The following is a 243,793-nucleotide window of genomic DNA, read 5'->3' as shown; positions in this document are numbered from 1 at the left end:
TCAGACCTCATGGAGTTGTTCTGAGGATGAACTGAGGAATAAAGCACTTGGGAAACTTATGAGGGCATAGTGAACTGTGCGAAAGAGATACTGTAAAACTTTTCTGTCAATCAGTTACAACAGGAAATGATACAAACTGTTTTATTTCACGTGTAGAGCTATAATGCACAGATTGAGTTTCATGCTTCAAGTATCCAACGAAGGACAATGGGCCACTCTACGAAATATCTAGAGAAGGAAGTGTATTCGTGTGGATTTCTTCTGACTCCATTCCTAGTCAAGTATTTTAATTACTTAGAAGCTTTAGTATCCCATCGAATGAGGACAGCATAAAAACTTTTAAAAATGATCAGGCTGGGCATATCAATATTTATTGAAATACTGAAAAAAAATTCCATTTTGTTGAGAAATTCCTGGCAAGAACTGACATGACAATATGTATTTCACTGACACAGGAAGGAAACGTCAACAAGTAACCGACTTCACACTTTAAACATTGCATGGACTCAGATCCCAGGTAGCTGCAGAAGATATGTAATACAAATATTCAGACATTACAGTTTGTCTGTTTACACAGACCAACGATAATAAACAAAGCTAAGCCAAAAACCTTTCCAGTTGAGTCTGCTTTTACTAATAAATCCTGTAATTGATAAGGTAGTTGCTAAGTAAATGTCTACTTACAAACTAGTTAATAATGAGCACGAGAAATTTCACTGGCCAACTTTGGACGGGTCACAGATGCTGGCTGTGGAGCATTCTTGTTCATCAGCTTCTGTCCTTGATGTCACCAGCAGGGTGGGTTAACTCTCTGTGTTGCCCATCTTCCTAACTGTTCTCATGATGTCATTTACTAGCTTAACAACATACCAATATCTAATGATTTTTAGGTTTAATATTTAGTGGGGAGTACTGTATACTTAAAATAAAAAAACATGGACTTTCAGAATCAATGTATTTTGGGTTTTTTTTTGCAATGTTAAAGACCCTCCTAATAACTATCCCCCAATTTTCATAGTTGCCTCCATCCGTGTTCCACATACATGATGGAACCATTTCTTTAACTGTTGACACCATTTCTCTCCATGTGTCTTCTATCCAACTTGGTCTCTAACTGAGGAGAGCCATGAGGCTGCCATTCGATTTCATGCTTTGCGTATGGACTTGGCTGACCAGCTGTTTTTCATTGTCCTCTGAGCCATGACGATTACACAGGCGGCTGAGGCTCTGCATGAGGAGCTGTGGACGCTCAGCTTAGCTAATGGGTACCCTTCATGTGGACAAGTATTAGAGGTGACTAAGGAAAATTATAAAATAATCCTCTTTGTATACACAGAAGTAATAACTAATATCTTTGGTATACAACTTACAACGCTAGGAAAGGAAAACCAGGTAAGACTCCGCCCTTGGTAAATTCACTTGAAAACAGAGGAAGCTACAAGTCACATAATTTACAATAGATATTAAATAAACTACAGTCAGAATTATGAAGATTTACAGACATTTAATCAAGTGAATGATTTTAATTCATTAAGACCCTTCTCTGCCCCTGAACTATGTTCCGCTAACTTGAAGACATGCTACAATAAACACATATATTTGGTTTCTTCCATCTTGGCGATATCTTATACAAAGGGGAAACCAAGGAACAATAAATTAGCATCATAATTGTCTACAGTTGAAACTATGATATACAATATAAATAAACTATTCAAAAGCCAGAAACTTTTGTGAAAAAAATTAAGGGACCAGGAGATATTCTATTTTTACAGTTTCTATAAAGTGATTGTGCCGCCAATAATCTCAAAGAAAATTAAAGTCTAAAATGAGATTCCCATTTTTGATTTTAGTGTCTCACGACATACAATAATTAAGGACTGTTAAAAATAATTACCGATCAGAAAAATAACATTAAGGAAATTACTGCTTTTTTAAATTTTGTAATATCATAGTCTCCCCTCCCCCACAGGACCTAAAGAATGTAAACACTATGTTTTATTGGACTTTATTAATACTTTATTTGAAATAAATGTTGATCCACATCTGCACAGCTACCTTTTAGAATTGTGAAATAAGGCAAGATCTCCATATCTGTGGCACTGCATGTTAATAATACTGATAGTGTCTCCTGGAGAACTTGTTTGCAATTCTTTGTCCTCCAATATTTGTTCTGTAGCAGACTTTGGTCTATGACTTAGAAAGGTCAGTATCACTCTCTTCCTTTCCCTTCTGGGGAAGATTTGAATTACTTTAATGTCTTTCCAGGCCACATGTAAAAATCACTGTTTCCATTTACGTATAGGGGATGTTCAATTGTAACAAGAACGAACCTCGAGTCACTCAATTTATCAGCTCATCCTTTCCCGTCTTTTTGCATAGCTTAGCATGCTTTGGTTTGGTTTTTAACTACTTAGAACTGTGACTATCTGACAGCCTAGCAAAATATGGTTCATGTTTTATTTTTTATGAAATCCAGCAATGCCAAAGCCGCATTTCAGTAACAGTAGCAGAAACAAGGTCTGGCTTGCTTGAGCTATGGAGCATCTGCTTTGAAAGTTTGTAGTCATTTCCCTAATATTAATTAACGCTTCTAGAAGGTCAGAAGAGGGATACTGCCTGCTTTTTTAACATTGTGAACACATGACAAAACAAACCAGAACATATTTAAAATGGCAAGCTAACAGATTAATAGACTGCTCTTATTAGCTGTTTGCAAGTCTAAGACACAGACATTCAAAATTAGGCTTTTCGTAATTTGGTGGAGCTACGAGTGGGTGTGGCACAGCACAAGTCCTTAGCACAGATTCCGCGATCACAGGACAGAAGGTGCTGGGTCCTCGAAAGGAAGAGGGACAGGCTATTATAGGTCCAGCTGATGGATCTGGAGAATTGTTTCCGTTCCGCTTTACCGTGGAGGAATTCTGTAAGCTCAAATCCCCCGCTGTCAGAGCCTAATTAATAACACAGATCAGTTGCTAAATTTCTTCACAGCGGAGATCAGTTTAAATATACAAGAATCGTTTCGTCCATTCCCGTTCGGACGCGGCACTGGTATTCCCCGGCGAGTTCAGTCCACTCCATTACAGTGTCCTTTGCATGGACTCCTCTGGGGATGTGAAGACTTCGATTCACAGTTGCAATACAAATACCCTGATACATCACTTATTTGCTACTAAGTATTGGATTATTATGCCTTTTTAAATTCAATATCTTTAAACCAAGTTTTTAATTAGTGTTGCTTGGAGCAGTTCAGAGTATTTTTGTTTTCTTTCTTTCCTCCTGTTCTTCTCCCCTCCCACCCCCACCAATCTCTTTTTGTTTTGAAAGCAGGGCTCCTGCGGGTTGTGACTTAAGCTCTCTTTGCATGCAACATTTCAATGAGGAGGTTATTGTAGGGCACGTCCCCGTTCAGGTGCTTGTAGTAGAGGTACTCCTCAGCCTGCATGCTGATGGCCCGGATTTCAGGTAGTCGAAGAAGGAGCTGCCCAAATTTCTCTGTTTGCTGTGGGTAGTTGCACATGGTGTAGTCCAGCAGGGCGGCATTGACTTGTTCCTGGACACCTTCTACCAGCTGGAAGTTCTCAAGGTTTTTGACATCTGGATTCAGAAAAAAAAGAAAAAAGAAATAAGCACACTATTTCAATGGCATTTTAGTTCCTGTTTACTACAGCCGTGTGTTCAATTAATGGATGTATTTTCCCCCTGACATAAAGCATACTTCATATGCTGCTGAATATTCAGTAAGCCCCACTCACCAAGCTTCCTGGGAAAATGATCACAAAAGAGCTTTTGAAGAATGTCTTGTTGAAATTCTGCATATACCTCAAATCAATTAGACACCAATGGATTTTGCGCAAGGTCAACTCTTTTCATATCTTACAAAAGGAAAGGTTTGAGGATTCCTAAAGTAGAGGGATCATAATATATTGCCAGCAAATGAGTCCCCAGAGAAAGACCTATCTTAACCCAGTATATTACACAATTCATATCATTCTGTATTAATTTTTCTGACCCAAGGTGAAATCTGTGTCCAGGGCATGATGTAGTTAATTCTAATAAAAAGTGACAGGGTTCTTGTTTCTGTTTGACATTTTCTAAATGATTCTGAAAGCCTTTGACTAGTCTAGCCTATGCTAATGAACCATCTGGTACACTCCAGTGACTGCCAACGCAAGATTCGCTACTGGGAACTCTCTAAAATATATATCTCGGTGGCTAATGATCTTTATCAAATGAAAGCCTTGTCCTTTAGGCAGAACACAAGCCAGGATTGGCTGGTGCCCTTTAACCCTGAATGTGGTGTCTCTTGTCTGATACTTTGCTTTTTTCTTCCGGTCCTGGGTCACTCAGATAGAGGAGATGGACATAGACAATTCCCTCAGCCTACCTCCTGTTGACCATCCAGTCGTGTTTTATTTATTTATTTATTTATTTAAAGATTTTATTTTTTTTTCTTTTTCTCTCCAAAGCCCCCCGGTACACAGTTGTGTATTTTTAGTTCTGGGTCCTTCTAGTTGTGGCATGTGGGATGCCATCTCAGCATGGCTTGAGGAGCGGTACCATGTCTGTGCCCAGGATCCGAACCCCGGGCTGCCAAAGCAGAGCGCTCGAACTTCACCACTCAGCCACGGGGCTGGCCCCCATCCAGTCGTTTTAAGGCATCTGCCCCAGAGGTCCTTATAAATATTGAATAAGAGGGAAACAGAGTCAAAAAATGACAGACAGACACACACACACACAGATAATGAGCAAGGCAAATGGTTATGTGGGAATTTCTCTTCTGGAGTTTATTTATGTTAACAGTATAACTTTTATCCACTATGCAGATAGAAGCCTCTGGAAAAAATATATAGATGCACGTGTGTGTTTACACACACCCGTGCTCAGAAGGTAAACAGATGCAGCCACTTTCCACCCCAAGTTTATTTCCTAATTGGACAAAAATAAATAAGAACAATTTTGAAGAAAACCACGTAAGACTAGGATGAAAAGGTTAAATGTACTAAACTCAGTTAACAGTCATCATAGTAACTCATATCAATATTTTTGGCACTCTATGCTCTTGAACTTAGCCTGTACGTGTGTGCAAGTCCATTTCGGTATCTTTAAATGCTTTGACAATAAGGTTGCCTTACATTTGCTGTTGAAATGTGTCCAGGATGATTTCAGCGTTTACATTTTGAGCCATAAAACATGCTCCCCCCCTTCCATCCTTAAGTCTCTGCCCCAAATTAAAAACAGTGAGGAGTCAGTGCTGAAGTGGATATATAGTACGAGTGTGGGCTCTCACATCTATTGCAAAGTGGGATGGGAGCATTAAAAGCATCTGATTACTTGTTGATGAGATGTACCAACAGACAAACGCTACCCTACTGGGAGCCCTGCATCTTCTTGTGGCATTTAAACTGGCAGCCAGGGGCCAGCCCGGGGCGCAGTGGTTAAGTTCGCGCACGTTCTGCTTCTCGGCGGCCCGGGGTTCACCGGTTTGGATCCCGGGTGCAGACTTGGGCACCACTTGGCAAAAAGCCATGCTGTGGTAGCCATCCCACATATAAAGTAGAGGAAGATGGGCATGGATGTTAGCTCAGGGCCAGTCTTCCTCAGCAAAAAGAGGAGGACTGGGGAGCTGGCCCCGTGGCCAAGTGGTTAAGTTCTCGCGCTCCGGGGCAGGCGGCCCAGTGTTTCGTTGGTTCGAATCCTGGGCGTGGACATGGCACTGCTCATCAGACCACGCTGAGGCAGCGTCCCATGTGCCACAACTAGAAGAACCCACAACGAAGAATACACAACTATGTACCGGGGGGCTTTGGGGAGAAAAAGGAAATAATAAAATCTTAAAAAAAAAAAAAAAAAAAAAAAGAGGAGGACTGGCAGATGTTAGCTCAGGGCTAATCTTCCTCAAAAAAAAAAAAAAAAAAGACCAAACCTGGCAGCCAAGTTGTTGTCCACCTGACATTTTACACATGGACTTTACAGTTAATACAGCATTTTCCACCTATCTTATTTAAAACATTTAAAAAATTCTTTTAAACTATTTAAAAATTATTGGTTACATTTGGTTCAAAATTACCAAATGTAAACAATTGGAAAGACCTTCAATATGTGGTACATGCCAGAAAAATCTGCATTCCTATTAGGTTTGTCCACTGCCACCCAGAGTTATACTTTCAAAGGCTCACACTCTTACGGAGATGGGTCCTTCATCCAGTATCACAGCAGAGAGCCAACATCATTTAAAATAGTTCATCTGAATTCTGACAAATTTCTCCATGCTGCTTCTCTTTACTCTCTACCCAAGTTATAGGAGACGGAATTTAGCTTTCTCTTTTACATACAACTGGGAAGTTGAAAAAAGAAAACAAAAAACTTCCAGTGTTATAGTTACTTAAACACAATTATAGAAAAAAAAAAAAACACTTGAAATGGAGGATTAGGTTATGCTACAATGAAAGATATTCTCACAAGCGAGAAAAACTAACAATAGTCACAGAGATTAATAGGGAGGGTGTAGGAATTCGCACAGTATAAAATGCAAGATAAATGAAGAATAGTCTTTTTAGAAAGTTGTTTTTGAAACTTTCTTTTTTTGATAAATGTATTTTTTGAGAACTAGTTTCAACCTTCTGTGATAAATTATGCTGCTCTGCTAAGAAAAAAACTACTAACATAAAATATTAAGACTAGATCATAAGTTCTGGTTTATTCACTTATTATTATTACAGAATGATCACTTTGAAGTCTTCAGATCAGCATTTGCTGGATGATTTCTAAGAACACTAGTCCAAACTGGCACCTTTCGCCCAAGTTTAAAAATAGATGCAATTTTCCTTCTGAAGGAAAATGTCCAGGTTTCTCATACTCTGGCCATATATGCAATTTTTCTCTGAAGTTCATCAGAGTTGAATTCACATGACTGAATGAATTATCCCATTAAGGTATTTCTATGAATTTATCATTAAATATAAGAAAAGTTATCCTGCTAACTGCCCCAAAGATACTTATTTACTGAATGTCCATTTTGTTTCTCTGTCTATACAGGCAATATGTAATTTGGTGGCAGTGATCCTGCTGTTTAAGCTCTAAGGTTAAAAAAAGAGGAGAAAAGAAAGAAAAAGACTTTGAATTATTCTCACTGACTGACCAAGTGGTTCCTGGATCATTGCCCTGTGGGCTGGCTCCATTTTCAGCTCTGTGTTCCTCTCACTGCAGTTTGCTTTTCTTTCCTAAGTGTCCATTTCCCTCTGTGGATGGCAAGCATCCTGGGGTGAGGACTATAAATTAGTCAAGGCATCCCCAGAGAATACTCCAAATAAAATATTACTGGTATATTTGTCCAAGACTGATATAATTGTGAAATGACCTATTACATTAACTCTTAACTATCTTATAAGCCAATTTTATTCTTCTAATTTGAAACTGTTTATAGTTCACTTCTATTTACCTTTTAGGAAGAGTCTGGAAATTTAAGTGTACTCCCACAGTAGTCATGGAATTTGTTTTTACGCTAATTCATGCCCTTTCATGAAAATTTAAACACGAAATACATTTAAAATCGTAACCATTTTCTCTAGGATGTCCCTACTACAAATCCAGCCTGAGTTCACATTAAGTAATGAATGGGGGCTTGCACACCTGGGAGTCTTAACTCAGCTACGGTCTGTGACACCAGAAATCCATGAGTGAATTGATATTAAATTATATGAGAAAATGAAATCTGGACAAATTAGTACATGTGCTGGAGTCCTCAGAAATATACGTTTTTGAGCCGTGCCGTCCAGTTCCCATAGGAAATGGCATTGCCTCACATTTGGATTTTAGTGAAAGACCCAGCTGGGGGAGCCCAGGTTGAGAGCAGACCCAAATCCCCAGCAGTTCTTCTGTGGCGTTTTATGCTCCTGCATTTGGCACTCGATGTGCTCCTTTGAAATTTATGTAAGCTTCATTTTAATACAATTTAAAAACACAAGCTAATGAACCCTATCATTACAAATTCTGAGCTGGAAATGGTATGTAAACAGACAGAGGCGTCCCCAACCCTTTCTGTACAGCCTTTAAATTTTGATGACTGGCAAAGCATTTTGTGCTTCTCCTCTAAGTATCAATCTCTTATCATCTATTCTACTTTATTCACTCAGGGACTAATTACCAACTTTTTATATGAAGCAGCATTACGATAAGCTCACAGCGGGATGCTCAGACTTTTTTCCATCCTTATTGGAAAGTAAACCCTTAGGTCTTCTTGAATATATTACAGTGCTGGCTTTTCAGTCCTGCCCAGCATCCAGGCTCTCTCTGATGATGAAGATACTGATTTCTGCCTCCTGGCACAGCCTGTACCTGCCACGTGGCACAGCCTGTAAATGTGCCCGTTCGGGATGGGTCCTTTGCTGAGCAAGGGGGTTGGGGGGCCAGGAAGTACAAATGAAGTGAGCTTTCTGCTGAGGAGCTAGCTCTCTGTTAATTTCCCACATGTGGGGAAAAACCCTCTCATCTTGCCCTTTAAGAGATATAAAAGTGGGGAAAAGAGGCATCGTTTTGTGCCTAGAGAACACTTCTTTTCCTTGAAGCTTTTGGAAAGATGACAATTGGTCCTCAGAAGACCCTTTCCTTTGATAAGCCTGAAAAGGAGAAAGAAACTGAATTTTGCAAGAAATTAATTTTTTAAATAAGTCGTATAAATAATTTTGTAAGAACATTTGGAGAGCAACATGCCAGTTCTTTGCCTATGAACAAAGTTCACTCAATGCAGAGGGATGGCTGTTCAGGGCATGGAGGTGGGAGGACAGGATATTTTCAGTGCTGATGTCAAAGATTGGATTTTATCCTGTTTCCAACAAAACTTGAAACTCAAGATTTTAAATTCATCACTGATAAGTCCTTGACAAAAGTGTATGTGTGTATGCTTATTAACCCAAGAGCTATTTTTGGCAACTAGATATAATTTGGTGCCTTCATATACAAATTGCTAACAAGAAAACGCAAGTCTCTGGCAGGAAATTAGTGTAAAAATGTGGACATAGAGCATATGTCTTATTTATGCAGACGGAAATAGCGAGCCCTTACAACTGATTGGTGCTTTGTAATTCACACAGCACTCTAACAAGCATTATGTCTCTTTCATACCTTCATGTCTATACAGTATATGAATTCATTCATTCACTGAGTCTGACAGCCCTGGGCCACGTGTGAAGATACAGGAAGAAGAGACACAGTCTGTGTGTCAAGTCGTTTATTTAACGTGACAGAGATAAGCAGTGGGTGCCTTGGGCACACACAGGATGGGCACCTATCCCAGGGCCTGGGGGACAGGAAGGATTCCCAGGGGAGGTGACATCTGAGGGATTTTTGAAAAATGAGGCACAGTGAGCCGAGAAACACATGGGAGAAAAGGCAGCCCTGCAAACCGCGTTCCGAAAACCAAGCCTCAGAGACAGAGAGAATGGGGGGTCCCTTCATACACGATGAAACAGCTTAACTCCATGGAGAAGGAGAACAGGGGAGCCAGATCAGGACAGGCCATAAGGTTTCAGGCTGTGAAGGGCACTGCATGCCAGACGCAGTCTGAATTTTGCTCTGAAAACAGTACAGAAGCACTTGAAAGATTTTAAGAAAGAAGGAAATGGTGAGCTTTCCAATTCAGAGAGAGGACTTCACCACAGTGTGGGGAAGGGACTGGTGTGTGGGGAGGGTGAGAGGGGAGCAGACTCACGAAGGGAGACCAAGAGGAGACTGTCACAGGAATACAGGTGAGAAATACGGTGGGCCACGGGGATGGACGTGAAAGGCATCAAGATGGCTGACTCGACAGGACTCGCTGACCCTGGAGTGATGGAGAGTAGGAGAGAAGGTCCTGGATGAATTCTGGGTGTTTGGCAAGAAGCAGAAGAGCAGACTGGAGGTGCAATGTGTAGTGGGTCTATGTATAGCCATGTTGAGTTTAAGGAGCATGTGGGACATTCGGGAGACATGGAGAGGACATGGCTGGAAATAAAGGCCTAGATTTCAGCAGCGAGGCCTGGGCTGTTGGTGTAGATTTGGGACTCAGCAGTGGACAGATGATGGATGATGGATGAGAATGTGTAGAGAGAGAAGAGAAGGGGCCCAATGTGGGGTTCTGGAGAGACTAACTTGTAAAGGATTCTATCTTGAGAAGGTATTATAGGTATTATGAAATTAAGACTCAGAGAGATTAAATAGCTTTTCTGAGAGCTCAAAGTAAGACAGACCTAGGGAACAAGGGAAGACCTAACATTTACCATGCACACTAGTCAATGTGCAAAGGATTTTTTACATATGGTTTCTCATTTAATACTGTTAAGGATCTTACAGGGAAGGTACTGTTATTCTCATTTTCCAGATAAAGAAACTGACAATTATAGGGGCTGAGTAACCCCACTTACTCAACTAGTAAGAGGCAGATCCTGAATTGGAATAAGCTACCCCACCCTGAAGGCCTTGAGTCCACCACCAGATCCCCCTCTGGCAGAACTGGGACCCGAACCCTGTAGAGTCATGACCTTCAAGTCCTAGAGCTTTCTCCCCTGTGTCATAGCCCGCAAGTTTCTGCCGCCTGCTGGGGTCAGAGAACGGGAGGTGCTGGATAATCAGAGAGTTCGTTTTCTAAAAGGTCTCATAATACTTGAATGAACAGCTTTCAGAGAATTTGAATGAAATAATATACCATTGACATTTATACTGGCAACTAACACACCTTAATCTTTGATGATTTCAAAGACACTTTAACATCTTAAATGCCACAGATCATTACTATAAATAGTTGTCACGGCCGAGACCGAGTACAGTGTAGTGTCACAGGGTGACTTCACGGGGGCCTTTCTGGGCAATTCCTACCCGGGCCCCTTCCGTTTGGACTGTACAGGTGCCACGGCTAAGAAACAAGTGTCTCCACTTTTGCCTGCTTTATTTACAGAGTTTAGAAAAAAGGGTTCTGCTGATTTAAAAAGTTTGAAAACCACTTGATCTAGTGGGACCATAACAATGTTCAAAGGGAATGGCGGTCCGATCCAGTTTCATCGACCAGCCCTGTCGAGCAAGACATTCGATCCTTCTCAGCCTGTTTTTCCATCTGCAAAATGGGGGAAATAACTATCTTATTGCTTAGGATCACTTAAAAGTAAAATGGTACCTTCATTATGAGTAAACTTTAAAAAATATACAAGTATTGTATACTCACGAGGCATTATTTTTCTTCTAATTTTACTGATAAAATGCGGAGATTTTATCTGCTTCCAATACGCATCAGGAAGGTGATCTTCCTAAACAGAAACCTGATCCTTTTCTCTGCCATGAAGTTTCTGGACAAAACAGAATCTCTGATGTTGCAGTTTTCCAAAATGAATGGCAGGGAGAATGCATACTTTCAGGGTTATCCCATTCTCAATCACAAAGAACAATCCAGAGGGGCTGGCCCCATGGCCGAGTGGTTAAGTTCGCGCACTCCGGGGCAGGCGGCCCAGTGTTTCGTTGGTTCGAATCCTGGGCGCGGACATGGCACTGCTCATCAGACCACGCTGAGGCAGCGTCCCACATGCCACAACTAGAAGGACCCACAACGAAGAATACACAACTATGTACCGGGGGGCTTTGGGGAGAAAAAGGAAAAATAAAATCTTAAAAAAAAAAAAAACAAAAAAACAAAGAACAATCCAGAAAAACACGATCAACTCTTACGTTTCGGTTAAAGACTTTCCACTCTGTTTTATTAATTTTGAAGCCCGATTTTCCCAAACATCTATGACGCTCGGACAAAATGCTACTAATCCAGTGTCTAGCGTAGTTGACAGAAAAGTTCGGGCTCAGGAAATATCGTTGCATAAAGAATGTCACCTGCAGAGGTGTCTGCCGTCTTGTCAATTTTGTGTTCATAGTATGCAATCCCTATAGAGGCAGCAGAATTTTTTCCCAGTGGGAAAGGACATTCCTCACTCATTAAATGTCCTGATTTCTCATCCTAATTCTGCTTCTAGCTGTGCCATTATGAGCAGATCAGTATTTAGGGCCTCGGCTTTCCTCACCTGTGAACTGCAAGGATTGGATTTGAAGATCTCTCTCGTCACCTGCAGCCCTAATGGTCCACAACTGTGTCATTATGAATCAAAGTTTTGAAAGGAAGGGACTGGGTTCCTGTTATCAGCAAACAGGCACAAGCATTGCTCTGCCTTCACCCCATTTGCTCCTCATCTGCTTTTTTACTCAACTGTCTGGATATTACTTCAGTTCTCCAAGATGGTTTTTGGCCTGAATTACAAATTATTTCAAACTTTGCTTAGTAAATAGCTATGATTTGATACAATGTACCATAGGAAAATGGCAACTGAGTTCATTTAGATGAAGCAGCCCCCTCCTGTACAGGGAACAATGTAGCTTCTACATGTATAGATCCGCAGCTTGCAGACGTTTCAAAGTGAGCTCCTGTGTGCTAACATGTCAGATTTCTTTCCTGTGCGTACACAGAATATAGAACTCAATACAAATGGTATCACTTAAATACTTTGAACAAAACAATATTCCATGAGTTTACATACATTTCCTTCTCAGAATAAAACTGAAATCTCTTGCCTATGATGGTCATGTGTCTTCATCACATGATCCATCATAGAATTCTCAATATGATATATACGCTCGGACCCTCTAACGCTGAGACCTCATCCCTCTGCCTCACTCCTCCCTGGACACACGGTCTTCTTGCTCTTCTTCAATACACTACACTTGTTTCTGCTTTAAGACCTTCGCTCTTGCTATCCCTGCATTCTGGATGGTTCCTCCGCTCTTGCAGCTTCACTCCAGTCTCTGCTCAAATATCACTTACTCAAAGAAGACTTTGTTGATCACCCTTTCTCAAAACACTCTGCCTAACTCCTAAGTCACCCTCTGTCCCCTTACTCTGCCTTTTTTGTCTTTAAAAATATATGTAATGTATTGAAGAGATATTTGTATACCCATGTTCATAGCAGCATTGTTCACAATAGGCAAAAGATGGAAGCACCCTAAGTGTCCATTGATGGATGAGCTGATAAACAAAATGTGGTATACATACAGTGGAATATCGTGTGACCTTAAGAAGGAGGGAAATTCTGACACGTGCTACTATGTGGATGAACCTTGAGGACATTGTGCTAAATGAAACATGCCAGTCACAAGAAGACATATCCTGTATGACTCCACTTGTAAGAAGTATCTAGAGTAGTCCAATTCACAGAGGCAGAAAGGAGAATGGCGGTTGCCGGGGCTGAGGGAGGAGGGAAATGGGAGTTTTTGTTTAATAGGTTCAGAGTCTCAGTTTTGCCAGATGAAAAGAGTTCTCGAGATGGGTTGGACAGCAAGGTGAATGTGCTTAACACTCCTGACCTGAACACTAAACAATGGTTAAGATGATAAATTTTGTTATGTGTCTTTTATCACAATGAAAAATTTAAAAATGGAATGTATATGTAAGTTTTAAAACATCATCTAATGAACACCTGTGAATCCGCCGCTCTGAAGATACAGAACACTATCAACACCCTTCACGTTAACCGGATTCCTTCCATGAATGATTCTTGGTGTCCCAGAGTGACACGATCCATTTTGTGTCTCCTTGTGCCTTATATCCCTAAACTGTATATTCTCATTGTTGCTTGTTGGACTGAGTTTACATTATACACTTGTTTGTCTAATTTTTAAAACTGCCTGCCACCCTCACAAGAACGAAAGCTGTGAAGGCAGGGAGCCGGTCTCACTTGCAGCCACATCCTGGCCCCTAGGCCAGTACTCAGTCCAAAGAAGATCCTCAATAAATACATGAGGAACGAAGGAATAAATTTCCTGATTAAATGCTGCTTTGCCCTAAACCAAAATCTTTTCTTCCTTTTTCTTTCGCCTTTGACACGCTGCTATTCTTCCATATCAAATTCATGGCAGATTTTATTTTTGTTACGCATAGAATTGTTTTATAACAGTAAGCAAAAAGCACAAACTCCATTATGTATTGTGCTTTCTTGGGAAACAGATTCAAAAAAGGAATTTTGGCCGGGAGCTTTGACTGCAGTGCCAAGCCTGTCTGTTTTTCTAGAACCCTTTGGACTTTGCTATATGTAGAGCATTTTACCTTGCCATGCTCTGCCCCCTGCACCAGCTCACTCCCTGACTCACGCTGAAGGCCGCAGGTTTTGCCTTTATCAGGTTCTGGAGCTACAACTGCTTACTGGGCATCGCTACCTGAAAGGCTAGTGTGCGTCTCAAACTCACAGTGTCTAAAACTGAGCTCAAGCTCCATTTTCAGAGCCTGCTCCTTCTCCAGTTTTTCCCATACCAACTATTGAGTCAATATCCCCCAGGCCTCAGCACAGACATCCCTGCCTCCAGGAAGCCTTCCCTGACCTCATCTCTGTTGATTGTGTAGCACATTCCATTTGCCCATGGCACAGGGCATGGGGTGTCATGTGGTTACCTGACTGTCAGCTGTGAGGACAAGGATGTCTCTACCTTATGAATGGACACCCTACCTTCCCCAGGCCCACAACGGTGCCTGGACGGAGTGGTAACCCGTTTCATACCTGCTGAATGAAAGACTATATTAATAGATTTCCATGTTAATTCATTCATCCGTCTGCCCCTTGCTCTGTCTGGAAGATCTTCCAAATACTTCCAATTGTGTCTTCCTTGTCAAGTGTTCTTGATCTTCCAGCCTCTGCTCTGCTTCCCCCACTGGACCACACTCTCTCTGTTTGTTATTTCCCACACAGCCCAAGTATAGCACCACACCCAGAAAAGACACCTAATTCATGCCCTATTAAACTGGCTCATTTGAATTAAGCTCCCAGGAATATATAAAGCATATGCAAATTAATTTCCTAAGAATATGGTGAGTCTGTTCTATCTGCCAATAGTTCCAGCTGCGAGACTCTGAGCAGTTTTAAAGTTCCCACCTTGTTAAAGTCATATCCAATTTCATACACAACAGTGGAACACATTTCCTATAATTTATCTCTAGAAAAAGTATAATCTGATTCAAAATTGAAGAAACTGAGTTCAATGAATAGGAGAAGGGAAAACATTTGATTGGTCTGATGTTATGAAGTGGTAGTCTCAATATGTTGAGAAAGACCCATTGGGGGGCTGTGTGTCATATTAGGGACCACATCAGCTGACAAAGAACATCCACGTTTTCCTTCTATGTATGAATTTGCAATTGGTTTTCCTGAGTTCTTAAGGATAAAAATGAGGAAGGAAGGCTATCCAAAATGGGTTTTGAGATTATCTGTTATATCTTTGACATCAGCATTAAAAGGATCTTTTTGGACACCATGTCTTCTCAGACAAGGGAAACAATAGAAAGAATAAACAAATGGGACTTCATCAGACTAAAGAGCTTCTTCAAGGCAAAGGAAAACAGGAGTGAAACAAAAAAACAACCCACTAACTGGGAAAAAATATTTGCAAGTCATAGATCCGACAAAGGGTTAATATCCATAATATATAAAGAACTCACACAACTCAACAACAAAAAAATCAAACAATCCGATCAAAAAATGGGCAGGAGACAGGAAGAGACATTTCTCCAAAGAAGATATACAGATGGCCAATAGGCACATGAAGAGATGTTCATCATCGCTGTGCATCAGGGAAATACAAACCAAAACTACACTAAGATATCACCTTACACCCATTAGAATGACAAAAATAACTAAAACAAATAGTAATAAATGTTGGAGAGGTTGTGGAGAAAAAGGAACCCTCATACACTGCTGGTGGGAATGCAAACTGATGCAGCCACTATGGAAAACAGTATGGAGATTCCTCAAAAATTAAAAATAGAACTACCATACCATCCTGCTATCCCACTACTGGGTATTTATCCAAAGAGCTTGAAGCCAGCAATTCCAAAAGTCCCATGCACCCCAATGTTCACTGCAGCACTATTTACAATAGCCAAGACATGGAAGCAACCTAAGTGCCCATCAACAGATGACTGTATAAAGATGTGGTATATATATACAATGGAATACTACTCAGCTGTAAAAAAGAACAAAATCATACCATTTGCAATAACAGAGATGGACCGTGAGAGAATTACGTTGAGTAAAATAAGCCAGATAGAGAAGGGCAATCTCTGTATGACTCCACTCATATGAGGAATTTAAAAATGCAGACAAAGAGAACAGATTAGTGGCTACCAGGGGAAAGGAGGGGTGGGGGGTGGGCACAAAGGGTGGAGGGGTGCACCTACAACACGACTGACAGACAATAATACGCAAGTGAAATTTCACAAGATTGTAACCTATCATTAACTCAAAAAAAATTAAATAAAAAAAAAAGATTGTCTGTTATATCAACCTCCGTGTGTCAGAGGATGGTGAAACCACATACAGATGCACGGACACTGAAAGGCAAAATCTCATCTCTGGCTGGGACTCAATTGAATATTTTAAGCTGTGAAACAGAATTTAAAGGGGGCACAGAACGAGGCAATTTCCTGCTTTACCCCTAAATTTCAAATAAAGTTGTGTGTCAAATCGACTTAACACTAAGGGCAAATGAATACAAAGTTTGACAAAAGAGGCAGCATTTTAAGTGCATATGAGACTCAGGATGGCAGCTGCCCAGGCCGGCTGGCCGGGCTCCGGGGTCCACTCCTTATCTTGTCTAAAGACCATATGTCCCCTCAGAATAGGAAACCTCCACGTCCATAAAAAGCAGCCCTTCCTCAGAGAGCAGTTCTCCATTCCATTCTTGTAGTCACGTCCTCAGACAGTTTTTGAACCCTAAGTTTGCATTTGGTTTCCATTCAGGAAATTTCATGGTTTTTGCAAAGTTTTCTTATTCTCTTCGAATAAGATTTGAGGTTTGGTTTGTTCAGGTGGCAAGTCAAGACTCTGAATAAACCAGCGTTATCATATGAAAGAGAATTAAACAGGCAGATCCAAGTGGGGATATATTAAGCCAAATTTAAGCTCCAGTTGTTGAATTTAGCCTGTCCTAGATGTCTGGTTTGCCTCGGGATAAATTCAGCTTTCCAGCTAATCGAACGAGGAAAACCGCCTCAGGTATGATAAAATTTACAAGAGAGCGCTGTCCAACAGCTCTTGTTAAAAATATTAGCTTAAAGGCATTCTTAGCGTCTTTGCGATGAAGACTGAATTTGCATTTAATTATTTGATTTCAAACTTTTATGAACTTGGATCAAATATTAGCTTAGCCAATTAAAATATTATTTCGTGCGAGTGGGGCTAAGAGCCCAGATCAGCTCACCTTACTCAGTTTTGCTAGTGCTCTCCAATACTGACCTGCTGAGAGATTATTTCTAAGAGGAAAAAAAAAGTAGCATTTTGAGAATATAAATGTACATTTAGTACACAAGGTGCTATAGTCGAAATAAATAGTTGACTTGAAACATTTCTCCATGATATAGTTAGTCTAGAAGACAAAAGATAAAGTCTTCTGGATAGTCTTGCCCATACAATCAATACTCCTTCATAATTCAGCATTTGAAAGAAATCCTTTTCTTTTAAACCACTCATGTTGGTCCACGGGCCACAGTGCAGTTGCATTGCCAGGAGCAGCTTCCTGTTGGGCTTTGTTCCCAGAGAAGGCTGGTTAGAGCCTCTTGTTTTCTATCCTCTGGGTCTTGGAGAACAGCAAGGTATATCAGCTCATGCAGAAAAGGGACAGGGACCAGAAGAGAGTGGGGTACCATGGGGAAAAGACATTTACATCAAACTAAAGAGCAGCAGAACGCTCTTTAAAAATCTCTTCAAAATGGAATTGTTGAAAAAAGGCATTTGACAATCTCTACAAAATAATCAGTTTATTTTATACAACTTGTATGATTCATACCTCAATGCCCACAGTTGATCAGGGAGGAAACCTCATAAAATCTTTTGTTGAACTCTCTGGCACCAAGGCCATGAAATGGGAGGACTTTCTGGTGCCAGAAAGACATAGATGTGGTCTCCACTCTCCTGCTGTGTTCCCAGCCCGAATTCCCCAGGGTGACGTGGCCCTGGGAGGAGATCTTGACAAGGCGTTGGCTTCCATACAGCCTAAGGAGGGCTATGACTGGATGTGAATGAACTTGAACAACCGGAGAACGGTGGCCACCCTGGGTCTCAGTTTTCATCACACTCATTTCATTAGAAGTTTGAAACCAAGATGTGAACGTAATGTACTTGTCACTTGAAAAAATAAGTATTGATCATTTTAAAAGAATGAAACTCATTATGGTCAAGTCAATACAAAGATGCATAACAGGGTGGGAAATTTTACCTCCCAAGCAGCAAGAAATATGGCATATGGAAAACGCTACGCCAATGTTCTACAGTGTTCACTATTGGTTCATTAATTAAGACTCAGCGACTTGAACTCCATGCTAATTCAGACACTGTATTTGGGTTTTGTTTCTGATAGGAGGTTGAAAGAATGCCTTTCTGTTTCATACTCTGGGTATCTAACTCATAAGAAGTAAATTCTATCTAAAACCAGCTGCAGAAGCAGAAATTCAGGGAATTAAGAGTATTATTAATGTGTCATCTATATTAAATTCCAATTTGTAAACATTAAAGACCTTTTATAAGGTATTTTATGAAATGTAGGCTTATTGTTTGTTACAATTTCTGAGAATATAATATTTGCTTAATTCTTTAAACTTTTATCAAAGCCCTTTCATCTACTGTATCTAACTTCTCCCAATCCTTCTGGCGGCTCTGGTATCATCTTTTCTGAGCAAGATACACAATAAACTAATGACAGAATTGGGAGGAAAACTAGGTATTTTAATGTTGCAATGATGCTCCCAAATCCCTTTAATTGTTTCCCACTGTGCTAACTACATTCCTTTAGAGAAAGCGTTGGATTGAGGTCACTAAAACTGCATATTTCTTCAAGTACATGTAAATTCAGCTTTTTGGTGCCAAGTTTAATTGTTCTGAATTAGTGAGGTTTATTGTACTTTGTGATGATACTTTTTAGTACAAGTGAAAGCAGAACATATACTCATAAAATTCCTGCAACTTTATGCCCATATGAGAACCGTTACTTATATAGTCTGTGCTAAATATCCAAGGTTTTTTTAGTTTACTGAGTTAAAACAAAACTACTCTTTAAGAGCTAGACATCCTTATTACTTAACATTCCAGCATTTCCCTTAGCTTACTAAAATTCTGCTCAGTAAGATCAGAGGTTGAAACGAAGGAAAAAAATCATTCCGCTGACCAATGCTTCCTCTGAATCACCTGGACTGTAAAAGAAAAGAGAGGTCTTTGGGGTGAAGAAGCAAGAGGGGAGGGAAACTGGTTACCCAACAAGATCATTAAAGCCAAATACTTATCAACTTTTTGGACATAAATTAATAATTCATTCAATTGCTCAGGGATATGTGTGTGTATGTGAAAGACAGGAAATCCATATCACCCATTTGTTTTGTATTTGTTTAACCATGTGGCAGAGAAAATAACAGGAAAGATTAGTCTAAGAACTTGTAAGAGTTTGAAACATTTTGCAAAGGAAGCTTTCCTTTGTGTGTGTGTGTAATTGCGGATTTTACTGGACAGGGATGGTAGTGATACTAATGGATCTTATACCTGCATCATGTTTGTTTTATTAAATGCTGCGCTCAATTCTAAGCTGTGTACAGGAAGGGAACTAAGACCGTGGGGTCACCATACCTGTCACACCCAGATATCATTAATGTAAGAGTTGGAAAATGTTCTTGTCTTGTGGTTGTATTATAGCTGACTCTTGATTATTAGGGGAATTACTGATCTTTGCATTTCCAGAGCTGGGGAGAATGAGAAGAGAAGATTTTCAATCTGTGAACACTACACTGGCCAACTGACCTTGTAGTGAGGAAACTACTCTGTGTCTCCGTTTCCTCCTCTCAACTGTATTTTAACAGTCACAACCATGAGGTAGGGCAGTGGCTGGCTTGTAAAGTACCATTAGTTATTTCATCTTCCTGCAGTGATGACTTGGTTGAAGATGAAACATCTCCATCCTTGAGGCCACCCAGTGCCATTCTAAAGGAGAGCTCAGATATGGCCCTTCCTGAGCCTGAAGGGTCAGCCAGCTTCTACGGAGGGCAGCTCTTGTAAGACAAAGGGAATAGAGTTAATAACACTCTGAGCTGCCGCGGCCCCTTCACTGTGCCTTTCCTGAGGGAGCGCTCAGGGCCACGGACATTCCCACAGCCCAGGGTGCCGCAGAGCCATTACCGTCTCCCGGGGATTTTCAAACGTAATTATCAGGGACATTAGACAAAACACCAAATACGCTTCACAGGAGCCTCAGGGTGTCCCGGCGAATATTCCCACATCCAATTCAAGGGCAGCCGGGACCGCTCATAGTTCTCCAAGCTACAGGTGTATTTAATAACGGCTCTCACTCATCTTGTGTAGTAGAAGATTTAAGTAACTGTTTAAAATTTGACTTTTGGGTTATCTGTGGACAGAGAAATGAGAGGTGACTTTTTAAGTTCCAACATAGTGAAACTAGACCACAAACAGCAAATTGGCAGCTGACCCGCAGCGACCCGTCTGCTGTGACCTAGAAGCGATCACTTCTGTGTGAGCTTCCTCCAGGAGCAGACCATGGTGTGGTCACTCTCCAGCTGGGATGACACAAAGGGACTTCCACCATTTCCCAAGTTTTAAAATCAACCCTTCTTCAAAGCATGAAACACGTCTTAAAAAATAATTCTCGAGATGCTTGACTGTCTTTCTCCCAAGCTATTGCATCCAGGAATTAATAATGAGTGAAAACTCTGCCTCCTGAGCTTTATTTGAAGCTCTATGACTATGTCATTTGTATATAGAAATGCTCAAAAAATGCATAAATCTTAGATTAGATGAGGTGAACAGAGCAACTGTTCATCTTTTCTAACACTATTTCAAAACCAACAAATCTCTCATCATCTAACTGATACCTAATTACGAACAGCTCCTGTTTCTCGGATTAAAACAGAAGCCATGGTGGAAAGAAGTCAGCCTGATGTACAGAAATAATATCTTGGAATAAGTGTCTTAGCATTTTCAGTTTGTAAACTGTAGAGATTTTATATGTATCATTTATGGCCTGCTGACTAATAATAATAGCAGTAATGAACATTCTTTTTAAGTGTCTATTGTCTTAGGGCTAACTCATTCACTGCTTAAGACAGCCCAGCTGGGCTGATGATATTATTCCCACATCTGTGCTGGCTGGTGGCAGAACTGGGAACTGGATTACAATCCAGGTCTACTGGATTCTACAGTTTTGCCCTTGGTGCCTTTAACTATGTCCTGCGTTTTGTTATTGGGAGGCGAGGTTTTTGGCGGGAGTGGAGGTGAGGGAGGTAATTCGCAAGTTACATTTCCTTCCACCCCCGTGGAGCTCTGTGAACCCTGGTTCCCGAGTTGTGAACACAGGTATTTTTAAAGCCCAATCTACTAAGGACGTCCCCCTGAAAGGCTGGGGTGTCCAGAAGCACTGATGGGTCAGTAAAATGAAACATCTTTTTAAACGTCTGGAAGAGCTGCCAATCACTCAGGCAGATGCCAAAAGCGCGGAGGTGCCAATGGGATCGGCGTCAACATAAAGCCGGCGTCAGAGTGCAAACAGAGCGGCTTCTTGACCACGGGTCCCTCAGCGTCTCTGATAAGACCCTTCCTAAAGGTTTTGTTGGAATTCCTCTAATGCCTTTAGTGATCAGCTTGCCAGCTTCCAAGTGGTGCCAGAGCTGGGGCCGTCAGAGGAGAGGGACCCTGCTGGCTCTTGACTGTCACCATTGTTCTGTGGTGACTCAGGAGGTCAGTGATTATTGCTATTAGTTGAACCAATGCAAGGCCAGCAGGTTCCCGCTCACACTGCAAGGCTTGCTTGCTGCCCAACTAGAGGCAGTTAAGAGAGGGGGAGTGACCTCTGCCTGAGGACAGACCTGTCTCTTTCCCGAAGACGTCCAGTGAGAGCAGCCACCAGCAAGTGGGGAATCTAGCCCAGGAAATCACACCACTTGTGAGGCTAGTCATAAAATGCTCCCACATGAGTACTCCTTGTCATGCTTACACACGCACACACACACACACACACACACGGCTTCAGGACTGCTGAGAGGAGTGTGAAGGGGCCATACAGGGAGGAACAGGAGGGAACCTTTGTGGATGGAAAGCTATGTCTGGAAATAATGCGGTTGAGGTTAAAAGTATACTTGTGAAACATATCAAAATAGCCAAAATTTTTCTTAAATAATTTACATAAACAATGCACCAATTTAAGAATTCAACTGGATACAGAATGATATTTGTGCCAGTCCCATTCCAGAATAGGTTTTTTGACATATGAACTTCTTTACTTTTTCTTAATTAGGAAGAAAATTCCTATCTTCTATGTTAGGGAGTGACATAACTATAACCACGGTTGCCTCTGCTTTGGTGTGTATTTGATTTTCTATTCCTAACCCGCTTTCCTTTCTTTCTCTTTCTTTTCTGTTTATTTGTCACACATTATTACCTCTTTCTTAGTGCATTCTCAATTCCTGCTTAATATGTACTCTTTCACTGTTCATAATTTAAGAAACACGAAACACTGTGTGGATGTCTGACCAGCAACTTGTCTGGCAGGGAGCCATACGAGGTGACGGCAAGTTTGCTGGCATTCTGGATTTCCCCATTAATTTGACCCTACAGGGCTTGGAATGGCTGGGTTGGAAAGCCCCCTACGGTGCATAATATCCTGCCCCGGGTTTTCCTGGCGGACTCCGCACCCTCTGTCTGCGAGGTACCGGGGCATCATGGGGACGCTGCCACATTCCCAGAGCGAACGAACATTCTCGCAGGCAGCTCAGGGGAAGAACCAGTGGGTTTGGAATTAAGGTTCAGCATGTCATGGAAGCATTTCTTTTCTGCTATGCAAGACAAAGTAGGTGGAAAGAACGCACTTTTGCTGCCAGATGACAGAATTATTAAACAGTGCCCGTGTGTGACAGAGGGAAGTGCTGGCTCAGTTCACAGAGATTCTGTAATTACGCCTGGCTGAAAACCATCCAAATGATACTCCATTATACTTAGACCTCCAATTATAACTGGACAACCACATCTAAAGTAGGTTAAAAAAAAAAAAAAGAAATACTGCATGTAAATAACATGCACAATATCAACCCGGAAAAGAGCAAAAGAAATAAATGAAAGTGAGAATATAATTAGGGATTGGCATTGCATGAATTACTTTTACAGTTTTAATTGTTAGGGATACTGGCAAATGAAGAGGGTGACCCTGTGGCTGTCCCTGTTACTGATCAGTGAGGGCCAGGAAGATCCTCAGTGGTGCAGGCAGTGGGAGGTCGCTGCTGGTTCCTCAGTGCCCTCCGATGGAACCAGCATGGGCTAACTAATCTCTTCACGATCCTTGAGGAGCAAACCTTTTGGAACATCAAATACTTAATGGAGTACCATAGCTGGATGACAGTTCATTCTGTTGTCAGAATATCAAAGGGAAATTTAAAATTCTCACTTAATTTCTGGTGGCATAGAAACATAGAAGGAAAAAAAGACCCCAGAAGTTGGGAAAAATATGACAGAAAATGGAATATTTGAAAAGTTCATCATGGAAATATTCCTCTCTCCCCCTAAAACGAACACTTCCCTCCCGCCCCCAATCAAACCCCTTGTTCAGATTCAGCAGTATTTTTAAATGATGGATGGTTTGGGGACGTTCATCTGCTGTTCCAGGGTTTTATTTGTTTGTTTAATATTGCTGTGATATTTCCACAACTGTTTTTGTAGTTCTTTAAGACTTTTATATGAATGCAAAAATCATCAAGGCACAAGTTTCTACCTTCTCCCTAAATATATTATCTCTAAAGATAATTTTTGTAACTGGGGTTTGGAGTTGGATCATAATAGTGAAATATGAAAAACCTTTACAGAGATGATTATTATCAGAAAGTAATGAATATTTCTATCCAGATACCTGAATCCATTTCACTGGACACTGGACATATGAGACTGGGAATTCAGCAGGATTTGTGATTTCACATGGCTCACATTCAGTACGTGTTAGGATCTGCTCTGGGAACCTCCCCTTTACGTCAGCCAAATTGCTGCTGAAATGCTAGGAAGTTCTGAGGCGTAGACCATGCCCAGACCCACGGCTCCGACGTCCTGCTTTTCAGCATTCTTATCTACACGCACTAATTGGAAGCTAACGTGCTCCCAAAGGCAAATAAAGGTATTTGTGGCTTTAAAATCCTGTCTTTTCTTTTTTTCAACAAGTGCTTTGAAAGAGAATTAAACTTTGCACATCTGTACGTGTAGGACTCCTGAGTCTGATGAAGAGTTGGGCAATGTTACTTTACATTCCCATGGTTTTCAGAGTCCTCATTGTCTAGCTGGCTATTGAGCACATGACGATTTTGCCTCTCACTTCTGCAGGGGTAACTTTCCGCTTATAGAGTCAGTCTAGCAACTGTTAACCTGGTACTTACTCCCACTGTCCAGATGGCCTTAAGAAGACAATTGCAAAACAACACCTGCGGATTGCATCTTTATGTCCATTTTGGCAATGCAGCTCTCGTTTTTGAAAAATTATGCCCCCTGTCTATACTATTTGAGTGGCTTTCCCAGGCTCTCTATCCTTTAATTTGAAGACAGCAGTATTTTTTAAATTCCCTGTAGTCGATTTGTTGAATTCCACAGTTTTTCGTGTAGTCTGAAAAAACCAGTTATGTGTTGTGCACCTCCCCCTGGCGAGTGTCTACCACGGTGGGCTCTGGCCGCGAGGGGCTCCTTCCTCGATGCACACAGTAATGAAGACTCACTATTGATTTTTCTGTAGCTGCTTGTAACTATTATAGTTGATACATCAATAGAAAAGGAAAGCACAATGTTTCACGGGAGGCAGAAAATCAGAGACTACATGATGCTCTGACAGTAAATCATGGCATAATCTTAAGAACTGATAGATGATTCCTGCTAACCTGAAACCCATGGCTTTCCTTAAAAAGACTGCCCTATAATTGCCCGATATGTCCTAACAGACTGACTGCCTGGAATGGTGCTAAAGGACACGAGACAATGTTTCATCTTCGAAAGAAGGCTCTTCTTTCTCCAGAGGGGTGAGGGAGGGACAGTTCAGCTAGGTGGTCTCCCGTTAAGAGGACCACCTTCCTTTTTCCCCCTCCTCCTTCCAGAGCTGAAATGGCATAGACTCTAAGAAAGCTCAGAGTGTCGGTAATTTCTGAGAACAGCAGACAAGAGGGGAAAAAAACGAGCTATCATTAATTCTTAGCTCCCAAAGGCCTGGAATGAAACTCAGAGAGCTCCTCTGGAGCGTGGGCATTGGTAGGAAGAGAATTTTAGTTTTGGGGTCAGAAAAGGTGACGAGACTGAAAGGATTTCCACTTTTGCAGTTGCTGCCTTCAAAAAAGTTACCCAGAGCCATGTGACTCATGGGTGATGCTCTTATGGGATTAGAGACGTGTTTGAAAAATGTTTGAGGCATCGGGAATGCCTGCGTTCTGCCTTGACAGAGCCTTTTAAAAAGGCTTAAATCAATAACTAAGACCTCTAAATTGGTATCATATCTTGTGATCTCTCTCCCTCTTTCTCCCACCCTCCACCATCTTCCTTGAACATCTTCCCACATCTATATAAACACTCTACAACAATTACACCCATGCTGTACCTCTAGTGTTTAAGCCATTTTACAGGCATCTTGTAACTAGCCCATTAATTATTGGAGCTTTGAGCATTGTTTGAAGCCTGCCCCCATCAAACGTATTAATTATTTAACAAGGAGCCATATTTTTAAGTGGTGGTGCTGCTAATCACCCAGAGTTTTACTGCTATGAACATAGAGGCATTAAATATAAATGATACTTTACTAGTGTCCAGGATCGTTTCTGTCCTTACACCAGAGTAATGCTATCAGAACAAGCGAGTGATGGTAAACTGGTTTACCTATTAACTCCTTGTATGAATAGCAGTTGCATATTTCCTCCACTAATTATCTACCAAGGATGGCAACATATGGGTTCAGCTCTTAGTTTTCCATTTGATTTTAGTTTCCTTTCATACATCATTCTGAGGACTAAATGAATTAGGATAGCAAAAAAGAAAGTGAGACAGTACTTCTTTAAATCATTTGATGTGGCTTCTAATCAATGAATGTTTCATTCATCCATTCATCCACCCATCCACCCATCCATTCATCCACCCACCCACCCATCCACCCACCCACCCACTCATCCATCCATCCACCCATCCATCCATCCATCCACCCACCAATCCATCCACCCACCCACACACCCATCCATCTATCCACCCACCCACCCACCCATCCATCCATCCATCCACCCACCCACATCCATCCATCCACCACCCACCCACCCATCCATCCATCCATCCACCCATCCATCTATCTCGTGCTGCTTGAACACCTACCATGTGCCAAGCTTTGAGGTTATGGATGTCAGACGGGTGGTGCAAATGTGGGTACAAACAGATTAATTACAACGTGTCAATTACAACATGGAGGTAAGTACGAAAATGCCATGGAGGAGTCAAGCAGGCATCTTCAAAGGGGCAACATTTAGATAGGCCTTAAATGATCAGTAGGAGGCCAAAGGCAGAAACAGGTTATGTCGCATAGGCAGGGATAGCTATTGTATGGTTAGTATTGCGCTAAGCACAGTTAGGACATAAAAGCAATGCAGAATGGGCTCCTGCAGATGAGGAGCTCGTGATCTGTGCACTTCTAACATAGCGATGCACGCACACTGCTGGCACATGTGGTTTTTTGAGTCTGCAACACTACCTGGCTACAAACAGCCTCAGGTGCTGCCCCTGACAGCTGCCAGGGTCCCCTGCGCATGGGCTTCTCCCGAGTGGAAAGCTCCCTCTGCCCTAATTTTATCCCCGCTATTGCACTCTGCGGGGTGTTGACAGGGGAGATGCCTGGATGTGAAAACACAGCCGTGTTTTCGGGGAAATACGTAACACAGTGGCTGACAGACTGACCTCACGGGTCACAGTCAGAAATAAGGAGGCTCCTGGGCTCAGCACTGGCCATGTGATTCCAGAACAGGAGGGGTGAGTAATCACACTGTAGCCAGAACTGAAGATACGCAGTGAAATCAGAGTCCTTGCGGCCAGCCAGGGTGTAAAGCACCTTCAGCCGCATACTAGTTATTGCCACCCCCTCTCATGGGCCCTAGTGGCTCTTTTCAACACGGTAGTGGGGACAGACAGCACCAAGAAGGGCTAACTAAACAGACTCTGTCTACAGCTGCTGTGAATCAACGACTGGGCCAGGAACTGGAGACAGGATGAAAAAGGAACTATCCCCATCCTTACGAGGACAGAAAATGCATATGGGGTCCCTTCACTTTCCCTTGTGCCTGGAGACCAATTTTTATTTCATTTTTGTAGGTTATTTATTGAACTAACGAAATGTGTAAAAGGAAAGAGAAAATCACTCACGGAGAAATGGTGATTTTAATAAAATTTCAGTTTATCAGGGAGGTTTTTATTTTTAATTATTATTACTTTTTCTTTGGTGAGGAAGATTGGCCCTCAGCTAACATCTGTTGCCAATCTTCCCGTTTTTGCTTGAGGAAGACTGTCGCTGAGCTAACATCTGTACCAATCTTCCTCTATTTTGTATGTGGGACGCCACCACAGCATGGCTTGATGAACAGTGTGTAGGTCTGTGCCCAGGATTTGAACCAGTGAACCCTGGGCTGCTAAAGCAGAGCACATGAACTTAACCACTACACCACCAATGGTCTTGAGGTTTTCATTTTTAAAAATCAATTTTTTGCTCACATTGGCAGCCTGTGTATCTTCTTTATTTCTGATTCAGACCTTTTCCCATATGTATCTGTGCCTCCTCATTTTTTAACTCTATTGTACTGTTCTATCGCCCCGTTTTTGGACTTTTTTTACTAACATGTGATTATTAACTGATAATTAACCAAGTTTCCATTTTTTATAACTAATCAAAAGCCTAGATAACTGCCAATCAGACACCAACTCAGCCTGAGATAACTACTGGTCTATTGTGAGTAAAAACGAAAGAAATTTTGTGTTATTTAGCATTTACCACCTTATTATAGACCAATGTGAAATTTTTAAATGAATTTTTGAAAGTATTGAAAATATTCTGGGTTGTTTGGTCACTAGTTTTGAGTTCCAGCCCCAGTGTGGGAACCATGATTCCCAGAGATCCACAGGACGAGCCTGCCTTGCATCTGTCCTTTCAAGTTGTACAGGGAAGCAATTTAATAAATATCCCTGATTTCACTTTATTTAATATTTAAAAGCCATAAAGATATTTTTTACTAGCAGAAAATTGGATCTTAAATCTGTCATAAGCTGCCTTGGAAAAGCTCCAGTACTCGCTAGGACAGAGATAAAGGATGGCGGGTGGTTTCAATGGTACCTTCGTTGTTGGTGCTGTGGAGTGGATTTCAACTCGTAGCGACCCTGTGTCTGGCAAAGCGGAACCCTGCCTGTTCTGTTTGCACCATCCTCTCCCTTTCTACGGCTCTATCAGACACTGCTCTGCTGCTATTCGTAGGGATATCATGGCCAATATTTTTGGAAGTGGGTGGCCAGGTCCTTCTTCCTAGTCTGTCTAGACTGGAAGCTCCACTGAGACCTGTCCACCACGGGTGACTCTGCTGGTATTTGAAATCCCGGTGGCAGAGCTTTCAGCATCACAGCAACATGCAGCCACCATAGGATGGCAACCGACAGATGGGGGTATGGTTCCCTGACTGGGGAAGGAAACCCAGGCTGTGGCAATGACAGTGCCAGTCTTAACCATTAGACCACCAGGGCTGCTGCAATGCAGCCTACTGATTGCTACTAAACAGACTGTCAGAATCATGCTTGTATCGTGTTAAAACAAACAAACCTCTCCCACATGTCCTCCACAGAAAACTTCTGCGGGAGTCTCACTAAGCCATAGGATCCACCGGGGAGGGATACAGAAAGCCAAACTATTCTTTATTTACATCTGGAGTGCTGTAGACAGCTCACACTGACTTCGAAGAATTCTCTCTCTATACCAGGTCAACCCTCACAGGTGTATTTCAGCAAGTCAATTAGGAACTCCAAAAACTTATTGTCAATATTTAGCAATCTCATTAATTAAATATTTAGTAATCTTCAATCCTGGATTTAGTAGTCTTTCATGTTTAGTAATCTTATAATTTTATTTCATTTATATTTTTATATTGCTTTTATTTATTAAAGTGAGAAGTTAAATATGTGTGGGGTAATATATATCCAATGAATCTTTTTTTGTTTTGAGGAAGATTAGCCCTGAGCTAACATCTGCTGCCAATCCTCCTCTTTTTGCTGAGGAAGACGGGCCCTGAGCTAACATCCGTGCCCATCTTCCTCTACTTTGTATGTGGGATGCCTGCCACAGCACAGTTTGACAAGAGGTGCCATGTCTGCACCCGGGATCTGAACTGGCGAACCCTGGGCCACCGAAGTGGAACATGTGAACTTAACCGCTGCGCTGCCGGGCTGGGCCCTGGTTTTCTTAATTTTAAAAGTTGGATCACCTTCCTAAAAAAAAGAGGTCCAAATCTGTGTGTGTGTGAGGAAGACTGGCTTTGAGCTAACATCTGTGCCAATCTTCCTCTATTTTATGTGGGACGCCACCACAGCATGGCGCGATGAGCAGTGCTAGGTCCATGCCCAGGATCTGAACCTGTGAAACCCGTGCCACAGAAGCAGAGCGCACGAACTTAACCACTACGCCACCGGGCCGGCCTCAAAAAGGTCCAAATTTTATTAATGGGGTAACAGCTTAAGACGTTTACCTAGGTTAGTGTTTTCCAGACTAGGCTGGTGGATCACCTGCTTCAGACTCACCCGAGAAGTTGTTAAAACGTTGACATTACATTGGGAATTCTGATTTGGTAGTTCTGGACATTATAAACCCACCGCCCGGATGAGTCTAAGGAGCAAACCAGGTGTAGCAATTACTGTTATGGCCTAAAGTGCTTGAGAATCACCTAAGATGTGGTTAAAATGCAGATTCCCGGGCCCTGTCCTTGGATTATCCTATTTGGGAGGGCTGAGAGAGGTCCCAGGAATATGCTGTTTTCATAAGGACCTCAGGTGATGCTGACACAGGTGGTCCACGGACAGTGGCCTAAGAGGCTCACGTTCTAGCAGCAGAAACAGCAATCACACAAGTCCTGGGCATGGGAAAAAAAGTGAGACAAAGTGGGACGGTGGCTGGAGAGGGGCTGTGGAGTGAGCCAGCATGGACAGTCCCTCCCTCCACCACGTGCTAGCTGACTCTGTGGAGCTTACTGAAGCTCAGTGTCCTCATCTGGAAAAAGAGCAGATCTTTCCTCATAAACACGCCTCATAATTGGCGAAAGAATTAAATGAGATAGTGTACCTAAAGTGTCTTGGGCAGCATTTGGCACATAGTAGTTTCTTCATAAAAATTACTTTTATGAACATGTTCAATATAAGACTACTCCAAGTCTTTGAGGCTGGGTCAGACATTTTGTGATAGTATTACAGATTATGGCAAATGCTGTCATAGAGATTGAAAAACACAGTGGGTTAATAGGTGGGAGAAATTATTTCCCAAATAAGGACGGTTGGGGAAGTCCCTCAGTGAGGGAGGGAAGGGTTTGTCAGGAATTGAAAGATTAGGGGAAGTTTTGAGTGTCATTTCAATAACAGGGGCAGAGGAAGACGGGAAGATATGGCACAGGTTCCAGGAGCAACAAGTCGTCCAGTTTGCTGGGGAACACAGCACGCTGAGGAGGGGTTACAGGACCGTGTGATGTCCCCTGGGAAGGGGAGACTGGAGTCCCACTTCGGAGGGCTGTAATACGAGATCTTGGCCTCATAGGTTTTTCTGGACGGGTGCGTGTGTGTGTCCGTGTGTGTGCACATGCATGCGTGCGTGTGGTGGCAGCAGTGGCAGGGGAAGGCTGAAGCATGTCAGGGTTTTTGGAAAGAGAAGAGATCTGCGGGGCCTCAGTCACGATGTCTCAGCGAGTTCCTATCTTGACGCACCCTTTCTGTTTCAAACAGATCATTGACAGAAAAATATAAAGCGAGAGAAAACGACACAGCCAGGCTCAAATCCAAGATCAACATCTCTGTCAGAAACAGAACAGAAACGCAGAGCAGGGCCAGGGCTGAAATGGTGCACAGTGGCTGGCGTCCGGCTCCTGGAAGGTGAAGGGGACTGACGAGCTGTGCGTCAGGCAGCCAGTCAGGCCTTGTGTGAAGTCAGGGCTTGGGGCAGGACTAGGGCAGAGATTCCACTCCACTGCTCCTTCCAGAAAAGGAGGCTACAAAAAAAACCCACAATGGCAGCAGGGCAAAAACTATCCCTGGACTGGACCCGAGGCAGGTCACCCACCGTCTCCGTGACTGGACCGGGACCACATCCAATATCACCACAGTGCAGACGCCTAAATGCCGTTTAAGACCTGGCTCTGACCTTGGGATCTTGGAGCGCTCAATGGAAGCAAATACCAAAACGCTGAATAAAGAGCAGGGCACACCAAGTGGGCAAGAGAGCAAAAGCAAGAAAAGAGAATGAGACAGAAACGATAACCACCCCCAGAAGTCTCTCTCAAGCCACACTATAAATCACAAGGTGAAAAACCATGAAGATACACATTGCTACGGGAGTCAACAAAAGCAATTAAAGTATCAACTCGCTCAGGAAGAAACTGTTCCTGTGGAAAGTCAGATGAAAACTTTAAAGTTAGTTTAGAGTATTCAAGACACGAGTAAAGGGATACTATTCATTAAAAAAAATTATTAAACAAAATAGGCAAAAATTTAAAAATAGCTTATTAGACATCTTTAAAGCAAGAAATAATTACTCAAACAAAAATTTAGTTGATGGGATACATGGTAGACTAGAGATGGTTGAAGAAAGAATTAGAAGATTATTAACACAAAAAGCAGCATGGCAAGAAGAGGGGGGAGAAGGGGTGAAAGAGAAAGCCGTAGAAGATGGACTGAGATACTCTAAGATGTCTACCAGGAGTCAGCAGAGGGTGTCCACAGAAGTAACACAGGAAAAGACAATGACCGAGAATTTTCCAGTACCATCTAATTGGATGTGCACTTCTGGTACAAATCGATTCTTAGACACTTTGTAGTGAAAGTGTAAGGCCTCAGCAATAAAGAGAGAACCTTAAAAGTTACCAGGGAGAAAAGGCCCTAGACTTCCAAGAGACTTCGCAAGTGTTGAGAGAAGATATTGTCAACCTGAAGCTTGATATGCAACTAAACCATCATCCAAGATGAGGCAAGATTTAAAACATGTGCATACACAAAGACCAGGATGGTTTACCAGTAAACAGAGCAAACTCACCTCTTGAAAGATAGATTACAAATGCACTGGTCATACTGCCCAGGAAATGCATTCTTGGGCATTTATCCCAGAGAAGTGAAAATGTTTGTTTATACAAAAACCTGTACCTGATCTTCATAGCAGCTTTATTTGGCATAGCCCCAAACTGGAAACAACCCAAATATCCTTTGACAGATGAATAGTTAAACAAACTAATACATCTATACCATGGAATACTACACAGCCATAAACAGTAGCAAACTATGACACATGCATGGATGAATCTCAAGAGAATATTGCTGAGTGAAAAAAGGCACTTCCCAAAGGTTAAAAACTGTATAACTATATTTATATAACATTCTTAAGTATCAAAATCATGGAGATGGAGAACAGATTAGGGATTGCCAGGGGTCAAGAATAGAGAGAAGGGGTGGGTGTGCTGTTAAAGGGGTGGCAGCAAAGAGTGATGGAGAAGTTCTGAATCATGATTGTGTTGGTGGGTAGACAAATCTACATGTGGGATAAAATTGCAATGACCACACACAAATACAGACACAAGTGAGAGCATATAAAACTGATGAAGAGCAAATTGAACAATGGAATAAGCTCCATGGACTCCAGCAATGTCATTTTTCTGGTGACTATGGTGACTATTTTACAGAGTATGTTATGCAAGATATTGCCATTGAGGAAACTGGATGAAGGTATGTGGGACCTCCCTGTACAATCTTTTTTTTTTGCAACTTCCTGTAAATCTAGAATGATCTCAAAATGAAAAGATAAAGAGACATTATAGACGGGATGAAAAAAACCACAAAGTTTTCTAATACTACTTACAGGAAACCCACCTAAATCATAGAAACACAAGAAACCTCACTGAATCAACTGAACAGTCGACAATAAAGAAATGGGGAAATCATGCCAATATCAATTTTAAACAGCTGATAAAACTCTTAACGCCAGACAAAGTAGAATTTAAGACGGAATCATTGAATGGAAAAGAGAGACACTATAGTAATATAAGAAATAGTCCATCAAGAAGACATAACAAAATTATCAAGAATGATATAAATAAATAAAATGTCACCTAACAGAGATTGTACTTAAAAGTCCACACGCCCCATTTATAAAAGTTAACCATATATCATATCACAGAGGAAGTCCCATTTCAAAGAATCAATAATATTAATGTCTCATAATGCAATCAACTTATAATCCAAAAATGAAACAAGAGTCAAAACGCTCATTTCTTTGGAAATTTGAAAGCCTGCCATTAAATAAATCATGGATTAAAAGAGCAGATCACAATAGAGATGATGAAGTATTTAGAACTGAATATAGGGCCACCAGATAGGGTTGTTTAGGTTGTGCACCACACAACTTTAAGGGAGGCACTGACATAGACTATGATGCAAGTGGTGCCCTGAAGAGTTATGCAGAGCGATCTGCACAACCCTGCAGCAGGCCTGCACGTCTCAGGAAGTCTCCCACACCCAAACTTCTGCAGCTATGACTATGGCTGTGCCAAGTGGCAACTTTCTAACACCTTTTGTGAAAAATAACAAAGTGAAATGTGTGGCTGAAATAGTTTCAACAGAGTGTTCACCTCAAGAAGCTAGAATGAGAACAAGAAAACAATAAAGAACAGGATTTAATGACATAGAAGGTAAAGAAAAAAATAAAGGATCACCAAGACCAACAACTTTTTATTTAAAAAGAAGGCTAATAAAATAGACAAAACCTTTTATGGGAAGTTGTGAGACTTTAGAAGCATTGCCATTAGAGATTGGAATAAGGCAAGAGGGCTTATTCTCACAGATTCAAGTCAACACTGTCGAGTTGATAAAAATAAGACAAGAGGAAATCAGAAAGACAAAAGATAAGTTTGTATTTATTTGCAGATTGTGATTATCTATATATAAGGCCTAAGGTGAACTATAGAAAAGCCCTTTCAAATGAGCAAATTAGGCAATTTTGTTAAACACAAGTTCAATATTTAAAAAAAATTAAGTACATGTATATTAACCAAAGAAAATCTACTAGAAAAAAGTTTGCATTCAATATAACATCAAACTCTATAAATTAGCTAGAATAAATCAATATCAAATGATACCTCTGGGGAGAAAAGGACAAGGTATTACTGAAGGACCTGCACCAAAGTACACCCAACTAAAAGAAGGATAAACTATGTTAATGGATGGGAAGGGCTCAATTCTATAAAGATAATAATTCTCCCCAAATTAATCTATGAATACAAGGCAATTCTATTCAAAATCCCATCCAGGTTCTTTCTGGGAATATGGCAAATGAATCCTAAAATTTATATGGGAAAGCAAAGCACAAGAATAATTAAGACTATTTTGAAATAAAAAGGTGAGGGGGGAGTGACATCAGCAACATGGTGGAGTGAGATGTTCCCATTATCTCTCTCCCACTGGAACAACAACTAAATGGACATTCATTGATCAATGGAGAGTACTCACACAGCACATCAGGACTCCTGAAAGACCCAGGCAGCTACACATTTGAAGGTGGATGGACTGCCCCCAGAGAGGTGGTGGAGATAGCTGAGCACTCTCCAGCCCTCCGGCAGCCCTGTATACATGTGTGACTGCTCTCCCAGCTGGAGCGCCCACAGTATTGCTGCAGCCCCGAGGGTGGGAGTGCACCTCAGTGTGACTGCAGGAATAGGTGAAGGCAGCCCTGAGCCCCTGTGTGATCATTTTTCATCTGGTGGGAGAGCCCCAGAGTGCCATCATGGTCCCAGGGAGTGGTCCAGGCTCAGACAGGCACAGCTGACAGGGATTGCAATGGGGTCAGAATACACAGCTCCTGCCCACCCTCAACAACCCTAGCAGTGGCAGGTGGAATCTGCAACCAGATACTACCACTATGTGAGGGCACAAATCCACTCCATCAAATACTATGAAGAGGTATATTAATACTCCAGATCAGAAGGAAAAATACAAACATCCAGAAATCAATCCTGAAGGCACAGAAATTTACAGTCTAAATGACAGAGAATTCAAAATAGCTATCATTAAAAACTCAATGAGTTATAAGAGAACTCAAATAGACAGTTCAATGAAATAAGGAAAGAAATTAATGAACAGAGGGAATTCTTCACAAAAGAGATTGAAACTATAAAGAAAAGCAAATCACAAATGTTGGAGATGAAAAACACATGGAAAGAGATAAAAATCTGGAGTCCTTAAATAACAGAGCTGATATTACAAAGGACAAAATTAGCAATTTAGAAGTTGGAATATAGAAATGCTTCAGATAGAGGAGGAGAGAGAATTAGGACTAAAAATAAATGAAGAAATTCTCTGAGAAATATCCAACTCAATTAGGAAATGCAACAAAAGGATTACTGGTATTCCAGAGGTAGAAAGGAGCAGAGAGCTTGTTCAAAGAAATAATAGCTGAGAATTTCCCAAATGTGGGGAAGGAACTAGAATTACAAGTAAAAGAAGCTAATAGAACTCTTAATTACATCAATGTAAAAAGATCTTCTCCAAGGCATGCATATTAGTAAAACTGACAAAAGACAATGACAAAGAAAAAGTGTTAAGGGGAAGGCACAAGAAAATAACCTACAAAGGAACCCCTATCAGGCTTTCAGCAGATTTCTCAGCAGAAACTTTACAGGCTAGGAGAGAGTGGAATGATATATTCAAAATTCTGAAAGACAAAAATCTTCAGCCAAGAATACTCTATCCAGCCAAAAATATCCTTCAGATACAATGGAGAAATTAGAACTTTCCCAGATAAACAGAAGCTAAGGGAATTCATCACCACTAGACTCCTCCTACAAGAAATTATCAAGAAGGCCTTTATACCTGAAAAAAAAAGGGGGGGGGGGGTTACAAAGCCTTGATCAAGAAGATAAATAGGCAGACAAAAATCAGAAAATTGCAACTCTGCACCAGAACAGATTAGCAAACAATTATAACATTAAAGATAAAGGGAAGGAAAACATCAAAAATAAGCATAATCACTTCATTTTAACCACAAACTCACAACATAAAATGGAATAAGTTGTGACAACAGTGTAGATGGGGAAGAGGAAAGGGAGGGAACCTGCTTAGATTAAGGAAATATGAGGCTATCAGAAAATGGACTCTCTCATCTATGAGATCTTTTATGCAAACCTCACAGTAACCACTAAACAAAAAGATCAGAACAGAGACACAAAGGATAAATAAAGTGAAAACTGAGAAAACCATCTAGTAAGCCACTAAACTGAATTTGCAGTCTGAAATACACAGGACGAGAAACAAGGGAAAGACAGACCAACCAGAAAACAAGTGATAAAATGGCAGCATTAAGCCCTCATATATCAATAATCAGTCTAAAGTAAATGGATTGAATTCTCCAATCAAACGACACAGGGTGGCAGGATGGATTAAAAAGCAAGACCCAACAATATGCTGCCTCCAGGAAACACATCTCAGTGCTAAAGACAAACACAGGCTCAAACTGAAGGGATGAAAGACAATATTCCAAGCTAATGGGAAACAAAAGAAAGCAGGTGTTGCCATACTTACATCAGACAAAGTAGACTTCATGATAAAAAAGGCAATGAGAGACAAAGAGGGGCAGTATATAATGATAAAAGGGACATTCCACCAAGAGGACATAACACTTATAAATATAAATGGACCTAATACAGGAGCACCAAAGTACATAAAGCAACTATTAATTGACCAAAAAGGAGATTAACAGCAACACAATAAGAGCAGAAGACTTCAACACCAGTTTTCCTAAGCAAACAGCGGAGGATTGGCAGCAAATGTTAGCTCAGGGCTGATCTTCCTCAAAAAAAAAGAAAGAAAGGAAGAAAAAAGCTGGGAAAGTGACAAACATGTGGAGACCAAACAATGCGCTACTGAACAACCAATGGAACAATGAATAAGTTAAAGGAGAAATGAAAAAGTATCTGGAGACAAATGAGAATGAAAATACACCATATGAACTCATATGGGATGCAGCAAATGTGGCCCTAAGAGGGAAATTCATAGCAATACAGACCCACCTTAACGAACACGAAAAATCTAAAATAAGAAATCTTAAACTACATCTAACAGAACTAGAAAAAGAAGAATAATCAAAGCCCAATGTCAGCAGAAGGAGGGAAATAAGAAAAATTAGAGCAGAAATAAGTAAAATTGAAAAAAAACAAGCAGTAGAAAGGATCAATGAAACTAAGAGCTGATTCTTTGAGAAGATAAGCAAAATTGACAAACCCTTAGCCAGGCTCACTAAGAAAACAAGAGAGAAGGCTCAAATAAATAAAATTAGAAATGAAGAGGAGAAATTACAATGGATACCACAGAAATACAAAGGATTATAAGAGAACACTATGAAAAACTATATGTCCACAAATTGGACAATCTAGAAGAAATGGATAAATTCTTAGCCTCATACAACCTCACAAAATTCAACCAAGAAGAAATAGAGAATCTGAATAGACCAAACACAAGTAAAGAGATTGAAACAGTAATCAAAAACATCCCCAAAATAAAAGTCCAGGACCAGATGGTTTTTCTGGAGAATTCTACAAACATTTAAAGAAGACTTAGTGCCTATCCTTCTCAAACTATTCCAAAAAACTGAAGGAGACAGAACACTTCCTAACACATTCTATGAGACCAATATCTGCTTGATCCCAAAGCCAGACAAGAACACAAAGAAGGAAAATTACAGACCAATATCGCTAATGAACATAGATGCAAAAATCCTCAACAAAATATTGGCAAACTGAATACAGTAATATATTTAAAAGATCATATACCATGACCAGGTGGGATTTATACCAGGGACACAGGGATGGTTCAACATCTGCAAATCAATCAATGTGGTACAGCACATTAACAAAATGAAGAATAAAAAGCACATGATCATCTCAATAGCTGCAGAGAAACCATTTGACAAGATCCAACAGCCATTTATGATAAAACATTCAATAAAATGGGGATAGAAGGAAATTTCCTCAACATAATAAAGGCCATATATGACCAACCCACAGCCAATATCATACTCAACGGGGAAAAACTGAAAGCCATCCCTTTCAGAACAAGAACAAGACATGGGTGCCCACTCTTTTTTTTGTCTGTTTGTTTTTGTTTTTGTGTTTTAAAGATTTTATTTTTCCTTTTTCTCCCCAAAGCCCCCCAGTACACAGTTATATATTTTTAGTTGTGGGTCCTTCTTGTTGTGACATGTGGGATGCCCTTCAGCACGGCTTGATGAGCGGTGCCATGTCCGCACCCAGGATCCAAACCAGCAAAACCCTGGGCCACCAAAGCAGAGCATGCGTGAGCTTAACCACTCAGCCATGGGGCCAGATCCTCTCACGACTCTTATTCAAGACAGTACTCTAGGTTTTGGACAGAGCAATTAGGCAAGAAGAAATAAAAAGAATCCAAATTAGCGAGGAAGAAGTGAAACTCTTGCTGTTTGCAAATGACAGGATTTTACATATAGAAAATTCTAAAGAATCCATTGGAATACTCTTAGAAATAATCAGCAACTACAGCAAAGTTGCAGGGTACAAAATCAACTTACAAAAATCACTTGCATTTCTATACTCTAATAACGAACTAACGGAGAGAGAACTCAAGAATACAATCCCACTTACAATTGCAACAAAAAGAATAAAATATCTAGGAATAAATTTAACTAAAGAGGTGAAAGACCTATACAATGAAAACTATAAGACATTATTAAAAGAAATTGATAATGACATAAAGAGATGGAAAGACATTCCATGCACACAGACTGTAAGAGTAAACATAGCTAAAATGTCCATGCTACTGAAAGCAACATACCGATTCAATGCAATCCCAATCAAAATCCCAATGACATTCTTCATGGAAATAGAACAAAGAATCCTAAAATTCGTATGGGGCAACAAAAGACCTTGAAAATCTAAAGCAATCTTGAGAAAAAAGAACAAAGCTGGAGGTATCACAATCCGTGACTTCAAAATATACTACAAAGCATAGTAATCAAAACAGCATGGTACTGGCATAAAAACAGACACACAGATCAATGGAATAGAATTGAAAGCCCAGAAATAAATCTATGGACAGCTAATCTTTGACAAAGGAGCCAAGAACAAACAATGGAGAAAGGAAAGTCTCTTCAATAAATGGTATTGGGAAAACTGGACAGTCACATGCAGAAGAATGAAAGTAGACCATTATCTTTCACCATACACAAAAATTATCTCAAAACTGATTAAAGACTTGAGGGTAAGATGGGAAACTATAAAACTCCTAAAACAAAATAGAGGCGGTACACTCTTTGACATGGGCCTTAGCAGCATCTTTTTGAATACCATGTCTACGTGGGCAAGGGAAACAAAAGAAAAAATAAACAAATGGGACTTCATAAGACTAAAGAGCCTGTGCAAGGCAAAGGAAACCATGAACAAAATGAAAAGATAACCCACCTATATTTGCAATATCATATATCTGCAAATATATGTATTTGCAAATCATATATCTGACAAGGGGTTAATCTCTAAAATATATAAAGAACTCATACAACTCAACAACATAAAACCAAACGACCAGATCAAAAGATGGGCAGAGCACACAAACAGACATTTTTCCAAAGAAGATATACAGATGGCCAACAGGCACATGAAAAGATGTTCAACATCATTAATCATCAAGGAAATGCAAATCAAAAGTACAATGAGATATCACTTTACACCTGTTAGAATGGCTATAATTACCAAGACAAGAAACAACAAATGTTGGAGACGATGTGGAGAAATGGGAACCCTCGTACACTGCTGGTGGGAGTGCAAACTAGTGCAGCCACTATGGAAAACAGTATGGAGATGCCTCAAAAAATTAAAAATAGAAATATCATACAACTGAGCTATCCCACTACTGGGTATTTATCCAAAGAACTTGAAATAAACAATTCAAAGAGACTTACACACCCTTATGTTCATTGCACCATTATTCACAATAGCCAAGACATGGAAGCAACCCAAGTGCCCTTCAACTGATGAATGGATAAAGAAGATGTAGGGTACTTATCCATCTAATATCCAATGGAATACTACTCAGCCATAAAAAAAGACAAAATAGTCCCAATTGCAACAACATGGATGGACCTTGAGGGCATTATGCTAATAAGCAAAATAAGCCAAACAGAGAAAGACAAATACCACGTGATTTCATTCATATGTGGAACATAAACAAATACATGGACAAAGAGAACAGATTAGCGGTTACCAGAGGGGAAGGGAGTTGGGAGGTGTGCATAAGGGGTAACAGGGCACATATATATGGTGACTGACAAATACTAATGTACAACTGAGATTTCACAACTTTATAAACTATTATGACCTCAATTTAAAAAAATGTAGAAGGACTGCTCAACCAGATATGAGGATTTATAATAAGAATAGTTAAAATATGTGGAATTAACACTGCAATAACCAAACAGACCAATGGAACAAAATAGAAAGTCTAGAAAGAGGCCCTACATGTATATGGATTTTAAGTAGGTAAGAAAGGTGGCATTAAAAACAGTAAGAAAGAGGGGCTGGCCCCGTGGCCGAGCGGTTAAGTTCGCGCGCTCCGCTGCAGGCGGCCCAGTGTTTCGTTGGTTCGAATCCTGGGCGCGGACATGACACTGCTCATCAAACCACGCTGAGGCAGCATCCCACATGCCACAACTAGAAGGACCCACATCAAAGAATATACAACTATGTACCGGGGGGCTTTGGGGAGAAAAAGGAAAAAATAAAATCTTTAAAAAAAAAAAAAAAAAAAAAAACAGTAAGAAAGACAAGTTATTCAGTAAACAGAGTTGGGACAAGTGACTACCTGTGAGGAAAATAAAATAAAAACATACGTCTACTTCATATTGTACACAAAAACAAATTCTGGGCACATTAAAGATCTAAATATGAAAAGCAGTGTTTTAATATATTTGGAAAGATGCTAACGGAGAATGCATTTTATGACCTCAACGGTAAGGGAGGGTTTCTTAAAGAAGCTACAAATATAAGACAAATAAGGGGCCAGCCCCCTGGTCAAGTGGTTAAGTTCACGCGCTCCGCTGCAGCGGCCCAGGGTTTCGCTGGTTCAGATCCTGGGCGCGGACATGGCACCGCTTGTCAGGCCACGTTGAGGCGGCGTTCCACATGCCACAACTAGAAGGACCTGCAACTAAAATATACAACTGTGTACGGGGGGGATTTGGGGAGATAATGCAGCGAAAAAAAAAAGATTGGCAACAGTTGTTAGCTCAGGTGCCAATCTTGGGGGAAAAAAAATATATATATATATAAGATAAATAAGTCCTGGGGATGTAATGTACAGATGGTGACTATAGTTAATAATGCTGGATTTGAAAGTTGCTAAGAGAGTACATATGAAAAGCTCTCACGATAATAAAAAAATTTGTAACTACGTGTGGTGATGGATGTTAACTAGACATCATCATGATCACTTCACAATATATACATATATCGAATCAATGTTATACACCTGAAACCAATACAATATTATATGTCACTTATATCTCAATTTAAAAAAAGCTACAAAAAGCAAAAACCACATAGGAAAATACTGATGAATGTGGCTACTTCTGTGAAAGAAAAGATACATAAATAGAGTGAAATGAAAAGCCAAACTAGCCTTACTATCTATCTATCTATCTATCTATCTATCTATCTATCTGTCTGTCTATCTATCATCTATCTATGGAATAGGGGCCTTCAAGTCAATATGGAAAGGCATACATTCCAATGGGTAAAGGACATGAATAGGTACTTTACAGAAACAAATGAAAAATTCTTAAACTCATTGGTAATCAGAATGAAAATTAAAACAGAATAATGACAGAAATTTAACTATAATGATGATGATATTGGGAGCGCTCAGTTACTGCAGCTAGAAATGTGATTTGGTACAGCCACTTTGGAGAAGAATTTGGCAATTTCTAGAATTGCAAAGGATTACCCAGCAACATATGTACAGGAAGAAATGTAGAAAAATGTTCCCTTAGCGTAGTTTGTAATAAATATCCATCACCTGGAGACTGACTCAGTAAGTGGTAGAGGACATTGTATAATGAAACGCTATGGATCGGTGAAAATGATGATCCTGGCTCTGGATTTCTTAAGGATTCCAGAACTACAGGAATAAAAATAGCAATCTGGGAAACATAACATGGAGCAAAAAGGGTAAATTGTTTGTTAATCCTAAGAGCCTTTTTCTTTTGTAAGATAAGAATAAATTTCTGTAGCCACCTCTTCGAGAGAGGAAGTTCCTTGAAGTTATAATTAGAAATGATACTGTTACAGTATTCATGGACCCTGATCTCTTTTGATACGGGCGGTCCTGGACAGATGCCAGCACATGTGGTTATCCAATTTGCCCTATAATTTCTTGTGGCAAGCAATCACAATAAATTTTTTAATTTTAAAAGAAATTGCTAATTACTAAAACTCTACCCTGACTATGAGTATCTGGGACATACTAAAGAGTCCATGATGAAACTTTTATTTTGGGATTCTTAAGATACTTAAAAACATGCTCAAATTCGTCTTTGCCTCTCCTTTTCCTATTCTCCCACTGTAGGAAGTCCAGTCCTTAGAGTTTGAAGCTAGCAATTTTAAGAAAGGGAGGGCCTGTTAATAATCTAGGCTAAGAATCTCTGATAAATTATCAGACTCTGCTCCCAATAAAGATTGGTAAGAAGATAGGAATTCAGACACCAGATGCTTCTTCACATCGAAAAGAAAATCTGCACCATCAGCAGGTCAGCATGAAAGAGAAGGACCCTGTAATTTCAATGGTGCTTCTGACTTGGCAGGGGTAAAACTTGCAGACCCATCGCTGAAACTGGTAAGGGGAAGGCGGCCCTGGATGAAGCCACACTTGGCAATCTTGAGCGGGATGTTGGTGAGGGGCATTGCCAATCATTGAGAAGGTAACTTTCAAGAAAGATCTAGAAGGATCCGCTTTCCTCCAGGTTCCTGACTGGTCTACTTAGAAGGGGTTATCATCACCATAAATGACAAGCATTTGTATAGCGGCTTATGGTTTACATACTTAATCACTTCATCCAAAAGCAGAGGGAGCAGTGGAGAAAATCTGGACTTTGGAGTCTGACGTGTGCAACTCTCTGTTCTGCCTTCTGACTGGGTGATTTGGGGTAGTTCATTGACTTCTCTGATATCAAGAAGAGAAGAAAGACAGGAATGGCTAACCCTACTTGTCTCTTAAGGTTTAAGGTTTGCAGCGAGGACTAGAAACAACACATATAAGATGCTGTGCTCATGGAAGACAAGGACAGGTAGCTGTTATAACTGAACACGCTCATTAAGCACATATAGTTTTGAATATGAACTATATTCCAGGCTTGGTGCTAAGTGCTGGGAAAACAGAATGAAAACAGAGTGGCATTCTTGTAGGACCTACAAAACAATTATCAAATAATATGATAAGGGGATATTTGTGTATGAAGCCAAAGGAATCCAGAGGAAGCAGTGTGGGTCTGTCTGTGAAGTTGGAGGAGATCGCTCAGAGAAGGTGATCTTGAACTGAGACACGAAGGGTGAACCTCAGGAACACCCAGCAAGGCAGATACGGTGTCCACGTCTCACAGCCCAGGAAGCTGAAGCTCACAATAGACGTACACATTCTTATTAAATTGGGATCCTGCTGACATCAGCCATGCCTTCTCCAAACCCTTGTCATTGCTCTTCCAGGGGGTGGAACCCAGGACTTTGGACTCCAACGTCATACATCTCTGAACTACGAAAATACCTTAAAACACACCCGAGTTCATGATTTAATCTCCACTCCTTATTGTCCCACTCCACTCAGACCCCCGAGTTTGAAGCTAACAATATGAGAGAGGGGAGAATCTGCTAATATTTGTATTATATAATTACTATTAATAACTATGATGAACAAGGCATCATATTATTTTGTTTAAAATTTGTTAAATAAAGAACGAAGCTAATTTCTCTGAAAGATTTCAGTTCTCTAATTCCAACAACTTCCCTGGAAGGAATAAGTTAGCCAGGATTTTAGTTCCAAAAGAAATAGGCTTCTCTGAGTAAAATCTTCCATTTTGTATGTTTGAAGTCATAATTTCTATTTAGCCATTAGATTTAGGGACTAAGTATTAGTAAGTCTGAAAGAACGATTTATGACCTTTTAAGATAAAGTTGACTATATAGCATTTATAATTCTAGAACATTTGAGGAAAAAGTTGAAGAATTTCCTGGTATACACATTCTGCAGAGAGCAGGTGTCAACCCAGCCACTCCTGTTGGTCAGAATGTCATTATCTGGGGTCACACCAACCTAGGAAGAGGACTAATTGTTTATTATTTGACTTTGGCTTGATTTTGGGATTTGTGGTGGATGAAATAAAGGGAAGTGACTTGAATTTGCTTCCTCTGACATATTTCAAAATGTCAGAGGAAATAATGGTGGCGTTGGTTAGCAGATCAAAGATTTTAAACTAGGACTTGGTCCTGAATTAATACAGCAGGTATTGCTGACACGAGGAAGAACCTTTTCCATATAATCCGTACACTTACATTGGAGAGGAATTTCCTGATAAGGAGCTTTCACTTATGTGACTTTTGCTGATGTAAACACAGATGTTGTCAATAATAACAGATTGGTACCATGTGCCAGACATTGTGCTAAGTTCTTCATAATAATTATTGCATTTAACCCTCACACAACAATGCTTTAGGTTGACCATTATCATTTCAATTTTACCAATGCGGAAACAGAGGAGATTTAATTTGCCTAAAGACGCAAGTGAAACAAGAATCTGAACTCAAGCCTGCAGTCTTTGCCACTGGGGCCCAGCACCCCAGCAGTAAGGAATGAGTTATGAAGGCCTCCCCTCTCCCTCCCTTCCTACATCATGCATTATTCTTCCAGACCCAAATCATAAGACTTCCTTTCATATGTAGTACAGAGTGATGACAACAGGTCTGAAATCAGAAAACCTGGCTTGGTTCTTGGCTCCCTCAGACCCGGAGCTATGTGGCCTTGAGCACATTAGCTATAATCTCTGAATCTACTCATGATCCGTAAAATTACTGTAACTTGTAATGTTATGTTATATTTAAAGAATACTTTCTAAGGAAAAAAGTTCTACACATAAAGTAGAATGGTGGTTGCAAGGGCTGGTGGGTGGAGAGTGAGGAGTTATTGTTTAATAAGTACAGAGTTTCAATTTTGGAAGACGAAAGAAATTCTGGAGACGGATAGTGGTGATGGTTGCAAAACAATGGGAATGTGCTTAATGCCGCTGAACTGCACGCTTAAAAATGGTTAAAATGGTAAATGTCATGTTATGCATGTTTTACCACAATTAAAAAAATTTAAAAATGAAAAAGATCTGTGCCTTAAATAAAAAAGTCCTACAAAGATGATAGAAATCCTAATATAATAATTATTTTCTCTTAGGACCAATTGCAGAGAGAAAGGATTACGTCAGGTGTGCTATCAATGCTTACATATTATCAAGACAGGACAAAACGATACACAACTAGAATCTGGTCATTTCCCACAAGGGATTAAGCAGAATTGTCTAAATTGAGGCCAGCATTGTCACTCAGGTCACCCTGACCTTTGTGGATGGCACAGAGCTCTATGTACCCCCAGGGAAGATGGGAGAATACAAGTGAGAGGGATGGTGGGGGAGGCCCCTGACCCCAAAGTCCGGGGATGCCCAGGACACAGCTCACGCAGACGAGCCGTACGTAACGTTAATGAAAGGTAATGTGATTTTTCACTTTTCTGGGAAATTACTTTTACACATCACAATGGTGACAGTTTTAGATTTAGTTAAAAAGGGTGGCCAAGAAATATCTAGATCTAATTTTGAAAATAATGCAAAAGTAGTATTTCAGTAGTTATTGAAATCCAAGTCTGTGCTCTTTTCCTGTTGTGTGGAGTCCAAAAACTTCAGTTCAAATCCTGACTCTGCCTGACTATGGACAAGTCACTTAACCTCTGTCAGTCTCAACTTCCTCATCCAGAAATGAGAGGTGGCTGGACTTGGCCAGTCACAGGTTCTTTTCTATGGGAAAACTCTAGGTCGGCGTCTTTTCAGGGCTGAAGCCAAAGTTTCTATCAAAAATCGGCGTAGTTCTGGGTATGGGGGTTAAGGACAGTGTCCCCTGCTGAGGCTCCTGGAGGTGACCCCATGAACAGTTTTCCAATCTTTGCATGCCTCTGATCACTGTCAGATTTGTGTAATGTGAGCATTGAGAATGGCCTTTCCATTGACAAAATAGGATTTTTGTGAGACTAGCGCATGTGTGGACCACTCATTGGTTCAGCAGAGGTAAGGAACAGAAAGGATGAGAAGAGTAGCAATGACGACTGTGTTCGCAGTGCTGTGATGGCATGATGTGCTGGGAACTCTGCTTGGTGCACGGTGCTCTGACCCAACAGTGTCCCCAGGGTCCACGGTGAAGTTCTGCATCACACAGAGTAGCTTCCTTCTCTTGGGAAAGACTGTATGCTGCCAGTTCACACACTGCCTAGTACAACGGTTTTGCACATAGTAGGCACTCAATCTATTTTGCACAATTTAATGTTTCAAAATGATGAAAGGCCTTAACTTTCATATTTGTTCTTAGTTCCAGGCTAGAACTGGTCTGTTTGGAGTTTAACCCTCTTAACCAAACACAGCCAGAACTCAAGATTGAACTCAGTGGATTTTATCAGTAAACTAGAAAGAAGGATTAACGATGACTCAGCTGTGAGTCATGGATTGGCTTCCTTCTAGAACAGACCCAGAGGCTCCGGGTGTCTAGAGTTAACTGGTGTGCAGGATCTGAGCTGGCCAGGTTAACCAACCAACCTCTTCGGAGCCAAGACTAGGCCAGCACTTAATCCTGAGACTGTAACAGAGCGGTTGGCACTGGCGAAGCTGAGTTTAACGTCGACCAGGGCGCTTAGCTTTCTCACTTCACTTCCTCGCAGGTTATCCCCAGTTTCCAGGCCAATACAGCTCTGAAAAATCATCTGGCTAAATAGCAGTAGTTAGCAAAATGACAATATTGGTATTCACAACTAAAAAATGATAAATATTTTTAGGCATAAGCTATTCAGAAACATGCCTAAATAAATGCTATTTAGGCAATTATATTCTTGTGCCAGCAGATAACAAATGATAATCGCTTCTTCCATGGCTGTAAATACGTATTGATTAAGTTCAAACTTAGAACTCCAAAATGAATTATATCTGGTCTTGGCTAAACTGCTTTGCTCACTCAAAGGAGAAAAAAAAAAAATCCACACAACACCTATTATACTGCATTTAATTAAGACAAGCATCAACTTTATGTGCCATTATTTGCCTCTGCCAAATCTCTATGGTGTAAATATTGAACGGGGGCATTCTTGAATACTAATCAATCCTTTCTGAATTTCAAATGATTACATAAATTTTACAAAAAGCTTATTCGCCAGCGTGGCCCTCAGCTGCATATCCATCAGTGAGGCATGAGTATGAAGATACGTGTGGGTATCTGACAAGTGTCTAGCGAGTGTTTGTCTAAATTAGAATATTATATACGAAAAGGTGAACACCAACACTGCATGCCAAGTCTCAGAAGAGCCCTGGGATGGCACTTTGCTTCTCTGACTGCAAGAGGAACAATTTACCCAATGCACTTTCCAGATGTGAGGTGCATGTACCCCTCTAGGCCTGGTAGGCCAGTCCGTGAGAGTGTGTGCGTGTGTGATTGTGTAAATGTGAGTGTTTGCAGTGTGTGGTGTGTGTGAGCGTGTGTGCGGTCTCCTATTTACAGGAAGTCTCTAAGAAAGCAATTATTGTGGTCAGCCCCAGGAAGGACAACGACCAGAGAACAGGAAGATAGGCTTTTGCTGTTCGAAGACCATCTCTTCCGCAGACTCTCTGTAAGTAGAATTTTATGCCATGCAGACTGCTGTGTTCAGAACTGAATTGACGTTCAGACGCACACGGGGATGCACAGATATCATTTTTTCCTCGTTTGCCCCGCTTCTGAAGCTTTTAAGTCACTTCCAGAGGAAGGCAGTCAACGAAGCCATGGGAACAGACACCCTTTTCCCCTCCAGTTTAGCTGGAGATTCACTTTACGGCAAATGACAGGCTCGGTGCGGGTCCCCTTCCGCTTTAAAAAGTGGAGTCCATTTTGCTTTGGGCACTGCAAACACAGCGTTTAATCACTGGGATCAAATTTGTCTGTTGGATTTAGAACCTTTTATTAACCGAATTTAATGTTGGAAAAAAAGCAGAAAGGGAATTCATTTTCCCCTTTGTTCCTGTTGATTTGCGCAGAACCGTGCTTTCTTAGTCATCCGACACAACAGGGACACTTAGCCTCACGGCCAAAAACTCAAACCCAACAAGCTGTCGGGCGTCTGTGGGAGAATTGGGCAAAACATTTATCCTCTTCTATTTTGTAACCCCTTGCATTCCCTTCTCCAAAGGTGTGTCCTACAACATTTCCAGGCTACTCTAGAAGTGCTGGGGTGGAGGGGAAGGACGCAGGGATCTGAGGAAGGGCAGGGTGCAGAGTCCTCAGCACACCCCAGGCCGCGCCACGTTCCAACCAGACAGCCCATAACTGGCCACTCAGCAGGTGATCTGCAAATGGTTTCCTCCGCACAGGAGGTGGGTTTTGAAAACTCTCTTCATGATTGACGCTGCAGTGCCATGCCAATATCTGGACTCAGATTCGCAGATGTAGGACATCCTTCTCGGGGGCAGTGAACAACTGAGGAGATGGGATGAGGGGGCTGTGCATGGCAAAGTCTTTTCTTACTACAGGAAGGCACACACCAACCTCGGTGGTGGCTCCATCATAGGAGCTGACCGGGCTTGGGTCACAGGAAGCCCGTCTCCCTTTTGGCATTTTGCTCCACCAACGGCCCTGCAGGGAGCTTCGACAGTGCATCTTGGCCAGGTGCTGATATTAAGAGCCGGGAGGAGAAATGGTGTCCATAGGAATGGGAAGACAAGGGGCAGACGTCTACTTAAATGCCAAAGCAGAAGCACCGGACAAAATTCAAATCCGGAAAAAATACCAACCATATCAAAAACTAAGCCTATTGGAAAACTAAGCACTGAAAATAAACTTTCTTACCTAAAAGACTGAACTCATCCACATCTTCCAGCTAGTAAACACGGTGCCACTTTATTTACTTTAACATCACATTACACGAGCAGAGTTACGGTAGAATCCTTTAGCAAACTGGAAGGTTCTACCTGAAGACAGAGTTGACTAACTCACTCCCTCCCCATCCAGGAGCGTCACCCCCTGAGCCTTCTAGACAGCTTGGCTCTTCTTCTTCTACTTTAGGGTTTTTAATGCCAATGGCCACCAAAGGGAAAGAGTATGACCATCAAGTGACTTTTGTTAATTTTCTCCCTGTAACATCACGAAGAGCTCAAATTGATGATGCCAACCTCTCTAATATTTATCCATAGGGTCAATTTTCTAGGCTCCCTTTCTTCAAATTTTATGCTTATATTTTTTGACTAATTTTTCCAGTTTCCATTACTTTTTTTTTAACCTAAAAAATTATAAAGAAAAGCATTCTTTCATTCATGGATGCAATAAATATTTATTACAGACCTACTCTATGTCAGGTAGTATTCTAGGAGCAAACCAGATATACTTCCTGTGTTCCTGGGTCTTGTAGTTTATTAATATGGTGAAAGGCCTTGGCTTCACTGAGACACCAGAACAACCACAGAGGCCCTCTTTGCTTAGGGAAAGTCTTGGATAGTTTAAAGTAGTCACCACAGACAAGGAGAAAAATGCTCTGCTCTGTCTTAGAGTTACTTCCTTTTCTCCTTGCAAATTATGATTTTTTTATTGTGAAGAAGATTGGCCCTGAGCTAACATTCATTGCCAATCTTCCTCTTTTGCTTGAGGAAGATTGTCCCTGAGCTAATACCTGTGCCAATCTTCCTCTATTTTGTATATGGGACGCCATCACAGCATGGCTTCATGAGCCGTGTGTACATCTGCACCCTGGATCCGAAGTGGTGAACCCCAGGCTGCCAAAGCAGAGCATGTGAACTCAACCACTACGCCCCTGGGCCAGCCCACAAATTATGATTTTAAAGGTCTTTTAAGACCTGAAGGTGTTATCCATCCATTTTCAAAACCCTTTCCAATTGTGGATTAAGTCACGCAAATACTGTTTTATTCTGGGACATTTCAGCCATTGTTTGGATGGTCATTTATATTTAAGATACTGTGCTTCACACTCTTTAAGATGAAGAGGGGTGGTCTGACCCTACAGAATGCATGAACTGAACCTGGGGATGAAGTAAAGCCTCCTCAGCCAGCTTTGTTCTTGAACTATGCCCTTTGCGCACTCAGTGCTTCTCCACAGAGGGGGCTCAGGTGGCAGTTTGATGGGGGCATCTAACAGGCAGTAGCTTCCTTAGTTGGGTCATTCTCCAAGGCAACCACAACCCACCTTCTCTGGGGCGTTTGCCTCTGTGTGGATGAATCTTCCTTGGAATTTCCTATGGTGCAATCAAACACCACATTTAAAATTTGGAAATTTGGGGCGAAGCAAAGAGCTGCCATGATGAATAAAGATATGATTTTCTCCATCCATGTTTCTGTATGCAGGATTCCGTCAATGCCAATGGGGAGCCACACAACACCCTCAACAGTTAGTTCACAGGGATTGAAAGCCTCCGGTCTTGCATTTGCTTGGAACAGACACCCATTTATCACCTGGTTTTAGCCATTAATATTCTTTCTAATCTTTCTGCAAGTCAGCGTTCCCAATGAGCTTATAAACGAACATCTCCTCTCATCAACTGGGAGAATGCAAACTGATAAAAGAAACAATTTAATTTTGAGGAGATATTTGTTCGAAATTCCTTTGGAGAAACTAGTCTCAGGAAATGAACCAGCACTTGCGAGGTGACTTTCGGCTAAACTATCTCCTATGACATATCACAAACTACTTCGATAAAGGCTTCGTTTTGAGTTTGAAACTAAGTCAGTTTGTTTATGCATCTAGTTCATGAGTAACAATTTGTAACTCCCTCCTGTGTATGAGCAATGTGCTAGAGACGTGAGACGCAGAGGAAAATAAAGGACAGTTTCTAACCCTAATTGAGACTCAGACCGGAACACTGAATTCCACTGCACAGCAGCACTCACAGAACAGGACAGCATCTTCCACCTGTTTCAGTGGACTTACAGAGCCTAAACATAAAGAGACTCGAGGCAAATATGAGCTACTTTTTAAGTTGGAGAAATCCACTCAAAGAGAATAACAAATTTCTTTAACTCAGCTGAATATAAAGAAGCACTTTCGGAAATATTGGCTGGCCAGAGAAGAGAATAATGTACAACAAGTCAAGGGCATTCATTAGGGGAAATAGGAGGCAATATGCCTTTAGTACTTTCTCTTGCCGCCTGGGATATACAAGAGGCCAGCAGCATCCAGCCATTGAGTCTCCAGGCTAAGAAAATCCAAAGGCCAGAGTAACCTGCTCGTTGGCACACTCTGCTTACTTGTTGCTCTGAGCACTTAAGCCACATTAAAGTTCCTGATGAGCTTGGATGTGTAATGACATTATTCAGGATGCTGCAGTTGAAAACCAGGAGACTGCCTCCCAGTTCTGCGTTCGTTTTCAGGAGATAGTTTATGGGACATCTGCTCGTCTTTGGAACGCACGCCGTGAGGACAGTATTGGAGCGTGGTGATCCTACGCACTTCTCCCTCTGTGAGATTTCTGTTTGCATTGGTTGGGGACAGACAGCAAATTCCCTTTCATGAGTCACTCTGATTTCTTTTTAGAAGAAGGTGAGAGTGCAAACCAATAAATAAACATTAAAAATTTTACTTTGGCCTCTCTTGGGTCATCAATTTTAACTGGCCAACTTAGAATATCTCCTTTTCTGCCAAGTTATCAATGGGCTCAAATTATGTTATCTCATAGTTGGGCAAAAAAAATTTAAAAAAAAAAAGGTAATTTAACAGGATTCGAAGAAAGCATTACAACTGGCAGAATCCACGCCTCCAGAGTCTATTATATCACGCAGACAAATGCCCTGAGAAAGGGGGCGCCTTTTACTTTTATTTCTGTTTTCGACCAGATTAACTAATTAATGTCTGCTCATCGATGCGATTGGAGGAGGAGAAGATTCAGGCAGCAGATGGGAAGAATCTTCGCCGATGCTACTTTTTATTTCAGCCGTGTCATTAGCTTTTCATAGAATACGGAGTCAGCTTTGGTGAAGAACGACTTTTAGGAGGAGAATGGTTGCTGCTGGAACTTGCCTTGACTCAACTGATCAGCCACCGCTCCTGTGGATTTTTCTATTCTGACTAAAGCACCAGAAACCTGAGACTCATCCTAGACTCGTCCCTCTCCACCTCCTTCACACCTGTGATGTGCATCCTGTAACTTGTTCATCTCCCTCATCTAGTTTATCCCCATGGGGCATGAAAATCACCCCTGAACACAGTTTCCAGCCCTGCTGCTCTCTAGGCAACTTTCCACATCGCTAGCGGAAAGGCAGATCAACTTACGTTACCCACCTCACCACCCTTCAAAGGAACCTGCTGTCCTTCCTAAGTGCCTGCAGAATGAAGACCGTGGCACCTACGCTTCTTTACTGCCACATCCCCAGAGCGCACCTCAGTGCCTGACACACAGGAGGCGCTCAGCAGGTCTCTGTTGGATGAGTCTGAGGCCTTCCATGACCAGGCTGTTGCCTACCTCTCCAACTATCTCTGCTGCTCCCTCAAGCCATACTCCTCTACTAACAATTCCCTGAACTCGTCTTGCTCTTTCTTGCCTTCATGCTTGGGTGCCAGCCATTCTTTTGGCTTAGCATGCTGCACCTGCTTACATTCACGCCCTACTTCCTCTCACCAAACCTGTCTAGAAAACACTGCTTCATCTCCCACCAAAAGAATGCTGCTGCAGCCCTCCCTCCACCCAGCCTCTAATCCGTACAGCAAGTCCTCTTTTCTCTCCAGAATCAGAGAGGCCCAAGGTTGGGCTGGGCTCAGAATGTAACGCGTTTCAGACTCGGGTGGCTCAAGGCTTATGAGGGTTTGGGACAGCAAGTACTGGCTCTAGACTTTCTTTTTTCTAGACTTTCTAGACTTTTGGGCTCCGCTTTCAAGGGTGGCCCTGGTATGATGTCATTCTCATCATGGGTAAAAGAGGTGTTTGAGGGCTGGCCTGAGTACATAAAGGTTAACTATCCATATACTTCGAAAAGTTGTCCCCAAATGATTGATTATTTATTGTTTCTACGGGGCGGGGTGGGGGGGGAAGGATTCCATTCATAAGTTGGAAACGATCTGAACTTTACTGTCAGCTACATTTTTCCTGGCTTCTTTAAAAATAAACTCTTGGCCCAAACTCTATTTACCTCTGATGTGAAACAACAAACAGGCATAGTGTTAAGAGACATTCGGCTCGTCATTCACTGGTGCCCAGGCTCCTGAAACAGTCACCACACTCACTAAACAAGAGAGTATGTGGGTGAGGTTCCGGTAAATACTAAGCCCAATCGTTCAGGAAGATAATTTGTGAGGTTCATAGGTTGAAAGCACTTCAGGATCCCGCCTCCCCCCGCCCCCCGCCCTTATCTACTCTTCCATAGTATTGGCAGAAAACATAATAATTTTGAAAAATGATGAAGGAAAGATAAAAGTGATGAAAATTAAACATGGCTCACGGTTAATTTCTGCATCTTCAAATGTAATACAGTTATTCAACTAATTTAAAATACCATTGAAGTGAGATGACGCTTCGTAAATATTTTATTGCTAAGATGCTCTCAGATTTCTTACACATATATTACCGCATTTTCCATTTAATTACTCATCAAATGTTCTAGTTGAAAAGACTAAGATCTTGCCACGAACCAGAATAATTGGTGAGATTACAGCAAGCAGGCTCATTCTATCTTCCTCTGGATTTCCTGAAAACTATTCTTGGGTAAAAGCTGGAGACTTATTTGAATAGAACTTTCTTATTTATTGTGGTTAATGCAGAAACCACACAGGATCCAGTCCTGGTATTGGGAACCTTTGAACACCACATCTATGAAATTCTGTTGTCTTTTCAAATTTTGAGTAACATTTCTTTTTGCTATATTTATCACATTTTCCAAAATATGAAAATGTTCTTTTTCTTTTAAATGTTGACTACATGTGAAAAATTAACCCTGGTTCTATTGCTTCAAACTGTCCCTTTATTAGCAACAGTTGTGTGGTGCTGTCAAGAAGAATTTTAGAACGAAAGTACCAAATTTGGAGAGTAGACACATATGCTTTGCTTTGGAGTTTGTTTTATTGTTTTATTTCTTAGGCTATGAATTCACAACTATCTTATAACTGAAGGCTAAAGAAAAAACATATGTTGGTAAATCTGATTTCTGCACTTTTTTTCATCCAAGGGAAGTTGCCTCCCTCAGCTGTCTGCCAATAAGTAATAAATGCACTTGGCAAAAAGTTTATTTAAGTTGGCTTTATTAAGCCAACAAAATACAGAAATCAAGTATGGGACAGGCAGAAAAATCTGTTCCTTTGAAGTCAATAAAAATCCATCTCCTTAATCCCTTTTTTATTCCAAGCAGTGGTGATTTTTCTCAACTGACTCACTGAGAACCTTGATTCGGCTAATCTGTCTTGCTTAGTTATCTTTCTTCTCCAAAGCTTTCCTAAAGAAGCATCCTCGCCCCTTGACAACCGTCATCTTTTATACTTGCATGGGGTGCATGTGGTTATAAACATTCTCTAGTTAATCCTGATAGATTTAAGAAACAGGTTTTTAATTACTATCCATATTTTACAAGAATAAAAACAGCAGTAGCAACAAGCTGAAATAAAAGGCACATCGACACGATCAACAGCAGAGAGATGGCTAAAATTTGATACTATCCGTCTTTGCTAAGCTGTCTCCATTAAATCTTCTGTCACAGCTCTCTATCAGTGCTGCCTACTCATTAGGGCCATTAGGGGAGAAAATTCAGGACTCCAGTCTCATAACTCCTTTTCCACATCCCAACTTATCCACTAAAGGGCTATGAATCATGCAGAAATGTAGACACACAAATATATTCACGGTGGAAGATTTCACGATTTGAAAAGACAGGTGTTATCTTGGTAGAATGAAACACATTTGAGGTCCCCACACTGAGAGCTGGGCATCATTTAGCAACCTCTGGTCGTACGTAGTATGAGAAAAGGATTCCTTACCTAAACTAAAGAGCACCAAGAATTTCAGACACACAAACTCTCGTTGATCAAACTGCAGAGAACGAAGCTTTGCCACTAACTCCTGTGCATGACTCATGAGATTGTTGAGGGTGGCCCCAGCCTGGGAGGCAATGATGGAATAGTCCACCTGCAACACAGAATCACAGTTTTAATGACTCCCAGAATCAGAAATACACATTTCCCTTGAGACTCTTAGGAACTGTGAGTAAAAACAGATTGCAGTAGGGGTTGATAACAGAGCGACCTTTTCCCAAGAAAATAGTTTGAGACACAGTCTGTTACTATAAAACGTATAATGATTCTGAGAAATCTAATCATCTTGATAAGTTTTGTAGGCAATAGGTTTTGACCACCTAAATTTTACCGGTATATATATATATATATATTTTTCTATTGTGAAATTATATTAGCACGTAAGATTAAAATTTTTTAACTCTCATGAATAAATTGAAAGAAAAATAAACTGTCCACAAAAAGTGAATCCAGGACAGCATCTGTGTGTACAGTGATATTAACTAGTAGGAGAGAAAAATAAAGGCAGTGATGTGTTTCTATTTTTAAAAGGCTACATTTTAAAGTAATCATCGTTCAAGATTGCACGCTTGTGGAGGGCGAAAAAATCACATATAGATTATTCTTCAGTTTGCTGCTGCCTAAAAAAACTATGACAGACGACTACTAACTGTTTTCATATGATAATACATTTCTCTCTAAAGACAGCAATGATCTTATTTCTAAGAAGAATAATTTGATTTGGAAAACAAAAGAGGCTTATTTCCTTCTTCATTAAACAAAAGGTGCTGTGATGACCAATCTTAGATTATTCATGGGGGCATAAAAAGTCACATTTATAATAATAAGTTAAGACGTCGGGATGGCCGTCATAGCACTGGCTCGGCTTTGCTGCTGCGATTACAGCATAATGGGAAAGCCCAGTTGGTACCCGATGCTCCATCCCTTTTCTGCTGGAGAGCTCTCAGGCAACCAGCTACTCTTTTAGGTGCATTTAATATTTGCTGCAGCAGCAAATTTGTCTGGGAGGCAAGTCCTCATCTGCCACTCACCCGGAGCGGACTGTATTAAATTTTTATATTTATTGACATTTCATTACCATAATTGACTGCACTTGCTTCTCTAGGAGAAGGCACCGGGCTGCCTCCTAAACAGGAGAACTGGTCCCTGGAGTGGAATTTGCAATTAAAAACAAGGCAGAATGGATTTTTTTTTTTTATTGTGTAAATATGATGAGTTGAATTTTCAGCTTTAACTAGAGAATACTGGGTGTACAGAAACCTTTTTCCAGAGTGAGAAAAATTATGAGTCAGTGGAAAGATGACCTGCAAAGGTGTCAATCAGTTTGTACAGAGTCAACTATGCATGAAAAAGCCACAGTTAACGTGGGTTCTAGGACAGCTTTCCCCGCAAGCCCACCACTGTCCTACCTGCTTTGTCCAGGTGCTGCCATTTGTCCACTAAATTTAAACATAAAGTATCCTAAGAGCTCCTTTGGTTTCTGTTTCAGAAGGGGTGAAAGAATGAGCCAGGACACAGGCAGCTGAAGCCGAGAGGACAAGCAGAGGGACAACCGCAGAGCACGATGTGACGTTGCCTGGCACACACAGCGATGTCAAACTATCATTTCACCGGTTCTCTTACAAGAGAATTTCCCATCCAAGGAAGCTCTCCGACCTAGAAGTGGTGCCCATGCTCTAAATTCCTTAAAAACCTGTACATGGTCTGACTGTTCCAGATAATAACAATGTAAATCCTTCAGAGACAAATGGGACAGGTGAGTGGATGACCAGGGCCACAGAGGTGGAAGAAACCTGGGAGAAGACAGGAGATGGGGGCCAAGATCACCACTTACGAAGCAGTACCTTGGCAAGTCATACGAGGCCTCCACCCCTTGGTGTCCTGATCTTTAAATAAGGCAGTTAAGCTATATCATAATAAGGTGCCTCCCACTTCTGTGATTATCAGGAAATGAGAGTAGTTGGGACAATACTACCAAGTTAAGCTTGGCATCAACTGCTGGATGCCCTGCACCGGTAGGTTGGTATGTCCACAGCACATTGTAATAAAAACCAGGAAGGCGTACTAAAATCAACCACAAATATGAAGGTATTAATCCATTTTTTAAATTATTAAGACAGAGTCAGCTCAATTTTGGTATCTGTGCAGTTCTAACAGGTATGCAGTAAGTTCAAATACTAGAACGTCATATTTGAAAACATAGCACATTGTAACTGAAAAGAATCTGAATTATATTATGTTTTCGTGTGCGAGGAAGATTAGCCCTGAGTTAACATCTGTTGCCAATCTTCCTGTTTTTGCTTGAGGAAGATTGTTGCTGAGCTAACATCTGTGCCAATCTTCCTCTGTTTTATGTGGTATGCCACCACAGCACGGCCTGACGAGTGGTGCCAAGTCTGCGCCCAGGATCCGAACCTGTGAACCCTGGGTCGCGAAAGTGGAGTGTATGAACTTCACAACTATGCCACTGGCCTGGCCGCCTAAATAACTTTTTTAAAGATGGGTTCATTAAAATCTGATGCATGTACTTCTAACAGGTGTGTAATAATAAGTTCAACTATTAGAACGGCACACTTGCAAACGTAGTTCACCATAACTGAGAGGAGCTGAAAAGTGTTTCATAGGATTCTGTATTCAGTGAGATGGATTCCAGGAAATCAATTGGCATACCAACAACTTTATGGCTGCACATTTATTTACATGCTAATTTGAAAGCTCAAACATGTTTATTAAATGGGGGCTCCGACAACATTTCCTTCAAGGATAATTTATCAAATCGCACGGCTCTGAAGGAGGATGTGTGATTTATTCCTGCAACACCGCACAGACCTGCAACTTCCTGACGTTTTATTACAAACATAATTATATTTTCATTGTTGAATGCAGAGTTTGCGCTCATTTCAGGAGCAGCTGGCCTTGTCTTTTATGTACTTAGTAAAATTAATTTATTGCTCTCTTACATGTAATCTTTGTGCCATTAAATTCAAGGCAGATACTGAAGAAATCCTATAAGCTGATGTCCCCTTTGGATAAATTTCACTCATCATGAAGGTAGAAACACTCTTAGCTAAATTGCTTTTAGTTCTAATAGCTGAAATTTTTGATGACTTGTATATTGTAAGGTGCCTGTCATTTTAATACGATACCCAATAATAGAAGATAATGAATAAGTTGCCAGTGGATCTTTTCCCTCAGGATGACGTTACAGGGGCAGTTAATTAGCTACAATATGCAAATACTATAAGAGATTTCACTTCAAAGTACTCTATTGTTATTTTTTATATATATATACACACACACACACACACACACACACACACACACAAATACATATGTTTCATGTGTGCGTATTTTTAAAATACTGGATAGAACTGAATTCTTGCCGTAATTTTAAGATGCTAAATATACAGAACTGTTTTGACAATGCTTAATATTACTGATAATCATTATTTCCTTTTTGTTTAATTACATACTTATACAGATGCCTGATTAAAGGACGTAATTAAAACACAATGGCTAACTTCAGCGTTAAGTAAGAAATTGGGTGTAAACAAAGAATCATCATTTGAATAGTAGGCGTTGGCGCCCCAGGCTGCTCTTTGCAGCGGGGACTGTCTCAATTATTCTAGATCCCAATGAACTATGAGGGGACTCGATTCTGCTCACGTTTCTTGAGCCAACCCAATGTGCAAGGCCCCGAGCTAGCCAGTGGGTTTAAGGGGAAAGTTGTACTATTTTATCTAACTTTATTTCTCTCTTCTCACTCCAAGGAGCAGTTGCCTGGGAATCCGCCCATTTTTAAAAATTCAGTGTAGTCTTTTTCTTCCTCCTCTGCTGTAATAAATTCACATTATTTACCATGAGCTGCATTCAGTAGGAAAAAGCCAGAACACTGGGCCAAGGAGCCCCCAGGGCCTTGCATTTCATGGCTTGCCCAGTAGAGCTGCCATAAAGCATCACGTGGGCACCACACGCATGCTTCGAGGTGACACAAAATTGCTGTGTGGGATCCCCTTTGTGTCAGGACTGCGACCCTGATATTACAGACTGAGGTGTATTTAATATTATGATATACTAATTTTAAAATACTTAAAATAAACATTTTCATTTCCTCTAGAAAGAATCATCATGGGGCAATTGAGAAAATTCCATAAGCAAATCTGGAAATTTATAATGAATGATTCGGGAGTACTGTATTTCTTCCGGTTGAGGTTGGAAAAGGTAGTGGGGTTCAGGTAAGGTTTTATCCAGCCGTTCCCTCACTATTACTCCTCTAACCCTGGGAGGACTGAAGCACTGGTGTTGGCCTCAACCAGCGAAGGAGCGTTCGGTGGAACACGCTCTCTTTGGGGACAAGGCACTTCCATCTAGAAGCTGAATCATCACCTGAGCAGCTTCGAATGCCCATCTGATTCCCTCGAACTTCCTCCTCCAAACCTTCTTCACACCTTACCTGAACCTGTGTCCCAGGGCCTACCTGTGCAAGTGCGCTGTGCCAAGCACCACGCAAAGGACAGTCATTATGGTCATCCATTAGGTGGGAGAATGACGTCTCTGATCGCTAGTGGGGGCAGGACTGTGTCTAATTTTTTCCCCTCATGTCTTTGATTTCCCTACACTTATCAGATCTTCAGAAATATTTTCAAACTAAATAAATAAAGTTATTCCTCTCCTGTAGGTGAATGTTATGCCCCCTGTAGGGGAATTTTGCATGGCTTTTTGAAATAATGCCGTTTAATTTTTTCCCTGTGATATCACCATGATGCTTGATACAATGCATCACGGAAATAGACTCTCATCACAGTTTCAAGTTCACAGTCCGCACAAATCCATGGTAGTAGGTCAACATGTCTCTGTGGCAGATGAATTAATTCTTTTATTTAGAAAAGTAAGAAAAATTCTCCTTTAAGATACATTTTTCCCAAAGACGGGAAGAGAACACAACAAAAAGTTGAGTTGATTTAAGGTGGTGGCATTCTAAGTGATTTTTTCTGTTTTCTAGCTTTTCCTTACCACTGAAATAATTTTATAACAGTACGTAATCATCACATTAAAGTCGCTTCTGTATAATTTAAATTTACTTTTACAATGTGTTTACAATGCCATACCAAAAAATGAAACAACAACTTCTTTTGTAAAGGTATGCTTTTTTTGGGGTGAGGAAGATTGACCCTGAGCTAACGTCTGTTGCCAAACTTCCTCTTTTTTTTTTCTCCCCAAAGCCCCAGTATATAGTTGTATATCCTACTTGTAAGTCACTCTAGTTCTCATCAGCATGGCTTGATGAGTGGTGTGCAGGTCCACATCTGGGATCTGAACTCATGAACCCCAGGCTGCCAAAGTGGAGCTCGTGATTGTGTGATTTAACCACTGGGCCATGGAGCTAGCCCCCAAAAACGTTTACATATAAAAGCTCAATGAGAGAGAAATGAATTTATTTTGTTTGGAAGTTCCATAGAGGCTGTCATGCACTGAAATTACCCACGAAGGTCAAATTAAGAGTCTTCAATGAAAGAAGCTTGTAGAAGCCGTGAGTTCCACAGAAGAGCAGAACAGCTAACCAAGAACACAGACTTTGGCGCCAGGCTGCCTAGATCCAACTGTCCTGGCACTTACTAGTTGTGTTTTGACCTTGAATCAACTACTTCACCTGTCTGCCTCAGTGCCCACGTGCAAAACGAGGACCATAATAACAATAGTACCTTCTTCATAGGGTTGTTGACTCCTAAATGGCAGCTTCATGTCAGCTCAGTTTTGATGACTTCTAATTTTCTTGTCGGCACTTTATAGAACTATTTCCTGTAGTTTTTATTTCTTTTTCTTTCTCTTTTAGTCCTTGTCCATACCCATAAATACTTTACCATGAACATCATATCCATGCATAGACGTTTTGGTCCCTGGCTTTTAAAATTATGCTAAGCATTTGCAGGTTTCACTAATATCACTTTTAATGACCAAAGGGACAAACAAATTATAACAGTGAATCAACTGAGTGAAAAATTAAATCTGTTTTTCCAATCACTATATTCATCGCCACAACTCCCCAGCAGTGTTCTTGTTTACTCGTGGGCAGGGCTGTCTCCCTGGCTGTCCAGGATGCACTGGGTTCTATCTCCTGTAATTCTTACTGCAATACTCTGGGGTTGATTGCATTATACTCCCCACAGGACAGGCGAGGACACTGCAGCTTGAACGGTAAAGGGACATGCTTAAGGTGACACAGCTAGTGAGTTTTGGAATGAGGACTCAAACCACAGGTTGGTCTGACCCCAAACTACACTGCATGTGTACCACACACACACACACACACCATTTTCACACTAGAGAGGGAGCAGGCTGCAAGAGTGATGAAAATATTACTCTTCCCACAGTCCAATTGTTATTAGATCATAAACATAACAGAGAAGTTGCCTATTTTCTTTTTTTTTTTGCTTTCTTCTACTACTTCCATGTCTTTTCCTTTTTTAAATCATTTTTTCTTCCAGAATATTGCTCTACTCTTACACTTAGTGTAATCGTTTCTTTCTTTTCATCATTGTTTTCACTATCTTCTTAAAATTGGTGTGCACCAAATAATTTTTCCTTGTTGTTTTAATAAAAGTCTAGGTTTCCCAGCCCTAGCAATCAGGGAAATCCTTACCATTCTATGAACATTATATTTAATATTTTCACATGTATCGTGGGCCACGAGGTAGGAAGTAGCCCATGTCTACTGCAGTAAAAAGACATTTATTATTATAGAACCACTGTTGGCAGCTCAGCCCGTGAGAGAGAGCTGGAAGTTGTAACGGGGGGGGGTGAATGAGATGTGGGAACACGATGAGGATGAATACTTGGGGTCTTGAGTCCAAGTTAACTGGTTTAATTAAGCACTTAGGTTAAAGAGATCATGGTTCTAATTTAGTACAACCAGCTCACATGTATCATGTGCCTGACATATATCGCATTGAATAGGTGTTGGGGAGATAGAAAAGTATATCTTGCTCATTCTGTTAGAAAGGTCGTGTGCTTTGGAAAGGTCTTCCTCTGCAGCACGTTTTTGCTTTAATCCCAAGAAACTGCAGGAATCCCAGAGGCTCATTCAAATGTTTTGTCTAGCCTATTCCATAAAAGCAAATAAAAGATTTGTTGCATAATTTCTATAAGTGAGAATGTCTGGTTATAATGAATCACTTTTAGGCTATCTACTGGGATTGGATGGAAATGGGTAGGGAGAGGTTGACAGAAATGTGTCTCAGTTTGAAAGAGGGTAGAGGGGAGGTGGCTAGAAAAATCCGGTTGCAGGACAAGTGTAAGGACAAGACCAGTTCTCCATAGGAGTCCCTCTGTCAGTTGCAATAGCAAAATACAAAGTAGCAAGAATTGATACTAAAGACTATAAATACCATCTCTTCCTTGACTGTTCTGGTTTTCAAAAACAGAGAGACAAGAAATGCACTTTCTTTACTTTTTAAATGGTCATTACCTTTACCCAGGGACAGCACTTAGGGCAAAATGAAATGTGCAATAAGGAGTATTTCTAAAGAGCAGGAATGGAAGTGCTTGGAGAAAGAACGGCACAAACCCATTTCATTTCTGAAACTCAGAAGCAAATGAAATCAAATTAAATAGTGGGCTGAGTCTCATTCTTCTAATGCAGCTCTTGGCTGGGCAAGGGTGGGAGGTGTACCCAGGGAGTAGACTATGAAAATGGGTACATTTCCTCCCAAGACTGTGTCACAGGATGAAAATGCTAAACAAAAATTTGAAAGCACAGGAAGTCAAACCCATCAAGACTATTTTCTCATCCAGAAAGCCTTTCTCACAAGAGGTGCAGAAAGCAGGGACCAGATAGAAATGGAGACGGTCGAACTGATCCCATTTTCAAAATCTCTGAAATAGTGCTTGCCTTTAATTTGATTGGGAAAATGTGATTTATTAATAATACAGCAAATGGCATGGAGACAGCCTTTCATTTTCAAATATGCACTGCTGTGGTTTCACAGCACATAAACATTTATGGCTGGACGTAAAAGATCTCGGTGCCTGAGAACTGAAATAGTGAAGCATTCACTGATGCCTGAATGGGAATGACCCAATGGGCCAACGGAATCTCTGTGTTCCATGCATTTATTTTAATAACACATCAGTTATAGAACAGAGAGTAAGAAATAGGAGGGACAAGCCCGAATCCTGTAAGTTGGAATGAGGTCTGTTAAACAGACTCTCTCTTCCCCCAGATATCCACAAGGCCAACTGGCCATCCTCCTCCAAGTCTTTGTTCAAATGTCATCTTCTCAATAAGGTCAAACCAACCATTCCTATCTACCACCCATCGATGTGTGTTGATTCCCCTTTACACAGCTTTTCCTTTTTTTTTCCTTTTATTTAATAGCACTTGGACCCCTAACATATTATAGGTTTGTTTATTAAGATTATCAATTGTCAGCTTCTTCCTGTTACAACATTAAGTTCCATGAGGGCAGGAATCTTTTCCTGTTTTTATCCCTAATACTCCCAAAGCCCCAGAGTAGTGACTGGCCCACTGTAGGATATTCAGTAAATATTTGTTGACTGAACAAACATCTATTCAAACAGGAGTAGGACCTGACAGTAACTTTTTCTTTTATCTTTTGAATGATGACTGGCTCTTGAAAACCCAAACTCCTGTCCATTCTCCCTCGCTTGCTTTTATGCCAAATATTTCAATTATATGTGATATCTAAATCAGTGTCTTTCACCTTTATGATTCCAAGAGTAAGGATTCCACAATGAAAACGGTTTTTGAATAGCTGACAAACAAGTATGGTACATGAACGCAGAAACTGGAGGAAAAAAGCCGGGCACTAATCATTCATTTTGATTTAGCAATTGTTGACCCTTCAGAGCACAACTTTTTTAGTCCCAGCCAACTGGGAGCACAGAAGAATGGCTGTGATCTGGTTTGCTTTTACCAGTTTAACTGCAATCATCAGAGAAGAGCAGAGTGCACCAAGTCAGCTTTTCTGCACTATTTGCAGCCACACTCTCCCTTTCAAAGCACAAGAAGAGAGCTTCTGCCCCAGTTAAATTCCTGCCTTTCTGAACATGCCTAATAAAAAGACACTTTTTAGTGTTGGTCTCTACACTCACTTGTTGCCCGGTAACCAGGAAGATGGACCCTTCCTTTCCATGTACCACTTGTCGGTAAATGTGGTCGAGAATTAAGAGCTCACTCCAGCAGTTCTGCAGCAGCTTCATTTGGTCATCCACCTGCAAAAGAAATAGAAAAAAAACGACCCTGTTATTCACTACGTTTTTGCTTTTGCGTAATTTTTGTTCTCCATGAGACGGCTTACTCTCAGCAAGGAAATCTCCGCCGATGGTCACCAAAGCACGGCTGCTCAGAATTTGCATCACGGCTCCTGAAAATCACTATTTTCATTCGGACAAATACTTTTTCTAGGCCACATATAAATACTTCAGCCTAAGTATTTATAATCAATGAGCTGCTAGGAAAAGGTCCTCCATTAGCCTCGTCTGTCTAACATTAATAGAGCGATTGGAGTCTGCTTGTGGGAGGTGCGGGCGCCTCAGCCTGTCCTCAGGAGACCCATTAGAATGACCCCACAGAGCCCGTGCTTATGTATCTAGAGGCTAGCACATTGAACCAAAGATGAAATAGTATACAGATATTAGCAAGTTGCCAAACCAAGAGGATTTATATAAAAGAAAATCAGTCTGAACGCCCAAATGACTTGGAGATAAAGGCACACTGCCATTATCTGTCATCAGCGTTCACTGAAAGGCCAAACTGTGCTAGACTTTGAACAGAACGATCGCCAACCATGGTCTGATGCTAACCTACACTTGCTTTATGATTTGGTCAGTTTTCTCACAAACTCTAAACTTCAGTTTCCTTATCTGAAAAAGGGTCAATGAGAATAATTCCTTCCCAGGTCTGCTGTGAGGATTCACATGAAAAGTGCTGTGTCATAGTGGGCATTTTATCCATATTGCATCTTGCTCTCCAGAGGACTACATTCTTCAAAGACAAAACCATACCTAGTTCAGGTACAGTCCACGTATCCATGGTCTAAACGTGGAGAGCATCCTGGTCCATTTCTACAGCCATTTGTAAGAGTTTATTCTTCATTTTGTAATGTATACCAATCAAAGACCTTGGTGTGCCTAAGTGCGGCGGGCACGTTTAGACATACACTACGTATTTATAAAAATAACACCTGAGGTTGATACGTCGTGTAACAGTTTTTAAAGTTTCTGTGTATTGTTTTAGGTTTGATTTGCAGAACATGCCTTTGAAGTTAGCAGAACTGGTATCATTATCTTCCATATTCACAGATGAGAAAATAGGGTCTCAGAGAGGTTAAGTGGTATGCCAAAGATTCTTTCTCTCGCTCAAGCTCTAGGCTTTCTCCAAATTACATCAAGACGTGCTAGAATTCTCTAAACTGAATTAATTTAACTCCCTTTTATCAAATTTATTTCTAAGTGGCCATTCAACGGGACTCTGGCTAGTTAGATGAAGTTTCCACTCACGCATTAGTAGCGATAAGACCTTGTGGCTGACTTTATTTCTGTGAGTCCAGAACAGAGCAAACGTCTCAAGAAAGCACAGAACTCAGAGTGAAAACAAGGATTCAAGGCACAGTTCTCTACTTCCTGGGTATGAGAGCTTGGCCCCGCCACTTAATTCTCTGAGCCTCATTTTCTCACCTAAAAATACGTGATCATTCTTGTCATGAGGATGAAATGAGATAGTGGATGGGAAATCCCCTTTGCAGAGTGCAAAACAAAACACAAATGAAGGAACAACAACAGACAGAAGGCTCCCAAGTGGAAGACCGTATTAATTCTGTTTAGAAGGAAAAAAAGCAATTGTAGAGATCAAAGCTACAATCAGGCTCTGTGACCGAGAAAAGGCATCCCCAATCATCTCCATCCGGAACATTTGGAACCAGTATGTCTGTTCTGACCAAAAGAATTTTATTCATTAAGTAAACAGATATTTTTAAGAGCCAGTTCTTTGTTGAGTGTCAAGTGCCAGGTCTGGAAATAATGGTGAATCAGGTCAACGCAGTCTTCACCTTGTGAAAATTACTCTTGTTGGGGACAATGCTCACCAAACACCAGTCACTGGTCTAGTGAGTGTAGGAGCTCACACACTTTCTTGGGCAGAAGTCTCCAGAGTGTTGTGGATGTTACAAGTCAGGCTGTGGGCAGCAGCTGACAGAGATCCACCTAAACATTCTCCACAAACAGTTGACACAAGGAGCTGTGGCCAAACGTCTTAGCAACATACACGTCATTGCATGCAGAGAAGATTCCAGAAGTGTCTCTCTCAGATGCTTGTGGTGATTTCAGAATGAAGCACACTTTGCTCTCCCGGGTTTTAGCATGTTCTCGTTCCAGCGGATACACTCACCGTTTTTTATTTCAAAGTTTTCAGTTCATGATGAGAATTTGGTTCCATTGCACATGTTTTTCTGTCATGTGAAGCTTTAGTTATTTATCTAACGTTCTTTTCAGGGAAGCCTAAAATACCATACTTTGAGATTGTCTCCCCAGAAACAATTACCATGCACGTTAACACTGCAAATAATTTCAAGACAGAAGTGGGAGGACAGACTCCTCAAGGTGCATTCATGGACATCTGGAGGGGATTCCAGCTTAAGAATCTACCTATACACCAAGAAAATTTATTATTCCCATTTTGCAGGTGGAGAAATGAAAGAGCTAAGAGATCATCTGCTGGCCACATAGAAAAGGAGACAAAGTGAGTGAAAACTGAAAGAAGCTTATTTTCTAGACACATCTCACTAAGGGTTCTACCTCTTCATTCGCATTTGACGGTCGCCTGTCCTTCATATGTAACACCGCAGAAATGCTATGGGAACTGAGTTTGCCAGCATCAGGGCATGCTCAAATTGTCAGTTAAGAATCTTTTTCCTGCCTTCTTTTCTTTTTAAAAGAAAAAGAATCCTTTTTTATGTTGAGGATACATTTCCAAATAAGGTTATTGTTTTGTCTCATGTCCCGAAAAAGAATGGGGTATGTCATTTTCAGAACTTATTCCTGACTTTGTGCGTGTGTTTGTGTGTGTGTGAGAGAGAGAGACAGAGAGGGCAGAGAGAGAGAGAGAGGAGACAGAGAGGCAGAGAGAGAGAGAGGGAGGGAGACAGCAGACGATAAACTTTACTCAGCAATGAACACGCCAGTAACTTGCATCTGACGGTTCCCACATGTGCTCGCAGGTCTAGCCCCACAGCTGGCCCTCAATAAAGACTTCTTGACTGATTGTAATTTTAACACCCCTCCTGAGCAATTGATTCCTTGTTTTAACACTCTCCAAGGAGGCTTTCCATGCCAACATTCCCTTTCATTATTTTCCATAATTGATTATGTAATATTTTATGTTATCTTGAGGTTGGCAAGTATGCAGCTTCACAGTGCTTTGGGTGAGAATTTTTATGTAGCTCTATGAATAAAAGGACAGGGTAAATTTGACGATCGACTTGTTCCTTATCTCTAGATAAGAAATGTTGGCAATTTTGAAGATATTTTTCTTTAGAAAACAGTTATAGGGGAGACGGGGTGGAGGGGAAGAGGAGAAAAATAAATCTACTACGTTTGAGCAAACTTTCCAGGTATTAATGCTGTCAATAAACAATTTAAGGTGACATTTAGGGAGCCCAGAAGGGGGACCAATGGAATATAATTTCCATTATCTATCAAAACCTCTCACTAGTAGTTAGCAATACCGTCTCAGATAATCCTGCGTTGTCAGTTGTAATAAAAGGAAGGACTTATCTCAGAAACCTAGTTACTCATCAGGGGAACTATTTACACTGATATTCTAGATGAGCACGTAAGGGAATACAAGCCTCATATTGTTATGAAGCAGAACTTCCCACAACCCAGAAGGTTAATCATTAGAAACTTGTGCTTTCTCACAAGAACAGTGAATTTGGCAAACAATTAGAAGAAGAAAAATGTGTAGATATTTCTCAGGCCCACATTTAACTTGTCAACACCAGTTTTCTTGGCTTCTCCTCTTTCCCTTCTAACAGCCCAGCAATTGACCTGAAATTTCACTTTCCCTCTTGCCGGAGCATTTTAAAATTGACATCGTGAAGCCTTGTGGTTAAGCTTTCAGCAAGGTATTTTTAGGAAAACATTCCACTGACATGGACAGGAACCCAGTTCTTATTCCTGGTCATTAAGTCTGGGGTGCCAGGCCTTGTGATAGAAACTTGCGGGAAAACGGAGATGACTAAGAGGCGATCCCTGCCTTCCAGAAACGCCCACTCAAAAGAGAGGAGACAGAGGTGTAAATCCATTATCATGATCCCATGTGCACAAGGAGCCGGGAGCAACTTATCCTGCTTCATTTCTTGGGGAGACCCTTGGGGGTCACAGAAGCTTCTGAAAAGGATGTGCTTAGGCAGAACTGAGTGCTGTAGACCAGTTAATAAACTCTTTTTTTTCTCTCAGTAGCTCCTGTTAGAACAACTTTTGGAACAGAGTATTTAAAAAATGTTACGAAGAGTCTTCAGAATCATTACAAATAAAGTCCAGCTACTATTATTGTTTTTTTCATTCTGGCCATAAGAAAAAAAAAAGCCTGGAGGTGGCCCTCCATTTTTTTATACTTCCTTTTGCGACAATGATGACATTACAAAGCTATATTCAGAAGCAAGGAGGGAAAAATCAAAATCCAAACAGCTCAAAATCAACTTACCAACTCTTACTAAGCATCTGCTCTGGGCAAGGCAGACTCAGAACTGCTTTAATCGTTGACTGTTTTTGTAAAGAACACTGATGATTATCTGCAACCTCTATAATAAACTGCTACAAAGTCCAAGAAAAAATGATTTCACATTAACAATGATTAAACAAGCATTCAAAACAATACTGTACAAGAGAAATAACAGCCAGTAAAACTCCCCTGTCAATTGTGGCAATACCCAGGAGATTTATGACCACCAGTTCTTCCCTGCTCTGAGATAACTGACGGGATTCCAGGGTCCTTTCTAGCTGGGTTGCTGTTTCATAATACAAAGACCTGTCTGTCAACACTCAGCCAGGAAACTGAGCTATGCTGGCCCCTTTCTATGTTTCTCCAATGGAGCAACAAAGGATTTTTTTCCTCCCCCTGGGATCTAAACTCTCTTTTAGGTGAGGGAAGTAGGGGGCAGAGGGGTTTAAATGCATCATATCTGCTCCTTATTTCCATTCCCACTGACCCATCTGATCTACACTCATTTCACCTCCCCTCTAGGTCATGACCAACAGTCCACAGACTCTAGGACCAAGCTAAGTCTGTGTGCTTCTCATTCTGATTCATCATGTACACAGTCACTAGAATTATCTATTTCGGTCATGCTATTCCTTTGGACACAAACCTCTTCCAAATTCTCTAGATTTCTACCAGATCTGACCTTCCTAAGCAGTGTAGGCTGGGAACAGGCATTGATCTGTGTGCCTCCTGATCCTGCAGCCTGGGGTGGCCTGGGGCCAACAGAAACTGAGGAAGTAAGGGGAGGTGGTACGTGGCTGTAATGCAGCTGATATCCTTAGTCTCCGGGGAAGTGGGGCTACCTCAATCCTGCCCCACCTCTGCATGATTAGGTATAAGTGAAAGAGTAGAACAGGGGCTGGGAAATGAACCAGAGAGCTGTCAGCAGAGGGAGGAGAGAGAAGATAAAACAGACCAGCCCTCTGCTGCTGGACACCTCAATGCAGAGTCGGCAGAGGTGGTGGGAGGCCCCAGACCTCAGACGTCCTGAGAGAACCACTCTGTACCCAAGGGTCCAGCAGCGGGCACTCACAGCCGTGACGGGTCAGCAGGAACAGGGGCAACGAATCCTGTTCAAGAAGTCAGGGAAGAGTGTGATTGTGTTAGAGGCCTTCCATCAAAAATTATTAAATTTCTGGGCCAGCCCAGTGGTGCAGAGGTTAAGCACGCACATTCCGCTTGGGCGGCCCAGGGTTCGTGGGTTCGGATCCCGGGTGCGGACATGGCACCATTTGGCAGGCCATGCTGTGGTAGGCATCCCACATATAAAGTAGAGGAAGACGGGCATGATGTTAGCTCAGGGCCAGTCTTCCTCAGCAAAAAGAGGAGGATTGGCAGCAGTTAGCTCAGGGCTAATCTTCCTCAAAAAAAATAAAATTATTAAATTTCTTTCACAGTCTAATGCTTCCAAAGGTAACTTTCATTTATCCAGAACATTCATATGCCTTATTTCCCAGGGATGCTGAATTCAATATTACTTTATAAAAGGTGTGCTAAGGCCAGATATTCAATGTTAATGTGAGATAATTACATAAGTGAGAGACATCTTTGAGGTTTGGAGATAAGACTGTGTAGTGTATGTAAGTGTTCAACATCACTGTTGAGATACGTATTATCTCCAGACAACATAATGTAATCTAGCCGATTTCTTTCCAATAGAATTGTAGCTACATTCTTAGAATTTGTCAAACCAAAGGACAAATTTTTCCCAGCTTTTACTATTCTTAGCCACATTTCAAAAAGCTTCCTGTTGAAATATCGATTAATTATACGCTAACAATACATTCACGGTATTTGGGGGGTCAAATAGGAATGTCCACGCAGCTGACCTGGTTGTCTCTTCTGTTTGGGTTTCTATGTACAGCTCACAGAATTCATGCAGTCTGATCCAGGTGGGCACTAAACGGCGGTGAGACTATTTTTCCTTGTGGCTCATGGAAACAGTCACATTCCATGGCCTCCAAGCCAAAGCATCTACATATGTACAGAGATGGGAAGAGCAGAGGGTTTCTGCCACTCGTGGAAGGTTAGCCATGTCCGTCCTTCAACTCACAGTTGCTTTGACATGACAATTAGCATAATAGCCATGATGCTTCCATAGGATGCAAGCTTTTGCAAAGTAAAGAAGATAATAATTAGTTTATTGATGAAATTTGTGGCCAACCCAGCCCCAGATTTTGTGAGACTAGTATTTAAAAGGACGGTTTGCAGGAGGCCACGGTTAACCTAGGAGTCATTTATCTCATCAGATTATGGACATATCCCAATCAACAACAAATCAAACAATATATATCGGTGCTGGGTGCCGTTGAGATGTGAATGAATGTAAGACCTAGTTCTTAGCCTCAAGGAACTCACAAATGAATTGAACTAACAAGACATATCCACGCAAAACAATTAGGGTACAAGGTAGCGTAGAAAGTGTAATCTCTGTGGATCCAACAATGAGAAAAGGAATATGTATATATATATGTATGTGTGTGTGAGTATATATATATACATAAAGACGAATAAACGTCGAATAATGAAATAAATGAGAAAATGCGGATAAAGTGAAAATAAAGGTGGGAAAATAAGTTGAAGCCAAGAACAGGCTCGTCCCCAAAATAAGCTCCATTAGGGTCAGTTCAGTTGTTGGAAATGGACCTCAATTTGGCACCTTGTAGCCAGAGCACCATTATTAAGTGAGTTTTAGTAGACAGGAGATAAATTTCAGCAGTTACTTGCAAAACAGCTTCTCCCGGTACTGGACTCCTAAGGAATTTCCCTGTGAGTTTTCAAAGGGGATTCTAGAAGCCGCATTCAACTAGGCCCTAACAACATCCTCACAGTAGACACAATATTCAGCTTCACACAGTGTTCTTTTTAAAGCTGATAGCGATGTTAAGAGGGGCCGAGATAATTTGGTGCTAGAACACAACTTTCTGATGGTCTGCTTTCCAAGGATAAACTGAGACAATCTAGAAGTGAAGAGGACGCATATATTTTAGGTCCTCTCATTAACGGCATATTGCAGGCCCGTTAAACACCATAAGGTTCATATATGGGCTTTGCGGCTCAGAAACCTGGGTTCCTATCTTGGCACTCTTCGCCATGTAACTTTGGGCAAAGAATTCAAACTCCTTCAACCTCAGCTGCTCTCACAGCCACTGTTTTTGTTAAACGAGATCAATGTCAACGTGCCCAGCTCGGTGACTGGCACATAGCAGACACCCTATTAATGGTAGTTAAACCTACATCTAAATAAATAAAAGAAGGCAAAATATAAGAGGTGCTAAACGAAGTACAAAGGAAAAAATTTCAGGTGATGGAAAAGGTTGATGAACGAGAAAAGAAGTATTTTAAGATAGATCAATGTGCAATATTTTCCAGTGCTTTCTCTTGCTGGGTGGTTTCATTTATGCCCACTACCTGTTTCCTCTTTGCTAGTTGAGAAATCTCCTATGTACAATTAAAGCAGTATTTCTCACGTGTCTGACCCAGCAGATATGATTCAAACAATACGGACAAAACCCTTTAAACATGATGTATTTCCTTTGGGCTTGGTTGGAATGTCCAGAAAACATTTATGAATATGATTGTCATTTTTGGAATAGGGTAATGGGGTTACGTTTGTAATCTTCATTTTCCAGATACTGCCTTAAAGGCAACAACGCCACCACCCACAGAATTCCAGGGATGCAGCGGGCCCATCATCTGGACATCAGCGACGAAAGAATGAATTAAGGAAGGTTTTTCTGGCTGCCTTATGCCTTGTGAAATGGACACACATGCAGTCCTTGGGATACCAGGCTGGAGAAGAAGGGGAGAAGCCAGGAATATTCTACTGAGCGAGCTCAGTGACTCTCTTAAGGTCTTAATGCAACTTCTTCCTTTGTAGACTGCATTTTGAAGCCAGAAAAAAAAGCTTTTAGAGGCTAAAATATCCTTGGGTCCTTTTTGGCTGGCTGCTTCATCAGGCAGTTGGCCAAAGAAAGGAGGAAAGAACCCAAGAAGCCTGAATATCACTCACCAAAAATACAACTGAAATTAGGGCAGAGGCAAAGGAGAGGTCCCTAAGGACCGCTCAGTGATGGGAATTCGCTGGGTACAAAGGCTCCCGGGAGAATGCCAGTTCCCCAGGGGCACATGGAGGACCTATTTCCTTCACACAATTCATTCTCCCTGAAGGGCACAGTGCTAAGTGTGTGGTCAGTCTCTGCCTTCAGAGATCCCAGAAATGGATTCATAGAAAGTGGTGGCCATTGAGGATAGAGCTCCAGGAGGCAAACGTTCAGCCCCCAGTGCAGGATGGTTATTTCTAGGTAGACCAAACAATTTTTGCTTTGTGAAAAATCTCTCCGTAGTGTATACTGGGAAATATTCATTTGAGTGCTCTAAAGATAGCGTGTTCACCACGCTAATAGCTCCTATGTAATTTCCTGTCTCGGGCACTGTGACGGGCACCCCGTCCCACTGCCTGACTTGAGGCCACCCCCAAACTGTTATATTCTGAGTCACACCCTGATCCTGGGCTGACAGTAGGTGCCTGACTAATATTTGCTTGATGGGTGCTGAAAGGACCTAGTAATCACCTTTAGTTCAACAACTTCATTTTACAGAGAAAACTCAAGGCAGGTGAGCTGGGATTTATAGAATAAGGTGAGTCAGGTACCAGAAAGGGATGTGAATCCAGGTGTTCCAAATCCTAGCCAGGCACTCTGTTACTATTCCTTTTTCCTATAGGAAGAAAGAACCATCTTTCTATTCTTTCCCTAGAAGTTTATTTTTTTAATACCATGTTGCCTCAATTTCTTTCCTGCAAGGAAATACATTAATGGTAATTTAATTCATCTATCTGAAATGTAAAGAAGTTTGTGATTTGAGAAATAAAGTCCCTTAGAAATACAAAAGCATAGATACCAAATGATAGAACCTTGGAATTATCTGGACATAAAATCTAGATAGATGCTCGTTCCTATTTTGGGGGAAAGACTCTGAAGGTGACTTGGACGATGGATGAACTAAGACCCAGCATTTACTTAATCCCAAGGCGATCCATTTTGGGCCCCAAATGAGGTAGGAATGAGATTCTTCTGGGAAAACTAGAATCATGATGGAGAAGGAACCTACAGAAAAGATGACGCTGTCTTCCTATTTTTGAAAACCCAAAAACTATTGTATAGGATATGATTGACTAGATTTTTCTCTCAAGACATTTAGGCAAATAATTTGATCTTGGGGCCTTTTTCCTACATGTAACTTTATCAGGATGTGTCCCTTTGGTTACAACAGAATGGGGGGTGCTTGGCCAGTAGCCCATGGGAAGCCCCTTTCCTCCAATGTGCCCACTGAAGCAAAATCTAGGATTACTTCCCCTCAAACCTTTCGGCCCTGCACCTCTGCACAGAGATGCACTTGGCTTCTTGGTGCCTGTGTGTCATCACTGAAGGACAGGGGAGCCCCTTCCTGGCCTGGCCCCAGTCCCAGAAGACCCAAAGATGAACTGAGTTGTCACCTAAGTCCTGGTTGTGCATGCCTCTTCCTACAACTGCTTGCAGCTGGGAAGGGTATAGGACTGCCCAGCACACCAAAGGGCCCCAAACCAAAAGCTAGGGACATGATTATCATGGAAACACTATTCACCAATATGGGCACTAGCTTTGACCAATTTTTTAGTTCCCCAATTTCGCCAGTTAAAAGGGGAAAACATCCTACACAAACTGCAAGGTCACGATTTTGGGATCAAAACCACCCGAGCTAGATTGGTAGCAATTCCGTGCCCAGCTCTACTGCACTTGTGTATGAGGAGGGTGCACCATACAGTGTATTTCCCATGCCTTCTACTTTCCCATTCTTTCTATTCCAGAGTCAGGTTTGAAAGCGTGCGGGCTATGATGCTGCACTGCCCATCCCCCTGCCACCACCCAACACATGCTCCCTACACTCGCTTTCTAAGACAAGGCACTGCCCTATTGAGTCTGGCTCCATGAGGCCATGACTCTATCAGGCAGCCGCAAGCTAATCCCTTTATGTCTTCCACTTTTCTAGAGAATGCTTCCTTTATTTACTCAAGGTCTGTGAGGATTTATGCAGAACACAGCTATCCTGTACACAGAATAGAAGTCCCTGCAAAGATGCTGAGACGTGAAATGCAAGATATTGAGTTTCATTTTCCCAATTATTCCCATTGTAAGATGGGAGAGATACCCTTTGGATGGAAGGTGTGCTTCTCTAACGGAGGCTGGTGAGGGTCGGGGGGAAACGCATCCTCAAGAAAGAGAGAATTGTATTCATCTCCATTGCCTCTGGGTTTCACACAACAGAAGTAATACTCAATTTAAGTAATTTTGTTTGCATTTTATTCTAAGTATAGATCACACAGAAAATGGGTATAATAGTTATACGAAAATATTATTTACACTTTCCATATGTATACGCTGTTCTGTGAGGGAAAGCATCCTTCACAGAAAGAGGAAGAGCTGTGTTGTGTGGTTCCGTGTGTTTAGGGGCATCCTCATGGCTTTCTAGCACATATTGGCTCACATATACTACGTTCCTGACTGTTCGTTGACTTGCTGTGTCTACAGAGTGAGCTGGTGGGTTGTTTTGTTGAGTGGGCTGGTCAATTCATGTCAAACAAGAAAGTAATTCAGCCAACTCATTAAGTTAATTAATTTTTTAATTGAACTGACCAATGGTTTCCAGATTATGCAGACACAGGCCTGGAGATGGGCTGTTACAACACGTCAAATCTACAGCAGCTCTGTCTTGAGGCAGCTGCTCATACAATTAATACCCTATTGTATTTGAGTGTTAAGAAAGTAGCATTATGGTGTGGGTGGGGTCCTGATAATTGGAATAGCAAAGATGCAACAAGAGGAGCATACGGTTTTTAAATTAGTCTGTCACATGTCCTCATCTTAATGATGTTGGCCATTACACACAAGTTAGAAAGCAAAGGATTTCCAGGTCCAACATGGAGCACTTTTCCTATTATTTCTTTATGACCAATTACAACCTTTCCCTGCCAAAAAATATTTTTAAAATCTTTCTTGACTATGATTCAGAAGCTAGAAGATACCAAATAGTAATCATAACTCACTCATAGGATAGAAGTCCTAAAGTATCCCAGCAATGCAGAACCAGCCAGTGCTCAAGGCTGGATGAGTTTGCACAGCACTGTCCTATCTTAGTTCCTTGGGGCCCATTCAGCTGTGTCTGAACAGCCTGCTCATTTGGCACTAGAGCCCCGAACATGGCAGATCAGACCAAGACACCTGGGCATCTTATTGTTATCTCAGTTGCTCAAAGAGTGCTCCAACAGAGCCTGAGCAAGCGATAGACTGCATCCCCTTCCTGAATGTGACCTCCTGCCTTCACAAAGGTGGGGGGCATGAGAGGTACAGCCCAAGGTGTGGAATCTTGCAAAGATCTAAAGAGGCTATTTTTCATGTGAAAATAGTTAGATTTCAACAATGTAAGTGGTATTTCACAGAGTGCATAATTATACATCCTAGCTGTACGTCCTTCTAGTTCTTCAATGTGAGTCACCACCACAGCACGGCAACTGACAGACAGGTGGAATCTACACATTTTTTTTTTTTTTTAAATGGGAAATGTTTGCTTGTTGTCTTGTTCCTACCTTATTTCTAGAATTCATACGGCCCATTACTTCAAGGTCATGTAAATGTCTTATGAGCCAGATTCACCAAGCACCACTTCCTCAGTGTTTCTGCGGTTAAACAATCATGCATAGCCAGGGATGGCAGTGAGTCTAGATAATAAGGTACACAGGGTGACTCCTGGGCCCTAAAGATCACATTGGGAGGGTATCTTTTAATTTAGAAATGAACTTGGGTAACATCAATGTTACAAAAACCATCTGCCTAGATTCCAATAAATTGAATCCCTACGTTGAGCACACTAGATTTATAAACACTACGGAAGAAAAACAAGACTGCCCATTGTAGAAAAGCAACTTATTTGTTTTAAAAGCTTTTCTTCTGAGCAACAGATAAACGAGTAGAAGACTGTAACACTGGGAACGGAAAGGACCTCCAAAGTGAGGATGTGAGGACGTCCACCTTGCCGTGGGTGGCGCCCCTGCTGGAATCCTGGGGCTCAGAAAGCCATCCATCTCCATTCGCACGCGAGCTCATCAGCTCAAGGAGGAAAGCGCCAATGAGCTCTCAGATCAATATGGTGAAGGATGGAGATTGATCTCATCCCAGAGTGAGTGCATTAACGAGCTCTTCTGTATGACCTTTGCCCTATGGTACAAATTAGACTCCACCACAAACCACATCCTTGAATGAGGATCTTTGGTCTTTGCTCGCTTTTAATAAAGCACACTGCAGGCAGACCTCAAAGATGACTATCAAAAAATACAGCGCATCTTTTGTATAACCCAGGAGGTCTTACAGAATTAGTATAGTGTCTGAAATTATGGATAAGATAGCATAAATGCATGCTTTTAAAACCAAGGATATTCTTTTAAAAGCATGTTTCTTTGGTCACTAAAGGTGCTGGATATGTTTCTCAGCAGGAAGCCCTGTGAATGGCTCTACTTCATTCTCTCCTAAGAGTTCAGGGAGAGACAGTTGCACCCAAGATCCGTGCTTCTCAAACTTGACCGCAATTCACCTGGGAATCTTGTTAAAATGCAGCTTCTGATTCAGCCGGTCTGGGATGGGGATTCTGCACAGCTACCAAGCTGACCAGTGAGGCCAATGATGATTGCATATAGCACCCATTGAATAAAAGCTCTAGAAAATTCCAGCAAATAGATATTGCTCTCCACCCTGACCCCGCCACCCGTGCATTTGTGTGCACACACAGTCTCACCTCCCGCCCCCAACACTTTAGGTACAGGAATAAGGTACAAAAACAATACAATATGATGGCAAAGAGTAAGGGCTGTGGGATGAGACAGGACTGATGCAAACCCAGGCTCCACCAGTGGCCAACAGATGAGTGTGACCTTGGGCAAATAACCTAACTCCTTGAGCCTTATTTTATTCCAGCTTCAGTCAAATTCCAATTAATATTGACACCCCTGCCCCTTGTGGCAAGGGTTAATTGAGCTAATGTGTGCACAGAACTCAGGATAAGGCTTGGGCTCAACCAATAATAGCTATTGTTAGAGTTCATCACTGTTCCATAAAAGTCAGAGCTCGCCCTTCACCCTTCACTCACTTGACCCTTACAAAGCAGAGTTCAATACAAACTGGAAAATTCAAGAATAACACCAGGCTTTTGTTTAGACATGGTCTCCCCGCTAATTTTCCCACCTATTTTTGGGGCCAACCAGACAGAAACTAGCTGTTGGGAAGGCCCGGAGGGATCTTGACCTCAGAAAGGTGAGCACAGTGGTACCCAGCTGCCCCTAACAGCAACCCAAAGTGGTCAAGGTCCAGGGTTGCACCAGTCTAAGAGTGAGTTTGTGTGGGGAGGGGGCCAAGGCCGACACACGGGGAACGCCTGCGCCTGTTTGTCGGTGACCTACACACACGTCTGTGCTGCCCACGGCTGCCCTGGCCTCGCTGATTCTGCCAGCCCTGCCCAGGAGAGTCAGAGAAGCATTTCTGTTCCCCTCGGTGTCTCTCTTGACACTCCCACTTCCTTGTTGATTTGAAAATTCCAATTTAGGAATTGCATTCACTTGGCAAGAAGCTTTAATTCCGTACGAGAGAGTAAATACCCACAAAATTCACAGTATTTAAATCAGCGGTTTTCCAAGTGTGGTCAGAGGGTCCAGGAGGTTAAAACCGTTTTCTCCATTATTCTAAGATGTCACTTGCCCTTTTGACCCTCTACCTCTCACAACTGTACAAAGCTACAGGACGTAATGACGTCATACTCTGGTGGCAAAGAGAATGTGTACTTGTGTGTTTTAACCATGTCTCAGTTTCAACTCCTAATACATTCACATTGACAGTTAAAATGCACATTAATATCATTGACATATTAATGTAAATGGATTTCTGACAAGTTAAGAATTTTGTGGAGTAACAACTGAGTTCAAAACTTGGAGCTAGAGCTTATAAGAGGAAACAGTGACAAGTAAGGGGCAGGGAAGAGCTAGGGAGATGGACACATAAGTGGCACTGGGGGCTAAATGATCACCATTGTCCCAGACTTTGTCAGCTGGTCCCAATTTGAAATATCTCCACGACTACATTCAGACTCGTCAAAGCAATGGTTTTGAGTTTGGCGGTGGTGGAAAAAAACCCTAGAGATATATATATATATATATATATATATATTAGCTAAAATAGAACAGCAAAATACTATAGTAATTTAGCAAAGAGGGTAATTAATTCCAGCCCGAGCAACCGAGGAAGGTTCTTGGAATTGGTATTTAAGCTCAGCCGTGTATAATAAATGCTGTGAAGGGGTATTTAAGCAAAGAGAACGAGGTGAGCCAAAGCACAGAGGTGTGAAGACTGCAAAAGAAGTAGAGGCAAGGATGGGTAGTGTAGTGTGTCTAGCCGGGGAGTGGGCTGTGGGGTGGGAGATGAAGAGATAATGATAACATACCGAGGAGTTTTAACTTTTTCTGTTCACAATGGAAAGTTGAGAGGCGATCAGATCAGAAAACCTAGGACAATCTCTGAAGGAGTGTGTTCTGAGAGTACAGGGAGGAAGGAAATTGAGGACTAAAGGAGGCCTTTTGGAGGTGATGCCGCTGGCGAACATTCACACGTTCTGCAAGCAATTCAGAATGCCGCTGTGAAGTCTGGACGGGAAGGCACATTGTCACTGGGCTCGTGGGTGACATCACTAAGAATGTGCAGTGTAACAAGGTAAGGGCACCAACAGCAGAACTTGGAGAAAAATACTGTGGAGGTGTTGGATTTTGGAAGGAGGGGAGCCAGTGAAGGAACTTGAAAGGAGCGATCAGAGGAACACTGAGGGGTGACCGAGAAGTCTGTGCCACAGGGAGTCTCAGGGATGCCAAATGGAGAAGCTGAGCTCTGAGAGGCTGTGACCAAGGTCGGCAATACTGGTTAAGATTGGTGAATGTCATCCCTCATTAAGAAGTTGGTAGCACAGCCTCCTTGCTGGCCCGGCGTTAGAACGGCACGCACACAGTGTTGGCCATGGAGACACCAGGAAGCGGAGGTGGAGCAGAGGGCATAGGTACCGTGCTCAGAAAAAGCAGGATGGAGACAGGCAGGGAGACTGGTGAGGGAGGTGGGTGGTGTTTGTTTTTTAGGGCGGGCGCTTTGCACATACCCCTGGACTGACGGGACCTAGTGGAGTGGGAAGATTAAAACACGAGCGCTGGATCAAAGAACAGACAGAAGTGAGAGGAAACGGGATGGAGGTACAAGTGGGAAAATTAGGAGGGAGGGGACCCACCTCCCAAACTCCATAAGAGGCTGAGTGGGCAGTGAACTGAAAGTACAGATTTGCATCTTTCTTGAGAACACGGTTTGAGAGGAAGTGTGTACATGCGTGTGTGTGTGTGTGTATGTGTGTGTGTGTATGTGCGGGCGTAGGAGGGCGTGTGTGTTGGTGTAGGAGGGTGTGAGTGGTTGTGTGTATTGACAGAGGAAGGGTATGTATGTGGCTAAAACAGGGCAGACAAAAGTCAGAGCGAAAAGGCAGAATTCACGTGAATAAAGCCCCTTCAGCAACTACAATTGGCCTCCCCTTTGTTTATTTGTCCCCAGTTTTAACCCAGGTCAGGGTTACAGAGAGAAAAGGGGGTCCCCATTCGTGCGATTTTCCTCTCCTCGGAGGACCTCTATCCTTGCATTCGCCACATTGTAATGTAGTTATCTGAGTTTTTTAAATTTGTAAAAAAGTTTCCAGAACTCATTGTCTCCCCACCCTCATACCTTTCCATTAATAATAGACATAATTATTGGGCAGAAATAAGCCTTGTTTCACATGCTAATAAACGGAAGACAGACAGTCACTCACAGCAGTGAAGGAATCTTATTTGGCTCTCGGGTTCTTTTCCCTCTGCACCCTGACCCCCACCAGCACCTCCAGATCCTTACCATGGAGTTAGGTAGGCTGACAATCTCGCAACTCCTATCTCCTTCCCCCATCCTTCACAGTGACCTCGGACGAGGCAGCCTTACATCAGGCCCAAGAGAAATGGGAGAGAGTTACCCAGACAAAGGAAATTATCTTATAAGATCCAATTTAACTATGGAGCAGATATCAAAGGCCTATGAATAAACGTACTTGGTTTCAACAATAAATTGTGTTGGTCTTTAGCAGGTGTGTCTTTGTATTAGAATTTCCAAAATGTAATTCTTGCTTTGGTAATGTTGAAATATAACTTCAGGAAGAGCATTCCAGCACCTTCTCTCCTCACCCCCCCCCCCCAATAGCATTTGTATTTCTATTTTTACACATGGGCCTCCTCTTCTTTGCAGTTAGAGACCATTTCTAATTCATCTCTGTGTATCAAGGTTCTAGCACAATGCACTCTGCAAATATTATTTTATTTAATTTTAAAATACCAGGTAAGGTGTACACTGTCCCTATTTTATAGACAAGGACACGAAAGTTGAGTTAAATTACTTTCCTAAGGACACACGGCCAGCAAGTGCAGACTTGGGATTTGAGGCCAAGACTTTTGGACTCCAAAACCCGTCTAATTTCCACATCAGGAGGCCTCTGTTGTGATGAAAGGGAAGCAACTAGTTATCCGGCACCTTGCACTAAGCCAAAGTATTTGTTGAATGAATCAGATGCAGCACCAGAGATTTTGAAGCATCAATTACATGTCTGTCCCTGATCCTCCCCCGATTCCCGAGAGGAGGAGCCTTACTCCAGATCAGCAGTAACTCACACTGGAGCCTCCTCGGGGCAAAGCCTGGACACCTCTGCATGCCCATCCTCTTCAAGTCATTTGACCTGGCACAAAGCTGCTCACATTGTGGGCCTGTGACAGAATTCTTAATGTATTAGATTTCAGCAATGTTCAACCGCAGCATTATTTGTGGCTGGAAAACCTGCTCCTCCTTTGTAAGTATGTTTGTTTTCCCATTACATTTTATATTTATGGGTATAGGACGCTTTGATACTGCATTTTGTTATGCCAAAAATGTTTATTGTTCTTGGATTATCAAATCAATGAATTAGAGAAGTTACTACAAAAGGATTAATGTGTCTTTACTGAAACTGCATGATGTAACTCATGATTCCCCAAGAATAATGGCAGATCTCTGAAGTTTACACAAATAAGAGGTTTGTGAGTTTATCTGAAAGTCTATACATGGGTATCATTTAGCTGTAACATGGAAAAATATTCCTAGAGATTCCATCAAGCTTTAAAATCACTGTTTATTCATATGATTTCCACCCTCCTCTGGGATTAATTCACCTACCTAAAGTTACTAACTATAAATTTATGGAAATATTATTCTCCTTATTAATCGTTATTGTTCTTTTTTCCCTTGATTCTGGGCTTCAGAAAGGAATATTATTCTTTTTTCTTTTTTTGCTGAGGAAGATGGTCCCTGAGTTAACATCTGTGCCCATCTTCCTCTATTTTGTATGTGGGATGCTGCCACAGCATGGCTCAATGAGTAGTGTGTAGGTCCATGCCTGGGATCCAAACTCGTGAACACTGGGCTGCTAAAGCAGAGTGCGTGAACTTAACCACTACGCCACTGAACCAGCCCTGGATACTATTAAAATAATCCTTGAACATATCCAGGGAACATACTTATACTCACAATATATAGTGGGTGGGATAACTGTGAGGTCTCTTAGAGGCTTAACCAGAGCGGAAGCAGAAACATTCCATTACTTGTACAGTTTAATCCTTGATTAGGCTAGTTTGCTAAATTATAAATGCTTTGTATAAGTTAGTCACAAAAATTATTTTTTATTATTTTAAACTACTAAAATTATTAATTATTTAAATTATTCTAAAAAGATTCATAATCACTAAAATATGTATAAAATAAAATATATTCCTCGAGAAAGGGGATTTTGTTTGTATTCTTTGTGTTGAATCTCCAAGTCCTAAAATGTTAACTGACACTTGATAGGTATTGACTGAATAAAAGAAGGAATCTTAAAAGTGTCTGACCAGCCCTATGGTAATCACACGGCACATTGATTACGTCAATTGCGTAAGTGGAAGGAAATCTGGAGTTCATATTTCTTTGTAGGAACTCGTGGTTGCACACATGACCTAGTCTTTCATTACCCAGGGACAATTAAGAGGCTGTACAGGAATCCACAGAATGCATAAAAATTCTTATCACCTCACCATCTGAATTGGTTTGAAAACCATACAGGCTCACATATTTAAATTTTAAATTACTGAAACGTGATATGAAAACAGCGGAAACATCACAGGAGAAGTGCATTGAGACTCACCTAGATAACAAATGAGAATATTTGTTACTTAAGAAGAGGCAGCTGGAATGAATGCTTCAGGATGAAATGGATGGGTCTCAAGCTGAACTACTGTATACATTCTTTTAAAATTCCTTCTTACTCTGCCCTACGGTATTTGTAGGTAAACCAATAAAAATCAAATTGTTTAAGTAATGACAAATTCGCAATCCTGTTTTACGTTGTTGATAGTCTATCTGTAACCTATTGTCTCTTTGAAAGTTACCATTAGAAATCGGAGTTCTGAAAAACACCTTAACTGGCAGAAAAATTGTGACTTCTTACCTTTAAGTAAAAAAATGTGTTGTTACTTTAAAAAATCAGAATTTCACAGTCCAAAACTTTCTAACATGAAAAACTCAGAGACCTATAGCCTGAGTTTAGTTTCTTAGGGCTTACATTAGAAGGGCCATCCTAATTCCAGAAAAAAAATGTAAATGCTTTTCAGGTAGCTTGCATACGTTTTTAGATTAAAAACTGATTAATAAATGTCAAAGCTTTGTAGATTCACAGCCAGTGTTTTGAGGGCTTATGTTGAGAAGCTGACAACTAATTAGAAAAGCCCGACTGGAGTGATCAATTACTCAGATCGACATCAGGTGCCTATCACATACACGGACATGGGAATCCTATCTCCCTTAAGTAACGTACTAAAGTCGTGAGTCTAAAACCTTCTAACGTGAAATATGAAAGTACAGCAGTCTGAATATGTTAAAACTCCTTCCAAATAATGAATTGACTCTGATGTGTATTCGACACATAAAGGACATTTCTTTTGTTTCAGTTTGATTCCTATTTTTATAATTTGTTTTATATTTTTACAATGACGAATGTGAACCAGATAATTAACTAATACAAAAGTACCCTGGTGCAAAAAATGGTGATGTTCTCATAACAACAAGAAGAAATCATTTTTTGTTCTTTAAGGAACTTTTGGAACTGTCTACATAGATATGGTCATAATTTCTAGAATGTAAACATACTGATCTTTTGAGAAGCGCATCTGTTGTACCCAAGCCGGTTCAGCATCTTTCCCCTAATCCAGAGATTTTCCTCAACTAATGATAACAAAAATTTCCTTTTAAAAACAAGTTTTCGGGGAGCATTTGCCTGTCAGATATCTGCTGTTCCCTCCCCTCAATGAGAACTAACTCTCTCCGGCATTTAGGAAAAAAGGAAGCCCTTAAATAGATTCGAACCATAGGAAAACCAGAAATAGATGCAGCAGACACCTGCTGACGAACAGTGACAAATCCCACTGACACTACAGTGACCCCCAGTTAGTCAAGATTTAATTAAGGGTATAATTAAGTCAGCGGAACAGAACACTAATGAGTGGGTTTTTTTTAATACGGGTAATTACACGTAAAAATACAAAGTGTGGTGGAGACCTAAATATATCATTAAAATGAACAGTATAGAATAACAGACAGAGTGCTAACTATGCCTCGTCTATGGCTGTTAAAAAAAAAAGTTGAATGTGTCTCAGGTTGAATAATACTCAGGCAAGTTTATGTTGGCTCCACGCTGGGAACATTTGTTATTCTAATTTTGCAACAATAAGCGGCTATGTGTATTGAGATCCTGTTTTCAATGCAGATTCCATTGGCTTTGAAGTCTGTCTGCGTTTAGCATTTTGTCCAACTGCAAATGAGCAATTAAGAGACTGTTTGCAAGTATGTGGCTTCCTATGGATCAGCTCATGGAGGTGTCCATCTGAGCTTGGAGACCTGGACAGATGCAGCCGACTGGCGTTATTGACCAATTCAGAATGAGCTTCCATTATGTGAGATCCTCTGATTTGATCTTTGCTTTAGGCATCGACAAAACCCACAGGATTGTGGTCTACTGACTGGGAAATATCCGCGAGGAAGGGTCAGTATGACTGAAATAAAATTGGTAACTTTTCGAACATGAAAATGAGGCATTTAGGTCACAAGCGAAAAAAGACTAAAACAACCACATTCTTTGATTGAAAAGCATGCCTGTGGGTTTTAGGACCTGTCCTTCTGCTGGATTGTTTTATCTATGGTACCCCCAACTGGGGGCTTGAAGTCCTTGGCCTCCTTTTATCCATTTATCAAGCAACAAGTGGAAAAGCAGATTCTCTTGCCCGCTGACACTCCTCATTGCACTCTCTCTACAACTCGTGATTCTGAAGCTTTCCTTTAAAAAACTTATTACATTTTCTTCCTGCGGGTACTAAACATCTCTCTCCAGCCTTCTCATTTGTAGTCTAACCTGCACTTTGCAATATTTCAGAGGAAACAAAAAGAACATCTTTATAATCCCATTATTAGCAGGGCCAATGGCCAGATACTGCATCTTTCTACCGAACGCTGGGCTTGATTTTGTCTGAAAAGAGATTGTGATAAGGGGGTCTTGGAAAGTATACATGAAAGTATTTGCAATTTGTTGCACAGCAGTGTCTCTCATGCAAAGACTAAATTCCTATTAGTCCTCATATATGATCCGATTGGTTGCCCAAGATTAACTTCTTATAAATACCAGCATATCTAGGATGTAATGGAAAGTTTCTCCATGTGAAGAATGTGCTTTTGACAAAACTATTGAGGATAAAAAGGCCCACTAATAGAATTTTGACATTTCCTGCAGTGGTGTGAGTACTCACTGAACACCAGGGCAGTGGAACACAAAAGAACTGGAAAGAAAATCCACCTTTTGTTTAGGTAATGAGTTTATAGGGCTCATTCTTTCTTAATGTTTACCATAAAAACGAGCATGATCTCTCTGACAAGGCTGGTATAACAGTGATCAGGCATTATAAAGTCAAAGATTTCATTTATACACACCCCAACCAGAGTTAATAATTAATTAGAGAATACTTGTAAATTAAAGCATATTAGAATTCCTAATATTTCAATGAATATTAAATCTAGGAACATTAGGAGGCAGGGGCTGAGTGCCTTTTGCAGTCTTAGACCCTGTGGCCCAACTTGTTAGAGGACACACAAGGTTAATTCAAGAGACTGGTTCTATTCATCTAGGGAGGAGTTCAATTCATTTGTAACATCTGGACCATTAGACATAATTTTGGGTAGCGTTGTCCGGTGGTTCTTGTTAGGCAAATTACTCATTGGTCTCTGTGTAAAGCATCTTTTTCACGCCCTTCCCCTAAATCACCTCAAACTTTCCCAATACAATAATAAAACAGAGTAAGCCATTTATTGCATCTTCAGCCATTTGCGAGGGAGTGCAAAACAGTTATAAAGTCGAAGCTATTTGGTGATATGTGTCTTACAGAAGCAACGTTCGAACCCAGATGACTGAATATTGCCCTGAGCTCGTCTTACCAGACTGACACACGTTTCATTCCCAACATCCCTTTCACCCCCTTTTTTTTTTTTGGGCAAGGCCGCCCTTATCAAGTTCTGTATGAATGAACAGAAGTGTCTTTCATCCCCCACTTGCCTCCTGGTTCAAAAGGAACTACTGAAATATCAGCCACAGAAATCCAACAGCCTGCCAACGGGCTTGCACACGTCCCGTTCTTAAAGGCACGTGAAAGGTTAGAGAGCTCAGCAAAATTTTTATGTACGGGAGCAGGCCCAAGGAAAACTCACCCGCCATAACCAATTGTGGACAGAGGATCATCTATCAGCAGACAAATGCAGGAACTCCAGAATGTCTCTCCTCAAATGAAATAATATATCTTTGAAAGCCAATGCCCGTTTTAGGCCCGAGGCCCATATATCAAGCCTGAGAGGCTGGTGGAATCGCTCCAGGGCCATTAACCTTCCACCTGTTTCCCCTTGTCCTTCAGGATGAGACCCTGCCCTTGATTTTACGCCCTTCCCCTGTTCATCTTCCGACAGAGTGGAAATGTAAAGCAGCAGGCCTGTGAAATAATTCAAAGGCAATGGACCAGGGGCACGGTTACAAATCTCTGCCACTGGCACTGTGACTTATGCCGGCAGTTTGTCACACATGAGCCAGGTGACCTCTGTGACATAACAGAGAAAAATATCGCCGGAGATCAAAGATGGGATTCAGAGCGCTCTAAGTAACTCTGCTCCACAGGGTGAGCGGGTTATCTGGTGTCCAAGGATTTCCCCTCATACCGATAACATTTGTTCCAGAGAAATGGAAAAGGTAGGCCAGGACTCCCTAATTGAAATCATTTCTGTCAAGAAGTGGGGCCTTTCCTGTAACACCGGGATTAGAATCTCTTTTTTCTTGATAATGCCTTATAGTTGCTATGAATGCCAGAACTAGGCAACATAAATCTACCTAATTTGACCTTAATACAGAGATATTAACAGTGTTTGGAAAAAGGAAAAGTGAGCCCATTTAGAATTTGTCAGGTTGAGAACTTAAAAGCTATCGTTATGAAGATAAAAGAAAGTTTTCCTGAAGTTTATAAATTTTCTAAGTGAAATAAGTAGTTTAGTAAATTTTCTGAGACTTACGCTATTCATTAAAATGAATCCTACATGTTTGGTTATATATTATATGTAAAAACACCCCAATAGTAACTAAAGGATCAATGAGATTGTATGCATGAAGTTACCTTAAAAGTCCAAAGCTTTCTCCCAATGATAACAGAATTTAGGAAAATATAGAATTGCCCATGAACGGCTTAAAAAAAACCAGAGAGGTACACTGGAAGGAAATTAGCAGTTTAAATAGTCTTAAATATGAATTGGAATTTCTAGTTTGTATATATTACTTAAATTATGACTTTCTCCAGTCATTTCCTGCATTCCAGTATTGCCCAGGCCTATGATCTCTTTGGTAGGAGCGTTCAATTTTGAATTTTTCATAAACTAAAAACAACCGCCAGTCTCGGTTCACTGACGGAGATGCGAGCACACCTTAGCTCATTCATTTCCTCCTCTAGGGCAAGGGCCCCACCTGGGCCATAGAGGCATCCTTTGTTCCTCTGTATCCTAGTCTTGCACACACAGCATCTCTTTCCGCTCTGCGGGACTTGAGTCGGCCAATTTATGTGTGTTTTCATTCTTTAAGCATGCTGACACTAATGTCAGATTTCCTAGCACGTGGAGATGTTAGAAAATAGAGAATGATCAACTTAAAACAATAATGAGAAAGTTCTGATGTTAAAGTTTGCAGCAATTTTAAAATGCCTGCTTAAATCTTCACAGAAATGTGAGGATACCAACCGCCTTTAGAGAGCCACAGAGTTCCTGACCTGGGACCACGCCTGGGTTTCCAGGGGTGTGAGAAGCCCTCGGACTGCGTGAGAAATCTTCTGTACACGCGTTTTTCTGGGAAGATAAGAGCTCTGATTGGATACTCAAAGGTTGTTTGTAATTCAAAGAAGCCGCTAACAGTGACTGCTAGAGAGCAGAATTTGAGGTCCTAAAATTTTTTATTATCAAACTAGAATCAAAACCTGTGAGAGCCCAAAAGGATCCGAGAGGTCATCCAGCCGGATCCGCCATCTTGCGGATGAGACAACGAAGGCCGAGCAAGAGGAAGTCACGCGACCAGAATTGATTAAAATGATACTTAGAGGAACTAGAACTCCAGACTCTTGCTTCTTAATCTAGGACTCCCTCCACTGTGTGTGATAACGGTATATCCTCTGGCTGTCGTTTAAAAGCCAGATTTTGTTTCAAGTCCCTTAAAATAATTTTTCTGTGATGTAGAAACCTAATTATAAGAGATACCTATGTATTTAAAAGAACATAAAGCATTTTATAATTACGGCCTTAAGCATTTGTTGTTACGGGTAAACATTAAAGTACTTTCATTTGTGGATTAAAATTTGCTTTTATAAAAACAGCACTAGAATGATGGATATTATGCCTTGAATTCTTGGTAGGTTTTCTTCCTGAAAAAAAGATGTGTCATATGACAGGGTAGGCCTAATTTTTAAGTAGTTCTGTTGTCCCTGTTTCATTATAAGCACATTTTCAAGCTTCTCTATAAATTAATATTTAATTTGCACACATAAATCCACTGTCTCTCTTACAGTTAAGTATGAGTTAACAGACGCTCCTCTGTAATATTCACAAAAATCTCAAATTGTACAATGCCATCTAATACCAATGAATATGTTTCTACTTGATGTTTGATCATTGCGAATTCTCTATACTTCCAAATCATTAACAAAAATACTAAGCAAAGCATGTCATTTGTCTGTCTGAATTCTTAAGACAAAAGTGAGGCATTTGACATTTCCAGTAAACCACTTCAAACAGTCACTCCTTTTGGAAGGAAATGCTGAACAGCAAAAAAACAAAAACAAAAAAACACGAAAATATGCTCTAATAGTAAATTATCCTAAAATTTTTAATGCGTTAATGTCCTATGATTTAAAACAAATAAAATATGGTTAGCCAGCAGCCAAAAAAAAAAAAAAAATTCCTGGGCATGAATCACTGCTTACATTCTTTTCCATCCACAAACAACCTCGTTTGGGAAAGTTGCCACATAGTATCGACAGTGACAACAAATGGCATTGTCCCGTGAACATCTGTTTCCGACTCCCACACTGATACTGCGGGCCGAGTACTTAGGACTTAGTTGGTCTTCACAAGTTGCTGAGCCACAAAGGAACTGGAAATCACTGGTACGTTGAGGTTTTATTATTGGAACACAGGAAAACTTTATCATCATGCTGGGAAGTTCTGTATCTTTTGAAATATTGGAACGGGGGTTATGTTAGCACATTAAACCATGCGGAAGACTACTTCTAAAGAAAAGGGAGGAAAAAAATTGTTTCTTGTCTATTATGTCCTTGGAGCGAGGTTCCCACTCAATCTTCATATAACTTCCTCACCCACCCTCAACTGAAAACTGTTTTGCTTTTTAAAGATGTTATTGAGTTTAGTTTCTTGTTGGAATTGAGAAAAACGAATACCAAAGAATGCTAAGCCAAACATGATAAATAAACACTATTGTTTAACAAAAAAAAAAAATCAAATGAAATCAGAAGAGCTTTTATAGACCCTTTTATTTTTTCTAAACTCAAACAACTATGCTTGCATTTTCCAAAAACCTGGCTACAGAGGGCTCATAGACTCCTGACTCTAACGTCCTCACCTCCGCCCAGAATGTTAAAAGGAGGAAGGCAAAGAGCTGCCGGGAGAAAAGCCAGTAGGAGTGGGATAAATGGAGAGGTGGACACATGACACAGACATGGGACTTCTGCCTGTGCAGGTGAACCTGGCTGTAAGGGTCATGGTCTCTGCCAGCCTATCAATAACCAGTCAAGTGCACACGACCAATTTCTGCCATTTTATACCTTTTTTCGATGTGGCATTGACTTCTAACAAAAGCAATCATGGGAGTGAAAGGTATTCACAGCGGTAATTCCAAATTAACGTCTGTTCAAATTATTTGCATACTCCAAATTAATTTGCATATCGCTGAAACAAAGAGGCTTCCCTCTTCTTTTTGTGGTTAAAAATGGGATCACGTATATTAATGAAAGTGCCAGGGGGGATATGCAGTCAACACCTGACCAGTGTGTATTTTTTACACATTTCATTCTAAAAAGACATTGGAACATATTCTGTAAGATACTGTTTACCTTTAACGCTGCACACACTAAACACTCAAAAAATATCTGTTGAACAGATAGCTAAATGAAATAATCACAGAGCTGCCTGGCTGAAAATAGGAAAATAATAAATTTCTACTGGATAGAGATAATCTGAACACTTATTTTGCCTAGAAAATGACCTTTTTACCAGGGCACACATATTGTTTGGGAATAAGTAATTTATGTTTTAAAAAAGAATCTACTTATTACTAAATACCACATCTTAATTTCATATCCTGAAAACCACCAAAAACATGACTATTTAAAAAATCATGACTATCATTACTACTTATGGGAAAATATACCCGAATTTGGGGAAGTTATTTTTTCTTCATTTGATTCTGGTCTATACTGATTAAAAACAAAACAAAAGTACTTGAGATTTGTGTCTCTCTCACTTTTAACTTTATAACCAGTTCTCAAATAATTGCGCTTATAATTAGTTATCAAAAAAGAAAAAAATTTTAATAAACACAATTGGAAATTAGAAGCAGATCTGTAATATTTATGCACAGGAATCCTTTGGTTATAAAAAATAAGACAACATAGAAATGTGTTATATAGGACAACAGTAGCTATGTTTATATTGTCTCTGATGCTTTTCAACTCCCTTTTATCATGACACCAGCTCTTCTCAGGCTCTTGTAAGATGAGTAAGTACGGGCATTTTCCTCCCTTTTTATAGATGAGGCATCCTTCAAGATTGAGTTGATCCAAATGGCACCATTTCTGGAAAGTTTTCCCCGGTGCCCTCTCCATACACGCAGCTCTGCCTGTGTTCCTGCACACGTATCATCTCTATGATACATTCTTTGTAAAGTCTAACTACATGTTCACAAGTCTGTCCCCCAGCCATGCGTGGCTTGGGAGCAGGGACCAGGTACATTTATTTACCTTGTATTCCTACTGTTTAGCTTTGTGCCTGGAATATTGAGGGCTCAACATACATTTGCTGCATGATTCAGTCAGGAAACTGTGGCTCAGGGAGCTATGTAAATGCTTTGACCCAAGGCATAGAGCTCAGGTGAAACCGAGACCTGACTCCCAGTCCAGGGCTTTCCACTAGGCACCGCTCCCCTTTCCAACTTCAGCTGCATTAACCGATACTCTGTAGATGTCATCTGATAATAACCAAATAAGTCAACAAAAAGGCAAGCAGTCAGTGCTGATTTTAGTAAGGAAGTAAAGATAAAATTCTTCATCACACCTTGTGTCACCCAGAGGAAACATCAGCCTACCAATTCTACAAACATGCCAGTAAAAGAATTTCCTTGGCCAACAGACAGCATGGAAATGTCCTTTTTGAAAATCCATTAACCCCCTAAATTCATGAGCTTGCTAGAAACATTTCCTATGCCATGGGATACAAGGCTCACTGAGTACTCTTCCCCTTTCTATTTCTGGAATCTTCTTTTGTTCATACTTGCTAATAATAGTGGCAGAGCTGGGGGGTTATTTATAGTCCAGAAAGCAGCAAGACTTGGTGAACACTTTATTCACTTATATTTCCTGTGTTTATTGGTACCTTACCTTTTTGGTAATTAAAAGTGTTCCTCCAAGATTTTATTTAGTAACAAATCACCTGTAAATAGCTTTTCTTTTAATATACGAAAGTCTATATATAGACTTAAAATATTTTCCTCCCATTTCCGATTAACTAAAAACAGATTTCAATGGGGGGGGAATCAACTATGTTTTCTTTCCAAATTTTATATGAAATATTATTATTTGACCTTTAGGTGTTTTGATTAAAAGAATCTCCATGTGATAGATCACGCATTCACAAATCACTCAAATTTTGTCTTTTGACATTGGAGCAAAATTGTTATTATACTTGACCCAAAAGGAATTTATTAAGCAACAGACAAAAACTTAAAAATATATTTGGTTAGAAAGCATAGTATTAAAAAAAAGATGTTTCCTCTTCCCCCGGCCACCTCCTCCCCTCGCAATTGCTTGCTGGAAAACAGTGTCTCTATAAATGGTCCCACCCATTTGAAGCCAATGGTTTTTTCTAGTCTAAGAAGCATCCAAAATCAGAAAGATGAATTTTGCCAGATTTACTTCTGCTATTCAAGGTCAAGACCTTGATTTTTTGATAAGTGAGTTAGACCCTACCCCTTTGTAAGTATTTGCTTGTGAAGACAGTCATATCAAAGATGAACCAATTTCTTCCCCACCTCGAAGACAACAAAAAAGCATACACTCTCAACCTGAACTGGCATTCCATATCATGGGGCCCTTTGTTGCACAGCATCGACTCTTTTAACCACAAAGGCAAACTCAAGATACTCTGTGTGCCTCTTTTTTTTTAATTAACCAACTTTTAAGACCTTCGGAAGAAACTATCCGCTAAACATCACCATTGTCTGTGTCTCGGAGCAGTGGGGTGCTGTAACACAGGTGATCCTGGCTCCTTTGGTCTCACTGAATCAGCTCTGCTTTTCACCACAACTTAACATCCCCTAGAATGGAGACAATTAGGGTTTTTTCTGTACAATAGTCTATTTAGAGAAACAATCAGCAGTTAATTAGAGCATTCAATCTCAAAAGCTCTCTTTTAATAAAAATATATATTTTTTTACTCCTCTGCTCTAAAGCTGATGGAACTAAGAGTCAGGAGAAATGGGAGCAATTAGGCAAACATTTATTTGCCAATTCTCAATATGGGATAATTTAACAACTGGCTTTGCCCTACACTCAAATGTAAGGGACAACCGATTTGGGGCACCGTTGTTGTTTCAAGTGCCATTTCAATGCGTTTTTATGTAATGTTTTGTTTTGTTAACTTAAAGCTAAACAAATACTCCTTACCCCAGAAACCTTGGTAAAATGTTACATCTGTGCAGCAAAGTGCTTTCTGATCTAAGTTAATTATTGACTCAGTAGGGTTTTTTCCCTCCCTCCTGAAGTGAAGTGGGAAAGGACTAAATGCTGTGGAAAAAATCTACCGCAAAAGCACATGAAATAATATTTTGTGGCTATGAAGCTCCTATCTCTGAAAGCGTTCTGTGTGGTAGATTTGAGTTGGAAATTAAAGAACAGTAATCACAATTGTTCTACAAATGAGGTGACATCTCTAAATTCTCATCAGGTAGCCATCTGGGTAAATAATTCCTAACCCAAGAAGAAAATGGCTGAAAAAGACCATCTCATAAAAGGATATGTATCTGGAGAAGTAGGTGGTTTTATTCTCACTTCAAAAAATAAATTCATTTTCACTCTCTCTTACACAGGATGCCAACATGTTTCTACTGTTCCCTACAAATTCTTCCAGAATTCTCCCATGTACTTGAGAGCCTGTACACATAGACGGATACTCTGTGGAACATCCTCGCGGCTCATGTTCATATAACCATCAGGTATCGTGCATTCTCACGGAGCAAAGGCCAGCAACTTAAACCAGTTCCAATTCAACCATATTTATACATTCAACTTTTAGAACAGATTTTCTATTAAATGGTATTAGGCAGAAACAATCCATGAAATCTCCTGACTGATCATTATACTTAAAGGATATGCTTGACTTGTAAACTATTTAGAGATAAAAGCCATAAAACTGTCCAAAATGTGACTTGGATCATAGAATTTGCTAGGCTGGCTTCTCTCTCTGCCTAATTACTCCTCAAACCCCAAATCCACAGAGGGACTCTGCCATCCATTCATTCAACTAAGATATACTCCTTTGATCCCCTGTACCACTTATTTATTCTTATGGATGTTTTTCAGCTTATTGAGGTACAATTGACATAAAATTATAAGATATAGGAAGTAGCCAGTGTGGTGAGTGTACACACATTGTGAGAGGATTCTCTCCTATCTAGTTAATTAAGACATCCATCACCTCACAGATTTATCTTTTTTTTTTTTTTTTGGTGAGAACATTTTAAGTTCTTCTCCTGCACAACTTATATCAGTCATACTACCTCACAAATAAAAAGCACTTGAGAAATTCACTTCATTTTTCTAGCAATATCGGAAGTAAGCAAAAGTCATTTTTTTAAAACTCTCTCAAAGTCTTTTAAATTTATTTTGAATTTTGAGCTCTTGAGAATAAGTTCTTCATCAAAATGTACTCGAGCATCCCATTTTAAAGCCAACTCGAATCCAGCTTAGAGGTACCCGCTCACAGGGATGTGTATAGTATCGAGACATAATTAGAGATTGTATTTGCCCATGTTCCTCTTTTTTTTGAAGATTGGCACCTGGGCTAACAACTGTTGCCAATCTTTTTTTTTTTTTTTTCCTGCTTTATTTCCCCAACCCCCCCCGTACACAGTTGTATATCTTAGTTGCAGGTCCTTCTAGTTGTGGGATGTGGGACGCCGCCTCAACGTGGCCTGTTGAGCAGTGCCATGTCTGCGCCCAGGATCCGAACCCTGGGCCGCCGCAGCGGAGCGCACGAACTTAACCACTCGGCCACAGAGCCGGCCCCCCATGTTCCTCTTAGTTAGTGACTTAAGAATGTTAATCTTCTTACTTAGATGTGGAAGACAAGACTGGATACATAAAGTCAAGCAGGAAGCGTGAGATTATTTCATAGTTTACTGTATGATTCCTGTTAAGAACAGAAAAAGTGAGTTTCTGCAGTGTGAGGACCCCCAAACTTTTAGAACATGCTTCATAATCTTACCAAAGGAAACCCCTCATCTTTCTTTCCTTTTTTGGATTTTTTTTTTATTTTTCCTTTTTCTCCCCGCAAAGCTCCCCGGTACGTAGTTGCATATTTTTAGTTGTGGGTCTTTCTAGTTGTGACATGTGGGATGCTGCCTCAGCGTGGCTTGATGAGCGGTGCCATGTCCGCACCCAGGATCCAAACTGGCGAAAGAAACCCTGGGCCGCCAAAGCGGAGCATGCAAACTTAACGGCTCAGCCACGGAGCCGGCCCCTGCCTCATCTTTCTAATGATGATCACTGTGAAACCTGCATCTACAGAAAGTACTGCTATTATTGTAGAACATGAATTCTGTCTGAATCCTTCATCAGAACAGAAAGAGAACTTACAGCACTTTCTATTTAAATTTTGATACACATATTAGAAATTTCTTAGGGTAACGAGTGGAGAAGAACTGATGGATGGGATGGTGTTTGGCAGTCGAGGTGAGGTAAGGAGAGGCGGAATGGGTAAGGCAGAATTGCCAGAGAGTGTCCAACATGCTGTAAATGTTAAGCTTAGCTCACGGAAAAATTATGTCTTTAGTCTACAGGCATGACTGTCTTGTCTGTCCCACGGCCAATGAGACATTTTTGTGTGTGTGTGTGAGGAAGACTGGTCCTGAGCTAACATCTGTTGCCAATCTTCCTCTTTTTGCTTGAGGAAGATGGACCCTGAGCCAGCATCCATGCCAGTCTTCCTCTATTTTGTATATGGGATGCTGCCACAGCACGGCTTGATGAGTGGTGGTGCATAGGTCTGTGCCTGGGATCCGAACCTGTGAACCCCAGGCTGCCAAAGCAGAGTGTGCCAACTTAACCACTGTGCCACCAGGGCGGCCTCGAGAAATTGTTTTTATAAAGAAAAGAACCAGGTAAAGATATCTGGGCTTAATATCTATTTTATTCAATGTCGGGAGTCTAAACCTAAATCTGACTAGATCCAGTTTAAAAACAGTGTCATCTATGTAGATTTTTAGCTTTATCCCCACCCCGCTCCTAGCCCAAATGATCCTCTATACGAGAAATATTTTAGCAGAACTACAAATCAGAAGCACTTTTACCTGAAACTAATGAGCTTCAGCTTCAGGAAACTTCCCACATATGGGCACTTTCTACGCTTTTGGGGGATCCAAGCAATTGTATGCACAAGGCCTAATGTTTTTGCAAAATGAGCAAGAGAGAAGATATTTTGCATTCTTTGTCACCGAGAGCTTCCTAAATTGTGTAAGGTCCAGGGTCCACAAAGCCGGAACCAACCTCTGCTGCAGGTGACAATGACGTGGGCTAATAAGTCAACTGGCAACAAGTTTTTTCCAACTGCAAAAATATTACACAAAATAATATCAGGGTTTTTTTTTTCCCAATGCCTAGAAGTAAATTAAGTAAGGTAGTAAGCAGCGGGAAACCAAGTCCTTTTGGAATATTGGGAGATTTAAGAATTATAATAGATAATTGATTCTGGGATGTATGACATATTCATGTTCATCTTTAATTTTGTAGACAAATCTCTGGATTTGTTTTATAATCCAAACGCCGCCCACTGCTCTGCCCTGTGGACAAAGGAGCGTTGGAAAGACTACAGCTCGGTTATCCTGCGTTACCATAGAAAAGAAAGTTGCAAAAAAAGTTCTTAAAAGAGCAACGAAGATAACTAAAGGATTAGAGATAAAGCTTAGAAAGAATATTTAAAACAACTAGCAATTTACAGTCATAAAAATGACCACAGACTAATTGGCTCAATGTCAAGGCATGACTCCAGTTTTGGGTCAAATTCTTCTATAGAATCCATACTCAAGCAAGAACAATACTTTTAAAGTTAACATTCTATGCTTTTATTTTATTTATTCATTTTTTGAGGAAGATTAACCCTGAGCTAACTGCTGCCAATCCTCCTCTTTTTTTGCTGAGGAAGACTGGCCCTGAGCTAACATCCGTGCCTATCTTCCTCTACTTTATATGTAGGATGCCTGCCACAGCACAGCCTGCCTAGCGGTGCCATGTCCGCACCCAGGATCCGAACCGGCGAACCCCGGACTGCTGAAGCGGAACGTGTGCACCTAACCGCTGCGCCACTGGGCCGGCCCCTGTGCTTTTAAAACAAGGGGTTCAAAGATCCCCTTTTCCTTCAGCTCAGAGCCAGTCTTAGAACGGGACAGCCATGGGGGGCAAGCACTAACTGTGCTCAGCCATCAGTTTCCCGGCGCAGCACGCGGATTGAATTTACAACCTGCTCAGTGTGCGTCAGCATAGGGGTCCGGTCACAACAAGACTCCATCTGAACTCCCGAAATAAGTTTGGACCCTGAATGACAGAATAATTTTAGGTTTTCATGTAGCCGCAACAGAACAAGCAATCCTATAAAAGGTTAGGATCGAGCGAAGGGTAACCTCAGGTTTCAGCTATACTGACCGACTCAGAGTGAAAGACTTTACTGTACATGGGGGATTGAAGTTGCGTGGAAAAGAACGTCCTGGCTGCTGTTAAATCTGAAAGAGATTGCAGGGGACTTGAAGAGTCCTGGCTTTTGGGAAGAGCTTGAGTTCTTTTTTTTTAATTTATTTATTATTATTTTTTTTTCCCTTTTTCTCCCCAAAGCCCCCTGGTACCTAGTTGTATGTTCTTAGTTGTGGGTCCTTCTAGTTGTGGCATGTGGGATGCCGCCTCAGCGTGGCTCGACGAGCAGTGCCATGTCTGTGCCCAGGATTCGAACCAACGAAACACTGGGCCGCCTGCAGCACAGCGCACAAACTTAACCACTCGGCCACGGGGCTGGCCCCAGAGCTTGAGTTCTTATCTGCATAGGGTGGTTTAGCTGTGTCCATGTGAATAAAAACAGGGATCAGAATAAAGCAGTGGTTCCAAAGGGGGCATTGAAGGACCAGCTCTGGCATTTGGTTCCATCTGTTCAGGGAGCTTTGTAGAAAATTCACAGGCCTCGCCCCTGGAGATTCTGGGTGCCCTTCTCAACAAATGCTTCTCAATGGCTCAAGCGAAAAACCTGAGTCTTGCTGTCTCCTCTTTTTCTCTCAAAGCCCTTTTTAGTAAATTCTGTTGGCTTTACCTCAACATATCCTAAGGCCATCCACTTCTGTCTCCACTGTTGTGCCCTGGTCTAAGCTTCCACACGTCTCTCTTGGGTGCTGGATCTCCTACTTCCTTTCAACCCATTTCCCACCTGCAGCCAGAGCAACATATTTTAGAATGAGAATTTGGTGAGGTCATTCCATTGCTTGAAATCCCCCTATGGTTTCCTGTTCCAAACAGAATAAAATCCAAGCCCTACATGAGCTGGACCTTGTCAAACTCTTTGACCTTATCAAGAGCCACTTTCCCCCTCAAGCACTGATTTCCATGCACATCGGTTTTCCTTACGTGTCTTGAAAATGCCAAGCTGGTTTCCACCTCAGGGCCTTTGCACTTCCCCTTCCTGTGCCTGGATGGCTGTGTCTCCAGAGTTAGCAAGCCTGGTTCTTTCCTGCTATTTAGATTTTAGCTCAAGTATCAAACTCCTCCTATCGGTCTTGTTTAAACCCCTCTAATGGCTCCCTCCCTCCCCATACCCTACTCAATCGTTATTCTATCAGTTCACACTACCTTTATTGCTTTGTTTACCATCTGCTTTCCTCTCAGTAGAATGTCAATAAAAGTGACCCTTGTTGATCTTTTCACTATAGTATCCCCTGGTCTAGAACAGGACTTGGCACATAGTGGGTGTTCAGTTAACATATGTTGAGTGAGTGAATGAACAACTCATCAGGTTGGAGGTGGGACTTGGGTGCAAATAATGTTAAGAGCTGGTATGTGATCACTTCAGGTACACTGGCTTGACAGCCCCCTCAGTGTGTGTGTGTAAACCAGACAGCTGATTTGAGGCCATTAAATCAACGACTATGAAATAAACAGCAATAGATCTGCTTGAAGTTAAAAAACAAACAAACAAACAAATTTTCTGGTCAAAAAGTACGTTATACTGAAGAAATTTTAAAACATCGTGTTGGTTTAAATTGAACACGAAACAAGGACTAAGACCTCAAGGAAATCCATGTCACCAATACCTGGAATTTACCTAGAAGGAAAAGGCGTGTTGGAAGGAATAACAAAGTATATAAAAGATACCGATGATATCCTTCTTTGCAAGATGGACCACGAAGTTTAAGCCATATATAAGAAGGAAAGACTGGAATGCACTTTCGGCTAAATGCCGGGAAACCAGGGGACACCCATACCAAAACCCACGTCATAAAATCCTACAGTCGGCTGGTGTCCTGCGTTGCTATGGTGCATCGCCAGTCCCTCTGGGTCTCCTGTTCTGAACTTCCTTTGGTGGCCTCCCTTTGCCATGAATAAAATCCGCGTCTCTAAGAACCGTACATAAGTGACCCTGCTCACCTGTCCACCTCACCTCTTGCCGCTTCCCCACACAGTCCACCTTCTAGCCACAGGAATTATTCACAGCTCCCCGAAAGCACAAAGCCAGCGCCTCTCTATTTTTGCACCAGCTATTCTTTGCTAGTAATGCCTCGCGACCCCCTCACTCTCACCTGTCCATCTGGTTCACCGCCCCTAGGACCCCTCCACGACTCCCCGTAGGTGTTCCTCCCCCCTAACCTGACCACACTGTCCCCTGCCCCAGGGTAGGCAGCTTGCTCTGCATCCTGGGCAAACCTCTCTCTCTCTGTTTCAGTCATTATTGGACTAATGCCCTGTTTCTCAGGGGTGGGGCTTGTCTGAGAATTAAATTTTATTTTTTTAAATTTTATTTTATTATTTATATATATAAATAAATATAAATTTTATTTTATTATTTATATATATAAATAAATATAAATTATTATTTTATTAAATTTTATTTTTCAGTTCAAGCATAATCTTAACCGTTAGTGTAAGCACAGTCAGGACATTTGGGTGCCTGTCACAAGTGCTTGCACCAGATTTCAGAGTCAAGGTTTGCCGTGGTGTTATTGCTGCATCGGTGCTACGGAGCTCTACGTTAATTGAGAAGGGCAGCCTGGAGGACTTCTCTGCTTCTGTCTCTATCTCCAGCCATTGAGCCTAGTGAGGGACACGCAGTAGGAACTCAATACCTGTTTGAGGAATGAGCTAGTGAACAAGTGAATTCACACATGAAATAAAGAACGGAATCTGCCCTAGTCCTAGCTCACAACACAGCGTTTACGCCAGCAGTGTGTTAGGGGCAGCTTGAGGGCGGGATTCAACTCAAAGGAAAAGGCTACATCCTGGTGAAAGGCAGGCATACTGTGCCCTGGTCCTTTTCAAAAGCTTAAACCTCAGTTGGATCCACCAAAACATATGACTTCATACGAGTGAAGTTATGTTTTTGAGATTTCAACATTTCATTGATAAAACCATAAAAGCAATCCTCAATGGTCAAATAAAACTCCTCTGAAAAGATTCATAACCACAAATCCCAATATAGGAGTGCAAAATATGAATGCTTTGAAAGCTGGTTATTCCCTAGAAAAGTCAGGGCTGTGTGTTTTCACTGCGAATATCTGACGTGATTTGAATCTAACTTAAACAGCAATATTATTGCCCAAGCATCTTCTCTCCTTAATTTACTTGCCAAACAGATCCAGAAGTTTTTTTTTTTTCCTCCAAAGCTGGAGCAAGAATCAATTAAAATATATCATAACGTGTTAACTAGCTAATACAGCGGTTGACATTCGGGGCATTTCAAGCCTCTGAGTTTTTAGCAGCAGCACTGCTCTTTCATTCCCTCTGTAAGATCTATAATTGAAAGAATACCGTGAGAGACGCCTTTCATCAGCTCCACGAGGTACGTTTCCTCCTTTGGTAACCGCACAAGGAGAACCTGAAGCACTGCAAGCTCCCCAATTACAGTTGATTAGCGAGTACAAATAACGTGACAGCTTTTCATCACCCAAAGGAAAACTTTTGAAGAATCCTGTTGCCAACACTTCTGCACAAACGCTAATCTATATCATTATTTTACAAGGGGAAATGTAACATTTAGTAAGTTTTTTTTTTTAATTAGGCAATAAGCAAAGCCTCATAGTCATCGCAACTGCAGATCAAAAAGCACGGGGGTGAGGAGAGGATGCGTGTGGTCAAGAAGCGTGGGCAGTGGCTTCAAGGTGGGTAGGATACAGTGGTCAAAAAAAAACAACGGGCCTTAGAATGAGCCAAGGTTTCAGAGAACAGTCTGAAAACAGGATATGGACTCAAAACTCTGTGACATATACTCCCAAGATCTGCCAGGGAGAATTATTTGGGACCCAAAACCTAGGCGTGGTACAGTTATTGTGAGCGTGTCTGTATAAAATCAGGGACACTACTTAAGAAGTCATTTAAGAATATATAGTTAATGTGGCTTAAAAGAGGAGTGTGTCTCCCTCAAGTTGTGAGAGCATTAACTCAACACGTATCCATTGTCTAATGGCTTTCATTCCCATAAAAATGTTTTTAATTTAAGTGAAATAATTATACTGCTCTCCCAGGTAAAGTATTCTGTAAACAGGGCATTTAGAAACGCGATAGGCAATTCACAGGAGGTGGTCCTGCTGTAGACTTTGAAAACCAACACTATGAACCACTGATGAAAGGCCAGTTACATCCATGCTCCCCAAATGGAAGACGGAGACCAGTGCCTCCAAAGGCACGGGGGCCAGGTGACATTCTCCCTTCGCAATGCTCTTATTGCACAATCAAGGGCAGACTTTAGACCTATTGGCCAATTATTCTATCTGTCATGTAAAGAAAAAGCATTCTTACAGACTTAGACACAGGATCATTTTGCTTGTAAAGTTGATCCTGAACGTTGTGTAATCCCAGTGACATTTTTACATATTGAAGATACCATGGTTCTCTTCTAGTTTTCTGAGAGAAACGAACAGCAGCAGTGCCCAGTAGTCCTGTGAACTTCAGATTTCTAATCTTTCTTCTCCAAGTTTTTGGCTGCTGCTTCAGAGGACACTCTATGTGAACAATTCATAGCCTTGGTCCTTGGATGTCAAAAACGGCAATGGAAGATGATGGCCAAGGAGGTTAGAAGCGAAGGAAACATGGGTAACCATTTGTGGGACTGAGCAGAGATGCAGCTAAATGACTGACTTAGAGTTGCCCTGCCGTGCACGGAAATCCTCACAACTATTTGAAGACAAGGATTTTAGAGGTGTCTCTGTACGAGAGTTACGGGGGATCCCACACATTCTCCTTGCCCAGCCAGCAGCCCTTGCTCAGTGAGGCTGAGCTGCTACCCCAATAGAAAACACTGCTGTGTGGAAGTCACCTTGCACAGTGGAAGCACCAGACAGAAGTTCTATCGACTGTCACTGAATGTAGCCCATTTCTAGGGCCCATCTACCCAACTCTTTCTCTTGCCTTCTCTGCCCATCCTCAGACCTGCAGAATTTGGGTTGCCCTCTTTACTCCATTGCATTTTTCCTGAAGCGCAAATGCAGATACAGCTGAGGACAGGGAGTAACAACTATGTGGTCCCCAGACCCCCTACCCCATTCTAGCCCCCGCCCCCCACGCTATACAAAGAAATGCCTGCAGGCACCTCTGAGAAGCCTGGGGCATAAGAAGGGAAGGATGAAAAGCCAGCTGAGTAAGAAAGAGAAAGGGAGTCTGGACAGATAGAAAAGGAGAGCTGGAGGTGAAGTAGAGTGGAGAAAATAAAGACAGTGATGCAGAAGCTCACAGTGTCTCCAGAGAGGCAGGCTGGGGCCCCAGGCTGCTGGCCGGCTGAGCTGAGCCTGGCGTGTGGAGAACCCAGAAGTGCAGAGGGAATTAGGTTTTAAGTATCAGACATTTAAGAAAGCCCCGGCTGCTGGAACAGGTGATGCAGGATGGGTCGTCATTCCCGAGTGTGGGTGGTGTTCCTGGGTTAGAGATTAATGTCTTTAGCGTGAAGAAGAGCTTAAATGCCCAATTTCTATGCAGCCATTCTGCAAATGGATGTTGAGCCCTCCAAGATTTGTACGATTGACTTCCCAAGCTGTGGAAGAATAAGTCAGAGCAAAACCATTCTTCACTTACCCTGGAAAAGGAAAAGACGTATTTTACCTCCTAGGTTCAGAGGGCAAAGGCCTTCAAAAGTGTGTTAAGGGGTGTCACACGTGAGTCATGTTTTCGAGGTCATTTAACGCATGACCTGACTCTGTAAGACAGGGGATACCGTGCACAGACAGGTACACAGGGGGCGTGGGGACTCCGGGCGCTCTACCCCCGCTACAGCGAGGAAATGACATCTGCAGACTTTCCACGAGATCTGAGAGCGATCTGTGGGCCCCGCTGGGCAAGCACAAGTATTGGAGTCAGCAGAGACCCTAATTGCTCTGAGCTAACAGGTGTGTCACAGCCTCTACGCAGACAAACTGAGGAATCTGCTTCCACGGATTATGCAGCAGGGGCTGGTGCCGGGCATCGGAGGGGAGGAGGGTGGGCTGCGTGTGGGGAAAGCCCACCCAGGTATTCCCAAGTGGGGAGGACCACACGGAGCCACACCCCCAAGTGCCAGATTCTAGCCCCCTCCAGGTACAGCCTGGCTCTACAAATTAAGGCTTAGATGCTCCAGAGTATAGGCCTCTGCAACCGGTCACAAACCCCACATCCCTTTCTGATGCAAACTTACTGAACAGTTCTGTACATTCCTACAATGTCCTCCTCTAATTAAAGAAAGAAAGAATTTGCATATCCCTGGGCCAACTGAAGATGATACATTTTTTGTTTTAATAACAGCATGACCACACAGCACATTAAATGAGACTAACACTCACATAAATGTAAAGATCTTAACAATTGTCTGACTCATGGTAAAAACTCAATCAGTGGCAGCTATTATTATCATCTATTGTCCAAACTCTGCAGGCCAGGAAAAATGAAGTATTTTCTGTTGACCTTGAATCATCCCTAAACCCTCAGCTATTATGTCACTCCACGCCCTGGGGGTAGATTAGTTCCTGAGGTTTTTTTCCACGTCTGTTTTTTTGTTTTTTGAGGAAGATCATCCCTGAGCTAGCTGCTGCCCATCCTCCTCTTTTTGCTGAGGAAGACTGGCCCTGAGCTAACATCCGTGCCCATCTTCCTCTACTTTATATGTGGGATGCCTACGACAGCATGGTTTGCTAAGAGGTGCCATGTCCGCACCCGGGACCTGAACTGGCAAACCCCAGGCCACCAAAGCAGAACCAGCGAACTTAACCACTGCGCCACCAGGCCAGCCCCTCCATGTCGTTTTTTTTCCTCCCATCTTTCTCATTCATGCTCCCCAACCACAAACTGACTCAAGTGCCTTGGTTAATTTTGCTGAGACCAACAGATTATTTGACTAAGTGGTTTGGTTTGTTAAAAAACTAGTTAGTGGGGCTGGCCTGGTGGTATAGTGGTTAAGTTTGCACACTCTGCTTCCGTGGCCCAGGGTTTGCAGGTTCGGATCCCAGGCATGGACCCACACTCTTCATCAGCCATGCTGTGGCGGTGACCCACATACAAAACAGAGGAAGACTGGCACAGATGTTAGCTCAGGGACAATCTTACTCACACACACACACACAAAAACCCCAAAAAACTAGTCAGCAAACTTTTACTATTCCATTAACTCAGTGTCTCTATGGGCCACTGCAAACAACCCTAAGCACGGGAAGGGATGGCTGGACATGTCACCTGGAAAGAACACGTTATGGACAGCAACGGTTCAAGCCTTTTACTCTCACCCTGTAACCAAAAGGAGCCCCTACAGTGTGCTCACTTCACAGGGATGCCCTAAGGATCAAACTAGAAAATGGCCTGAAAGCACCCAGTCCTAACAGCAGGCAAATGGTGAGCACCCAGGGAAGGTTCCTTCTCCTCCCCTTCACCATCTGCCTGGAGCAGAGCAAGGAAAAGGCAAGTGTCTTCCTCCTCTCATTGTTCCTATTCAGACACCTGACAATGGCCAAGCCAGTTAAACATGGGTTTCTTGGGTGTGGTTGGCTATTCCCATGCGCTCCCCATGGTTCTGGCAGATAACAAATAGATTAATAGGAATAGGAAGCTTATCGGGTGTGTGAACAAGCAAACCCAGTGTGAAGCTATGATCATCACTACTAACACTCCTACCAAATATCCTGGCTTCCCGGGGAGGATGTGTTTGCACGGACTACGAGTGCCTGGCTACGCCGGAGCCAAGCTTCAGGAAGTCAGCGTCTAAACTGAGCCTGCAGTTTGCAAGTGCACACTCACTGAATGAAGCAATTTTCATACTTAATAAAAGAATAATGAGTGCATAGCAGTTTCAGGGGGTCTGGTATACTTTCATTGATGTTCCTGTAAAGAACAGATGCTGAAGAATACACATCTCTGAAGTCAGGGGGCATTTTCACTGCCCACCAAAGAACTTGCCATAGCACAGACAGGTACCAACTGAGAAGAGCCGGTTCACCCAGTGGATGGTGAATAAGATAATGGACACATGTATAAGCAAGAAGATTAGAATAATATACATTGTCAACATGACAGACCAGACCAGAGGCTTCTCTTTCAGGTCTGCCTGGAAGAAATCATAGAAACAGATATTTGACACCCAAAGAGACTTGAGAGACCATCAAGTCAAACCTGCCGATTGCGGAATTCCCTGCAAATTCACAAAAATGGGAGAAGACTTCCCCGTCCACCTCGGCCGGAAGAAAAGCCAGCGTTCTCATTTCCTTGTAAACCTTTGTAAGGTAGATTTCTTTTATTCAGATATCTTTTTGATGAGTAGGCGACATGGTACTAGATGTTTTAGTTTGCCTTCGGATAGAAACTTTTCTCCCCTCTTGATGAGAAATCACTTTAAAGTTTGTTTCTGCTTATCTCCTTCCAGGAGGAGACACTTTGCATCCAGAGAAATGAAATGCCAGTGAGTAAAGCACTTATGGTACCCGTAGGATGCACACGAGCAGGCAGGGATGCTGGGACTCGACTCCTGTTCTTGAGCCCCAATTCTCAGGATGGAGGCGAAGGTGGGAAGACACCATGCAGGGCTTTCGCCTCCTCCACACCGACAGAAAGAAGGGCTGGGTAAGTTTACCAAAGACTGTCGCTTAGAACGGGGGCAGAGCCAATTAAGTCTCAGAATGTCGACCTGTACTGGTGGGAGAGGTGAACTAAGGCTTGGGAAAAGGGATCTGGAACGTTAAAGATAGATAAAACTCTGCTCAGAAAGCTTCTGTAATGGACCAGAGGAAAAGGACCAGAGGAAAAGGAAGGCTCACCCCACCCCCAGCCCCCTCACTTGAGAGGATCCCACGCTTAGAAACTGGCTTCAGCATGGCTGAATTCCTTTGGCACAAACTCCCTCAGCCTCTGAGACCTATTTTCCTCAGAAACGCTAGTGATGTGTTTCAGTCAGGATTAATTTAGATTTTTTTAAATTCCTACATGTATCTGAATCATTCATCGAGGGGAAGTTCTTATACATCCATTCCCAGAATCCTCTTAAGACATCTGGTCTCATTAGGAGATCAAATAGATCCTCCAGATTCATTAGCTGTTCAACAAAGTGGGAATTACCTCCTCTCTGTGCTCGTGTCGGTGAAATATTCAAGACACAGATGAGAGAAAAATAACGGAAAGAAAAGTATAATCTTCCTGACTCCCAGGGCAGCTCTTTCAGCAGCCGTGGGGGTGGGGGGTGGGGGTCTTGAATTCGATCCTCATTTCCAAAAACACAAGGAAAAAGCCAAAAGGATAGGTCATTGTGAGAGAGACTTGGAATAAACATGGCATGGTACACCGAATGTAAGCTATGACCTCGGGAAACATTTTTAATACTTTTATAATTAGTGGGCTCATCGATCACCTGGCTACAATCCTGCCTTCTCTTCCTGCCTATTTTCACAAACATAAATAAAAAATAATCCACGCCAAACACGCCCAGTGTCAAGGTGAACACGGGATGTAACTGTGTTTAGCTATTCTAACTGCTGAGCACAACCCGTGTTGTTGACTCTGAACCGGCTTCTCCCCGTGTGCAGAGGGCGAGGCCCGGGGGCACGCTCGGGACCCCCTCTCGAGGCTCAGAAGTGCTGGCTGGTAGATGCACCGTACTGAGTGATACCCCAGTGGCCTCGAAGAATTACTGTAGCTTTCTAAAGTGACTCATTGTGTGAGCTCAGAGAAAACCTGTCTCATTGATTATTAGTGATTTAGTAATTGGAAGGTAGGGCTGGACTGCTGATATCCTGGAGATCTGCTTTAGCTTTGCTGGCAAAGGCCTGTATTTCTGGAGTCAAAGGTCACACTGTCTGTCGGTGTGTGTGTGCTGGGGGGTGGGGAGGGGGCTGCACAGAAATACCTCTTCTCTGAACCTCCATGTACCCTGTCCGGTTCTGCCGTTCAGTAGCTGTGTAATCTTGGGCAGGTCACATTCCCCCTCCTGCCTCAGTTTCTTCATATGAAAAAGGAAGAGCTGGGGTCATATGACCTCCACCCTCTCTTCCAGCTCTGGAAAGTCTGTGGTTTCTAGGCAAGGAGGATTTTTTTGATGTTCCTGTGCTGTTTCTAAAGCTAGTAGCTTCAGAGTATTAATTTCCTCTTTCTCATTCTAATATTTTGAATGAGAACCAGAATATCTTTTTTGCCCCTTGTAAATATGTGGAAAAACAAAACAACCCCCCAAATTTCCTCTGGCCTTCTGTTCCCTTAAATAGTAAACAAATGAAATCCGTATTCTTTTCTACATGGTAGAGAATGTAACGTGTCCTGGGAGAGTGAGCAAGGGGTCATTTGTAAAATTGCCTTATTATCCTATTACCCTCCAGGAGCAAATCTGGGCTTTTTCATCTTGGGGTGGGGGCGGTATGAGCAATCTGCCCTGTAAGCATATCACTTGATGGGTGATTGGCCGTGAAGTTAACAAGAAAAAGGCAAATGTTTAAAGGGGAGCATTCATCTTCCCCAATGATATTTAACAATCACAACTTTTGCAGGAAGACCAAGCCAAGACTGGGCTGTAGGTTCCAGGAATGTCTTGGGGGCCATCGCAGGAGAAGGAGGCCTTTTTCGGGAGTTGTTCTTAGAGGTGGCAGGTCGTCAACGCCCCGTGGATGGTCCACAAACCCTTCCCCAGAGATGTTTCTTGGACTGCTGGTCATGCCTCATTAGCGGGTCATGAAACCAATTTAGTGGGTCATGACCAGAAATTTCAAGAAACATGAAATAAATTAGACTAAAGCAGAATAGAAGAGAAAACATCAGAGTACGTGGCACGGAGAAGGTCATGTACTGTCTAGTGAGACTTTGGTTCAGGGGTGTGTGTGTGTGTGTGTGTGATGTGTTTGGAACACTAAGTTTCAGTGTAAAATATATTTCTTACCGAAGGTCCTAGTTAAAAATACGAAAGCTCCTGCCCTGTAGAAATACTCTGCGGTGCATGTGTCTTGAAGGTGCCTTCGAACAACGGCTCTGCTATCTTGACAAAGTAAATTTATGGACAAAAGGAAAAGGAATTCTACCAGAGCTGAACAGTCACCTCACAACTCTATATTGGTTCCATCCCTAAAGTTATTCTGAATCCTACTGTTCATTCTCTGAAAAATACTTAAACTGCATCGCTCCTTCCATGCCAGCCCCAGGTAAACCATGCAGCGGGTCAAGTCTGTCTTTCTGGGGGCACCTCCCTCCCCTTGAAGGTGACCCTGGGGTTTGCATCTTCTTTTCTTGTTCAAAGCAATTCCCATGAAAGACGAATAAATGCATTAAACAAGAGTATAGATGGCGGATAATGCTTTAATATGCCTCGTTCCCAAAAGTATTTATATTTCAGCCAAAGATTAAACCTCATGCCCTATAAAAGAATCTTGTAGAATGTAGCTACAAGGGGAGGAAAGGAGAAAACTGGAGCTTAAGAGTGTTCCCTGAGCGCCATCATGACAGTCCCACCTGTGGTTGTATACGCTCTTCATCAGTGTTTCCTTTTTTACATGTAAATAAGATATTTCATTTCTCTCCTAGGGAATCTGTGAACTACAACTTCAGCTGTCTTTATTTTTTTTAATAGATATTTATGAAACCACCTTACTGTAAAATCTTTGTGAGGAAATATTTCGTCTTACCGCACTTTGTATTCATCTTACACCCAACTCACTGCCTGGTGAATTGTAGGTCCTCAGTCAGTGGCGGTTAATGACCGTTTATCACACAATTATACTGCTCTGTAACATACGTGGAAATACGGTTTCCCTGTGTCTAACTAATGAGAGTACAAGGACATACTTTTTCCTGAATATAAGATAGAATTATGTAAAGCTGCCACACACTTGTTATAAAACAATGACAATTTTAAAGTAGCACCAACCTATTGAGTATGTAATCTATGCCAGGCTCCCAGTACTAGATACATTCCCCACATGGAATCCTTTATTCCTTGCAAAACTTCCTCAATAGAAGTCTTGTTACTCCCTCCATAACCCTCCCATGAACAACATATGTACCATTTTACAGATGAGAAAACAGGCTCAGAGATTCACAACCTGCCCACAGAGACACAGGGGCGAAGACATCACGCAAATTGCATCCGTCTGATGGCAAAGGCCGACCCATCCTCACATGTACATTCTTAACTTTTTAGTTGCATCTAAAATTATCGTTTCCATTTCCATTTTCGAAGACCTTACCTGTTCTCGGAAGGACAAAGCTGTGAATGTAAGAACACCAGGAAAGCCTTGTTTGTTCATTTCCGGTTTTGATTTTTAGGAAAAATGCTCTGATGATCACAGAGGAGTGACACACTCAGAAAATGCCTGGCCTGACTCTGCCAACTCAACACACTCTGCTTGCCCTCCACAGCCTACTATCTCCACCTTCAGTCGTCTTTGCATGGAGCTATAAAGAACCGGAGAGTCAGAGCCAGACGTGCCAGCAGTCTTAGCCGCATGCTGGTGGTATTCTCTGAACTTACTTGATCCAGTCAGATAACTTTTTTATTTCCATGTACAGATCACAGTGTTTAGTGAAGACTGTTATGAAAAGCACTGTTTTCCATTTGCAAATGGCTTCCACATTCCCTGGTCCATCTACACAGACAATTTTTAACAGAAACCCTTTAAATTAAAAGTCTACTTTGTACTGCCTATTTCTCAGAGACTTTAAAATCTCCTCCACTGTCCTAGGTGATCAGAAGCCAGACATTCAGCAGCCACATACAACCCCCCCCACATGCAAGCAAAAGGAGGAGATTGGTTTTGTAACAGCTGTGCTTAGAAATCAAATCCAGGATTCACTTTTGTTTTTAAAACAGAGAATGAAAGCACTGCTGGCCGAACGTGCTTGGGTAGCCACACTTCCATTCCAAACTTCTCTCTAACTTTCCCATATTAATTCAACCTCAAATTTCCGGAAATAAAATAATTATGTAGTTAAACAGAGATCCTTATACAAACAAAAACTGTGTTTACAGTGTCCCAAGCCCTTAAAACCAATGACAGATGCGGCGCATGACAGTAAAACCCAAGCCGGTCCACAGCACTCATATCTGCCCACTCCCCAGGCAACGGCAGTCTATATCCTACTGGGACCTGCTCCGAAAACAAAGGCTTTACCAACCTAATGTCAAGGTAAACAGGCAGTAAATACCTACCTGTTACTAGTAACCAGGGGTATCATTTGCATTCTTTAGGGTCTCAACACAACTAAATGTTGGCATTTTTTCCTTTGAAATGATACCATTATAATACAGCTCTCGGCAATTTTTAAAAAGTTTACCAGGTGCTGTTTCCCACTAACTTAAATTTTCTAGCCATAAACCACCTGAATTAAAGGGACTAAATAATGACATTCTACCATGCCGAAAAAAACTAAGTTTCCTATATTTTACGTTGAATGTGGTCCCCCCAAATTAAGAGCTACATAGAATAACAGCCCCATAAAGTTATGCTGAGGTAGTCTGAAGTCAAGGTCATAAAATTCTTCTACTCTGTAAATCGTACAAAGAAGAAAGTGAGGAAAATGAATTTTCAGCCTCAAGAATACATGATTTAGGGACAGAGTTAGGGCTCTCTGGAAGGGGCATCGGAAGTTCCAATAGCTGATGACATACCTTGAGCTCTCGGAAGAAGATGCTACTCCTGGCCCACTCGACAATGGAGAAGAGGGTCTGATCGGCCATTTTGCACATTAGCCCAAACGTGCTCAGCTTTTCATGCTTGCTGCGGTTGGCTTGCTCTTGCTGCAAATAGGCCATGATTTTGGCCTGGACTTGAGGCTCATCTGGCTCACACTTCAAAAGTTCCAGTATCAGATGAGGGATGCTCGCCGGGGAGCTGGTCTGGTAACCATCCATGTAGGAATAGCCCATTATTGACTCTGGTGAGCTGGTGTAGGGGTCTGGGTACTCGGATTTGATGGCTCGGCTGGGAAAGTGGCTGTAGGTTTGGTAACCTTGCAGGCTGCCATGAGGTGGCATCGTCATGCTAATGGGGGACGTTACAAAGGGACTTCTGTCATAGTCCGTGGGAGGCAAGGCAGCGTGGTTCAGAGGTAGGCCTTTGGAGGCAGAATGGATGTTCTGGATGGCAGAGGAGATGCTCAGCTCAGAGGGCATTGCCTGGATCACCTGAGACATGGCTTCCAGCTTAAGTCCATTCGCTCGAATGAGGGCTTTCTTCTGTTGCTTCAGGGCCCTGTCCCTCTTGTACATTGGCCCAAACTTATTCCTCCCTCCACGCATTCGGTCGGCTCTTACCGCTGTTGAAGGGGAAAAAAAGGAAGTAAGGGTATAAATAAGATGCAAATTGTTAGCATTCTCCAGATCTCCTGATATTTAGCAATGTTGAAAGTTGACCAGAAATCGTATGTGTGTGGCTGTTTTCATTACAATAGCCCTCAAAGATTCCAAAAAAAACCCCCCATGTCCTCTTTATTTATGAACTCTTTCCTCCTAGTGTGTTTGTCATCAAAAAAATATTCTGGATATGTAGGGACATATTAACCCTTTGGTGGACTGAAAAGATTTCATAATTTTTACTACACCCAGGGGATATTTTGTGTTGCTAAGAAAGGATCAGTTTCTGTTATGCCAGTTATGTTGTGATTCTCTTCAGGGAAACTCGAACTGCTGAGACGAAAAAACCAAAAATCAAATAACCCATTTCTGGATTAAATTGTAAATAATCTCCCTTAGAATATCTTCTTCCCTCAAAGCCATTTTGGTCAATTTGCTGCCCATCTATTTAAAAAGATTAAAATCAAATGTTTCCTAGGGCATCCTGATTTGAAAATGTGAAGAATTTTTTTTAATACTTTCGCAAGTTATTTTTATTTGTTCTCAGCTGAATCACTTCAGTCTTGTTTTCATCTAAGCTGGCCTTTCTAGTCTCAAATGTCTGCTCTGCTTAGAAAATTATTTTCAGTTGGAATCGATGAGTATCCATCCGATGACCACCAGTTATTGGTTTTAACTTGAGCAGAACTGGACATAATTAAAGCAAATTCATTTCTGAAGCTGTCAAGACAGTCCACTGTCACAATGCTGTGTGGAGTCTGGGGCCACGTCTAATAAGTTAGTTAGCAGTTTTCTCCAAGCCCTTAGTGGCCAGTGGCAATTAGACAGAAACCAGAGACCACTGACAGCTTGTGACACGTTGAAATTGCTGGAGGTTAAGTTTTTGAGCTTTTTATCTTAGGATTAGTACAGCATTAAAAATTTATTGTGGATGCTAGGTGTCCAGAATACTGCACAAGAAAGCGGTTTTCATCTGGGTGATAACATATTGAATATTCAGTTGTTTCAAATCATGGTTAAGGAAGTATGAATATACACCACAAGTGACTTACAGTGAAGAAAGCATACTTTATAAGGTAAAGAAATTCAACTTTTCCCCTTTGTCAAAAAAACAAATCAAATGACATCAAATGAAATCACAACATTTAATTTTTAACATTTTATCTTTTGAGTCTCATACTGGAGTAAGCATCTCCCACAGTATTTTGCTGTTTGGAAAATAATGTAGTAGAAAAAGAAATTAAGAAGCATCAATTACTTCCTTTCCCGATCTCTTCTTAAAAGCAATACTGACTGAGTCCTCATGATAACCAAAGTGGCTACTTCTATCGGGAAGGAATCTATTAGTAATTCAGGAGATTTATTTGGAACTTTTTGAGTATTTCTATCAAATCTGAGTGTCACATAACAGAAAAGCTCCAAGCAAAAGTAGCCTGTGCCTCATGGATCAAATAAAATGCACTCTTGTATGTGGCACTTATCTGTGATATGTATCCCTTATTATTACTTTATTTGCAGTATATTTAATCTACGGGAAGTCAGTAGGTCACAGGCTGAAAAACAGCAACACACCATAATAGTCCATGGACTCCAAATTATTTACAGCAGTCACATATTAACTTTACTGCCTGCCAATGTGTGCATTGTAAGTACAGGTTCAGGTCTTTCAATATGCAGTTCAATGTGGCTTTTGAGGAGCCACTCTCTTGTTCTTGTCAAAGCATTGCTACTGATTTAATAGTTCATGATTTTCACGTGTCCCCCTTCTCAACTTTTTTCATTTTGCAGACTCAGTCATTATCTTAAAAATAAAAAGAAATGTGCTTTCCCACACTATCAAAAATGATGAGTCTACACGAGAAACTCCTTTTTACAATTAAAGGCTTTAACTCTTGCTCAGGAATCATGAAATTAATAGTAACAGTTACGACAAGCACATCTATTTAAAAAGATTAAAATCAAACTTTTACCAGGGCATCCTGATTTGAAAACACAAAGGATTTTGAAAAATATTTTTGCAAATTATTTCTGTTTGTTCCCAATTGAATGACTTTACTCTCATTGTCGTCTAATCTGGCCTTTTTTAATGTCAAAGGCATCTGCTCCCCAAACTAAAAAAAATGAAGTGGTGGGGAAACTCTGATATTTAATTTTTTTCCCCTAGTCGATTTCACCGGTGTTTAAATGAGTCTCAGACTATTGTGCTGACAAGCCATGAAAAGATCTTACATTATTGTCAACAGTGTTAAAAGACTAGGAAAATAATGTTACCATCTCATAAGCACAATGTTGTTTTAAATCCCATGTCCTTGGAGAGTTTTAACAGGCAATAGTCTTCAGAAGAATCTTACCTTCTAGCTTCATTCCAACACTTAGACATTTTTGAAATCGACAGTAGGGACAACGCTTTCTCTGTGTTTTGTCAATTTGGCAGTTCTGGTTTTCTATACATGTGTACCTTTTATTATTTTGGACTGTTCGCTTAAAAAACCCCTATAAGACAGAGAAAATAGTGAGACATATTATAAATCTAACACCCGTCTCTTCCATTGTTTCATTTTAAGAAAATCACCACTTAAGTCTTTTCATTGCACCACTTGAGCCCTTATGTGGTTCTGTGGTTTGTTTTACATTTTAACAAGATCAACCCTCCCAAACAGTGCCAAGCCATAGTGGAGATTTTTCTGGCATCAGAGTTATATTCCTCAAGAATTACATCAAATCTTGGGGAGATCTGGCTACATATCATTTCATCTCAGCAGTTAGAGAAAAATATATTCCATATTTGACCAGGAATTTTTTTTAAAAGAAATCTGTTTTCCTATTAACCTTCGTGTCCCAGATAAGCGCTGCTGGGGATCTGCATTGCACTGAAGTAGTCTGATACAATTGCAGTGGCAAACTATTGTCAAATACCAGTGGAAAAACTGAATGGCAAAACGCCTCAGATCTTTCACAAATGTCAACACTGCCTAGTTAAAGGCAAAAGGATTTAAAGAGTAAAATGGGAAAATGTTCATGATTCCACTGGAATACATTCAAGTTGGGGAACTCTGCTTAAAAAAAAAAAAAAAAGGTAAAACTAATGGAAAAGACAAGCATGTACAGTAGAGAGCTGAATTTTAGCCCAGAGTGTACGCTTTCCTTATATTTCACCCAAAGGAATTAATCAAAAAGAAAACTTGCAGCTTTATAACGTGACAGCTTTACCAGTGGTATATTCTTCATATTTATCCTGCCGGCCTTACAGTGAAACAATCTTACTTTGTTACAGAGAATGAAGGGATTTTCCTGGCAGTAGTTTAAGTAATTGTGCTGCATTTTCTACTTTAAGAAATATTGAAAAATAGTGAGTATCAAATTTACTGCGACACATAAAAAAGGTCTGAGATAAATCCTTAATGTTATAGTTGATATTATTAGTAAAACTATAGTACATTTTACATATTAAAATTTCTTGCATTTAAATAGGTCATATATTACCTTTATGACAACTACTCTATTGCAAACTAAGATCTGTTTTCTCATTCTTTATGATATAAATTTCAAAAAACCTTAAAAATTATTTTTGGAATAAGTCAGGATGCAATCATGCAGTTGAGAGTTTCGACTTTTATGTCCACGGATAAAAAATGTTTAGACTTGTAGCACAGAATACTCTGAAGTTAAAATGTATTTGGGAAATACTTTGTCATGTTCCCTCTCAAGAACAACGATGCTTTAAATACATATAAGTCAAGCAAAATCAATATTGAGGACTGCTAGCCACAGAAGACTTTCTATAGCTACATGACTTTACTACAAAAAAGTATTTTAAAGCCATGGGACTGGCAGTTTTCTAAACAGCATAAATTTCTTTACCTCCTGAATTAAATCAGACACATATTTCTAAGAGTCATTTCCCTAAGACGAACTCTTCCTCTCATTTTTAATTGACTCTAAAAAAGACAGACTAAATTTAACTTTAAAAAGGAATCCAACGATTCATTTTGGTTCTGAACATCTTATTTCTCAGGCAGCAATGCATGAGCAAACCTTGCAGCTTTCACAGGTGAGGAGACCGTAGTGGTACCCAGACACTTTATCTCCACACACCGGACAGAGCTCCTCCAGGTCCTCATCATAGGAGTAATTCACCATTTTAAACTGAGACACTGAAACAAGAAGAGAAACGCATGCACATCTCCAATTAATTTACCACGTAGGTTTTAGTCCTGCAATGAAAAGCATTTTGGAGACTGGTGGGCAAACATCACCAGGAAAAATATAAAATAAAAATAATTTTTACTCAGGTCTACCAAAGATAGCTATTTTTATACAGTGAAAGTGAAATATCTTTTGGCATCAATGAGCATGCACTTCATATTTTTTTAACTTAAAAAGAATTCCAACTTCTTTTGTTAAAAATTTTTCAAGTGACCGCTGTTGAACCCAATCTCATGATTCTGCAAAGTGCCAATCCCGATAGAAACGCGAAATGCATCAAGTTAACAACTTGAGAGTTTCTTTTAAACCTCCCTAAAGTTAAGTTCCAAGGTGTCACCTTTGCCTCAGGGAGAGAAACAAGCACACACATTATTCTCCCACTCCTGAAGCTAAGTCTGCCGCAAGTATATCTCGCTTAGAAGAATGGCAACACCAATTTGCAAGCACTTGACCCAGAGTCTGCAGCCTCACAGGCCTGCTTCTCAGTCTCAGCCCCACTCGAACAACAGCCTGCGGCTCCCGGCGTTCAGATGTGTTAGATTAATCGAAACATTCAGTTCCGTATTGACAGACTCCTGTTCTGGATACTTTCATCTCCTCAGATTTGAGGATCTCCTGTAAACATAAAAAAGGAAAAAGGGAGGGCGCCGGGACGAAAAGAAAAGAAAAGATGCACACGAGGGTTTGGTTTCGTCGCAAGTCCTGTAATGAACTTCACATGTTTCCCATCATCCTTGCAAAATATAAACACCTCGAGATCGCCCTGTTCGAGTTAAACAGAAATCAGGCCACGCAGCCGCGGCTCACGCCGGCGATCGGGTAACCGCCTTCCTCCGGACGCAGCCCCGTGAAGGCGTCTTCGCTGCTAAAAGATGGGTAAACTACGCGCAGGAGGGGCAGTGGCCAGGAGACCCCGGAGACTACCTGATCGCGTCCCTCGCTGAGGTCTCGGAGCGCGGGCGCCGCGGGTCCCGACGGCCAGGGGCAGGTCGGAGCAGCCCGGCCACCGCCCGCACCCCTCGGGGCGCCTCCCTGTGAAACCCCGGGGCGCACTCGCCTCTGGCCCCTTGCTCAACCTTCGGCTACACACAGGCGCACAAACACCGAGTCCAGTTTGTTTTAAGTTAATCAGTGGCATTTGCAGGGGGCGGGGCGGGGCGGGGGGGGGGGGTGGCAGGGGGATGGGCAACCGATGGCCGGGCAGAAGTTTCCTCTGATTTGTTTACCAAAAAGGAAAGAGAGAAATAGCCCCCACCCCATCCCCAAAAATACTCGGCCACTCTATCACCAGAGTGGCCTCCTTGCCAATGACTTGTTCTTTAAAAAAAAAAAATAATAATCAAGTTCTTTTTTCTCGAAGGATTCTGCCGGCCTCTAGAAAGGGCCTTGGGGGGGGTGGGTCACTTGCAGCACTTGGCAGCTGAGGACCGAGCACCAACCGGCTGAGTTGAGACGTCTCCTTCCGAGGCACGGAGCCCTGGGCTGAGGCTTGAAGTGGACTGAGTTAGCCAGAGTTTGGGGGGATCCCAGAAAAAGATGTTCCCGCCGAGGCAGGCGCCTGGGCTCCCGAGATAGAAATAACGAGTTGCTGAGCGTAGCCCTGCCAGCGGAGCCCGCTTGAGTCCGGCCCTAAGAGGTCCGCGCTCAGGTTTTGGGGGCTTAGTGGAGGCCGAGGGTTGGAGAAGTTCGTTTATAGTCCCATCTCTCCTAAAACTCCTGACCATGGTCTTGAGGGATGTTTCAGGGAAGGGAAAAAAGTGTACTTTATCTCCTCCTTCCCCAGCAAAGTAAACTCTACCTGCGCACCCAAGGAGCACAGAGAGGCCACCGATTCCAGGGCGCCTCGGTGCCCACCTCGGGGATCCAACCCCGAAGGGACAGGGGGTGGGGACCCTCTTGGAAAGTTCAAAGACAGAGGCCATTAAGCAAGACCAGGGCATCTTTCAGAGTCTCCAAGTGCTGTATCCCAAGCAGGCGGTTGGAAAACCGAATCCGTCGGGGCCAAGAAGTCCCTGTCTTGAGGAAGCAGAGGGAACGGCGGGGCCTTGGGAAGCGAAGGCCGCAGACAGGCACGCGGACAAGTTCCTCTGAGTTGCACGCGCTGCGCTGTCCCGGGACCCAGCAGCGGGTCCCCTTTCTGGGCTCCCCCACGGGCCAGACCACGGCGAGTCCCCCGCTGAGACCAGAGCAAGCATGGGCATGGGGTGCCTGTCCCCAGGGGCTGCTCTCGAGGGGGAGGCCGCGTGGCCTAGAGGGAGCCGCGCCCCGGCGCTTCCCGCGCGGCGGCTTTCGAACAGCCAAGCGAGCGGCGGGCGGCCTCTCCTGAGCCCTGGGCCGGAGGGAAAAGCTAACTTTCCGCTTTGGGACAGTAGGTCGTGCCAAGAACCCCCTCTCGAACTTTACAAAGAAAATATTACAGTGGCATTTCTCTCCCATCTACTGCCCCAAACCCCTTACTCTTGCCTCCCCTACTTCTTGCTGCAGCGTCTCCCTGAGCCTCTTTTCCCCCCTAGTCCCCCAGAAACGCGCGCGCCCGAACGAGAAGCAGTTGGACCTAACAATCGTGCCGGCCTCACGGCCCCCAAAGGACAGTCCCCCTCCGCAGCTGGCGGCCGAGGGTCCCCAGATCCGGCTTCCCCCGCCTTTTCCCCCCCGCCTCCACGTCGCGGGGATCCAGGTGCCCGCGGGAATGCCTCTTTGGGCCAACCCAGTTCCCCCAGCAGCCCAACCTACAAGTTAGTCCCAGGGGCCTCAGCCTCAGGGGACTTCCACAGCCCTTCTTGGAGGCTTGGAGAGACCCCAGAGTCACCGAGGGCTAACCGACTCCACAGGCAGGACGCACGCCTCCCGGCCACCCCTCTTCCCAACGCGGCCGGGCGACGTCGGGCCCCCGGCCTGAGCGCAGCGGGCGCGCCGCCCATCCCGCACCGCCTCGTGCACCAGCCCTGAACTCTGCTCTCAACGGCTCCCGGCCCTTTCAAGTTCGCTCAAGGGGATGGCAGGAAGCGTTCCGGGATCACAGGCCCGCCTGCCCGCACATCCTGCGCTCTGGAAGGGGCTGGAAAGGGCGAGGATGGAAGAGCACCGGTGACTTTTCCTAGCATTGTTCCCTCCCCGGCCCGGAGCAACTGCGATAAACTTCAGAAGGGCTTAATACAGCCAGATCTAAAGGCACTATATTGGAATGCAGCGAAAATACAGCCAGCGGGTTTTGCTTTTTTGTTGTTGTTGTTAGCAATCAAGAGCTGGGAAAACAAATAGGATTTCTATATTCCCAGCTCTTGGAATGATGAAGAGGAATGAAGCTAGACCGCTGCCCCCCGCCCTCCACGCACTCAACAGTCCCCGCGCAGAGGATGGGGTTGGGGTAACTTTAGTTCTTTTCAGTTCCGCCTGCAGTTGTGAAATCGTCCAAATTCGAGCCGGCTCCCGGGGTCCGCCCGCGCTTTGGGGGTGCCCCCATGCATTCTAGCACCGCTAAGACAAGCTTTTCCGGAGTCCCCTTCTCTTTCTGTAGTTGACTTTCCTAGGCAGGGTGTTCTTCCTCGTGCAAGAGCTTGGGTGAAACTTCCCACCGGTTCCAGTGACTGAGAACCTGCGCGGGTTTCCAGTAAGACGCTCCGTTTCTTAGAATGATCTTATTATTCTAAAGTATCTTTAGCCTGAGGCTGCCCTGCTCGGGTTGCCATAGAGCTGGAAGCCTTTCTTTGCTTAATTAGAAGCGGCCAATTAGGCATTGCTTGGAAAACCTCCGCCCCGCATTGTTCAGGAGCCATAAAGTTTTACGCGTGCACCCGGGGCGGGGGCCCGGCGCCCGCGAGCGCCCAGCCCCGCCGCCCCAGCTCCAGCGCCCGCCGGGCGGGGGGCCGGAGCCCGCAGGGCGAGCCGGGGGTGGGGTGGCCCGGAGCCCGAGCGCCGCGCAGCGCCCGCTCACCTTGCATGTTTTCCGGCAGATGCCCCTGTTCCCCATGCGATCGAGCCAGTCCAAGGGCTTCCGTCTCCACTTTGGGCAGCATGACAAGGCGGCCGCGGGCGGGGAGAGGGGGTCCGCGAGCGCCCGGAAGCCCCGCACCTGGACACCGGCAGCGCAGATTCAACTCCGGCGGAAAGGAGGCAGGGGCGACCCGGCTGCCGGCTCACCCGCGGGCTCGCAGGAGCGTGCCTCCGCCTCCTCCGGGGCTGCGCGTCCGGACCCCCGAGCCCCGTCCAGTCTCGCAGCTCCGGAGCCGCCCCCAGCGGCGGGGAGGGGACGGGGGCTACGAGACGCGGCGGAGAGGAGCGGAGACGGCGTCCGGGCGCCCCGGGTCGGCTCGGCCCGGGCGGCGGCGGCAAGGGCGCAGCTGCCCGGCGCGGAGGGTGTACGACCCAGCTCCGGGCGGGCAGCGGAGGCGGCGTGGAGCTGCCGCCGCTCCCGGACGGCCGGGCGACTCCTACCCCTCCGCCCACCCGCCCTCTGGCTCGGGTTCGGCAGGGGTCTCTCTCTCTCCCTCTGTCGCCTCACTTCTCCTCTCCGCCCCTTCGCCTGTCTCCGCTTCCCGCTCGCTCACTGTCACAAGAGTGCGGTGGTGAAGTTCCAGCCTCCTTTACTCCTCTCGCGGGGCCCAGAGCAGCCCTTTCCAGCCCCTAGGGCGGCCGCGCCGGGAGGAAGGGGGGAAGACGACGAGAAGGGAGGTAAGTAGGGCCGGGGGCAGGGGCAAGGCTGGGATGAGGGGTGATGACAGTGAATGGGGACGCGGGTTCCGGACTCGGGTCGGACACCAGCCGTCAGCCAATGAGCAGGAGGCGCATGCTCCAGTCCCCTCGCCTGCCCCAGCCCCTCCACCCCGCCTTCACCCCCTCCCACCCCACCCTGGCCCGGGGCGGGGGATGTGAATGCTGCCGGGTCTTACAGCTGGTGAGAAGCGACCTCTGTCTGAGCGCCGCGGCGAAGGATGAAAGGCTAGGGCGGCGATTTCCCTGAGCTGAGGGGAAGCCAGGCGAAGGGATGAGGGTGTGAGTGGGGGTGAGTGTGTGCTCCCGCGTGCGTGTCGGGTGAGGAGCCGGAGGGGGAGTGTTTAACTACCTAAAGGAGAAAAGAGATGTTGAATTCAGTTGACTGCTTTGGAGAAAAGCAGAGCTGGTCGGGCCTCCAGGGTCTGCGCCTTCATTTTCCCTGAGCGCTCAGTCTGCGCAGAGGCCCCACCGTGGGCCCCGGGCACCCTGAAGCGGCCGAACGTCCCGGCTTACCGAGGGGACAGCCATGCCGCAGAGAGTTCACTCACTTGCCGAATATTTGAGGAAGAGTAACCCCTGTTTTTGCACTCTTCTCCAGTTCCTTAACTTATTTATAAACCCCTCCTTCCCTCCGACTGGAGGCTAAGATTCTCTTGGCGGCAGACTTCCTAAATTTTAGTGAACGTGCTTCCATGCAGAATGCAAAGATCCGTCCGCTTTCTTTTTTTCCTTCTGGTGTCTCTTTGGTGAGACGATCCACATGAGGCCCAGAGGCCCAGCACTTTAAAAAAGTTTTAAAGAACCATCTGTTATGCAAGCGCTTCTGCCACCAGCGCAGCCACATCGTCAAAGTTTTCAGATCTTATCCCAAGATGAAAAACATTTTTTTTCCAGCCTCCTGACGGCATGAGAAATGCCTCATATTCAGCGTCTGCTGTGAGACCGGGGTAATTATGAGAGTCCACCCACAAGGGGGTGAATTTGAATCTCAAAAGATCTGAATTTATTCTATTTGAATGGCACAGAGATCACACATTCAAACTGCCCAGTCCAGTATTTGACCAATTGAAAAATACTCCCGTCATGGCCATGCAAAAATCTACACTTTTATATGAAATGAGAGGTTCACACCCACCCACGCCTGGCCATTCAGATACTGTTGGCTCTCTCCACTGATTAGTCATTTTGCTCTTCAATAGATGCTCAGAATCTAAATTATTTACATTTCAGTTTTAGTAGCATCTTCAGGTTTCATGAAAACATTTAAACTTGGGAGGGGGACTGTCCATCCATTAGTTTGTAAGGGAGAGTGGGCTTCAGTTGCCAAAATTAGTGACACTTAAAGATGCTCAGGTTTTCCCGATAGTATCAAGTCACACTGCCAATCCATTTTCAGTATTACTAGTTGTTTTAAAGATGGTTGTGATTGAAGAGTCTATATAACTACACAGTTCAGAAAGGGAGGCACGTTTGACAGCTCAGGACAGCACTCACAGGAGAGCTGAAAGAAGAAAGAGTTTCCAGCACGAACAAGTAATTGTAGTGTGGCAGAAATCCCTGCCTGGACTCGAGGCTGAGCCTGACCTAGCCAGGCAAACTTTGTGATCCCGTTCAAAACCCAGCTTCAGCCCCAGAAGGGACTTGCTGAGGTCACACGAGCGTCTCTTCAGTCCAGACCAGTCTGCCCTCCCACTCCACCCTCTAAAGAGCGGCAGTGATGGTGACCAAGGGCCAGCTGGCATTCATTCATCTCCTCACAAACCGGGAGGGGCGGTGTATGTAGAGGAATAGGGCTGGGGACAAGGTTTTAAAATCCGCCCTTCAAACAAGCCACAGTTGGACCACAAAGGAAAGGAAGGAGGCTTTTCGCCCTGCTTTGAAGCTCTGGTCCAGGCTGACCGCTCGGCTTAGTTAGCAGCGAAACCAAGGCGCACCGAAAGAGCGCGGAGAGAAGACATCCTTTTCCGAGAACCGGGGCAGTTCCAAGCCCCTGGCGCTGTAGGCCTCCAGCTCCAGGAAGGGAAGAGCTCCTTAGGGCCAGCCCTATCCAGATCCTCCCGGGGGACGAGGCGAGAAAGCTTCCCCTGGAGTCGGTTCTTGTCGGAGACCCGAGGGTACACTCACCTTTACCCCGATCGCTCCGCAAGGGGCTTAGGGGAGCGGCGCAATTCCCAACTCCGGGGCAGACGCAGAGGGAGGGCGGCGGTCCCCAGCCTCCGACGCCGCGCCCATTACCTTCCTCCGAACGCTCTTTCCACCCCTGTGAACTCCCTCCTCTTTCCGAACACTCACTCTAGTCCCTTAACCCTGCAATTCCGGCGGGCTGGGGCTCCCACTGAAGCCGGGGACCTGCGCGCTCTGTGACCTGGGATCGGCCTGGGCGTCTCCCAGAACGTGGTCTGGGAAGGAGGAGCCCGAGCCCGCCCGCGGCGCCTGGGGTCGGTTACCTGGGGATGGTTCTAGTTTGCAGAGGCCGCGGTGTGAGGCGGGAGAGCCCAGTGGACGCAGAAGGGGATGCAGTTGAGATGCAAGCTGGGGAATAGGGCCTATGTGGTCTAACGTTGGTGGTGCGGACTAGGGGACAGATACACCGCCGGCTGGGGCTGGCAGAGCCCCCGTGGGCGGGCAGACGCGTCCCATCCTCCGGCCGGAGCATCTCACGTAGAACCACTCTGCCTCTTAGTGGAAGGACGCTTGGGACTCCGCCCCAGCTGCGTAAATTTGACTAGCGTTGGAGACCAGAGACCGGAACCCGGGAGGCCCGGGGAGGCGGCTCCGGCTCAGCTACCGTGCGCCTTCTCAGTTTCTTCCTGCACTCCCTCTGCCAACTTCTGGCAAACTTCTTTCCCCTTTCCCCCTCTTCCCCCACGCCTCCTCCTTTCCGACGAGACCGGTCTCCCGGGCTCGCCCTTCCCGATTCTGACTTTGTCTTAAAGCGTTGATTGACGGTTGCAATTACAAAGGATGATGGCTCGGGGAGGCTCCCGCAGCCTTGATGAGCCGGAGAAGGCGCAGTCCTGGCATATTTTATCCAAGCTCAGCGTTACGGGGCCGTGAGCCCCATTCACCTGGCGGGCTGCAGCGGAGGAGGTCTCGCACTCTCACCCTTGAGGTGGTAACTGCTTTGCTCTCGCCCCCGCCTCCACCTTCCCACGGTTCTGCGCCGCATTTCAGAGCGCGCGCCGGGAACAGCCTGCCCTTGACCCGACCCGAGAAGCACCGGTCGACCCCAAGCACTGAACGCGTGCAGGCTGCAGAAGGATAAAACGTCAAGACTTTCAATTTCCTGGTTCAAGTTTTCTGGGCTTGGCAAACACAGGTCCCCGGAAGAACCGAGTAGAAGACCCCCCTTTCGCGCGTGCCTGGGTGGGAGACGCCTTGCAGAACCCATTCAACCTGGCATTATTAAACTTGCAAACCTGCCTCCTTGGAAACAATTTCTAACGCCTCTTCCACTCCTACTTTTTGGTGTTTTTTAAAACCAGAATAATTACTTTTCTCGTAGCACGTGTCTACATTTCAGCCCCAAAAGAAACCTAGAGTTTTTTCAGAGTCTCCGCAAGGAGGCCGGGATGGCCAACCGGAAAGAGCGGGAAATTTATCACCACACTGAAGCTTGGGCTCTGCCTGATTTTTGCGCCCCTCCCACTCGAAAAGCCCATCAGAAGCCACTTTCGCCTTCCCCTGAAAATTCAGTTTAGCAGGAACTCAGGCGTTGGGCTCCTGCGCTCAGCGGGGGCTGGGCTATCCGCCCCCGCCTCCGAGCTCCCCACGCCCGCGCCCGGAGCACTTTGTTTCAAAGAGAGAGGGGTTAAATTTCAGCACAGATGTCTAAATTACCAGGAAGCATAGTACTGGCCGAAGCTTTGAAAAAATAAACTTCAATAGGTGAGAAGAAATCTTGCCTCGTTAAAAAAAAAAATCCCTGTTCTGCTGTGTGTGTAAATAACTACTTAAGATATCATTAACAACAGCCACTAGAGCAGGAGGAACGCCTTCTGCGCTTTAGACCGTCTATTCCTGGAAAGACTGCCTGTTAGGGGTGGCCTGCAAACGATGACGGATTGACAACCACTATGGAAGTATCTTAATACACGTGGCCCGGCCTTTACTGGGGATGAAAATGCAAATTGGCGCAATTATCTGGGTAATCTAGACTGCTCCACCCCTCCCCCCAGACAACCTCCCCATCCTTGCCCTGAGGGAAAGGAGAGGTTTTTGGAGAATTTTGGCCTGAATTATCAAAATCTGCAACTCTCTGTCAAAAAGGTTTCACTATACAACTTTCTGACTTAAATTTCTTGGGGACGTGTTGCCCCAACCCACGGGTCCAGGCGCGCCCACCTTGGTACAGTCGGTGCCCTTGGAAGTGAACGGGGAGACCAGATCTTGAGAAAGGAGTCGGCTGGGGAAATAATCTCGGGTAGGTGGTCCAATCTAATCTATCTCTTCCTCTCTGTAATTGAAAGGGAGAGTGAGTCAGCCACAACTCAAAACTCGGAGACGCCAATCTCGGAACCACCCCTGTCCATCCTCGGGACAAACGAGAACATGGAGTGACGTTCTCGAGGTCGATGGTGGCGCCAGCAGGCCACCAAGCGCTTGGTGAAACCAGCTGAACAAAACTTGCATTGCAATTCCATTTCCCCCTGCCTCTCCTCAACCTGGACTAGCAACTAAGTCCTCAACATCAGACTATTCTGGGCTGCCGTTCAACACAAGCCAGCCAGACTGGAAGTTTCACAAGGGAAGGAATAACGCGCCGCACGGCTTCGGAATTCCCGCGCTCTTGCCGCGCTGGATGGACCCTCTCGCCTTAGGAAAGGCCCCCGCACCAGGTTCCCGGCTCTTAAGATCACCGAGCGCCGCGGCGCGCAGAGCTGTGGGCGTCGAGCTTTTTGGGTCCTTCTAGGAGAGCGAAGAAAGTGGGGCTTTGGAAAGGTGGAAATTGCGGGGTTTCATCACCCTCGGCCTTGCGGCGCGGAAGGTCGGGGGGGGGGTGGTTACACAAATGCGGGGTGCGGGGCGGGGGTGTCGTCTCCTCCTCCAACCTGCCTCCAACTCGAAGACCATTTTTGTGGTTAAAAGGATGGTGGCTGGCGTGCGCCAAGGCTTCGGGCAAATTTTTTCGCTTTCCCCCAGGGCCTCTTGTCTGGAAACTTGTTGCTTGGGGCACCCGGCGGCGGGTTCCGACCGATTTTCGTTCCAATCCTATAGAAACCGCTGGAGGAGGTGGAACTTGGCATTGGAGGTGGGGTGGGGGAGGAGTGGGGGGTGGGGTGGGGGAGGAGTGGGGGTGGGGTGGGGGAGGAGTGGGGGTGGGCGGGGCCGAGGCTGCAGACGTCCAGCTCCTAAGCGAGAACTCAGCGATTGCTGTGACCGTTCTCACCGGGTGTGGGACCAGAACTCACTGCAGTAGACACGCCCAGGTTTGTCAAAAGTGCTTTCAAAAGGGGGAGGGGGTGCGTAAACAATCTCTTTCCCTATCTCCTCCCCCAAGGAGACCACATGTTTGTTTCTTAGCGGGGGGGGGGGGGGGGGGAGTCCTCTTCTCCCTAAACTCAGTCACTCATTTTGAGTGATTTTCCTGCCCTCCTCATACCCACTGACTCTGTAACAAGGAGATGCTCTGAATTTCCCCAGTTCCCCGGCCACCCTCTCAGCAGCCCTGTGAGTGGCCACCACGCACCAGATAGCTGCAAGCTAATCCTCATCCGCACTCCAGAGGTCCTTTCCAGGAAGCTCCTAAATAGAAGACCAGAAGTACCTTCCTACCCAGCCCTGCCCTCCGGGCTCCCACGTGCTGTCTCCACCCCGCCCCCCTCGACCTCTCCCCATCCCACCCTTCAGAACTCTACTGGGATCTAAATCTGATTTCCACTGTGGAATGAAAAGGAAGATGAAGAGCCCTTTACAAATGTCTTTCTTAATCCCGAAATGCCTCTGGAAGAAAGTCTGAGCAGACCAACATTGTTTTTAATAATTCCTTTATATCCACAAGGGCAGAAAGCTACTCTCTTGAGGAAAGCTTTCAGAATCCCATCCATGGGTTCTATTTACAGTTCACTCTCCTGACAAGCTGAGTCATCTTGGGTAAATCACCAGACCTTTCTGATTCCATTTTTCATCAGTAAAATAGGGTTAATGAAGTAAACTTTGTGGTTGCGTGAGACTGTGCCAGTAATTCAGCTTATCATGCTGCTAATAAATATCACTTCTCCTTTGTATTTCTCTCTTTCCCGCTCACTTCACTCAAACTCATCTTTCTCTAAGGAAAATAACTAAGAAGGGCATCACTAACCATTCTAGGACTATTAAAAATAGATCCTCCCAGTGGGAGGTACTTGCTACTTTGACCATCCCGTGTGTTTGACACGGTCTTCAGGGACAATTACATTAGCCCAGATCAAACTGCTTATGCTCATCTGCATTTGGGTTGTTTGGAGTTTATAAGTTATGTCATTTCTTATCAATCACAAAAATACACATAACAGAGCTCCCCCAAAAGACTAAGAAAGAGGCAGCCTTATTCATTTGTCTGGTCAGTTTCAGCCTCTTGGTTCTCCCATGCTTAACCTCTCAACATCACACTGGGTCATATTTCACCTCTTCCCCAGGGCCTTCCAGACCACAATGCCCCCCAGACTCCTGAAGCTCTTTGAAGCCTACTGGATTTCTCAGAGAAGTTTTTGTTCCAATAAGGTGAAGAGTGAGGACGTGCAACTCGAAGAAGTAGCTGTATCCTGAGGTGGGTTCTGGACTTGGGGAGCAAGATGTCTGAATCTTGCCCTGCATAGAGCATCCCTGGAGGTGTTTGGGGGAGGCTGGGCTTCCAGGTGGGAGTCTGTTCCAGAGCCCTGCTCTAGCTCAGCTCAAGTTCAAGGCTGAATCCCAGATAACCCTGGACATTGTGTTTGGGTGGAGGGGTCAAGCAAAGGAAAGGAGCATTAGCAAGCCTCTGTTCTCCCTTCCTCCATAAATCTTGGTTTATTACAGGAGGCATTACAGAAATCCTTTAACTCTGCTCACAATTCGTGGATCCAGGCCAGTAAAGAGAATCTGGGAAGCACTATTTTGGAGATGGGCTGGAGCAGGGGCCCCAGAGCGTAGCTTCCTGCAGGGGCCTGGCTGCTAGAGCCAAGCAGCAAGATCCCAACATGGGCTTGGGCCACTGGCGTTCTAAACTGCACTGCAGAGAGCTGGCTAGAGGTGGGGGTGACATACTGGGCTATCTCACTTTCCAGTGCATTGTATTTCCTTTCAGAGATCCTCATGGGCACAGAGCTTACTAGAGCTTATCACTGGAGTAAGATCAGACTCCAAGAGTACTGAGGGGATCAGAGAGTGAACTTTCAATCGCAGCCTCCATACGGTGTTTGCTCTGTGTATCATGTACCCTGAACTACACAGACATCACTTCCTGTGAATAATATACGGCATTATATCGAATGTGGGTAATATATTCTGTAAATGAACTTAATTTGAAGAATTGCGTAAATTTAATACAAATCAAAGCCTAACGCTGGGCACGTTGTGGGAGGGTCAATAAATACTTGTTATATGACATGCTTTCCTATCACACAGATTTGGCTCTTTTGTTGATATAAACAACTACTTTATTCTCTCTTTCTGTTAAATTAGTACTGCATATCATACAGTAAAATCACTCCATTTGGGGGAAAGAAAAAAATCCAAGCCCAAAACCAAGAATCTGGACCAGGGCCAGTTAACTTTCAGGGAGCACTCTGGTTATAACCAGAGTCGGCCTGCTCTTACACCACACTGAATGATTACCTTGCAGATAGGCAGAAGGAACAACCTTATCTTATTTCCACTTTTCTAAATGAGCACAGACATCTATACACAATTTTCATGTAACCACCAACGTGTCTTGAAAAAAACCATTGTGTCCAGCTAGGTCCCACAGAGACAGCTTTTTAAATAAACAGAAGCACATTTCCTAGTATAACACAAATGAATTAGTGCAGAGTTGGAAACCTTGACTGCGCTCTACACACGGTGGGCTCAGTCTTGTGGACCACTCCCCATCTCTGTCTCAAATTGGAATTCGCCATCTCAAAGCCACCCAGGGACCTCGGTGGGTTCTTCTCAGTGGGACTGCCCAGGGAAGTCAGACCCCAAGAGGAAATTCGCCTTCAGGGATGGGGTCAGCCCCTTCCATCCAACGGTTCAGTCTGATGGCCCCACACTATCCTTCCTCTCCTTCAGGCCTCTGGGTGACTGTCCAGGCAGGAACTCGGGGATGACCCTCAGCACCCCTTGGAGGCCACACCATAGACAGAAGGACTCAGTGCCCGCAGCAGCCTCCGGGTGACTAAGATGTTGCAAGTAGGAACACCTCACATCCACCCAGGGGCAGCAATACCAGAGAACGGGGAAGGGAGCGTCCACGGGCCGGGAAGGGGTGGGTGCTTTGAACGAGATCCGGAAAGAGGTCTCTTTTACTGGAAAATTGACTGGAATTTTGTTATCCTGGGATCGGGCGCCCGAAAGTGCCTGGATAGGTTTAGGGGGTTGGGGCAGGGTCGCGGAGGTTGTCTGAGCCCCTCCGTCGGTCCTTTTTTTTGAGGCCCCGTCCTGGCAGTTCCTCCGGGGCTGGACAGACATTTCGGCCCATCCCAGACTTGCGGGAGTTCTTGTTCTACGCTCAGGACAGCCCCGCCTCTGTCCCACAGCGCAGCCCGTGCGGTGCGGGGACCGGTGCGGGCGGCCAAAGTAACCAAGAGAAATGCGACAGCGTCTCCTCCTCCTCTCTCCCCCTCTTTAATTCACCCCTGGGGCCGAGGGACGCCGCCGGGTGGCGGGGGAGGTAGGGGGAATTGGCATGTATGTTCTCGGGACCCCTTTCTCTCTTAATTCGCAGCCACCAGTCCTGGATGCGCGCGGCCGCAGCTGCGGCGTGAACCCTGCCTGGCCCCGTGCGCGCGCACCCCCGGCGGAGCGCGCCTCGCCCCGTGCGCGCCCATCCCCGGCGGAGCGCGCCTCCCCCCGTGCGCGCCCATCCCCGGCGGAGCGCGCCTCCCCCCGTGCGCGCCCATCCCCGGCGGAGCGCGCCTCCCCGTGCGCGCCCATCCCGGGCGGAGCGCGCCTCGCCCCGTGCGCGCCCATCCCCGGCGGAGCGCGCCTCGCCCCGTGCGCGCCCATCCCCGGCGGAGCGCGCCTCGCCCCGTGCGCGCCCATCCCCGGCGGAGCGCGCCTCGCCGCGAACCCCTGCGGCCCGGCGGAAGGAACCGCCCCCACGGCTGCTTCCTAGAAGCCCCCCCGCCTCCCCCGCCCCCCCCCCCCCACGCTAACGCAGGGCGGCGGTTTTGCCAAGAGAACAAGATTGAAAGTCGTTCTGTGCTCCCCTTTCAGCTCCTTTCTTGTGGCCAGGTTTTCTTTTTATCTGGAGAGCCGTTGAGTCTCTGTTGCCCTCTGCTTGCCTGCCCCGTGTTCTCTCGTTCGTAAGTACAGAACATTTTTTGGTAACCATTTCCTCAATTGATGGGCTTTAGGGTGTAGTTGGCCCATAAAAAAGCAATCACTGCGTTCAGTGGAGTCAGTTGGTTATCAAGGGACAGAGAGGAAAGCCGGAGCCCTGATTTGCGGTCGTGTTACCCGCCGAGTTGGCACTCGGAGTTCAGGACCGGCCTCTGCAGGTCGCGGGGAAATTCCAGTCCGAAAGCCTGAGAAAGAGCTCCAGGAGAAAGGGCAGGTCCCGCCAAACTCGGGGACAGGAGGAAGGGCAGGATTTCCAGCAGGCCACTGGAATCACCCCCCTTCAGTCCTTTTAGGATTAGTTGTATATGTTCTTGCTGTAACATCCACAATGTGTGACTGTCCATCGTTCTTTTTTAGAATGAAAATTAGCCTTATTTACTTATTTCTATTTATGAAAAAAAGCTCATTATTTTGAAAAACAGACAAGAACCCTTAACTTCTAATCCTTAACTAGTGATGGTAGGATTTCTTTTTTTTTTTCCTTTTTTTGCATGACTTTCATTTGCCCGAACAAAAGATTTTCTATAGTATCTGCAATGCATGAGACACCATACTGTGGTGAAGTTTGAAACTTGAGGAATATTTGAAAGCTATTTGTTAAAGTTTGTTCGTTGATGACTCCATATGGTTAACTTATTTCAAGTTGTTCGGATTTTAGCTTATTATTTCTGATCAAAAATTGTCAGAAAACATTAGGGATGAAATTGATAAATTATGCATTCTGTTTTCTGGCTGTTAAAGGCTAACAGAATGACATCCAACAACAGAGGATATGGTGAATAATATTTGAAATATCCATTTGCTCTTTTGAACTTCAAGAAAGATAAATGTGTGATATACAATAGGCTTGTGTGCTTTTAATAAACACAATGAGAAAAGCAATGATAAATACTAAATACATCAACGAGATGAAATTACATGTATTAATGTGGTAGCAGAATGATAAATAGACGATAAAAAGAGCAACTCCTACTTACCAATAGGTGTGAGTCCATGCTTTCCAGAGTCTCGTAAATCCCCAGTATCCAAGTTAGAAGACATTCTTCGTGAAGCTGTAGGCGGTCCTCTGGCTTACAGCAGAAATCATTGAGCACAAGAAAAAGTACAGCTTGTCAAATTTTCTAGCCTTGGGGAGAACACATCAGACTATAGCAACCCTTAGTGAAAGTTAAGAAAAAGTAAAAAAAAAAAAAAAAAAAAAAATCCAAGAACTCACAAAGTTACAAGCCAGTCTTTCCCTGGACTCTGTACTTTTTCCCGCATTAGTGACCTGCTGTAAACCATGGATCCAGTTTCATGATGGTTTCTAATCAGAAGAACGGAAACTTCTGATAGGCTTGGTCTGATCACGTGACTCTCTGCAGATTGATAAGAGGACCTTGTTATAAAGTGACAGCAAAAGAGATAAGAACTCTTGGCAGATAATGGCAAAGAAATGATTAACTCAGAAGTGGAGAGGTGCTATGCAGCCCAGAGAGTGGAAAGTTGTAAAACTGAGGGGTCAGAAGATCATACTTAGTGGATAAAACTCCAAACCAGCTTAAATCCACTAACTAAACTTAGGCTTGTGACATACCCCCCTTGATGTCATCACCTCTTTGCATAGAGGAGGACAGACGTAGCTCTTCTGACCTCTGTAAATATATTTTAGATGATAACATTGGCAGACATTAATTCTTTAAGTGATGACCGGAGATATGATTGACACTTTGAAATACTGCAGGTAGCATTTCCAAGCTTATGGTCATTTATTTATTCATGTTTTGCCAACCGACTTTTTTTATCATGCCTGTTCATTAGCTGAGGACTCAACTTTAGCTCTTTTGTACATTAGTTGGTTGATTAAAAGGGCAGCTATCTCTTTAGGCCCAATAAAGTAAAACTTAGACTTTAAGATCAATGCTGGCAAAATGATTAATGTGTAATACATTTTCCATAGTTTTAAAGTTATTAGTCTTTGCTTGAATCCATGGAAAAAATCTGGGTCACTTTTTGCTGTGAAATAACTGTTACTCAGATGACCAAGGGTAGTGTTAGGCTCTTTTCGAATATCCCTATTGTTCTTCAAAGCAATAAAATCTGGATTCTTACACCAATGCATGTCTTTTCCCATGTTGTGGAGCAGTTAGTTGTTTTCTTGTTTGTTTTGATTTTGCTAATGTAGCAAACTTTTTTTTTTTGCCTGAGATTCTATTTGAGGAACCCAAAATGTTTATGTACAGCATTTTCCCCATCAAAATTGTATTGTTTTTGGATTAGATTTGGCTGCATAAAATAGGAAAACCAGAATAACAGTGGTTTAAATAAGACCTTTATTTCTCTCTTATAAAAGAAGTTCAGAGGTAAGCGATCCAGGGATGGTACGATGGTTCTACAAGGTCTACAGGACCCGGTTCTTTCCATTTCACTATCCTCTATCTCTTGTCCTCATGTTCCAAAATGGCTACTAGAGTGCCAGCCATCACATCCAGGACTCAGTATGGAGGAAGGGGTGAGAACGCATACTCCTTTTTTAAGGACATTTCCTGAAAGTGCCACATAAACATTTTGCTTACATCTCACTAGGCAGAAATTAGATGCATATTTACACTTAGCTGCAAAGGAGGCTGAGAAGTGAACTAGTTTACCTGGGCAGGTAAATATGTATCTCAAACTGAAAAGGATTGGTCCATTAAAATCATCCATGTCAGATGGTTCTTCTTATTTCTTTAAATAATCAACTAATACTTGGTACAATACTAGAAATGTACCTATGTGTATGTTAAGGGACATAAGACTGCAAAGCCACTGTTCTTTGAAAAATTATTAGGACCCCAAAAAGGTTTTGCTTATGTGAATTGTATCTTTTAGTATTTTTTGTAGTAGAAATTAAAATTGAGAAAGTAAAAAATCATTAATTTAAAGTATGTTGATTTATTGTTGTTAGCATATTAATATAAATAACACATTTTCAACTAAAAATAACCATTTTCCAAAACACAATAATTTGTACAATGTGGTATTTTCAGAAGTCTTTTTGATGTCTAGCTTAACAGAAAGCTGAGTTCTCATAATTGCTTCTACATTCAGTCTGTAGTGATCTATTGTTTTGGTTGAAGTATATAAGAAAATGTGGTCTTTAAGAAATGAAGTTAGAAAAAGGAGTATTATAATAGCTTTTTCAGATAATGATGGATATTTTTCTTTCATATCACAGCAAAACCCCACACAGGGTGTCTTCTTAAAGATTAGTTGAAATGTGGAATTTGAAGCCATTATCTCCGAACTTTTTGCACTCTATTACACTAAAATTCATTGTTCTGTTTTACGCTTCAAATGTGCCTTTTACCTATGCGTGATTTTGTTACATCTCATGGTGGTAATTTGGAAAATAGAGGTTCATCAAATTTGGCACATTTTCCAAATGGTGACGCATTTCATTATACAATATCAAAAATTCTATTCACCATGGGGCCGGCCCGGTGGCCAAGTGGTTGTTTGAGCGCTCTGCTTTGGTGGCCCAGGGTTTCGCCGGTTCGAATCCTGGGCGCGGACATGGCACCACTCATCAAGCCATGCTGAGGTGGCATCCCACATGCCACAGCTAGAAGGACCCACAACTAGAAATACACAACTATGTAATGGGGGACTTTGGGAGAAAAAGAAAAAGAATAAAATCTTAAAAAAAAAAATTCTATTCACTAATATCACGACTGATCTCCTCAGAAGTCTTTAAACCCTAGGAAGCTGTCAGATTCACACTGGAATAGACAAATTTTCTAAAATCAAAATTTTCACTTGAAACTGAATTTTATCAGTGGGAAAAAAGTACCATCCATTTTTAGTAACAGAGTTGCTTCCTAGTTGAGAAATGTCTCCAAAATACTCATGCCTAGATAAACATAGTTCATCGGTCATTCTTTTTTTTTTTTTTTTTTTTTGAGGAAGATTAGCCCTGAGCTAACTACTGCCAGTCCTCCTCTTTTTGCTGAGGAAGCCTGGCCCTGAGCTAACATCCGTGCTCATCTTCCTCTAGTTTATATGTGGGACGCCTACCACAGCATGGCTGCCAAGCAGTGCCATGTCTGCACCCGGGATCTGAACCAGCAAACCCCGGGCTGCCGAGAAGCGGAACGTGCGAACTTAACCGCTACGCCACCGGGCCAGCCCCTCATTGGTCATTCTTAAAATGTAAAAATATTGTCCCCTGGAAGAGTGGCTGGATGAGCTCGTGGCTCAGACAGTTGTGTCGGTGCCTCTCTAGGAGTCAGCCGTCATGCTTTGACTTAGCAGGAAATGAACTTGAAGAATTTTGAAGAACTGTGGGCAGAACAACTAAAGGGGGAAATTTCAGCCTTCTGTCTCGGCTTGATTAGAGATACGTTTTGCATTATAAAGGAGCTGTGTTCTTGAAGAGCAACGTTAATTAGTTTTTACAACCCACATCATGTGTTGAATATGCTAGTTCTAGTCAGAGAATACAAGGTTTAGAATTTTTTGTAAACCAAAACAGTCTGTTCGTTTGGCCTGTTTTAAAAATATGCTTTCATCTTTATATTTTTGTGAAATGAGGGGTATAGAAGAAATCTCAATTGAACTAAAACAGATTATATCTTCTTTCGTTAAATATTATGAGCCATTTTTCTCTTAGGGTGTTGGAAAGGAGGCATGTTGAGATTCCTTCTGTGAACAGAAACTTATCCCGGTGTCGTCAGCCTCTGTGTCCTAACCAGGGGCTGCTTCTTCCGAACGGGTTAAAAGGGATTTCCAGAAGCTGGATGCTTACCAGAGGACCCTGTGATTTTGGCTGTTCTTAAGGCTTTTCATCACTTTGAAACAACTGTCAAGATTATTTAAAAATGTGCCCCCCTATACCTTGGCGATACATTGTTAGTTTGTTAGAAGACTGATTTCTGGGTAAATGCTTTTATCCATTTTCCTTAGGGTGGCAACGTTGAAAACTCCAAGATGTTTCCTGGAGCCTTGGAGACTCTTTAGATAGAAGGACTTGGTGTCTGTGAGGGGCGGTCCCAGAACAAATGTACCTCTGGCCCAGGACCTACGAAGACAAGAGAGATGAGTAGAAAGCTGGCTATATATGTACATATCTCCCCTTGATCAGCACATTATAATCTAGTTAGTTCAGTTGTTTACGTCAGAATGTTAATGAGGCTAAATACCAAGGTTTAATTTCTCTGGAAGAAAAAGTTTTATAAAAGGGAAAACTATTTGCCAGAATCAGATGGCCACCTGCTGTGTCTAGCTGACATTCACAGTGGGGCCTTGACGGGGACGGGGTCAGTCCGATATGCTTATTGCGCAGTTAATAAAGAAGGCTGTGTCTTCCCTCCCCCCCCCCCCACTTTATTTCAGTTGAAATGTCGGAACACAGCGTCAGAATGATCAAGTACTGTATGCAGAGAGACCAGAGAGAAGGGAGAAGAGAATGAAGAAGGCCTTTCTCGCTCTCTCCCATCGCTGCCTTTCAGTTGTGCTGCTGGCTCTGGACCCCCGCCCCATGCGGACCCACCTCTGTGTCCTGTCCTGGTGGCTTGGGGTCTGGTGACCCCTGGAAGTCAGGGTGAGAAGTGGCCGTGGCCATGACGGTGGTCCCCATGGGTATTGGAAATGTCCCCAGTGAGATATCCACGTGGAGTCCTTGAGCTGAATTTTTGCTGAGGAGACCGGCTGATGGAAGGTGCGTGGTTTAAAACTGGCGCTGGTTCACGTGGCGTGAGAGGCCTGGCGATCCTGGCCGTCAGGGGAGAGGGCATTTGTTAGCGAGCCGTTTTACCTCTGAGCTTGAAGTTCTTGTGTACACGGAACCCAGCCAGCCTGCTCTGCATTAACATCATATAGGTATTATTTACTTAGATTAAATTTTTTCCTTTAAACATATAGTGGATTTCAAAATATTATTTTTATCGAAACCAATTATTTCTTCTCTAATTCTAGATGGAGACTCAGAAGGGACATATATATATATATGTGTGTGTGTGTGTGTGTGTGTGTTTTTGAGGAAGATCAGCCCTGAGCTAACTGCTGCCAATCCTTCTCTTTTTTTGCTGAGGAAGGCTGGCCCTGAGCTAACATCCGTGCCCATCTTCCTCTACTTTATACGTGGGACCCTACCACAGCATGGCTTTTTGCCAAGCAGTGCCATGTCCACACCCGGGATCCGAACTGGCGAACCCCGGGCCGCCGACGTGGAACGTGCGCACTTAACCACTGTGCCACCGGGCTGGCCCCGGGACCTATATGTTTGTAGACACATTTTACACCTGTAACTACTTGGGAATGCGTAAGTCTTCTTGTATTCATGCCAAAGTGTTGGATACACCTCGGTTAAGGCTTTACATATTATTCAACCCGGGAAACAGCATTGTCATCAAATCCTCTCCACACAATTGTTTTCTCTGAGAAACCATGCAGTTTTGGTCGATGAATAAACTGTTTGAGCGTGAGAACACATCATGAGCTTGTGGTAGGAGGAAAGGTAGTGATTGAGAGCCTGGGATGTCAAATCAGAGAGTTCACAACGCCTGTCCTCTCAGGGGCAAAGTAATTCTTGACTTCTTTGAGCGCTGAATTCTTTGTAAGTAAAAATGACAAAAGTTATGGAACCCAATAGTGTTTGTTATGAGACGTTAATGAGATAACGAATAGAAAGCGCTCAGTGTCATGACTGGGAAAAAGTGCTCAATCCATATTTCAGTGTTAAAAACCAGTATAGACTATGTGACTTGGCGTCTTAGGTGACAGACACATCTTTTTTAGTGGAATTTTGGAAGATATGTAGGTTTCTTTTTTTGTGTGGGTTTTTTTGTTTTTTTTTTTTTTTTGCTGAGGGAGATTAGCCCTGAGCTAACATCTGTGCCAATCTTTCTCTACTTTTTTTTTCTGTATGTGGGACACCTCCACAGCGTGGTTGGTGAATGGAGTAGGTCCACACCTGGGATCTGAACCCGAGAACGTGGGCTGCCAAAGGCGAGCACATGGGACTTTGACCACTCGGCCATGGGGCCAGGCCCTGTGTTTTGTTTTTGATACCAGTTTTATTTTAGTCACAGATGCTATTTGACACCCTGTAGAAGACCTCATATGATTCTTATAATTTAATACTATTGTATAGTGAGTTGCTTTGATTCTCTTTCTTTTTGTCTATGGCTAATAAAACTTGTAACAACAAAAAAGATTGAATTTCATGCTTCGCGATATGCCTCTGATCAGACAGAATTAGTTTACAAAATATACAACAACAGTTATGGGATGGTAGCATTATCGGGTCCTAATAACTCTACCAGAACCTTTTAAAAATCGTATTTGCTATTTGTCCCTCTCTGACTCACTTTTCTGTAGAACTTACTGGCATGCTGAGGAAACATTACATTAATGAGTTACTTTGGTCTTTTGAAGCTTATCTACTAGGCTAATTTAGTAGAAATAGATACTCCGTACTTTGTGAGAAATGAACATATTTTTGTGAAAGAAGGAATGGAGTAACATTCACATGGGATACAAATAACAGGTGCTTGGAACTCAGCCCCAACAACAGATAATAAGCAATTTACGTTCCCACCACGCTGGGGAAAAAACACAAAACACAAACCCAATCACAACCTCAATTTTTCGTAATTATTTTTCTCAATCAAGGCACAGTCCAACCATTTCCTTTTGGCAAATGTGGGCCTTTTCCATGATGGCATTCTGTTTTAAACGCCTTCACTATCCCACTGAACTCATCAGATACCATCACATGGCATACGTATCATGACTCACATTTGTAAGGATATGTGTTTATCATGATAAAACATTATTTGCTAACTGATTTCAGAAAGGATTTGTAAATGATTGACAGATAACTAATGACACCGTCATCTTTGCCAAAATCCAAAAGGCATTCAATAATGTCATCTGAACCCATATTGCATGATGATGTTGAAGTCCGGTTAATGAATTACAGTCACTGTAAACTTCCTGAATACACTCGTCCAAGACATTATGACATATCTGGTAAGAACCAGTATTCTTGTAAAATGGCATTTCTGGTAAGCACCGTGCACGAGCATATATGAAAAAGATCCTTTAAATACATTTATATACTGGGTTTATTAAGAACAAGCACCCTAAATTACTCACCATTCAAATGGACTGATTGCACCAGATATTGGGGAGTTTACAGAAGACCTACAAAAACGGAACCAGTTAGTTCCGGCCAAACCATTGCTTACTGTGCATTTTTGCTTGTACCCTTCACTAACAAAGCCATTTGTCACTGATTTTATGTAGGACCTGGGCTAGGGTTGGTACGTTCTTTATCAGCTTCCTTAACAACCCCCTAAACCCCAATTTATATGAGATGGTGGGATGGCAGATTTGGAAGAGAAGTGACTAAGTAAAGATTTCTTCTCATTCCTTTTAGTAACTGTGAGAAATGTGGCACCTGGCAGGAAAGATAAGTGACTTTTACACAGTTCTGTTATGGCCAGGTAAATATTACTCACTTTTTATAGCACTAATAATTAAACAGAGCCTTAGTCAGTCTTTTGGCAATTGAAATGTTTAAGACTTTCCTCGTGTGTAGGCTTGTGTCGAGTTCCCCACGTCTATCAATCTATGATCTGTGTCTGATGACTTATGCTTCATATCTTTGTTTAGAGTAAAGGAGATAAACTCATTACCCTTTTGTTTCCATTTAGGGCCTTTTAAAACATTTAGGCAAATAACTAAATCATCTAAACTGTTTTTAAAAGAGGGGTCCATGGAACATCCTGAGTGATTGCCCTAGGAATGCCATGGTAATTATTTTTAAAGTATGGAGCCATAAAGTGGATCCCAGACATTCTCAATTCATGAACCTGAAGGTTATGTTTTAGCTAACAGTATCTGGTAGGTCACATGAATAAAATAATCTTTCAAATAACAGGTGTTCTTCTAGAATGAAATATTTTATATGGCTCAGTCTTAGAGGGGGCTATATGATACAATCTTGATTGTGTTTCAATTATTCTCATAGACATTGTTTTTTGTCCTCTCAATCCTTTGTGAAAAAGAAAATGTTTAATCAAAAATAATAAATAAAGGAGAATTTAAAAATATCCATTCCTTAAATAGTTTCTCAACACACAGCAATCTGTGAGTAGTCAAAACGTCAATCTACTGACTGTAATAAAATAAGGTGCATAACAAGTGTTATATTTTCCATTATATTTTGAGAAAGAAAGGATAAAACCAGAAAAGAAAAGGTTAGTTGAAAAAAACTGCAGATGCTTAGAAAGGTCATCTTATACTATATGAAAGTGAAAAAACGAAAAAGAGTTTCAAAAAGGTAGGCTTACTTTCTACCTGTCATTTTTATTTCCATGAATCTCACAAGTTATATCCTCAAGCATTATTTATTTAGACACTAATATATTTTAGATTTTCCAAGTCCTTTTGTGTTTCCCAGAAAGCCACTAACTATCCAATTTTTCTGTTTACCTAATAAAGGTAAGAGGTAAAATGCTGAGGAAACATTTTAATGACTGGCACATGGCAGTCATTCAATAAATATCAATTATCAATAGTAAATTTGATGGCTGGGAAGCTTTGCACTGAGGAAATGCAAAGAACTGTAAACATAGAGTTGGTAATGCATTATGTCCTTAAATGAGGCAAACGTATGTAAAGCAGCGACAAATTGTAAATGCAGCTCCAATTCATCAGGTCCCCCAAAAAACTCATTATCTCTCGTTTTAAATGCCACTTTTTTTGATGAATGACATCACCTAATTGCTACATCAGAAATTTGGGTATTGTTCTAAAAATGTCCCTCTGAGTTACTTGCTTCGTCTATCCCCTTGACAAGCTGAGTCCTTCTGTTTCCTCAGTGTCTCATGGAAATCCCCTCCTCTAGTCTTGCGATTGGCCTGGCTTTGCAAATCTACATTGGAGAACCGACTGGCATTGAGCCAGAGGGACTTGAGGTCCGGTCATGTCACATCGTTGATTAATAGTGCGACCCTTGTGAGTTCTTTCTTCCCTTTAGCATTGTGTGCTCAGCACGGTTGCAGCATGAACCATGACTCATGGGATGGCGGAAAGATTCAGTGAGAACACATGTGGCATGTCTAGCCCAACGATTGCTGAGTAGATGACCCTCATTTCTCACTTTGATCACTTACGTTTGCTCCTAATGATCCCTTGCCTTTGCTCTGACTTCCTCTAGATCATCCTGCCTAAAGAATTAAAATAATAATAATAATAATAATGATATTCTGCTTAAAACTCTTCAATGCTTTGCCATACTCTTTAGGATAAAGCTCATATTCTTTAAGTTTGGTACACAAGACCCTGTAGGATCTGGCCTTTTTGTAAACCTCTTTAATCTATCTTGTCCCATACCTTCACTTTCATTCTATGCTCTAGCTACAGAGAATTACTTGTAGTTCCTCAAAACGGCATAATGTTTCATACCTCTGTTCCTCCATCTCTTCATTGGTGCATCCGTCCATCCATCCATTTGTTCCATCAACTAAAATGTGCTGGAGCCTATAGTTGGTGCTGGGGATATGGAGTCAACTTCATGGGGTTCAAGTTGGTGACAGAGACAAATGATGACAGTTGTTTACCAGAGGATGCTGGGCAGTGCCCAGGGGTTGCTAATCCATCTTGGGAAGGATGCGAGGAAGATCCTGGAGGAAATGGTTTTTGAGCATTCGTAAGGGCAAGTATGGAGGGTATTCCTGAGAGGAGCAGCACATACAAAGCCAAAGAAGCATGAGGGGCTGAGGCGTGCTCAGTGACCTAAATACTTTCCTGGAGCTGAGCCTGACCCGTGTTTAAGGATATATGCTTGGATCATTTCTTCAGTAGTGGCAGACAAAGAGAAACAAATACAAACAGAGGGAATGGCCAACAGTTGGGGAATGGCTGAATCAATTATAGTATCTCCATTTCATTGGCTACAATACAGCATTAAAAAAAGCCAAGGAGGGCCTTGCTGGATGGCTGGGAAGGATTCGTGTGAAGTGCTCATTGTTGCATGAGCAGAGCAAGGTGCTTATGTGAGTGGGAGGACCAAGCAAAAAAGAAAACAAAATATAGGCATATGATCGCATTTATGCATTTACATAAAAGTCTATGTACATGTGGCTATGGATACAAATAAAGAGATTACAATAACTTCAAAAATGCAAATGAGTATGAAGGAAAGATACACAAATTTCCTATAATCCTGACATCTTGAGATATTAGCATTTTGAAGTATTTTAGTCTTTTCCTATGTACTTAAGTACTTCACTGTAGACAAAATTGGTATCATATTGTGTGGGTTGTTTCATATTCTGCCCTTTTAAACATTTATCATTATATGATCTACATTTTTCCATCCCATTATATTTTTTCAAAAACATAGTTTTTAATTTCTGGCTACAATTCTTTCAGATGGCTTCTTTTAACTTATCATCTCCTGCTGTTGGACGTTTGGTATTAATTAATTAATTTTGCTAATTTAAATAATTCTGGCCTTGTCACTTACCAACTGTGTGACCATGGACCACTTACTTAATATTTTTTTGCCTCAGTAAAGTGAAGACAGTAGTAGTTTGGGTAGTTGTGAAGAGTAAAATGACTTAAAATATATTTGTTTATCGCTGAGCCCGGGGCACAGTAGGTACTCAATACATGCTCGCTCGTAGGAAGCTCTCTCAGCAGCATATGAACATGTCTTCTCCTCTAAATGATGACAAGGTCCACCTCATATCAGTGTGGTGGATATTGAATAATATGTTCCAAGTAGCTAACGAGCTATCTGACTCATAACCACCCTCAGTCCAGTTTTCCTGGGTCTTGGCGGGTCTCCAGTCTTGGTCAGTGTTCTTCCTCTGTGCTCAGACAGCACCCAGCATGTAACTCTATCATATATTACATACTCTATTATTACCTATAATGTTTATTGTATACAGGACTTATCTCTTTGTACTGTGATGGCTTACTTTCTCTTTTACTTGTTGGCTGAGATTTGAGTCCTTTATTTGTCTGTCTCCAGCACCCAACACAATGGCTTACACATCATGGCCACTCGGCAAATGTCTGGTGAAGGCATAGGAGCAAGAAGGAAGATCTAAGAGGAAGGTTATTTGAGAGAACAGGGAAGGAAAAGATCATGAGAAATGGGATTAAACTGTTAGGGAAAATGGGAAGATAATGGGAGGGGTGAAATTGGTGAGGATCCCTATGGTGTGACCCAGTGGGCTGATTACTGGGGGAGGAGAGGCACAAGTGAGGTTCCCTGGCTAGTAGGGGGCAGGATTGAACTACTCTGCTTGGCAGTCAACAGCTAAATTTTGAGTCCCTGCCATGTGGCTGGCACTGGGCTAAGTTCTGATGTAGATTGTCTCATTTAATCATTTCAAGCACCCTATATTTGGTAAATGATATTAATTCCTCCATGGGGGAAATATCCCCCAGGACTATTTTAAGGATGAGAAAACCAGGGATTTGTGAAGTTAAATTATTTGCTCCTGGTCAATCAGCTGGTAAGGAATAGAGTCATGATTCATGAGTCTTTCTGGTTCTAGGGTCTGGGCACTCATCACTCTGTTTTCCTCAATCCTTTTTGGAGCTTGGACCAGACCTGCCTTCATTGTTTGTCAAATAAGGTCAAGTGTGTCCTATTAGTCACCGTGATCAATTGCACAGGCATCCTGGCTCTCAGAATTCTTCTCCTTTAATAGTTTGGCATATGGTTCTTGACATTCTTGTGGCTATCTGGTGATTTGTAAAGAGACAAAGCCCTGTAGTAGGAAACCAAGTCAAGAAGGTCAGAATGTCCCCTGAGAGATGGCAGAAAGAGCCTGGTTCCAGAGGACTAAGCTAATGGTACTCAGTGGTCATGTCCTTTTTCATCCATAGTTGTGAACCTGGGACTGTCTGCAGAGTCACATCTGTCATCTCATTGTTTATGAGTCATCAGTGGAAAGAAAAGGAAATTGAGGATAAGTAGACCCAGGACGAGAGGTGGCATTTTCCTATACTCAATGGTGGAAGGGGAGCACAATGCTGGTGAAATAGGCAGGGAGATGCTAACAAGGTAAATTGCAAATCCAAAACCTATTCTGTTTTTTAAACAGACACGTGAATCTGTAAAGCTTCAACGGTTGAAGAGATAAAGGTTAAAACACGTGAGGATATATTTTCTAAAACCCCAAACATGTGAGCTTCAAGAAAACCGCGGTCCAGGGGTCCAGGAAGGAAAGCACTTCTGTGACATAAAGATTTGAGCATTTAGACTGAGGGCACCAAGCTTTCTAATCACAGTTGTAGAGATGGTCCAGGGGCAATCCATTTGGATAGCGTCATTGCAGCAGGACCACAAATAACGACAGGTTCCTGCTGGCCCCCATTCTGCATCTCTGAGTTCTCAATTTCGAGTTGGGCATACAATTTTTAGGGGCTTATCATAACTTTGCTCTCATTTCTGATAGGATGGCACTTCAGATTCTTGCAAAGAGGCTACCCAACTGGAGAAAGATTTGGGGAATGTTTGCCCCTTCATTTAGTTCATCAAAAGTAAAGCCACTCCTGCATTCTCTCCCAAATTCAGTCTCAGTGGGGAGTTCCCGGGTTGGTTAGGTTTGTCTGCAGCTAATCACAGTGTCAGAGATCTGGAGTGTCAGTTAATGGGAGCTACAGATTTGAACAATTAACATTGATTTTCTTTTCATAATAATGCCTAAGGTAAGCATTGTGGGATGGATGCCAGACTTGGCTGTCAATTTGGCTGTCTGGTAAACTTGAGGCATTTGACAACAAATTTAAAGTGATTTTGGTCTTCACCATGGATAAAGGCCACAGTTCTGTCATCTGTACGGCACTGAATATTTTCCGTACAAGGTTTATTGTGGAAATGTTTAAAATCAAAGTATAGGCCATTCTTACAATGAAAACAATGGATTAAAATATATCCTGAATCCATCATTAAGCAACTCATGTCCTTCCTCTCTCTTTCTCTGTCTCTCTCCAGGAACATCTTTAGTTTATTTTCCTTTTGAAGACATTGCTTTCCTCTTGGCTTGGTTAGACTGCGAGTAATAGAAAGCCTGGACTGAAATGGCTTCAAAAATAAGGAAAATAAAATCTCTCTCACATCGTAAGAGGGTCAGTGGTGGGGCAGCTCATGGCTTGGTGACATCATCAGGACCAATTCTTTCTATCCCTGTCATTGCCAGTGTGTTGACTTGTCCACTGGTGGCCTTCATTGTTTCCACGTGGCCGCAGCAGTTCCAGGAAACAATCTGACACCAAAATAATGCCCAGTGCAAGAAATGAGGGTGCCCTGTTTTCTATCTTTTCATCAGAAGAGAAATTCTCCCAACAACACTCCACGGATTCCTTTTTTATGTCACTGATGAGATTGTGGTCACATGGCCATCCCTAAGCCAGCCATTGGGGAGAGGATTGGAATGGCCATGATTAGAGTATTCAGGATTTAACCTTGAGCTGAGCTCACAATTGGGTCACTTTTCCAGTGGAGAAAAGGTAGGATTCTGTTGGCACGGAAGAAAGAGAAAATGGATTGGGGTAAGCAATCAACGCTGACTGCCACATCCCTTAAATTTTGTTCTCTTCCTGCCCTCTTGATAGTTATGTCATTTCGGCAGCCTTTAATTTCAGGTAAGTTGGCAAGACAGAGTTCGCAAAGTTAGAATGGAACAGTATGTGTGGGGCGATTTACCAGCCTGGGGCAGAAAGGAGACTCACATCCAAGGAGGCGGGAGAAGTGTACGCGGATCAGAGAAGTGGGTTTGCTGGAGGTCACACCTTTCAACAAGCCACCGTTTCCTACCCAACTGTATTAAGAGAAGATGTGCAAGAGGCAGGGGACCTGAGAACCAAAAAGAAGCCTGAAGCCATGCAGAAACTTGGAGACTCCCTGTTTCCCCTGGGATTGTACATCAGCAATGCAGACCTGGGAGGATGGCCACCAGGTCATTGACCCGGGCAGTCTTTCTCACGAGGTACAGAGAGATTGTGCGGAAGAAAATAAGAGTGGGCTCATCAGAACATCCATGGGGAACCTGGCAGACAGTAGAACCAAAATATGTGTGGTGCTTTTCTATAAATGATCTCATTTGAGCATTCCTGTCCTGTCTTCTATCTCACTAGTCTTAGCAAACATTTAAGTATCAATTACTATGTCTAGACACATTGGATGCACTTTGTATGAATTAACTTATTTGTTCAACAGCCCTATGAAGGAAGTATTATGGTCACTCCCATTTTAAAGATCAGGAACTGAGGCCCACTGAGGTGGTATAACTTGCAAAAGGTTGAAGAGGTGGAAAAAGGAAGAAACTGATTCCATCGTATTAGTCAACTGCCGTGACACCTCCTGCCTCTTTGAGGAGGCTGGACCTTCCCAGAGATGCCAGTTGGGTAAGTTTTTGCCTTATCAGGTGGGTTCAGTTAACCTTGGTGCAGGAGGATGTTAAAAAATTCTTTGACCATTAGTTTTCTCACTAGTGTTTTTTTGGTGATTGTTTCGCATCTCACAACATCCCATAAGTTTAAATTGGAAATCCAACAGAGCCTTTGGTTAATGCCTGTGACAACTATAGAGCTAGAAATCATACACTGTATGTTTGTGTGTGTGTGTGTGTGTGTGTGTGTGTGTATGCTCTCTGATAATAAATAACCCTAGAGGCAATGAAGATTGTATTTGAGTGGTTAGGTCACTGTTTTCCTAGAATACCCTTAAACACACAAGTGGGCCTTTTATTCTTGTATCCTAAAGATGTTTAATTAGAAAAGGTCAATCTTAGTATCTGAATGACCTACCGTCAAACCAGGCTCCAGCATGGGACCTGTGGCAGCTATTCCAAAAACTTTGGAAACAATGCTGATCAAACTTTTGTAAACGGAATCGAGTATTGACATACTTTGCTTTATTTGATAGATTTTTAAAAATCCAGATGTAAATCAAATTTAGCAAAATAAAAACACCGTATTTGCGGTTCAGTGCAAACTTGTATTCCTTTTGTAGAATGGAAAGTCTGTCTGCAATGTTGATATCCACTCGCCAGCTGATCTGACTTGAAGCTGGCAGTTTTGGATATCAGGTCTGTGATGTGTTCTCCTCTTTCTCTCTCCCACTTTCCATCACTCTCCAACTCTTTTCTATGCTCACTCACTCACACACACAAAGTAGCTATCCAAATCAGTTGCTTAAGATTGCTAGCCATGAATCTGAAGCCACTGGGCCTTATTTTGAAAAATTTTCAACTACAAGGAAGGCAACCGTGAGTCACGTCCTGCCTCCTTGCCCCCAGGTTATCCTGTCGTGCTGTGGCTAATATCTGGATGACCTGGCTGGTCCCAGCAGCTACAGAACATTTCAGAAGTTGAGTTGACTTTTTTTAAGTTCCATCCTTCAGTGTTATTAAAATCAAATTAATGGGCAGATACCAAGAACTTATGACGTCCTCCCACAACCATCCTAGGGTTTGTGAGGGAAACAGAGAGTCAGAATAATAGAGCTGTGGACCTTGGACCTGAACTACATCATAGTTTAGCTTCTTGCTTGTGTTCGGTGGATATTAGATGACGTTATCCCTGATGTCCACCAAGAAGGTGCTTTCCTAGTACCAAGTGTGAAAGAGGATGCTAATGTGGAACGTAAGAACTGTGTGTGTGTGTGTGTGTGTGTGTGTGTGTGTGTCTAGAATGCTTGAGCGTTTAACCCCTCTGGGCCTTAGTTTCTTCTTCTGTAAGAAGGAAAGTACTTGTACCTATGTCCTAAGGGGTTGTAAGGATTAAATGAGTGAGTTACACTGAAAGCCTACCACAGAGTAACAACAATGTTAGTTACCATTTTTCCCCATCATTTGCAGACCACTCAGGTCCATGGTGAAAGGTTTTGACTAGAGCTAGAAAATTATTAAATATTGATTGGAATTGATTCTAACATCATTTATTCATCTTAAACCTACGTATACATTGATAGAAAAAATCCCTAATGTCTGCTTGGAAAGGATACTGAGAATTGCTATTCTGGCAAAAGCTGCATTGCATCCTTCTTTTGATAGCAAAGGTGATATGGAATAAAATGAATTATTGGAGAGTGGTCTGGTGAAGTGGGGCAATGGATATTAAGATTTTTTTGTAGGGCGGGGGTCACCCATGTTGCCGACCTCACCTCAATTTATGAGAACGAGATGAGATTGGCAGAGCACAGAAGGCAGCCTCATGCACCTGGACTATATACATCGATTTCCCATCTGCAGCGCTGATGTTATATTTCCTATAGAAAGTATCGGTCCGTTAATTATTTGATCAATGAAGACAAGTGAAATTTGCCCAAGTTGAAAAGTGGAAAACAAAAGGCAAAAAATTGAGAAATGCTTGCACACGTGAAGTGACTTAGGGGATTAAAAATATTTTCTTGAAGAATAGGTTTCAGTGCAACTTGATAACAAATTGGTATTCCTGCTTTTATCTTATTTGATATCAGTAAAAAGTTGGCCCAATTTAGGGATGCACAATACTTTGTACGTCCTCTTAAGCCTCAGTTGGACGACCGTCATTGTTCTGGAAGGTGTTTGGACAATTTCGAATTACTGCAAGGATCTGCCTTAGTCCTAAAGTCGCTAAGAGATACAAAAGACCTATTGTGTCGACAACTTTTGAAGTTTTACGGGAATGGCTATTATGTTAACACTTTCTAAATGTTTTATTAGATAATTTCAAATGTGCTTCACATGCAGCTTCTTAAAGAAACACAGTTTTAAAAACTTTTCGGAACCATGTGCTAAACATCTAAAGACCATTAATTGAATTTGCAATAAACCTGTGAATTTGCAAACAAATTCTTTGGTTATACCCAAACACTAGGAAATAGGATTTCTAGAGCTTGAATTTGAAATTTTTTTTTGATGATGTTTTTTCTTTTGTTCAACTTCAGTTACCTCATCTGTAAAAACCAGTTGTAATTATAAATCTGCCTTATCAGATGGCTGAAATTGATGATAGAGGAAAATGCTTCGAGAGCCCTTCATGGAATTTGTAATTACTCTTCTACATTCCATATAGAAGTTTATACTTTATAACTGTAGGGAATTTTTCTTTACAGCTTTTGTAATCTACATTAAATAATTGATTCTTCTTGGTTTAGCTTAAAATCTAACTCTATAGCTGGAGACACGTGTGTGCATGTGTACACATATGTATGTATTAAAAACAAAGTACTATCTTGGAATTTTAAAATTCTGTCACTTTGAAAACTAGCCAGTGTTTAATTTTTATCATTGCTTTTCTTTTTTCTTTTTAATTTTGAAATGAAAACGTCACCTAATGTCACTCAGAGTGACTTGTTGATTGCCCTATGTGTGTTTATGTACTTTCTTCTGAGATGTCCTGGGGAAGCTGAAGAACACCTTTCTTCAGATTGCCGAGATTCCCCTCCCATCCCCTTACACCCCTATTATACCACGAGGAAAGGACAGATATTATTACCTCCACTTCATGAGATGGGAAAACTCAGGTATGAATGGTTGTGTTGTGAAAGTCAGAGTAGCAGATCGATGGCTGGGCTGAGATTGTGTAAGTGTTGACCCCAGGGGGATGGCGACGCTCAGCCACCTCTCTGATCCTGGGTAAGCCCACCCACAGGTTGCTGGCCTCCCAGCGAAGCCATCCTCGCCACCTGGAAAGCCCACAGCCTGAAATTGATCTGGCTGCATTTTTACACTGGCTTAATGTTAAGAACTTGGTTATTCTCTTTCCTCATTTCACATCTGAAACCCAGCGAATGTAGGTCCTCTCCTAACATCTTTCAAAAAGTAAACAACTCCCCTCAAATCTGTTATGCCAGAACTGCCACATTAGAATAAAATCCCGCTGTACCAACAATACATTTAAACTGCCCAACTTTTTTCTTCATAGCAGCATCATCTTTGTACCTCTGACTTGAATCTTGTTTGAGACTCTGCTGAGTATCAGCAAAGACCTCTCTGATTTGTGGAAGACAGCTTCATAGTCCCAAAGTCCCCAAATCATTTTATCAGGAGATTAGCAGAGTGTCCCATTTGGTTACGCTAGGTTTAAGATTCCTCCTTTTCCTTTTTCTATTATGAAAAGAAACCATAAACAAGAGAAGACCAGGAGCCAAGGGAGTCTCTTGGCCCCTGGGACTGGTAACAGTGAGGCCCATCTTCTCTCTGAGGTAGGGCCAAGCTGCAGGTGGCCAGTTGCCATTTTTTTTTGCCCATCCAAGAAAAGAGAGCCCAGCCCAAGAGCATCTCCAGCAGCCTGTGCGTCAGTCTTTTCAAAATCTTGATTTTTGACCTGATTAGTCAAAAGACAGAAAGAGATAAAGTATGGGGAATTTTTAAGCTATTGGAGAATAAGCACTTTGAGCAATATAAAAAGAAAAAAGCCTATCATTTTAGATAAACGGGCATAGTAGTATATATGTTTAGAATCTTAAGCTCAAAGACTTTTTGATACTTTAGAAACAGACAAGTGTATCAGGCATATTTAAATTTGCTCATAAAATGCTCATTTTGGATTTATTTTAAAATGAAAGGCTTGAAAGAATAATGCAGACAAAAAACCCTCTATTTCTTCTCTCTCTCTACCACTGTTTCATAGTTTTGACAAAATACAAGAAGCTCCCTGCATCTTCCTCTTCCAGATGTTTCTGAATTCTTTTCTCCTGGAGTTTCACACCACTCATCAGATTCTAGCTCACTTTTCTCTAGTGATGGAGGGGGGGTTTTTTTTTTTTTTTTAAATGACAGAATTTGGTAGCCTTGGGATATTTTAGTGGCAAAAGTAGGCAAAAGAGAGGAATTGAAATCCTTAAAAGAAAAGTTTTCAATTTAGAAGAACTAATGATCCAGCTGCTAATATTTAGATATTTACTCTTTGGTGTGAAGTCCTATTTCCGGGTACCTGCTGTGTGCCTGGCATTGTGCATGGGGCTGCAAACACAACTGAATCCAAGATGCACAAATGTCATGGCAGCATCTGCACCAGCATCCCCCTGACCAGCAATTCTCATAGTTTATCACCTCAAAGAGTGTCACGATGAAAATCTCCATATTTTAAAGGAGATTAAATTCTCTTCTATTTACTCATTTTATTCATATTTAGGGAAACTCCAAACATTTAGATAATGATATGTGGTTATAGAAGGGGATAAGACTCATATTTTCAAATATAGTGGACTGATCACACAGCTTATATTATCAAAGTGTTCTTAAGCATCTATAACATATTGGCAGGTTCTATGGGAAATGCAGTAGAAGCCTATGACAGCATCCTTGCCCTCAAGGAACTCATAGCACTCGAAGAGAGTTGTTTTTAGGGGATGAGGGGCTGGTTTGGTATTTCCTAAGCAAGTTAGTTCCTTTTCCATTTGGTCAGGACTCAGTCAGCATGAAAAATAAAATTTAAGTATGTTCCGATATACCAATTACTTACTCTTAGATCTCTGCTTTATAATTCCTTTGGCTCTGAAAGTATAGTAAGGTAATTCTTCACATAAATAAGCATGAATGCAGACCTCTTTCATACCGTCTAGACATATGAAAATATTTATAAAAGCTTACACAACTTCTACATCCAATTTTTATTGTTCAGTAGTGTGGGCTTTATGAATCTTCAATGCGATTGTCGGAATTGCCTCACATAGTCTTTTAATTAACCTTCCATGGTTTCCAATTGCATTCCCTTTATCTGTTAGAATCTAAAATATTGATAAGTGCTTTGTCTCGTTAAACTGAAATCTCTGACTAGCTGTGTGTACGCCAGTGTCTCCTGCAAGTGTTCATGGCACACGCGTTTACCAGCACCTTGAAGGGCCCGCTGGACGCGGTGCTGGGGATGAGAGCAGGTCATCATCGTCACATGGGAGACGACAATACAATGTGATAAGAGCCACCCTCATATTCCCTATGGGCTTCGAAGAGTTCAAATAATTGGTATTGAGAGATGTTAGATGTGATATTAGTTTGAGAAATAAAAATTACTGCTCAGAAATTATATTCCTCCCGCTAAACTATTCTCAGAGGGTCATCCATATTGTTCATTTGTGGTGTTAGTATCTGGCCTTTCCCATAAGAAGATGAGAGAATGGCTGAAACAGGAGTGTTTAAAGTGAAAGGAAGCTTTTATGTTGTGTGTTGTTGGGGGCAGGGTGAGTGGGTCTTGTTTTTTCTCCATAGGTCTGTCCATCCTTTGGACGACTGTTTATGCATTGACACTTCTGGGTCACCAGCAGTGAACCTGTGGGAGGAAAGATGAGAATCTTGAATGTAACTGAGAGTTTTGCCCTAAAGGGAGCTGATCCTGGGGAGTTGAGTTAGGAAAGCTTTTGCTTCAACTTCCAGTTGTAATTTGGGCAAGGTTTGGGGCTAATGGCACGGTGAGAGCTGTCTGCCAGACCTTTTTGTTTTTTTTTTTTAAATCAATCAGACACATTGTTTGTTCCTCTGGGTTTGATAGACATGTTGTAATAAGGTCCTGAACTGCTCACTACCTCTTTATGTACCTTCTGTCTAAAGGCTTGTTACTATTGTGACCTGTATTCATGGAACCACAAACAATGGGTTTAACCATTAACTTTCAAACCTTTAAATGAATTCTTTTTATAAGATGAGAATTATATAGGCTTCCGCTGGTTGCTTAGAGGAAAAAAAGAAAAGGATTCAGGTTGAATTAGGTTATTAAGAACTGGGAGTTGATGGTTAGGATGCCCCTAGAATGAGCAGATAATTTGCCTTGACCTGACCACGTCAGATAACTCTGTTTAGCTGATATTCCAGTGTCCCTGGGGAATTTAAGGTTTTCTAAAGTTGGTTTGGCTGTTAGTAAAGTTAAATTGTGGCAATATTTTGTATTCATTGAGTAAAGCCCCAATCGTTGCCAATACTTAGTGTCCATTAAGGCACAATTTGATGTTAAGTATCTATTTTCAGGGCTCTTCCCGGTGAGCCTTGGGAAAGTTACAAGCTACAAAAGATATATTGTTTTATTGAGAGATATAAAAGACCGAAGAGAGTGACCAAAATCCTACCCCCTTAGATTCATAATTATCTCTATGAATTTTCTCTTCTATTTTTAATTGAGCAACGATCCCAAAAAGAGGTAGCTTTTCAGAAAACTGTACAATCCCCAATGCCTAAGCGCTTAATTCATTTTAATAATGTTTCATGCACAATAAAAGGACCAGCCCATCAGAGTGGTGAAACTTACTTAAATTGCTCATGAAATATCATTAGTAACGCGGGAGCCCATTTGGGGTCTTCCGTACTCTCTACTTTTTGCTATTTTAATGAGGCTTAATTTCCACATCCTGCTTGGAATCACTTGAACTCATGCCATGGTGTAAATTTCTTTCCTCTGTACCATTAGGAGAGCCTTTTCCTGTCCTTCTGGTAGATTAATTATTTTTCAGAATCTGTCTCTAGGCTGGTTTAACCTGCTGGCCTCAATTTTCGGATCAAGAAATAGAACCAGAACGAGACTAAGTGATAGTTCAGCATGATCCAGCCCCAGCAGTCAGCAAAAGCCACAGTGACTTGGTCCCGATCCTGACCTCACTAGAGTCAGTTCTCGGATTCACAAATACACGGGCTGCTTTTGATTAAATTATTTAATCAGCTTCATCAATATTTGACAAATTTATTGTCGGTGCCTCTCATTTAGCAATTAATTACATAATGTGCCATTCTTTTTGGCTGGTGTTTTGTATTGTTGTTTATTCTTTTTCCCCAACTTTATTGAGTTGTTATGCATTCTTGTATATTTAAAATTGAATTCCTTGAGAAAGCCTGTGCTGTCTGTGACTCTCTCAAGGAAAAGGACTGCGACCCGTAATTCTTTGCCCCCTCTCTCCTGCCCAGGGCCTCACATTCAATAGGACTGGAATTTGAATTGATCTCCTTTGTAATTTGAGAAAATATAAGTTTCAGGTTTTGAATTATTTCCCTGATGGTATTAATTGATAAGTTGCTGAAGCAGAGTTCTTTAGTTACCTGGTTAGTGTCAAAATCACCGAAAAATGACTTTTTTTTTGTCAAGGGACACAGAAAAAGCTGTTTGTTTCTGGATCTTTCTTCACCGATCTGCCATAGTGCCTGAGTTTCCTTGCCTCTTTTAGGAGTTAACAAATAATTGGACCTACTTAAAAGTCAGTGGGACAACACACCAACCCATTATGATTTTAGTCTGTAGGCAATGCTGGGAAGGCAGATTTTCAATGGTACAAAGCACCAGGATGGCAGATCAGGTTAAAGTACTCTTTATATCATCATCATCATCATCATCATTATTATTATTATCATTATTAATTATTATTGATCATTGTGAGAGTGGACATTTCTGGATCATTACTATATGCCAGACATAGTTCAAAAGTGTTAGCTCAGTTAACCCTTACAGCATCACAACATCCCCGTGAAGTAAGCACTGTTATTACCCTATTTTACATGTGAGGAAACTAAAGCCCAGAGATGCTAAGCAACTTGCCTAAGGTCACACAGCTAGGAAATGACAAAGCTAGTCATCAGGTGGTCTGGTTCCAGGACCCGAGCTTCACTTGGTAGGAAGAACACTCTCCGGGAGAAGGTGGGGGATGGAGGAGGCTGAAGGTGGATATAAGACTTGTCCTACCCTTGGTTTCCTTATAACTTTGTCCAGGGTGGGATCTTTATCTGTGGCGTATCCACTAAGTGTCAGCCTTAAGACACATGAAGCCATGTGGTAAGAGGAGATCAGGTCTTTTCAGGGTCTATTTTGTGTTAGCAGTGAAGTTCTTGCTGCTTGGAAGTTGCAGGAAATGACCCACAGGAAAGCTTTCTGGTTCCATTTCTGATCCCGTAGACCCCCCGCAGAGGCAGCAGGGAAGACCAGAGGAGCTCAATGATGGAGTAGCGAGCATAAAAGCACTTCAAGTGGGCACGGTTGTTCCAGGGAGGGGAAACAAAACACAGAACAATCGACTGAGCCACAATGAGGGCACACCCAGTTAGGACCCGAGCTGGGACTCAAACCAAATGCCCACCTCACATTTCAGGGCCTCGCGCTCGCTCAGAGGTAGGAAAGTTCAGTCTGTTTGCTCCTCCTCTCTTGTGACAGAATGTTCCATTTCAAGTCTTCATTCACCATGATTTAACTTCCTGCCCAATACGGTATAGCGGCTGTTTACCGACGTTTCCACGCACAGAGGAAGACAGCATTTCCCTGCCTCTTTGAAGCTGGGCGCGGCCACGTGTGTGAATGTCTTTGGCCGAGAACATGTGAGCAGAAGTGACCATTGTGTGATACTTCTGGATGTAGCATTTTGTTGTCAGAGTGAGGCTCTCCAGAGCTCTTTTCCCTTTCCACGTGAACCAGAGAGGCTGTGTCTTCCAGACGGTACCAGATGACAAAGCTTTTTCAGCATAGATGGCTGAGCTGCTACAGAGAAGACTGTTGTCCCTACAGAGTCACCCAGACCCTGAGACTTTGAGTGAGCGAGAAATACATCACCCCTGTGTTAACTCACCAAGGTTACTACCTTGTTTGTCACTGCAGCATAACCTAGCCTATCCTGATGATTACCAATGGGCTTTGGGGGTCTTTGTGAGCTGTATTAGTGAGCACCATCAGCTGGTAGGCAATATGCTAAGTATTTAAGATGATTTTCTCATTTAATGATTTAATCCTTACAATAACCCAAATGAGGCATGTGTCTACATCATGTGCAAATGAAGATATTGAGTCCAAGAGAAAGTAAATAAATTCCCCAAGTTACTCAACTAGTAAGAACCAGAGTTTCACTCCCAGGCATCTATTTGTTTTTTTTTCCCTGAGGAAGATTCACCCTGAGCCAGCATCTGTGCCAGTCTTCCTCTTTTCATTGAGAAAGATTCACCCCGAGCTAACATCTGTGCCCATCTTCCTCTATTTTGTATGTGGGTCTCCGCCACAGCATGGCTGCTGACAAGTGGTGTAGGTCTGTGCCCAGGAATTGAACCCAGGCCACTGAAACGGAGCACGCCAAACTTAACCACTAGGCCACGGGGCCAGCCCCCCAGGCGTCTGGTTTATTTCACTACACTGCTCTGCCTGCCTTAAGATGGTGTTAACTCTCACTGAGTGGTTGAGATTTTTATTTTTTCTTCTTCTCCCCAAAGCCCCCAGTACATAGTTGTATATTTTAGTTGTGGGTCCTTCTAGTTGTGGCATGTGGAATGCCACCTCAGCATGGCCTGATGAGTGGTGCTGGGTCCACTCCCAGGACCTGAACTGGTGAAACCCTGGGCCGCCAAAGCAGAGCGTGTGAACTTAACCACTCGGCCATGGGGCTGGCCCTTCACTGAGTGTTTAAAAGCGTCAATTGATCCCATAAGCATTCTGTAGAGTGCCTATTGTGTGTTTATCACTGATCCAAGTGCTATGGGTAGTGCAATGTGAGAGATGAGTCCCAACCTTAAGGAATTCAGAGTCTGGTTGAGGGGAGTAAAGGACCTGAAACAATAATGAGCAATAGGAGATGCGAGTCAGTGCTGAACAGCCTTTGAACCTCCAGCTGGGACTTGAAGGTTAGCTAGGATGTGAGTAGGTGGAAACCGTGGGGGGGAGCTGTCTATGCCGTCCAGCACGGTGGGGAAGAGTGTGGGCTTGGATTGCCTGGCTTTCAATGGCAGCCCAACCACTTAAGCTTCTCTCAGCCTTTTTCCTTCATTTGCGAAATGGTGTCTGTAATAGTGCTCACATCATGGGGTTGTGGTGAGAATTATGGGGGACAATGGATGTGAAGGACTTAGCAGAGTGATGGCATACAGTGGTGCTCGATAAATGTTACCTGTCTCCAGGTGCTGGAAACAATAGGAGGAAGAGGCTGGTATGAAAACCAGCATGTGAAGTCATGATACACATGATAATACCCATGAGCTTGAGGGGTTCCATTTATGTCGCATTCTTTCTTTGAGACACGAAGAAGACAAGGCAGCCCCTTGTGAATGCACTGAGTGTGACGGGTGCAAAGATGGACTAGACATGATCACTCGTGGATTGAAGAGTGTGGATGTATTCAGGGGGAATGGCTCGGGGGAATCACCATGTGCGTGATGGGAGAGAGAGGAGAGGATACAGTGCAGAGCACAGGATGCCTGTGGTGCTCCCCAGGCCCAGGTTATGAAACAACCCAGGCTTTATGCAACAGATGCCACTGATAAGCATGGTTGACATTATTCTTACCATTTTCCAAATCTGCTCTGGCAGCTGTGTGGACGCTGGTTGCTACTCATGTATATGCTGTTTTTACTTGATGAAGTCAAGTTGGGGAAAGAGCGTGGGTTTTGGAGTCACACTGATCGAGATTTCAGTCCTAACTCCGGCACTTACTGTCTGATCTTGGGTAAATTTCTAAAGCCCCTGAAACTTCAGTTTCCTCATCTATAAAATGGGGTGATAATCCCCACCTTTCAGGATTTAAAATGGATTAAGAAGGATCTATTTAAAGCACCCAGGACAGTTATTCTTGTCAGAACTATTGTCAGGGGCAGCTCTTGCTGTTATGAATGATGGGTCTTCAAGACTCCAGCAGGCAGCTCTTGGCAAGACTGGGATTTGTGGATTTTTACGTCACAGAGAGCCACTGGGGAAGGACCAAGAATGTTACGTGGAAATACTCCTCTAATTCCTTCACTAAATCATTCTCTCTCCCTTGGTCTTGTGATTTTTTTTTTTTTTTTGAGGAAGATTAGCCCTGAGCTAACATCTGCCACCAATCCTCCTCTTTTTGCAGAGGAAGACTGGCCCTGAGCTAACATCCCTGCCCGTCTTCCTCTACTTTATACATGGGACGCCTGCCACAGCATGGTGTGCCAAGCGGTGCCATGTCTGCACCCGGGATCTCAACTGGCGAGCCCGGGGCCGCTGAAGCGGCACATGCGCACTTAACCGCTGCACCACTGGCTGGCCCAAGGTCTTGTGATTTTTAAGAAAAGAAATAAGATTTATAAGTTTATAATAAGTACGGAATATCAACCCGTGTGGAAAATGAACATCGTAACTTTACTCGTCTTAGTTTTAATTAAAGATCATACAGAATTGGTTCCTTAAGATGGCTCTTTCCCAGCGGCTCACGCTCTCCTTCGACAGCCGTAAAAATGAGCCAGTTTATGGCGCCGGCCGCGTGGCCGAGTGGTTGAGTTCACGCGCTCCGCTTTGGTGGCCCATGGTTTCGCTGGTTCGGATCCTGGGCACAGACATGGCTCTGCTCATCAAGCCACGGTGAGGCAGCATCCTACATGCCACAACTAGAACGACCCACAACTAAAAATACACAACTATGGACCGGGGGGCTTTGGGAGAGAAAGGAAAAATAAAATCTTAAAAAAAAAAAATGAACCAGTTTAGTTGCTATTTTTACCTCTCTCTTCTTTCTGCTTTAGTCTAAATTCAGCAGACAAATATACGTCAAATGGAATCGAGCGGTGAAATCGCCATCTTGCCTTCAGCCTGCCGCCTGGCACCTGTGGGGGGAACACCGAGACTCCTCTGCTGTCTTGGAGATGCTTGCATTTTGACCGTAAGGCTCGTCGTGGGAACATTTATATCTGCAGGCAGAGCAAGCTTGAGCTGAGTTGAACTTTTGGGTTCTGTCTCACAGAGAGACACGCAGAGGGATATTTTCTTGCTGTTTAACTCTTTCTAAAATATCCTCTCATAAACAGTCCTCATGGGATTGCTTCTTCTCTTCTTGTCCAACTGGAGTTGGTGTTCATTATGGAATTTTCACATGTAAAGTGGTTTTAATAGGCCTGTTTGGTCTTCGTTCTCTGGAGTACCCAGGACTATACACCAAAAAGGGAGGGCAAAGATTCGTGACAAAAGGTTTTTGTTGCCTTGCAGTTCCTTCATTGTTTATTTAACCAATATTTATCAAGTGCTTATGCTAAGTCCGTATACTGGTCTTGGAGATACTATGGTCGATAAAACATAAACCCTGATTCTCTAGGAATTTTTCCTGTTCAGTATGAGATTTGGGCAAGTTAGCAGGAAGTTAATCAGAAATGAGAGGTGTCTGGTGATGGGAAGCCCACAGGAGACCCTGAACTCCTCAAGCTAGAAGTCAGCCCTCCACCTCCTTCATAGAGCTTGTCATCTGCTTCCCTGGAGTAGTTCTGGGTGGACATGTCCTTCGTCCTGTACCATAGACTGGCTCTTTGAGGGCAAGGACTTTTCGTCTTATTTTTGCCGGTGTCCGCCATTGCACCCAATTCAGTTCCCAGTGAGTAATAGCCACTCAATAAACGCTTATGGGATGAAAATGTCATCTCTCTCTCGCAATGTTTGCTTTATCTAGAAAAACATTACACAAGTGAATCCCAGCTTCCAATTGTAATCTTGTAAGAAGAATGTTTTAATATCACAAAAGCAAAAAGGTTATAACACAATCCCACCACCCTAAGTCGTTCATTCATGAGTTAAAATTCATGAGTCAATGAGTAATATTTCAGAAAGCGTTTATGAGTTCCTACCATGAGCAGACACTGTTTGAAGCATGGGGATGCTTCAGTAAAGAATCCAGTCGTAGTCCCTTCTGTGATGGAGCCAGTGTAGGAGATGGTAAACAGATGTGTATTGAAATTCCAGTTATGCTCAGTCTCCTCTTTTCTTCCACTGGCCTCAAGCTCCAGGAGCCATTGGTTCCTCTGGTCAGGAGGGAGGGACGGAAGTAGATAGGAGGGAAGCTCAGTGGAGTCTGTGGGGATGTACCAACTTGAGAGGCAGGCTTCCAGCCAGTGGGCCACCTGTTTCCCCCACTTTGGGGTTTGCCTGGGTTGGTCTCAGTTCCTCAAGAATATTTGCACATCAAAGGCTGCTTCCAGGGCAAAGTCCTCATGTTGCATTCAACGAGACTTGGAATTCCCAGAATTGCCATCCTGTAAGCCAGAAAATAGCTTTGCTTTGCATTGCATCTCTTCGATTCCCATTGTGCTGCCTTCCAGAGGGACTTCAGGAAGTCAGAAGCAGCTTTTCCAATTTTATTAATGCAGAGTTTGTTACTATGGCTCTCCTAGAACAGGCATTACTATAGTTTCTTCTGGTGATGATAAAGATGCCTCCTACCTTGACGATAATCCTAAAGAAGCTCCTGAGAACTGCAACAGCTTTTTTGAGTCCAGTGGAATGACGGTACTAGTTAGGATTTGGCTCCACTATGCCAAACGAGACAGCAGTTTATTTCTCTCTCACATAAACATAGGTAATCCAGATCCGGTATGGCAGGTCCATGAACATCAAAGACCCAGGGTTCTTCTTTCTTTCCAGAAGTGCCTTTCATACTGTCTAAGACACCTGCTTTAGCTCTGACCATCATGGCCACATTCCACCCAGCAGAAAGAAAGTTCAGGGTGAATCAGAGCCTGCTCTTATCCAGGAGTTTGCACACACTGTTTTTGCTTATATCCCACCGGTCAGATCTTAGATACTCAGCCACGTGGTGGTAAAGGTGGCTGGGAAATATATTTTGTTTTGTAATGATCACATATCTAGTTAAAAGTGAAGATTTTATTTATAGTGAAAGGGCAGAAGGGATAGCTGGAGACAACAAGCCTTTCTGACATACTGGGCCAATGTGAAGACTCTTGCTACCATTGGCCAGGATGCAATCGTGCTGGCAAGACTAAATTATAGTTGTTACAGAGCACTGGGTTTCTCCAGAGAACATTCAGATCTGCGCCAATCTTATGCAAACCACTGTCTCGATTTAAGTGCGGTGCGTGGCCCGTAGTGAAGTGCAGATGGTGGTTTTGGTGGTGAGGTGGAGAGGGGGAAGTTGGCAGTACTAATTCCACACTAAAGTTAGCTCTATATATTGCCATTGATCATCCCAAAGCATTCTGTCTAAGTTTTCAATTTGATGCTACCTTCTAAATTACTAGGCTTCCCTTGGAATGAACGAATCAACTGACGTGATGAAACTGAAGTCAGTGTATTTGTGGGATATCATTAATTTGCTCCGGGGACCTTGGTTCAAGCAATTGGTGCTTGTCTCTGAAATGGGAACTGAGGTCGTTTTAACATGTGTTTGTCTGATATTAAAGATGACTTTTCTGGTTCCAGAGATGAGAAGCTCAAGTATAAAAAGATAACAAGTAATCAATCTAGCCATTGATAAGGATTCTCTAAATGTGTACTGTCCAATACAGTAGCCATTAGCTACTTAAATTTTTAAATTAGTTGAAGTTAGATTTATTTCCTCGGTTGCACTAGCCACGTTTCAAGTGCTTTACAGCCCTGCCTGGCTAGTGGCTACTGTAACGGACGATGCTAGTACAGGACATTTCCGTCACTGCGGAAAGTTCCGTTGGAACGTGCTGCTTTTACTCTGGAGGGAGAACGTAGCTAAAGTAGTCAGATAATGTATTACATTCCATTTCACACTTAATATTATTTTAAAGGAATGGATAAATTCTGATGCTGAAGATGAATCAAGATGTTAGAATAAGGGATTCCAGGATCAAGATACCAGAATGTGAACAAGGGAGCATAGTGTGGATCGATACATTGGATAGACACATAAATATTATGCTCACGTTAAGGATCCAAAACTGGACTCAGACCAGATGAGAATTGTTACTAGGCGTTTTGCTTAAATTTAACACATTTTGTGCGACCTTTCTAAATACATTGGCTCAAATCAAACAAGAAGGATGACTAGAACGTAAGATCATACTTATCTGTGTTTCTATGGAAAGGATTAGAATTTTTTTATGTGGACTTTTTTCCCCCCACAAAATTCGGATCAAGATTCTAAGTTCAGCTTGGACACATTTAGTTTGAGATGCTTGTGAAACATCCAAGTATAGATGTTTCCATTTTTCCTGTATTCCCTTTCAATCTTCATTTGCATTTTAGATCATTATAATTATAGTGAATATTGTACAAAGAATACTTATCTATCTTTAAGTATTACCTTGTATTTTAGCATTTACTTAATAATTTCCATCTTCCTGAAAATGGTGGTTTCCAACTGTTTACTATTTTGAGTTAATATGCAGTAGACATCTTTGTGAAATTAACTTTTTTTCTTCTTTTGGATTATTTTTTTAGGATGAATTGCTAAGAAACGAGATAATCAGTACAGATGTGTGAGCATCGTTCCGGCTTAATACATGTGGCTATTTCTTTCCTAGGAGTCATATCGGTTTGTCCTGGTCAACCTGTCAGCTGGCTGGCCCCACCATCATCTGTCCACGTTACAGATAATCAGTTGTAAATAGGTATCCTGAGTATATGAAGATCTGTAATCACACTGCTTGGGTTCACATTACTATTTAACCAAATGCTAGTTATGTGACTTTGGATAAGTTGCTAACATTGCTAAGCCTCAGTTTCATTGTCTGTAAAATGGGAAGAAGCAGGTATCCACTTAGGTTTGTTGTGAAGATGAAATAAGAGAACCCCTGCAAAATGTTGAGCCCAGTTCCTAGCCCATAACTGTTAATCGTTATTACTGCTGTTATTAGTATTTATTAGTATTATTTCCTTAACCACTAACAAGTTGAATCCTTCTTTCACGTGCTGTTTTATACTTTTCATTTTCTTTTGTGTGGCTCTTTCCATCTTCCATCCTTTTGTTTTTTGGCATTTTGTTATCTTTAACCTTAAGAAGAGCTATTGATAACACTGTTTGTTTGACATTTATACTGATTTTCCTCCAATCTTGAATTTTTTTATTGTATAGAAATTTAAATATTTTATCTTATTTGATCCAGGTATGTTTTCTTTCACATTTTCTTCTATTGTGTCAAATCTGAAGAACATATTATTATCACTCTTCCAAAGACCTATTTGCTAGTTTTTAATGATTTAAGAACTAGTTGATGTGGTGTTTGCCTTTATGCATGAATATAAGTCATTGTTTTGCCTCCTTTTTCCTGCCCACAGAGTTGTCTAGTTAGCCCAACACCATTTAAAAGTAATCTTTCCTTTTCCATTGTCTCGTGATAACTTATTTTCCACACGTTACCTTCTGTTATGTGACTGTTCTAATCAGTAATGAGCTGTGATTTGACCATTTCTTTGAGGTCACTGGGGCAGGTGGCGTCCAGGAATTTTCACTGTCTTGGGAGAGTCCAGCATTTACAAAGAAACTTGGTCACCATCTTCTGTGTCCCGAGGTAATTGTGGGTAGTGCACAAGAGTTTAGTCTTACTTGAAAGCTGTAAATCTTATCTTAGCAAATAAAATAAAACTGGCTAATGATCACCAACCATATTTTCTTTTCTTCTAAGGGATGGGCTTGAAAAAGTAAAGGGGAGGGGAGGTTTCTTACAACAGCACTAAAAGAGCTTTTAAGCAGAAAATTGCCTTAAGTCAACCAAGAGAGGTTATCCTCATTATACAAACACACCCTTCTCAATTGAGCCCTTTTATGTTATAATTGTTTTCACATCTATAGAACTCCGTGAGAGATTATGCTGAAAATCTATTTGTTTGTCCAAAAATATTTTAAAAGTACTTTATCTTCCAGAAGGACCGGGCGTATCAGGGCAGGTTGGTTTCAGAGGAAATGTAGCCTAGTGCTAATAATTTGTCATATACAATTCCAGTGACCTGTGGAGGAATATGGTGAACCAGCTGGATGTGGAGTTTGGGGAAAGGCTGGCCCGGTTAGCTGTGGGCCATTTGAGCATCTAGTTCAGGTGGAATCAGTGTGCTCAAGAATAGTTGGGATGCTTTGCTGGGAGAGAAATGTGGATTCGCCATAGTGAATGAAACTGGTCCAGGTTTATGGTTCTGTTCTAGTTCAATTGAGGCATAAAGAGATGGTCTTTATGGTCTTCTGACTATACCTACTTTTCCTGTGGTGGACACACCACGGACTTGGGTTGATGCTTTTAGTCAAAAATGCAAAGAATTTAGTGAGCTGCATCTCTGTGCATGGAACTATGCTTTCTCTTAAGGGGAGAACAGAGCCCTTGTGTTTTAACTGTTTACAATTCAGTTGGGGAGGCAAGACCCTCACATACGAGAATTTAACAAGCAGTAAAAACCAGCATATAAATCGAAGCCACATAAATGACAGAACAGTGACTGAGTGAGCATTCAGAGCAGGGAAAGTTACTGTCGGGTGGGGGATCCATAGCAGCTTCCTGGGTGAGATGGGGCACAAGTGAGTCTTGAAGGATGGATGGGTGATGAGGTGAAGAATGGAGAGCGTTCAGGTGAGAAGTGGCCTAAAGAAGGATGAAGGGACATGAAGGAGCAAAATGTGCTGGAGGAGCAGTGAGTGAACAAGACAGGCTGGTGTAGACGAGGTTAGGGGGGGAAACTGAGTCCGATTATGAACAGCCTTGAATGCCAGACTCTTTCCCTAAATGATTAAAGAAAAACTAAGTTTATTCACTTAGTAATCTTATTTAATAGCTGTTTGAATTTGAATACCAGACATCATTGTAGATGCATTGGGAATTTTGCCCTTATTTGTTTGTTGAGTAGGACGACAATGAAGGGTTCATTTGGACTTTTAAGAACACAAAAGAGTCCAAAAAAAAAAAAAAAGAACACAAGAGAGGCAAAGCACAGAGGACTTTTAGGGTCGTGAAACTACTCTGTATAATGCTATCATGGTGGATTCACGTGGATATATATTTGTCTAAACCCATCAGATGTGTAACATCACAAGTGAACCCTAATGTAAACGATGGACTCTGGGTGATAATGATGTGTCAATGTAGGTTCATCAGTTGTAACAAATGTACAATCTAGTGGGGAATGTTGATAATGGGGGAGTCAGTGCATGTATGAAGTAGGGGTTATATGGGAAATCTCTGTACCTTCCACTCAATTTTGCTGTGAACCTAAAACTGCTCAAAAAAATGAAGTCCGTTTGAGAAAAAGAAAGGTTAAAAAAAAAGAACAAGCAAGTAAGAGACCTATATAGGTTTCCTTCTTTTTTTCTTGGTGAGAAAGATTGGCACTAAGCTAACATCTGTGCCAATCTTCCTCTATTTTATATGTGGGATGCCACGACAATATGGCTTGATGAGAGATGTGTAGGTCTGTGTCCATGATCTGAACCCACAAACCCTGGGCTGCCGAGGTAGAATGCATGAACTTAACCACTATGCCACCAGGCTGGCCCTGGTTTCTTTCTTTTAAAAATTTAAATTGAGAGGGCCAGCCCTGGTGTCCTAATGGTTAAGTTCAGTGTGCTCCACTTCCAGCGGCCTGGGTTTGGTTCCTGGGCATGGACCTACACTGCTCTGTTAGTGGCCATGCTGTGCTGGTGGCCCACGTACTAAAAAGTAGCAGAAGATTGGCATGGATGTTAGCTCAGGGCAAATCTTCCTCAGCAAAGAAAAGAAAAAAATTAAATTGAGAGAACCAAGGTCAAAATTTTTAAATGCACACCGTAGGGAGAAAGATGTGAAGTATTTGACTTTTCATCTCTGATTTAAACTCTCATCTCTGCTTCTTTAAAACCACACTCTTGGAAATAATTTGGATAGTTGAATCCTAAAAATTGCATTTCTGTTATTTGTCAACTGAGCTGTCACCTTTCAAACGTGCTTTAAAATACATCCCCTCAGTCATGATGGATCCCCCATCACCAAGTCCTGTTTGTTAGCCAGTCACATATGTGATGTTGGACGCTACAAAGCAGGTTACAGGCTTGTAGTTCCTGCCACCTGGGCAGGGACAGTCATACACTCGGCAAGATGATGCAAAGTCAGTCTGTGGGCACCCAACACCCGGATGTGCAGGACAAAGGAAGGCACCAGGCTTTCCATCATCCACAACAAGGTTTCCCTCACCTTTCTGTATATGCTTTTGGTTCGTCTTGACTCTGCGCCTGGTTGAGGAAATTCAGGCACATAGTGCAGGCAGTTAGGGGACTTGTAACGAGACCTAAGAGGTGGCAAAGGACTAAATTCGTTTATTTTGTCTCTCTGTTCTGTATCACACAATTCTCTCATCTCATATTTCCTATAAACATTTTGACATTCTGTTGAATTTTCTCAAATTTCTTCCATCTGGAAAAGCAGAGTATTCATCAGGGAACCGCAGCCATCTTGCCTACCTTTAAACTCTGACCGTTCAATTGCTGGCCATAGAAAAAAGTAGATTGTCTAACTTGCTGAACTGGGGCATGCAGATTTTCTATTTTGAAAGAACATTAAGGGAAAAAAAAGGGTGGGAGTTGATACTAATGAAATATAATGAGGAATGATTATTTCTATCGTTGGCTGTCAAAATTATTTTTGTTAAAAAAAAAAAGGCTGATTATTAGGGGCTGGCCCCATGGCCGAGTGGTTAAGTTCGCCACTCCGATTTGGCGGCCCAGGGTTTCACAGGTTCGGATCCTGGGCGCGGACATGGTGCCACTCATCAGGTCACATTGAAGCGGCATCCCACATGCTACAACTAGATGGACCCACAACTAAAATATCCAATTATGTACTGGGGGATTTGGGGAGAAAAAGCAGAAAAAAAGAAGATTGGCTAACAATTAGCTCAACAATTGTTAGCCAATCTTTAAAAAAAAAAAGATGATTATTAAATTAGAAATAATGTACCACGGGTTGTCCTAGTCACTTGAGCTTAAAAAAACAGAAAAACAAAAACGAGCAAGATTCCTCCCTTCGTGGAGCTTGCTTTTAGTGTGTTGGACAGATAATAAAGAACTGAAAAATAGTTATAAATTTTTAATAAGTTTTCTGTAATTTTACAAATTAAAAACAATTACAAACATTAAAAAATATATATTTTTGTTGTTTATAACGTCTCCGTCCTCCAGACACAGCGTTCTGTGATCGGGCAGCATGCTCATGGGGAAAAGCCAGCCGGGCTCACACGGGTGCTGCCAGCCCGCGCTCTCTGTGGACCTCAGAGCTGGGAAGGGTGGAGGCTCATCCATCGTCTGTGGCCCAAATGACAGCTCTTCTCCTGCGTGAGCTTTGCATGTGGTTTTCAGATGGAAGCCCCCTGAGTCATTTGAACTTGGAGCCTGAAAGGCTTTCTGTTCGGTCAAATGCCAGTACTTGTAAAATTCTGGGTCTTGATAAAGAGAAGAGTCTTTTCGGGAGCTGTGAGCGGTGAGTGGTGCATCTCATGATGTTGTCATGTCCATGGTGCACCTCTCTTGAGAGTTTTCAGGAAAGTCAACTCAACGGATTCAGATAGGATTAATTAATTTTTACCTTTGTGATTCCCTTTTTTGCTCTTTATTTTCTGTCTTCAACGCTTAGATTACATTGACCCCTCGTTGTAGCATCGCTACGTGAACATTGCAGAAAAATGTGGAAAATATTTTTAAGAGTGTAAAAAATTTAAAAAAAAATATCACTCCACCGTCAAAGAAAAATCTGTGTATAATATGAGAATTCTTTTTCTTTCGGCCTTTTTGAGGACATAAATATATTTTTGGAAAACATAAAATCTTGTAGCTTCCTTTTGTTTCTTCTTGATGTTTTACCAGGAATGTTTTCTCATGTTATGGAACATTCTTTCTAAATATGTTTTTTTTTGATGGTTGTTTAATATTCCATCGTGTTGATCTGGCACTATTTTAAAAACAAGTTTCTGTTGTTAGAAATGTATTTTTGGTGATTTTTTTGGCTGTTATAAGTAAGGCTAAGATGAGTAATCTTGTACAAAAACTTTTTGAGTTGTTGCATAAAAAGAATTGAATGTTTTTAAATTAAAAAAATTTTCTTAAAAGTATTTTTAATATGAAAAAATTTGATAAAACAAAAGTTGAGTCTAATGCAATGAGCTCCCATACCTGTCAGCCAGTTTCAATAATTATCAAGATTTTCATAATTATCAGTATTTTTCTATATCTATAAATGATTACTTTTACCTTTTCAGGTGGTCACTGAAAAAAAATTCCAAGCAAGATCGTGCCAGTTTATTATATTCCCATGAGCTGCCTTAGTAAAAATATTAGTGTAAAAAAAATGTTTTTTGTTTTTTTTTTTGCTGAGGAAGATCAGTCCTGAGTTAACACCTGTGCCGGTCTTCCTCCATTTTTTGGGACACCGCCATAACATGGCTTGACGGGCCGTGCATAGGTCTGAGCCCAGGATCCGAACCTGCAAACCTTGGGCCGCCAAAGTGGAGTGTGCAAACATAACCACTACACCACTGGGCCAGCCCCTAAAAATAACGTAAGTTTTATAGGCAAAAAAAGATTATTTTGTTGTTTTGATTTGTATTTATTCAACAGCCAAGAGTTTGAAGGTACTTTCAAATTTTGTTGGCAATTTGTATTTATTCTTTTTGCATTGTACATTCATGTCCTTTGCCTATTTTTCTTTTCTGGTACTGATCTTTTCTTACTTAAAGAGCTCTATATAGAAAGGATATTAGCTGATCTGTCATGAATGTTAAAAGTACTTTCCCCAGATTTTATTTGCCTTTTAAATTACTTGTATGCTGTTTTCTGGAATAAGAACAGTTTTCATTTCTAAGTAGATGAATCCACATATCAAAACCTTCTTTTTTGTTTTTAAGGCTTACATCATCTTTCCTCGTGGCAAGTTTGGAAAAATCCCGTACTCCCAGGCGATATGACATGGTGATTAATCATGTGAGCTCTGGAGCTGTGTGCACAGTTCAAATCTCCACTTGGCATTATAGGCTGTGGGCCTTGAACAAGATCCTTAACCCCTGTGTGCCTCAGTTTCTTCACTAGTAAAACAGAAATGACTATATTGTTACCTACTTCATCGAGTTGACATGGGGATTAAGTGACAGTATATGTAAGATACTTTGAAACACATAGAAGGTGCTATGCAAATAAATATTCGATATTGTTATTGTCCATTTAACTCTTTAATCCAGTTGAAGCATTTTGGTGCGTAAGTAACGATTATAAAATCCTATCAGACAAGTCTTTGCTTACAAAAATCTTCAATACTTTGTGGTGATAAAATTCAGCAGATGAGAAAACACATTTAAGAAATGGTTAAAAAAAAAAAGAACTACACTTTCTTCCCTAATGTTAAAATAAAAAGGTAGAATCTTGCTTACAAATCCCCGTAGAATTATAAGAAATATCTACTTTTTAGTGGTGAAAGAAACTTTACATATCCTTAGCTAAACCTTGTCATTCAAAAAACTGAAGAAACAGGTGCAGAGTGGACAGGATCCACAGCTGGAACGAGACCCAGGGCTTCTCATTCTCCCTCCAGTTCTTTTTAAGTAAAGAGGGAAAAATAAAACCACAAATTGTGAGCACACCTAGCCACAATTCATTAGAGCTTCACTAATTTAAACTCCCCTATTGTTGAGGGAGGAGAAAAACCTATTGCCCACTTTCAGTAGAAAAGGAGTTGTTTACAGCCAGATTTACACATCCAAAGTAAAGGCAAGAAGCGAAGGAACTGGAAAGATTCACTTTCTCTTGAAATGGATATTTGAGGTCAAAGTAGGGTTTTTGCACCTGAATTCTCTGGATAATTGCCACAAGCTTTGCTTTTGACTTGCTTATGAGAGATTTAACTTATTGAAATGGAGCAATTGAAAAAATGATCTTCAGACTTCAAGCAATGTAGGCCACCACTCGGGACTCAGGTCAAGCATTGGCTCATCGGATGCTAAGAATTCTTCGGGGCCCCGTCCTGGGCCCTGACCCTGCCGTGGAGAACCAGCCGGACTAGGCGTGTGTCCTCATCGAAACTATATTCAAGTGAGATTGAAAAAAATGCATAATCAAGATCATTTCTGAGTGACAAATGCAGTTACATCAGAAGGTGGAGGGCGGGGAGGCTGGAGGGGGCGGTGAATCCACGTTACCAGGGGTTGTCAGGGATGGAAGGCCTTTCTGAGGTCAAGTGAGAGCTTCGGAAGATTTTGTGAGAAGCAGCCAGCTAAGTAAATATCCAGGGGAATGGGGTTTCAGCCGAGGGAACATCAAGTGCTTAGGGCCTGAGATCCAGAAAGGTTGGCTGTGGAATCTACTGGGTTTCCTCTTATTACCCAATCTCCTGTTTGCAGATATGATATGCAATTATGTGGGGAGGAGATTCTCTAGGCAATTTTAGCTATAGTCCTTGTAGATAAAAGAGGGCTTTGCCTTCTATTCCATTACTGCCTGTGCGCCAATCGCATCTCAGAGATGGTGGGAGGGGAAAGCTTTTAAGAGGGCCTGGCAGCCTTAAACAGCACATTTTGATTTTTCTAATGTTAGCACAAATACTGGCTGTGCTGCCAGGATATTTCCACACATGTGGCCGCAGAGATGATGGGGCTGTCATTTATTGATTCGAGTAGTTGCAACAGTTTTTCTTTTTAACTGGAAAACTCACGTCCTGGTGATTTCTTCCAGGGAGCTCCCCGGAGAAGGAATTTTTTTGAGAACTATGTTCCACCTTGATTTCTCGCATGTTGATGTCTAGAAAGCAGTCAATGAACTACCTGGTTTACATTCTTCATTGAGTAATTTAAAAAAAGACCTAACAAACAAAAACAGCTCACTGGTTTTTAAGTCAAGGACTAACCCTTGGGAATGCTCAGATCTTTAGCTCTGCCTTGGGAGGAGTCATTCTGCAGAACCCCGGGCTTAGGGAATATTAAACATGTCCCAGCAGGGGAGAGGTTTGTTGTGTTTTATTTTCTTCATTCTATTTGTAAACACCTTCAATAATGCCTGATAGGTGAAAGGCTCTTAATAAAATAAATATCAGCTGAATCAATTAAAGGTAGAAGAATCTAAAAGACGTCTTTTTCCCACTTCTTTCATATGACTTTCTCCTTCAGACAATCCTAAGAGGGTTCTGATTGACTCACCTGGAGGAGGGCCCCCATGCACCTGTTTCTACTTTTCCAATAAAAGGACAAATGAACTGGATGGTGAAGAATATGTTTGTTCTTCCTATTCAAACTGTGGGTGAAAATTCAGCAAATCAGGAGTGGATAAAATTTATTGCCCTTTGGGTATTAGATTTCACTACAATTCTTAAACTCTAGTGTTATTTTAATCTGTATGTGTCTTTCTATTTAAAGTGGGTTTCTTGCAGAAGCATATAGTTGGGTCATGGTTTTTGATCCACTCTGACAGTCTCTGTCTTTTAATTGGTGCATTTAGACCATTGACTTTCAAGGTGATTATGGATAGAGTTGATATGATTATTTTCTTGAGAGCCTGGTATCTAGTCAGCTCTCAATAAATGGTGATGGGCTGAATACCATTCTCTCGAAGCATGAACCACTGCTCCAGGAGGAAGTTAACCATTAAGTGGAGAACTATTTGAAGAGTGTTAATCTGGACTGAGAGTTTAGGGATCTGAAAGAGGTGATATGACTTCTAAAGGTGTGAACAACCCAGGGAATCTCGCACGATAATCATGGACCGAGAGTAACATAGTCATCGTTTTTTGATGGTGATGACAATAAGATCAATTTTTCAACCACACCTTCAAAAGGCAGCTGTTTTGTATCAGTGTTTTCAGGCCAGCACAACACTGGGCCTACGGATGGCAATAATGTGGCATCCTTAAAGACCTGTTAAGAGAGTAGTTCTCGTATCGAGTGTTCTTACCACACGCGTACACAAAAGAGATCCATTTGGTTAAAAATCTCCTCTTCTCATTCTGATAGGCTCCTGTTCACAACGTATTCGTTCTTTACTGTTATAGACTTCTTCATCAGTTAAGCGTCTTTTTCTTCTTTTCTAAATTGCAGACCACTAAGGGCTAGATTCTAGTTTGCGTGCCCTGCCATCCTAAACCCCCTGCACAGAGCTGTGTGTGCAGTCATTGTTCAGTCCATGCTGCTGAGATTGAATTAATTTTGCCCATCCTCCCACCAGTAATTTTTGTCTTCCGAGGATTACAGGAAACCTGCAGAACTCTTTCCCTGTGAAGAAAGATGTGGACTCTACCCTTTTAGAAGCCGGTTTGGAATATGTGTACAGGGTATAAAAAAGCCAAGAATTTAAAGTTTCAAAAGATGACCCAGCCCTGATGGCCTAGTGGTTAAAGTTCCGTGCTCTCACCACTTGGGTGGCCCAGGTTCTGTTCCCGGGTGCAGAACCACCCCACTTGTCTGTCAGTAGCCATGCTGTGGCAGTGGCTCACGTGAAAGAACTAGAAAGACTTACAACCAGGACATAGAACTATGTGCTGTGACTTTGGGGAGTTAAAAAAAAAAGAGAGAGGAAGATTGGCAACAGATGTTAGCTCAGAGAGAATCTTTCCCAGCAAAAAAAAAAAAAAAAACCCCAAATCCAAACAAATTACAAAGGGGAGCACAAAATGTTTAATGATTGGGAAAAAATGTTCCGGAAATGTTTGAACTATTTTGCTCCATATATTACTAAGTCTATTGAAACTGCATATGTGTAGCTACAGTGTTTCTACACAAGATGCTTAAAATGGAATTTTCTAATCTAGGCATCATGAAATGATTTGCCTCACGTAGAATATTTTTCTGAAAAATTTGTGGTTGTTTCTACTACTTATGGTTTCTGAAAATTTAGCAAAATTTGTTTTTTTTAGATTCTCTTAAACCTCATTTTCAAATTTATAGTTAGCAAGTTGAATATACACATGAAATGCTAAAAGCAAAAGTTCGAGAATTTTCTTCTCATTATATTTAGTGGAATTTGTTCATTCAAATCAGTTTATCAAACTACCATTAAATGATCAATGTTTTGCAGAGTCTGAGTTGCATGGGTTGAAATTAGATTGTATTAGCATATTATGACAATAATTTACTTTTTACTATTCCTATACAAGTTGTTAAAAAAATATTGGGTCAAAAATGGCCCATTCAGGAAATTCTAACAATTTCTGTTAATAAAATGAAAAAAGAAATCACCATCCTCTACATGTGGGAATAATGATTCTGAAGTATATATGACTAAGCTTTTGAAAACCAAATATGCCAGAACTGATATATTCAAATAATGAATACCCTTTCCTCAAAAATAGTTCCATTGGGAGAGGTGTACTTAATATAATGGCGTTATCAGTGCTCAAGCTATTTTAGGATCCCATCTTTTAATATTGTTTTCAAAGCCCAAGGCACAACATTTTGGATGCCTTCATTGGTGTTGGAGCTGGGGAGACGTGGTACTCAGATCCTCCTTCAAGAGAGGACCTGTTTGTTACTCAGCTGCCAGGGGTGTGGTTAGCTGACAGCTCCACTTCACTTGTTGGCTTCTTCAGAGTTGGCCTCAGGGTTTGAGAGGAGGTCATACTCTTCTTGGAGTGGTCCCCACCCACGACTGAGCAAGGCATGCAAGGTCATGCCACTTTGCCCAACATGAGACCCCTTTAATGGGCACTCCGTGCTCCGTACTCCCTGCTGAGCTGGCAGAGACATTATCAGGTGTGCATCTCGCCCTGACATCTCCCTCGGCCCATCTGGCTTTTCCTGTTTCTCTTCATAGGTGTTACTCCCCAGTACATCTCTTGCACTCCCAACCTCTTATCATTTACCTTCCAGAGAAACCAACCTGTGACAATTGGGAACAGATTCATGCACTGACTTTTTAAAAAAATGTAGTGCTTCATATTTGCTAGTCACTTTCTAATTGCTTGAGATAGATTAAAAGACTAGAAGGCATGGTCCCTACCTTAAAGGGCTTATGAGAGTCTGTTGGGGGTACAAAGAGACAGACCGAGGTAACAGAACGTGATGAGTAGTGTGGTGAGGTAAGTGTAGCGTGACGGGAGTACTGAAGGTTTGGGGACGTCAGGGAAGATCGCTCAAAGATGCAATCTCCAAGGTGGTATCTGGGGAAGCTGATGGGGAGGACAGACTGTTTTAGGAAAATGAAACTGTGTGTCCAGAGGCTTGATGGTGGGTGGGAGAGTGTGTGGCCTGTTGGATGAACAAAGGGTAGTTCTGAAAGGCTAGAGCAGAGGGACCGAGAAAGTTTCAGAATAATTATAAGAAGCCCCAAGAGTGAGATTCCGGATCTTCTTTTACTCTGTGTTGAGGGTGCAGGAGAGGGAGGAGCAAGAGATGAGATCAGAGAGATAAATAGGGCCTAGATCAGGAATGCTGTTTGTAAACTATGTCAAGGAATCTGATCTTTATCCTGAGGATAACAGGGAATTAGGAAGGCAATTACAAAAAAATCAGATCAGCTCTATGATCTAGAAAAAACATTCTGGATGCCATAAGGAGACTGGATTGTGGGGCGGTGGGGAGGCAAGGAGATCAGTTAAGAAGCTGTCGCAAGAAGCTGGTGACAGATGATGGCAGCTTGGACTAGAATAGTGGCAGTTGGGGTGAGGCTAAGTGGATAAATTTGATACACATTATGGAGATGGAATGAACAGGCTTGGGGAGTGAGGGAGAGGGCAGAGTTAAGAAAGACGGCCACATTTTTGGCTCAGGCAACGGTGGCTGATTGCCTTTTACCAATCCTAGGAGACCTGGGAGGGTTTGATGCCCTCTTGCCTGCTTGAAGATGGAGAGGGCCCCACGGTAAGGACATGGGCGGTCTCTAGCAGAGAGTGGCCCCTGATGGACAGCCAGCAAGGAAACAGGATCTCCAGTCCCATAACTGCAAGGCATAGAATTCTACCAACAAAAAGGATGAGCCCAGAAAGGGGGAGACCAGCAGAGGAGGTGGGTAGCAGGATAGTAAATGATTTCTTTGACTTTCCAGGGCTGAGCTTCCCAGAAGCGATCAACCGATATTGTCTGAGCCGGTTGAAAAGATGGGTCTGACCTTTGGCAGGAAAAGGAGGCCAGTGATTTGATCCACGAAGCTTGGATGACAGAACATATCTCGCCACAGTGCTCTTGAGCAGGCTGGAGCCTCGAGGGGTGGGCTGAGCGTGAGACAGAGGGAACTGAGAACCGAGAGCTGGGTGGGGGTACAAGACATCAGGTGGCCTTTCTCACTCCAGAGTGGGCATCTCCCTGACTGCCCACTCGCCTTCAGATTGGATAAGCCGCTGGAGTTGGGGAATAATTTAGAAGAAGCGCCAAGAAAGAGAGTCTGGATTTTCTTCTGCTCTGGAATGTAGGTTAGAACCAGAGTAATATTTTATTGTGGAGCTATTTATTATAATTTGTGCCTAAGAAGCCAGAGCTGTGGCTGCATTCAGACATGCTATTCCAACAAAAAAGCCCTTAAGAGACCTTGGCTTACTCTGTGGATCACCAAACCCAGATGGAAAACACTCTAGAATAGTGTATTTATCTGATTCTCTTATCATCTTGACGCTGTCTCCCCTGATTTATGCCAGAGTCCTTGGACTGTGTCATAATTGCCCCTGCATACGTAGGGGCAAATGTTAAAACTACGGGGAGTCTCAGAGTATTTCTCTCCCCATGCTTTTATAGCAGAAGTGATTGACAGAAGAAGAGGAATCCTGTTATTCAGATTATGAATGTGTACAGAGTGGTTTCGAGGGGACCTTGGAAAATCCTGCTGGTGCCTGTGGAAGTATTTATGTTTTGAGGGCCTGTTGTTACAGATCATCTACAAAATGTAAATTGGAAAAGTACGAGTGGGTTGGAGTCAGGGGGTGTCATTCTGTGCCCGAGCTATTTCCCCCAAATGCCTGGCATGTCTGTGACTACTGCCAAATGCAATACAATGTCCTCGCTATTTTTTTACTGCTTAGTGCCAGTGATATAATGATATACCTTTAAAGCTCCATGTATTTCCTTATATAGGACGATATTTTGAAGAGCTTCAAGAGCTATATGCCTGATCTGTTGGGTCCTCACAGATCTTTCCAGGGGATGTGGGGCAGGCTGAGGTCAGACTGGGCCATGATCAGGAACCAATTCACGAGCAGGTGACACCACCAACAAGCAGGATTGAAACACAAGATCAGAGTCAAAAAGAGCCAATAGGTGGGTGACGGAGATCAGAAATCCTGCGCTGGGAGTCGGGATGGAGCTGTGTGGGCAGTGATCTGTGGCAGTGGTACCTCTGCCCAAGGCCCAGGGCAGAGCCCTGTGGTTTGTGTGGGGAGGGAAGGAAAGGGAGAGGCTTCCTTGGTTTTAAAGCCATAATGTGCTAACATCTCTTCAATGGACCCTTTCCGGATTCCTTTAGAGATCTGGTCACTCCTGTCTTTGAGCTACCAAGCAATTGTGTTTCTCCTATGATACTTCATAGCTCTGCACTATCTTGTAGCATCATCACTTGTGTTGCAATCTTTATTGCCTCCAAAATGCCTAGGGTAGTGCTTTGTGCATAACAGGTGCACCACAAATGTTTATTGACTTGAACAGATAAGTCCTAATTCAGATAGACTCTGAAAAATGGCACTGCTAATAATACCTACCACATAGGGTTACTGTTAAGATAAAATAATTGACATAAGATAAAATAAAATAATTAACATTGCTCAGGGCCTGGCACATAGATACTCACTTAATGTTAGCTGTTATTATTATTAACACAAACATTTATTGAATTGAACCAATAAATCAGAATTTAAATACTTGTTCTGCCAACTGGTCTTTTGGCTTCTAACTATTATAAGAACTCTGGAATCAGTTTTGATTATTAAAATATATTTTTAATATCCTGAGAAAACTGTGCTTTTAAGCATTTCTTGTTCTCTGATAACTGATATGGAACTAAGGACCAAAGTTGGGTTGATTTGAAACGAATACTTTAGACTTTAAATATTTACAGGACATATTTGGATCACAAAATGATTAAGAGTGAAAATAATTTTTAAACCAACTTGCATTTGTCACTCAATATCTAAATAGAAAGATCTTTGAAAAACTCAAGCAACTTTCATGAAGAAACTGTACTTTTCAAAGAAATGAGAAAATAAGATTTTTTAAAGGCTAGAAGTTGCCCAGTATGCATGGTGTGTTTGAAACTGCACATAAATGCTGGATTACTAATTATCCATGGACCACTAATTCCAGCAACAAAAATCTGATCTTATATGATAATGTACATCTAAAATTTATGCAATGTTGTGAGCCAATATGACCTCAATAAATTAAAAACAAAAATGGAATAAAAATGTTTTCTTCCATGGTTTGGATACTATTTATAAACTGTCACTTTTCAAGGATCCCCCTCAACCGGGCAGGAAATAAGTTTTTACCGTTTTGCTCTCTTTGTTGGTGTGACTTATGAAAGGAGTTTTCTGAATATGGAGTGAATTATGACGACATCTACAGTAGTGTGTAACACCTAAAATGATATTACCTTGAAATTGTAGCTATCTTTTAATGTCTTTACTCTTTCCCATAGCCAGATGTTCAACCTCATGAAGACAGGAATTTTCCGTGTGTTCTTATTTCTCCCTGTATCCCTGAGTGTGTTCTCATTGATGATTATGAACCATAAGTTTACTTTGATTTAAGAATTTGATGTGACATTTAGGCCAGTCTGATTTAGTAAGAGCCAAGAGAAGGATTTGGCAATTGTCTTATGAAAGCTGGCAGTCAGTCTATTTAGTGTAACTCACTCCAATTATTAGACCATTGAATTTCAAGTATTTGGGGGATCCTTTTTGGAAATTCATATTTTCCTGGGACAAAAATCTGTACAGTATATATCACAAAGAGAGTGAACAAGACAAGCCACAAGCTGGGAAAAGATATTTGCAACACATATAAATGACAAATGATTAGTCCAGAATATATAGAGAATTTCAATGAATCAATAAGAAAAATCTAACAACTGAGTAGAAAAATGGCAAAAGATGTGGGTTGTCATTTTGGGAAATGCAAATGAAAACCACGAGACCATACCACTTCACTCCCACCAGACTGAATGTGCAACAATTATCTAATACCTGTATAGGTAGGCATTGTTTTACCTGCTTTATGGGCAGTAGCTTATTTAACTCTTAACAGTCCTATGAGGTATGTTCTATAATTATTTCCATTTAACAGATGCAGAAACTGGGGCAAAGAGTGGTTAAATAACTTTTGCAGGGTCACACAGCGGAGAAGTGACAGAGCCAGGAACTTCTGCTCTACCCATCCTCCCTGACACTGTGGAGGCTGGGGAAGTGCATGATGCTTACTTGGTCTTGGATGCAGTGTGGCATGACCTAGTAAAACTAAAGATGTGAGTACTACATGACCTGGTGATTTGCTAGGGGCTTCATCGTAGAGTAACTAACCCTCCATGTGTGGACTAAGATTCGAGGTAGCAATGGTCATAAAAGAGAAAAAAAGCCTGGAAATAACCCAAATGTCCATTAATAGTAGAAAGGGTAAGTAAGTTATAGTATATTCACTCTATGGAATACTATACCGCATTTATAAAATGGAATCGATTGCAGCTCTCATCATCCCTTATGAGAAGTAGCGTAACTCCATCAGGTCGTGATAGCCTTCGTTCTTACTGCTTCCAAAACCCACCCGGTGAGCACAATGCATGAGTATTCTTATACAGGGTACAGGGTATAAAATTTATGCTTTCTTACAACCATTGTATCATTCTTATTGTTGCAAAGGTTGGCAAGTTTTTTCTGTAACGGCTAAATCATAGGCATTCGAGGCTTTGTGGACATGGGGTCTCTATTGTAATCACTCAATTCTACCATTGTAGTGCGAAAGCAGCCGTAGACAATATGCAAACCTGTGGGCACGGCTGTGTTCCAATAAAACTTTATTTATAAAGAGGCTGTAGTTAGCTGACCTGCGGTCTGAAATATAGAAAGACATGCCGTATAAAACCCTTCGTCTTCTGATCTCCTTCTCCCATGTTTTCATTTCCCAAATGCCCTGTGCTGGTTTTCCTTTCATACTTCTGCACAGGCTCTTCTTCTTTCTGGAAAGTACCCTTCCACTTCTTCCTACAGATGAACTTGCATCTGCCAAAAAACTAAAAAGAAACCCCAAACAAAAAACAAAACAAAACAAAACAAATCCTCACCTGTGAAGCCTTCCCAGATTTACTTCCAGGAAGAATGAGGTGTTTTTTCTTGTGTCTCCATAGAACCCATAGACACTCCTATTATAGCACTTTCTACCTGGCCTTGTAATTCTTAACGTTTGTTGTCCTTTCCTCATCCCCGCCCAGGAGATAGTAAATCTCCTGAGAACTGCACATTTATCTCACTCATATTTGTATTATCAGAGCTAGTACCGTGCCAGGCACACAGCTGGAATTTAATAAGTGCTTAGTAAGATGATGCAAAAAATATGCTCTGGAATAAAGTTGGGAGTGCAAATCATTGGAATTATGTCTATCCACATCATATCCTTTCATTTCATTCATTTCGAAAGTAAAGTAATACTTTAAATGCTTGTTGGAGATGTTTCCGGTTTTTATGAGATCAGCGTGGGTTTTCAGCTTCACTCGTTAAAATTTCAGGGTCCCACTTGTGTACATATTGGTGTCAATTGTCTAGGTATGTGGTCTTCTTAGGAATCCAGTCATAATGGAGGGAAGAAAAGATACGGATAATGGCCATCTATATTCGGCTTTGCCACACAACCTTCCATAAACACGATTTACGACAGAGTGAAATATTGCTTCATCACGCCTATTTTCACATGGTACATAAACAGAATCCTACAATATATATTTATTCGTAACTTTCCCCTTTCAATATTATGTTTTTCAGGTTCATTCACAATGAAACATGCAGCTGTTTTTCACTCACTTATTATTATTTATTTATCTATATCTATATCTATATCTATATCTATATCTATATCTATTTACCATTGTATGGTGTTCCATTGTAAGAAGACACCACACCCTTATGGATCTGAGGCATATTTAGGAAACTTGATAACTTTTCAGATGGATGAGTGAAGGAAGAAAGAAGGGCCTAGAGGGTTTTTCTGGTTGATTGTGATGCCATTGGCTGAGATCAGGACCATCGGATGAGGCTTAGTTCTAGAAGGGAACAGGATGAACGTAGGTAGAGAATGGAGCGGTCAGCTGAGTAGGGGCAGGTCAGAGGATGCTGGACTGTCTTAGACTAGCTGAGACTGGACCCCAGTGTGCACACGGCTGAGACTTCCTGCAGAAGAACCGTGTTTGGAAGTGTTCCGTGTGGGAGCTGGGCCGGATGCAGGCTTGCAGATTTGCAGCATACTCAGCTGGCAGGCGGGGGAAGGAAGCTTGGAGGATGGAGGGCGGGATTTTTATGAACAGACGGGGAAGTGCCGTTCATCACTTTAGTCCACATTCCATTGTGAGAGCTCTGCCACATGACCTTACCCAACCGTGGAAACATCACAGCTTCATTCTCAGGTTTGGGGACATTTTATGGGGGACTTGGCTTTTGGGATGGCTGAGGAAAAGGTGCCGTCAGCGAAAAGGCTAGCTTTGGAGGTCAGCAGTAGCTGTTGGCTCTGCTTTTTGAGCTTCCTCAAAAGAAGAAAAGATACCCCAAGACCACGCCAACAAATATTTGCTTACCAATTGCTTGAGCTGGCAGCTTGGCTTAAACCCAGTTACCGTCCTCCCAGCTCAGATCCAGAGAAACGTGGTCACGCTCACTCTCTCTGCCATATTCAAACAGGGATATAAACGCTGGCTCTCACTCCCATTGGGAAATATCCAAAGTTATTGTGACAGGACTGTATTTTGAGCGATGCTGGCTATTTATTTTTTGGAGCACAAAGCAGGCAATAAATCTGTCACCCTGAAAAATCAGGTTGTGACCTAGAGGAAGGAGCAAATTGTGACTTTAGGTAAAAAAGAGTGACCTACCAGGGAGGATAATTTATCATGATACAAAATTGCTGGTGCTCTCCTGACCGCCCGGGGAGAAGGGCTGCGGTAAGCACATTCAGGAGATGCAAGCGTCCGAATATTTTTAACTGATCAATATTTCCCGGGTCCACAAGCAGCCAAAAAACTGTCCTTGTTCAGAGTAAGTACCTTGCTTACCTGAATTATAAAAGGAAAAACGGAGAGCTTTAATTATTCTCTTTTAAAAAAAGTCACCACTCAACAACTGGCATTCTTTGTAGGATGAAAATAAATATTCTCCTGGGGGGTTAAATGAGAAATCTTGATTTTTATGGGGAAGTGGGAGATAATGTTACCTGGGAATGCCTAAGGAAATTGACTATTGGGTATTAATGTCCTTCACTGTGATGTTAGAACGGTTCCAGCTGGAGAGGAAACCAAGCAAATACATCATCTAGGGAATTACTGATAAAATAAAGACTTAGGGAAAACCAGAGGTTATTTACGACAATAATCCTGCCTTTCCAGTTATGTTGGGTATCTCTCATCTGCCCCTTGGGATCCACTCTACCTGCTCCTCTCCCCTGCTCTAGGTCCCCCGAGACAGCTTCAAAGGATTCCCCTGGCCCCAGCTGTCTGTGGCTCCAGTCAACGGGCGGCACCTGCTGGAGAGTAGAGGGAAGAGAGGCTGGGGTATTCCTCCTTCCTCCCTGCAGGGTGACTTCAGGCTGGCTGTGTCCAACTTCTGAAGATGACGCCTCCTGTAGGGTAATCTTTTCTGTCTCTAGATTCCAGTAACCTCTCCCTTCCCTTGACACTTCTGTCCCAGGGGTGGTAAACGCACCCACTGTTACTACCTTGGGGTACTGCACTGTGCTCTGGTTTCTCTCCACATGGCGCACAGCTTTGTAAATTACGCTCTGCATTGGAGTGTGCTGTTTCCTGCTTGGTCCTTGACTGATAGACCACTTGAGTCGCACTTTCCATAGACCTCAACATCATCCTGGCTTTTTAGGGCCTCTGGATAACCAAGGCGCTTCCACAGGCCTTAAACAGGGACGGCGAATGATGCCAGTCATTGGATGAAGGATGTGAAGTTGACGTGTTGGGGCTCGATGTTGGTAGCAACATGATACACCGATGTTTTGGATATTATCAAACTATGATTTTTATATCTAGGTTTTGCTGACAAGTACAAACATGATGCATCCAGCTTGAGGTCATCATCACGTCTGGGTAAAGTTGAAGGCTAGATAAGGCGTTTGGTTTCTGAGCTTTAACACCCGTTATCTCAGCCACCGATGCCACATGGCACTACTTATTTTCACGTCACCAGCTTACAAACTCAGCTGTCCTGCTAACAAACTTGGCAGGCTCATCCCGTTCCTCAGAAGGGACTTCGTAGCACTGAGTTCATGTTCTACAAAGACTTCATTACTTTGTTACTTTTACCAGCTCTCCGTGCTCCCTGCTCGCTGACACACTGAGAGGTATTACTGAATAATCTATAGTTGTCAGAGATATAAGTGTGCCCTAGCCTAGTCCTGCTTTAATGCTACTTATTTTATTTTCTTATTTAGGGCATTTTGGAAGAGATTAGACAGATTTCCTTCCGTAAAGGAACTTGCTGCAGGGTGGTGTTGGTTTACGTCCAACAGATGAGTAAAGCAGGAATGTCCAATTTTCACGAGCCTGTGGCACCTGATGCCGTGCGTTCATAATGCCAAGGGCTGGTTCCTGTGGCTTCCAGGCTAAGGCAAATTTTCAGTAAGAAAAGAACTTATTTGCTACTTCTTTTTATTATATTCTTGGCCTTAAATAAGTTAAATATGTTTGTGCACCCATTTCCCCACTTATAATATCTGTATATGCCTACATTGCGCCCTGAATATCTTTTTTAAAAAACACCACAACCAAAACTATTGAATAGTATTTTGTAAAATATTTGGTTGCTTATTAGATCTCTATTAATTTAATGATAACAGATTATAACAGAAGTGTTTAAGTATGAGAGGAACATGAAAGAAGCGAATAAGTGGAAGTAGAATTTATCCAGTGAAGTTTAATATTCATAAAATAGAACACCCAACATCAATTGCACAAAATCTTTCATTGCCTTGGACTTTAGTATTATTCACATAAAAGAGAAAAGAAATGAAAATGGATATTTTTGTCAGGCCCTGAACTAAGAACTTTATGTACATCATCTCATTTTGATTTTTAAATTACTTACTTTTTATTTTTATTTCTTACAAACCGTGATGAGAACTAACACACACCATGTGTCACATAAATCTCCCATATATTTTAAGCTAATATTATGTGTTCTATAGTTATTAGCAAAAATTTTGGAGTACTGAATTTGACTGTATTAATAACCTTTAAAATTTTGTTAATAACAATGAAACATATGGCAAATTCGACAGGGAAGAAAGGTGATGTCACACCAGTAGGGTCAGCTTAGTGCCGTCTCTTGATAGTCTCTCTCCTCTTCACAGCTAAGTCTCTTACAAGAATTGTCTACACCTGCTGTCTTCCTCTCCTCCCCCTCAACCCCTCCAGCAGTTCCTGCTCAGGATCCCACCTCGTCAGTAACGCGGGGTCCCCGCTTTAGGCAACTGTCCACAGCATTGGACACCGTCGACCACTCCTTGAAGCTCTCTCCTCTGTTGGCTTCGGTGACTTTCTCTTCTCCTGGCTTTTCTTCTTTCCGCGCAGCCGCATTCTTTCTCAAGCCTTTGTTCTTCTCTCGCTGGCGTCAATCCTTGGAGCTCCCAAAGGCTCCACCTCAGGGCCACTTATCTCCCTGTTCTGTTTTGAGGGCCCTTCCCACAGCATCAGGTACCCACGTCCATAGCGTCTGCTGTCTGGCGTACGCCGGTGAGAACCAAGCTTGTTTCTCCGGCTCATGTCTCTACTCCATGTCGAACTGCTTCCTGTACTTCTATACGTGAAGGTTTCAAAGACGATTCAGCCTTAATATGTTTAAGATAAAACTCTTACTCCGCCTTCTCCCCGACCTGGTGTCTTCTGGCTTTCCCCGTCCCACTGAATATAACTACCACATTCTGGCCCATCAGATAATTATCTTTCCTTCACTCCCTTAATTCTACTCATTATCAAGCTCCAGTACTTTTTTTTTTTAATCATTAAAGTATCTTTGAGTCCTTTCACTTGTCAGCATCTTCTCCTCCAGCACCTGGACCAAATTCCTAGTGATTCTTGCCTGCATTAATACAATAACTCTCTAACGTCCAATGTTTGACTCAGTTATCTCATCTATGGCCAGAAGGTTTTTACCATACACAATCTGATCTTGTTGCTCACCTAATTAAGCATTCTTCAAGTGACTTTCTTTATTCCTAGGATAAAGATCAAAGGTCTTTCTCATGGCTTAGAAGGCCTGGTTTCCCTTCCGTTCATTTTGAACAATCTCTCATTTGTTTTCTCTGCTCTTGCTCCTTAGGCCTTATGTCAGTCTCTCAAATATAGCAGACTCCCTCCCACCACAGGACCTTTGCACATGTGGTTTCCTCTTACTGGACTGTTCTCCTGTACTTATTCACCCACGTATATTCTTACTCCTTCATTAGATATTAGGTACCGTGGGAACAGGCTGTGCCTGTTTCTGCTTTCCATTTTATCTCCAGATACACAGTTCTGGTATACAGAAGAAGCTCAATAAATATTTGATATGAGAACATAGATGTAGGTAATACCCATTACCAAATTCCATTTTTTGTTTGCCTTTTAGCTATGTATCAAAATATAAAAATTTTGTGCCAGTTAATATTTTTATCTTTTGAACATGTACTGATGTTTAAAAATTTTGCACAGATCTATCAATCATTCTGTTATGGCTTCTTTTATTGGCAATCATGCTTAAAAAGGCCTCTGTCCCCAGAAGATGATATGAATTATTATCTATTTTTTATGACATAGCTCTTTCTTTAAAAAAAATTAAATTTTTAACCATATGGAGTGTATTTGAGGGCAAGATGTCAGGTAGTGAAGTTTTTCTTCTCCGCATAGTAGTCATCTGTCTCAATAGACTTTGAGGGCTTCATCTCTTTCCCAAAGACTTAAAATGCCAATTTTATCTTATATTTATCTATATTTCAGAGTTTTTTGAGATTTAATTTTGGTCCGTTAATCTGTCATTTTGGTGGCACATTACTTTGCTAACAGTGGCTTTATAATGTGTTTTAATATATGATTGCTTCAGTTATCTACTGCTACAGGCATGCTGCATAACAATCATCAAAATGCAATAGCTTAAAACAGCCTTTTTGCACAGGGTTCCAGGAGATAGAAATGCCCTCAGGCATTTATTATATGTAGTGAATTAACTGTGTACCATTTAGGAGAAATGAGAAAATCATCACTCAAATATTTTTTCTTTAGGGCTTAATTGTCTCATGGAAACCGCACTGAGAAAATCTGGCCTAAAACAACAGACACTTATTTAGCTCATGAATCTGCAGCTTGTGAATTAGGCTAAGCTGGGCAGTTTTTCTGGTTGGAGCTGGGCTCATTCTTAAGTCCAGTGGTCTGCTGGCTGGGCTCGGGAGATGCACGCAGCTGGGTCACAGCAGGCTAGCTCAGTCATGTTCACGTGGTGAGGTGCAGAGAGCAAGACAGAACACAAAGGCAAAAGCCCTTTTTCAAATCTCTTCTTGAAGTAAGTTTGCTAACATCTCATTGGACGAAGTCAGTCACATGACGGAACTCAGACCTGAAGTGCAGGGACGTATGCTCCACCTTTCCTAGACCGAACTGCGCAGTCACATTGCAAAAAAGGCGGACACAGACAGGGATAGAGAAATTGTGAGCCCGTTAATGTAATTCACGTACCACCACCATAGTCTTCTGTTCTTACCCTTCTTTAAAACTTTTTGCTGGCTCTTCCTGCAGACTTGCTATATTTTAGAATCATTTTGTCAAGATGCAAAACACCCTTTGGGATTTGCATGGGTAGAAAGTGTAAGTTGGCTACTGAGCCAGGTATTTTTATGTCTTCATTTCATTTAATCTTTTCGGCAAACGAAAGAGGCTGTTATCACCCACATTTTGTAGATAATGACATCAAGACTCAGATAGACTGGGTAACTGTTTATCAGACAGCTGGTAATGAGAACCGAGACTCAAACTCAAGTTTCCTGCTCCAGTGTACACTTCTCTCACTGCTCCGTGGCTGTTTCTTTTGGTAATTGCTGTGAGGATCAAGCCTGATAATGTCCATCAATGGGCTTGGAAAACCGTGAAGTGAGCCGAGACTCAGTGATTTTGAGGTCACCTAAATATCCATGTTTCTGTCAATAGAGCTCGTGAAGTTGTTAATTTGTAGAAGATTCTCTTATATGGCCTTCCTGTTCCATCCATTAGTTTAGTTTAGGTAACATCATTTACGTGATTGACTGAAAGACATTAAATAATCGCAAGAGAAGAGGAGTTGACATTTATTATGGAGGCACTAACTTGTATAGCTCTATTGTGTTATAATCCATTCAAGTTTCTGGCAATTTAGAAGAACAACTATTTATAAGGGGATTAACTATGTCTTCAGGCCGCCAAAACTTTCCCTTGGGATGTTTCGATTGGGGTTCAGAAATGACAGAAAGGAGCTGAGGGCAAGTGGCATGAATTGGTGGCAGTGTTGCCCGGGATATTGTCCAAGGCAGTCTTATTTCATTTTGTCCTTTTGGCAAACTACGCTCAACAAGTAAATTCTCTGAAGGAAGCCAAACAGTCATTTGAAAAGTGAAACATTTATGTGGATTTTGGTTAAAGTCAAAGTGTCTATTGCTAGAAATTCTGGAAGAAAGCAGCAGTAGAAACATCAGCAATGAAACTGCCTGAAGTTAAACCTGTTTTGTTGTGGATATTTCTAATAAGAGCCAAACCATTTTGTGTATGAAAACCTAGTCATGTAGCCGTGTGTCTTAATGCTTTGTGTGGGCCCATCAATCTAAATCATTAGTTGGCACAGCCTGGAAATGGTTGGCGGTGAGAAGGGGAGCTTGAAATCTGGGAGCCCTGGCCCTGGAACAGCCTGGTGATCAAGGAGCATGAGTTTGCATTGGGTCATTTATACCCACTTGTGAATCACAAACATATTAATTTCCCAAGAGTTCATTACTCTCCTTGATCGTTATGGGGCGTGCCATGCTACAACCCTAGAACAATATAGTATGTACCTTAAAGGTCTTAGAAAACATCCCTGGGAACGTGCTGTTGATGAAAAATGCCACTTAATCACTTTATCTTCTTTGCTTAGATGGCAGGACTTTCTGAAGCGAGACACGGAAACTTAGTAATGTCCATCAAGAGTGTATGAAAGGATAAACCACATGAGGATAGTGAACTCCTAGAGAGAGGAGATTGTAAGAAGCTGTCTACTCAAAGCAGGAACTTCAGAATAGTTGTAAGGATTAGAGAGAATGCCTGCTAAAATGGTGCACAGCAGGCACGTTACACATATTAGCTCTGATTGTGACAAGTGAAGAGTTGTCTGCACTTGCCTTATTCTGAACGGAAGAAGGATGGGCTAGATCAGGGGCGTCCAAAGCTGACCGGTCATCAGAGTTCTCTCAGGCGCTGCGTAAGATGCTAGATTTTCAGATTCCAGCCACTCGAGACTCTTACTTAGCAGATCTTTTTTATGAAGCTCTGCAGCTGATTCTGATGGTCAGCTAAGTTTAGAAACCATTAGGTTAGGAGATTTCTAAATTCCTGCTCAACTGCGCCATCCAGAGCCCATCTGCTCTCTCACAGCCGCTCCAGTGGAATCCAAGACCTGGGATGGCTGTGGGCACACATCCGTCCTTAGCCCCTTGTCCAAATTCTCATGTCTTCATTCCCAAGTGTATCCTGTGGTATGAACAGGAAGAAGAGAGTGTGAAAGTATCTGCTGTCACATACAACAATTTATGGCCATATATGAGAGGCATTCCCAGATGGGTACCCTCATGCACTTTTCTCCTAGACAAGAAAGCCTATCAGAATGCAGGTGACTAAGAATAATTCATTACTGCATACATGTATACAATCGTTATATATGTGAATGTGTATTGATATAGTCATTTGAAAAAAATTAAACAATTATTTGTAAATGATTACTTGACACACGTCCCCTAACAAAAGAGATACACTTTTTAATCCAGACATCATGGTTGAGAGTTGCCACTGTATAGATTTCTGGTGCCCAGGAAAGTTACACATTTTAGTTTAGTTTTCATCCTCTGTTGAAAGCAGACCCATAGGGTCCTTTGCTTTCAGACTAGGTATTCCTTGCCTTCTGCTCTCCTTTGGGTTGGTATGTTGGGCAGCCTCTTGCTAGGATAGTTCTCTGTTATCCTGCCAGAGTTAGAGAGGTTTGTGGAATACTTGTGGTTTTTGCGGAAGTTGAGATATTTAGCACATGGTAATTTAGGAATCATACATTTTTCTAAGTATACATTTGCCAGGAACTTGAACTGAATTGAACCAGGAACCCAAACCTGAGTCTGAATAACCAACTTCAATTTCTGAAACAATAAATGAATAGGTTAACCACAAACCAGCAAAGAAATGTTTCAGTTTTAACCTACTCAACCTGTTCAAAGCAGAACCAGTCGTATTTTTTTCTAAAACCACAGAACCATGACACCAAAATGTTTTCAAGTCAAACCTAAATTAAATTTGGTTTGAGCTCCTGACTTCAACTTTTATAGTTGAAATGCTTTTTGTAACATTCTGCATGCTTAGAAGTGATCATAATGTGACATATGATAGAATGTTGTGCTTGAAAATCAGAGAAATGTTGCCGAAGTATCATTTCAGATATATTATCTTTAGAGCATAAATTGGAAAATCCTGTCATAGTCTGGGTTCACTGAGGGTTCACTGAAGGTGAAATGAGGAGTCAGAGGAAGAGGTGAACAGAATCTGGACAACCTCTTTTTGCTTTTTTTAAAGATTGGCACCTGAGCTAACAACTGTTGTCAATCTTTTTTTTTAAATTGCTTTTTCTCCCCAAATCCCTCCAGCACGTGGTTGTATGTATTTTAGTTGTGGGTCCTTCTAGTTGTGGCATGTGGGACGCCACCTCAATATGGCCTGATGAGTAGTGCCATGTCCGCACCTAGGATCCAAACCGGCGAAACCCTGGGCCACGAAGCAGAGCTCACGAACTTAACCACTCGGGTACTGGGCCGGCCCCTGGACAACCTCTTTAGATGTCTGTTGCATTGGGCATTGAGCCAAGTTCCAACATTTATATACAGTTTTTTTCTGTAGTATTCATTATAGAAGGAAATAATAGATCTATCCTCTTATTCATATACTACTCGCTGCTTTGTACTGCTGATGAGTAAGTGCTAAGATAATTTAAGTTTATTGGTGACTACGCATCTTTGACGCTTAGTTCTTATACGCAGAGAGCCCAAGGCACTGAAAGAGTCAGGTCATACAGCTGTCAACGGAAAAGCTGAGTTTTAAACCAGCTCGATTTTGATTCCTAGTCCAAAGGATTAACTATCATGCTGTGTGCCTTCTGTCTAGAGATGTTGTCCTGTTGTTGCCTGTGTATGCCCGGAGTTCCTTCTACTTTGATGGAATTAGCTAAAAACCAAGTTGATTGCTTTCACGCTTTGGCAACACCGTACTGAATCAGGGTTTTTTAAATTCCATTTTCTCTTCAGGGAGCAAGAGCTATGAGTTTATAACTGAGCGGGAGCAAACCAGGCGATGGCGTGGTCCATCCCTTCCATCTCGGTTGGATGCCGCACGTTAGGGGAGCTTGAGCATCAGGAGGGCAGCACAGCTTTCTGCTCCAAGTGCTGTCTCAGGTTGCTTTTCTAAACCGAAGGGAAACTGAGGCAGCAGAAAGCCAACTGGTGAATGAAACCCACAAAACGGCCCCGGTCTCTGGTTTGAGATCTGCTCTGAAATGAACCTCTTAAATCTCTCATTCCCATTAGCGAATTGTTTTAAAACATATTCCCAAGGAGATGAATTTGGGTCTTTATTCCTCCAGGTTTCTTTGGCCTCCTATTACTTTAACAACAGGCTCACATTTTCTGAAGTATGTCTGCGGTGAAGCCAGGCAGAGCGCATTAACAGACCTAGCATGCCACGGCTAAGTAATCCAGTAAAAGTATTCTTGTTGTGCGGGGCATGCATTCATAGGCCCATTTTAGTTATAGCTGTAATTAGTTCTGATTCAAGTATTCCGCAGAGAATGAGGTTTCTAGATTGAAAGTGGTCTGATGCTGGTGAGCAGAGGGGAGGCAGGATGCAGATGGCAGACAGAGCCTGAAGAAGAGATGAGAAATGTTTCTATATGCCTCAATTTGTAGCATTTCTGATTTTTATATGGACATTAAACTTGGTCAAGCTGAAGTGCCATTTGCTCTAAGAGAGGATAATGTACTCTTATCCCCATGAATTCTAAAAAAATAGACTGAAGCTGAAAGTGGAAGCCTATGGGACAGCTTATAGTGATGTCTACGTTGTAGAATGCCTTTAATATAGGGCTCACAAATAGGAAAAGAATAAGCATATTTTGCCTGGGTAGTTCTAGGCAAAATTATTTTGAGCTTTGACTGATAATGTAAGATCAGAGATCTTATAAGGGGAAGAGACCCAAAAGATCATGCAGTCTTTCTTAAATTGCAAGTATGACCATTTTATTGATGAGTCAGCAGAATAGTTACTATGGGCCAGGGACCATGCTAGGCATTGGGAGTGACAAAATATCATACACAGTTCCGCCTTGCCTCAAGGAGTTCTCAGTATAGTGGAGGAGACAGAGATCTAAGTAGTTTTTCAAAACAATATGAGACGTGGCATTTTGCCTCGTGTACCCTGGGAGATCGGAGGGGCCATGCAGGCTGCCTGGGGCAGGGTTCTGAAAGGTTAAGGAAAAGTGTCAGGGAGGAAGTGCCTCTTGAACTGACATTTGATGGATGCCAGGAAATTTCTAGGCCAAGAGGGTGCCTGGTGTGGATGGTCTTCCAGGCAGCTTGATCCTCGTGTGTCAAAGAGCACATTACATTCAGAGAAGTAGGAAGTTCAAAAGGACTGGAGCTGATGAGGGAACGAAAGGAGGTAGACTGAAAAAAATAAGAAGCTAGGTCACAGAAGCATGTGACAGTGAATTAGGGAGTGCGTACTTCCTCATGTATGAAGTGGGGGAAGTATTCTGGATTTCAAAGAGGAGTGACAACAGATTTGTCATTTTCTGGTAAAAGTGAGGAAGGTGCATTTTTAACTGCCGAGAGTAACATTGGGGAGATCCTAACGGGAGGTGCGAATTAAGGCAGTGGGAATGGGGAGGAGGGGACTTATTTGGGGGACATTAAGGAATAGAATTGTAGTATTGACAGGAGATAAGAGAGGGAGAAATAGAAGGGAACCACCAGATGTATGACATGGGAACCTGCTGGGGTCTGTAAGCTGCCGGGAGAGCTCTCCCTTCATGGCTTCCCCACTCCATTTTGAGTTAGGTTTCCTGTGTTCATTTTCACAGCGTTAAGGAACTGCTTGAGAGGTCATGTGATGGTTATTTTAGTGCCTACCTATATTCTAGTGACTTTTAAAATCCTACATTTATTGAGATTACAGATTCAGGAGCTGTGCTCGGGGCTCTGGATATAGTAAGGTCTGGAGGCAGAGAGAGATATATATCTATACATCTAGTTATATAAATAGGTAACTAGATAATGGCCTGTGAGGAGGAAGAGGGGATTAACTCACTAATTGGAGTTAGGGGAGGTGGCATTTTCTGGGTTCTGACAGATAATGAAAAGATGTTACGCACAAGAAAAGATACCATGAATGAGAAGATAAAGAATCTGCACAAGCGAGAAGAGTACATGTCAGAACAGTTAAAAATAGCACAAAATTATTGACAGGTTTTTGAAAGATCATGATAAAATGATTGATTTGGTGAAAAATTGAGATGCAGCAAGATAAATACGAGCTTGGAACTCTCAATGGATCCTCTTTTGGGCCTTTACTGACTGTCAGTTTGACAAAGCTGCCTTTAAAATTGTGTACCAGGAACTTCCTTCTCAAGACCCACACAGACGTCCTGCTCATCTCCCATGTGGTTTTGGCTACGATGATGCTACTAGCCAACAATTACTTTTTATTCCAGATCATGAATGTGTTTAAGGTGAGTAATTAAAAATTCTAAACCACAAATGCATCGGCTTTAAAAAATTATTTTTCCCCTATTTTTAGAACCAAACCTGCTTTCAGTGTACAGTCTGGATTGGCACTCAGACGAGCGTGGGTAAGCAGATGATCCCTCACAGCCAGATAATAGACATCAGCGATATTGCTTTGCAAGGTAGATGCTCTGATTTACGTTAGCAGATTGTTGTTTCTGATGCCTTTAAAATATTTGTGACGGAACAGGCTTTTACAACCAAACACCAAAGACAAAGCCATTGTTTTATTTACTTATTTATTTAAACAACCCATTTATCCTTATACTGATTAAATTTGAATCTTTGGTATAGTTGTCAGTAGCTGCAGTTTATCTAATTTATAAAAATTCTACGCAATGAGAATATTAACCAATTGGCAATCCAGACTTCAGTGATTGGTTTCAAAACTCGTTTTCAGTTTTGTCATTTAAAACTTGCGTTTTCCCATGCCTCTGAACATCATCTAGAGCTGGAGGGTTAAGAAGATTATTTTACTTGCAATTTGTTTAACCTGTTTTCAAGAGTGAGAGAAACATTTTTAAGTATCCCCAATATGTTTCTTCCATGTAGCTGCTTTGATGGGCATGTCAACTCAACGTGCAGATAAATACGTGTATTTAAAAAATTATAGAGGTACTTGTAGCAGCTTATTCTTTTCCTCCAACTTTATTTCCCGTTTTTTATCTCTGGTCCACCTTGGTCCCTGATCCCACATCATTAGCATCTCCTACTGTAAAGAGCAAATAGAAGCCATTGTCTAAGAACGCCGTCTTCTTCTTGACACCAAACATACTATTCTCTTTTCATCTGCACCTGTTCATCATCACCATCCTGTCGAAGGACTTGCCAACTGGATCACATCACCTCCCACCTTTAGGAACCTCACACTGTTGATTATTTCTACTTTCTCAAGCATCTTCACCTTTTCTCTCTGTTAGATTCTTCCCAAGAATTAGTTTTTCCTTTTTCTCCCCAAAGCCCCCTGGTACATAGTTGTATATTTTTAGTTGTGGGTCCTTCTAGTTGAGACGCCACCTCAGCATGGCTTAATGAGCAGTGCCATGTCCGCGCCCAGGATCCGAACAGGCGAAACCCTGGGCCACTGAAGAGGAGCGCGAGAACTTAACTACTTGGCCACGGGGCTGGCCCTTCCCATCAATTTTTAATCATGCTTAAGTGCATCCAATTAAAAACAAACAAACCCTCACTGATCCCTCATGGCCCTCTGAATCCCTGCCTTATTAATCATCTTTCCTTCACAGCTAAATTACCTCAAAGATTGCAAACAGTTGTCTATCCTGGTGTCTCCTTTTCCTCACCTTCTACCTGCCAACCCACTTCAGTCCTGCTTCTCGCCTCAGCACTTGGTGGAAACACTTCTCTCTTTTTCTCTTATGTTATCAATGACCTTCCCGTCAGTAAATCCAATGAATATTTTTCAGTCCATTGTACTTGGCCTCTCAGCAGCTGTGACACTGCTGACCGTCCACTCCTAGAAACATTTCCTAATTTTGGCCTCCATGCTACAAACTCTCCTAATCTTGCTCTTCCCTCTTTTGCCATCTCTTCTCAGTCTCCTTTATGGGCTGCCTTCTTCCATGCAGGTGTTCAGCGCTGGAGTGTTTTGAGGCTCTCTCCTAGATTTCTGTTCTTCCTCCTCTACGCTCTCTTTTAGCCCTGCTGCAACAGCAACTGATTGTTGGGGAGGAGATGTTCCCTAAAGGAAAAATCAGATGCTGTTGCCGGAATAAGGAAAATGGATCCTGGAAACGGATGCTGAGGAAGCAAAAAATAAACAACAAAACAAATCAAAAAGCAAACTAAAATCCATCCCAATGGGCAATCTGTCTGTTATTTACAGTCTATCCTCAAGCTTATCCTCGCTGTTCTTTCTCAGCCATCCTGCCTCCAACTGTTTTGTGACCACACTTCGCCATTTACCAGCTCTAGGCTTTGGAACCAACGCACATTTGGAATTTTTATTTTTCTCTCAAACCTGCCAGATGAAATCCTACCCACTTCCTAAGACTCTGAAGCTATCTCTCTGGAAAAATCGAAATTAAACTTCTCTTTCTGTATGTTCTCGTAACACTATACTCCTCTCCTTGGGCACTTACCACATTCTAATCTACAGCATGGTGTTTATTTGTTCTGTAGTCCAACTCTTTACTAGAGAGTAAGCTTGAGCTGGCAAGGAGAAGGGCTATACCTTGTTCATCTCTTTATCCCTCGTAGGGTCTAACATGTGGCCACGTTCATGGTAAGTGCTAAGTACATTTTTGTTGGGTTGATGATCATGCCTATTCCTAATGAGTCATAAACAGGCATATTGTAATTTCAAAGAATTTAAAAAAGAGAGACAATTAAAGAAGGAAGAATGGGGGCCGGCCCAGTGGCCAAGTGGTTAAGTTCGAGTGCTCCGCTTCAGCGGCCTAGGGTTATCCGGTTCAGATCCTGGGAGCGGACGTGGCACCGCTCATATGCTGAGGCAGCATCCCACATGCCAAACTAGAAGGACCCACAACTAAAAATATACAACTATGTACCGGGGGGCTTTGGGGAGAAAAAGGAAAAATAAAAAAAATGAGGAAGAATGAAGTTTTATTATTTTTTACAGTCAGTTACTTAAACAATTAAGTCAATCAGAAATAACCACAGGCTTCAGATTCCCGAGGGCTGCCATGGCATAGCAAGAGCCCCTTCTGTTTCGTATTGTTGCATAGAGAAGATAGCCTAATCCTAAATATTGTGAAGTTTTCCCTAGTCTGGTCTTATCTGTAGTAAGTGACCTGCCCTTTGGTTGTTTGCGTTGGTCAGACATGATCCTTGTGTCCTAAACAGAAGCAAACAATCATGGAATAACGTCTCTAAACAATCAAGTTCTAGGAAAATGAAATCGCTACTGCGATAATTGAGTAAGAATACTGATAACCTTCAGCTTCCAAACAATACAACTGCAGCCTCTTGCATGTATTATTTATGAGAACACTCATTCTATAAGTCACCGGGGGAGGGAATGGCCCATGCTGACACACCAGAGGCGTTCGCGCTTTCCAAGGATGGGCTGAGAGAGCAGCATTGTGCGTATCTTTTTCTAAACACCGTGCAGGTCTGAGGTGAATGTGACCTCAGTTTTTCCTTCTCCAAGTCACTTCTGCTTATAGGATTCTAGAATAATGATTTCAGTAAAAGCAACTTGTAACCTGAGTATAAGACGCTGATGAACACTGTTGTTTTAAGTGGGGCTTGCTTAGCCTTACGTCATACGGAAGGCCGTTTTCCTGACCGTAGCAATGGGGAGGAATTGATGGAGACAGATGTTAGGGATACTTTGAAGGGTGAGTAAAATGGCCTCTGTTAGTGGTCCCTCGACTCTCTGTGTTGAGTATCTCAATCTCCACACAGCTCTGGATTTCTTCTTAACCCATGCTGTCTAGCTTCTCTGCCCTGAAACACAGCGTTGCAATTTCTGAATCACCTGGCTTCTGCAAGCTTTAGGCTTATCTCACATAAATGTTATACCTTCTGCCGAGAACAGAGTAGGACCTTACTGTATTACATTCAAACAGCAGAATACCATGGAGTCAATCGTATTCTGGTTGATTAAAATGACGTCTGGGAAAGGCAGTTTTTCTTCCTCATTTGTTTTAATGTCTGTCTTTACGATGGCTGAAGTTCATCACGTCCTTTGCTGCCTAGATCTTTTTATGAAGACGTGTTTCTGTGTTGTTTGAGTCTGAAATAGAATTAAACAAGAATGATTCTTTCTTCCTGTTTTGAAATTATGCTTTTAAGTGTTTGGAATACGTTGAGGAATTTATTGCACAAAAATTCAAATGTGCAAAAATGACACTTTAGGGCATGTCTGTTTTACAGAGGGACTCTCTGCTTGGTTAAATTATTTACCTAGGCTTTCTTTAAAAAGAGAGGCCTCCTAGTATTTTCTTCTCAAATCATTACTTGCTAGAAAACCTGAGAAGAAGAGAATTTTTAGGTTATTCTTTCCCGATAGGGTTACCAGGTAAAACACAGAATGCTTAGTTAAATTTAAATTTCAGATAAATGATCAATAATTTTTTAGTATAATATGTCTCCCAAATTGCATGGACATATTTATACTAAACAAAGTATTGATTATTTGTCTGAAATTCGAATTTAAGTGATTGTCTTGTATTTTTATTTGCTAAATCTGGCAACCTCACCAGGGTAGAAGAAGATTTTAAAGTATTTATTAAAAATTTTACTAAAAAATTTCAATTTGTCAGCAACTTTTCTTTTGGTAACACTTCTCTCATTTGCATTAAAGTTGAGCTGCGTTAGGCAATATATGGGAAAGTTCTTTGTAAACTGAAAATATGGTACAAAGATTTTGTTTATCCGCATTCAGAACCCAGCATGATCCAATATATAACACGCAAGAATCTAACAGGGCCTGCCGACAAAGGACGGTGGGAGGAAGCTGAGTTATTTTTTTCCTCTTTTCTTCAGCATTGTTTTAAGCTTCCCAACCTTCAATGGCTCTTACGCAAACTCTTTTAGAGGAGCACATACATGAACTGAGTTGTATTGGGTCTGAGTTGAGAGCAATAAAAAGAAAAAGCAGAAAAGTAGAGAGGGCCCAGCCACTGCAATAAAAGCGACCTGGATCCGAATCCTAAGTGCACGGCTCGGAAGCTAGTGGCATTGCTCACGTTACTTAACTTCTAGTTGTCATCATTTATGTTGACACTTCAGATAAATAGCTTTCTGAATAAAGTGACTGTATCATAGCAGGCATTCGCTCTATGACAGCTATTACAATGATTGTTAAGGATGAAAGAGAGCAGCAAAGATGGGAAAACGAGGAAGGTGACAGAAAGGAAGCAGGAAAGAAAGAGAAGAGGATAAAATTTAGCAGTCCTCTTTAAATCCTCTTAAGGAGTAACACGAAACACAAACAACCATCCCCATCTCCCAAGAAAACAAAAATCCCAGTGGTTTGTTTCGCCTTCAAATTCTTCTCCCCAGTCTTGCTCCAACTGATGCAACAAGGTTGCAACTGCTTAAACCATGATTGGAATTTGCTGCATGCAAGGAAAGACTCCAGACAATTAGGAGAAGGCTGTCTGATGCCTACATTTCCAGGTGAGAAGTGAAAATTAATATTTTGAAAGCTCTAGACGAGTAACATTGCCCTGGCCAATTTTCTAAATGATTGACAGATATTTTTTCACTTTTTAATTTTTCAACACAGATACAGTCTACTAGCTTTTAGACGACTTGTTTTGTATGACATATTATTGATATTAAAGAAAGCGTCAGGGGCGGGCCCGATGGTGCAGTGGTTAGGTGCGCACGTTCTGCTCCTCCGCGGCCCGGGGTTCGCCGGTTTGGATCCTGGGTGCGGACATGGCACCATTTGGCAAAAGCCATGCTGTGGCAGGCGTCCCACATATAAAGTAGAGGAAGATGGGCACGGATGTTAGCTCAGGGCCAGTCTTCCTCAGCAAAAAGAGCAGGATTGGCGGCAGATGTTAGCTCAGGGCTAATCTTCCTCAAAAAAAATAAATAAATAAAAAATAAAACTTTAAAGAAATCGTCAGTACAAAGCAAGCTCCATTCCTACAAAGTGATTAATAAACATGCAACTTGAGACCCCAAGATTTCAGAAAACTAAGAATCCTGCTTAAAGAATATTAAGAATATCATTGTCTTTGTAGAGAGCAGAGGTGCTCTTGTTCTCATAATAGAAAGAACAGACTCGAATCGAGGTGCCCTAGACATATATATTATAAATTAGTTGAGATCTTACAAATTCCTTGGGATCCAATCATGATTAAACAGGATTTCACTCAAATAAATGCTGTGAGTGTTTGGCAATACGTAGATTAAGAAACTCTGGCACGTCAAAGTTCCTAAGAGTTATGAATATAAGATCCAGCATAGCTTGTCTACAGTTGGGAATTTGCCCGAAATTATGAACAATTCCCCATCTTTTCTAACACACTTTCGGACTTGTGAAATCTCCATGCACAGGTGGAGAAGGTCCTCCCTCAGCCTCTCAGGTCATCAGCTTATAGCCCGAGGCTTGGGTTTCATTATAGCACGTCATTATCATAGTTTGCATAGCTACAGATGCAAATGGCAGTGATTAATCCGTTCCTGTTTTCAAAGAAATGGTTTAGGAAGAGCCTTGAGCCTTTCGCGGTGGCTCAAGATGGAGTGACCACATTGCTATTGATTATGACCTCTGACAGACCCAACATCCTAGCCCTTGTTCCAACGCACGCTGGAAGCTGAGAGAGATCAAGCACACAGCTAATGAATTTAACAGCCTCATTAGGTAACTCTGCCTACTCTTAATAGTTCACAGAAACGCTCTCAGCATTTTCAAACAGGCATTAATGGAGAGAGCTTTGGGGATTTCAGGCAACTGCTGCCACGCGTTTTTCTTTCCCTTTCTCAAGTGTCTTCCTACCAACAGCTTAGCTCCCGGCGCTGTCTCCTAACTGCCTGCTTGTCAGGTCCTATCTGTGTTTTGGATGTGCCATATGACTGCTGAAGGAGGCAGGCATTTTAAACGGCTCCAAACGAAGTCAGTTATTGCCTATTATTTATTTATTTGATCTTGGAGTCACAAAAAATTATATAGGCCAAGATCTAAGGCTTCCCTGTTGACTCTGGCCTGGGCTCTTGTCCTGTGGGTTGCATTGGAGATGTTTCGTTGGCCGTGAGCCGCATTTTAAGTTGCTCTCTTGCAGCAGGGCTCGGTTTATTTGGGCTTGCACCGCCCTCACCCTCTGTGTAAAGCTGCTTGCAACACGGTCAAACCTCTTTCTGGGGAACCTTGTCCATTTTGGACCATTCTGAGCCCCCTCTGGGACTTCTTGACACTTGCGGTTGGTTCCATGTACAAGTGTCTAGAGTATAGTTTCTTGTTCATTATTCCCAGGACACATATTTGGGTACTGTGTATTAGATAAGCACATAATACATTAATTTAGTCTCCTGGTCGTACCTAAAAGACCAGAAAGAATTAGAAGAGAATGCAATTATTCTCTTTATCTTTTAGGAATTATTTAGGAATTAGGAGGAAGAGGAATTCCAGGATCAGGTTACTCTGTGAATCTCCGGACTTCTCTTTCACTTGCAAACAGCTGCGAGAGGAGGGTGTGTCTTTCCCTGGAATGCTCTGACGAAGACATCCATATCCTTTCAAATGGTCCGCATTTGTGTATTTTCTGCAAATCATATGTTCAGTTCGTGTCAGTGTGAATCAGTGCCTGTCAGCCTTCTCATTGTCGTGGCACACATGGAACATGGTATTTGTCCAGCACACAGGAGTGAACTGAAGGGGATTTGAAAGTGTCCATATGAAGCTGGGGGGAGAGTCACTATTTTTTATGCTAAATGATTGTGAGAAGGAAAAAATGCTACAAGGTATTAGGAAAGATATTAAATATAAAACCAAAAAATAAAATACTTTCAAAACTTTTAATGAGAACCTCAAACTTGACATTCACAACTGTAAATTTTTATTAGGTGTTATAGTTGAAAAGGCTATATGTAATTTGTGATGAAGACATTTTAATAATAGTCTCTTCAACAGATTTATGGTCAACTTTGACAATAGACTCTCTTCCCACCAAAAAAACGATAAAAATTTTAAACCATTCTTTACAATTATTAAAAAAATTTGTCACACCTGAATTATATGGGAAATAATTTTTCCTTATCTTCCACTTATAAATGCAATGTTGAGATTTTTTTTTAATGATAATGTGATTTCTATAAAACTTTTTCCTATCAGATATTTCAACGTAATAATAAAGCTACGTTTGGCAGAACGTGCTTGCGTTGGTAGAGCGGTCAGTTTGGCGTCCAGTTGTCAGCAAAAGGGCAGATGTATCTGACATAGGTGAAGACAGAGAGTTAAGCTGGCGAGCCTAGTGCCTGCCAAGAGCTCCCATCCAACCTCCTGAAACAAGGGGCAAGTGGAGCTGCGGGAGGAGCTTATGTAAAAGGCCCCTAAGGCGTGTTCCAGCCAGCGGCGCTAGAGTGGAGGATGGCAGTGAGGCCAATGGGCCTTCCTCCAGGCACTGGGCAGGCAGCAGCTTGAACTGTTGTCATCATGTACGTCAGACACATCCGTCCATTGATATTGATGTGTTCCAAGTGACTGCTCTAAGAAGGCAGGCACATTCTGCAAAACAGCTTTATTATTTTGAAATAGTATAGACGGCTGGCTCCTAAAATCAATATCCAGGCAATAGAACACTTTTTTGGCCATGCTTAGTGAGTGGTGGAGCAGCACGTGCCAGATAGCTGTCATTTTGCTTGTCCCCTGCAGGCACTTCTAAGATGTGTCAGATTCTGCTCAGGCTCCTTCCACCCTCAGAGGATCCTCAGAGGAGGCTGCTTATGGATGGAGGTGACGGGCTTGGGGACCAGCCAGTCGAGCTGCCTTGAGAGCCGAGGGCTTAGAATTGCGCAGCACATCTATAATCCATTTGCTGTGCGTCAGTATGCTTTGGCACCTTGCTTAGCAAGCTCTAGTGTGAACAATGTTTTAAAAGGAGGTTTCTGTATCCCTTTCCCTATGCCACGTAGATGCCTGATTAGGATGCTCTAGAAACTGGTTGAGCATAACTATGATCGGGAGAACCTGAAACTGTACTTACAGGAAAGGTCTGCAAAAGAGATCTTCTCCAACTGCCCCACACAAAGCCATAGGCGGCTGAGGAATGTCCAATATGGCGCTCAACCATGACCAACTGAATTGCGGAAGACAGCAGTTCTGCAGGGTGGAAGCCAGGCAAACGTCTTCAGCTTGTATCAGCAATAGATGGTGCTCCTGTGGGTGGAAGGAGAAGGGAGAGAGGAAAGAATCTGCTTTGAGGACATAGGTATACACTTCCTGACCCTTGATGTACAAAATCACCTATAGAGATATTGATCTTCCTTCCTTTCCTCGCTCAGAAGTTGAAACATTTCTTCTCTCACTCAGGGATAAACTTCCAAACCCTTTCCTTTTTACTTCTTCTAGGATCTCCTTTCTCTCTTCTCCATCCTGGGTTTTCAGCTGATCCTTCCTTCTCTGATTCCTTCCTTTCAACCTATCAGTGTTTTGTTTTTCCTTCCTGAAACCACTCTCTCTTCCTCTGGCCTCTTCCTCTGGCTTCAGTTCAATGTGTCCTTTCCCTTCCATTAAGATCTCTGAAGAATGATAATCTTCAATTCTTTTCTCAAACACTCGAATTTGCCTTCTGCCTTAACTGCTGCACTGAACTGACCTCAGTATGGTTCACGTTGAACTTGGTATTGTCAAATCCAATGTCCATTTCCCAGCTCTTATCTTAGTTATCTCTGTGCTGCATGTGTCACTGTGAATCATGCCTTCTTTGGGAGATTGAAGAGGCTCAAGAATCCTTTGACACTTCTCCCAGCAAGACATCAGAGTCCCTCTGTCCCCTCCCTGTGAATCTGGGCAGGCTCTGTGACTGCTTTGACAAATAGAATATGATGGAAGTGATGCTGTGCCAACCTGACACTTGGAACACTTACTCTCGGAGCCTTGAGCCACCATGTAAGAAATACGACTTTCACGGTGTTAAAACCGTATGGAGAAGTCCTGAAAATACATGGAGAAGGAGAGGGGCTTAGGTGAGCCCAACATTCCAGCTCGTCCCACCTGGGCATCAAACACACAAATGAGGCTGTCCTGGTCTGTCCAGACCAGTCCAACCTCCAGCTGAATACCACTGAGTGCTTTCCATCAGTACTACATGGGAGAGAAGCATTGCCCAGCCAAAACCTGCTTTTGTTCCAGCCCCACAAAGTGGAAGAGACGTAATAAAATAGCTATTGTTTTAAGCTACTATGCATGTTACATAGCAATAGCTAACCAGAAAACCACCTTCCTACTGGACACACTCTAATTCATTGACTCCTGCTGTACTCCCACTTCCTCTCATACCCTCTGTCTGCCTCTTCTTCCTCTCCATTGTGGACTCTCTTTTCCTAGGCTGTGCCCTGAGATGTTGGTGTTCCCTGGCACTAGGTTCCTCCTAAATGCTCTTATTTTCCATTTATACATGTGCATTTCTAATGCTGTGTTTTTAAATTAATAAACTTTATTCTTTAGAGCAGTTTTAGGTTCACAGCAAAATTGAATGGAAAGTACAGAGAGTTCCCATTAATATGTTTTCAAGGTCCAGCTCAGGCACCATTATCTCTATGATTTCCCTCAGATGAAAAGAAAAGTTTTCCCTTCCAAAATTTCATAGCCCCTTTTCTTTAAATTTTCAGCAAGATTTTCACTTTCTAATCTGTTTTATTTTTAATGTATGTATCTTTTCTTCTTTGCTAGACTGTAAATTCCTCAAGGGCGGGGTCAAATCTGATTGATCCTCTGTTCCCCAGCTGCCTGCCATGGCTCACTCATTGTTTTGGGAGATCTCGGGTTATGCACGGGTCACATTGTACTGCTTATATGTTTACAGATGTGCCTTTCTTATTAGACTCAGAACTCTGAGATTACACATTTTCTGATCTTTTAAAATCTCTCGGTGCTTTGCACAATGTCATGTATATAGCAGATGATTGATAAATGCCTACTTTTTCAATATGAAAGGAAGCTGGATGTTCCATGGTGAAACTTCAGTGAAAACATAAATTCATATTAAGTGGGTAATCATAAGTAATTGAAGATCAGGGAAAAGTGTGGAAACATTTGTCTTCAACTGAATATATTTATTGTGTTCTCAAAAGCCTATGTTGACGTCTCTAGTGTTTCCTAAAGCTTGGTGACCTGGATTAAAATAGATTTCTAATTCTCTGGAATTGTAACTTCTTATGACAGTAGAAATATATCAAGAAAAGAAGAGTTTGAGTCAGAATACATCTTTAAAGTGCTTTTTCTCAGAACATTTGACATTTAAAACTCATTATCTCTTGCCTCTTCAATCTTGATGTTGACCTCAAGGATTTTGTAGAAGGTACGGGAGTTAAAGGGCAAAAAGGAGCACAGGAAGGTGAGGTGATTGAAAATGAAGAGCGGAGAGGTATGACCTGGGCTTATGTTAAATTCAGACCAGGAGCAGAAGAGATGGACTGAAGGGGAAGGGATGAGTGATGACGAGAATAGCAATATGAAGACAGCGAAGACAGCAAAGATGGAAGAGGACGAAGAGCGAGACCCACAAAGAGTGAGAAGGGAAATTTCTAAAATTATAACTGTGATCTTTTAATCACATAAATAACTTCAAAATACCATTTATGAAAAATAAAAGGGTAAAATTCCCCTCCAACCCCATCTTCCCAGCATATCAAAATTTTTTGCCTTTGTTATTTTTTTTTTTCAGGAGAATGGGAAATGTTTAGAGAGTCACACACCTATCAAGCTTCTCTATAAATACCTATGAAGTTTCTACTCACTCTCGTCTATAATTCCTGAAGCATGACCACAAATCGTCTTCCTCTTGGGAGAGGAGGGGAACTTTTTAGAGTTAGCAGTTCTGTTCTTCACTGGAACAGAGTTTAGACACCCTCTCTCAAGATGATTCTCCTTCCAATCCTGAAACATTAGAAACCTGGAATGAGGTGAAGAGTCTTGGACAAAGGAGGTTTAGACTTTGCTTCTTCGTATCATTATTTTCATTAATTTGATAGGCATTCTAGAATTAGGAAGTACTTTTTTCTGTCTTAATGCATGCTAATTAGCATTCATAGATGTACCATATTCTCATGAGAATACTTAGATTTTGAAAAATCTCCTCCATACCCCAAATTTGTGGAGAGATGAAACAGTGAAATAATTCATAATTCCCATTAAAGCTAGTGGTACTTATTCACTATGGACTACAATACAGACAAGGTAAATGGCAGTTTACAATTATTTCCTACAGAATTGCCTATAACTTTTCATCTCAACTCAGAAAAAAACAACAGATGCCAAGAAATCGTAATGATAATGGATTGATAGGGAATGTCTTGAATCTACAGTAATTTTATATATAAACTATCATTCACAAATGTTCATACTCTTTATTTGCATCCACTTCTCAGTTGTTTCCAGTGCAATCCATCATGACATGGTGGTTGAGAACAGCTGTTCTGACACAACACTGTAATGAACCATAACCTGTAGAGTTGCTGTAGAGATGTTTTAGCCCTCTGACAGTGGAGTCAATGATTGTGGACCTTGAAATAGCTCTTGAATGTCCAATACATTTTCCTACCCAGTTTTCAATATAAACTACTTTTATTTCTCTTGGGAATCCTCTGGCTGAAATTCAAGGCCTTTTTCCAATGCCAAAATCTAAAATCTCCGTTTCATCAGCTTTGAATACATTTAAAAAATGTCAGAATGCATTATGACAACTTTACTATCAGATAAAGCCAGAAACATCCTTCTATTGTTTTCAAACACTCAGAAGATTCACCACGTGGAGGACTATTAGAGATGCTTCTCTGGAAACTAAGGGTTGTGCTTGGACCTGCCAAAAATTTGCATTGCAGTCTTTATAGCATAGTATTTTATATTTTCGCCCATAAAAAGATAGAGGTTCCAGCTGGTGAGTTGTCTGGCTCGTGCCTAGGTTCATTCTTTCTTTCTTGTGTGAGTTTATTCCAAAGCGTCAGACCACAGACCAGGTGCAAAGGATCAGAGGTGTAAATAAAACTATTGAGCACCTTCTGTGAACAAGGTGTATTCATTTTTCATATTCGGGTTCTGGGTTTAAAAAAATGAATGATGTGGTCCCAGTCTTGAAGAGTTCAAAGTCCAGATGGGGGAAAAATATGAACAGGTGATAACGTAAGGTAGTAAGTCCTGGAAGTGAAGCACTGTGTCACAGATCTCCAACTCTGCCTGAGGAAGCCTTCCCAGAAGGGAGAAACTTTGAGCTGGGCTCTGAAGAATGAGTTAGAGTTTGCCAGGGGAAGAAGAAACCTGAGGGTCTTTCAGCCAGAGGGAAGAGCATGTGCAAAGGCTTTTGGGAGAAATGTGAATTGTTCTGTATAACTAAATTAAAAGGAGTGTAGGACTGTTTTAGCTTGAATCCCACTTATATTTTATTTCTGAAGATTCACTCTGGTATCTCCTTGTGTCTACTGCTTTCTGAAGAGTTAAATAAACAGTGATCCAAGACGGAATCTGCACCTAGTAGCCTTCCCTACTTCCAAGGAGTGGGTTAAGATGAATCTCCAGGATATTTATGGATGATACCTTTAAAGCATTCACAGCATATTGACTAAGACAAACCAGAAGTATTCTGCTTCTATATATGTGTGGCGGGAGGGGGGAGGGAACCGAAGAATAAGGAGGAGTGAATGACTCATTCAGGAAGAGTTGGAATATAGCTCAGGACCCCTGACTTTCAGGGAAGACCTTGGTTCACACCTGCACACAACCCAAGATCTCCAGACATTGTGTCCCACAGTAGCCAGGTCCCTCACCACCGTAAGGGAAGGCACAGAAAGAGAGCGACTATTTCTGCCCCACGGAGATCATTTTTACTCTGAAAAGAGCGGCCACTTGTACTCATTGCTTACTACCCACCAAGAAAGGAAGTACTAAATAGCTCAGTCTTGGGTATCTACTGACCGTTTTCCCACAGTCAGCAAAGTCTGAGGGGATTTGGAGATTAAGGCTTCTGCACCAAATTCCAGTGTGTGGGTTTTCCCCTCCAACATGCAATTCTCTGACATCAGCTGGGTGTCCTACAATTCAACTCAATTCTGACACTATCTACCTGGAGATAGCGTCAGACTCCACGGGTTGAGTCCAGTTCTATAAGACTGCCCCTTAGCACTTCAGATGCCAAATGTTAAGTCCAGGTTGTCACCTGGGCTTCTGACTGACAAGCTATAGACTGGAAGGTCCAACGACTCCCTCCTTGGGTTTGATTAATTTGCTAGAGAGGCTCATAGAACTCAGAGAAACACTTTCCTTACTAGATCTCTGGTTTATTATAAAGGGCTGTAACTCAGGGACAGCCAGATGGAAGAGATGCTTAGGGCAAGGTATGGGGAAAGGGTGAGGAGCTTCCGTGACCTCTCCCAACACCTCCACGTGTTCACCAACCTGGAAGCTCTCTAAATCCGATCCTTTCTGGTTTTTATGGAGGCTTCATTAGGTGGGCTTGATTGATCAAATCATTGTCCATTGGTGACTGAACTCAATATTCAGCTCCTCCCTCCTCCTGGAGGTGGTGGGACTGAAAGTTCCAACTCTCTAATCACGTGGATGGCTCCGCTGGTTACCAGCCCCCATCCTTAGGTTGCTGCATTAACATAACAAAAGAACTTTGTGGCTCTCAACGCTTAGGAAATTCCAAGGGTTTTAAAAGCTCTATGCCAGAAACCAGAACGAAGACCAAGTGTATATTTCTTATTATAAATCACAATGTCTCAGAGATCTTGAAGATAAGTTCTTCACCCTCTTGGACTTCACGATCGAGATGAAGATACAGCCCAATTGGAGCTTCATTATGTGGAGTCAGCTATCAGAGCATAGTTACTCTGCTTTGTTTTCCTGAGTGATCTCATCCCTTCCCATTAACATCAGATTTGCTCTGCACCTTGAACACTTCCAACACTTTATTCTGAATCAGAATTTCCAACTGCCTCTTGGATTTCTTTACTAGGATGTCCCAGAGGCCCTTCAGATTCAACAGATTCAAAATCAGATTCATTCTTTTTTCCCATAAGTCCATCCCAGGTGTGTTCTCCTTGCCTTTCAGCTTAGTTAATGGTATTATCTCCCATCCAGCAAGCAAGGTGGATGTCTTGGCATCATATTTGACTTCTCCCTTTTCCTCATACCTTGATATCCACCCTAAGTCAAGTTCATTTAATCTTCAAAATAACTTTCAAATTTCTTCTGTAATTCAGTGAAAATGTAGCCTTCTACAATTCATACTGTGCTAAAAATTTATACCTTCTATACTTGGCTAGAAATGGGTGGTGGTGTTGGAATGTCTATTTGACAATGTACATTGGCTCAGTTTCTTCCAGTTAAGCCTATTTCAGGTTAGCTCAGTCTTTTGAGATCTCTCTCTTCTCCTGATTTCTCCTCAACAGGCCATCTGGGTGGAGGAAAGTGACTTATCTCATGCAATGGGAGAAGTGCATTGTGTGAGTGTGTCTAGGGGGCAGGATGGGGAGTAAAGGAGGCAAGATCCACATGCTATCATCTCATTTCTTGCTGGTCTCCAGTTGAGATGTTCTTCTGCTTCTCCCTGGGTATTAACCTCTGTCTTCACTAAACCATCAGTGACGTAACAAGTGTCACCTGGTCTTTGGTATCATCAGCCTCCATTGTTGCTGACCTTGGACCCCACCATTACCCCTGGACCCAACGTAGCTGATCTTTGTGGCTTCTGCTTGCTGACCCCAGGTCCCTGCTGTTTCATAGGCCGTCTTGGCATGCCCTTGCCTCCCTGGCAGATGGGAACTTTTGAATCTTCTGCATGCTGTGCTATGTGTGGATTAAGGCTATCTTTCTGAACACCTCACCTTGCCAATGTCATTTCTAAATCTACCATTAGCCCTAGTGTTCTCAGAGCCGGTCATATTTACCTGGATTTTCCATGCATCCCTTTGAGTTCTGATCTCTTTGCTCCACTTCTGGAAGATGAAAAACTTCCTCTTTTTTCCTCTTTCTGTATGATCCCGTTATATCTTCTTCCGTATGGAGGGAGCATTTGACCTCCTTCCCTGGGACCACAGGATGATAGGACTATAAGGTAATATAATTTATAGAGGAAATAAAGACTCTATGTTTACTATTCGCAAAATAGTATTCTTGTTACATGTAGACTCATTCATATCTACATACCTCCATACATTCTTATTAAAACAAATTTATACTATATATATTTTTCTGAAACTTTTTTAACCTGATAATATATTTTGCAGCACTTTCTATGTTAGGATATTCAGATATACCTCATTCTTTTTAATGGGTGCATAATATTCCATTTTATGGCTATTATAATTTGTCTATTGATGGACATTCAGTGTGTATTCTATTTTTCTACTGTTATGAATGTTTCTGCAATAGATAGACTTGTACATTGTGCAACAAAAATTTTACAGTTCCTATATTTCCTTTATAAATTTTGTGTTTTCTGTCCTGCTTAAAAAAATATTTTCTACTCCAAGACCAAAAATGTATTCCTTTTCTATTTTCTTTTATGCCTTTAAATGCTCAATTCATTTGGATTTTATTTTTTACGTGTTCTGTGATATAGGTAGCATTGTTATTTTCTGTGTATTTTACAATTGTGTGCTTTTTGTTTTTTTGCTGAGGAAGATTCACCCTGTGCTAACATCTATTGCCAATCTTCCTGTTTTTGTGTGTGAGTCACTGCCACACACTGGCCGCTGACAGACAAGTGGTGTAGGTCTGTGCCCTGGAACCAAATCTGGGCCACCTAAGTGGAATGTGCTGAACTTAACCACTAGGACACTGGGGCTGGCCCGGAGAATTGTGTATTTTTAAAAGAAAACCGTTTTTTTCAGAAACAAATTTTCTGGTTGGAGTTGGTTATATGGGGGAAGTTTAGGTTGAAGGATGTTCTAATTGACCTCAATTTCACACTCAGCATTTCAGTTTTGATTCTTTTGTCTCAGGCTAGGATTGCCAAGCGTCCTAAACCTATCTTTGGAATAAGATATAAATTTCCAGGTCCCCTGTTTGCAGTTGTTAGATTGTTAATTATCTGAATACTCGATCTCAACTCACAGATTCCCAGTGAAGAACAAGCAGAAATAGGCCTATTTAAAATCCTTATAAAACCCCAAAGTGAACTCCAAAAGTTGGAATTTGTGCAGCTCTGTCACAATGTCAAAAATAATCTCAGCCAACACTTTTGTAATAAAATGCAAAAGCAGAATTGTCAAAGCCTGCATTTTAAGGATATTCATACATACTGCTATTTTTGCAAAAAGAGCATCTTTTCTTTTTTTTCCTAAGCATCCATATATATTTTTTGAAGAAATTGGGAAACAGAAAACATGTAAGAAGAAAATAATTTACTGGCAGCTAGAGAAAGCCATGCTCAACCTGTTGGTCTATCGTCTTCTCCTGTTGTACCTATGTAATGCACCCATGGTTTCTTTATATAGAGAGGGAAGGAGCACCAAATTTATTTTGATCAAATGCTGAGAGATTGACTATTAAGATCAATAATCAGTGGATTGAGACCAAAGGCAAATGTAACTATCAAAAATGAATTTTAGGAATATCGAAGTAAATCCAAAATGAGGTTGATAAACTTAATGATTCCTACAATTCTATATTAAAATTTTCATCATATAATTTAAAAATTTCAACATCGTGGTACAGGAACATTACTTTATACCCAAACAACTTAGCCCTGGCGTGCTAATGGGCCTTAGGCTGCACTTTGCCTACTAAGGAGATGCTTATTTTCAGCTCAGGTGTGTGGGGACTTGATGTTTGCTGCTGACGGTCAGGTTTCCACTAAGCGATGGAATGTTCTCTTCTTCGGAATTGTAACCAACTACAGTAAAACGTATCTACTCTGCACATTTGCCTTTGAAGATTCAAACATTGGTAATTATGCAATCTCATTGAAGCAGTTGCCCAAATTTAAGCTTTTTGTCCAATTGGAGAAAAATACTGAATGAATAATATACATTTTTTTATTTTTAAGAAATTTTGCATACACATGATATTTTATACAATCACTTGGCCAAATTTGTTGTTAAGTCTTGCATCCAGACATGTGGCAGTGGAGCTGTGTAATTGGCTTTCAGTTTGGTGGCATCTTCTTTGAATTTCCATCTGCTTCTCAGCTTTCTGTGTCGCTGTGGTGGATCAGCATGACCTGAGCTCTCTGCCCCTGGTATCATTGTGCGGTACTTATCCTTCCTGGCAGGCTGCAGCCTCCTCGCCACTTTCTCTGCAAGGAACCATTGGTTGGTAGTGAATTCAGTGCTGTAGATGCTCATCTCCACAAAGTACGCTGTTAAGACTTTCTTTCGGAAAGCAATTAAAAAAATTTTTTTTTTTGAAGACATTCAGTAGCTACTACTCCTTGCTGTTTGACCATCTTATATGAGCACATGATCAGGCAGTTCCAAAATCTCTGATATACCATGTTGTTGTCTATGGCTGCAGAAGGATTATGAATGTGGCCACAATCTTGCTGCCCACAGCCGGCATTTCTGTTACTTTACACCCTGCTGTTACTACTTCCTCAGCACACACAACTGGAGGATGTGAACAGAACATATGGCTGTGGTTCCCAAACCACTCAGAGCCTTGTTGGTTCCATTGGCAATGACAACATTGTGATTTCCCACCCTATAAAGATTTGTTTAATTACATTGATGCATAAGACCGGTGTTCAAGATAGAGAAATTTCTTGACATGGAATTAAAACCAAACACAGTTGAATTTATCATTAATACATGGCTCAGTCATGAAGACAGAAAACTTTTGGCTGTTTCTAAAGGTTCATATGTCTAATATATAAAATATTGAATATGTTTAATAATATTATTAACCATTTTGTACAAAGTCAAATATAATTCAGGAAAATATTTTTAAGTAACATGAGTTTTAGAATTCATACCTTGGGCAAATCTCAAAAATCTATTGTTTTTGATGTCTTAAAGTCATTGACAATCTATGACAAACATTTCAACAAGCTTTTTGTTCAAAACTGTAGCTCCTATAGATTCTAAACGATAAGGAATAATTTGTCAAGTCTGTTGTATAAAAATTTACTCATAACATATGTTTGGGAGCCTCTTTGTTTTTCTCTAGCTCTTCTTCTCTTCCTTATTTTTTTTCATACTAATCAGCAGGAATGCTTAAGTACTTTAAAATAAATATTTTTGGGGCCGACCCGGTGGCATGGTGGTAAGGTTCGCGTGCTCCACTTCAGTGGCCCAGGGTTGTGGGGTTCGGGTCCTTGGAGTGGACCTACGCGTACTCAACATGCCATGCTGTGGTGGCGTCCCACGTACAAGGTGAAGGAAGATGGACACGAATGTTAGCTGAGGGCCAATCTTTCTCAGCAGAAGGAGGAAAATTTGCAACAGATTTTAGCTCAGGGTTAATCTTCCTTACACACACACAGAAAATTCTGATATTAACCTATAACTCTGCTGACTGGTTTCACTTTAAATTGTTGACTATGAACCATGAATTGGCACTTGATGGTACCTCGAAGTCATGCTACACTTTCCTGCTCTACTTACTCTCCTGGTTTCATAAGAGACTCTTTCACACCTTCAGCATTCTTCCCACACTTCCAACGTCTTCTCATCTTCTCTCTCTGTTGATGCTTCACCTGTTGCACTGAAAAAACTCAAGTAGTCAGAAAAAAACTTCCTTAGATATCCGGGCTCACGTCTACCCACTCACTAGTACCTCCTCCCACTTATTCCACCTTCCTGCTGTCCCCATGGTGGATGAACTCTGCATGCTGTAGCTAAGCCAGTCCATCCATGTGGTCACAGAAGCTCACACCTCCTGTCTATGAAGGCTGCTGCCTTTCAGCAATTCTCCCATCTTTTACAGAATTGTTTTCCCACTCTTTTCTGGATCATTTCATTAGCAGACGGATACTCTTTTACCTATCCCATCTTAAAAGAAGTCCTTCACAACATCATTTCCTCACACCCCCATACCTTTGGTCTCTTTTGCAGTAAAATTCCTTAAAAAGAGTTCTCTATATTCACTGTCTCCAATTCTTTTACTCTTAAAATACCTATAACCATTCTTGTATTTCTGTTTTTTTAACTCTGTGTGTGTGTGTGCATATGTGTGTATGTGTGTATATATGCATATGTGTATGTATGTATGTATATGTATTATTTCCTTCCTTCTACTTGCTTTGAGTTTAGTTTGCTTTTCTGTTTCCAGCTTCTTAAGGTGGAAGCTTAGATTATTGATTTGAGATATTTCTATTCTCATTTAGGTTTTGCAGCTAAAAATTTCCCTCTAAGCCCTGATTTACCTCCATCCAATAAATTTTGATGTGTTTAAAATGGCACTTGATTGAACATCTCTGTATGACTGCCCATTGTCGTCTAGTTTCTAGTAGTGTTAAGAAGTTCAAAACCCATCATGCGGATCTCCCATCTCCCCTCTTTCTCTTTCAGATCTTTTGATTGTCCCCAGTATTCTGAAGTTGCCCAATCATGTGCCGTAGTGCAATCTACTTTTATCCATTGTCCTGGCGGTTGATGGCTCCTTTCAATCTGGATACCCAAATCCTTCAGTTAGGAAGAATTTTCTTGTGCTATATGCACGACAACTTCTTTATTCCATTTTCTTTTTCTCCATTTCTACGACTCCCATTATTCACCTGGCTAGTATTTTGGATAAACTATCATTTAATTTCCTGAGCTCTTCTTTATGTTTTCCATTTTTTCTCCCTTCTCTAGCTACAGGAATATTTGCTTTATTGTATTTCCAGTTCTTCTATTGAGTTGTTTATTCTTGTCCTTTTTAAAATTATTAAGATCTCTTTTTCTCTGACCATTGCCTTTTGATAGCGTCTTTTCTTATGTCTTGTAGCAACATGCCGTCTTACGTCTCTGAGGAAATTAATGATAATTTCTTTGAAATTTTTATCTTGGCATGATCTGTTCTCTTGAAGCTGCTTTTATTTTTGTTATTTTCCATTTGTTTGTTCTGCTCTCTCTCTCTTCTCATGTTGGACATTTTTTGTCCAGTGATTTTTTGCTGCTGTTCATAGTAAGAATGGGGTACAGCAACACTGATTGGAAGTTGTGTGTGCATTGGTGGTTCTTGCTGCCTATGTACTTTGTTCTAGGCTGGGCTGTTTGGTTAATTGGTTTAATTGGTTGACATTGTTGTGGAAGCCAAGAGGGAAGTGGCGGTTGCAATCTTCATTGATGGAATTTCTCATCAGTGAGCAGTCATTCCTCAGCTGTGCCAGGCGTCACCCAGTTCAGAGACCAGAGTAAACCTGTACCCCTCTGCTTGAGTAGGGGGTGGCAGTCACCTGACTGTGCAGAGTGGGGGAGGGGACTCGGGGTCTAACTGCTTCTAAAGCAAGCTTTCAAACCATTCTTCTGTTTTTGCTTCATCTTCACCCCCACTTACTGAGGTAACTGTTGCCACCAATTCCTGATACTGCTTTTTGGGTTTTCCTACTGGCAACTTGGGGGTTCTGCTGCCAATTCCCAGTCATCCTCCTGATTTCTAGGTTCCAATATTTTAGAGTTATTCTTTCCTGTCCTGTCTGTTGGCTCCTGTGGGATTATGACTTTTACAAAAGTTTGTGCCTTTTAAAACTGTAATTTCAGTATGAAATGAGTAAATCTACCATCTTCCTCTGGAAGTCCCCCACTTGCCTATTGATGACTAAAATTCCCTTAAAGAGCCTAAAGAACTTAAAAAGTAACCAGCACATTGGTTTCTTGAGATTGACGTCATATCCTTTCGAGAGTATGAGCTGACAGGAAAAGAGTGCCTGAGGAAAGAGGAACCATACAAAGCTGAAGACTTGTTTCCCAGGAACCATTTCTAATTTGAGAAAAGCAAACCAGTTCACTGTGAGCTTCTGAACCAGACACTCTCCTGAACGTGGATTTAGGACTCCTTTTATTCTGCTTCACTTTGGGCAAGTTTGTGCTTACTTCTTGCCTTTCCTAATTCTCATGATAGTAATAATAACACATCTTCCATGTTTGTAGCATCCAATAAGTGTCAAGCACTGCACGTATTTGATATCTAGTCCTCTCACAGTGCAAGGGAGGTAGAATTACCCTTCCCATTTTCCTGATGAAAATACTGAATATTAGTGGGGCTAAGCGCCTTGTCCAAAGCCACATGGGAAATAAGGAGTGGAGCTGGAATTTCACCCCCAGATGTTCTGGCTCCACCCCCACACGCTTTTTTACCACACCACACTGTTCCCTACCCCGTGTGTCAGGAACAATTCCTCCTCAGGTTGGGAGTGGACTACAATACGCTCTACAATACAACGACTACAATAAATGTGCTCTTTATCTTGGCTATGATGTCCTAATTTTAATACTCCTGGCTCTCAGAGTGTAGCTGAGGGGCACAAAGAAATCCTTCTTGTCACCAAAGAGCTATCTTTAATCAGTTAATGAAATAGAAAGCAACCTGCGTCTAAAGGAGGCTCAGAAATATATTGTGCAAATCAAATAAGGTATTACCAGTGTAAAGAGAATACATGGATATTGCACAGGAAGTAGGCTCTGTTTGAACGGCATAAACTTCATCATTCTACCTAAAGCTTAAGCGTGTTGCTGTGTTGTGTGTTGTTAAATATTTGACATCAGAACTAGGATTTGCTGTCACACTGCAGGGAATTTTAAGAGGTCCATAACTCAGCCAGCACTATTTTTGGGGTGATGGGTATTGGCTGTATCTTTAGGAATATCAAGCTCTCCCACTTCTTACGAGGGAGAGCCAGCAGCAGGAAAGAAAAGACAGGCCCAGTGGTTGAGGTATTGGGCATCACCTTCAAAGTCTCTAGCTCTGTTGTCTCAGGAAAAAAGAAAGAATAATTTGGAACGGTTCTTGAGAAATCAAGTAATCCACGCTCTGGACTTTTGAAAGGATTAGTTCTATGTTTGTACTTTTGGAGACTTCCAAAGCAAATGGTTCTATAACTTTTCTCTGAAGCACATTGTTGGGTAAGGGAGCTCTTCCTTATACGTCACTTGAGTCTCTCTCTTTTTCTTCTGTCCTCAGTGGAGTGAGAGCTAAAAGAATACAGTTATTCCTCCTCAGTTTTCCTTTTCTTTTGATATCTACATTCTGACAACACATCTGAGTTTGGTTAATTAACACATTGCCAAGCACCTGTTTAGTATTATTAAAAATGTATACCTGTGTGGCTAAATACTATTTTAGGCTGGATTTTTTTTTTTTACAGCTTTTCCTTCACTAAGGTATGCTAATATCATATTAAAAATACACTTACTTATGTCTACTGGAAAATTAATTATAAGTTAGTGTGTGTGCTGAAGTGCTATATTTATGTGACATTTTCCTTTCTGATATGTGTTTTATCTTTTCAACAAGCACTAATCCTTATGTTTCTAATTCTTATGACTCCCAAACAGTGTTAGCCGAGTTAATAGTCATATATCAATGTCCCAGTCCTCATTCATTTGATCATTTGTTAAGCAACTTCTTTGTAAAAGCCATCGGTAGGGGATATAAAGAAATGTTAAGATCAGGATTCTTGATTCTTGGCGTTCACAGTTAAGGGGTAAATTAAATAGCAATACAAGGCAGCCTATAATTATGTTTCCGCTTAGTGGTATGAATAGCAGGGTCTGAGAGTTCAGAGAGGAGGGCTATGAGGGTGGGCTGCTGGCGGTTGAGAGAATTTTTATGGAGGAAGCATGACTTAAACTGGGTCTTGAAGTGCAGGCAAGACTGGAATCGCTGGAGAGGAAGAGGCCACGTCAGGTTTGGGGAAGGGAATGGATTAAAATGAGCTGTCCTGCGTGGGAGCGATGTGGAGCTCATCCTGAAGAGAAAGGAGTTTGTCTTGGGGAATAGTAAAGTTAGTAAAGTAGATTGTGATTAGACTGAGAGGAACTTGAAGATTCCCAAGGGTCTGATCTTGTGGGAAATCCTGCGGGTTTTGGAAAATAAAGGGACAGAACATTTTAAGAAAACGAATCTAGTGACATTGTACAGTGGAGCACCTTGGTAATGAGCACGGCGTGGAGTCAGAACCACGGCCTTGGCTATTTATGCGCCCTGTAAACTTTGGCAAGCAGTTTGTCCATTCTGGACTTTAGTTCCCTCACTAAAAAAATTAATTTTTATTTTATTTATTTTGTATTTTTTTAAAGATATGCTTTTTTTCTGTCTTTTTCTTTTTTTTTTTTAAATTGTGTTAACATCGGTTTATAACATTATATAACTTTCAGGTACATGTCGTAATATATTTCAAATTCTGTGTGGACTACATGGTGTTCACCACCCAAAGGCTAATTACAGGCTATCACCACGCACATGCGCCTAATCACCTCTTTCGCCCTCCTCCCTCCCTGCTTCCCCTCTGGTAATCACCAATCCAATTTCTGTCTCTGTGTGTGTGTGTGTTTGTCGTTGTTTTTATCTTCTACTAATGAGTGACATTATACGGTATTTGGCTTTCTCCCTCTGACTTATTTCACTCAGCATAATACCCTCAAGGTCCATCCATATTGTCACAAATGGTTGGATTTCGTAGTTTCTTATGGCTGAGTAGTATTCCATTGTGTATATATACCACATCTTTAACCATTCATCCCTCAATGGGCACTTAGGTTGCTTCCAAGTCTTGGCTACTGTGAATAATGCTGCAATGAACATAGGGGTGCATGTATCTTTATGCATTCATATTTTCACGTTCTTTGGATAAATACCCAGCAGTGGAATAGCTGGATCATATGGTAGATCTGTTTTTACTTTTCTGAGGATACTCCGTACTGCTTTCCATAATGGCTGCACCACGTTGCACTCCCATCAGCAGTGTACGAGGGTTCCCTTCTCTCCACATCCTCTCCAACACTTGTTGCTTCTTGTCTTGTTAATTGTAGCCATTCTGAGTGGAGTGAGGTGATATCTCATTGTAGTTTTGATTTGCATTTCCCTGAGAGTTAATGATGTTGAACATCTTTTCATGTGCCTGTTGGCCATCTATGTATCTCCTTTGGAGAAATGTCTGTTCAGATCTTTTGCCCATTTCTCAATTGGGTTGTTAGTGTTTTTGCTGTTGAGATGTATGAGTTCTCTATCAGATATATGGTTTGCAAATATCTTCTCCCAATTGTTAGGTCATCTTTTTGTTTTGTTGATGGTTTCTTTTCCTGCGCAGAAGATTTTTAGTTTGATATAGTCCCATTTGTTTATTTTTTCTATTATTTCCCTTGCCCAGTCAGACGTGGTGCTTGAAAATATTCTGCTAAGACCAACGTGAAAGAGCGTACTGCCTATGTTTTCTTCTAAAAGTTCATGGTTTCAGGTCTTACATTCAAGTCTTTAATCCATTTTGAGTTATTTTTTGTGTGTGGTGTCAGACAACGGTGTACTTTCATTCTTTTGCATGTGGCTGTCCAGTTTTCCCAGCACCATTTATTGAGAGACTTTCCCTTCTCCACCGTATGTTCTTGGCTCCCTCGTTGAAAATTAGCAGTCCGTAGATGTGTTGGTTTATTTCTGGCCTCTCAGTTCTGCTCCATGGATCTGTGTGTCTGTTTTTGTGCCAGTACCATGCTGTTTTGGTTACTATGGCTTTGTAGTATATTTTGAAATCAGGGAGTGTGATACCTCCAGCTTTGTTCTTTTTCCTCAGGATTCCTTTGGCTATTCGGGATCTTTTGTTGTTCCATATAAATTTTAAGATTCTTTGTTCTATTTCTGTGAAAAATTGTTGTTTGAACTTTGATGGGGATTGCATTGAATCTGTAGATTGCTTTAGGAAGTTGGGACATTTTAACTATGTGAATTCTTCCAATCCAAGACATGGGATGTTTTTCCATTTCTTTGTGTCTTCTTCAATTTCTTTCAACAATGTTTTATAGTTTTCAGTGTACAGTCTTTCACCTCTTTGGTTAAATTTATTCCTAGATATTTTATTCTTTTTGTTCCAATTGTAAATGGGATTGTATTCTTAATTTCTCTTTCTGCTACTTCATTGTTAGTGTATAGAAATGCAACTGATCTTTTATGTTGATTTTGTGTACTGCAACTTTCCCATATTCATTTATTATTTCTAAAAGTTTTTTGGTGGATTCATTAGGATTTTCTATATATAAAATCACGTCATCTGCAAATAGTGACAGTTTCACTTCTTTTCCAATGTGGATCCCTTTTATTTCTTTTTCTTGCCTGATTGCTCTGGCTAAGACTTACAATACTATGTTAAATAAGAGTGGTGAAAGTGGGCATCCTTGTCTGGTTCCTGTTCTCAGAGGGATAGCTTTCAGTTTTCCTCTTTTGAAAATGGTATTAGCTGTGGGTTTGTCATGTATGGCCTTTATTATGTTGAGGTATTTTCCTTCTATACCCGTTTTATTCAGAGTTTTTATCATAAATGGATGCTGTATCTTGTCAAATGCTTTCTCTGCGTCTGTTGAGATGACCATGCAATTTTTATTCTTCATTTTGTTAATGTGATGTATCACGTTGATAGATTTGCAGATGTTGAACCATCCCTGCATCACTTGAATAAATCCCACTTGATGATGGTGTATGATCTTTTTAAAGTATTGTTGTGTTTGATTTGCTAGTATTTTGTTGAGAATTTTTGCATTGATGTTCATCAGTGGTATTGGCCTGTAATTTTCTTTTTTTGTGTTGTCTTTGTCTGGCTTTGGTATCAGGGTAATGTTGGCTTTGTAGAATGAGTTAGGAAGCTTCCCATTCTCTTCAAGTTTTTGGAAGAATTTGAGAAAGATAGGTATTAAGTCTTCTTTGAATGTTTGGTAGAACTCTCCAGGGACGCCATCTGGTCCTGAACTTTTATTTTTTGTGAGGTTTTTGATTACTGTTTGGCTCTCCTTACTGGTGATTGGTCTATGCAAATTCTCTATTTCTTCTTCTTTTTTTTTTGAGGAAGGTTAGCCCTGAGCTAACATCTGCCACCAATCCTCCTCTTTTGTTGAAGAAGACTGGCCCTGAGCTAACATCTGTGCCCATCTTCCTCTACTTTATACGTGGGATGCCTACACAGCATGGCCTGCCAAGTGGTGCCATGTCTGCACCTGGGATCTGAACTGGCGTACCCCAGGCCGCTGAAGCAGAACATGTGAATTTAACCGCTGCGCCACCAGGCCAGCCCTCTATTTCTTCTTGGTTCAGTTTTGGAAGGTTGTATGACTCTAAGAATTTATCCATTATTTTCTAGATTATCCAACTTGTTGGCACATAGCTTTTCATAGTATTCTCTTATAATCTTTTGTATTTCTGAGGTGTCCCTCATAATTTCTCCTCTTTCCTTTCTGATTTTATTTATTTGAGCTTTCTCTCTCTTTATTCTTGGAAAGTCTAGCTAAAAGTTTGTCAATTTTGTTTATCTTTTCAAAGAACCAGCTCTTGGTTTGATTGATTTTTTCTATTGTTTTTGTTAGTCTCGATTTCATTTATTCGTACTCTGATTTTTATTATTTCCTTCCTTCTGCTGCTTTAGGGCTTTGTTTGTTGTTCTTTTTCCAGTTCCTTTAGGTGTACTGTTAGATTGTTTGTTTGAGATTTTTCTTGTTTGTTGAGATAGGCCTGTATTGCTATAAACTTTCTTCTTAGAACCACTTTTGCTGTATCCCATGAATATTGCCATGTTGTATTTTCAGTTTCATTTGTCTCCAGGTATTTTTTGACTTTTCCTTTGATTTCTTCATTGCCCCAATAGCTGTTTAATTAATTAATTAAATTAATTTAATTTTAATATTAAAAGCATTAATAAATGTTTTTAAACAAAAGCATTTTGTTTAATCCCCACCTATTTGTGGCTTTTCTGATTGTCTTCCTGTGGTTGATTTCTAGTTTCACATCTTTGTGGTCAGAAAAGATGCTTGGTATTATTTCAATCTTCAATCTTCTTAAGTTTATTGAGACTTGTTTGTGGCCTAATATGTGGTCAATCCTGGAGAATGTCCCATGTGTATTTGAAAAGAATGTGTATTCTGTGGCTTTTGGATGGAATGTTCTATGTATATCTACTAAGTCCACCTGGTATAATGTCTTGTTTCAGGCCAATGTTTCCTTATTGATCCTCCGTTTGGATGATCTCTCCATTGGTGTAAATGGAGTAAGTCCCCTCCTATTATTGTGTTACTGTCTATTTCTCCTTTTATGTCTGTTAATAATTGCTTTATATATTTAGGTGCTCTTTTGTTGAGTGCATAGATATTTACAAGTGTTATTTCCTCTTGTTGGATTGTTCCCTTTATCATTATATAGTGCCCTTCTTTGTCTTGTTACAGTTTTTGTTTTACAGTCTATTTTGTCTGATGTAAGTATTGCTACCCCTGCTTTCTTTTCATTGCCATTTGCATGGAGTATCTTTTTCCATCCCTTCACTTTTAGTTTGGGGGTGTCTTTAGGTCTGAAGTATGTCTCTTGTATGCAGAATATATATGGGTCTTGTTTTTTTGTCCAATTGGTCACCCTATGCCTTTTGATTGGAGCATTAGTACATTAACATTTAAAGTAGCCATTGATAAGTATGTACTTATTGCCATTTTGTTACTTTTTTTTTCTGGGTGTTTTAGTAGTTCTCTGTTCCTTTCTTCTCTTGCTCTCTTCACTTGTGGTTTCATGGCTTTCTTTAGTATTATGTTTGGGTTGCTTTCTCTTAATTACTTGTGTATTTATTATAGGTTTCTGGTTTGTGATTACCATGAGGTTTACATATAATAAACTATGTATATAACAATCTATATTAGGTGAAGGTCTCTTTAGTTTGACCTCTTGCTAAAAGCTCTACTGTTTTACTCCCCTCCTCCCACATTTTATGTTTTTGCTGTCCTATCTCAGCTCTTTTTTGATGTGTGTGTATCCATTGCCCTGTTATCACTGAAACAGGTAATTTTAGTACTTTTATATTTTGACCTTCATATTCTCTCCATAGGTGGTTGATCTGCTACCTTTACTCTATTTTTGTCTTTACCACTGATTTTATTGCCTTTTTTTGGGACAATTTTCTTATTCCTGTTTGTGGTCTTCTCTTTCCCACTTAAATAAGTCTCTTTAGGATTTCTTGTAAGGCTGGTGTCTTGGTGATAAACTCCTTTAGTTTTTGCTTATCTGGGGAACTATTTCTCCTTCCATTCTTTCTGATAACCATGCTGGGTAGAATATTCTTGGCCATAGGTTTTTCCCTTTCAGCACTTTAAACTTATTGTGCCACTCCCTTCTAGCCTGTAAGGTTTCTGCTGAGAAGTCAGCTGATAGCCTTATGGGGTTTCCTTTGCATGTCACTTGTTGTCTTTCTCTTGCAGCTTTTAGGATTCTCTCTTTAGTTCTTGACATTTTAATTATAATGTCTCTTGGTGTGGCCCTCTTTGAGTTTTTATTTTTTGGTTCTCTCTGTGCTTCCTGTACCTGGATGTCTGTTTTCTTCTTAGGTGAGGAAAGTTTTCAGCTATTATTTCTTCAAATAGATTCTCTGTCCCTTTGTCTCTCTCTTCTCCTTCTGGGACACCTATAATGTGAATGTTAGTGCTCTTGATGTTGTCCCAGAGTTCCCTTAGACTGTTGTTTTAAATTCCTTTTTCTTTTATCTGTTCAGCTTAGGTAATTTCCTCTAGTCTTTCCTCCAGCTCGCTGATCTGTTCTTCTGTATCATCTACTCTGCTATTGAGTCTCTCTAGTGAATTTTTCGTTTCCAGTATTGTATTCTTCATTTCTGATTGGTTCTTTATTACATTTTCCAATTCTTTGTTGACATTCTCACTGAGTTCATCTATTCTTCTCCCAAGATCAGTGAGCATCCTTATGACTTTTTGTTTGAACTCTTTGTCAGGTAGATTGATTATTTCTGTTTCATTTAGTTCTTTTTCTGGGGTTTTGTCCTGTTCCCTTGCTTGGAACTTATTCCTTTGCTTCCTCATTTTGCCTCTTTCTCTGTGCTTATATCTATGCATTAGGTGGGTCAGCTACATCTCCTGATCTTGGAGAAGTGGCCTTATGTAAGAGATGCCTCAGGAGGCCCAGCAGTGTGCTTCCCTCTCATCACCAGTTCCAAATGTCCCAGGATTGACCCTTCTGTTGTGGCAGGGTTGCTCTTGCTGTAGCTGCCTAGGGTGGCTAGGCTGTCCCCCTGGCTGACTGGTTGTATTTCTCAGCTGCTTGTGGCTGAGATCTTTTTGTCTGGACCCTTCAGTATCTTTATTGGGCTTGGGGAGCCTCAGCACAGCTGGCTGCAAGATCTAATAGCACATTCCCCTCACCTTTTCTCAGTATAAATAATTTCCAGACTTCTAATCTGTCTTTATGGACTATTTTATAGAATTTAGCTAAATTGTTTTGGTTCCTCTTGTTTAAACCCTTTTACAATGTTTTTTTTCCCTAAATTATCTGAAAAATTATATATTCATTCATTCATTTAACAAATGTTCACTGAGCACCCTTCTCTGTGGATACAGAGATGAACATATGCCCTCTTATTTAAGAATCTACATTGGAGTTTGAGAGACGGATAATTTTAAAAAAGCTAAAAACTAGTAAATACTATAATTTCAGATAAGGGCTACGAAGACAATAAACCTGGAAGAGGGTATAGAGAGGACAGGGCACACATAGGCAGGCACTACTGAATAGAGGCAACGTTTGAATGGAGACCCGAATGACGTGAAGGAGTGAGCCATGCCAAGAGTTGAGGAAAAGGAAGAGCTCGGGCAAATGCCCTGGGGTGGGAGCAAGCTTGGTGTCTCTAAGGAATAACAAAGATCAGTGTTTCTAGAATAGAGTGTGTGAGGGAATTGGGTAGAAGATAAAGCTAGACAAGTAGTAGGGACTGAATTATATGGTCTGGTAGACGATATTAAGGAGCTTTGTTTGTATGATAGGCGGCCCTGACCTGATTTTAAAATACGCAGTCAAACCCAAATACTATTAATTCTTATCTATGACATCTGTCTTCCCTTTGCCTGTACTCCCTGGATCTTTACTAGGATTAGGTGCATTAGGCCGGTTTCTCATTTTATAACAATTAGAATGCATAAATATTTGACATCAGCTAGAAAAAAAATAGGTGTTTTCTGCTTTGCTTATATGTATCAGGATGTTCAACATTAAAAAAACTGCATTGGTTGATGATTTTCTCAACTGAACATAACACTAGAAGTCCAGTTTATAACAATTACTTTTATTTATGTGCTATATTGAAAAATCAGGGGACTTTGAGGCACTGTAAGATTCCAGAATAATAGAGCCAGAAGGAGAGTTTGAGACTATTTAATCCAACTTTCATCCTTTTGCAGATGAGGAAATTGGGACACCCAGGGCACATGTTACCTGCTCAGGTGACTTAGTTAACTACCGGCTGAGCCAGGAGATGGATCCAACTATCTAACTCCTAGTACAGTGTGCACGAGTTTTAATGGAACCAACTCCCTTCTCTGTGTTCTTGTGCAATCAGCAATTATTCTCAGCCCTAATGTTTCTCATGATGATATTTAATAAGCATGTGCTCAAGATGAGTAAGCTAATTTATAAATTAGGCAGAAAGCAAGAGAAGGGGAATAGACTATGCCTGCATTTACTCAACACCTATTTATTGAGTGCCTACATGTTGCCATGTACTGTGTTAGACACTGAGACAGCGCAGAGGATGACATGGACGTGAGCCCTACTGGTGCCTGTGGGACCTTCAGTCTAGGTAACTGAATCAGGGTGGTAATTGGGAGGTAATTTTTGTTCCATAAAGAAAATGTAGGTTATTGGCTTCTCAACACATGTCTTACTCATAAGATTTCGTGTTTTACAGATGGTTAGATATTTGATACAGGATTTCCTGAGACAATTATGTCTCCTTTCATCACCTAGGATACAATTTTGTCAACTAACGTTACAGGAAGGTGTTTGTCCACTAGTCCCTAAGATCTAGAGCCAGAACATAGTTCAGGCCTCTTGTCAGGGTCCAGCTGGATATCTCAGCTGAGTGTGGTGAACAACTGTAACCTCAGGAGGGTCCTCCTGCAGGGCACAGGCAGAAGCCCGAGCAGGCCAGGATTAGCGGCTGGCCTTGGCAGGTGGAAGGTTTAACGGGTGATGCAAGACCCATCCCAGAGATTGCACGGCGGGCAGGAGGCGAGGATCCTGCAGCAAGGGCGAGTCAGACACAAGTTTGGCAGCCAGGTATGGAATTGTAGACCCTGGGCCCGGTTTTCAGGGCCAGGAGACCAGTCACCGAGAGTATTTAGGAAATGAAGATGGCAAGGTATTGAGGTGGGACTGATGGCAGGGGCTCAGCCAAAGGTAACAATGTAGGGTTACTGAAACTGAGTAACAGGGCAGAGCTTGGTCAAGAGAACACACACAAAAAGTGGGTTGCTCAAAGCAGAATTCAAAGCTGAGAGGATAAAGCTTGTTTCATGCTGAGCTAGCAAACTTTTGTCCCCATATTTTTCTCGTTTAAGGATGGTGGTGAAAATTGGCCTATAAATGGTGTTTAAGTGGTTTCCGGTGTGGGGCATAGGCTACAGGGGATCTGGTGAGACGGAGAGCCTTGACGTGGCGGTGGTTTTGATTGATATTATCTGACAGGAGTGGTGTTGCCACTTTAGTGGGCAGAATCACCTGGAAGGATGGTTAAAACAGATTTCTGGGCCCCACCCCTAGAGCTTCTGCCACGGTAGGTCTGGGCTGGGGCTGAATAGTGTGCATTTCTAACGAGTTCCCAGGTAATGACAATGATGGAGGTCCGGGGACTACATTTTGAATATTCCTGTCTTGTAGTACCCAAGATGCTCAAGGTAAGACAATGGTTGTTAGGGTCTTATAGTGGTACCTTATAATGGTGGTGGCTTTCTTCCAGGAGGAAGCAGGAACCTCAGGGAACCTGATTCCTTGAGTACATAGTAAAAATTTACACTCTTGTCAATGACTTTGAAATACTACATTGTTTTCTGCTAATATGGGTAAGATACGTACCAATCTGTTTTTTTTTTTTTTTAAAAGGCAGTCCTTAAAAATTAAAGCAAGGTTAAGTATTTGCATCCTCTTACCTTCCTAGCACAAACATCACTCCTCCATGAGGTCAGGATGGCCTCTGCTTTCTCATTGCTGTACCCCCTGCACACACTGCTCGTACATGAGAGGGGGCTCAGGGAATATTTCTTAAGGGAGCAAATAAATGAATTTAATTTACATATAATTTTAATTTCATTTAATCCACTTTTCTTCTATGGCAGCATTAAAAATAACAATGCAGAATAATTGACATGAAAGGAAGGCGACGGAGAACCGCAGGAAAGCATCGTGAGGGAGTGCACATGTCAGGAGGTGGATGCAGAGGCTGCCCCACTGAGAGAGGTGGGGGTCTGGATGGATAGAAACCAGCCTTCCCTTCCCTCTGCTCTTGCTCTCACTAGGAGAAGGCACACAGTGAGCGGAAGCTCTGTTTATCTGGCTTCCCACTGCACTCACTTGTCAAACCTCTGTCTGTCTCCAGCTCCAAATAAGTCCCAGGAGCTGCCTCCTGCCTGCTCCGGGCCACCCCTGCCACTCACTAGTGTCTCTGGGCTTTTCCTCTCTGCTTCCTTGGAGCACTTACCTGTGGGGCAGGAATCAGACAGCTGTTCCATAAACCTTCTGCAGTTCACTGGCGCTCAGCGTGCACAACTCTGATGTAGTAATAAAACTTCTGTGTTATCTAAAAGAGACGGCAGGAACTAAACTAATATCTGCAAGGTTTAAGGAGCTGCTCTAGAAAGTAAACAACTTAGAAATGCAAAATTTTATTCTTGGAGTCAGCCAGTGGTCTTTTCTCTTTTAATCCCCCTTCAAGCTTCTCTTTGAGCCAAACCTCTAAGCATCTAGAACAATAGTTTTCACTCTCTCCATCTTTTTAAAACCATGAAAACTTTGATTCAAACAAAGCTCCTGTAGAAACTTAGTATATACATATGTGTGTATATATATGTACCAGAAGTCGGGGGTGGGGGAGACTTCCACATACCCAGCAATGTCACTATTTGTAGCCATTCTGCCCAGTGCAGTACATGACAATAAATTAGCTAAGACAGACTCAATACAGTTATTTCCTCAACAATTACCTACTGGGAGCCTCAGAAAATGACTGCTTAGCTGTATGCTCATTTCAAACAGTATTAAGGAAAGAAAAGAAAATGGAATCAAACGTGGAGAACAAAGGATGCTATTTGTGCTTCATCTTCTGAAATACTCTATTTTTTTTCTGGGGGTTTTAATCTGACCAAAGGCAGAAAGGTGATCATTAGAGGAATATGGTATCTTCTTTCTTAAATGCTCCATTACACCGTACGTGGTAATAATTTGTGCTCGCATGCTCACTATCCACGGAAATAAAGGAGATTGAATTGGGTCCCAGGCAGCATTCGCTTCTGTAGAACTCATACTCCAGGATGAGCTAGGAGGAGCAAGGATTCAGGGCAGAAGACCAGAGCGCTTGCTGGCTGCAAGGGCTTAGGCGAATCTTGGGGCCTTCAGGGCCCTCAGTTTTCTGGGCGTAAAATGGGGATAGCAATCCTTGTTCTGCCTCCTTCACAGGGAGGTGTCTGGACTCAGTCCCGAGGGTAGGGGCTTAAATCACGTGATGTACAGGAAAGTGTTTTATAAAGTTCAAAACCAACATGAGCATTTATTATGTAAGCATTTGAAAATATTTGTGGGTGAGGCACAAAATCATTTTGCAAAGGTGCCCTGTGCCCAGAACAGCATCTTAGGCTTTTTGGGGAAGAAGAATGGGACCCGTAGATAGTGCATGGAAGAGCTGAATAATCAAATGAGGACATGAATATAGAAGGACGATGGCAGCTGCCAGTTGTTTATTGAGCATCTTTTTTATGCCAGGCACCAAGACAAGGTATCCCCGTGACAGCCTTACTAAGTAGAAACAATTGTTCTCATGACAAAGGTGGAAGCTCAGGTGTAAGGAGTTCACAGTAATTTGCTCCAGGTCATGCAGCTTGTCAAGGTCAGAGGCAGGATTCAACCCCAGGACTGTCTGGCTGGCTCTGAAGCCAAAGCTCTGATGTATGCCCATAGTATGTGCTCCCTCTTTCTCCTTTTTCTCTGCACTCTCTTCTCTTCAGCTTCCTTTCTCTCCTCCACCCCCATCTATTCCTCCTTCTCTGTGTGCGCACGCACACACACATGCGGATATATCTATCCCATATTTAAAATTAAGCATAGATTTTATCGTAATTATCCAGGTTGGATTAGTTTTCCTGTTTATTTATAGGAATCATATTTTTAAATTTTTTTTATTATTATTATCATCTTTTGCTGAGGAAGACTCACCTGGAGCTAACATCTGTTGCCAATCTTCCTCTTCTTGCTTGAGGAAGATTGGTCTGCACCAATCTTCCTCTATCTTGTATGTGGGTTGCCTCCACAGCATGACCGCAGATGAGTGGTGTAGGTCCGTGCCTGGGAACTGAACCCAGACCACTGAATCAGAGCATGCTGAATTTAACCACTAGGCCACGGGGCCAGCCCATAGGAATCATATTTTAGTTTTCAATTTTCATGTTTTAATATTTTAAAACAGATAGGGTGCTATAGATGATCAACTTTTCACATAAAACATCTTAGAGCACAGGTTATTGGATTTGACATCAACTCTGTACTTTAAAAAGACAACTGGCTGACCAGACTAAGCCTATTTCTTTCAATGCGATATTAAATCTCTGCAATATTGGGTTATTCATGTATTCAAAGTCCTGTTCTGGAAAAAACCTGCTCAGTTGTAACTAAACCTTCTTCATGGATAGCAGTTAAGTTTTATATGCTTCTTACTGAGAGTGTTACTCAGAGTAGTAAAGTATGGCTCCCTTTTAATCAGCGTGATGACCATGTTTTAACACAGATATTCCCTATTAACTGGTAAATTCAATCTCAACTTTATACTTAACCAATATGATGTAATAGCTTCAGCTTTCCTAGATTACTTTATGACTTGGTCTTGGGAATAAGGCACATGGTAAAGGTGAGAATTTTTAGCAAACACCAAATATGAATCTTCTAGATTTCCCTATGGGGAACATGTTTATGTTGACATGAATTGGGCTGCAAACTGTGTACATAGAAGGATCACATATGTGGTGGGCAGCTTGTCATGAGCAAGTCTCAAATATGCATGAAAAAGGAGTCCAACTTTTCAAATCATCCTTTGGAACTTCTCATGAATAAAAATACATGCAGCCATGAATTGCTTAGAGACGGGGATACATTCTGAGAAATGCATTGTCAGGTGAGTTCGTCATTGTGCGAACATCATGTTGTGTACTTACACACACCTATATGGTATAGCCTACTACACAACTAGGCTGTATGGTAATAATCTTATGGGACCACCGACTTATATGTGGTCTTTTGTTGACTGAAGTGTCATCATGTGGCTCATGACTGTAGTTTGAAATCAAGGGGCATGATGCCTCCTCTTTCTCAAGATTGTTTTGGCTATCTGGAATCTTTTGTGGTTCCACACACATTTTAGGATTGTTTGTTCTATTTCTGTGAAGAATGCCATTGGAATTTTGATAGAGATTGCACTGAATCTGTAGATTGCTTTGGGTAGTATAGATATTTTAACAATATTAGCTTTTCCAATCCATGAGTATAGAGGATCTTTGCATTTACTTGTGTCGTCTTCAATTTCTGTCATCAGTGTCCCCTAGTTTTCAGTGTACAGGTCTTTCACTTCCTTGGTTAATTTTATTTCTAGGTATTTCATTCTTCTTGATGCACTTGTAAGTGGGATTGTTTTCTTCATTTCTCTTTCTGAAAATTCACTATTAACTTTTAGAAATGCAACAGATTTTTATATATTGATTTTTGTATCCTGCAAATTTACTGAATTTTTTTATTAGTTCTAACAGTTTCTTGGTGGAGTCTTTAGGGTTTGCTATATATAATATGATATCATTTCCAAGTAGAGATAGTTTTACTTCTTCCTTTCTGATTTGGATGACTTTTATTTCATTTTCTCGCCTAATTGCACTTGCTAGGACTTCCAGCACTATGTTGAATAAAATTGGCGAGAGTAGGCATTCTTGTCTTCTTGCTGTTCTTAGAGGAATAGCTTTCAGCTTTTCATTGTTGAGTATGATGTTGTCATATATGGCCTTTATTATGTTGAGCTTCATTCCCTCTATACTCAGTTTGTTGAGAGTTTTTATCATGAAAGGATGTTACATTTTATCAAATGCTTTTCTGCATTTATTGAGATGGTCATATGATGTTCCCCCTCATTTTGTTAACGTGATGTATCGCGTTGATTGATTCGTGGATGTTTTTACCATCCTTACATCCCTGGAATAAATCCCACTTGATCATGGTGTATGATCCTCTTAATGTACTGTTGAATTTGGTTTGCTGATATTTTGTTGAGGATTTTTGCTTCTATGTTCATCAGGGATGTTGGTCTGTAATTTTCTTTTCTTGTAATACACTTGTCTGGTTTTGGTATCAGAGTAATGCTGGCTTGGTAAGATGGGTTTGGAAATGTTCCTTCCTCTTCTATTTTTGGAAGAGTTTGGGAAAGACTGGTATTAATTCTTCCTTAAATGTTTGGTAGCATTCACCCGTGAAACCATCTGGTCCTGGACTTTTCTTTGTTGGGAGGTTTCAGATTACCGATTCAATCTCCTCTTAGTAATTGGTCTGTTCAGATTTTCTATTTCTTATGAGTCAGTCTTGGTAGGTTGCATGTTTCTATGAGTTTATCCATTTCTTCTAGGTTGTCTAATTTATTGGCATATAATTGTTCATTCTATTCTCTTATGATAATTTGTATTTGTGTGGTATCAGTTGTAATGTCTTCTTTTTCATTTATAATTTTATTTATTTGAGTGCTCTTATTTTTTTCTGGATTTCTCTAGCAATAGTGTATTTTTAAAATCTATTCAAAAAAGGAGCTCTTAATCACATGATCATCTCAATAGATGCAGAGAAAGCATTTGACAAGATCCAACATCCATTTATGATGATGGATATAAAATAAATAATAAAATGGATATAGAAGGAAAGTACCTCAACATAATAAAGTCCATATATGACAAACCCACAGCCAATGTGATACTTAATGGTGAAAAATTGAAAGCCACCCCTCTGAGAACAGGAACAAGACAAGGGTGCCCACTCTTACCACTCCTATTCAACATAGTACTGAAGGTTTTGGCCAGAGCAATTAGGCAAGAAAAAGAAATAAAAAGCATCCAAAATGTAAAGGAAAAAGTGAAACTCTCACTGTTTGTGGATGACATGATTCTATATCTAGAAAACCCTAAAAAATCCACCAAAAAACTATTAGAAATAATCAACAACTACAGCACAGTGGCAGGGTACAAAATCAACTCACAAAAATTAGTTGCATTTCTATACACTAATAAGGAACTAGCAGAAAGAAAAGTTGAGAATACAATCCCATTTACAATTGCAGCAAAAAAGGATAAAATATCTAGGAATAAATTTAATCAAAGAAGTGAAAGACCTGTATACTGAAAACTATAAGACATTATTGAAAGAAATCAAAGAAGATATAAAGAAATGAAAAGATATTCCATGCTCATGGGTTGGAAGAATAAACATAGTTAAAATGTCCATATTACTGAAAGCAAGCTACACATTCAATGCAATCCCAATCAGAATCCAAATGACATTCTTGATGGAAATAGAACAAAAAAATCCTAAAATTTATATTGAACAACAAAAGACCCTGAATAACCAAAGCAATCCTGAGGAAAAAAGAACAAAGCTGGAGGTATCACAATCCCTGACTTCAAAATATGCTACAAAGCTATAATAATCAAAACAACATGGTGCTGGTGCAAAAATAGACACACAAATCAATGGAACAGAATTGAGAACCCAGAAATAAAGTCACACATCTATGGATAGCTAATCTTTGACGGAAGAGCCAAAAACATTTAACGGAGAAAGGAAAGTCTCTTCAATAAATGGTGTTGGTAAAAGTGTACAGCCGTGTGCAAAAGAATGAAAGTAGACTGTTATCTTACCCCATACACAAAAATCAACTCAAAATGGATTAAAGATTTGAATGTAAGACCTGAAATCATAAAACTCCTAGAAGAAAATATAGGCAGTACACTCTGACATCGATCTTAGCAGCATCTTTTTGAATACCATGTCTACTCAAGCAAGGGATAAAAGAAAAAATTAACAAATAGGACTACATAAGACTAAAGAGCTTCTGCAAGGCAAAGGAAATCATGAACAAAACAAAAAGACAACCCACCAAATGGGAGAAAATATTTGCAAATCATATATCTGACAAGGGGTTAATCTCCAAAATATGTAAATAATTCACACAGCTCAACAACAAGAAACAAACAACCCAATCAAAAAATGGGCAGAGGATATGAACAGGCATTTTTCCAAAGAAGATATACAGATAGACAAAAAGCACATGAAAGATGTTCCACATTGCTAATTATTAGGGAAATGCAAATCAAAACTACAATGAGATATCACCTTATATCTGTCAGAATGGCTATAATTACCAAGACGGGAAATAACAAATGTTGGAGAAGATGTAGAGAAAAGGGAACCTTTATACACTGCTGGTGGGAATGCAAACTGGTGCAGCCATTATGGAAAACAGTATGGAGATTTCTCAAAAAATTAAAAATAGAAATGCCATACTATCCAGCTATCCCACTACTGGTATTTATCTAATGAACTTGAAATCAACAATTCAAAGAGATTTATGCACTCTTATGTTCAATGCAACATTATTCACAATAGCCAAGACATGAAAACAGCCCAACTGCCTATCAGTTGACGAATGAATAAAGAAGATGTGGTGTGTACACACACACTGGAATACTACACAGCCTTAAAAAAGGACAAAATCACCCCATTTGCAACAACACAGATAGAACTTGAAGGTATGGGGTTAAGTGAAATAAGCCAGACAGACAAAGACAAACCACGTGATTTTCACTCTTATTTGGAAGATAAACAAACCCATGAATAAAGAGAACAGATTAATGGTTACCAGAGGGGAAGGGGATTGGGGAGTGGGCAAAAGGGGTAAGGGACACATATGTATGGTGACAGATAAAAATTAGACTATTGGTGGTGAGCATGGTGCAGTATATACAGAAATTAATAAATAATAATGTACCCCTGAAATTACACAATGTTATAAACTATTATGACCTCAATAAAATAATTTTTAAAAAACTCTTAATTTTATTGATTTTTTCTGTTGTTTTTTAAATCTCTATTTCATTTATTTGCATTCTTGTCTTTATTGTTTCCTTCCTTCTACTAACTTTGGGCTTAGTTTGTTCCTCTTTTCCTAGTTCCTTGGATGTAAAGTTAGGATGCTTATTTGAGATCTTCCATTTTTTTTCCTAATGTAGGCATTTATTGTTATAAACTTCCCTCTTAGAATTGCTTTTGCTGTATCCTATACATTTTTGTATGTTGTATTTCCATTTTCATTTATCTCAACATAATTGTCTACTTCTCTTTTGATTTCTCCTTTAACCCACTGGTTATTCAGGAGTGTGTTATTTAATCTTTTGATATTTGTAAATTTTCCAGTTTTTAAAAAAATTAATTTCTAGTTTCATACTATTGTGATTTGAAAAGATGCTTAAAATGATGGAAAATGATATTGTATGCAAACGGAAACTAAAAGAAGCAGGGGTAGCTATACTTCGACAAAATAGACTTTAAGCCAAAGATTCTAACAAGAGACAAAAAAGGCCATTATGTAATGATACCACAAGAAGATACAACATTTGTAAATATTTATGCACCCTACATAGAAGTCCCTAAATCTATAAAGCAAGTATTAACAGATCTGAAGGGAGAAATAGACAGCAATCCAATAATAGTCCCCTACTTTCAATAATGGATAGATCATCCAGACAGAAAATCAATGTGGGAACACTGGATTTCACAGACATTTACAGAACATTCCACCCAACAGCAGCAGAATGCATTCTTCTCAAGCACACACGGAACATTCTCCAGGATAGATCATATGTTAGGCCACAAAACAAGTCTTAATAAGTTTATGAAGTTGTATTCTTCCATCATTTTGAAAATTGGGAAACCGAGCTCTGAGAGTTTGAGCAGAGGACCTAGTGTCTCTCAGCTACAGATGGTGAAGCTGGTATTCACACCTGATCTCTGCACTTCCACTACCCTGGAGGGGATAGAGGTGTGATGTTGAACCGCACCGTGGCCTGTTTCATAGTGCAGTGTAGGTACCCACACCTGCACACACTTCTGTGGTTAGTGCTGGAGTAAATCTATCTCAGTTGCCTTTCCCGTTTCATGAGAGTTTTATAATATATAAACGTGAACAATATAGGGCAAAAATAAGAGGCTCTGCACATGAGTTTGAGAAATTGTTGATTTACTTAAATTTAGGAAACACAGGACTAAAACTTGAAAATTCTTCCATTGCTTAAAAATTTAATACACTGTAAGAAAGCTTCATCCAGTTTCTTCTGGGTAAGCATGCACATCGAGAGAAATGCTTGCATTATAATAAATCAAGTTTTGATTAAGAAAAAATATGGCAAAAATTGAAGTTGAATTTTCAATATGTATACCCACTTACTAATCAATATAAATAGATACACAAAAAAATTCACAAGACATGTAGTCTTGATTTCCTGATATTTCAGTGAGGAAAATTATTTTCCATATTTTTTTTGCAGAAATCTAAACATATTATGCACTACCTTAGATTCAGTTATATGGACTGAAATCTTTTAAGGTTCTTAACTTTATCCGCCAACATTGGTTTGCCAAATGCTCATCGCTAATATTTAGCGAGAGCTTACTATGTACGTACTTGCTTACTACGTGCGTGTTTCGTATGAATTGTTTTTCTGTATCCTCACCACTCCGTGAAGTACTTGGTGTCATGATTCCCATTTTACAGATGAGAAAACCAAAGGTCATCAGCCTGGTAGAGAGGAGATCTGGAACTGAACCCAGTATTCTGACTCCAGAGTCCATGGTAACCATATTGGTTATGAAGAAGTTAGTATTCAAAAACATCGCACAATGAAAACATTACCCAAGGAAAGATAAAGTGGGAAGTAGACAAACATTTACTCCTGCCTCTCATCATCCTTGCCTAGGTCAGTGTTGGTTTGGCTCATCCTCTTTTTAATTCCTTGATATTTTCCTTGAGGTTTTCTATGCACCAGGATACCATATAAAAACCTCCTCCAAAGTAGAATATTGCTGGGGATGGGGTTCTGCTTTGGGCACCACCAAAGTCAAGTTTTTTTATGACGTAGATCCTCTCTTTTTTGAAAGGGACCATGATTTCCCCTGAAATAATGCCTGTGGTGCCACTGGCGGGAGTTCATGGACCTTTTGTCCCTTTAGCTGTGCTCCTCTGTGGGAGAGGAGCAAGGGTGAGGCTGCCAACCAGTGTAAGAGGATGGCAACAGAGGCCCAGTCTCTGGACAAGTGGTGTGATAGTTCTGTGGGCTGAGAAGGGGCAAGTTTGGGGCAGATGACTGGGAGAGGGAAGGAAGCAAGCTATTACATTTCTACAGAAGCAGAACCAGCCGAGGGCTGATAGGCTCTGGCATCAGGAAATAGGACATTATTTCTGCAGAGCACTTCCTGTCCCCAAAGGAAGAACTTATCCACTTTGCACATTTCCCTGTTTGCACTAGGGCCTTCCTAAGAAAGAAATACTGCTGTGTGTGGCTCCTCACCTCTCTGTTCAGCCAGGTGTCTGTGATGGAGGCCACTCTCCCGGAAGTCCTCTGGGGGAACTCACAGCACAGGCCAGAGGAGTTTATGTTTGATGGTGCCGAACATATTCACTTCCCTATGCATTTTCATCCCCACCCCATTGATTTGTCTAATTGACCATTAATTTTTTTTTTTTTTTAAAAACCCTGTGATTTACTGAAATTCTCTAAGTTTTAGCCACATAGAATTCAGAAGGTCCCTATGTGGGATGGGGTACTACATCAAAAAGCTTTGGCCAGTCTTAGCCAGTGTACTCGGCCCCAGCTTCTCCCTCCTGCCTGGGGGACCCTTCAGGGATATTGGTGAAGGGATTACCAGTGACTGGGACCCCGGCATGCTTCAGTCTGGGCGAACTCACAGGCAGATACTGCATGTGTCTGTTCCTTGGGAACCCGATCCTACATTTTCTGCCTCCTTGACTCTGTGCTCTGGTCCCTTCTGATCAGACACCCCCTTTCCCCATCTGAAATGCAGCAAAGCCCCCATCCTAGGTAGGGTCTTGCTCCATTGGGGTATAAATAACTGGGAGGTTCCACTCACCACTAATTTTTATTGGACACTGACTTTTAGGGCTGAATTGGGTCTCCCAAAGTTCATAAACCCTACCCACTGCACCAACCTGACCCCCTCCAAGCCCTTCTGGAAAGTTTTGAGGGGAGTGCTTGATCCAAACAAGGAGTGTAGTACAAAGTCCAGGGGGTAGTACAAAGCATCACATTTCATATGTTAAAATCAACTCTTCTAAATAACATTCAAATACTCATAGAAGAATTTTTTTACGTTAACACAAGACATGCTTTTTGAAAGGAAGATGGAACCTCATATATTCTTTGTAACTTATTTTTTCATCTCGTTCTTTTTCTTTGTTTTCAACAACGGTTTTTCCTCGTCTTTCATACAGACAGATGGTCTCCGTTATGTACAGTGGCTTCTCCCCTCTATGTTGCTATGCAACAGAATGCATCCTATCTGTGTTCTCTCTCTGTTGTATCCCGTTTCCGTTCAACAACTCAAAATAACTAGCCGAGTGCTTCAACATGCGACTTCCTCCTTTCGACAGAGTTGAATATCTATCAAGTATCTTCCTGGGCTTCCTATCTCTTCCTGTTACAGCCTTGAAAAAATGTGTTTGCCCCAAATTGATTTTCCTCATCACTTCCTATTTACATCAGCCCACTCATTGCGGAGGCAGGCAAAACAGACAGCAGTGAGTCATGCAGCTGTTGGCCCCTGGGGAAAAAAATGGGTCAGTCAATTGTGTGATGTTGGAAACCAAGATTTTTGTTTTGTGGTCAGGTGTGGGGTTCCTGTTTGTCCTTTTTATCATGGTGCTGTTTCCCAACAGATACTAGAATGTGAAAAAATAAAAGTTAAAATCAACCAACTAAACAGACATTAAAGCAACTCTTTTCTCATTTCTGGGCTTCAGAAAGAGGCTAATAAACTTGACATTCTTACAAAACAAGAGGCAAGCAGAGGACATGAAAATTGCATTTTGAAATAGGAATTTCAGAATTTAAAGAGAAAAAAACAGAAACAAAAGAACATCTTTTTAAAGACTGTCAGTCACGTTGGGGTTCTCTTTTGCTTAAGCACTAGGAAATTAGACTCATTTATGGATTCTTTCAAAACTCATTTCATGCCTCCTTAATTTATGCCGTTTTTCGTATTCCCAGCAGTTGCGAATCTCAAATAGTCAGACTAAAGTTGACCCAACTAGGAAAGCAGTGGATGTGGAATGGGGGCGGTGGTAGCATTGAGGTTGGAGTGGTTGGGAAAAACATATTCATCACTGCTTGCTCTTTAGTGATTTCAAATTCCAATTTCTAAAGGAAAATCTAATGTCAAGTGGAAAAGCATGCATTTGAAAATTTAGAGAACATGTGATTCACGTTAGTGTTATTTTTCTTAATCTAAAAAATGAAAGTGCTGCAACATCGCACAGTTTGAAAGAAAATGTAAAATACTCAATAGAATTATGACCCTCTACGGTTACAGTAAACCCAACAAAAAGTTTCAGATACCTTAGATTTTTGTGAAATTGTGCAAAATGGTGTCTTTAAAGGCGAGCAGGTTGGTCTTATTTTCTGGGACATCTCGGTTTCTCAGTCAAGTACTCTCTGTGAAGTTGTTGTAAAGCTCCTTCTGGACTGGCTGGAGGATGCACTTTACTTCCATCGTCATTGTTTTTCATGCCTGACTTTGCTACGTTCATGTTGACCTCTTGCCTGAAGAATGTCCTAACAGCACACCCCGGTAGTTATCAGGATCGACGATAATTGTGCTCAGGGCCCCTACCACATCATCATCTATCTAGATACTCAGAACACTGCAAATTATCCTTTGGATCTTGACCACAAGGGAGCGAAGGAATCCCGAGGACCCGAGTTTCACCGCACTACTCATCTGAGGTTCCTGCGGTCTCTGGTTACCCACAGAACCCTGTCGATATTGCTACAACGCCATACCTCCCCGTTGAATGCTCCCGCTGTGTTAGGCGTGTGAGCCAGAACCAAGTGAATCGCTGACTTAGGCGGTGGTAACGTCAGGTTGACCCAATGGAGAGCAGTGGGATGGGGCCATGTTTGTGTCTTTAGCATAGATTGCTCATTACTATCTGTGGTCCTAGGGGAATTCTGAAGTTATTTGCCGGACAAGTGCTGGTGTTCTTTGGTTGTGTATAAATGAAAAGCAGATGGAAGATTGGTAACGTGGATTTGTTAAGTTTGTATATATGTGTATATGTGTGTATCTGTGTGTATAAGTATATATGTATATATATGTATATACACATGTATATATGTAGCAAGAAGTAGATATTAAAGGTTATAAACACCACTCAAAACAATTTTAGCTCATTGCTTCAACAACTGCATCAAATATTACCTTACATTTCACCTTTATCTTTGGTTTTAAAAAAATTTAGGTAGAATAACTCTTTTCTACTAGACATTGAAAATATTTAAAAATATGCTGAAAGGCTTGTAATGCTATAAATTTCATCAGCTCTCGAGATCTTTTTTTTCCCCTCTATTTGAAAGAGTCTCCTGTCTGCTGATTCATATCATACTCAGGAAAAATAAATAATAGGTTCAAGTAAAAAGAAACTCATTTTTCGAACTTCATTTCGTTTTGAGGGCTCAGGAACATTCAGTTCATGTTTCATCATTCCTCTTGGAATATTTCATCATATTGTTTTAAACCACGAGTCTTAAAAATCCCTTTCCATCTTGACCGTGGTGCGCATTTCAGGCAAGATAGTGAAGCCGCAGAGTGCAGGTCCTTATTTCCCACAGTGAGAACTGGCACCGGGCAGCCGGGAGCAGTAACTCGTCGACTTGGGTAAACCAGCCTAAACCATGGCGGCATTTCAGCACAGCAGTGGTGGCTGGGTGTGACGTCTTATTCATGGAGGCTGGCATAAGGATTAACATTAGAGAAAATCTTGGCTCCCCATTTAAATAATAAATTTTGTTATTTCTCTTAATAGTAGAGTAAAGCGTGTTCATTGTAGAAATCTTTAAAAAGAGGGGAGGAACACTCTCTCTAGACCACCACCAGTAACATCGTAGGGTATTTCTTTTCCCTCTCATTTTCCTTCCTTTAGATTATGGTTGTTCTCTATGTGATTTTCTAGCTGTTTTTTCCCCTACTTATGAATCATTTTCCATGTTATTAAATATTTTACATTCTGATTGATAATAGCTGCCTATATATTCCATATACAAATAACTTTGGTGATTTGTGCAAAGGGTAGATTCATTCTGCTTTAAAAAATAGCTACAAACTTTATTATGAAATAATGCAGAATTGTGAGAAGGGCACACTTTGCATCTGGTACCTACCCACCTCTTCCTTCTGATGCCTCCTCTTATCCTGGATACAACACATCCATCGTCCCACCTCTAACAGAACAGTCTGACCCTGGAAAATCAAACCTTCCTCTTGAACTCGTTGAGTCTTTTATTTTAGGACTCTCCTCAGAAACTCGACTCTTTTGTAGATATTTGCATTTCAAAGAGGATACTGACAATATAGAGAAGCAGATTTCTTAGAGAATTTTATTTAGCGCATCCCCAGCATAAGGAGATACATTGCTCTGTCAACCTTGGTGGCCGGTTCTGCTGAGGGGCCATAATTGCTTCCCAATTATTTCATAATTTTGGCACCTGTCTCCTCAGTAATGTTGTCAGTTCCTTTAATAAAGGTTCAGGGAGTGAAACTTTTCTTGTTCCTACTCAAAGTTTAGTGCAATTCTTGGCATGTTGCAAGTGTTAATAATAATAATTTAAAAAGCAGTTTACTTAATTGGGACACTTAAGCATGAGATCATGGAATGGGGTCACTCTCAGCAATGAAGAGATACTTCTTATAATACTCCTCCCTGGGGCAGAAGTCACACAGAGGGTGGCTAGAGGAGAAACATCGAGCAAATTTGCCTGATGAAAAAGACATTGGGTGATATCCAGCAGAATAGTTGGGCTTGTGTCTGGGGTTAGAACATTTTGAGTACATTTGGTAAATTTTGAGATAATGTACCTCAGAGTCATGATGTTGTCAGAATTTTTAATTAGCATGGAATTCTTTTCTGTTGAACCATATCCAGTCAAACAGATAATCCTGGTCATCAGAGGCACATTTCCATGAGTGGAAGATGAATAATAATCTTTTTTAAGTAATGGAGACAGGAACAAGCCCTGAGATTACATGCCTTTGCCATTACTGTTCCTCTCTCAAAGTATTCTTTGTCTCCTTCTCCTAACAAACTGTTACTCATCCTTCCAGATCCAACTCTACTATTCTTTCAAGTGCTTACTGATGCTCCTAGCCTAACTCTGCATGCCCTAAGACTTTTTCTTCAGTGCTTTCACAGCGTGCTTATTTTATGTTCACAAATATTTAATTATCACGTGCAGGCATGGTACTGTCATTGAATGTCCTCCATGCCTACTATCCTGTGAACTCATCATGTATGGGGACCATATTCTATTTTGCTTTGCATTCCATGGACTTATCACAATCCATTGCTCATAGTAGGTACACAGAAAATTTTATCAAGTGAATGAGTGATGTTCCAAAATCATATTGTAAGTTATTGACAAAGCCAATAAGACCAATTTATGATGATGAGTTTTGTTATGCTGTTTTTCTTTGGCTATCTTGATCAAAATGCACAAACAAAATGATATCTACAAGACCCTGTTTTTCTTGTTGTCCATTTTTGCCTTACACCACTCCCCTCAAACCATAAGGGCCAGTTTCCTATTCCTGACAGTATTGGAGCACGTTTCTATCACAGAGGCTTTTTCTCTTTGGTTTCCTCTGTCTGGAATAATTTTCCTCTAGCTCTTTGCATCACTCAATCTACCACTTTGTTATGTCCCATATCCTCAAAGACCACCCTATTTAAAAGAGCAAACTTTTCAACTCCATCATGCTATCCTGATTTGTATTTCTTCAGAACACCTAACTATTTGACATCATAATACACGTCTTTTTATTTATGTGTCTCTTGTTGGCATCCTTTCCTAGAGTCTAAACTCCTCAAGGGCATGGACTTTGTTTTATTCATTGCTCTATTGCCAGCACCCAACACAGTGTGTGGTTTATGCACTTATAAGTAAGTATTTGTTGAGTGTCCAGTGAACTTGTCTGCTCTTTCAAGGTCTAAGAACTGGGATGATAGCTTAGATGTGCTGAGAGTTTGTACTAGTATGCAAAAGAAACAGTTTTCCTTTTTGAAGAAAAATGAGGGTTATGGGACAACACTTTCAGCCTGGTTTAATATATGCGAACCCGCCAACACATTAAGCTGCCTGACATTAATAATTTGTTTTGTAGCCATGTCACCTATTTTTGGCATAATTACTATTTGTAGCTGTAACTATTATTCAAAAATTATGAATGTATTGTAGGATCTGATAGCACTGTCAAGGATGGAAAAAGCTCTATATCTCTAATAATGCTACATTTAGAATTAAAGGGAAGGAATTTTTTATTGTAGAATAAAATCATAGAGGTAGAAACTTTGGTATTTCTCATTAAAAATCCCATTAAAAATCTCTTATTCCACAAATATATCCAATGATTTTTGACAACAGCACAAAAACAATTCAATGGAAGAAGACTAAAGTTTTCAACAGATGGTGCTGGAGTAACTGGACATCCACAGGCAGAGAAACGAACCTCAAAGTAAGGCCCAAATTAACCCAAAATGTATCAGGCAAAGTAGAACATGCAAGTCTATCAAACTTTCAGAGAAAAACAGAGGAGAAAACCTTTGGAAGCTAGAGCTGGGCAAAGAGTTTATAGACTTGACACTGAAAGAATAACTAATAAAAAGAAAAATTGAGAAATTGGACCTCGTCAAAATGAAAAATGTTTGCTCTGTAAAAGACCCATGAAGAGGATGAAAAGATAAGGTACAGATTGGGAGAAAATGTTTGCAAATCACGTATCTGACACGGTCCTGTATCTAGATATGTAAAGAACTCTCAAAACTCAATAGTAAAAAACTCAAACAATCCAACTAGAAAATTGACAAAAGGTAAGAACAGATGTTTCTCTGATGTATGTATGGATGGGACATAAGCACATGAAAAGGTGTTTAACATTATTAATCATTAGGGAAACGCAAATTAAAATCACAACGAAATATCACTACACAACTATCAAAATGTCTAAAAGAAAATATAGCGATTACAGCAAATGCTGGTGAAGATGAGGAGAAACGGGATCACTCATCCGTTGCTGATTGCAGTGTCAGATGGCACTTCTACTCTGGAAAATAGTTTGGCAGTTTTTTAAAAAAACTAAACATTCACCTATTGTACAACCCAGCAATTTCACTCTTGGGCATTTATTCCAGAGAAATGAAAAATTATGTTTATGTAAAATCTGCATGTGAATATTTGTAGCAGCCTTTACTTATAATAGCCCCAAACTGAAAATGACCCAAACGTCCTTTAATGGATGAGTAGTTAAACCAACTGTGAGACGTCCATGCCAGGGAATACTACTCAACAATGAAAGGGAATAAACTACTGATCCATGCAATAACATGGATGGATCTCAAGGGAATTTTCCTGAATAAAAAAAGATTACATACTGTATGATTCTGTTTATTCAACAGTATTGAAACTACAAAATTGTAGAGATGGAGAACAGATCAGTGGTTGCCAGAAGTTAGGCATGGGGATGGAAGCAAGGGATTGCTGTGGCTATTAAGGGGTAGGGTCAGGACCCTTGTGCTGATGGAGCAGTTCTGCATCTTGATTCTGGTAGTGGTTACATGGATTTACACATGTGATGAAATTGCATGCAACTACATACACATAAAAACACACAAATGAGTGCATATAACACTGGTGAAATCAGAATAAACTGATGTAGTCAGAGGAGCACGAGAACGTCAAAAAGAGCATTATTTCTGATTTAGAGATGATGGACTGAAGACAGAGGTGTTAGCTTATGAAGGTGTTATGGAGACCCAGAAGGATATGCATATCTTTGCAAAATGGCACCAGTCTGTGTACAAAAGAGAAAATTTCCTAATAGCTTGTGTTTGTTTCCTAGGATGGCTGCAACAAGTGACCACAAACCGGTGGCTTAAAAGAACATAAAGTTATTCTCTCATAGTTCTCAAGGCTAGAAGTTTAAAATCAATGTGTTGGCAGGGCTGTGCTCCCTCTGAAGTCTCCAAGGGAGAAACTGTCCCATGTGTCTATTCCAGCTTCTGGCTTCTTGCTGGCAATCTTCGGCATCGCTCTTTCTGTGTCTTTCCTATTATAAAGACACAAGTCACTGGATTGAGGACCATCTTAATCCAGTATGACTCCATCTTAACGTGATTACCTCTGCAAAGACCCTATTTCCAAACAAGGTCGCATTCGGAGGTACCAGGGTTTTGGACTTGAATATATCTTTTAAAGGACACAATTCAACCCACAGTAGCTGTCATTATTTTCTTTAGGAAAATAGTAAAAGACAAAATCTTGTACCAACCTTGAGACAATAAGGATCTGTTGGCTGTGGCCAGTTGTTATCTTAGAAAATATGTATGTCTGTCCACATGGAAAGTATTGGTGGCCACTTGCTGGTTTGGGAGAGTGTAAGAGAAACAATAGTCAACGTCCCATCTCTGGAAAGGAAGGAAACCGTCTATATTGTTAAGATTCTCTCCAGTTATCTCCACTACCATACCTTTGACCCACTTCACACAGTCTGTGAAAAACAGAGTGAAAAGACAGCATTTCTGTGATTCAAATTCGGCAACTTGTTTTCCACCACAGGAGAATTTCTTTCTTTGTGGACATGTGTGTGTTGTGACAATAGCTAATATCTAGCTAATATTACTGGTTATTCTGTTTTTGAGCTAATACAGGCATTCATTTTAGGTAAAGATCATTTATAAGGAGAAAAATGGGGATGCAAACAGTCTTGTGCCATGGTGCTTTTAACCGGGGCAGGAAATCAAATCAAGAGCCCGCAGCACATTCCTTCTGGAAAATCTGTTAAAGGAAGGAAGTTCCCTGAGGGATTTTTAATCCTCCTGCACAGGACTTTGTTTTTTTGAGGGTCATTCAAAAAAAATCTGTACAAAATGCCCTATAGGGCACTCATGACACACTTGGGGAAAATTTATAATGCTGCAGCATTATGATGCAAAAGGCCCTTGTCATGCTGAAAGATATAGATCAACTGTCCTAGCTGAGTAAGAAGAGTCACATTAAGAAATAGCAGGTGTGCTCAGAGTTTCCAGCTTCGTAGAAAGAGTTCGCAGTGACAGGGAACAACCTAATTTAAAAGCTCTGCAGACAGGACAAAACCGAAGAAGACAAATTGGATTGAGCAATAGGTTTTTTATTTTTGTAAGGAAAATTTCTTTCTTGGTGTATTTCAGGAATCCAGGAACCCAAGAGGTTGCATTCCTGGGGGCTTTGCTGTTGATACTTAGTGGCCTGTGTGGTGAATGCATCGCTCACATCAAATGAAAGAAAATGGAGCTGCAATGGAAACATCAGCCGAGCTAATGGTTTTGTGAGGTTATGAGGTAGGAAAATTTGAGATGCCACTAAAGCTGGCATTCTTAACCCAAAGAAATAGGTTCTACTAGTCAGTTCAGCTGGTTAACACATGGTGCTAATTGAGGTGAAGCTCTTGGGTTTATTCCCATCAGAGATCTCATCCTCCCTCTGAGGCTTGACCCTTGGCTTTTGTCCCTATTCTGTCCAACCATTCTGCAAAAGCTTTCAGAGGATCTCAGGAAGTTTTCTTTCAGAGCATAGCTAGATGGTGCAGCTACAAGACAGAACTGCAGTGGAGTCTGTTTATTCTACAAAATTTAATCGCTGTGTGTATAACTGCTTATGGAAACACAAATACTTCCTACCAATTTCCAATATTGAAAGTCTGCCCTAAAAGAATGGAGTATTTTCTGTATGGGATCTCTTTATAATTAACA

At 41.7% G+C, this 243,793-nt stretch overlaps 1 protein-coding gene and 3 long non-coding RNA genes across 17 annotated transcripts; 2 read left to right on the top strand and 2 right to left on the bottom strand.

Moving 5' to 3' along the window:
* Positions 1 to 349: 349 nt before the first annotated feature.
* NR5A2 (nuclear receptor subfamily 5 group A member 2) lies at positions 350 to 132,401 on the bottom strand. 7 transcript variants are annotated; one of them, XM_070255553.1, is made up of 7 exons: positions 125,961 to 126,086; positions 116,733 to 116,851; positions 115,049 to 115,190; positions 112,014 to 112,660; positions 64,761 to 64,880; positions 55,596 to 55,743; positions 350 to 3,597 (listed from the first exon to the last, which is right to left on the bottom strand). In XM_070255553.1, the coding sequence occupies exons 2-7, from the start codon at positions 116,835 to 116,837 to the stop codon at positions 3,350 to 3,352; spliced, it is 1,410 nt and encodes a 469-aa protein (XP_070111654.1). In that variant the 5' UTR covers positions 116,838 to 116,851; positions 125,961 to 126,086; the 3' UTR covers positions 350 to 3,349. The 7 variants fall into 7 exon arrangements, with proteins under 7 accessions (XP_070111654.1, XP_023488165.1, XP_023488166.1 ...); XM_023632397.2 differs by lacking the exon at positions 125,961 to 126,086 and adding an exon at positions 124,064 to 124,806; XM_023632398.2 differs by lacking the exon at positions 125,961 to 126,086 and adding an exon at positions 123,741 to 124,051.
* LOC111771344 (uncharacterized) lies at positions 126,945 to 129,197 on the top strand. The gene is made up of 3 exons (XR_011434211.1): positions 126,945 to 127,045; positions 128,234 to 128,364; positions 128,881 to 129,197. It is a non-coding gene; the product is annotated as an uncharacterized lncRNA (long non-coding RNA).
* On the top strand, positions 130,704 to 168,911 carry LOC102150199 (uncharacterized). 8 transcript variants are annotated; one of them, XR_011434206.1, is made up of 11 exons: positions 130,704 to 131,080; positions 136,041 to 136,196; positions 136,470 to 136,794; positions 139,519 to 139,585; positions 146,326 to 146,513; positions 158,522 to 158,658; positions 162,272 to 162,358; positions 163,166 to 163,258; positions 166,882 to 167,179; positions 168,075 to 168,253; positions 168,600 to 168,911. It is a non-coding gene; the product is annotated as an uncharacterized lncRNA (long non-coding RNA). The 8 variants fall into 8 exon arrangements; XR_011434207.1 differs by having other exon boundaries at positions 167,955 to 168,253; XR_011434208.1 differs by lacking the exon at positions 168,075 to 168,253 and adding an exon at positions 143,991 to 144,168.
* A 64,035-nt stretch (positions 168,912 to 232,946) lies between these two features.
* On the bottom strand, positions 232,947 to 236,658 carry LOC138921555 (uncharacterized). Its single transcript, XR_011434194.1, has 2 exons — positions 236,355 to 236,658; positions 232,947 to 235,678 (listed from the first exon to the last, which is right to left on the bottom strand). It is a non-coding gene; the product is annotated as an uncharacterized lncRNA (long non-coding RNA).
* Between the last annotated feature and the right edge of the window lie 7,135 nt (positions 236,659 to 243,793).

The sequence above is a fragment of the Equus caballus genome, chromosome 30, assembly GCF_041296265.1.
Source record: "Equus caballus isolate H_3958 breed thoroughbred chromosome 30, TB-T2T, whole genome shotgun sequence".
NCBI lineage: Eukaryota > Metazoa > Chordata > Mammalia > Perissodactyla > Equidae > Equus > Equus caballus.
This window is presented reverse-complemented; position numbering and strand designations above follow the sequence as displayed.

Bases quoted from the DNA above. Each gene is read 5' to 3' on its own strand.
- NR5A2 (XM_023632399.2), bottom strand. From the start codon at position 118,041: ATGCCACTGATTAACTTAAAACAAACTGGACTCGGTGTTTGTGCGCCT. The intron at 116,852-117,827 runs GTAGTCTCCGGG...TTCTTGTTTCAG, and splicing joins TCAGCGAGGGACGCGATCAG to TGTCTCAGTTTAAAATGGTG. The intron at 115,191-116,732 runs GTTTGCTCATGC...TCTGTCTTATAG, and splicing joins TCACCTGTGAAAGCTGCAAG to GGGTTTTTTAAGCGAACAGT.